Genomic DNA, 288,358 nt, shown 5'->3' on the forward strand with positions numbered 1-288,358 from the left:
AACACTGTATTTTTAAGAGGTAAAATGGTCCTCGGATCCCAAGTTCTCTGGGCAAGGTGTTTATCGTTCTCAGATTATGAAAAATAATAAAAAAGTAAGTGATGCTGCATAGCTGAAGATTCATATTGTATTTTATTTTAAATTACTGACTAATAGAATCTTATGGTGGCCTGCAGGCTCTACTTTGGGCAGCCCTGGTGTAAACACTATTATGGGGTTGGGAACACTTTGTAAAACTGTTGCCAGTTAACACAGTTTGTTTCAAATTATTACATTATGGGTTGTTTTTTTTCACAGCGTCCCAATTTTGGGGGGAATAATGGTTGTATTGTGCAACCAATGCAAACGAATCAAATTATTACAAAAGATAATGACAACATAGATGATGATCCTGGGATCTCTGGGGCCCTGGGACAGAACATAGTTGGCCAAACATGGCAAATTGTGTGTGTGAAATTACACATTTCACACTTATTTCTTACCATTTTACGTTGACAATGAGTAATTAAACAGAGAAATCCACTGATGAAGAGAAAGAGAAACCAGGGTCTCCACTGACAGTAACTCCAGCTGAAAAACATGGGGGGAAGGGGGACTGTGGAGACTGCTTTCACTCTATCTAACTTAAAATGCAGAAGATGGACAAAATAACAGAAACACCTGTACAAATGAATGCAATCCAGTTATAAAGACTACAGCATCACAGCATATGGTCACTTTGTTGATCTCTTTGTCAAAGCATCAGCAACATTTTGTTCGCATCACAAAGGTCATATTTTATTGCATGGATACATTTAGTTGCATCACATTTTACAGGTTGTTATGTCAGCCTCCTGTAGGTGTGTCATGATGCCACACTGTTACATCTGCCTTTTCTCTGTCTGGACATAAACACAGTTTTTATTTTTGAGCTCTTGCTGATATCAACATCTCTTCCTGTTTGCCTGCAGAGGTCAGGGTCATCTTAACAGAACAGCACCCTACAGATGCTTGTTTAAAGACCTTTAAACATGGCGGCTGTTTGCAGACGCAGGAATCTACGCAGCAGCCTTTGGAGCTGCTCTATGACGGCCTGCATGACCTCCATGTTAGAATTTGCAAATGCATACGTCAATACTAATCCCCAAAAGCTGTATTGGCATGAATGGAAGAGAACTCCGCTGCCAAAGCATTTCAGAGAATCATCAGGTTGATGCTGATGCACGATAATCAACCAACTGGATCTTATGCAACATTACAATTGATGGCTGACACAGCAGCAGCTCCAACCAGCAGCACCTGTTTTCATCAGATGATGATGCATGTATTAGTGAATGATGACTATTTACCATATGCATAAACAACCACACTAAAAAACAACCACACAAAAACAAGTGTTTCTTTCTTGACATGCTGTATGATGTATTGTCCCACTCGATGATTACAACACACACCCTTCAATCATGCACTCACAACACAGAGGTGGTGGTCCTGAGGTGACGCTGCCTGTGGTTTCATCTGTCTGCAGGTGCTGTTGCCATGGCAACGACAGATGAAATTCTCAGAGTGAATCATGAGTTGACCGCTGGTTCACTCTCTGCCCCGGGATCAGATCCTGACCTCTTCAGGGCCCTTGAGATTAGTGTGTCAGAGGAGCCAATAAAATAAGAGATTCTGCCCTTCACGTGCAACGCCCCTTGTTTTTATTTGTACTGACTTTAACATGCACTGGCTCCCAGCGCTCTCTGTGACACCCGTATCCTCGGGCCCTCCACTTAAAATTAGAGCGCAGCTGTCTCTGGATTATTTTATCCTGAGACAGATTCCTTGAATACCCCGGACAGAATTATCCTGAGGCGATGCAGAGAGTAGGAATGGAGCTGGGAGCCATTTTGGGCGGTGGATAAATGCCTATTTTGAACTGTGTGAGTAACCTGGCAGCCTGGCGGGCATGAACGCTCCTGATCGAATCTGCCAAAGTGAGGGCATCGTACTTGACCTCTTCTCTCAATGTGCCTCATTAGAATGAGAATACACTAATATAATAATACACTTTAAATCAAGTGTCAGAGGCTCGGGAACGGATGTGAACAATACAAGTGTGTTTGGTTATGTATTTCCTTTTGTGTGTTAAAGCAGAAATATGATGCTCATTTTCAGGTTGATAATTTTATTTATGGTTACAAGAATAGATTTACATGCTGTAATGCTCAAAAAACACATCAGTTTTCTCATACTGTCCAGTGCTGCAGCACTGTATTCACACTCTGTCTGAAACGCTCTGTTTTAGCTCCTGTCTCTTTAAGACCCTTTGTCTGCTCTGATTGGTCAGCTCACATATGCCTGAGCCAACACTGCAACAACAACAGAGCAGCTGAGCTCAATCAATTCTTACATGTCAAACTAGCTGCTAGACATAAATTAAACAAATGTGTGACATGGTGACGTCACAAAGTCACAGAATTAAAAGCGGGACTACTGACGAGGCATTTCAGGACCAGTGTTTTCTGTGGGAGAGGGGAGCTTCTGTTGTTGTGGACTTTGACCTTTTTAACTTTCAAGATCTTGTAACATATAACAAATATATACAAAAACACTGAAGGAATGGAATAAAAAACATAATAGGTCTCCCTTAACATATGGGCATTTTGTAACCGACTCCAATTCTGTTTTTAATCACAGTTTACATGCTCCTCCAGGGGTTGAAAACCAATTACATATCTGGGGTTTATATAAACATTTCCCAAAACCAATTTTGAGAATTTAAAAACTTGCCAGCAGCCCAAAAATCAAGCTACGTCATGTTGTGGATTGGTATGTGTGCATTTATCTGTGTATGTTTGTGTACTTGTCTCTGTGAGTGTAGCTGTATTTTTCTCTGTGTGTGTGTGTGCTCCTAAGTTTCCTAATAGAGCCCCAGTGAGAGCTGTGACAGCCTATTTACAGAAGCACCCCACAGGGCCGGGCTTCTGCTCTATGGAAAATATACCCAAACCTCTCGTGGGTGTAAACATGTCGAGAGCTGACATCCCTGAGCAAGAATCGCATCTCATCAAGAGGACTGTTGCATTATCTCCACAATGAAAAATGCAGTTTTGACCAAATAATGTTATTCAGTCGCACCTTTAGATGCAGAGTAGACGCATTAAGAAGAGAGATATTTCATTCATCTCAATCTGAGCTCCAACTGTACAAATATGGCAGCAGGAGGAGCAAGCTGTGCTTAATGAGACTGTGTGAGGCTGTCGTTAGTACAGGGAGAGGTGCTGGATTATTGATGCCTCCGAGCTCCTCTGTTGGGCTCATTTCTGGTTGTCTCCTCAGGGAGGAGGCGTGCTCACTCACCTCCAGCCTGGGTGACAGCCGGGTATGAATTACCTTCCCCATTCCCCCCCTGCTGACACTGCAGCTAGCGGCCAGCAGCTACGCATTTTAATATGGAGACAAGTCAGGGAGAAAACGAGGCGGGAGAGGCGAGTGGGAGAGAAAAAGATGAGAAGAAGTGTGTGTCTGTGAGTGTGTGCGTGTGTGTCTGTGTGTGTGTGCATGCGGCTGTTGTGAGTGATTTTGTGTTGGAAGAAAAAGAGCCAGAAAGATAAAAAGACAGGGAGCGGCAGTGCGATGGAGGGGAGGAAGGATGGAGATGAGAGGAGAGACGAGGCCTCGCGAGTTGAAAATCAATAATTAAAAGGTCATGTGGAAAAAGAGCAAGAGAGGGAGGGAGAGAGAGAGAGAGAGAGAGAAGGCCCTTTAACCAAACCTTAATCCTCCACTAGCGTGCAGCTGCCAAAATCTCCTGCTTCCTCATCACGTGAGGTCACAGGGGATCCTGGCACTAATGCATCCTGGGATTTATTCTTACTAAACTTCAGTCCTGCTATAAGAAAAACTGAATGTGTTCTGAGCTGATATGTGCCAGTGATGTACTGTAGTAATATATCCATCAATCAGATGACACATGCACTGTATTAAGCACACACTGAGGTAGTGTGGCTGATACATACTGATGGGGGCTTAGAGTTTATCTACAGGTTTATTCCAGACAGGGTTTGTTTGATTCAACATGTTTCATCCGAAACTGAATCTGAATTGTTCCAATATGTTCATGTAACTAATCTTTAATGATTCAATGTCCAGTGTTTAGGATTTAGGGGGGTTTCGGAAGATCACTTGGCAGAAATTGAATACAAAAATCATTATTAAAAACACCGGTGAAATGACTCGTTTCACAATCATAATCTGCTCCATTCAGTCCAATAACATTTGGAAAGTCTAGAAGAGCCGGGGGCTAAACTGGAAGTTAGCTGGTTAGTCTTGAGAAGTTCGTCCTCTATAAGCCAGTCAATGCAAATGATTCAGGTGTTTTTCTCCCCAGGAAGTCAAGCTTCTTAAGCTTCACGCGCCACTGAGCAGCAGCTCTCATAGGCATGAACTGGACTCCATCACTGTATTGTACTTTCCCTTTATCACATCCATGGTTGCACCGCCATGTTTCTACAGTAGCCGTAGCTGAGGGGTACTTTGTTGGTGGCAATCTGAACCCACACCACTGGATGAGGCTGGTGATTTTGTATATTTTTGTCACTTTGCCAACAAATTTTAATGAATTTCTTACTTTGCAACTGTACACACGGGGAGGTGACAACCACTTGAGCTTCAGTGGAAGTCCATCTTTATCTAATGGTCACACGGAGGATCAACAGAGTTGTCAGATGCGTGATAACTATCGTATTTGGACGATGACTTTGTAAGATATGATGATGAACTTGATGCACCAGGACGGCTGCCATTAGTCCAGTTATTTATTTTAAGTACATGTTCTGTAAAATTACACATTTACGCTAATTTGTTCTCGTGGTTGTGACTCATGTACAATAATTTCCCTCAAAATAAAATAACTCTAAGCGTCTGGTACAACTCTGGCAAAGCTGAGGATCCATGAATTTTATACAGCATGAGTAAACTGGAAGCAGCCAGCACCCAGCAGGGCTCTGTGTTTTTAGCAAACATGAGTAAAAAGTGTATTTGCTGCAGACTGTTTACAGTTTAGGATTATTGCACATTTGTTGCTATATATAGCGTCTTTTGCAATAACAAAAGTAGAATCAGTTCATTGCTGGTTTTGGTCTTTACAGGGGATCTGATGGAAATGAGAAGGAAATATTAAACACCAGTCTCATTCTTTAAGGTCACTCACAGCAATTCAACAAGAATATTAAAACTTGTTTGATGCAAAACATGGAAGTCATTTCTTCACCTTGGACACGAGATGAGAAACACGGATGAGAAATCCTAAAAGTGCTATGGATGAACGGTTATGAGATTGTTCATTCAACTGAAGCTGTGGAAAAAGCTTGTAAATTGAGTTGGGATTGTTTTCATCAGATTCAATGCTTGGTTTCATTTTAAGAGTCTGGTATTTAAAGCCACATTTCTTTATTCAGCTGCAGCAAAACAAAATAATCAATTCTAGTTGATCACATCAGAGTGAATATTCAAATTGGCCTTGAAAAGATGGAAGATGCGAGCCCTGACACTCCCAATTTGAATGTTTATGTCCTTATCTGATGTTACTTCTTGTGTCATTTGTTATACATTGTGCAGAGTTAGCGCATTGTTTTTTATTATCAGATTAATTCGATGAGTCAATCAAATACCCTGCGGTGCGTTTAGGCACGCAGTGTAATCAGTAAGTGCATCCCGAGCTGTCTAACTTGGACAAGAGTCAGACTTTTGTTAGGAAAAGCCCAAGCTCAACAAAATCTATAATGAATGAACATAATTAACCAAATGGATGCATTAGGAGCAGCCTCCTAAGCATCGCACTGCACTGATGTGTTGATTCTGATAAGCTTAGTCAGAGGCTTTTTTAAAAATATTCATGACGAGCCTGAGGATCATGGTTTATCAAAGCTCCAGGTCATATCCGGTCGCTTTAGCCTTTGTTGGCGGGGGGAACATGAACTGAGTGTGACCACTTCACTTACTCCCAGTCTGCGGCTGACCTGGTCAGTTAATAATCACTGATCTTGGTTAATGGCAGGCTAACAACATAATTACAGGCAGCTAGGGAGGCGGACAGAAACACTATAATGGGACCTCAGCCACGGTATAGCCAAGCTGACTGGAGAGACCCTAAAAAGTCCCTGTGATTTACTCCTTTAATGTCTCAACGCCAGATTTAAGTGTGTTTATGAACGCGAACACTCCCACAGGCCAAAGGACAGTTTGCTCTCACCTACAGCTTCGTATCACATGAGGGGATCAAACACATAACCATCATTAGACAGAAGTCAACTCTCTATGGGAGAATACTTTTAAAGTCTTGACTTCTAAAGTCAAAAAAATGTGTTGCGCTTAAGTTAATCTTTAAAGTGATGTGCCTGTTTGACCTGCATTGGATTTTCGCTCAGATAAGATTTATTATCACATAATTTACAAGATTTCTGTTGTCCAGGCCAGTTTCAGCATCTGGGTCACCATGCTCCCATGTGCTGCACACTCGGAGAGACGGTGGAGTACACACTGGCTCCGAGCCATTTTTAACCTCCTCCACTTTAATATCACCCACTCGCCATATGAGCCTCCTTCAAGGGTAATGAGGGAGCAGACTGCTCACTTGGCTGTCTGGACAGCAGGTTTTTTCCCGTACGCACACACAGGGACGCAGATTTTAATCACAGACATGTCTCAACTTGGGGTTTGTTACAATGGGTGGGCGATGTGTCTCGGGTCTGCATCTGTGTCATTAGCTTTATCCGGTGTGGGTGCACACATGCAAGTTTGTTTTTTTTTGCGTGTGTGTCAAGTAATATGTATGTTCATCAAAAATTAGAGACAGATTTCCAAAGATATCTGATGTACTGTAATGGTTCCCAAGCTTTTTTGTCTGACTTTACCCCGACAGCTCTGATGAAGTCCCCCTTTATCAACATCACCCGCCATGTTCCAGATGTCTTATTTGAACTGATTTTAAACTGGATGTTGTTTAACACTATTATTTATATAAAAGCCTGCTGCCTATTTTAACATTTATCCACGCAGCCTATGTATAGCTTTTTTCACCATTTTTTCTAATAGGCTACCTTTAGCTAGCTAAATCTTTACTTTTATTTCAACCATGAATGCATCAGCCTACTTCTAGTTAACTAAACATTTAGCCTATCAAATAGCCTAAATGAAGCCATTTATTTTAAGCCAATTGTTTCAGCAGTTTATCCTGTATATATATATATCCTTTATAACTTTCAACTTTATTTATCCATTAGCTAGGCTACTCTAACTAGGCCATATATCTCAATATTTCAACCATTTATTCATTACTTTATCAACCATTAGCCTACTTTTAGCTAACTGTCAGCCATTTATTCTTACTTTTAGCTATCTTTTTGAATTTAGGCTAATGCTACCCATTACTCTTAGCGATGTTTTCACACAACTTAGCTATGTTATATAGGCTAGGCCTAGTGTTCAGGTGTTACAACTGAATATGAGGATCTATTTAATAAAATTGTAATTTCTAGTTTGTGAAAGTAGTTGAACTACTCCATAATCTTTCAAAGAAGGCTAACTCCTGGCAAGCCTAGGCTAGTAGGTCCCTATCCCCTGCGTACAAGCTCTTGCAATCACTGGACTACAGTACCGTATATATACACACTTTTCTTGTTACTACTTCATTTAAATTTAAATGCAACGACTTTTCCATGTCCAAGATGTTTATATTCATCAGCTGCCATCCCCAGGGCCCTAATTTTCAGGGTTCAGAACGTTGGTCTCTGGGAAGCCGAAGGACGCTGCCTATCACAGATGACTGATTGGACTCGTTGTGACAGCCATGTCAGTGCCCCCTCCCTAAACTCTCCAAGGCAATAAAGCCAAGGAGGTGAGAGTTTGACACAAGCTTGACCCAAAGTGTGAACCCTCCCTGTGGCATGTCAGAGGTGACCTTCTGTGGGGGCCAAGGGTCAAGGTCTTAAAACAAGAACATCAAAAACACGGCACCCACACTTCTCTGAGCAACCTGATGCCCATCTGGAGGAATCCGACACACACTGGTGTCAAACAGAGACATTTTCATTAGTGAGTCCTAATTTTATACGCAGCTTCAGATTTATATAATGAATGCAAATGGAAATCAAACATGTTTGACACCTGATAAAACTAAAATATGGCTCTCATGAATATGGATGTGGCTGGAGGTGCTGACTGAAAGCTTAATCTGCAGGGTCCTTGAGCCCTTTAGAGAGGACTGAAGTATTCTGTGAGGTTATCAAGCCTCCATCTGTCAGATTCCCACTCACTCCTGCCATGTGTTTTTAGTGCCCTGGCCTTATATCAGTAACAATGGGGCCTGAGAGACAGCTGAAACGGATGGCTTTTGACAATCAAGAGGCGCATAGCATATCCAGAGGCTATATCACAAGCCAAAGTGTTGTAACATAATAGCAGGGGAGATAATATATGTTTCAAAAAAGGGCTTGATAAAGGTATGGAATATAAATCACAGCTTTGAGACTGCTTCAGAAACAGCTTCTTTGTTCATAAACCAAAATAGACAAGCAGAATTCTGCACGGCATCGATGTAGAAATGAAAAACAAACAAGGCAAATAAATAGATTTAATGTCTGAACTTCCAAAACTTGCCTGTAGTACTGACAGGAATTATAATATGGCCCCTGATGAATAACGGTGGGATTAGTTTTTCAAAAAAAAGAAGACTGACAGTGCATTTTCAGGACATTCATAGCGAGAGTGTGTACACATGGAGGAGGAAGCCGGTTAATAAATGACTGTGAGCGACAGCCCGAGCTGTAAGATAAATGAGAGGGAACTTAAGTGGAAGGGAATCAATCACAGTGAGTTTTAAATGTTCCCTGTGGAGAATGTATGAATTAAAGGCAGCTTAAAGGTGCATGGCTTCAGCTCCCTGTGTGATTTGTTGCCAGACTGCTGCACATACAGACCCACTGGCTTTAAATTTTTACCATGAAAGAACCTGATAACATCCAGAACTTCTAAAGTGAGATTTAATTTCCCCCCAGCCAAGGATTTTAAAAATGTATTCAAGTCTGGGAGACATCCCTGCTGAAGCAGAAAAAAAGATTGAAGTCTCGCTGTATATGAAATTAATCTTTCAACATAAATGTTCACTGAAAATTGAAGCTTATAAATTTATGAGGCGACACATTTGAGTTTCACGCCATATATCTTTGATTATCAGATAAAGAAAAAGAGAGTGAATAAAAATGAAGGCATGCAGAGCTCTAATCCTCTCCATAATAACTTTTCTGAGGTCCTCCCTTCCGCCAATTAAATCCTTTCACAAAAGTACCCTGCTCCTTTGTAAAAAAAAAAGACTCCACAAACATATAACTTTATCTGCACACATCACTGATATAAAGCTAATGTAAGGAGGTTATTATGAAAAGCTTTGGGCTCTCCAAACAATTACATCCTGAGCAGCTATCTTCAGAAAAGTGGAAGAGATAATGGGATTTGTAGATCTCCTGGTGGCCTGGAAGCAAAAAGAAAACAGTAGTTAATGACACAAGTCTAGACAGGAGACAGGAAACAGAATATTGAGAAGCTGTGGCGCTTAATGGTCACGACCGCTTTGATTCGCATGATAGCAAAGTCTTTTTTTCATGCTCCATCTACTGCCAACCACCCACCATGATTGCAGCAGCCCACTCTTATGTCTCCAACAACCTGATTCTTACGACCAGTGACTGAACATGTTCAACCCCCGGTTGCAGTGGCAGAGTGTATAACTGAAGCAGAAAGATGGAAACTGAGGTGGAAGGAGTTTGAATAATGTGAGCAGCCATGAGGCACTCGCGACCTTCGACCATCCAAATAATGCAGTGTAACTAATCCCCAAATCCTCGTCTGGGGGCTGAAGAAGTAAGCTCAGTCTGTGAGACGGACTGATGGCATGTCAGGTTGTTTTTTTATGCTGAGCATCTATCTATCTATCTATCTATCTATCTATCTATCTATCTATCTATCTATCTATCTATCTAACTATCTATCTATCTAACTAACTAACTAACTAACTAACTAACTAACTAACCAGCCAGTTAGCCCTGTCCCATCCAACTTTAAAGGTCCTGTGCCAGCGGTGTAAACACCAGAAACGTTCTGGTGCTCCAAGCCGCCAGTGCTACCTGCATAGCTAAATGAGCTAACGGTGAAGTGTATTATAATATTCTTACATATTGCACCTTTGAAACTATTTTTTATGTTGCGTTTTTATCTTCTCACAGACTAATGAAACAAGCTGCTCTGTAGTCTGGTGGTGTGGCAGCAGAAACCTTTGTACATTACAAAAGAATTACCATGAGGAGCTTCTACTCACTTTCAAAACAAATGCAGGAGGTGGTGGTGCTCATACCACTTCTGTCCACAGGGGCCAGAATCAGCAGAAACAAGTTCATCCAAATTACAATAAAAACACATTTCTGGACATGCACATAATTTCAAAATTACCAAGTAAAGTACACAAATAATCTTAAATTATTAAAACTTTTTAGCCTGTACAACTTAAGTGTAGTAGTCTGATAGCCTGCAGTAATTGGTTTCCTGACTTTTTAAAGGTAAAGTCACCACAGTGTTGGTGTTGAATTTTTCATTATGTTGAAATAAAATCTGATTCAACACGTTTGCATTAGTTTAATCTCATAGACAGATATTTCAAAACCTGGGGAACAAAAAGCTGAAAGTAACTTCCTCTCTAAACACTGCTTGGCCTTGTTTTTCTGGTAAATTGGGGTTAATCAACTCTTTAATGTGTAGCATTCAGAGCCTAGTAACAAGTTGTTGAGGAAAACAATATAAAAAACCTCACTACAATTTACAAAAGGTTAAGTATACTGTGATTGCAAACAAGTCTGAATACACAGCAGACAGCCATCATGGAAATCCCTAAAGAACAGCAGTCACTCACAGCAGTGGGTGAGACGTTCTGGAGGAAGTAACACCTTTCGGATCATTCGTTGATGTCTCAATCACACCTATCCACCAAGCCATCTTATTGCTGCCCATTGTCCCCCATAGGAATGATAATGGCCACTGTGTCTCCTCCCCATGACATCTGGGCTGTGAGGGAGGAGGGGAGGGGAGGCTTCCACTTTCTCTTGTCCACTTCATGTGTTGCCAAACGGGAAACAAACAGGCATTGTGCTTCAGCTTCGCTGCTGCCCATGGACTGTCCTTGTTTATAGACCCATCACTTAATTGTGGCCTCACACAGCTCTGTCCATTCTCTGCTGTTTCTCCAGGATAATTGCTACTATTGAGGCGACACTGAGGTCTAATGATTGACCGTTCTTACAACATTTATTTAACTTTAGGGTTTTTAACATTTTCTCTTTTTTTTTTGACATCCACACTTTTTTATGTGGGAGGACATGAATTGTAAAATGTATAACGTTGCAGTTTTGCCAGACTGAATGATCTAATGTTTAACTTTCTGTCAACAAACTCACAGCAAGACTCTCCATTATGGACTGTTGACCTTTTCACTAGCGCCTCTTGCAAATATTAAATTCACACGTGTCTAAATTTGCATGAGTAGAAGCCATATCAAGGTTGCAAAGTATGGTGCGTAAAAAGGTGATGTGGATGTTTGTGAGTATTCCTCTGATTGCATTGCACCCTCTTCTCCTTAGGGGTGCTATCCATATCTGAGGGTGTTGATTAGATAGCAGCCCCCACCCACATTTGCAAGTCGAGGCCTTTGCTATTCTCACATTGCCGTGCACATGTTGTTGTGTGGTTGCTCTGCAGGATGAGGATAGTATTTAACTCATACATGATCAATATGATGCTCATTTTTATTGGATGTCGGAGCCTCTTTCAATGAAAGTCGCTCTGTGGAATAAACTCGGGGCCAAATTAAAGCATGGATGTACTTCAAATGTACAATTCCTATCTCGCCTGTTTGGACTAAAGGATTAAATAACTCTTTGGCTTCAGAGGCACATAAGCATTTTCACACATTTTAGTGTGTCACATTCTGGTAGTGTCATGTTGTGGAAATATCCATTTTACCATGCCTGGATTATCCAGCCAGGGCCTGAAGGCAGCATGCTTTATGGGTCCACACTCTGCCAATAGTACCCTCCACCCTGAGCATCTGTCCAACACTTGGAGATAACTGAGGGGACTAAAGCCTCAGAGGTCTCATTTCTAGACTGCAACAATTCAAAACAGCCTGTGTGACCATAATTAAACCGCAAAGTCTTTGTCCTCAGATAAACTGAAACCTTGGAGGCTCCTTGTTGGCCCCTGAGCTTCAGCTGTGAGTGTTGTCATGCACTTCACATTATGAAGATCACTGGGTGCCACTGGGTAGCACCAGAAGGCATTTGGCCCCTGCCCTCAGTCTCAGTTTAGCCGTCTGTGCTAAACTAGCTGCATGCTCCCACAATAAAAGGTATTGACGTCACTGGCCATCGTTGGACACGTGCTGCCTTCAGGTTCTCCTCCTGAGCTCTGATTTCTGAGAACTTACATTGAAGATCTGACTTAAAATAGCTGGAAAGATACAGGCAGAACAAAAGTATTTTGGGTTGACATTTGTTTGAGAGACAAGATGAGACAGACGTGTTTTCAGCAGAATGTAGAAGGAAAGCTGAACAAAAAACAAAAAAAATATGACCCCAATATTTTAATAATTCATGTTTGTGCCAGGTTCTTTATAAATAAAGACCTTTTGTTGAGGGTTAGTTTGGTTTTAATGACATCTTCATATATTTGAATACAACCCATCAAACTTTGTCAGGGATGTAACAAGAAAGTCTGAGCCTTATTACAGTAACTGTCCATAGTGTTTTCAGTCCACCAATGGGCCTATAAGAATTATTTATTTGAATGCGAAGGCTTTTGCCATGTATGGACATCATAAACAAAACACAGCAGCACTTGTTGTGTAATATATGTCACTGATTCTAAACACAAAATGTAAATATGTATTAGCAATTTGAGTGTGACAGAAGATTAAATGTCCTTTTCTTAAAGAATGAGTGTTGTTTTTGGTCTCAAGCTGTCCAGAAGAGCTTGTGTCTGAACTGTCACTTAAGAGACTGAATTTGGGTGATATTACTGATATTAGTGAGCATGTGTGTAGACTTTTCTCCTCAAGTTGCCTCAGGGATTTTGCTCATCAACACAGAAGTTGAAGTGTTCGCTTCACATCATCGAACAATTAGAAAACAGATGTTCATTGTCTCAGCTGTGTCAGCAGACACCTGCTGACAGAACGTGTCAATTGTACTGTGTAACCCAGATTAGTTGAGTCTGAGGTGGGAACTGGAATACAAGTCGTTTTTAATTGCTCATAAACACCCGAAACACCCTTTTACAGGTCAAGCAACAACCATACTGTACACTAATTACAGTGTAAGATTAGGTGATTATACACTGATAAAACTGAGTATTAGATTATATTTCTGCCAATAGATTCTCCTAAAGCCCCATGAATGGGGTCTTTAAACCAAGCCTATGTTTTGTAATAGATCAAAACAGCCATTTATTCCAGCCTTGCTACCATGCAGGAATTATATTATACTATATTATATTATATTATATTATATTATATTATATTATATTATATTATATTATGTTATATAAAGGCAGTGTTTTCTCTCTCGCCACAATCACCAAGTGCTTGCTCATGGGGGAAATGCTGCTTCTCTGTATATAGATTAACTAAAGAGTATGGTCTAGACCTGCTTCACTTGGAAAGTGAACTTTGTTGTAAGCTTTACAAATAAAGATTGATTGATGGATTAGAATTTATTAGGCTAAATGATCAAAGACCGGATTAAAAACCCCTCTTCCATCATGATTTTGCTGGTCAAAGTCCCATCTGATACATTCTGCCTGTTAGCTAACTAAATAAACTTCCACACTCGGCTTCACTTGTGTTCATATCGTGATTCAGTGGTTAGACATCACACAGAAACCTGTAATGGATGGCGGACGCAGGAATGCATAACAAGAAAGAGTTAACTCAGTGCGCTGGGGAACGTGTCTGCCCAACGTCCGACAGCCCCTGAACGCATCAAGCTGCAAAACTGCGAGAGAAGCGGAGATTGAAGGGGAGAGAGCAGAGCGGCGGCGGCGACGACGGCCATCTTAGAGCTACCGTGGTAACCGACACTCATCTCCTGGATTTTATTTTTCTTGTTAAGAGAAACACTCCGGCTGACTGACCAGAGAAGAAGAAGGTTGTATTTCACTTCGCCGCGGTTGAACTCGAAGTCGGGATGCGGTTCCGAGGGAATACACAATTTGCATCCGCTGTCGGACTGGTCCTCGGACTATTATGTGCGGTGGAGGCAGCTAAAGGTAACTAAGCTGGGATTTATATCCCGTTGTGTTTTGTCTCTCCTCTCCGGTTCAGACGGCTCTCTCTCTACCTGAAGGCCCGAGGTTAACGCTCGCTCTCCGGTTGTTTCCAGGCATTGAAGGTTAAAATTAAGCGCTAGCTCGCTCGTGCGGCTCCTCTGGAGGGATGCGTGTGCTCAGTAACCTGTTCAGGGATGGTCAGCTCCGGAGCCGCAGCGGGGGGATGTCGCGAAGTATCCCGCCGGCAGCAAGTGCATCTCCGCGATACTGCATCCATTTTAACCGCAAATGACACATTAAATGCCGACTGTAGTTATTATCTGTGTCTGATTATTTTATCCCACCCGAGTAGGCTACTTTGGAGATAATATCAAGGCCACGAAACGACCCCCTTCTGTCATCTGCATTCAGTCTATTTTTGGGGCACTTGTCTCTTGTAGTCGCAGTCTGATTTAAGATTCAACATATTTCTCAGCTTCTGCAGAGTTTTTGAGATTTATTTTAAGTCACAAGTGTCTGGTACGCACTGTTCTCATTTTGTTGTGAACATATATTTGAGTAAATCTGAATTAACATGTGCGATGATACGTTTATTTTTACTGTTTTTTTTAAATTTATTTACGTTAAGTGTTATTAAACCAAACAGGTTTATTCTGCCATTAGTGGGCCTAATGCTCGCTTTGGCAACGCTGTGGTCGCACCAGGATGGAGCTTGGTTGGCTACGCATTGCAGATCCCCTTCACAAGCCCTTGTTTTTGTCGGTGGATTTAATAAAAATGCATGTGCTGCGATCACAGGTTTAAATAAAAAGCCCCTCAGTAGGAGGTCTGGGCCTCCCATCACTACAGTATATGAACTGAAAGTGCAACTGCCCTCTTCATGTGCAATGTCACCGATGGACACCATCACACACACACACACACTGAGGAGGAGAGAGACATGCCTTTATTTGCTGCAGGGCGGTCCACCTCCCTCCTCACAGAGGCAGCTCACTGCTCACACATTAAACACCCTCCTTGCATGAATTTATAGGCTGTGTTTTAGCCTCAAACACAATCCACTGACTCCACAGTGTGAGCTTCATGTTTCAGGGTGTGTAAAGGCAGGTGCGTCTTAGTCAGCGGCCACATCAACGTGCCCAGGCAGCCGCCGATGCTGGAGGCCAGTTTGTGTGTTGTTTTCTTTTAATGCTACACCCGTCTTATGCCCCATGAACAGAATAAAGACCATGAAAGGGATATGGATGGCCATAAAAGTCTGCACAGGGGCTTTTCTGATCGAGCTATATTTTTTCCTGTTGCCATGTCAAGCAGCTGAGAATGCACAGCAGGCGGGAGGCTACCATTTGTAAAGCAGTAACTTAATTTCTTTTTGCATCAATCAAGAGGAAGTAAGTCCTGGGTTATACTGTGTGAGTCTGGCTGTTCTTATGTCGTGGCCAAGTGTGTGTTTGTGAAGTGCACCTGCAGGCGTTCGTGCCCTTATCAGCGAAGGAGGCCTGTGAAATCACCATCTTGGTGAGGGCTTATCTTTTACCAACCAAAGGTCACTCGTTCATTTTGTGCGCCGCCTCTTGTCACATGCAGCCTAGCTTTGTGTTTTCATGGCTTGTTGCTGATTCAATTTTTTTCTACTTCCAGTAGGGCTGCACCCAGGCATAGGACAATATGAAAATTTCATGTCATGATTACCCGGTCCAAGATAATTGAAATTCACAATATTATCCAGATAATCATCAAAAATATATTCTTAAAACACACTGAAACCACTTTAACCTTGCATTTTCCTTCAGGAAACAAAGATTTTATTGTATCACAGACAGGAAACACATTATTCTGGCGTGAAACAATCAAAGAATCTTGAATAAGTTATCATAAATCATAAGGTTTCCTGCACAAATAAAGGATAAATAAAAGGTGGTTACCTCATCTCCCTGTCATTCTGTTGTTTGAAATCCGTAGTATTTATACACAAGCATTTTAACTTGTTTACTGTTAAATCAGTTAGCTAGACAGCTTTTCCAAGTCATTCATGTAAGGATATCAAGATTATCCTGATAATTAAAATTCACCATGATCAACTTATTCTGTGTTTTTTATCGCAATCCGCGATAATATCTTTTATCCTCACATTCCTTGCTGCAACTAATCTGTTGATTATTTTTCTTCATTAATCAATTAGTTGCTGGGTCTGTTAACTGTCAGAAAATAGTGAAAATGTCAATCACTGGTTCCAAAAGCCCAAGATGATGTCCTCAAAGGTCTCATTTTGTATTTTAATGTTGTAGCAGAATAAAAGTAGTAGTTGGGTATCCATTTATTAGTTGACAACTAATTGATTATTTGAGCCATGTTGCAGCAGATGAGGAAGCAGATAATCCTCAGTTCTTTCTCCCAAGTCGTTCTTGTTCCAGAAATCTCGAGTTTATATGTCTACAAATGATTTGTGTGAGTGAAACAGAGCTTCAGCACATTCGGCTGAACTTAGCAGCATTGGCAATGGATGATGTGGTCCTCAGCTATTCGCCTACGCAAACATTAATCACTGATGACATGGCTACAACAAACCTTGAAAGATCTGCTGATAAAAATATGTTTTCGATACAAAAAACACTTACCTACCTAGTCTATATGATTCATTACACTGCCAGCAAGGAAATGTCAGTGTGTGTAAAACTGGTGCAAACTCACATCGGCTGTGGAAGGATGCTTCAAAGCATTGGAAGCTATAATAATACACACTTCTGAGTTTCTTGTCTTATCCATCATGGAAATGTATCACTTGTTTTCATGGTCTCACCCATGTAATCTGTTTCTCTTTCTGTTGCCATGAGCAGCTGCTGGGTGTCTTCATGTTCTCGAGTGAAACATTAGGTCTGCTGAGATGCATGAGCTTCCTCTGTGCACACACAGCCAGACAAAGGAAAGGCTGGCTGCTGGGAAGTTTCTTGGCTCATTCGTCATTGAATTAAGTAATTGTAGTTGAACAAATTAGATGCCGTGCTTTGTGTGCTGCTGAGTTAACATATGTGCTCTCCTCACATGGCTGTAATGACGTTCATATTAGTGCTTAGATGCAAGTGTTCTCGCCCAGTCTTTCTTGTCTTACAGTCATTGGAGAAGCCGAGTACTGATCCACTGGAAAAATTGCTTGTCAGTGACGGTTAGAGCAATGTATCGGGTATTGTTTTAAATATAGTTTATTGTTCAGTGATGTGGCTCACCTCTGTGGTTCCTCCCTGACCACAGCCTCATTAAAATGTGTTTATTATATATGTATTTGTATACATGAAGAAAACATGCAGGAAAATATTTTACACATTTTCTTTATTTGTATATGTTATGTATATTTGTTTTTTACTTGAAAAAATTTAAATTAAATTATGAATTTTCAAGCCATTTAATTTTTTGTTAGCAACTAATTTGTTCATTTGCTAATAATTTCAGCTGTAGTCTAAATGCTTATTCATGTTTATTTACATGTCGTCATCATTATTGATATCGGCCTTCACAAACCATTATGGTTGAAACCTTTTGCCCTTGCTTAGGAAACTCACCACAAATAGGTTTATTGATTACAGGATCCCAGAAACCAAACGAAGGATCACCGCTATCAGTGACCTGGTTGACCCTGGGGAAATCGATATGGTTGCATTTCCTTTTTTTTTTTTTTACAGACACTCATGCCCTGTTTTAAACCTTTGAGCTTCCAACAATCTGTGTGACGTATGGCATCTTGCTATGCTATGGCAAACAGAAACTATGTGGATGCACACAGCTGACAATGACTTCATTGTTTGCCTCTCCCATGCAGCTCTCATAATACTGTTCATCATTCAGCGTCAGTTCACAGACTTGTTTAACTTCAGAAATACCATCACTAAAAATCGTCTTGGTGATGACTAATGGCTAATGTGATAGTATTGTGAAAGACATGAACCACTTCAGTTTCAGATGTTTCACTTTGAACATATCAGAGCTTTATCAGCTTGTAAAACAAAAAGATGTCAGTCTTGACGTGGTTTTGATTGATAGGACCCATTTCATTTGATGTTTAGTGATCTGCTCCACATATTCCACAGTGTCCTGTCACTACAAGACACATGGCTTTAATATAATCAGTCATTTAACTTAATTTCTTAACACATTATGTACAGGATTGTAAACAGGAATAACCTTTATACATTTTTAATCTGACCTGCTGAATATCGGTTGCAAAGTCCCCATCCTATATCATGTGAAACACCAGAAGCAGCATTTCCACTGGTAATGCGGCCAGAGCACAAAAAAAAAAGAATGTGTTGTGCTGCATGTCGATTTGAAGTGGTGCCCCTAAAGTTTGTGCTGGTGCTCTTGAAATTTTAAGAAGGGAGCACCAGTGCTACTAGTGGAAAGAGTTTGTCTTTAGCCTTATGTTCAGGGAGAGATGGACAAGACCAACACTCAGATTTGTCACAATGCTGAGAATCTGGGTGAAAAATATGCTTCTACACCCCATGGTACAGGATTTATGATCCACAAAGTGCCTTGTGACTGGCTGTATGGTGGTGCTATCCACAGTCCAACCTAATCACTTGCTCTTTGGGTCATGGCCTACTTTTACACCAAATTCCATTGAAGACTATTGTGTATTTGTCAAGATACTTGGTGCTGACAAACGTACAATAAGAACTGAGATAATGAAGGAACTTTGCACTGTTATTAAAGTCATAGTGAAAGCAAAAGATTACTGCTTCTGTGGAATCGTATAAGAACGATTCCCAAACATTTTCCCCTTTATTGTTCTGAATAACTGTTTACTTGCCCTACACAGAGGCCCTGTTCCTACAAGTTAACTCTTACATTTTTTTAGTATCTATTATTCAGAGATTTCTCAGAGGAACAAAGGGCTTTTAGGCCCAGACTTCAGGGTCGGGATCTTGACTAAGCACGCCACAATGCGGTCACTGTTCGAAGGACTGCAACTCAAGCCCCTCAAGAATGTGTATATGAGATAATCCTCTGAAAAGTGCTAAGTTGTTGAAGCATTTCGATTTGGTAATTTGCCACTTAGTGCTGCAAAAGATGGGCCATGAGAATACTGGACTCAATTTGGGTCGGTGGTGACTTTCCTCTCATTGGTGCCTTGGCGGGCTGAATGGAGTCAGTGATCTGTCAAGAATGGGTCATTCAGTTGTGAATATTAAGTTGTGCCGGATGACTGGGAAGTTATGTCGGCCACCAAGAAAGGACTTTAAATTCACATGAGCCCTTTGTATTGATGTTAAAAATGAAAACAGCAATCTGAGAAAAGTGTCAGAATATCCAGGAATTTAATTGGTTTCTCCTTATCTTGTATAATGTTACAGATAAGTTAAAAATCTGTTCAAATAAGTTGCATCAATTACATTTTCTTACAGAAGCCTCTTGCAAGGATAATATTGCATGAAACCACCCTAATCCACAAAAAATGTAATGGCAGAAATATCCTTTATCTTCATTAAAATGTCAGTATCGACGTGAAGTGCCTTGACTCTGAAAATTATAGCCAATGGTGCACATCTCATTGTGTTATTTTGATTAAGAGAAAGTAATAAAAAACAGCGCATATCTACAGATTATCTGTCTCTGTTACCTCCTCCCTTGAGTCCCATTGCTTCCAGGACAAATATTGGCACTGCAGAGCTATTCACATTTGGGTGTGTCCACATTAAGATTCAGGCTGCATGGGAAACAGGTAACCAGAGAGCACATTACCTGCCGCAGGTTGGCTACACCCGAGTTCCTGCGCAGAGCTCTAGCCTTCTCACTCTCACTTCTGCACTCTCACTGGCTCTTTTGTGCCCCTCACACAGAGAGGTGATTGAGTTGAGGCTCTGCGGCTCCCAACCCCCTCTTCAGAGTAGCACTACGGTCGTCGAGGGTGTGTTCTTTCTGTCGGGTGGTTAAGACTGCGTAGGACAAACAAATGTTGTTGCCTGGCAGGGCAACTGAGAGGCTCTCCTGTGCGAGCAGGGTGTTTGGGGAGCAAGGGCCCCTGAGGTCTGTGTTTCCTTTAAGGGTCTTCAAGGCTTCCTGGAACAGGCCCCAGTCTGTGATGGAGACGACTCGCGTCAAAAAGCCGAGGTGTTTGTAAGGCAAGACAAACAGAGAAGTGTGTCCAATGTTTCAGACCGTGACCAGATTGTTCATTGATTGTTCCTGGTCCATGGATTTAAGAGAGCCACTCAGCAGCATAATTGAAGTCAATGTTCGAGTGAGATTTGCATGCATGTCACCTATTTGGCTGCAATTTCTGTTTGTTGGATATTTATGTCTGACAGCAATAAGGCCTGACGCTGCCTTCAAAACTGCCACAAATGGCTCCTGTGGTTGTTCAAAGTACTCCTGTCCACCAGGAAAACTTGGCCACTGGCAAGCACAGAGATTTTGAAGAGTTAGAAATGTATCCAACGCGGGAATTGCATACTGCCCACATACTTTTACACAGTTGGTATACGTTGTGCATTTGTATATCCTTCTGAATTTTTGTTTTCACAGTTTAAGCTGTCCATATTTTCCAAACTCATGTTTTCTTTTTTAACCGTCTCCCTGGAAACACCCCAAGGTCTGACTGTCACCTGAGCACAGAAACCCCCCTCTCCTGTCTTCTGTATTCTGCTGCAGCTAATGAAACAAATACAGATAACAACCTGGCAACAGAGAGGCTTTATTTAGTCTCTGACAACAACAATTAGACAGCCTGCACACACTGCTTAAAGACCATGCTGCCATTTGTGTTGCCTGTGAGTGGCAGGTATTGCTTCTAATTTAGATGTATTCATAATGCTGGGTTTTCAAACACTTACACCAGAGCGTTGACTGGTATGAACAACAGTAGTTTTAAATTCAAGTTAAACAGCCGATCACTATATTGTGTAATATATGTAAAGATGCTAACATTCATGGACACTGTTTACAGTCAGTATGATAGTAAATAGTTTGTGGGTTTTAAGTATGTATTATAATATAATATCAAATTATATTATAGGGCAGTTGAATTTTAGAGAAATTTTTGAATTTACCTTTGATTTAATTGCCAGTCTATCTCTCTGTTGTGCTGCCAAATCTATGAAGCCATCAAAGCTGCACAATCACCTTGAGACATCCATTCCACATGAATGTGAAAAATTAAAGCATTAACAACAAAAAATCATAAAAGAAAAAGACCAGTTTCCTCAATACAGACCAGTTGAGAGATGTGACCCATGACCAGATTATCATAGTTTATAATAATGCAGTCTAGTGAGGATACAGCCATTTCATACACAAAACGTATATAGCGTGGACCTACCAATACACAACCCGCATTTGACCCATCCACATGAGTCAGCTGTTGACCTTCAATTGATGGCACCCTGACTTCCTGTGTCCAGTATGTTTCAGTACTGTAAGTCATGGAAAACGACTTTTAAAGCAGTATTTAGTACACATTTTTCTTAGCACCAAAACATTGCCCCGACAGCAACTCGCTCATTTCACAGGAAACACAGACAAAGCACAAACCTGTAAACTGCCCTACATGGCTCAGTTTGATATGCAACATAATTTCAATAGCGGGTGCCTGCTCCATCTCTCTATCAGCTAATGGATCCTTGGCTTGAAAAACATTGAAGACCTCTGCACTAAAGCATTGCTGAGCAGTTGATCTGCCTTATAGCAGGCTGTAGTAGAGCTTCACATTTGCATATAATCAAAGACGAGGAAGGCTTGCAGGCTGTCGGACATCAAATGTAAAATATGAGCTAAATCGATGGCGCAGAGCTCCACAGCGCGTCAGGGGCCTGACAGTTGGCTGCATCATCATCATTACACAACATGGCCTCAGAGGTTCCCAGGCATTATCAGGCTTCATCTGATAATTACAGACTGATCATCTGCTGTAGTGATGCTGCTACAATCTGGACAGCTGTGATGTATTTCTCTGGTTCTCCAAGGGTTACCAGTAGCCCGTGAACAGTCTAATATCATCGTGTTTGGTTTAGTCTGCAGCAGTAGTGAGGGTTATACAGTAGCTGGACACGTGCAGAGCTTTTGGCAAGCATCAGGGAGGCAGAATGATTTTATTCCCCCGTCCATGAGGACGAGACATCACAGCAGTGGCATGGAGGGAGAGAGTGAGTGTATGCATCCTATTGAATCTCAGGATTAGCAGGACCTATTGTGGCCCTAACATTCTCGCAGGAAGTATTTCATCACGGTTAATAGGTCAAACTGTAAAGGTTAGGCTCCAATAAAAGAGGGAGGCAACCATAAAGGGGTTTTGTCTTTGTGTCAGTGTGAATGGTCAGTATGTTACCCCGTTCTTTGGGGGGGTCATGAAAGAAGTCAGTGATGACATCACACAGCTGAATATGTGCCTCCACAGAAAATTCATTAATCCTGAAAGTTTGCTTTGGCGTTTTATATTGTTGATTGTCGGTGTTGTTAATGGATTGTTGTTCTCATTTGAGATAAATTGACAGAAGTGTTTCTATGCAAAGAGAGGTGAGGCCTGTTGAGAGACGATTTATTGTCCTTTGGCAAATCAGTTGCAAGACAAGCACAAAAGTTGCAGTGCTGGTCTCTCTGGAAAACAAATGGTATTATACTAAAGAGGTCTTTATAGCTGACTCATCTTCATGCATTGTCTACCGTCTTAAAGTTTTGGCACGTGCCTGTAGTAGTTGCAGCTTCAAGCTACATTGTCTCACCATTAGTACTGCAATTATTTGCAGCAATATTGATTCTGACTTTTGGAATGGATACTGAACCCACAATTATTGATCATGATTTAAGGACTGCATGTTTTTTTAAAACCTGATTTAAAAATGAGCCATTGACGTACAATCTACCCGTACAAAGACCACTCTGAACAAAATTCAGCCAAAAATAAATACACGTAATACACAAGCTTGTTTGTGAAATTGAATGTGACACACCATTTTTAAAAAAAACAACAAAAAAAAACAGAAAGGCAAACATGTCTACTGGCAAAGAGAAAGGCGTCAATTGCCAGTAGATGTGTACACTAATTTTGGTGTAAAAGTGCTATGACACTGCATGTGTTTAAGCTAGGTGTACCTAAAAAAACTGGCATCTGATTGTACTTTCATTTATTAACATATCAGTACATGCATTATATATATTTTCCCCAACACTTCAAAGGTACTTCAACTTTTCAAGGAGAAACCAGCCCTTACCCATTTCTATACATGACATAGGTTGCATCATTTCAAGAAGCAATTTACTTTAAAGCAGTAATGATCTCTTAAAATGCCCACACTGGTCGATAGTGGAGGTGGCAGAGACATAATGCTGATGAGTAGATGGCTTGGCACAGCACAGCTTGGCGCACACACTCACACCAAGTACTTTATCCTTGTCCACCTGCGTCAGATAGCAGCCATGTTTCAACGCTGCGCTCTCTCTCTCTGAAAAGTTCTTGTTCCCCCGAGGTCTCTCTCTGTTTATCATTTGTACATCTTCAAAGTGGATTCCAGGTGTCTGTAGGACATTGTTCTTAATTCATTGTATCATACTCATCTTTAGACACATAATAAAGACTTGGCAGCTGCTTGTTTTTGGCAGCCTTACCTGCTTTGTTTGATATCTTGCTCGTCTCTTGACCTTGTCAGTGAATGAAATGGGTGCATCCCATTATGGGATTAAATGTCATTGGCTTTATTTGTAACAGGATTGCATACCAGGTACTGTGTTGCCGGGCTGTTAGTGGGTCCAGTAGCCTGCCATCTGTCCATATATCGTAATAGTGTGATATTTGTGTTTATCCCCAGTTTCTGCCACATCTCCATCTCTAAAAGGCTTCTTAAAGGATTTTTTGCCAGATTGGGGCTTAATTTGTTTGGTAATGGATACTGTCGGGTTCATTGTCTGTTGGATTTGTGAGATAGATATTTTAATCTTCATTGCGTGTTTATGAACTCGTTCTTTGTTGGATGCGGTTCATTCTGTCAGCATTGGATGACGCTGCATGGTTGATATCTATTATTCAGCAAGAGGCAAATATCAGCCCTCTATATCAATGTATTTATATCCTAACCCTCCATCTAAAATTTATATTGAGGCCAATGGTTTCTTTTAGCTAGAAATAGGATGGTGGGTCACTGTAATCTTTTTCTCTCACACCGACTCGATGCATGGGTGTGGATGCATTGAGTGCGCATGTTTTTTCATCAAGCCCTTGTTATTTTTTTATTTTTTTTTTACTCTTTTGCCGCTTTCTCTTTGCTTTCCTCCAGTCAATCCGCACTCTGGCAGGAAAAGATACGTTAAATGGCATTAATGATGTGCCGTCCTTATTGTCTGCTCCTCATGACATTTTGTAATGGCTAAGTGACTTGAAAATGAGAAATGTTGCAGCATTGTCTTATTTTTCTTTTCAGCAGTTCTATTCAGTATACAGATATATATTCAAGGGCTGTTGTAATGAGGCAGATTCTCACAGATTCTTATCTTCCTGTCTTTAATTTTGAAGTATGCAGAGAAAGTATATTTTCAAAAGACGGTTTAACCTTTCTTTTTACTTGGCATAATATTGACCCACATTGTTGTGACCGCCTTAGCTTCAACATGTGAGGATTTGGGACGATGATCTCATCACATTCTACATTGTTGACCAACAGAAAATTACGCTCCAACAATTTTGATAATTAGTTGTTCAAGTAATTTTTAACTTATTAGATTTTAGGATTTGCTGCTTTTCACTATTACATATCATTTTAAACTGATTATCTTTGAGATTTGGATTGTTGGGCAGACAAAAAAAGTTATTTGAAGACATCACCTCAGGAGCTTGAGATTAGTATTTGTTACTGTTTTGTAATATTTTATAAATTAAAGGAGGCCTATTATGTTTTTTCTTTTCTTTTTGTTCCTTTCCTTTTACTGTTTTATATAGGATCTTGTGCATGTAAAAGATCTTGATAGTTAAAAAGTCCACACCAACAGAAGCTCCTCTCTCCCAAAGAAAACACTGCTCCTGAAACACCTCGTCAGTATCCCACCTTTAATTGGGTGATTTTGTGACATCACACTGCATCACAAAGTCACACATTTGCATAATTTATGCCTGGCAGCTAGTTTAGCACAGCTGCTCTGTTGTTGTTAGCAGTGCTGGCTCAGGTGTGTGTGAGCTGACCAATCAGAGGAGACTGGGTATTCGGTCTAAAAGAGAGGAGCTAAAACAGATCAGACAGAGTATACAGAGATACAGTGCTGCAGCACTGGACAGTATGAGAATGCTGATGTGTTTTTTGAGCACTAAAGCATGTGAATCTTTTCTAGTAGTAACCCAAAATAAAATTATGAACCTGAAAATGAGCATAACATGTCTCCTTATAAGCAAATATTTGATTATTTTATAACGAATATCATCATCAGCTCTACAGGGTATTAAGCAACATGTGACACACATATGTTTTGGGCCTATTTTACGAGACAATTATCAAGACATTAGTGCTTCTTCAGCTTCTTCTGCAGAGGGTTCAGTTTAATGTTGATTATGTTTCCTCTTCAATTATCTTCCTTTATGTGATTGAAAAACACACAAAGGTTGTAATTTGGCCAGTTGTGAGTACGCATTGCATTAGATGAATTGGTTTCCTTATTAAGTTAAATGAAGAAAATGGCAGTCTTCCACACTGAACATCCTCAGTGCTGCAGCAGCGAGCCGCTCTCAGACTGCCTCTAACATTTTAAAGCCCTTTTCCATAATCTCATTCCATCCTAAATCCTAAAGCCTCCCCTCTTGGAAAAAAACAAACAAACTAGTCCCTCCCTTACAATGCAGAGAGTCTCATATCTTATAGGTCGCATATATAGTATAAAATATGTTATGATAATTCAGTTTCCAAGAATAATGGTGACTGTGTTTATGCAAATTATGTCTAAGTTACTCTGTATCAAATGTTCTCTGTCTAGCAAGCAACAGCCCCGCAAATGTTCTGCCCTTTCACTGCGGGCTTGCTGGGGGATGATGAAGCTGTCTTGTCAAAAGGGCCTTGTTGGCAATTTCACACCATGTAGTGAGAATTTAACGCTGTCAATGTAATCGTGCTTTAGATTTCATTTCATAGGAGGTACGTGTGAGTGAAAAGGGCTTTCATTTAACGGTGATGCAGCACAGCTATAACACAGCTTGCTTTTGAATTTGTCAGAGGCCTCCTGGCAGTTTGTTGGGAATTGTTTGGTCTCTTCTGTCAGAGTTTGCTTGACTTCACAGCACAAAGTTGATTGGCTGTGATAGACCTGTCTGACTGCCACATTTTGTTTTACCTGTGCCAGCAGGCCTTTAGCTGGTGTGCCCGTTTACAGAGGATTAAATGCAATTTCTTAAGTAAAACTCTTTCTCAACTTGCTCATGAGTCAAAATAAAGATTCATGCTATGAAAAATGGACTAAGTGTTTTTGAGATTAAAGCAGACAGCCCTCTTGGTTAGTTTGTTTGTTGTTATTGGTCAGGATCAGGCTGAAATGTTTTTGCATAAAGCCACAGGAGCTTTGAGAATGCAGCTTGATGTTGTACCATACCGTGTTGGTGCTGGTTCAGTGCTGTAGGCCATGAGTAAGTGACAAATGTGAGGTCTAGATGTGACCTGGCTAACATTAACTGTGACTCTGTGGAAGCTAAAGCAGATTATTGTAGTAGTCTGGTCTGGCAATCTGTCTAAAGACATCCATTTCACTTCAGGTCACGAGACGCTCTGCTAAGACCATGTATTAGGCTCGATCAATTCCACATTAGTGGCAAACGCAGCAAGTTGTTCTTACAAAGCAGCACATTAAGCACTGCTTGTGTAGTCATTTAACCACAGATGTTAAGTGAAATTAAATCTTAATAAAGTAAAAAAAGTCTTTATTTTGGATGAGCTCCCTGTTTAAATAGAGCTTTTTGAGTCGACATTGCTCTTTGTTTTAAATCATTTATTTTGTTCTAGTAGAGGTGTCACAATTTTTTATTCTAAATCAAAAATCAAATGAGCTTTCAGTTTTGATCATCAAAAGCAATATTGCGATTCTCTCTCCCTACTTGCGCATATCTGAAGAAAAATAAAAACAATAAAAAGGCAACACAGCTAGCTCACCGTTAGCCTGCAGCTGCACACCAAACACTTATCCTTTGTGCAAGAAGACGATCAACTGACTTGTACTGGACACCATCAGAGTTGTTGGGTTTATTTTTCTTTTCAGAGATCCTTTATTGATTTGTTTGGGAAGAGGGTTTACTTGGGACATATATGAGAAATTCAACTTTGTTACAAACTGTCAAGTCAAGCTTTTTTGATAAAATACCCCAATCTCTAAAATAGTTTCATACTTGTAAGGGCATACAACCAATTATCTATCTATCTTTACAAATCAGATGCAATAGTCCAACAATGGCATGTCCTTCAGTGTTGAATCATGGACTTGGAGAATTGTGACACCCCTTGTCTTTAGTAATGCTTAGTGATTTTTACGCAGCTAACTATAGCTGTACATGCTCTGTCATGCTGTACCCTCAATTCCTGCCATATTTCTTCTGTCAAATCTTCAATAAAGGTATAAAAATGCCTCTAAGATACTGGATGCACTAAATGTAATAACACCATATCTATTTCCTGCTGAGACATGTTTTAGGAAAAACAACTAGAGATGGGAAAATAAAGTCAGAATTTAATACTGCAGCCAGCATAATTATTGTAGTTTATTAAACCATAAGGCATATGAGAACATGTTTACTTTGTGCGTAGTACAAACAGGTCTACTTCATTTTTTGTTCTTTTCTCACTGGAAAAAAAATGACTTTGGTGGGTAATTCTTCATTCATTGTGGTGCCTACATCATACCAATCCCCTGCAAGTGGCTTGTAATTAATTTTCACTGATCATGTAATCACTTAGAATTACACCAAATTATGACATAAACTGAATTAGTGACTGAATTAAGACACACAACAGAAGTCATTTGCTTCGCTGAAATTGGATTTGGCAGACTGACATTGAAAGTCGTCTGAAACACCCTCATCATTTATTTATGCTTTTAGTAGGTTTTCTTTTTATCTGTTTACTGTTTGAACCTCATAATATAATCGTAGCAGAGACGGCGTTATTGAACATCAGGCGTCTTCCTGTTTATCAGATGATGAATGTGTGACGTTGAGGCTTTCTCCAGCATGACACAGCTGTGGATTAAATTTCATCATTCAAAACATATTGCAATTAGGATTTAACTGTAAAGGCTCATGGAGGAAAAATTCTTTAATTCCCATTAATTCTGGACGTGCTGTGTAACTTGAGTATAGTACTTTCATTTTAAAAATGCATAAAATGTCAGGCAAAATATGCAAAAAACCTTTTTGTCTGGCTGCCTCAACAAATGGAACAATATTTGCAACAGAAACACAGTAATTAATCCACTGTCTATTTAGATAATGTTGCTTGTTGAGCTGAATGTTTTGCTCAGAATGTGTCATTGTGCAGTGGTAATTGGATGAACGTGGGCCGGAGGATGTGCTTTAGTTCGTAATGAAGCTGGCAGTAGTGAACATTGCCTTTCAAATACCTTTTTACCTGCTTTTGAATTTGTCATAAGTGCCAGTGAGCTAAAACTGTCAAAAAACTGTTGAACGACAGTTTCTGTTTCAGAGTTTGTCAAATGACATTATTATAATATGATAAATACAGGCAGAGTACACATTTGAGTAACTGCCTGTTTTTCATTATGGATTAATTTACTGCCCTGTGTGACAAGACTAAAATCTGACAGTAACTGTAGTTTTTATGGAATAGTCTTTTTTGTATCTTAATAAACGTATCAGTATCTGTGTGCATGTTCTGAATAAAGTATTGTGCTCTTAGCAGCAACAAATGTAAGTGCTCCTTAGTTTATACTAAAAAAGTAAATTAAATAAATTGGAAGTATAATTTGCACATGAGTGCATTATAATAAGCCATAGGTGTCTCCTTTATTTTAGAAACTTGTCCTGCGGTGTTAGAATTAAGGGGAGGGAGTGCTCATCAGGCGTGTTATTGATGTTAAACTTGTTTGCTAAAAGTCATATATTTTTCTGTCAATACTGACGTAATTCACTGATTAGATATCAGATTGATGTCACTGATCCATGCCCAATCCTGATTACATAGTCTGATTGAGTGGTTGTCAATTCCCCATTGCACTCTTTGAAATTCTTTTTTGTGTATTTTTTTGCCCTTATATTAAGAAGTGCTGAGTGATTTAGTACAGCTTTATGTAACCTTACTCATATTACTCGTAACAACAACAAAAACAATAATAATGTTTTTCAAAAAAGAGCTCTGGTATTGGTATCAGCATGGATATCGGCAGATGTCCCAATTCAGGTATCTAAATCCAAACTCAAAATAAGTGGATCGTTGCTAGAGCTGCACAATGTATCCTTTCAGCATCGACACTGAAATTTGTGCGTGCACAATGTTCACATTGCAGTATCTGCAGTGATAGTAAGGCAAATTAGCTCGGTGTGAACGAATGTGAGAGATTGCAGCACTTGATAAATATACAATAAACAATGCTTTCACTTTCTTTCTGCCACTCGGCGGTTGTAACCGTGGTGACTTCCTCCTACTGTGACATTACATGCACCTCTATTGAGCTATTCAAGTTACCTGGTGAAAATTCCTGTATTTTCAGTATTGCAGTATTTATCACAGAAACCTGAATATTCCAAATGCATTTTTTTTTCAATATCGTGCAGCCCTGACATTAAACAAGACTTTAGCTATCATTTGCTGTAGTGGCGTCATTACCTTTTGTTTAATGTCATATCTCAGACACTTGGATATTATAGAAAAGGCCCTTTTACATCTTTCATGTGTGCGTTGTTGCTGCTGACTACTTAAATTTTGCATTTGTATCAAGAAATATTCCTCATGAATCCACATGAAAGCTCCCATATAACCACTGGCAATTTCTGATGCTTTATAAATTATTTAAGAGATGATTGTTAACCCCATATGAATTATTATATAACCAGCACAGTTTCCCACATTACAGTTGGGCTACATGTGTATAATGCTGTGGTTGATAATTTGCTGCAGTTGATTGTTTAGGCTGGCGCAGCAGTGAGCTGTTAGCATGGATAAACTTGCATGACCTGTTCCCAGTGAACTTATCAGACTATTTACATTGAAGGTAACCCTCTGAATAAGGACAGTGGGGTTCATGTGAGGGCAGAGAGGATTTACTACATTAGTTACTAGCTTCAAATAACAAAACAAGTCTATTTTTCTTTAAGATAATAATTCAAAAATGTATAGATTTGACTGAGTAAGTAGGATATATAATGGTTGCAGAAAATGTGCCTGGTCTGGTTACCTCTCCCACAGTTTCTGTCCCTGACAGTGCCCTGTCATCCAGAGTTAGCATCACCTTTGCAGATCAGTAGCACAGACTGCCACCCTCTCCCTCTTGCTCTGGAGCGAGCACATATTGGCTGTAAGAGAGCTGCATCTCCCCTGCGTCAACGCTGTTTTCTAAGATAGCCCAAATATGTCACTCACTGCAGCTTTTTCTGCAGCCACCAGCTACAACACAGTCCTGTCTGCAGCAGCTGGGATGCTTCCCAGGCTGACTAGCACACAAAGCTGTAAACTGCCCAACTACTACTCCACAAACCGGCATGAAAGTAATCGACAGAGCCTTTATTATCCCTGTGATATACACTGATATGGATTGTGGTTCTGGTATGAAAAGTTCTATCATAAAATCAGCTTGATAGAAAATCAAAACAATATAACTTTATCACACTGTATGTAAGACGGAGAATGATGTGCAGTGGAGGATCTAGAGGACACTAAACATAAACACCAGACCCTTCACGTTCTTGGTCCTCCTTGGCTCTTGGTTCATGTTGTAGATGAAGCCTTCATTATGTGTAGTGCTTCTAAAAATATTTAAAGCACCCAGAACCTCATTAAAAAAATACTTAAGCTGCAGCGGGAGGAAAGATAACAGTCAAACTGGCAATTTGAGAAAACACAGATTAAATCTGATTATTAAAAACAAAGAAAAAAAGGCTGTGAATTGCTAATTAGTGCCGGTGAGAGAAAAACAAGCTGCCTATCAAGAAATCTCACCTCAGGATAGAAATTATTTGTGTTTTTGTAGACGCTGACATTTCCTCTCTGTGTTCCTCACAGTCAATAAGCACAAACCCTGGATCGAGACGACGTACCATGGGATCGTAACGGAAAATGATGACAAAGTACTTCTGGACCCCCCTCTAATTGCACTGGACAAGGATGCTCCTCTACGCTACGCAGGTGAGAGAGGAGATTTAATGATGCTGCTGCTATTCCTTTAATCCCTCAGCTTCACTCTGCCCTCCTCTCATTTTATACTTAATAAAAGAGAAAACATTTTTATTACTCTCCATTAAAGCTTTGAGGTTGTGTTACAGGTGTTGAATGCAGAAGTTCATGTATGAATAATGTAAGTTTTTTAGATATTTCAAGGGCATTGATTACATGTCTTTAAACGTATACACATCAGTTTGCTAATGGATTATTTATAAACGTTGAGCTCATCATTTCATGTTTAAAACATGAAGTTCCTCTTTCCGCAGTGTGTTTTATTATCTATAACACTCTCTGTGATGTGGATTGTATTTGAGATTATATGTGCACTTATGCAAACCAAATGTTCACTGACTCTGTAGTGAAGGAAGGAATAACTTTGTACTATGTGGCTCGATTGATTTTTATGACATGGCTGTTACACTGACATACAGCTGGCTACCATATCCTCCAGATTGACTTTTTTGATATTCAGATCAAAATACTCTTTCATGTTTGTTTTGTTTTTTTGTCCCCTCCCTGTGGAAAGGCACAATTAGTGAGCTTTATGTACCAAGGCAGCATTAGCTCTGGGGAGGTTTTTTTAATCACAGCAGGATTGACTTTGGCCAGGATTCAAAGCACCACCGCATTGGAAATGATTTCCCACCATTTCACATCACATGAGCTGTGTGATCTTTTGTCTGCTGCTCCCTTCACACACTCTCTCGATGCTCTCACTCCACTTGATATGGCCATTTTTATCTCAGATTATGTCTCCTGATTTAGCAAGTGAGGCTTTAACGTCCACGTGCCTCTCAGAGGGAATGCCAGATGAAATTTTCTACACAAACTCGCGTTACATTTGCTTTTTCGCAAGAGCTGATCGGCCTTGCAGCACACAGATTTCAAGGTCGACTACTTCAGTGAGAGGCCCATCATTTCCGAGGGGTAACATGCCCATCCTCTGCATGCTGTTTGCCTCCTTTCACAGTAAATTAGCGTTGAATGCCGAGCTCAGTGCTCCCACTTCTTTCGGCTGGGGCTCCCTTTTTTGATTTTACGAATGGACTGCATGTCCCTGTGAACTAGCTCTCGAGAGACAGAACAGAGCAAGCAGTCTGGCTTCACGTGGCAGCAGGGGTGACCAGCTCTGTCGTGCCAGCCTCCTTCTAGCAGGCTCATCTGTGCCAACAAACAAGGTTCACTGTAAAGCTGACCCACAGGCCAAAGAGGCCCAATCGCAAGTCAGATCAGCGTGATTAGGTGAATATTTAGCATGTGAGAAGAGCCACTGTGTGTGTGTGTGTGTGTGTGTGTGTGTGTGTGTGTGTGTGTGTGTGTGTGTGTGTGTGTGTGTGTGTGTGTGTGTGTGTGTGTGTGTTAGAGTGACCCTTTTTGTGTGTTTGCGCATGTCTGTGTGAGTTCAGTCAGGCCGAATGGAGCTGAGATAGTTTAAACCAAAGCCCGTTCAAACTTGAAAATGAGCACAGTGTTCATGGATGACTGTGCTCTAAAACAAATGAGGAACACAAAGCAGGGAGCGTTTGCCCTCCAGATCTGGGTTGTTTGATTCATTAGATTAGACAGTTAATGAAAATATTATCAAAATTACAATTTGGCCAAGTGTAATATCCAAAAGAAGCTGTTTTAATTTTTTGATTAAAGTGATGGTGACAGAACAGCATTATAGTAAAGTACTCTCTTGTTCTACAAATCTTGATCTCCAGATGTAGGAAAACAAGTTTGTTTGGTACAGACTCCAACAAATGTCACATCATCATGATTTTTAAGGTGCAATATGTAAGAATTTTAGTTGAAAACAACCAAAAATGAACTAAAATTATCAACAAAGTGGAGAAATAACAGTTTTGACATTATGTCAATGTTTTGTGTTACAGAGATATTTACGGAAGTTAGCATGCTAACCAGCTAGCCCTAGCCCATCACAGTCCAAAGCTCCTTAACTAGTGGTGTAAACACTAACACTCCCCCAAACTCCCAGTCCAGCCCACCAGCTACATGGCTAACAGAGCTAGCTAGCTATTGGCAGTATCAGTTAGCAGCAGTTAACGTTTAGTCTGGTAACATACTGCCCCCTGTTGGTTTGGAGTAGGAATTTTACACCTGGCCAATTCTTAAATATTGCACCTTTTATTAGTTTTTTCAGTGAAAATGAAAACTGTGTTGTAAAAATGATAATTCTAACTAATGATATCACAATTGTGTTATCAGTTAAATTAATCTCAACATGATTTTCTTTTTAACATACTGTGTGGCCCTCACTGCAACACAGTGTATATTTACAGCATATTGCCCCAGTAGCCAAGTAATGTTGTCAGATTATTAATCATGGTAATTTATGTAAATGTTAAATGAGAACTGCAGGTCAAGACTTTAAAATCAATATATGTAACGATCATTGTGATGGCTGACCCGAGCCGTGCTGAGAGGCCTGCATGACGAGTGAAAAGCTGAGGAATTCCTGGTGTGAGCTGGTCATTAGTGCTGTGGTAAACACGGAGGCCCACAACTCCCACTGCATGACTGGCTCTAAACAGCAGCTCCTAATGTGAAATCCATTTCTAATTATTTAGTAGGTGAAAACAAAATGACCAGGTCCAACCCACTGGAGGCCCTGACGGGGCTTTTAAAACAAACAGCCAAGCAGAAAAGGACTTCATCGTTTAATTAATTTGTTCTCCCAAGATTTCCTTTTATCTTATCGTCAGAGTGAATTAATGAATCCAGAGAATATGTGTGCAGTGTCTGGAGAAGTAAGATAAACATGTTGACTCTCCAGAATCCTCCAAAACATGCTGACATTAAAAAGTGAGATTTCTGTTGGTTGTCATTTGATATTCTGTCATTTTCACAAGCTGTTTCTTCTAAAAGGATTTGCTGAGGCATTAATAAAACTGCAAACACTTCAACATAACCGGCTTTTCATAAATGTTTTAATCCTTCTTTTCTTTCAACTGGCAGAAGACTTTGTGCTTATGAGAAACTGAATCTGAGCTTCTCTGACGGTGATTTTGTAAGCTTATAGTGACAGTATGTTTCCTTCCTGTCCTCTCTGTGTTTTATCTGACATTCTTAACATTTCTTCTAACTGATCTGGGTTTATCTTTTCTCCCTTCCTTGTAGAGAGTTTTGAGGTGACCCTCACTGAAGAAGGTGATCTTGGGCTCTTTCTTCTGCCTTGTGCTTAGTTGTTTCTATTAACCCCACTAACGCAAAAAACAACATCCACACTTTGACACAGAAACTCCTGCCATGCTCTGTAATTTCCCCATTCGGTTTTCTCGACTTTATGTTCTTCTCACCCTGAATTCTTTGGAGTTCCAACAGCTGGATGAAAAGTGTGATGTGGGGCTGACTGTACTTAGAAATATCTGTGCATGAGACATCCATTGCAGTTTGCAGACCCTAACAGTTTTTCAGCTGTCACCAGGAAAGAGAAAGCTGCTTTAAAAACAGGAGTTTTAAATCACTTGGCTGCCATTTTGCTCAATCCAGATATTTCAATTAAAAAAATATGGAAGGAGAAGCCAATTTTTGACAAACCAAAAAGAAACATAAGATGATTTCACAACCTCCTCGTGGAAATTGGAGGAGAAATTGACGCTAGAATTGGTATTTAAAGAGGATAAAAGTTCAGAAAATGTAACATTAAAGGCATCATCCATGTTGGTGGTGCCTCTCTGTGCAGGTACAGTGACTCCTGTGGACTTTTCTGATATTTAAGTCTCAACTGAAAGCTGCTGAGATTGTTAACTAATGCAAACTCTCTCTGCTGCAAAGTTTCTGTTGTTGCATCTTTGCCTCAGTGGATCTGTTGAGTTAATTCTCCACCACTAATCTCCACCATTAGCATGGCTGCAGTTGTCATTTGATGTGGATGTCAAGCAAGTTGATATTTCTAACCCCAGTTCTCATCCAGTACTTTGTTTTGTTTTGTTTGAATACTGTTATTGTAGCTCTCTATGATTTCATTTTGTTTGGATTCATTTTGCAGTAGTTTTGGGCGAGAGGCAAAATTACACAGGAAGACTTCCTTTAATTAAGAAAAACATTATCTGGTGTTGAGAGGTTTTCTTTTCTTTCACTGACTTTTTTCGGGTTTTGATGACTGAATTGGTGCTGGATCAACTTATCACAATGCTATAATGCTCTATTTAATTTTGCTTTAATTTCTTTAATTTCTGTTAAATATTGTTTCTATTATAAGATAGGCTGCAATTTTTACTTATCACAGAGATACATGATCTTCACTTTAAATCCTGTTCTCTTTGTATTTATGGGCTTGGTTTTGTGACTTTGATTTATGATACTTTAAGTACTCCTGTGAAATGCCTGTCCACATCTTTTCGGTTTCTGCCTGCATGACTGGATGCAATGTTTTCAAGTGGCTTGGAAAAGACACTCCGTCTTCTATGATACTAAATGTCCCACACCCTCTCCCAACTCCCCCCTTCCCCCAAATACTCACCCATATGACAGTGCTTTTTTTGGGCTTCCTCCACAGCCACCACCCACCCCAATCTACTACAACTCCCTGGCACCCAAAACCTGTGGCTGATCTTTTTTTAAAATTTTTAATTAATTTATTTTTTTTGCGTGAATTTATGGTTTTGTTGTTAACATTTTTTATTTTTATTTGTACAATTAAAAATGTCACGCCTGTCGTCACTTATTCTGAGCAAACTCTCTTTTGGCTCTTGACGTGTTCAGGTGAGATTTGCGGCTTCAGGATCCATGGGCAGAATGTCCCCTTCGAGGCAGTGGTCCTGGACAAGTCCACTGGTGAGGGGGTCATCCGGGCCAAGGACAAGCTGGACTGTGAGCTGCAGAAGGAGCACACCTTTACCATCCAAGCATATGACTGTGGAGAGGGTCCCGATGGTGCCAACATGAAGAAATCCCACAAGTGAGTCAGACTCTGCCAGTTCAGAAGTGTGTTTCTTTTGTTTTGACAAGATTCTGTTTAGTTTGACTGCAGTGCAAGCAATCATAGTTGAGTCAGCTTTGTTCAAAATAAAGTATTGCATCCATATATTCACATCACAGCAAATGATAATAAAATAAATACTGCTTGTTCATTAACATAAGATTAAAGCCTGCCCTCATATTTATGTAAATTAATTTAGGTTGCTTTCACACCTGTTTGCTGTGGTTCATATGAGCTCTGTAGCATTTGGCTGTTTGTTTTTGATGTGAAGACCAACCACAGTAGTCACAGGACTGTGTGATGGTAGATATGTGATTTTACCAGGAATTCAACGAATAGACTATTATTAAATCCTTCTTCTGATTGTGGGAACTGTCAAGTGGGGATGTCATAAGTGATAATCTAAGATAATTTGTGAAGTATGCAAACATGAATTTATATCAGGACATGAGAGAAAATGAATTCAAACAGAGGTGTGATGAGTTTGAGTTTTGACACTGACATAGTTGCCACACAGTTAGGGTCAGGATCCCTGTAGTATCACGGCATAAATTGCTACCTTTTTGTCCATTATCATATGAGGTAAACGGCTAAAACAGTTAGATTAAATCAAGATTGATCAGCAACTGTTGATCATCGATTGTCACTTCTTCTCACTTCTTAAGCAAAAATGTCAAACATTGCCTGTTTTTATAGTCTCTCAAATGTAAGAATTTGATGCTTTTTCTTTGTCAGACATGAGAGTAAACTGATTGTCTTTGTGTTTGGGTTGCACAAAACCAGAAATTTAAAGACATCGTTTGAACTTTGGAAAATGATAATATGACACTTCATAGACAAAATGATTAATTTAGAAAAGAATTGGTAGACTACTTGATAATGAAAAGATTTGTTAGTTGCAGCGATAATGAGGTCCAGTTGTCTTCTGGACTAAGAATGCTTATAATCAATTGTTTCTTTGTGAGCAGTTTGTCAACACCAGAGAGGAAAAATAAACACGTTAGATGCAGCGAAGCATCGCTAGATTTGCTTTCAGTCACCAGAATATGATTTCTTCAGGCTGGTCCATGAAGCACTGATGATGCAGGAGAAAAGTCACCAGAACTGCCAAATTAATGAGTTACCCGTCAGTCATTATGACTTGTTTAGTCCACTGTTTATTTGTAATAAGGCAGTGTGAACATAAAACGGACTCAGAAGCTTTTGAATGATTTTTTCCTTGTTCTGGCTCAAATGAACAAAATTCTGTTCAGAAGTGTGACAATAGAATATTTTGTCTCTATCAGGGCCACTGTGCACATCCAGGTGAATGACATCAATGAGTATTCACCAGTCTTCAAGGAGAAGTCCTACAAAGCCACCGTCATCGAGGGAAAGAAGTATGACAGCATCTTGAAGGTGGAGGCGGTGGACGCTGACTGCTCCTTCCAGTTCAGCCAAATCTGCAACTACGAGATCGTCACCCCTGATGTGCCCTTCACCATCGACAAAGATGGTAAGGATCGACTCCAAGCAGTCTCGTCTTGGTGCCTGCCGGGGGGCAAAAGCTGCAACACATGCCAAGACCCACACATTTATTGACTCACATCACATTGTCTATTGATCTGTGTAAACAACGGTGCAGGAAGAAGACTCATTTAGAATTCACCACAGGTTGTTGCCTTGAGGGCGATGGCCGTCTCCTTGAAATGTCACCCAAGTTGGTCATTTGTGTCGGACTGTGGGGATTATTGTCTTTGTGTCTTGCAAAACAAAATTAAAGATCAAGTAAAAAAGACATCAGATATCCAGGCACAGCTGATACAACGCCTGGTTCAGGTGATAATGTGAGGAGGAACAATCAGTCTGAGGATAAATAATATTGGTGAAGGTGCTTAACTGTGACCACTAACCATGGGATCTGATCAAACAAACTCTATCACTTTCTTTTTATCATTGCATGCTAATCAAACTTTATATACATATTAACTTGGTAATCAACTCTTGTAGCATCTTGAGCAAAATTAAATCAAAATATTATGATGTGGCCCGAACAGACATCAATCAATAAATTATGTTTTTTGTTCAGCGTGACAGTGAAGCACTCTCAGGCAAAGATTTCTATTTGGCAACTTCTTTTAATATTTCAAAATACTCAAATGATTTTTTTTTTTATTTCTTAGCACATCTGCTGCTTTGAAATTAAACAAAGAGCTGCCTTGGCACCCACTTCTTTTTCCTTTCTTCGCTCAGGTTTCATCAAGAACACGGAGAAGCTGAGCTATGGCAAAGAGCGCATGTACAAGCTGACTGTGACCGCCTACGACTGTGGAAAGAACCGCGCCTCTGAGGACGTTCTGGTCAAGATCAGCGTCAAGCCCACCTGCAAACCCAGCTGGCAAGGTATCAAAGCTCTCCTCTACTAGCTGTAGCTCGCCAACCATCACCATACAGGTGTGCCTCTGTGTTGAACAAAAGTGGCCCACCGACGCACAGTACACACAGGCTGCCATTGTAAAATAAGGTTATTTAACTCCTTTAAGCCACAAGGCCTTTTATCGCGATTGAAAGAACCAAAAGTAGTTCTTAATGAGTAATCACTATTGACAGCCCCTGTATTGACTGCTCACATGTTATCTCTGCTGTGCTGAAGGAGATCTTTTCACTCTTTACTCCCTCCCTCTCGCTTCGTCTTTCAGGCTTCAATAAGCGGATTGAATATGAGCCTGGCACAGGTAGCCTGGCCCTTTTCCCCAGCATGCACTTGGAGACCTGCGACGAGCCAATCACGTCTATCCGAGCCAGTGTTGAGCTGGAAACCAACCATATTGGGAAGGGGTGCGACCGTGATACCTACTCGGAGAAGTCTCTGCACAAGCTGTGTGGTAAGTAACTGCTCCACTAAATGGTTATTGTCAGTAGTACATTGTTTGGAAAGAAATTCAATTAAGTGCCCACTATAATTGCCTTTATCCACTTTGATTGCTTATTTAGGAGCTAGCTCCGGCACCGTGGAGCTCCTGCCTGCACCCAGCAGCTCCGCCAACTGGACAGTCGGACTGCCCACTGACAATGGACACGACAGCGACCAGGTGTTTGAGTTCAATGGCACCCAGGCCATCAAGGTTCCTGATGGTATGGTGAGCACCAGCCTGAAGGAGCCCTTCACCATCTCTGTGTGGATGAGACATGGCCCCGGGGCCCATGAGAAGGAGACCATCCTCTGCAACTCTGACAAGACAGGTAACGTCCCCTGAGGAGAGTTTGACTTTTAGTTTGTTTTATCAGGTTAATTGGTTTGTGAGTAGTTGTGTATAAAAACGTACACTAAACATACATTATTATAATCCAATCCAAACCTCCATAATATAAATTGTCTTCTTGTAATAGAGACTGCTGTATGACAACAACATTAATTGAAAGTTTTGTAGAAATAGTTGTTTCGGATGTTGTTTACATCAGTCATATTTGTAGAAATCTGCTGAACAAAAGGCCTGTACAGTTCAGTTTTATTTGTAAGTGAAAAGCTGAACTTCTGTGTGAGTATGCCTGTGACTTAACACAGATATAAAAAAACAATGACTGAGCTGTTGGACATTGATGCTGGAAAACACAATGAAGCAGCACAAAAAACCCTTTTATGAACTGAACTTAACTTAGCATTATTACTGAAAATTCTGAAAATTTGCCTCTGATAAAAAAAAAAACCCTCAGGCGATAATCAGCGTTGGTGCTCAGCTGGACACATGGAAACACACTTCCTTCTATATTTTCTTTCTTACCTCTGTCGAGTGCTCGCTGACATTTCCATTTTTGTCACTAGTTTTATGATTTTGCATGTGGTCACAAGCTCCTTGATCTTATTGACTGTAAAGTCTCTGCCATGGCCAGCGAGAGGCAGCTCATCAGCTTCTGTCCGACTGCTTATATAAGAAGGATTACATCAGAACGGCTGTGGCCTGGACAGGAAGCTCCCATACCCGTGATCTAAGCTCCAGTCATGACCTCCATTCAGCGCAGATTCATGTCTCACATTTGGTTCATTTCTTCTACATTTTAGTCTTAGATTTTCCAAATTATAACCAGACCAGAGTCAAGAATCCTATTTGTGTTCTTTAAAGGCTGGCCTGTCGATTTTGTTGTTAATTAAATGGTAGGAAGATGAAGTGTTAAGTGTTTGTTCAAGGATTTCTTCACAGTCTATTTAAATGATAGACCTATAAACCTATAACCTGATGTTCTCTACTTAGAGCACATGAAATTATATGGTAGATTATTGTTATATATTGTTACAGGCCGAGTCTATGAATACATTTTGAGAAAAACTCTCTAAAAATCTTTGAATCTTTCCAAGTATTAACAGCCAGTTGGTGTTTGGTACAGAGATTACATGTGCAGGCTGACTCTTTGATTTCTGTTGTTTTTGACAGCTTCCTCCAAAGTAAATAAGTTACGGTTACATTTCCAGTTTAGAGAACAATACATGTGTTAAAAGGAATTGGTTGTGGAACTGGTTTCAAACTGTTACTTTCTGGCGTTGTGAGAACCTGTTAAGGCATGTTTGTAAATAATAAGAACAAGAAATGCCATGGATAAAATAGTCATCAAATCCCGGTGGTTATGTATTTCAGAGCTGTTATCTGTGTAATCATTAAGCACCTGGCTGCAGGCTTGTACTTGAAATGTACCTTGTTTACTAGTTATTTACTGCCCTCTTTAGTGTAGTTGTCAGTTGGAAATATAATAATACTTTAGGCAACACAAGATTGTTTTGCTTCTCAATGGCTCCTTAGAAAATTCAGCACTATAGAATATATTTAAATCATACTAATACTAGTAAATGTCTCCTTTTCAATCTTGTGTCAGTAAATCACAAAATAATCGCCATATGCAGTAACACATGTACACTGAAAATTGAGAGTTACAGTTTCATATCTTGATCTCCACTCTGTTCTATTCTGCAGAGATGAACAGACACCACTACTCGCTCTACGTCCACAACTGCAGGTTGATCCTTCTTCTCCGCCAGGATCCATCTGAGGCAGAGAACTACAAACCAGCCGAGTTTCACTGGAAACTCGACCAGGTCAGCTGCCGCGCTTTGTGCAACTTTAGAGAATGATATTTAATCAAGAGTAAAGTTAGTTACAGTGGTACTATGTAATTTTCACAGGCCCGTTTCCAGCCTTTCATCCCCTCTGTTTTGTTCTTTGCAGGTGTGTGACAAAGAGTGGCATCACTATGTGCTGAATGTGGAGTTCCCCACCGTGTCTATGTTTGTCGATGGCACTACCTTCGAGCCCTTCCTGGTCACAGAGGACTACCCACTGCACGCCTCCAAGATCGAAACTCAGCTCACCATCGGAGCCTGCTGGCAAGGTAAACTCTTCAATACATTAAAGGAACCATTATTCTCTTGTGTGACCATATGTGTTGATTTAGTAATAAGTCTGAAGAACGGATACATTGTAAAGAAAAAATCTGTCTTACTTAGGGTTAAAATGTCTCTGCAAAATCTAGCTATTTTTCTGGATAAAACGGTAAAAAGATACACTAATGCTACCTGATAATTATAGGGCGCACGCTATTTTATTAACTCTTTCTTAGATTCTGAAATGATGCACCAAGTCCTCGTATGTAGCCTCTGAATCTCTACTGCAGATCCTCAACCTTCCTCCCTGTCTCTCCCTGCTCTCTTGTTTCTGTCCTCTACAGACAACTCAGGACATGACAATGACACTGAGTCAGTCTCTGAGCCCACCTCAGGTTGCTCAAATCTTTCCCTTACTCCTCAGATATGTCCATGTGTCCACACTGTCCCACCACGCTAACTGCATCCTCATACCATTTTGACTAGAATGATTCAGATACATTCTAGATGCAGAAAGATTTATTTTTGTCATTACTGTTTGGAGCATGATGCAGTGTGGGTGAAACTGGTGTGATTTTGCATTATTTTTTGTGTTTTCTTCATTCCCCATTTATACACTCGTCTCACTGCAGCAGCCAGGCAGTTGTTTTTCACATAAGCAGAGCAGAAATAGACATATAATGAGCACAAACTCCAGACGTGGCTGCAGCATTTTGGCTGTGGAGGCTCTTCTTTCAGACCATGACCTTTGGGTCAGAGGCAGTAGCTCCTCCAGATCAGATAACAAAGCTACTGCAGCACACACGCACACACACACACACACACACACACACACACACACACACACACACACACACACACACACACACACTCACAGACATCACTGGATGACCATGGGACCTTGAGATGTGCAGGTCCAGGTTTGTGTCTGACTCTGCAGCAGCACAGATGAATGCTCATTATGGTTCAGCAGGAAGACACAACACAATGTTTCCCTTCTCATTAGGCAGGATTGATTCACCTCACAGCAATACTGAAATATTCAGTTGTTTTAATATTTCAAGGCAAATTTCTAATCATTTTGAGCATCAAGATGGTTCCAGAAGTTTTTGAAAATAAGGTGACTTCAGGGGATTAATTTACATTTATCTCAGATAATCCCTTTCTTGTTTTTTCTTTTATTTTCTGTGATTTTTCCACATTAAGGCAGTGGTTCACTTTGTTAATGCAGATGTTGCATGTTTCTAAGGCGTCTGTAAGCTCATCCATCATCCTCCCGTCTCCCTCACTGGGCCTCAGGCCTTGTAAGGGCATACATACTAACTTGCATGAACGCCATTCACGCCAGCTTTGCACATTGAGACGGCATGCTTTAATCTCCAGCCCAGAAAAGGTGAAGTCTGTGGAATGTACTCTTGAGTAACTGCTTTTTTTATGTGTGTGTGTGTGTATGTGTTGTTGTTTTCTCCCCCTCATCTCCATCCTGATGCACCCAGGCGGAAATGCTCGAATGGCTCAGTTTTTCCGGGGGAACCTTGCGGGGCTGATGATCCGCTCTGGCAAGCTGGAGAACAAGAAGGTGATCGACTGTTTGTATACCTGCAAGGAAGGCCTGGACGTGCAGCTACCAGAGGAGGTAGCTTCAGCTGTCAAGGTGAGGAAGACAAAATGTTTGAGAGACACAAAACACATTCAAGCTGAGTCATGCTGGATTTGAGTATATTTGTGCATCAAGAACCCGGTCTAACAAAGTGGTTCCTAATCATTTATGATTGTGATAAGAGGAAGCATAGTGTTCTTTCAGCTCCTTTCACATGTTGCATTGATGTTTGAATTGTGATCAGTTCAACAAACGGAGATTTTGACAGTTTGTAAATGCTTAAAGAGTTGGGAATATTCAGTATTTCACAGAAATTTGAGGAATATTAGAAACAGTAAATTTTCCATCATCAACTTTCAACCCCTCAGATTAATCTTGCAACTCTTAACTTATTGAGTCAAGGAAAAAGAAGTTGCAGGGTGTCTACATGTCCTTCATAAGTCTTTAAGTGTCTTAAATTCAATTTGATAAATTCTAGAATTGAAAAGACCTTAAATAGTCTTAAATTTGAATTTGTGAGGTCTCAATTGCCACAAAACACTTTATCTACTGGTAATTTCATCCATCTTTAAATTTCTTTTTGTCAAGATGTTTCAAGCTTTCTGTTGTGGAAGTCCCCATTTCTGATGTTACAAATATTTAAACCTAATACTGTCTTTTTACTTTATACCTGCACTGACCTGTTGGAAAAATGTAGAATAACATTAGTTATTACCATATTCATACATTAAACCTGCCTCTCCTCGGGACAACATATATGCTACTTACCTTTATACTACCTGCACTGCTTCAATATGAAAGAGACTTGTTGAAAAATTGGTCTTAAATTTGGTTAAAAATGTCATTAAAGTATTAAATGTAAGTGTTTGGAGACATCCTGGCCTGAAGTAAATATATTTACCAAACATTTCAACTAAATGAATAACATTTACACATTTCTGTGGTCTATGGGTTTGAGTGTTTTGTATGTGACCCATACAAACTTAATCTAACTTGTCATGCATTTTATAAACAGCAACATTTTAATATCAGTCTGACGGAAACACATTTTACAGCGTCTCCTTGATTTCTTTCTTCAGGTGGAGTTCAACCCCAACCAGTCCTCTCTGACCGTGGAGGGCGACGACATTGATGCCTTTGACAAGGTCATGCAGCACATCTCCTACTTGAACTCCCGCCAGTTCCCGACCCCTGGTATCAGGCACCTTCGCATCTCCACCACTGTCAAGTAAGTAACAGAAGCCAAAAATACCCCTCGGTCTCTGTCCTGTCACCTCATCTGTCAGTCAGCAGCCACCAAACGCTTGTGAAATGTTCAACATTCTGTGCCTATTAAACATTCAGAGAGGGTTCGTCTTTCTACTTGAAGTGTGAGGAAGGTTTGTTGAGGTCAGTAGTCGTACCTGATTTCCATAACAAAGAGAGTAAACATGAAAGGTTTTGAGGTTTGAGAATGACAGAGGCAGAGGAGCTGTAAGGTTCTGTATTTTTGTTTTTAAGTTCTCTTTGATGTAGATTTTTATATAACAACGATGTATTCAGAGACCCAAATGTGAAGAACAAAAGAGAATTACATTTGCACATGATGTATGAAAAGAATATATTAATACTCCAGTTTCTGCTGAGCCTTCTCTAAGATCAGTTCCAGTTAGTGTTGCAGTTTAACATTTGTTCTCGCATTTGCATATGCACAAATCCACATAAACACGTTTTATTGGGTAGACCAAATCATGAATTTTCCTTATACAACCACTTTTTACATACAAAGGCAGCTTTTCTGCTTTTGGTGCCATTAGAACGTAGAGTTAAAAAAAGAGGGAAGCACTGTAATAGTATTTTATATGTGGAGCCGCAGGCACAGTGAAATGTTGTAAGCTTATCCTCCCCATCATGAAGTCAGTTTGTTTACAAATCATGATCGCGATTATTTGGGTGAATACAGAGAGCAAGATTACTTAACATGATTACTCATTGACTTTGGAAATATCATGCCTTTATTGAACTTAAAAAGAGCTCTTTAATAATAGATTTCTTTGAACTTTAAATCTAATTCAACTGAAAAACAAAAATTTAATACCTTTTAAAAGTAATGTATAATAGTAATATAATGTATAATACAATATTTATAAAGCCATAATGTATATTATGTTATTACAATATTGTTTTGACTTGGTATATAAAACGTCAGAAAAGATTGCTGTAATATGTTCAAACACCAGTACATAACAGCACAAATAGACAATAGAAAAAAATACAAGCGGCAGCTGTTTTGACTGGGTGTAGATGCTAAAGACCGCTCACTTGACCACAATGAGCTGAACTTAACCTGCTGCAGCCTGGCTGAGAATTGGTTTGGGCTTTTTTGGGAGGGAGCAAAAGTGCACCGCTGTAAAGGAAAGGGGTGCACTGGATTTATAACAAGAGACAAAAACGAGAGCATCATTGCAAAAGGGAATGTGGCACAATAATCCTTTTATCTCAATTATCTTGTTTTCATACTTGTTGGAAACCAAAATTGTTCTGTAATGAACACGAAATGGAACACATCAAATTGCACAAAATTACTCCTGAATATAATTTCAAAAATTGTTCCTCAGCCCTTCCTCACAGACTAGTTTTAGAGATGCTTAGTGGTAATCTTCTACAATAGTAAAAATGTGGGTGTCGACCCCTTAATTCCCCCGTTTCTTTTCCCTTTCATAACATTGTTGAAGTCCAGGTGGCTCGAATCTTTTCACTTTGATTTTTCATCTTTTCCCATCACCCTGCCTCTAAATTATGGAAGCAGGTGGAATTCAAAGTGCCCCTCATGTATTTAAAAGTAGATTAAGAACCTGCATCAAAAGACCAAACTTAAACCAAACTTAAATCTCCTTCCAGATGCTTCAACGAGGAGTCCTGTGTTACTGTGCCTGATGCTGAAGGTTATGTGATGGTGCTGCAGCCTGAGGAGCCTAAGATTAGCCTGAGCGGCATCGACCACTTTGCTCGCAGTGCCGCCGAATTCGAGAGCCAGGAAGGTGTGACGCTGTTCCCCGAGCTCCGCATCGTGAGCACCATCACCCGCGAGGTCGAGGCAGACACCGAGTCTGAAGCTGCAGAGGGAGCTGATGATGACCCCACGGGTAAGAGACATGCACATATGACCCCGACGTTAACCCCAGATTATGTCATAGGGAATTTGTAGATATTGCTAACCTATTTTTCAATGGATTATTTGTGTTGTCCGCTTTACAGTCTGCTCATCCTAAGAGTAACACACACTGAATTTCTCCTTTAACACTGCCACATATGTAATCTTAGTCCTGTGCTTCCTGAGGCAGTGTGACACAGAGTAACGTCCCATCCGTTGCCTTGGTTAAATTACCTTAGCCACTGCCTGGATCTGCAGGCACCGTGATGTACAGTTAATAGCTGTGTAGATGTACTGTAGCTGTTGATGGTGAGGATTATGCCCGGAGGCCGACGGGATTGGACAGAGAGAGGGGGGGAACAGAGATAAGTTGTTTACTACTTTATGGGAGGGGTCAGTGTCCAGCCGTGCCATCTGTTAGGCTTGTATACGAGCTAAGACGACGAGATACAATAGACGAGCACTGAGGTTGACACAGATACAGGAAGATTCGATGTCCTGTGGTGAGCAGCCGGCCATATGGGACAAAAGGGCTTTCAGAGATCTGTTGCTATTACCTGCATTACCCTGCCCCACCTTCCACTATCAACAAATGAGATGTCAGAGCAGATGACTAAGAATCACTTAATAAGAGCTTCTACAGGGTCAGGAGGGGCAACTGAGTGTGCACAAATTATTAATTTGTTTCATAAGCAAAATGGAAGACAGGCTGCCTCAGCTGGGTTATTAAAATATAGTCAATTAACATAATTAATTAATTAAAATACCTTTAGTTGTACATGAATTCCTCAGCTGTATTCTTTTATATTACAGGCCCAATATTAGCTCTTAAACTAGAAGAGATCCCTACATCTCTTCATTCTAAATCTTTCTGTTCATTGTTCATTCAGTCCAAGAGACAGTGGTGTCAGAAGAGATCATGCACAACCTGGACACATGTGAAGTGACTGTGGTGGGAGACGAGCTGGATGGGGAGCACGAGAGTCTGGAGGTGGACATGTCCCAGCTGCAGCAGCACGGCCTGGAGATGAGCTCCTCCAACCTGGGCCTCGTCATCAGCGGTACGGTCCACAGAAATGTCGAAACTAGCACATAGCAGTGGTTTCTGGTTGGAGACATTTGATGATGCACATGTACAACAGAGTGATTTGAAGTCAGAGTTAACAAATCCAGTGTCTCTTAGGTTAAAAATGATTTTTTAGGAGTTCCAAGTCATCATAAAACCATCAATTTTTACAAACATTTTGTTCCACATTATTTCTGTTTTCCTCTAATATGGAGAATTTTTTTTAACACAACTGATTTTTGATCAGATTTTGACACAAGCCCCCCTCTGTATGTTCCAGGTGTGAACACCATGGCCAACTACGAGCAGGTCCTGCATCTTATCCGTTACAAGAACTGGCACACAGAGGCTCTCTTTGACAGGAAATTCAAACTGGTCTGCTCTGAACTCAACGGTCGCTACATCAGCAACGACTTCAAGGTCGAGGTATGACTGAACACCTTACCGTGACACCTTTACAACAAGGAGTTCACAAAGGGCCCTAAAGTTACTGAAGCGTTTGTGTGTATAAAATGGGAAGAATTTTGTGACTGTATACATATGTGTTTCTGGTTTCATTCTCTTTAGGTGAATGTAATCCACACAGCCAATCCTGTGGAGCATGCCAACAATGCAATGGTGCAGCCCAACTTCATTAACCCCGTGCATCATGCCTCTGTGGATCTGTCTGGACACAACCTGGTCAACGCTCACCAGGCCTCAGGTACGGCAACATGTGGTCTATCATGTGAAAGTGTTTAAAAAACAGTTGAGAATGTTTTTTTCTTTTGTCCTTTGCGTTATGCAAAGACAAGACTCTGCAGCTCATAGATACTTTTACTGAAAGATGCCTTGTATAATCATCATAGTAAGTCGTTTTCATCATGTTAAAGACACAAAAACAAAGAATGCATTACAATCAATCACATGATGAATAAGCGCCTACTGAAACCTCCCCCAATTGCAGCATTTTACTCATACGTTTAAATTAATATCAAACATCATAATCAAACTAGTAATCTGCTTAATTGTTGTTGCTGTTGTCGAAAAAATACTGCAAGCAATGCTTGGGATGATTACAGTCTATTAACAAGAATTAGGCCACATATGAACCACTGGTTGTTTGCCCTTTTTTTTTTTTTAATGGCTCAAGTTTAGGGATTACACTTGAGTGCTGTCTGTGACATCTGTACAGGCGGTGGTCTGTGCACAACCTTTTATTTCCCAGCTTCAGTAATCCTCCATGCTGTCAGGCTCGCTAAGCCTGCCACCGCACAAGAGAAGCCCTTCACTGCTAATATGGGGTAAAGTAGAGCAGGTTAGCGGGAGACAGGCAACGCTATTTAAAGAAAGACACACACCTAGAGCTGCTGTAAGCATTCATCTGCAGTTTACGAAGAAGACATTAACATCAGCGCTGGCACACCTTGAGACTAAAGTCCTTGAAACACCCTCAGACATCGGAGGCTGTGTCTCACCACATAAAGCTGTAGCAGTTTTTATGTGCCACTGGGCAAATGTGCAAATTGAACATAGTTTACATCTAATCTGTCATTTTATGTTTATTAATTAATTTGTGTGTTTGCTTCCCGGCAGTGGTTCCCAGTGCAGCCACCATAGTTATCGTGGTGTGTGTCAGCTTCCTGGTGTTTATGATCATCCTGGGCGTGTTCCGCATCCGGGCTGCACATCAGCGCACCATGAGAGACCAGGAGAGCGGCAAGGAGAACGAGATGGACTGGGATGACTCAGCTCTCACCATCACTGTCAACCCCATGGAGGTAAAAACACACGTGAGGGAGAGGCAAAATTAAAAAAAAATTTTTTTTTTTCTCATGATTAGCTGATGAAAAGCTGACAAACAGAATTTCACTTCTCAACAAAATGTGGCCGAGTTGCAGCTTTGACAGATTTTCACCTGCTAATACTGTGTGATGTGACTGTGGCCTAGTTTTATCTGAGCGCTGATGATTGACAGCCCTGTGGGGACAGAGGAGAGACTTTGTTGTAGATGAAGATGTTAGGGAGATATGTTGCCTCCATAATTAGAATAAAAGACTGATATTTCAATATTTAGAGTACTTTTTTGCAACCAGGTGGTCTTGTGCAGATTTAAAGGGTGTTTTTGTTTTTCAGCCAACAAGCTGCACCTTTTGTCTTCCAAAACTCCAAAGTGACATTTTATAATTAATGAGTCAGCTTGTAGGCAGGCTTATAAATATATGTTATTGTGTGGGCTTGCAACTTATTTATCATTTTGACTTTGCTCATAGCTGATGATCACAACAGCCCAGCAACCAGCATCTTAAATTAAAGAGTAACTTAACACCAGGTTGAAAGACAGTGTTCTGCCTCCCTCTCTAGTTCAAAGTTTCAGGTCTGTTTTATCTCTGTTAGGTGTGGTTTGAAGTGTGCTCCGTTGCACCTGTGACCACACCCAACAGCGATGTAACAGTGTCCTGAAGTGACCTGTACACGACCGCAGCAAGGTGAGAGGTTAGACCACTGAAGGTCACTAAAAAGCAGATTTTAAAGGTGTTAAGTGACTTTGTTAACTACCATCTTTTGATGTAAAGAATTGCTGAAATCCTGCTGCTGCAGTGTTTAAACTGTCTGCCTAAATCACATCATGCTTTGCAGCAGAAAAGAGCATCACATCGACTGGTCCAAATTAAATTCTGGTGTGGGGAATGTTGTTCAACCACAGTAAATAATAAGAAGTGAAATACAAAGAGCGTTCAGTGAGCATCCACAAGAGCCGAATTCAGTGTTTCGACCTTTTGTTTCTTTTGTCCTTCAGCATCACAAACCAGTCGGGGTGGTTAAAATGAGTGAGATGTGTGTACTTCACTGTCATCATGTTACATGATTTTCCAGTATTGAAGTTCAAATTACATTGGGCTGAGGTCCTACCAATTAGGCTGGCCTATACAGTTTAAACCAGTGGCACAGTATTAATAGAGATATTTTCTGATCCACGATAAGGCTAGTGAATAAGGGAGATTGTGCCTTTGCAGTGAAAGTTTAGCCTTCCGCTTTCAATTAGATACTTTTGCGGAAAAACTCAAGACTTGCATGTTTTCTAAAGCCTTTGATGATCTTATTAGTTTTAGTATTTATAGCATTACATTTTAATCAACTGTTCTTACAAGCTTTATTTTGTTTTCTGCACATATTTTTAAAATTGGGTTGCATTATTTTATTGCACTATTGTTTCTATTCCTCTGTTGAACCACAATTTGTGCCTTTTTGCTATTAACCAATTGGCACTATTTGGTCAACTCTGGTTGTTTTTAAACCTGCAATATAAATAAACTTGATTTGATTTGCCTTAAAGGCAAAATGATGAAAAATCACATATACTAATCTAAGCAGTGGATTATGTTCCATAGTTTTGCATTCAGTGAGACCAAGAATGTTTTCTTTGTTATATTTAGGACATTTGAGCCTTTATTAGACAGCTCATAGTAGAGAGATGACAAGAAATGTGGAGAGAGAGGGTCGGGAATGACATGGACAAAGTTCACCAGGGATGTTGCAGCCCTTGACAACAGAGATTAGGAGAATAATTAACATAATAAGATCACATCGCCACAACATGATTGCACTGGGAGAAAAAGGTGTGTTTCTGACCAGTGAAAGTCAAGACACACACACGTGTTTGATGGCTCAAAACGTTCTTCACGCTGTCAGAAAAAATGTCAAAAACTTATCCTGCATGTCGTGTTTTATTTTCAAAAGACCTTAAACACAAGTGGAGCTCTGTGTCCAAGACACAATTGAAGCAGGATGTTGAGATGTCCGTGTTACTGAAGACAAAGTCAGTCAGTATCTGTTTAAAAACTGATGAAGCTCTAACACATGCAGGAGCAGTTGAGAAAGTGGCTCTTCACAAACAACCCTCCCCCTCTGTCTCTTAACGCAGACTTACGAGGACCAGCACAGCAGCGAGGAAGAGGAGGAAGAGGAGGAGGAGAGCGAGGACGGAGAGGAGGAAGATGACATCACGAGTGCTGAGTCAGAGAGCAGCGAAGACGAGGAGGGCGGCGAGCCGGAGGACCAGCAGGGGGCCAGCAGACAGCAGCAGCTGGAGTGGGACGACTCCACCCTCACCTACTAGAACACAACACACACACAGAAACACAGGCATAACAACACAAGCTCACGCACACACATCACCGACTCACACTCACTGTTCCACACACTCCCACCCCTTCAGTTTCATGTCCAAGGAGCCATGATGTAAAAAAGAAAAAAATACAAAAAAGAAAAATTCCCTTCAGCGTATATATGGTCAAGGTTTTCCTGTCGTTATCTTAGTGGTGGTACTCAGTGTAGTGTAGTCATCACCGGATTGCTGATTTTTACTGTTTATTTTTTTATTTATTTTAATTCCCAGGAAAACTTGGCCTACATTTTGTTTTGAATTGTGTGAGGAAGCCAACCCTGCACTTTCTGTTTTCTCTCAGACGTAAGGCTTTCAAATGGAGAATTTTGTTTCCCCTAATGTATATTCTTCTTTGCGTAACGCTTTTAGATTTGTTTGCCGCTAAACACGTATAGCTTTGACTTGAGTTCTCTTGACTTGTAGTCCACAGTGAAACGAAACAACGCTTTTAACAAGTAGACCGCATTTTCTTTTTTTTTCTCCTTCTTTTAGTGCATGAGGATATTTGAGAAGTCATATGTGTAGAGAAATAAATTGCTTTTTAAAGATTTTGTAAATATAAAGAAACCATGTAATTAGTCAATGTGTTAGTGAAGGCCTACTCAATGGGGTCCAATATCTAAAAACGACGCAGTATGTAATGTAGAATATTTGTGTCACAGAGGCTGTAGCATGTCGCTAAAATCTCAGCAAAAAGCTGTTCCATCATGCTTGTACAAAAATGTCTGCTTCACAAAGAGAAACCCAGGACTGTTACGCGGAGGTTTCCACAACAAAATGGTGTCCATTTTGTCTTCTTTCTTTTTTTTTCGCAAAGAAGAAAATCATTTCTGTTGCTTTCTCGTAGACAGGACTGGTCGATGGTTTCAGCTTCATACATGCTTTGCTTTGCTTGCACAGGTGGCAACGCTCTACTCCAGGCGTCAGTGTATTTCATTCCCAATAGATCTCACTGTTGTACAGAGGGGATTTTCTTTTTGTTCAGGGTAATCATACTCAGAGAAACGCTAATGTACAAATTCGAGTGGAACGGTACAAACACCAGGCCAGCAGGTACTGTAGTGCTGTCGATCTGGAAATATGGGTACTAACATTTCTGCCAGTGTGTTTGGACAAGTCGAGAGATTTCCTCAGCAGCTTTAAAAGCCTTTCGTCCGTATCACGGTCCTGCTGTGCTGACAGAGGTAGGAAGGAATCAACCCTTCAGACTACTGTGAGAGCAGATTTATGACAGACAGAGCTTTAGCGAGGCCTGGTTGAATAGTGCAGTTTCCGGCATTGTTTTGGGGGAGGGAAGTGAAATGAAAGTACTTTTTCAGGATTGCTTTGTTGCAAGTTTATTTACAGTGGCACGGCTATTTAACCTGAAATGATAAAGCATATTTTAGATGCATTTTTAAACTGGTTTCCTATTGCGAAATAAGCACCGTCTTTATTGTAGACTGCATAGTTTACCATAAGAAAACACTTTGAAAATGAATCTTCTTCTTGTTTGAATCTTAAAAATGAAATATTTTTTTGCAGTAGATCACTAGATTTTATTGTACATGGAACTATACTGTAGAGTAAGATATTTGTTTACATTTGGTAAACTTATTTTCCTTCTGGTGTTAGTATAAAGCTTATACAATTGATTGGGAAAATGTGTCCAACCTCTTATCTTCTCTCAGACACTGTTGTCCATCGCTGTTGTATATATCTTTCACAAAAACCAGACACAAAATGTACCTTCACACTTAACTATGTAGTGTTTTCTCTATCTCATGTTTTCGGGTAACATTTCCCAAACCTGCATTAACGAAAGCAGATCAGATTTTGGGGGCTTGAACAGAATGTTTCAGGATTAGGAATGTTGGAGTTTTTGCATGCGAGTCGATTTTCAGAGGCCAAAATTCAAACAACACATTCAAGGCTCTTTATGGAGACAGTTTCCAGGCTACTTTCGAGGGTTTGAGTCGCACAGTTGTGTCTCTTAGGTTCGTTTAATTTATGATTTTTTAAGAGGTCTGTGGTGGAAATGTAGTGAGAGTCTCCCCTCTATGATGACTTGGACTTTTTAAAAAAGGGAGCCAGGTCTGAGCCGGCTGAGATGGGAGTGCCTTTTTCCGATCATAGCGCAGTTTAGCAGGTCTAACAAAAACACTCATCCGTGCTCTTTTTATTTGTGGCAATTGTTTGTTTTTTATTTGTATTTGTTTAATTAACGCTAGATTTCTTACACCGCTGGGGGATTCTATTTTCTTTCAGTTTGTTGTATAAATAGTCCACCGCTAGTTTTATTAAAAGTGAGAAAACGTTTTACATAGATGTCATGTGTCCATGTTGATGTGTAGAGGAAGTAGATCCATATTGTATCTTCTATAGATATTGTACTAAATCATTGACGGAATCCACCTTTAAAAAGATGTACAGTACATTATGAAATTGCTTTGGCAGCATACATGGGTATACTGTTAATTCACCTATTTGTGTATAGTGGAAGGTAATTTTGAACTGTGTCCTATCGCCTGAGTTGTTGAGAAATGATTTTGAGGGCAGCATGAAATTCACAAGAAGCAGTTCGAAGCCTCTCGGTTTCATTATGTCAAACACTTGATGTCCACATTTCATCTACGATTTAAAAGTACAGTACCATGGGTCACTGATATGTGCACACTGACTCTTGAGTCTGGTCTCCACAGTGACTCCACCATCTCCAGTTTTCTGGGTTTAACGCTTTCTGATCAGCCCCTGAGCGAAGTGTAAGTTGGTTGAATTGAATGTCACTGCCTAACAAACTGAAACGCAGCCATACTGTAATAACACTAAGATGTAAGGGGAATTTACTTTGCATGAACCACAACTTTGTGTACGTTCCATGTGGGTTTTGTGAAAATGGAGCGAGAAAGGAGACGTGATACACTACTGATTCTCAGATTGTCATGTTTCACACGTCCGGATATTTTTTTGGGTTTTTTTTTTTTCGTTTTGTTTTTTGTTTTATTTTGAAAATTTGCTCAAAATCGAAGGTGACAATGTTTTCAGAACGGTTGAATGCTTCCTTTGTTCTTGTTGGAGCTGCTCTCACTTTTCTACCAATTGAAAAGGCAAATTGTAGTGAAGTTGATGCTTGCTCGTAACAAAATAAAGGATGATGAGATGGGGTATAACTTCTGTCTGTTCTTGTTTTTCTTCACTTGACATTAGCATAATACCGATGCTTTCAGTGTATATCCAGAGGTGGTGGCAAAAGTAAACACTTTTTTTTACTCAAGTAGACGTACAGATACTTGTGTCAAAAAAGACTGGTAAAAGAAGAAGTAAAAATAAGAAAGTACTCAGATAAGTATACAAAGGAAAACGTAACCCTCTGAAAGACATTTCTACCCACCATTTCTGTGCAAAAGCTAGCTGAACCCTCAAATCATATTAATACAAATCAAAGACTATTAAACTATTAAAATGTAGAGTCAGTAGGATTTGTCTGAGCTGTTTGTAAACACACCAGAGAGATAGTTGCCTGTTGAGTCTCATTCCCAGCCATCAATTACCAACATTTTGTAGTGTAAATCAAGTGTAAATAATCGATTTTTCACCTCGGATGCACCTTATACATGGAATAATCTGCAAAGGCCCCTTATCTCAGATCTTGTTTAATTTGATTGTAAATGCCTTTACTTCTACATCTTGACACCAGCATAAATGAAGATACATCCTTGTGGTTTTTAGAGGTAAAATAAATGTCCTGAGCAGACGCAGAGTCTGAGGAACACGCCCTGGGTAGTGCTACTGAAAGGGGTTTATTCTTGAGCATTAGTTCCCTCTGGTGGTGAAAATAAAATCATCTTAAAGCCCAAAAGGAAAGCTAAATGTCAGGTTTAAAAAAAGGTAAAACAAATCAGACGAATAAATAAAAGAAACACCATTGATTTATTTTTTCAATCACAATCGAAAGAAACGTGGTTTTAAAGCTGAGTACAAATATGATTAATGACACAAGTTTTAACTAGTCAGACTTGAAGATGAAATGTGCTGCAATATTGATCTTGATTACTGAAAATTTAAACCTGCATGCAGTTTGAAATGCTTGATAATTAATGAATATGTAGTGGGTGGACAAAATAATGAAAAAAACGTGCTCTCAATTGTTCGCTGAACTTACTTAAACTCTCCATTTTCACATTGTTGCTCTAGTTCTGTTAGTGTTAAAGAGGATGAAAAACATATTTTACATTCTGCCTTCCAGTACAAAGCAGGCTCTGCAGCGAGGACGTCATGAACAGCAGCTCAGGCTGCATCTGGCACTGTAGAGTGACCTCGTGCTCTACTGTTAATCAAACTGAATCGCTCTCAGGAGACGGCTGCAGAAACCATCACAAGACCCTCCGCAATGTTTACCAGATGGCATCTAATCCATGCAGTGGATTTCTAATCACATTGTTGGCAAACCGGTCGAAGACTCGTCTGATCATATTTTTTCAGTGCAGATTGGTGCTCGTTTCACCTCGTTATGCATCTTAATGCTAGATTTACACTGGGTAAATGCAGTCAGCTTATAAATATGAGCTGTAGCTAATAAAGCGTACATTTTTTTTATACAGATTTGAATATGAAGTAGAAGCTGTTGGTTGTGTTCAGTATTCTGACACATTTCTCTTTCTGTCAGCTGTGACTTGTTCCTGCTGTCACTCTTTCTCAATATCATATTTTGCCTGTGTTATCAGTTAATTTGTGTAATTCAACAGCTATAAACCCTTCGTGGCTGACATACCGATGATTTAGGCTGCTTTGAAAACCCACACTGAAAGAAGTAATTGTCAGATATGTTCAGCTTACAGCATGTTGCATAGTACATGCACTTATCAGCCACAATATGAAGAGGCATGTCAGTGCCAACACATATGGCCGATTTTCTAATATGATGTGGCCAACTGTTGTTCAAAACACACCCTAAGTAACTACATTTTAGATATTTTCCTCACTTTCAATTAACAATATTAAAATATCTATAAAAAAAAATTAATAAAGGCTCCAAAAAAATGATGACATGATGTTCAATGGAAGCTGTAAGCCTGTAAAGAGGCTCGGGCTGTCACAATATCAGATTTTAATTACACGATAAGTGTGGCCAAAAAAATTCACAATAATTATATTATTGTGATATCTACAAGTTTATCTTTAACTTTGTTTGCTGTCTTTTGTCTCTTTTTTTAGCAGATAAATTACCCTCAAAATACAAGTAAAGGGAAGTGGAGAGTCTGTAACCATAACTTGTAAAAAAGTGAACTAACATTAACATAGTATTTAAATTTTTAATATCACGATTATCGTGAATGTCGCGATATTGTGACACCCCTAATGGAGGCATTGCATTGTCACGAGATGATCAATGTTTTTCATTTCCCCTGTTGGTTCTTTTAATGTTTTGGCAGATCGGTGTATGATCTATGCATACTGCATATAACGTGTGCAAGTGTTGTCATTTTTCAAAACAGTTTCAATAGTCATTTACTGCAACATCGATACACAGTTACCAGCTGCACTTTCTAGCTCTCTCTTCTCTCGGACAGCAAGTTGACACACATTAAAGATCTGATCTAAAGAGGGAAAACTGAGATTTAATGTTAACTACAGAAATGTTTCCGCGTGGTATCAAATATCCATATTTTCAAGGTATTGTATCAGAGAAAGAAATTCCAGTATCCTAACAACACTAATGCATGCATTCTCTATACAAATTGTAGTGTAATTTAGTCACTTAAAAGTTCTTTTTCGGGTGGTAGATCTGTTATTTTGTCCAAATTCCTGTAAACACTTTGGTTAAAGTAAAAGTTACAGCTCTAATGTTTGCAGCATTCGTACAGGAAAACAACATTTTAAAAACATTCATGATGAATAATCAGGTTTTAAGACGGATAGATACGGCAATCCAACAAAATCACAACAGAATATTTCTCTTGAACTGCCCTGACTATCCTTCACATTCATGTACATATCTTCATATTTAACAAATCACATGCTCGTACCTATTAATACAACTTTACACCAAACTGGACACATAAAACACATTTACAAAAGTTGCCAGGTATAAAACAATACTGTTAAAAAGTGTAAGCATCTACAGCAGCACCTATAAGTGCGTTGATTATTTACAAAATCAACAATCAATTGGCACAAAGACGGAGATAAAATCAGCATTTTGCAGAATCACTATGCCTTGGTTTTCACGCCAGAGCTAGCTAACGCCAGAATTTTGTCTTCGGAGCCTGAAAGAGAAGGCAAAGCAAGATAAATACAAATGTTTATATGTTAACTTGTATGATTAAACATTTCACTGAAACTTTATTCTCACCTAAGTTTGCAGTCACTTTTTCAAACTGGCTCAGAGTTGCTGTAGCATTTTCAGTGAGGAAAGTCTCATCCTCCGAAGTGAGCTGTCAGACCAGCCAGAAACAAAGATAGTGCATTGTTAATTCAAGCTTTGATCAGACAATTATAATGCGTTTGAAATGTTACAGCTCCTTCTGAAGTGAGATTTAGGCCTGCTGTAGCATCTGGTCTGTCAGCCTAGTGACAGCTACATGACTAAAATAAGTCAGACGATGTGGATTCATGAGCACAAGCCTCTGAATCATCCATGAATCTGTGGAGAAAAAGAACATCACATCTCTGCAGTGAGCGTTCCTCACCTTCTCTCCAAGTTTTCTCAAGGCTGTGAGGATTTCCATTTTCTGCTGCGTGTACACATCCCGTGACAGTTTCCCCACCATGACATCTCGGTCCATCTGCGCAGAATGTCGCACACTAGTTGGATAATTTTCAGGCCAAGCAACACACAGATACCAACACTATGGAGTGACTAAGCAGCTGCATCAAATATACACTCTACAACTGTCTGTGTAGTGCAAACCTCTGCCAGTCTGGTTCTCAGCTGTCCTGGCTGCTTCCTGGCAAAAAGTCGGATCACCTCTGGGGTCTTGAATGCTTGGCTGATGGCAGCCTGGATCGCCTGAAGAAGACACACATATTGGAATTTAAGTAATGTTTTGAAAACCATTGCTCATACTGGATTAATTTACACAAATTGCATTATCCATCCAATGATTGTTCGTACCAGCTGCATTCCACTGAGTTCATCTACAAGTGTCATGTCTCCCGTCATGATCTTGTTCAGGGAGTCATTGAATTCACTCAACTGTTCCAAGGTTTCCTTTTTTGTCTCCTCGTACTCCTCCTCATCCAGCTCTTCTCTGGAATAAACAAATAAAGGATGAGAACCTGCCAGGAAAATATATAGAAATTAGGGGTAGACCGGTTATCTGTCCTGGCCGATTACCAGGGCCAATATTCAGCATTTTCTTATTATCGTCATCTGTGATTTTTCTGTCAGATTACTGATAAAATAAACTAACTAAATGTGCTACTGTGGCTCCGATGCGGCATCTGCTCACACATTGTTCCGCCCACATTAATATCTGATTGATCACACGTCACAACTAATAGCCTATAAACACTAACATAATGCGAATCTGCAAAGTAACTAGACACTAAATTGATCAAATAAATGTAGTGGAGAGGGAGTATAAAGTAGCAGAAAATTTAACCACTGAAGTAAAGTACCTCAAAATTGTACTTGGGTGAATTGTACTTTATTTTATAAGAGTTTAATTTTTACTGCAAATGAATATCGGTCCCAAATATCCCTTTTCAGTCTCCTTGATTTCTAATAATCGGTATTGGCCCTGAAAAAGCCATATCAGTCGACCCCTAATAGAAATATTAACTGACATAGACTAGATCATTAGGCCAGGTCATTAAGCTTAAGCAGTCATGTTTGCTCATTTGGTAAAGAGCCTCGACATCACATGGATTTAATGAATGTATCTACACTGCACCTGCATTCCTCCAGATCCTGAAGCTGCTGCATCAGTCTGTCAAGCTGCTCTTCCATGTTTTGCCTCAATTTTCCAGTCTCTGATTTCCCGCGAGAAGCCATCCTTAGTTCAAGTCGTATATTCAACCTATGAAGGACACAACACAGAATACACAATGAGAAACATGCAGCAGTATGTTGTATGCCACGAATAACAAACGTCAACCTAGCATGCTATTTAGACAACGTAGAATGGGATGGCGTTGTTGGAGCTAGCATTACAACAACACTGTAACAGTGTTCAACAGTTAGCGAGACACCAAGTTGATTGACAAACAGTGGATTAATCTATTTACTGGAGGCTCACAGTGTTATATGACTGAAAGTTGTTTAGTTAGCTAGCTAGCTTGTATGCTAAAAGAAAACATCTCACCCGGTCTCACTTTGTAAACAGTTTTAAATCAGTCGTCCGATAATTGAAATATTAACACAAGCTTGACGAATGCACATGAGAATCAACTAAGTCGTTAAATTGTGATTCGCCGAAAAATAACCACTTGTAAATATGGTTACAAAGTCTTCAGTGTTTCTCGAGGCGTTTACGGATTTGGGTATTTGTGATTGTGAACGTAGCTCGGGACTGCGGGTGCGGCTGTCTGTTTCCTGGTCGATCCTGTCCAATCAGATTCCTTCATCTTATCGCGTCAGTACCGGAAGCCGGCGCCTCATTCCAGAGCACCTGACTGTCGCTGTTTCTCCTGGTAGTACTATGAATATTTACATTACTCTCCTCTTTGGAAAAACGCCTCATTTGTTGCCTAACGTGAACATGTTTTGTGTGTGTGTGAACAACCTGTACGATAATTTCGGTGGCAAACTCGCGTTACCTGGTTACAGTGAAAGCTACCGTTAGCTGCTGTTTATGATGCAATGGTGGCGCTAACGTTGGAGTAAGCTAACACAACTTTACTTTCGATTAGTAACTCTGAACATGGTCATTCGCTCTGGTATAGCGGACACAGCTTCCCCTCAGTGTCAAAGAGGTTTTTTTCTGACATGTTAGCCACAGCTACTAACTGCAGTCTTTGTTTTCCTCTCCGTATTTGCTGCTGTAGCGCTAACACAGCCCCAGTATGAGGCATGGAGGATCACAACAAAACCAAAGTGGTCCTTCTGTCCTGCGGGTCCTTCAACCCCATCACCAACATGCACCTGAGGATGTTTGAACTGGCTCGAGATCATCTGGAGGAAACAGGTGGCGTGAAACTGGAATTAGACCCGTTGCAGTGATGTTTCTTATTGTTTTTAAAGCAACATTATGTAGGAATTGTCATTTTGTGCGATTTGGCGCCCCCACTAGTTTCTGAGTGCAAAACCACTGTCATGAATACAAATCCCAGGTCTGTAACAGTCAGTCAGACATAATGTAGGTGCCAACTACAAACACAACTCGATACATTATAACAATGTGATGTGTTGAAAACGTGTATGTTGAAGTAAACATGTATCTAACGCTGTGATCCTACCCTCTCACTGAAGTTACATTCTGAAGCTGTTAATTTAAGGTGAAAAAGTTACATAATGTTGCTTTAAAGTGGTTGGTTCACCTAAATTACCAAAACGTGTCTTTAATTTAGCTCTAGTATCTAGCCATGCACGTACTTAAAGAAATAGAAATAGAAAGATTCAGCAGCTACCTGTAAATCTGTAAACAGGCTCATTATTAGCAGCAACATGTACTTTAAAAGTAAAAGCACTCATTACGCACAGTATCAGATTATTATTACTGAAACATAAATGTGTTATTCTAAGGCCAGTACAGGGTGGTGAGAGGCATCATCTCTCCGGTGGGTGATGCCTACAAGAAGAAGGGATTGATTGAGGCCGTCCACCGTCTGGAGATGGCCAGATTGGCCACAGAGTACTCAGACTGGATCACAGTAGATTCCTGGGAGAGCTTCCAGCCAGAGTGGCTGGAGACAGCAAAAGTTGTTCGGTTAGTTACAATTCTCATTTGTTGTGAGTGGCCGTGCCTGTGCTTGCTACAGCCAAGGCCAGTAGTGTGTTTTGTCTTCAGTTGATATAACAGGTTTATGGAAATCTGCCAAGGACTCGAAGAGACTACCTGTCAGTTCTGTATCAGATTTTCCTTGCTCGCTGTTTTCTGTTTTCCTCTAATTCTTCCCTAGTGACTACACCTCAGGCCACCCATTCGTCAACTCTCTTGACATAACTGCAGAAAGAAGTAATGACTGTTGAAGTAATGATTTACAAGCAGCCCCTCCAGCAGTTTAAGATTTGACAAATGATTGTGTCCTACAGATGCTAGCAAAACTCTTGTGTCATGTCAACTGTGCTGTTCACACATACGGTGCATTAATACCCTCGCAGTTATACTCAGGATCATAAAGTGTCACACAGGGTGTCACTTCACTCCGTATACGTCACTCTTGTAGCTTTCTATTACTCTGGAGTAGAACATTTGTATTTTACAGCAATATAAATGGAATAATCTTGCTTTAAATCCATTATCACACATGTATTAAAAATTTCAGGCTTGATATGTAACATTACTGCCTATTATGGCAGTAAATGAGCATGTCCGTGTCTTCCAGAAAAGTCTTTCTTTGCTATTTTCCTGTCACTTGATAATTTTTGAAACAGTTTTTATTAATATCTTCTGTCACTAAAAACAAATGCCAGAGCTAAAGAAAAGTTGACGGTTTCCAGTCACAATGTGGAAAGACAGTTTCATGGTTTAAAAAAGGAACTATTCAGACCAACGGACTGAGAGTATTGCTGGCAAAGACGCATGGCAGGTTTTTTTTTTACATGTGCTGGTTGAAGTAGAGAAAACCTGTTAGAATTGTGGATTTTAATTGTTTTAATCAATATCAATCTGAATCTGTAAACTTCTGAGGAAGAAAGGTATTACATGTGGAATTTAGGCTTAAAGAAATCGTTCTTAACTAAGTCACAAGGCAATCTATAGAAAACTAATAGAAAAACAAAGGAAAATATTAAGCTAACCTTAAGGTATAAAGGCACAAAGAGTAAATAAATTTTCCAGCGGAAAATATGTGACACATTTAGTGCAAAACATAATCACAAAGAAAGTTAAAGTCAAAGTGTGAAGAAGTGTGTTGGCTGGATACTGACTGATATTTTGCCACTATGACTAATGTTTCCTGTATGGGAAGCTGTGTGCACTGGGGTTATATGTAAAAGAAATCAGGTCTTTTGTTGCTCTAATAACATTGTCTATATCCATTTAGGCATCATTATGAGGACCTTCTTGCAGCAGAGCAGAACAACGATGATGTCGACACGGTCAAGTACACAAAAAAGAGACGTATAGAAGATAATTATTTTGAGGGTTCATCTCACAACAAAAGGAGAGGTGGGTCATTAACGAATACGCACAACTGTGTAACTTAAGTATTCTTCTCTCAATCAACTCCTCCCTCTTCCAATCCCTGATCTCAGACAGGCAGCAAGTCTCATCCTGCTCACTGTATTCATCATTTACTGTATTCAGCTTGACTCAGAACAGGAGACAATGGTTCGAAGGTGTGGTGTGACGGTGTGGTGTGTGACACCCCATCACACCACTTACATTAAAAACAGGTGTCAGACAGCATTATGTAAGCCTCAATGTAACAGTGACAAGAATCGTGAACGTAGCGGCCAAGTATCCTCCAACATTCTTCACACTGGTGAAGTTAAAAGTGTGGATTTCTCTTCATCTTCTCTTAATATCGCATCTGTCTTTTATTGTTTGTTCTTTTTCGTTGCCCCTTTAAAGCACTTTGTTACTTTATTAAGACAAAACACAAGGTACAGGTAGGATGTGTCATGATAAACTCTTCTCTCTTCATGTCCAGAAGTCCCTCGGCTGATGTTGCTATGTGGGGCCGATGTGCTGGAGTCCTTTGGGATCCCCAATATGTGGAAGCAGGAAGACATTACTGAGATCGTGGGCCGCTTTGGTTTGGTTTGCATCACCCGCAGCGGCAACGACCCCCACAAGTTCATCCACCAGTCAGACATGCTGTGGCAGTATCGCAAGAACATCCACGTGGTCCGCGAATGGGTGACCAATGAGATCTCAGCCACTCACGTGCGGCGGGCGCTGCGGCGAGGTCGGAGCGTCAGGTACCTGCTGCCGGAGAGCGTGGTTCATTACATACAAGAGCACAACCTCTACAGTGCTGAGAGCGAGCAGAAAAATGCAGACGTGGTGTTGGCGCCCCTTCAGAGATACACGGGCGCTTCCTCGAGCTGAGGGACGTTGCTGCTGCAGCTGCAAAAACAGAAGCTGTTGACACCAAGTGCTGTGGGTTTACTGTGAATTTAAAACAAAGTAGACCATTTATTTAAGCTTCCACCGGTGCCTACTTTACAGAATAGTCTTTTTAATTATGGGTGGGTGTTTTTCAGAAGATAAACCTGCATAGGCTTTTCTAATTGAAGTGATTTTAGAGACAGTTTCACTAAGTGTGTGTGGGGAACATACCATAGTCGGAAACAAAATAACCGAGCAGCAGTTCAACCGGCCTGGAGGTCGTCTAGATGAAATAAATCTGGCAACTAGGGATTTTTATGGTTTTGTGTGAAATAGCCAGCATACAGTGTGTGTGGTGTTGCTTGAAATATTATCAGGAACAAATTGTTTTTCTGAGCTTTACCACTATTTTACCCCACTTGCTTTAGTAAGCTCCTCTCAACTCATCACATATTTTGTACCTATAGCTTCCACACACTCCCGCTGGCAATATGCTTATAAACATGTTTACTTAGTGGTGCAGATTTGATAGTGAAGGTGTGATTTGTATTCACTTGAAACAAAATAAACAAACCTCTTTGTTTTCCACGTTGAGAGCGTTTCATTGCTGTGAGGAAGCTATTGTCTCATGGAAAAGAAACTCCTGACATCTTCAGTTAAGGATGTGCCAAATCATCACCTTTCTCATTTGATTAAAATGCTGTTTGTCTGGGGTGTTTCCTCTTATCTTTACGGTAATCACCCCTGACAGAAGATAAGGGCTGAAATAACAAATTGCAGATAACTAAAAACTCATTGTGAAAGCTGTGTGTTAAAATGACAGTATAACTGATTACATTACATCACATTAGTATCAGAGTTGGTGCCCAATCATTGACTTTAATGGATGAGTTCACCCAAAAATGGTAATTCAGTCATTATCCACTCACCAAACTGATGGAAAGTTGGGTGAAGTTTCAAAGTCCACAAAACATTTCTGGAGCCTCACAGCAAAACAGCGTTACAGCATTTACCATAACAACTGAAGTAGATAAGGAAGGTTTAATTGTTTAGTGGACTATAAAACTTCCCCAAACTTTCCATTGGCATTGTACCGAGCAGATACAATTCTCATTTTGGGGGTGAACTTATCTTTTATAATTTAATGTTGGAGTAAGCTGATGTCATCCAAACCTTAAAGGCTCACTGAGAAGTAATTGGGTTAAGGATGTTTGTTACATCACAAAGTCATACTCACGTTATGAAACATTCATTTAATGTCTGCCTCAGATGCCCATGACGCAGTTCATGTACGGTCATGGGTGGAAAAAACAGCCCCCACAAGGTTTTTCTGCAGCTGTTGACCTGCTGGCTGTGCAGATGATGTCACGAGGACTCAAACTACTTCAGTCTTTAGACGCGCTTCATCAGTCTTGTTTTCTTTCAAACTGGAGCTGCGTCAGATTCCCTCCACGCTACATGCCAGTGTAACCAACAATGTCATTATTATGTTTCCTCCACAGAGAGGTGTGTCATTTTAACATAGGTCATCCTCATCAAAACAGCAGGCGTTTGATTCCAGTTTGCTTTGAGGTTTATTCCGCAGTTGCATGAAAAATAGGACGTTTCTTTAACAGATATTGTCAACCTCAATTAACTAGAATTGCACTCAGTAGAGCGCATACCTCCGCCAAGGCCAATAGTTCCCCTTTATCCGCATCAAGTTGTACTTAACTATAGATACCAGCCACCTAAATACGGCTGTTTTTTTCATCAGGGTCCATGTATTATCCATGTTTTAACAAAAATGTCAGGGGGAAAAAAAACCCTATCTCACAATGTTAAAGCAAGTCAGACAAAAATCCTGGAACTGTCCCTTTATCCTTTAGCTGAAAAACCAACTTCCTTGGCAGGATGAAGATAGCTATTTTGGAAATCACCTTCATTTCTTAAGGATAAAGTTTAAAACAGAAAGCATTTGAGTTACTATATATTCACACTGTTTATGCAAATCTAGCAAATTAATTAACCCTAGCTTAAAAAGCATGCACGTGCAATTAATGTGCAACACCAGAGGAACATTTTTGAAGGGTTTATTTATTAGTCTGTAAACTGCAAGACCAGTCCGACCCGTCTGGCTTCCCTTCTGCGCGGCGGCACTGATCAGAGCACCTCCTCACAGGTCCTCAGGTGACAGCGAATGAAGGAAAGGCACACCCACCTTTATACCTCCTGATTTCTCACATAACAGCAGCCACTTTCCTCAACTCCTCATCAGCCCAGCAGTTTGATCATCGCATGCTTTTCACACACGCACACATTTCTCAGAAGAAAGGGGGAAAAAAAGGACGCCAAAATGCCAGCCAGCCTCTGTGGTACATGGGAAATGATCAGCAATGTCAACCTTGACGGCTACATGATCGCACTGGGTGAGTCTTTACACATGTTTTGATGTTCTCAGACGTTAATCTCTGCTGAATGATTGGGGATGTCTGCATTATATTGCTCTGATTTTAACTGTGTTCTGGAATGCATTCAAATGTAACAAGATACAGTGTTGAAAGAGTGAAAGAGTCAGTGCCACATTGGAGGAAAAGAAGCATTTTTCTGTGATTTTGTCGACTTTTTTGTCCACCAGTCAAATGTCTGGTGAATGTTCAAATCTTACCAGATTATTATTGTTTTCTTTGGCTGCTGAGTGAGGCAAATCTACCAGCCACTTGCATATTTTACCAGTATTTGGCTGCTGGCTGGTGCTAATCCTGAGCCCCGTTTCCAGGTGTCAGCCCTTGCTTGCGAAAGATCGCTCTGAAGCTGAAGCTGAAGAAGGTGATCGAGCAGCAGGGGGACCAGCTCATCATCAAAACTCTCAGCACCTTCCGAAACTACACCATCTCCTTCAGAGTGGGTCAGGAGTTTGAGGAGTTCACCAAGGGACTGGACAACAGACATCTCAAGGTGAAGATGAATGTTTGACGGCAGGGTATTGTTTGTTTAAAGGGATGATAAGCTTAATAGAACAAGTTTTGTAGATCATGATGTTTTACCTTTTGTTCAGGCCGCTAAAACTGTTCTGTGTTGTATTTCCCACGGTCTCCAATTATTTGCCATCTGTGCAGTCACTGGTGACAAGGGAGGGGAATAACCTGGTGTGTGAACAGAAGGGAGAGAAGAAGAACCGAGGCTGGGTTCACTGGATTGAAGAAGACAAGCTACATCTGGTAATTAATTAACTGTCCTTCATCTACACGATTGTACTTTTAAAATGACATTTTATTGAACATGTTAAATAAATATGTTTGTGACTTACTACCCCTCAGGAGCTGTACTGTGAAGGAGAAATCTGCAAACAGGTTTTTAAGAAGAAAGTGAACGAGTGAAGAGGAATGAAAATAGTTTTTGTGGAGAAGTTACTCTGTGAATAAAGACACCATGTGATAGATCGACCGCTCTAAACCCTGACGAACGAAACCACACTAAGTGTTTGTGGCATTTCCCTGTAATGCGACTTCGAAAGTCTTTCCTGTCAGGGTTTGGATTAACACCACTAGATGGCATGAGTGCATTACTTTTGTCAGATACTGGTCTACACTGTTTTGGAGCTTGATGGTGCTCGGCCTCAGACAAAATCTAGCCTTTTTTTTTTGGGCTCCTTTCAGCTGGCTGGTTTGGTGCAGACTTTTTGTTTCCTACAAATCTCTAATGTTTGCTTGGACACATTTTTGTTGTACTGCTTGTGCTGTCCATCTGACATGTGGCTATTTGTTAAAATAATAAAATGCCTCATTCATGTAGATACATTTATACATCCGGACGACAGGATGTGAGGTGTAGGATGCTTGGAATTCAGTTTTATGTGAATTTTGTACAATAAAATTGGTTTTGAAAGAAATCTGAAGCGGCATAATTTGTTATTTCATCTTCCTTTGTGTCATTCTATCTCTTATTTGTCTGATTGTATGCTCACTTATTAATCTGTGTCATCATTCATTCCCAAGGTGATGATGAGGAAGCGGTGCGACATAATAATCTCAGATATAATACAATGTTACTGTGTAATGTAGCTAATCTGACATCTATATTGCCTTAGATGGCAGGAACATCCCTCAACTGAAGCGTACAATAAAACCTGTCTGTATTGACCTTGTGCCCCTCACTGAGTTTAATGAATAACTCCAGGGTGTGCTGTTTATTTATTTAGTTATTTATTTATTTTTAAAGATAGAAAATGAACCATAAACATGACTCTGATTAAACTAGAGGAGCGTTAACAGTGCAGACCGTTGGATTAACACATGGACATATATAACAGGTGAAATGATATATTTATGTGAAGCCTCTCACCTCCTCCAGCAGGCTTGAAGTCACGTGACACTGTGTAGAACCAAAATGGCCGCTGTTGTATTTTGACGTATAATAGCCAGCTACTTTTCTTTTTGTTTCAATCTTGGTAGAAAACTAGCAAACGAGAGACTTTGCGGAGGATCTTTATCTCGCCACCCTCCGTAAACCGGTGTCCTAGTTTTTATCTTGAAGACAATCAGGACTGACACGTATTTGTTGCAGGAGTTAGACTATGCATATTTAGTTCTAATACAGGCTAGCTAGCTGGCTCTGGCTGGCACACATTAAAGCAGTTGAAAGTGAAATAGCTAGCTAACTTAGCTGCGATGGAGGAGTTGAGCGCAGATGAGGTAAGGTGACAATGGAACAAAGGTCAAAATGAGTGCCGAGAATTAACGTAGCTGCTTTTTGCTAAAATTTAGACTTTCGTTTACAAATTTCTTCCTTTCCTTCGTACCTCATTTCAAATGGTCTTGCTACTAGCCGACTTGCTACTGAAGCTAACCTAGCTCAGAGGCTAGCATAGTCTAAACTGAAGAAAAGCATTCGCGATAAAATCCCACATTTAGCTCAACACCCGCATACATAAATGCGTGGAAGCCAACGTGACCCATTTTGTATTTATTTAATAGAGTCATTTAATGTTGCCGGGTGAACCAACTAGAAGTTGGATGTGGGTCGTACGTTTCTGTCACCGCTGTCAGGACCTTAATTTAATTTAGCCGGGGCACAATGCTAACTTGCTAACGTAATGCTAGAGGCTGTGCACAAGCTGGTCCGTGGATAACATTGTTTTCATGTAAAACAACATAATACAAATTAACACGTCGGCTTGTTTTTATCTGGCAGATGTCCTCTACACTTTATATTTTGACAGATAACGTTGAATTTTGTTTACTGAGTTGATTTGGCATATCGTTGCCGTAAGCTAGCTGTCAGCTGCTAACGTTGTTTTGCTAACACAAAAATTAGCCTGTGAGACGACTCAGCATAAAAAACACACCGGGCCACCATTGTGCAATGAACTGTGGGCCGACTATGTGGCCACTGAGCTGTTCCTCTTGAACCATCCACTACATTTTATTAAAAACATTTCGTCACCATGTACCCGTATTAAGCTACTTGATAAACTCGCAACCGAGCGTGCAGATTTACTACCGTTGATGTCCTCACGTATGAGCTCCATTAGTGCTCACATCTGACTTAGTTGTAATGTAGGTTACATTGTGTGTACTCGGCGAGGCCCGTCTTAAATTTAGACCATGTTTCTACAAAAACGATGAATGAAAATCGATCATTTATTCAGACGTGTGTATTGTCTGGGGCTGGTGATCCAATATAGGGAATAAAAATAAACGTATCCCCTGACATTTCCTGTATTGTCCAGGCTGATTGTAACAGCCACTTAACCAGAGATTAAACACAGTGTATGGCTAATCATTTAATGGTCTATTAACATTTTAACTTGTCGTTATGCATGCTTACTTTTCAGTGAGATTTCATTGTACTTCTAGTGTAATAATCTGCTGGTATATTCATTCAAGATTCGCAGAAGGCGACTGGCACGACTTGCAGGTGGACAGACATCACAGCCCAGCACCCCTCTCAGCACACCCCTGACATCCCCACAGAGAGAGACTCCCCCTGGACCGCTCCCAGGACCCTCAGGTGCCGGACTCCAGCCCCTGCCACCAGCTGCCTCTCAATCATTGGGGCTCAATGTCCACAGTGGTACACCTGCCACATCCCCTATGGGAACCTCTGGTAAGAACCAAATATATCTACAGGTTTCCGTATACGTTTAGCCATTTCTGTTTTTTGCTGTGCCATTATAGTTATTGCAGGCAACCATTTAAGGTAAACCTTAACTTTAGGTTTGATGTTACCAGCAGGTCAGGATCCAGTCTGCTTTTTCCGGCTGTCTCCGTGGTTATTGTTGTCAACCTCTTTTGTAATCTATATTCTGACCCCATCATCCTACTCAAATGAGCCTGTGACATATTGTCTTTGAGGCTCTGAAGATAAACAACAACCACACTGAAAGGGACCTCTTTATATTTATGACCTTGATATTTGAGCAGCAAGAACCAGTCATACACTCTGAGTGACAGCAACACAAACAAACAGCAGCAGCTTGTTGTGATCAACAGAGAGAATTGATGCTTTCTTGTGCTGCTCTAGAAAACACACTAATGAGCCTCGTATGGACACAGTGACAATTTCCTGGGATTCTTTGTTGGTATTTGGTGATGTTGCTACAGAAAGCTACCGTGTAGGGCCAGTCCTACTTTCAAGAAATTGTTGAAATGTTTGATTTTCCTCTTTGCAGTTGCAAAGGCCTTGATTGCATGTTAATGCATTAAATATTCACTTTGATGGAGACAGTGTATACAGTGTATATTTGTGCTGTTGGTAATCATTATGATTGTTGTGCAACCGTGAAGAAGTTAATTCCAGCTCTTCGTCCACACTAACATCCTGAGTGTTAATCAGCTGTCGCTCTACCCGTTTGCATTAAGCAGGGCTGTTGATCTTAAAAACAACAATCTGCTCCTTTGCTAACCCAGTCGTTTTTCCACAAAGATAGTCTTGACATAAAATATATTACTTAAATGGCTGCTTAATCATGTCTAATCTGTATAGTTTTCCTTGTAGGTGATTGTGAAAGTTCATTGGAAATGGACAGAAAAATAAAGGCATCAAAGCATCAAGAATTTAAAATTGAAATAAATCAAAAACAAGAAAAGACGTGACAGACTAAAATCCAAGGCTGCACAGGCTGCAAGTATAAAAGCCATGATAGAGGAGTTTTCAGAGGAAACTTAGAAGAGGTTCTTCCAAGTGTGTGGGCTTCAATTGCAGAGACTCCAGCAGTCTGAACTTTTATTTGAAAAAAATACCTACAGGAAAAGCAAGTAAACATGACACTTGCAATCTAACTTGAAGCCAGGCCCACAATATAACACCTATTTCAGAACCAATAAGGACAATTCTTTAATCAAAATATTTTTTATTTATCCACTTTTATATTCTTTGCACTTTAAAGGTGCTCAGTTGTGGTGTTTTTCTTCTCTTTTGCAGGGGTGGCGTATGGTAGTCAGAGCAGCGAGGGTGTGAGCTCCCTGTCCAGCTCCCCCTCCAACAGCCTTGAGACTCAGTCCCAGAGTTTGTCCCGATCGCAGAGCATGGACATTGACACTGCCTCCTGTGAAAAGAGGTGAGAATTTTCTCATTGCATATTTAACTGTCCAGTTCAAAAGCTTTAATACACTAATGGAAATACAGCTAAAACTATACTGAAATCTATGTTTTGGGTCTCAAGTAGTCCTCTCCTCTGGGCTTGAAAGGAGCCTGTAAAACAAAAAGAAATTCAAGAGCAACTTATGATCCTTTTGATGTTACTTCAGAAAGTTACATTCTTCCTTGTTTGTTTGTAGCAAACATTAAAAAACTATAGTCTTTAAGAGCATGGCCACATGTTTTGCTCTAACAGGATCCACTTATGAAGTTAGTTGTAAAAGACAATACAGACATCGTGGTTGGAGTGTTGACATGGTCTGCTTCGGGATGAAGACACTTATTAACTGCACCTCCATCTTTTTCCAGCATGTCCCAGGTGGATGTGGACTCAGGGATAGAGAACATGGAGGTGGAGGACAGCGATCGCAGGGAGAAGAGGAACTTGACCGATAAGGTAAACAGCGGCAGTGAATATTACCCAAAAGAGAGGGTCTCTTCTCCAATTTTTCTTGGCCTATGTGAATTTGATCATGCCCTTTTTGAGATCAAGTGAGTCTTCAAACGAGTACGCACGAAAAGAGTCTTTGGGTGTTGACCCGAAGGTGATCAGGGACTTTCCGTAGACGCTATTCTTGGTTTCATTTTCATTTATTGCAGTTTATTGATGCATACTTGACTCTTGATAGACCGGAGCGATCATGAGATAATGCTGACTAAAGATCATCCGTTTGGCATGTACTCTGTAATAGCTCTATATTGTGATTAAACTGTCACTTTAATGTTTTATTTCTACAACTCAGGACACCTCTGCAAACTCGGATGTCTCAGAAGAACAGGCTCTGCAGCTCATTTGTAAGATCCTCCGCGTATCGTGGAAGGAGCAGGATAGAGATGTCATCTTTCTCCCTTCACTGGCTGCAGAGTTCCACCAGAACCCTAAAGATGGTACGTCACAGCATGCTGTCTTTATCTCAGTCACCATAACGAGCTGCATTTGATAACTTGAATGTTATTTTTTTTCTCCTCTCCTGTAGTATACTCTGACTTCAAAGACCTGATCGGTCAGATCCTGATGGAAGTCTTAATGATGTCCACCCAGTCACGTGTCCACAACCCCTTCGCCAGCTTAACCGCCACCTCTCAGCCAATTGCAGCAGCCAAATCCCCCGACCACCGTCTGACACTGGTGCAGCCCTCTAGTCAAGGTGGCAGCCCCATGGGCCCCAGTGCAGGGTCCTTTGGAGCCAGCTCTCTGTCCAGGCAAGTACCTTGACTCAGTATTGTGAGTTCTCACTCTAAGAGACATATCAAGGCTCTAAATAGGCCATCCGCACTCCTCCTCAAACAGAGTGCTTTATTGATATTTAATTGGTATCATGTGATCGGAAACCATTGCCATTTGTTTTTTTTTTTCTGATTTGGATTTGATCATTTCTGTTTTTAAGAATTTGTTGCTAGATGAGTTTTACCAATCATCGTCTCATCAATGTTGTCCACAGTCTGTATGGGTGTAGTATTCCTCACTCAATGGCTTTGGATGCAGCCAAGAGGACCTCCCCATCTCTCCTCTCTCCTTCCACACCCTCTGTACCTTCCACACCCTCTACCCCACAGTTCATTGTTCCTCCTAGCCCACCCGCTACTACTACCACCCCAAGACACATTCTCAACCCTCCTTCTGCCCCCATGCCCATCTCCCAGCGCTACCGGCCTTACTCAGTCACTTCCCCCTGGGGGGCTCCTTCCCCGGTTAGTCCAGGTCCCAGAGGATTCAGTTTCTTTGGACCCTCTCCTAGCCCTGCTGGGCCCTCTGTTCCTCCCAACACTCCAGTTCCTGTCCCACCACCTAGCCCTGTGTCCCGCTCCTTGAGCTCACCAAGGGCTCGCAACCAACCCTCCTCCACACCACCTGCGGTGGTGCCCCCTTCACCCAGAACGAATGCCCGACAGGCTGCCTTTGCTGCAAGGATCCCACCGTCTAGGTATCTCATGTGCCATGTGCATGTCAGTTTGTGGTGACAGCAAAGCAAACATACTAAAACCTTAACTTTTAAAGAGCCAGATTTGAGAGTCAACTTAATCTTTGGCCAGATCCCTTTTGTTGTATTCTTAATTTTCATGCAGTCGGTTCTCATTTACACAAGCTTATTATGATCTCAGCTGGATACGATTGAGACTGCTAGTCTAAAAGTTATGTTTTTAAAATCTTAAGAGAAATAGAGTTCTCGCAGTAACTGTGAAAAAATATATACACTGTCATCAGTTACAAATGCTCCAATGGTGATTTAGATAAAGGAAATTACAGAAATATATAGTCAAACATTTCAAGCTCCATATATTTTTAGTTAATTTTGAATTGCATCACGAGACTTAAACAAATATGCTAATATATGGCATGTCCAGACAATAAACAGGACTTCTAGTCTTATTATTTGAAGTTCCCAGGCTGTTTATATGTATCGTTTTAAAAGATTTAACTCAGGTCTATCTAATCAGTGCCCTGCAGGCCACCTCCAGCCAAGAAGATTCCTCCTAGTGGCTCTGCATACATAAATCTGATATATGGCAAAATATCTAATCTACATTTAATATGTACGTCCATGTATGTGTCATACAGATGCTTATAGATGTGATAAGTCACCATATACTAACTTTTTAAAAACAATTTTCTTTTTTACTACATTCCTTTGCATTTGTTTAAAATGTGTCTTACCAGCTGAAAATGTCTGGCACATCTACATTTTCTGTTTGAAATCTGGCTCGATTGAATTAGCAGCTGAATGGCCCTGATCTAACCCCTTTGCAAAAGAACTAACACTGGATATAGTTTAACAAACATGTTTTATAGCTCCCACGCTGCTACTTTGCAATATAATTCTCGAGCAAATAAGATGTGGCTTACGCCTCTTTGCATTGGCTTGCTCAAGACAAGTTGTGTGAGTGATTGTGACATTCAGTTCAGTTATCGGTTGAAAAAATGGTCTGACAGTGTGTTAAAGCTGCAGACAAAATGGCATTAATGAATATTTTAAAAAGAAGTAGCACAAGAAGTAGTCCTGAAGCAAGCATGCAACCCTCCAGCATCCTTTCCTTAGTGCTCCCTTCTTCCTTGTCCTTTTTTCTTGTGACTTTTTACCATTCCACATTTGTCTTCATGTTTTTTCACTTCACCTCTGTTTGCATATCATCCTCTTCTCTTTCAATCTTTACCCTCACTCCTCCTGTCTCTTCCTTGTCATGTTAGCCCCTTGTCGTTCCTGTTCTATGCCCTCTCTGACATGTCTCAGGACAGCAGTGATGAAGATTCTGAGGAGGAGGAGGATTTTTCAAGAGTTCAGTTTGGGTCCAGGTACACCGCTGCACGGTGTGTGCGTGTTAGTGTGTGCTTGCTCAGTTACTTGTCCACTGCATGTTCCAGTGGACCCAGGAGGCTTAACACTAACTGTGCACAAACACACCAGGGTAGAGTGGTGAAAAATAAACTGATGTATCTTAAGCTTAAAGAGTGCTCTAACTTTGCGCTATGTGTTTTGGTCATCAGGGGTTTTGACATAAGATGGCATAACTATAACTTTAAGGATAAAATGTGACGGTAAGTATAAAATAGAGAGGTAGAAGTCCAAATGATGCATCAGCTTTCAATGTGGTTTAGGTGTGCCAGAATAACTGAAAATATTAAATAGTTCTGTAACCCTCAACCTTAAAACCCCCCCAACATATTTGAAGACCGTTTCAGTCCTAGTGGTCCCTTTTTTATTGAGTAAAGTCGATTTTGAATCAATTTTTACAGTTGTGTGAGTATAGGCAGTGTATTTTTATGTAATTGTACCCATCCCAAGCAAGGATCTTCAACTCTGAAAGAGCGTGTAAACTTAATGGGGAAATTTTCTATATCATTTAACCCCTATAGTACAGCATGAGACTATTATGCCTATAAAGGCTAATTGCAGTAACTATACTAGCTATGAAAATGAGAAAAATGGCTTCAAAGTTTTTTGACTCCAGCCAAATACATTATAGGTAGAAGAGCAGCTATGTTCTTATTAAATATGTATCCTTCGAACAATTTTCATGTCTTAATGACTAATAATGCAGATACTGCACTCTCTTTGTATTACCTGAGAAAAACGGTATAGGTAGTGCAATGGCAAAGTTCAGAAAAACCATGGCAGAGTGCAGCAACTACACTTACTGCTGTACTGCCTTGGTTTTTGGTTGAATATTGTAGTTAATGCAATTTTACATCGCCTTTTCTCTAAGATGGAGCAAGACTAAACTTAGAAATGTTGTCACAACATAAAACAGACATTTAAGAATTCAATTTGTCATATTTTGATTCTGATTTGTTACTGCGCTTTGGCTTTGTAGGGCACTATGATGACTGGAACTGTATGTTATTAGTTTAACGCATGTGTGAAATCGTTTGGTGAGAAAAGGAAGTCTGATTTCCTGCTCTATAGGTATTTGTTTGCTACTGAAGTGTATAAGTGGAGTCCGTCTTCACAACAGCAAAAACAAATGCTCTAATTTAAAGTTTTGTGAAACTTCCATCTCATATTTATTCAAGAAAAAACTGGCATGGTGAATCAAGTTACATTCTTTAACAATATAACTTGTTGCGTCAGTTTCATTTGTAGCTTCAAGGACAATTGTAACCCCCAATAGAGATGATTTTCCTGTACTGCCTGTGTTTTATGAACAGAAAATAAAGATTATTACTTTGTAACGTTTGTCGTGCTGTGAAGCAACGCCACAAATAGGTTTTGCGATTACAGCTGACCACTAACAGCAATTTAAACTGTTATCACCGTATATGTCAGTTGAATGTGGCAAGCTGAATCCTAATATCAGCTTCAAAGACTTGCAGCTTTTGAATATTTAATAATGATCTTTTTTTTTCCTTATTCAAGAGCCCAGTACTGAGATGATGCTGCAGTGCCATTACTAATGCCCTATAGTTTGTTTCTTTCAGGACCCTTGAGAGTGGCTTTGTTAACCATACATACATGATTGTTTGACGCCAACGGTTTACTCTCGGTAATGGTACAGGGATGTTTTCTGTTCTTTAATAAACCCGTCTCTGTCCTTGTTTTTGTGTTTCCCTTTTTGTTTTTAGTCTTGGTGCATGTGGAGGGGGGTTGTCCTGCGATTCAGCCAGCGACCGCTTCACCATTGAAACATGCAAAGAGACAGAGATGCTGAACTACCTCATCGAGCGTTTCGACAGTGTTGGCATGGAGGAGAGGAAAGCTCCCAAGGTAACTGGCTGCCTGTTAGACAAAAAAAGGAGAAATCAACTAGATCATATTCAGGTGATTAATGCAAAAAAAAAAAAGTGTTCTCTGCCCGTTTACTGAAAAAGACTACCTGTTAAATTGAATTTTTTAAGATTATAGTGATCCTCATTATTGTAGCAACCGAAAAGTTCTTTTCAGCTTGTTCACTGTGTCTAAATTGGTTGCAGAATATCTTGAGGACAGCAGAACAGTCTGTACTTCAAAGACTAGCTGCAGGCCAGATGGTCTGCCAATGAGTGAAGGTTTAGCTCGTCAAAGAACACTGTGATTCAACAGTCTGGAGAGAGCTTCTGTGAAATTGACAGCAGACATTTCTATCGCACCTCTAACCATTTTCCCTCTTTCTTTATCCTGTCCATTTTTCTCTCAGATGTGTAGCCAACCAAATGTCAGCCAGCTTCTCAGCAACATTCGCTCTCAGTGTATTTCCAACGTTGCCCTGGTCCTGCAAGGCACCCTGACCCAGCCTCGGTAAGAAAAGCCAGCCGCACACCGTGGCAATTTTGGGTTATTTTCTTCTTATCTGGCATTATATTTGTGTTACGTTCTGTTCCCTTTTCGGTTCAAGTCTCCATAGCAACTGCTCTTCACCTCGACTCTAGACACATTACTTATTTATTTAATTTCAACACAATGCTTGTCTGTTTTCTACACGTAGGAGCCCTCTCCAGCCGTCTTTGCTGGTACCTTATATGCTGTGTCGGAACCTTCCATATGGCTTTATTCAGGAGCTTGTGCGCATAACCCATCAGGAGGACGAGGTGTTCAAACAGGTGGGGAGCATGTCCGTCCATTTTTAATACATGTTGAGACTTACTCACTTAGGCTGAAACCTATCCCAGCATACAGTGAGGGCAGGAAGAAGTGCAAGATACGCATTCCTGTGGGTTGATGGAGCTACACGGTACTGACTTTTACTTTGATAAAAAAACATAAACTAACTCTGTCTATACAAGTAAAAAATGAACCTATGAGTCAGCCATTCACATGAATGTAATTCGAGTGATGGCATGTTTAGGTCTCTAAAGCACCTTCACAGTTATGAAGAAAAATGATAATGGAATAGAATAATTTTAGTCTAGCTAAAGCAGGAAAATTGTCTTTGGGTCTCCCCCAGGAAAATATAAACAAAAAAGAGTCCACAAGATTAAAAAAAACAACAAAAAAAACCCATCACATTAACAAAACAGGGATCTCTCAACAGTGCATTCATTCCTGTAGTTTCCAGCTTACAATCTCATATTTAAGTTTACTGTAGTTCGTTGACAACATTAATTGCATTTTGGGATAAAAGTACCCTTGTAGATCTTTTTCTCTGCCGGGGGTACAAGACGAAAAAAACATACAAACATTCCCACCTTCCACAAAATGAAAAATGCAATGCAAAAGTGATCATTTCCACCAATCATGAGGCAATTACAATAGCTGAGAAAAATAATCGCGAAATTATTTATTTTAACTGTTTACTAGTCCTAATGTTTACTACCTTGTTTTTCAGATCTTCATTCCCATCCTCCATGGACTGGCTCTTGCAGTCAAAGAATGTTCCTTCGACAGCGACAACTTTAAATTCCCCCTCATGGTAAGGAGATGTTGTCCTGGTCTGACCTGCTCTGTAGTACAAAGGCAGGAAGTGATCCCTAACGTAGCTGCAATTACATGATGGGATGTACATTAGAGCAGCTTAAAGAGGTCCTGACAGCCTGTCAGACAACCTGTCTGCTCAGTGGATAGACAGCTCCAGATGTTCTGTATATGAACCCTACCATGGTGTGATGCTTTTCTTGCTAATTTGACAATCTAGAAATCCTGAGTCAAGTGCTGTCTGCCACTTAACATCCATGCTGTCATACACATAATAAAGAGCTATGATATGATTTGAGACTGTGAATTTGGGTTAAGTAGTTGATTTTCAACGGCCTTTGTCATTGGAGTGTTGCTGGTTGCTTGTTAGGGATCTTGTTGGTTTTAATTTCCTTTTTACAAATGTAACAAGTAAAATAATGACTTAAATAATCACTCAATTGCTAATGTTATGAAAGTTTGGTGTTCGTGCCATGTACTCCAAATGTGAGTTTGAGGAAAAGCTCGATTTGAAGCATTGTTTCAGTTGTGCTTTGTTTTTGTTTTTACAGGCATTAGCTGAGCTTTGTGAAATCAAGTATGGAAAGACTCATCCAGTGTGCAGTTTGGTGAGTATACATTTGGATGGCCAAAGCTTCATTTTGGTACTTTAGATGTTCATCATTATGTTGTCATGGCTCAGATTATTTAGGCCTTTTATTTTCCTAAAAATGTGTTATTTTATTCTCAGGTCTGGTTATTGTCTTTGTTGTTTATACCTCCATCCAGTTGACATCAGCACAGAAAAATGTGTTGCGCGTATTTTATTCATGACACCAAGTCTAAGACAGAATTCCCCTGTACATGAAAAAGTACTGGGCCTATATTTAGCAACAAAACAATCTCTCCAATCAGAGTTCTTTGAGTTTATAATACTTGGTTGCTTCTTCTCTGTATGGTAATGAATTATTATTTTTTAATATCTTAACCACTGCTTAATTTTAAGACACATTTAGCGTTTCTAAGCGACTTAAACTGAGTGAGCTGGTAGGAGTACATTGTGCTATTCATTGTCTTCCATAGATGTTCACAGACACAGATACAATTCAATGGGTGATAGGTTTGTTAATAGCCCCACAAAAAGTCTGTGTACCCCTATGTAATATGTGTCTGTCGTGGCTCTTCTCTGCAGGCAACATCACTGCCTCTATGGTGTCCCAAACCTCTGAGCCCTGGTTGTGGGAGAGAGATCCAGAGACTGTCCTACCTGGGAGCCTTCTTCAGCCTTTCTGTGTTTGCTGAGGATGATGTGAGTTGCCTAATCACTTAAATAATTACCATAACTCAGAAGCACCAGATTGTTGCCAATTTGCAATGTATTCTCGTGTCTTAACGTCCTGCCAAAAGCTGAGAAGTGTCTCAGGAAGGAGAGCAGACTGAATCCAATAATACGGCAAAAGAGAAACACTGCAAGTTCTTTAATTAATCTTTAACCCAACAATTTTCTTTTCTTTAGACCAAAGTAGGAGACAAGTATTTCTCTGGCCCAGCCATCACCATGGAGAACACGCGAGTCGTCAGCCAATCATTGCAGCATTACCTGGAGTCAGCAAGGGTGAGTGTCGTCTTTATCATGCATGTATAGAAAATCTGTCCTTGCGTGTATGGAGAAATTTGTGAAAGTGAGATGTCATCTTTTTTTAGGGTGACCTTTTCAAAGTTCTCCATAACATCCTACTAAATGGAGAAACGCGCGAATCAGCTCTTAATTACATGGCAGCTCTAGTCAACTACAATGTGAAGAAAGCCCAGATGCAGGTAAGTTGCAAAAGTTATTCAATCCAACATAATTGATAAAAAGTCATTTTGATTTACCAAACTGGCACAAAAAATTTAATTAAATAATTCAGTTTGATATTCTTAATTGTCTGCACGCAATTGATTTGTTAATTTTTATTACATTTAAAATGTTGATAAATGAAAAATAGAGTATACAAAATTATGTTCCCCTATTCTCAAGTTTTTTTCGCTTGTTCTCATATTCAGGTTGTAGGTTCAGCTTTTGAAATTCATTTGTAACTGTTCTGAATTCACCCTCTTTTCTCTTTTCCTAGACTGATGACAAGCTAGTGTCTGCAGACGGCTTCATGCTCAACTTCTTATGGGTGCTGCAACAGCTGAGCATGAAGATCAAGCTGGAGACGGTGGACCCCTACTACATTTTCCATCCACGGTGTCGCCTTGTTGTCAGCCTGGAGGAGACGCGTCTGAAAGCCACCATGGAGGAGCTCAAGAGCTGGCTCACTGAACTGCGTAAGTTGACATAAATTAAAATAAAGAGATTAATGATGGTGAGGACGTGAAATGAGTCTAATGTTTAAGTCTGCTACATCATTCATAGACTGCTGCCACTTCGAGAAATCTGTTAATTGCTTGTGGAGAAGCCATTTTGCACACTTACTTATATTCCAAGTGATTCATTAACATGCTGAATTCCAATCTGTGAGATCTGTTTTTTTTTTGTTTTGTTTTGTTTTTTTCTTGGAAGTGATCCAAATAATCTCAGATGAATCATTCTTGTTACTGTCTCGATAATCCTTCTGCCCCTGCTTTATTTGTAGTCATCTACAAAATGACAGCAGCTTCACACAGTGCACTGTCTAAAATTTATGTCATACGTTCCAACTTGAAATAATGAATGAAAGACCTGAAATACTTACTACTACTAAGTTTTTATTGAGGCAGAAAAGCTGATATTTAACTGGTATGATACTAGTGTGTTTCTATCATTGAAGTAATGGATTTTATTTGTTCACATTGACAGATGAAGATCCCACCAAGTTCTCAGAACCCAAGTTCCCCACCGAGTGTTTCTTCCTGACGCTGCACACCCACCATTTGTCAATCCTGCCTAGCTGCAGGCGCTACATCCGCAGGTTGCGAGCCATCCGCGAACTGAATAGGTACACACACACACACACACACACACACACACACACACACACACACACACACACACACACACAAACGTACACACACAAACGTACACACACAAACGTACACACAGAGGTATTCATAGCATGCTCAGTAGATGTGTTTCTAATGGTGTTTTTTTCCTTATGTTAGGACTGTAGAGGAGCTGAAGAACAGTGAAAGCCAATGGAAAGATTCTCCCCTAGCAAGTCGACACAGAGAGATGCTCAAGCGATGCAAAACCCAGCTCAAGGTCAGTTTAACATCCACTGTCTTCCCTTCATTGATTCATTAAACCTTGAACACTGATTTAAAGGTACAGACCTGCAAATCCTCTTCTGTCACATTACTGGACTCGCTTTTTACGCTGAACCATGCAGGATTCTATGACAAAGCATATTTACACAGATGTGATCCTTACTGTGTGTGACTTTGTCCTGTCAGAAACTGGTGCGAGCCAAAGCTTGTGCTGACGTGGGCCTTCTGGATGAGAACCTGCTCCGCAGATGCCTGCAGTTCTACAGCACAGTAATTCAGCTCATTCTTCGTATGGTGGACCCTGCCTACCCTAAGTGAGTCGCCCTGCAACTGACACACCATGTTACTTTTTGTTGTGATAATGATGTAAAAGGAACAGAAGTGCTTCTTTTTTGTCATACTGTGTTTGACTTCAGAGTGTATTATAAATTAAGATCCAAGTATCATAGTTGTTTCTTTGTTCCTTGCACAGCATCACCCTGCCACTGAACCCTGAGATTCCCAAAAGCTTTGCTGCTCTGCCTGAGTTCTACATTGAGGATGTGGCCGAGTTTCTGCTTTTTGTTGTGCAGTAAGTTTATCGTCTTGCAAAGTTGTCCCACTTAGTCAGCCATGTCAGTAAAATGTCTACTTAAAAGAAAGGAAAATATAGATTATATTAAGTGTAAGCCATACATTAATCAGTAAACTATTAATGTGTTGACCAGCACCCAGAAGCTAAAGCTGAAAGTGACATATAAGCTGTTTTCAGTCCTGTTTGTTTCCTCCACCTCATCCTCCCTCCCTTCTCCCAGGTATTCTCCCCAGGTTTTATACGAGCCGTGTGTCCAGGACATCGTTACCTTCTTGGTGGTGTTCATCTGCAGCCAGAACTACATCAGGAACCCCTACCTTATCGCCAAGTTGGTGGAGGTGCTGTTTGTCACCAACCCTGCTGTGCAGCCTCGTACTCAGCGATTCTCTGAAATGATGGAGAACCACCCGCTGTCTGTCAAACAGCTGGTCCCCGCCCTTATGAAGTTCTACACCGGTGAGTTCTAAGTATACTACTATTCTTCTTGGCTGTAAGGTCTTCGTCCCCTTTTTTCCTTTTTGACTTAACAACTGTCTCCTCTGGTCAGATGTCGAGCATACTGGTGCCACCAGCGAGTTCTATGATAAGTTCACTATACGGTACCATATCAGCACTATCTTCAAGAGTCTCTGGCAGAACCTTGCCCACCATGGCACCTTCATGGAGGAGTTTAAGTGAGTTTGCTTTGACAAACGTTATTTGTCATGTAAAAAAACCAACACAATTTAAGTTTGAGTCAGTGGCTGTCATACTTTGATCGATTCCAAGCTGACTTGCTCCTCTATCTTCTTTCATGCTTCCTCCCCTCTAGCTCTGGCAAGCAGTTTGTGCGCTACATCAACATGCTGATTAATGACACCACCTTCTTGTTAGACGAGAGCCTCGAGTCCCTGAAGCGTATCCACGAGGTTCAAGAAGAGATGAAGAATAAAGAGCAGTGGGAGCAGCTCCCTAGGGTCAGTACTCATACAGTACTTATAGGGTCTTTTATTATTTACCAGGTATTACATGCATTCAGATAGTTATGATTAAAATATGTCCTAAATAAAACAGAGAATTGAAAAGACTTTCAAAAGGAAGGGATAAAATTTGAGGTAGGAGAGACAAAATGTTAACAAAGTGGTTATTGTGTGAGCAGGGGCGCACGCTCTAAATTTTGCTGTGTCGGTGGTGGTAAAATTGGCAGGAGGTAACTGTTGAAGATTATTTAAGAACAGTATTGTTTGTGTTTCCCTGCAAACTTTCAGGAGCAGCAGCAGAGCCGCCAGTCCCAGCTGACTCAGGATGAGCGGGTGTCTCGCTCCTATCTGGCCCTGGCCACAGAGACGGTTGAAATGTTCCACATCCTCACCAAGCAGGTCCAGAAGCCTTTCCTCAGGCCTGTGAGTGTCGCTGCTCCACACAAAGTGGTCACATTTTAAGTTGATATATTTTATAAATTCTTCCTTTTATTAGTGGAAATATATTCTCAATTAGGCAACATCGTCTAAATTGGGCATTCTAAGTCTGACAAGCTTTCTAAACTGCACCATCTTTCTCATACAGGAGCTAGGGCCTCGTTTAGCCGCCATGCTGAACTTTAACCTCCAGCAGCTCTGTGGGCCCAAATGTCGGGACCTGAAGGTGGAGAATCCTGAGAAGTATGGCTTTGAGCCCAAGAAGCTCTTAGACCAGCTGACCGACATCTACCTGCAGCTAGACTGCGCCCGCTTCGCTAAAGCAATTGCAGATGACCAGGTTGGCACAGTTGATCACAAATACAGTATTTTTACTCAAATTTCAGGCATTTCGTTGTGTGTTCTTCCTACTCTAATGATAAAACACATGAGAGAGTTTGTTGTAGTGAAAAATGGTCATGAGAAAAGGCTCCAGGCTATTGTGGTAGATCATCACCGTCCTGGTCGTATTACCTTTAAGACTCCAGCATGAATTTTCTGTTGTACTTGGTGAATGTAATACAGTGTTTTTACCCAGGTTTCACCCAACCCATCACACCCCATTAATCATGAATACCCACTTATCCCCAGATGATGCAAACTGGAAGCAGTTAGGGACAGGGGTTAGTTGATTTTAGTGTGAAAAGTGAACAATTTCAAGTGTTTGATTGCTTTCCACTTTGTTGTTCCAGAAGAAGTGCCAGTGAGGTACATTACATTTTGATAGAACTATAGTGATGTCTCTGTGATAGGGTTCACAAGCCTTGGGGTCTATTTTTGCTGAAAAGTTGAAATGTCTATCTGCATCATATATCTCTTCAACAATGTCCAGCCAGAGTAGCGAGGTCTTCTTTGCCCCATTTCCTTGTGAGTGCTTGACTACTGTTAATTTTTAATGAGATACTGGTCCTCATGTAGGATTTTGTAGTGCTACTTGTAATTTACTTAACACAAGGAAATACTTTTTTCCTTTCTATTTTAATGTTATTGGAGGAGAGCTTTGGCAAAGTAAGAACTAAGTATTGACTGTAAGCACTTGACAGTGAGTGATTTGTTAATGGAGAATACCTGTAATACCAGTTCATCTTCTACTTGGCCAGCATTGTTGTTCATACTGTAATGTTGGGAGCTTGTTGGCTTGTTGCATACAGTCTAACAACCTATGAAGAAGTGTGCAAATAACTGTTATAAGTCATAAATATGACAACAGTAACACAGTTAATGTACTTAATACTTGCATCATCTCAAAGCTTCTGTCACAGCTCACTGATCATTTCCCATCACTTTTTGTCCATGTGCAGCGGTCATACAGCCGCGAGCTCTTTGAGGAGGTGATCTCAAAGATGAGGAAGGCTGGTATTAAGTCCTCCATCGCCATTGAAAAATTCAAGCTGCTATTGGAAAAGGTGGAGGAAATAGTCGCCAAGAACTCCCAGTCTGAGATGGACTACAGCGACGCACCTGACGAGTTCAAAGGTGTGTATGTGTGTCTGTCTTTGTCTACTGCGTGTTTAAGCAGCATACGTCTAACTTTTACATCTGTGTATCCAGAAGAGGTAACTGTACTTAAAACTTTATTTTGTATGTGTTTTACTATCAATCTCATGTCATTAGAAGCCCCATAAGTCTGTCTTGAATACCTGAAGCCTATTAAGACAATTAGTCAAATCTCCTAAAATGAATAAGTTATTATTAAGGTCCCCAGTAAACAATGTCCTATTAAGATCCACCAGTATTTCCTATGATGTATTAGTTATGAATAATATCCATATTAATAAAGAAAAAAGAGTCATCTTGCCCTGCTTCTAGCATTACAGTGAACATAAACATGAATTGTTTTTTTGGTGGTTACCTTACCCACATCTAGTAAGCCACTGGCTCTTTGGCCCCAAGCAGGAAAAAGTCACTTGCTTAGAAAACTGGTGTGACCTCATGTCAGTTGGTGCAGACAGACAGGATCTTCAGCAGCCTCTGTTGCTGTTGAGTTCCAGACATTTGCAGGGGATTTTACAGATCATAGAGGTCATATAGACAGCTTAGAGCAAGGCTATCCTATAACCACAGACTTAATATAATCTAGAACAAGAACGTGGCCCACATACCTCCTTTGATTCCCAGTTATGCCAGCCAACCCACCATGGTTGATGGGAGTGTGCCGTACAGCAGGTTGGAGTATCGGCTTTCTATGTGGTTAAAATCTGCCATGCCAGGTTTTATTTTTGTAACTTACAAGTCCTACTATAACAACCCTGTGACATTTCAATATAGAGCACACTTTATCGAAAGCACTTAATGAGAATTTGTTGGATATTTTCTTTACTGGTGTTTTGATAGGTGCACCAATATTGCTGTTGTATATAACACATTTATTTTTTCAGCAGTTGAGGTTCAGTATGTGACAAATGTTTGAAGCCATGCCTTCAGTAGTATTGTAAGTCAAGTAATATTGAATTTAATTGTCTTTTCCTTTAATTTATTCTTAATTTTAACATTCACACTGGGTTAGTAGTATACAGCTGTTTAAAAAAGTGATACTAATGTGTATATATCTAAATTCTAAAGTTCAGGTATTGGAAATAGGGAAGGGAAAAATTATATTGGTACATCTCTGCTTAATTAAAAAAATCCAGAGGGTAGATTAGCAAGATGGTAGCATTCCCATGTTCAAATGAATGCAAAACATTTGAGTACTAACCCTTCTTCAAACACAAGGAGAAGCCTGTTGAGAAAGCTATGATGTTTGTTTTGCCTCTTTAAATAAAAAGGAAATGTTCAAAGGGATATGATGACAATAGCTGTCACTGTGATGAAAGAACAGTGCCAGTGCTGCTGCTGCGGAACTCCCTTTCTGTGCAGCTCAGAAGCATAAAATCAAGGTCATCAGTTCAAACTTGTTGGATATTGTTTTCAAGAGTGTTTGGGTCTGAATCTTAAATGTTAGCGTGACTTTGTTACAGACCCACTGATGGACACACTCATGACCGACCCCGTGATTCTGCCCTCGGGGAACATCATGGACCGATCCATCATCCTGCGCCATCTGCTCAACTCCCCCACTGACCCCTTCAACAGGCAGCCGCTCACAGAGAGCATGCTGGAATCAGGTAAACCCACCATGATGCTTTTTCACCAGTGATTGTGTAGGCAAGAGAAAGTACATTTCATCCTAAGAGCATCAAAGCACTTGCTGAGTTTTAGGTTCAAGGCAAGTGATTTCAGGACACCTAAATGTCAAAATAAATTACCGCCTGTCAGTTTCTTAGCTGCTCCTCACAATCCTTGTTTTTTTAATTCTACAGTCCCTGAACTGAAGGAGAGGATCCACGCCTGGATGAGAGAGAAACAGGGCGGACGGCCTGTCTAAGGACCACACGTCGACATCATCTGGCCTGCTAACCATCATCAAGGGATCTGTCCAAATCGCCTGAATTCAGTGTCACTTCTACCGATGACAACAACAAAAAAAACATTTGGAATGGAGAAAAAAAAAGGACACCTGATTTGATTTTTATTCGCATTTACCCTTTTTGTCTCAAACCATTACCATGGTTCTAAAAACGAAATATAATAAAGTTAAGACTTTTAAGTTTTTTCTCATGAGTTTGTGTATATATATATCAAAATATATACATATATTTAACAAGAGTTAGTTAATGCATTATAATGCTGCAAGAATACGTTTCCACCACCGACACGTTTACCAGCGAGGTGCATACAGTCACTTCATTGATCATTTTTCCTTTATAGTTCTCATTTTGTTTTGTAATACTCTGTATGGTGGCTTCATTAAAGACGTGATTTGAGGGAGAGGGATGGGCATTACATTTGGGAGAGTGTGGGTGGGTTCTGATAAAATGACTAGCTCTGAGTTTTCATTATCGAGACTGTGACAATGAGTCCACATAATGTATGCTGGTTTCCCAGAGCTAACAGACGCACAGTTTGTGCTTGTAGACGAAGTTCAGAACTGGGAATATCCATTAAGGATGTAGCTTAACGTAAACTGATCCATAATGTCAGCTTCCTTTTTGAGTACCGTAGGAAGATAAGCAGTGGTTTACCAAAATACAGTATGTTCAGTTGTTCCTTTTTTAGTCACATTTTCCCTGCTGACTTCGATAGACTGAATTTACTTCTTGTGTGTGCATGGCCTCAAGTCCAGAACCTCCTAAGCGCCTCATGGACAAATAACCCTCTTTTAGGCGAAGTGGAAGGAAAATGAGAGAATGTAGCATGAGCACCAGAAACACCATTTTAGGGAGCACACCATTTAAAAAGTCTGCTCTTCAGAACCACTGACATCTCACCTCCAGATGGTCTCTTTCAAATGGCACTGTACCTAACTTGACCTTGCTGACCTTAACTGTACAGGAAATGATTTCCTTTAACCACATACCTGTTTTGGAAGCTAGGATTTTGAACTGAAATAAATGATGATGCACATTATTTCACAACCTCGTCGCTGTTTTTTCCTCAGATTGATGCTGCAGTGGTTTTGTTTGGTCGTTTTTGGACGAAGATTTTTTCTTTTTGTAGTTTATTTGACTAATAAAAAGAAGAATTCTGTAAGAGTCCTTTTTGTAAAGTGAGTGAACATGCAGCACTTCAGGTGAGTAGGTGACTTTTAAATACAAATGCCAACATTGTCAAATCAGTGAAATGGCAAAATAAAATAATTGGGGGTAGGCTTCCACTTTAAGGTTTCTCAAAACTAACTGCGTTTTTTTGATGTGCATAGGTGACTTATTCCACTTCTTGGCAACACAAAATCTATGTTTTGAAATGTGGTTTGTTCCCAAATGTATAAGCTTAGTCATTCTTGTACTGTAACTGTTATAAACTAATGGATTAATCTTGGCAATTGTCCCAAATTTCTTGGCAAGATATTAAGGATAATCTGGCACAGTAGATCCTGAGACACAACAATGAAACCTCAGTCAGTCTCAAAGCTGTTCACATTTGTTGCACACCATGAAAAACCTAAATGCAAAAAACTTTATGCGACGTTACCTAATTAAAAGCAAATTACTTTCAATAATGATTAAAAAAAATTGAATAAAAAACTGAGCAGTGGCTTAGATATGTGGCATGTGGCTTTTCAAATTAAGTGTTTTTTTTCTTAATGAAGGTAAAATATGCCTGCATTCATGACACTTACTTATACACATTGTTTTACACATACTTATATACATTTTTTTAAAATTCAGAATAAAGGATAATATGAAGATCATTGAGTTTAATAGGTTTTTTGAGACACGAGGATGTGATATGCGTCCATCCCTCACTAGACGGCGCTCTTTGCGGTGACCCTGGGTGTTGCGGTGACAGCGGTGCGGGGAGCGGTGGGTAGAAATCCTGCAGTGTGGCGTCACGGTCGAAAAAAAATATAAACCCCGCCTACTTCCGACTTCGGGGACCACGATTGGCTCTGCGACACATTAGTCACCGATGTCTCTTCGCTCATTGGCCCGTCGGGCTGTCAGTCAGCGCGGTCGAGAGGGAGTTGACGTAATCTCTTCGGTAAATCAAGGCAATCTATCAATTCTTCTTCTCGCTTGTGTGCCGATAGACGTCCGTCTGTGTCTCTACTGGAAAATAAAGTCGTCTGGGAGGCACCGGTTGCAGCCACAGGTCCATGCGGCGGAGGATACCGCTATAATGGGTGTTTTTCACCAAAGTGGACTTAATAACAGTTTTCGTGCTCGCGGATTCAGATAAAAAAAAAAAAACAACACACCTTGACGCCCGCTAGCTAACGTTAGTTCTCGCCGCTGTCCTATGGTGTTGTCCTGGTGAGAGTCTACAAACGTGAGTATAAAACGTTGAAATAATGTCTTTATTTTTATGTGAAATGTTTGTCGTGCACAGGCTTGATATTACTGACTTATTCCAGGCAGTTGTTGGCGGCTGGTGATGACGAGTTATCTGTATTAGCTAACGTCAGTAGCCTCACACGGTGCCTTTGCACCGTTACACAGCTCTGGTCGCGATAACAGCTTTACATTCCTGTTTAATTTATAAAACATATACTGTTACTTGTCTTTCGACCACAGTTTCTGTCTGTGGTCGGGTTGTTATATCCGTCAGAGACACCGGAGGTTGGTTAGTTCCGTTTCGTGCCGTGGACTTGAAGACACAGCACTTAATGTCTTAACGCCCGCTAACATTAAAAATATAACAGTTAGCTAGCTAGTGTTGAAAACAATGCACACATCAGGATTTATTGTTAAATCCATTAAACCTTGCCATGCAGGGTGAACCAGGAACAATGCGTTCAGTCTGTGCTGCTAAAATAAGCGTGCAACTCCTCCCTGCATTGCTCCTAAACACACAGCCGCCAAGGATTAGCCTACTTCCTAACATCGGCGAATTTGATTTAAAAAAATGAATTTTTAAGCTGTCTGTCTGTGTTGATGAGGCACACAGGCCCAGCTCGCAGCCCCACTGTAGCCCTCACCAAATAGGGGTAGATAGAATTTCATGGGCGTATGCTTTAGCAAGTATGGCTGACTGCAAGGACATGGAAAAACATGAGATACTTGGCATGTAGTCACCGGCTGCGGGATATATAGCTTTAATAGATTGTACACATTGAAAAGTTGTGTTTCTGATTTAAAAAAATATATAATGTTGTTTATGCAGGGCAATTACTGCATGCAATTTTCAGATATTGTATTCATCAAAAGCATTTCGCATATGCTGTAGAAATATATGAAATGCATCACCTTGCATCCTTCATTTGAGTGTTTGATATCTGACTGGCTGCTGTTTACATAATACAAACCGCTTCGTTGGTTTGGGTCGGCCATATTTGTTGTAGGCTGCTATGACTTGATATTGGGAGGGGGTGCACTTTCATTGTGTTTGATTGACATTTTGTGACCAGGGTACTGCATTATTGCACTCTGGCATTTTATAAGGAAGACAAACTCAGTCTTGCTTCATTTATTTAACACCAAATATTTTTTTTACAAAAGCACACACAAACATCTCTTTTTCTGTGTTTCCTTTAGGAGGGATATACAAGGAATCTTAACTGGGACAGAGTCCTAAACAGCAATCATGTCTGGGGCGTCTGTAAAAGTCGCTGTTCGAGTTCGGCCCTTCAACTCGAGGGAGATGAGCAAGGATTCAAAATGTATCATTCAGATGCAAGGCAACACTACAAGTAAGTAGCGCACTGGCATGCACGCAAGGACACGCACAAAACCAAACACCGTGTCTTGAAAAACACATGCACATGAATTTATGCTGGTCTATGTCCTAAGGGAATTTTGGTATCCCACACATTCATCCGCTTGGTCTTCCTTCAGGGGTCTTAGCCGAGAACAGTAGAATGAGCAAACTGAATAGTTGACGGTTGGGGACAAACAGCCTGAAAGAGAATAAAAGGCTTACAGAATGAAATTCCTCCTCCTCCTCTGAAGGGGCCTGCATGCCTTAGGAGTCTCTGTGTGAGAAACGCTGAGTTGGATCATACTGGGAGACCCAGGGGTCGCGACACAGCCTGGCCTGCTAATGCCCCCAATTCATCAAGGCCTTATCACACGCTCAGTGTTTTGGAATGGATGTGTGTGTTACTTTGTAGTGTATGATTATGTTATCTCTTAGTGTACACAAACAGTGTGTAAAGAACTTCACATGATAGTGTTATTGCAAGAAGTGAATCATTTACAAGACATGGAAGCTCTTTATTTTGCTGTTAACTTCTTGTTCAAGTTGCAAAGGACTGACATTAAAAATAAACTTGTCTCATATGTTGCAGTGTCAGCAGATGATGGATGTTAGCAGGCTTAGCAGCTTCATATTTTAGTCATTTTTTGTTTTTACACATGTGCATTATGTGTGAATAATTGGCTGCAAAATTACTTTGAATTTGAGATAAAAGTCACTCTACTAGTATGAGTATGTGTACTTATAAAAAGTGTTGTTTTGCACATTGAATGAACCGTTACATAGCTTTAAATGAACATACTAAACTTGTTTTTAATCTGTGATAATGCCATGCTTCACTAGTGTAATTTTAGATTCTATATGAAAGGACAGACAAAAGGAGAAGACCTGAATGTGTTTGATAGTCTTGTGATTCAACCTGCTTACTTGTGACTCTGAGTCATCGGGTACTGTGAACTGCTAGCTGCCCCTTTAGTCTTAGATGTGTGCTATATTGCCCATTTCAGCTGGCAGACTAACACAATATCCCCCCTGACTTTAATATGGAAACATTTAATGGCCCGGTAACAAGACAGCATGTGACAGCATAAACCTGTTCTTCCAGCAGGCTCTCTTATTTGCCTAGAGTTTTGTCTGTCAGTTTTATCCTGCTCATTAGACTAAGCCTTTATGAATCTTCCATAAGATCAAGTGCCCCTACTAGTTATGGCTCACTTGCACTTTATCTCTCAGACTCTACCAAAGAGAAGCTTTGTGTCAAATCCCCAGTTCTTTTACTCCATATCCTTGGGTTTTCATTATGCCAATGTCACTCTGAGGTGCTGGAGGGTGACTCGTGGTTTGTAGCAGAACTGCAGTGGAATATGCAGTGTTTTGGGGGGTAAGTGAGTGAGTGTGTGAGCGAGGGAGAGGAGGAGGCTGCAGTGCTGCCTACTCTACCTCCTATCACATGGGCAGATTGCAGAGCAGAAAGGGAGGCTGGCAGGCAGCCATACTCTCCCTTCATCAGGACTTCATTGCAGATGGTATGCTGAGAATGCTGTCTTATTTGGATGCAGAGCAGTTAAACAGTACCTAGTGGCTCAGCTACGCACAGGTTCATACTATGCAGTTGAGCTTATTTCTCATGCAGAGTGAAAGTCTGACCTCGCACTTTCTGTCTATCACTGTCTACCAAAGTCAGCCAACTTATATTTTCAGTCTGAACAGTTTAACAGTGGTTTGTGTGGGAAGCTTAGAGATGATCATTTTCACATTTTTTTAATGGATGGCCACACTTATGATTTGTATGATTGATTAAATCATGTAATGGTAAAATTAGTCCTTATTTAGATTTTATAACATTTCTCAATGATTGTGTGAAGCATGTTTCTTGTATTTGGACTAGTTTGGGTTTTCTTTCACACAGTGATATGATTGGTATTCATTAGCAGATGCATGTCATTTATTAATTCTATTAAAAATTAAAACAAAAACTGAACCTTATTGATTTTCTCCCCATCAAACTATCTTATGTCGTACTCCACAAAAATCTGTCTTTTGAGTATCAAACCATAGAACCACTACTGCAACATAATCTACTTCTAAGTTCAGGTGTACTGCTAGCATAACACAATGCAGGACTCAACAACAAGCAAGCCTTATTGCCCGGGGCAAGTGAAATACGAAGTCAGGCTTGTAAATTTAGCAACTCACTTGGCCCATACTCTTGCATACACAGAATATATACATCAAAACACTTTCTTGGGCTACTGATTGAAGTAGCTTAGGATCTACCATCTAAAACAAGTTAAAATACCACAATTAACTAACCTTACTCTCACGTTATTTGTTATTCCACTAACAAATAAAAACATTTGTATTGGGGCAAGTAAAAATGTATTTGTGGAAAAAAATGAATGTTGAATCTTGAGATACCTGTGTATTTCTATCATTTTATGTTGTCTTTGCTGATGGATGAACACTTAAATGGGACCGAGAGCTGCCTCACAGAAGTGGGATGTTTTATGGAGTTGCTTGGTCAGCTGTAGGTGTTCAGCAGATGTGTGGATGAGACCGTGACACTCCCCTTATTGTTGTGACTCACTCAAGGGCATATGTGTCTGTGCGTGTGTGTCAACAGTACAGAGAAAGAGAGAGCTTGGGGGCAAGGGCAGGATATGCAGTCTCCCTCTCCCTCCGTCTCTCTCATCCACTCTCACCATGCACGGAGGGTTGTCAAGGATAGACTGCAGGCAGAGGGGCAGCAAATTGATTATCCACTGTGCAGGAAATGTGTCCAATGCCTCTGCAGGCAGGCTGGAAACAAGTGAAGGCCTCTTTCAGTCGAAGCTCTTAAACATACCAGAGCTAATGTAATTATAAAGGGGTAACGCCATGGGCTGTTACATTAGTTAGTGTTGGTGCTCCAAATGTTGAATAACTGCAGGACACCAAAAGCCTGCCTTCATTAGGACCCTGATGTGTTCTCCGTCTTGTTATGTAACCCATGTGTTGTGTTCCTTCTCAGCCAGTGAGCAGCCACTTGTGTATGTTTGGCCAAAGATGGTCGATACATCTCACACAGTGATGTTAGATTGATATCAACTTTAGTGGAACAAACCTGCGTTCAGATAGATAATTTCCCCACATGATAATAAATCTTTGCCATTATGGGAGATGTCCAGCATTGGGAATGGTTCTCACATTGCTTCATGAAAAGATATCAGTGTACAGTGGAATTACGTTGGATTGGTTGTCAACTATTATGTTAATTGCCAACTACTTTGATATCGATTAATCCGTTTGAGTATTTTTTTAAGGAGATGCAGTCAAAATACTTGTTGCTTGCTTGATAAATGTCAAATATGTTAAATATTTTCTGGTTTCTTTAATCCTCTCTGGCAGTAAACTGAATATATTTGGGTTGTGGACCAAACAAGACATTTGAGGACGTAGTCTTGTGCATTGATCAACATTTTTTCACCATTTTCTGACATTATAGAGACCAAAAAACTGATCGATTAATTAAGAAAGTAATCGACAGATAAATCAACAATAAGAATAATTGTTAATTGCAGCCCTTTTATCCATGTTGTCAAGCCATGGATGGATGTTGCCTTAGGGTAAATTAATTGACAAAATGATAGAATAAACAGAAGGTCACCATGTCAATTAAACCTTCATTGTTCAGATACAATTTTGCTGAGTGTCCTCTCAGTACGAGCTAAGTGGACGGTGACCTTACAGAAACCCTACAGGGAGGAATCGGCTCAGCTCTAGTGTCAGTTACACATGAGAGGAAATGGCAATGAAGCCATCTCGTATGAATGAATGCTGGTCATTTAAGAGGGTAAGATGGGGAGCATGTGTTTGGTTGAGGGATGGTCATCCTGCTGAACCATATGCAGACGCGGCCGATTGACCTGATTAGGACCTGTAATCCGCAGGCTTGCCTCAGGTCGCCACGCCCTGCTGCCGTAATCCCCATGACCCTTGTAGGTGTTCACAAACCCACTCAGGGTGTTACATTCCTCGTCGCCTCATGCTGAAATTGTTTTGGAGCCACACACATTTGCTCGCATGCGCTAGTTCCAGAGTGGACTCTCACATTCCAGACTGAGCTCCTAACGAGGAGGGGAGGACGGGCAGATGTCTGTGTCTGCTCATGCTGTGTCATGGGACTTTATCATGCAGCCCAGCCAGTTGCAATACCTGTAACAGCTGTATAACAGAAAGTGACTTGCATTGTGTTGCAAATGTGCAACTTCTTTAACGTCATTGATACTGAGAGCATGCAAAAGTTCTGTGGAACTTTTTCATAATAACAACCAGGAAGAGACAATAATATTATGAGTCAGAGTGTGAAGAATTGCATCTTATTACTGTCATATTATCTGTGGCTGTCTTTTATGTATGCTGTGTAGTCAAGGCAACTGTGTACTTTAGCTGCAAAACATCTTGAATGAATGAATAAAAGCTTTTCACTTCTCTCTCTCTTTTCATAACATCATGTGCTGTACTTCACTCTGGCACATGACTGGCCTTGTATTTTTGCCCTGAAGGTTTTCTTTTCAGTTGTGCAAGTTGTGTGATGTTGAGTATTGGCAGTAACTGAAATAAAATGTAGGGGTCAGCCAGCTGATGATTTTAAATCACGATTGATCTTGAAGGCATCCACAATCTACTCTTTAGGTGAACAGTGGAGATTGTAGTATTTAATGTTCTCTGTCTTCTGTTTCCAAACTTCACATGACCTCATTCACTAATAGATCCATGCTGTGTGAACATGCCTGTAGAGTGATAAAACCAACTAGATGGCGATGCTGATTGGTTGAATAACTTAACTAAAAAAAGGAAAGAAACATAACATAAATTAATACAATATTGTGCATTTCAAATTGAGAGAAGAAAGATTGCAAAGGAAAATCTCTAATTGAAATTTAGATTGTGGATCCTGATTGAGATTCAATAGATCGTGATCAGAGCTGCCACAATTACTCGAGGAATTGATTAGTCAATCAACAGAAAAGTAATCGCAAAATATTTTGATAAATAAATAGTAAAGCAATTTTTCTTGCAAAAATGGTAGAAAATGCTGTTTTCAGCTTCTCAAATGTTGAGATGTCCTGCTTTTCTCTGTTTAATATCATATCAAACTGAATATCTTTATCATCACCTTCGACTTTGAGAAACAAGTCATTGAGAAAATTAGAAGGTATAAACAATAATAAAAATAATCATTAGTTGCTACCCTAATTGTATATTTTTTTCCAGTTTTCCCACCCCTACTGGTTACTAGACAGGTGTTCATGTAGACAGTTTTAGTCAAGTTGTGTGTCGGGCTGAAATGCTGAGCTATTTATGTCTTAATGTCAGGTTTTCTTTGATGATCAGATCCTGTGGTAGAGTTTCTCCATTATTAAAATCTCTGAAAATCAGACATGCGATTAAGATTTACAGCTCGTTTTGCTGAAATTCAGTTAATGCAGTCAGTCCTTCAGAATTGGGTTTATTAAGCTTTGAATTCAAGGGCATTACTATTTACATTGCAAACTCAAATGTGGCACAGAGCCACGTTGGCATTTTCCATTGGTACTCAAACCTTTTTCATTAATAATTGTTTTGAAATGAATAAGAAACCACAACATGCCATTGCATATTAAGGGATGGGCTTAATGCTGGAATGTACTTGATGTGGCAGAGGTCAGAGGGGGAAAGTGATAAATGCCTTCTTCCACTAAAATGCAGTTTCAGCTTTGTAGTTGACCATTTGTGGTTTTCACTCCACAACTCAGAGTCTTGACATTTCTTTGCTTTAGTACTATGTTGATTTACTTAAGCAATAACCCGTATCTTTAACTTGGTAAACTGCAGGAACAATTCTGCATTAGCATGCTGTTTGTAACATGTTTTAATTATATAAAATCAGGGCCTTAAAGTCGATATAAGTACATTTTTTGCAGATATCTAAAAATCTGGAAACATCAGACATGAAAGAAATGTAATAGTTGACACCGTGTTGATGTCACCCACGGGGTGTGTAACTGATGAATTTGTTGGCCTCTTTACACTGTTAATGTCATTGGGCGTGTGAATCAGTTCAAGACTTCTTTAAAAAAAAAATGATTGTGTATATACAATACAATGATGAAAGGCAGTATATATATCTCATGATCTCATGAAGTTTGGTTTGTCACATCACATGCTTGCATAGGATAAACTGACCTTTTGTCAGATCTGTGCCCCAATGGGTTTCTTTGTAAAGGATGAATGTGCAGTCGTATTTCAGCAATCTCACCATTATATCAGTAATTTTTAATTTTTTTTTTCATCCATTCATCAGCTTTGCTAAGTTTTGTTCACCTCAGTGTGTTTTAGCACCCTCTTCATTCTGGCCTGTGATCAGGCTGAGAGGGAACTGTGGGAGCCTTTTGCAGAAAATGTGGGAAATTGGAGGAGAGGATGGGATCGGAGCTGACTCGGGAGGGGGAGGGGAGATGTAAACGCAGCCACAGCAGCAGCAGCAGCAGAGACAGTGAAAGTCGTGCACAAGCACTATTCACGTGTAGGACAGCGTGAGGCAGCATCACATACAGTCGCCCAGCTTGGAATGATGGGATTTCAGTCATATTGGTGAAGGCAGAAAATTGTATTCATGCAGTTTAGCTAAAACAAAAGAAAAGGCAAAGCTTTTATATTTGCATCATTCATTGTGTTATTATACTGCAGTTTGTGCCTACATTGCAAAAAATATCTGGCCTTTACTGTTTATTTTTTATGAAAACATCCACCAACAGCATGAGATGATTTTGTATATTTACAATGCTGTTTCTGCTGATATTTTTTGCTGAATGGGCCCCTTCTGAAAAACAACAAAATATTGATGCTGATAGGGAGTTGTTCATAGAGGGCTCTGCTTCGATCGACTTCTGGCGTCCAGACCACACAAATCCATTAAAGTTAGTAATATTACAAGAGATAAAAGGCCGTCCTCACAACACAATGATGAATTAGTCTGGTGAATGCAGTCCAGCCTAATCCTGAAATGTGTCCCAGTTTTACAACAACACCCAATCAGTTCAAGGGTTAGTAAGATTGCCTGTATAACATTGGGGTCACCAGCTGATTTTTAGGCATAAAGAATTAGGAATATGTGTGTGACTGTTCTTCTTTTTTGGTCTATGTGTACAGGATAGTAAGTGAGGAAATAAAGGATGTAGTCAGGCCACAAAATGAAACGCTCTTGTTGAAAGATGGACCAGGTACAAATTTGTTTGCTATATTTTGCCTTATTTCCTTTTCAGTGAAGGGTCCAATGCAGCCACTCAGTTAAATCTGACTTGCTAACGGAGGCCCTACTCATTTGGCTTTGCAAATGAGATTGTGCTTAACAGCAGCCCACATCCATCACCATTCATCCCTGACTTGGTGATGCAAACAGGGGCTAAAACACAGATAATGGTGTGTTTGTTTGAAAGTTATGGCACTCCTCCTGGCTCGCTCCTCTCTTACCTACTCTTTGGTCCATTGCCTAAGTTGGGTGAAATGGCTGGACTTTCCCACATTTAAGAAGAGAGTGAATGTGTTTTTTTAGTTTTTGTGCCCTGACCGACACAGCTCTTTCCAGACTGTATTGTCTGGTTTCCTCCCACAGTCTGAGGGCTGAATTCAGAGGCAAACTGGAGAGCTTTGCAGTCCAGGCACGGTAGCTTGGTGGTGGGCATGATGCTCATTTTGTATTATTCATGAGTAGGAAGTCGGGAGGGATTGGCAATATATTATTTTTGAAGCCTTAATTAATAAGACGGGAGAGCTGACCCTCGAGCTGGTTGTTCCTCTGCTCTCATAGCTACTCTTTGAATACTTGCACCTAATTGAGTTCAATGGTTTACACGCAGACACAAATACGTGCACAAAAAAGATACACACAGTTCTACACGTCATTTCTGTCCTCCAGAGAAATCGCTGGATAATAGGTGTTAGTCATCTGACATTAGCTTGAGGCATCAGTCAGTGCTTATTCTTAATGTTTTCTGGCTTCTTCACAAAACATGACATACAAGTTATGCAGCCTCTTTTGTTATCATCATTTAACGACGGACCTTGAACAAAAAGATGTGAGATTCTCACAGATCCATGTGCCAGACTTGAGTTCATGATGTCATGATGCTTACATAAAGGCAGAAAGCATTTAAAGCGAGACTTCGGTCTCTGAGTGGAGGCTAGTTGAGAAATCCAGGTCACTGCTCTGTAAAATGGGTGCCTGTTGTGAGCAGCGAATGTAAGGGGCTCTGTATTTCCCTTGTCTGCACAGCCTGGTCCACACTGTTGTCCCCCATTCAACCGTTCTGCCTGGGTCATATGATGAACTGTATGTTGTTTTGAGACAAATGTGAGATGCCCTTTAATCACGATTTTAAGATTTGAAACACATTCTCAGCTGTTTTGAATGAACAGGTTAAAGTTTTATACTTTATTTCTCATCATGGCTTTCACTTCTCTATGAATTTACAGTTTAGCCTCCAAGGGCTAATATTTGGAAAGCATTCTGGGACAAGGCACACATTTTTTAGCCTGAGATTATCGGAGTTGAAATCAGCATCTCCCTTGTGACAGAAAAGATTAATTACTGTTCATACTGATATTTTATGGCATCAATTTATTATTATTACCAAAAAAGTTGATCACCAAAGTTGAGCTGAGAAGAAAAAGTAGGTTTACATTCTAAAACCATATGTTTACACATATCCAAGATAAAAACCTGTGGGAGGAATGCTTTATCTTGAATACTTTTCAGTTTGTGTTTCTTGTAGGACACGCAGACCCACTTTCCCCAAAGTTCATTGTGAAAAGGTTGACACATGCAAGTTTGCATTGTCAATAAATTAAGTGCTATTTTTAAACTGGAACATACCAGACTCATTAGAAGCTGTGGGTGTATTCCTATAGTGTTCCATGACAGAGGATGTGTTTGGAAAGACCTCTGACCTTTTTGAGGCAGCACCTGCAAGGAGGAGCACATCCTCCTTGGACCTAGTCCATGAGAAGCATTGCCTCTTTGAGCTTTGAAAACAGCTGAAAACCCTGACTTGGGATCCGTTTTCATTTTGTTAATGGTAACATTTAGGTGCAGACGACAAATTTGTTCATTAGACAGGGTGGCAGATGTATCTAGATTTTAATTAGATACACTTGGCATGTAATTTGGACATTTTTCAGCTTTGCTTTTCGTGCCAGTTCTGTGTGCCTTGCGGGTTTAACCCCCCATGTCATCACCTGTGAGGCTGCCTGATATCCCTCTCTCTTTGTTGTAGTTCTGTGTTTGTTTAGCTTCTGAATGGAGTCCTGCTGGCTTAGCATGTTTTCTCTGTCTGGTGGCTTCTAGAAGCCTCTCTTTAGTCTCTGTTATCCTGGACTCAGTGAGTCTGCGTGAGCTGCTAATATCAAAAGGCACTCACTGCCCCAGCTAGCTATCGGTGTCTGTGGGCTGGGAGCAATGTATGGTTTGGCTATGAGTTCGGCGGAGAGGTTGGGCGGCTGAAATCTGTCCATTCCTTCCTGTCACTGACAGTCTGTCGGCATGCGGAGCACTAGCTGCCATCTGCTGCTGTATAAATAGACAGAAGTCAGAGCTAGAACAGCTGGCACATAGGCCACGACTGCGCCCTTTCCTACTGCTTTCTAGCTCGCCTGGTAACCCCACCTAAAGCCAATTTAGTGTAATAGGGTTTTTTTTTTTTTGCTTTTTGGTATGGACTTCACAAAAAATACTAACTAATACTTAACGGAAAAATTCTGAATAAAACTTAGAATTTTCTGTGTTTACGTAAGTTAATTTCAGCGTCCTGATCCTTTCTGATTTCTTAAATTTCAAGTTGATAAGAAAAACACTTTTCTTAATTTGGGTAAAAGTTTGAGAGATATCCTGAGAAAAAGAATAAACGGCATGCTTAAGACTTAGTCTCATTACTGCACTGTCACTCCAAATGTTCTGGAATAAGATGGAAAGAAAAATTTCAGAAGTATGATAGTTACTAGGGACTAAATCTGATTTCTGACCAGCTGCATGTAAACCCATACTCTGATTATCTGGCTGAACCAGATTTCTTCAAATAGCCTGGTTTCTTGGGCGCATGTCAACACAGTAACTGAAATAATCTTGAATATTTTTTAAGGTGTTTCTTTTTTCAATAATAATAAAATGAACATATTTTTCAATGCTGCTTTGCTTTTTATGTGCAGTTTACATTTAGCTGACATTAGTCACCTCCCAATGAAAACATTGAAAGTTTCTCTTTTCTAAATGTGGCGATCAGTTTTTCTATAAAGGACAGGGGGGTTGAGGCAGTGTGAAAAGGGTCATTGTGATAGAGGGGACTGGGCACATAAAGCCTTGTCATAACAGATTACCTAATGTGTTTTGCAGGCTCTGTTGTCAATTGCAATACCCTGCATTCAGTGCATTGTTCTGGTGTCTTCCTGTGCTTTTTTTCCCTCTCCTCTGTCCCAGTAGGAAGAGAAAAATGACGTGATCAGCCTTCTGAGTAGAAACACAGGATTCGTCCTCAGGAGCGTAGTGCCTTCCTTTACAGTTAAACTAATTACTCTGATGTAGTGACTCGTCTAATAAATTGACAATCGTTAATAGAAAGTTTGTTGCTGTTTGTTTGTCTGAGTCAGTGACTGTGATTCTGGTGTGAAGGGTCACGTCTCCTGGCTAGACAAACTCATCTGCCTGCCCGGAAAGTTCCAGGGTTTTTTTGGCAGGAGTGCTCAACAGACGAGTATCAAGTTGCCCTGTGGATATTTTTTAATTAAAGGCCTTGAGGCATCTCCCTGACCAGACGTGAAAGTGCTCTGCATCCAAAGGGGTAATCAAGATACCACATGTTAGTATAGTTTCTGTTTTGGATATGTTTGTATGTCCTATGTTGTGGCTGCGACAAGCTCAGCTGTTTGTCAAATGTGCACAGCAGTGCTCAGACACTACTTTTAGCCCTCAGCTTTGAGCTGCATCCAGTGACAACTCTGTCACCTGTGCCGCAGCCCTGGCAACCGAGCCATCACACACTCTCTTCCAAAGGCACTGGATACAACACACAGAGCGTTTCTGTGGCTACCTCACACTGTGCTCCATGCTGTCGTTATGCACCCTATTTAAGACTGAGCAACCATATTAGCGATTCTGTGGCACTGCTCAAACCATCGGCTCATGTCAGCAGCTGCTTTGCTTCACCACTCGTGCATAAACTGTGACACAGGTGTGCGTTTATAATGTTGTATGGCGATACACAGCATTAGAGCTGTGATGGTATTGATTTTCTCTTGAAATGGTGATAGATACAGAGTACACAAAAGGTTAGACGGTTAGCCAACATTTAAGACCTGCATATACAGTGTACATGTACACTAAATATTTCTCATTCGACACCACACATATGGAATCACTGCAGTGTAACCTCCCACGAGCAGCTGTGATCAGTATCTGTGCTACTTTTCCATGCAACAGGAACCACATGGTAAAATGTGCCGCTTGCCTTGGTGACCTGTTGGAGGTTTTATCAATCAGATGAAAATGATATTGAGAGCAATCAATAATTGTGGCCCTGGTTGTGTTTTTCCATTTCAGGGTAGCTGAACTAGGTGAACCCCACTCAGAGCGGCCTTTTCTCGCTTCTCTGAAGAGAGTGATCATACACATTATTTTGGAACTGTTTGATGGATACACATTGGTCTTAGATCTTTCATCACCGTAGAATTTATTAAGAAGGGTCACACTCATAAGTCAAATCTTAAGATGCAGACATAATACACATCTATTAAGATTTTCCAATGATTATCATATCCAGTGTCCATCACAAATTCCTAAACATCCAATAAACACGCTTAAAGATAATCAAAAAAAGGACCGTCCCTATGTTGCAGAACTTATCTGAGAATACTGACGTCTTTACGTTTTCTTCAACATGAAAGTGAGCCATTCATATCTGTCTGTGCATCCATGAGTACTTTGCAAATGAGTGCTTCTGATAGCTTATTCGGTATTGTTTGAATGGTGCCAGTCTGCCAAAATGTATACAAATATAGGCCAATAAAAAATTAACAATCAAGTTGTAGCCCACAGATAACTCTACAGAGAAGATGTTGGGGAGGGTCAGATGTCTATTGTTTGACAACCCCTTGCCTACAACAGTCTAAGCAGAAAACTTTGTTTAAATTGTTCTGCATTTCCTTGTTAACTCATACGTAATCAACACAAATTGTGAAAAAGTGATAGTGAATTCTACTCTATTTAGATAATGTCCTAACACTGCATATGTAATGAGTTACGGGCACATGATATGTTTCATGCTGCTGATTTTGTGGATAATGGCAGTCTGTAATCCTGTGAGTGAATTAAATGTTGTGTGGTAAAATGGTGAGATAAAATTCCTCAGAAGTGAACGGTTACATCACACTGCTGCCTATATGCACACAGACCCTGGGGATGCTATTAAAATTCCTCAGTCTTGCTGAAAGAAGCCCACGTGGTAATTACAATTCTGCAAAGATATTATTTCTCTGAATGCCCGAATTCCCTCAGCAGCTCATGCATTTGTTTTCCTTTTATATTTTACGTATACATTTATCTAACAACCTTATCCCCTTCCTATGATCTCAGACAGACATCGATCTGCTCAAACTAACAGCCATGTCCTTAGAGAGTTCCTGGAAAAGAGAGTCAGATTCATTCAGCCATTTTAGACCCTGCTCGTCTCAGGTGAATGGGGCTAGCTTTTAGTCCCCATCTGGTGCTCAGAGACCTCCTAACAACCTAATTACTGAGGGGTGTCTGTGCTTTCCTGGCCGGATTATGGGCCCCATGTTGAACACTGGAGCACAAAATGTCTGCCGGCTACAACCAGCTGAGTGATGTGCTTAGATAGCAGGATGTGGTTAGTTAACTGGTACCCACCCTGCCTTGAAATTGAGCCCTCCTGTGGAGTACCAGAATCCTATCAGTTGTATGTTCTGCGTAACAGGAACTGAAAATGCAAAGCAGTAGCATTTTGGACAAATAAACATTTGAACTGCCAACAAAGGCCACCCAGTAGCTTGTGTTGGTGCACTGCACACAGAGCACTGACTAAATTTCTCTATCTTGAGGGAATCAACGCTCCTAATAGCTTTCAGATCTGTGTGGGAGGCTATCTGATTATGTAATGAAAGTTGAGTATTGTTTGATGGCACAGTAATGATAAAACAGTCCTCCTCTGTTGCTCTTTTACAGATAATGTAATGCTATTTAGCTTAGTGTTGCCAATCAATACTGTACCATCTGTGCCACCAAGAGTAGTGTCTCAGTGCTCAAAGGGTTCATTTAAATGATCTCATGTTTGTCTTTTGTGCTTCATTGCTATATTTCTGAAATGTTCCATTTACAAGTTATTTAACAGGTTTTTTTGTTCAGTAAAAGTTGTTTCTAGTATTGCTTATAGAGTCTGACCTGATAAGTAGCTTAATGTCTTAGTTACAAATCCTAAAGCTTTTCTCACCATGCCTTCTGAATGTCTTGGGGTCTTTTTAAGGATTACAATCCTGAAATCACTATTTGATAAATTTTCACAATTGACCATAAAACTGCATTCAAAGTGATTCTATGTAATTTCTGCAGAGCAGTGAAAGGGAAAGCTTGAGCGAGAGAAAACAGAACTCGATGTGCCGCATCCTCCCCTTCTGTGCCAAGTTAAGGTTGTTATGGCAACCACAATCTGGTCCTATACCTGTTGCCATGGTTGAGAAAGACAGAGTGATGACGTTTATCAGGCAGCAGAGTGCGTCTGCCATTTTAAGTTCAGGATGTGACTCTGGTGGGAATATTTACTATAAATGGAAAGCAGAGGAATTCCTCAATGACATGTTAGCATGTGACTAATTCTATCTATACATCCGTGCTTGCCCTGCTTGCTTGATTCTGTTGGTAAGCGTGATGTGCAGGTGCAAGTGTAAAAAGACAGCTGAGTGACAGATATTCAGCTGAGGCAAAGTAGGTGAGTCATGCTAGGGGATATGGGGCACTTCTGTCTGATGTACTTAATCTCAGATGGCGAGGATAAAATTCACCTTCGTTCTGCCTTTAGTTGCAAAAGATGTAGGGCTGTGTGATATCACTGAAATCTGACATCCTGATATAGGTCAGTTCATATCCAGTTAACAATAGATATCACCATACAATTTAAAATGTCTGTAAATTCAATGAATTAGTAGTTTATATAAAATTACGATATGGAAAGGCATCTTATTCTCTCAACAAATTAAAGGTACTTACTGTATTAAATTAGTTCTCTCTGTTTTATTTAGGACCTTTGCGAATATTCTATTCAGCAATAAAATATTAAGTATATCTGCCTTTTGTCAGACCTTTTATACCCAAACCATCCATGTCCTGGCTGGTCAGAGTACTATTGGTTAGAATTTCCCTCTTCTTTGTCACGTTCGCCCCCAACATGTTTATTTGTGTTTCCTTCATGCAGATTGCCTGCCTGAATTCGTTCTGTACGGAAGAACATGAAGCATCGTCCAAATGACAAAAAGTATTGCCATAAAGAGTGCCTTTTGTGAGACAATAAGATAAATGATAAAGCACAATATGAAACAATAGACGATTTTGCATTATCACATTGTATCACTTTGATGCAATAGTTGGATATACCTTGCGAGAAAAGATGCCACTCTTTTACCACAATGTACAAGTAATAAGAACTTAGACTGCACACACATGTAACCACTGCCGGCCCCATCCCTTCCCTCCTCATCCTTGCTTTGAATACTCTTTGTAGACTCTTGAGAGCGTGAGAGCCTTATGACGCACTGACAGGACCACATGGGCGATGCAGCTATCTGTTCTGAGAGCAATGGAGTGGGCAATCGTATGAGATGTTAATGCCACATCGTGAGCATGATTCACCTTTAGGATTTGAGCAGTCTCCCACTAGCTGCTGTCCTAAAATACATTTTTACACCAGCGCATCCACCCTTGCCTCTGATTTAGGCCATGGACAAACCGGGGACAGACTTGGAGATAAGAAAGCTCCCAATATTTCTTGGTAGAACACAGCTGTGATTCCCAGTAAAGGTTAGTTTGTCACCGTCAGTCCACTGGCTCGTTATGGGAATCTTGCTGTCTGAACGCCCCACATGTGGCACTGTCTCATCATCTTTCTAACTTCTGAGTTGCCTCATTGACACTGTATTTGGCTGACACTGAATGACTCTGAATTAGCTGCTGCTTCATTAATAGCCACTGTAGATTGTTCCAGGAAAGGGTAATAGGGGCACTGGTAACGTAAATCCCCCTTCGTTTCTTCATGTCCTGGCTCCAGTTTCTCTTTGGAGGCAGGTCAAAGGTGAAATTTGGTTTTATATAGCCACCTGTCTTGCTGTATCCTCTTCCAGTTCCCAATATGGAAGCTGCTACTCCGCCTGTGCACCTTAACCTGCTTGAAGATGTAGGGGGTATAAACAGATGCATTGTTTTCACCTGTTCTAGATTGTAGCAACCTGAGTTTCAGTGCAATGGCAGCTGCTACAATCATCACATATTTAGCATGAAGCAGTTAGTGTTCTGGTTTCTGAGGACACGCTGTGCTTTTTCTGTCAGCATGTGACCTGTGGAGGGCGATATGCAATCCCTGTCTCTCCACATCTCCTGCATTATTGATAAGTGTGCTGCAATCCCCTGAACACATGAGGCACTCTGCCTGGGACATCTTGATGCAAAAGCCTCTCAAGCACCCTCGTGTCAAGGAGCCAGGCTCAGCTTTAATTTGCCCATTAGCAAAGCACAGAATTTGCATTAAACAAGGCTAATTGCTGCTTTGTGGTTCACGCTGGAAATTTGCTTGGAAAGAGTGAAAATCCTTAAACACCCAGGTTATATTGTGCTTACTCAGATGTACAGTTTTTCCATTCGTCCTGCCTTTGGTTTCTATTGTTGCTGTGTTTGGAATGTTGCTAGGCCCTTGAGCACAGCCGTTACTTATAGTCTCACAAACCCTCTTTTTTTTTTTTTTTACTATCCACTTCCCTCCTCAGTCCTAATGGTGAAGGGTATGCATTTGTCTGTCTAGGTCGAGCGAACTCTCTGACACAAAGCTTTAGTCAATACAAATGCAGTTTGTTGAAGAGGGGGGTTTACAACAACAACTGGAGTCCAGATATCTACAAATATCCTACAGTAAATTCTTGGTCCACTCCTCCCTCTCCGTCACATAACCAGTGCACAGTGTGGAAAGCTTGAATACTAGTCCCAGAGGTCAGAGTAAACATGGTTGAGAGGGATGACATGCCAGGCATGGCTGCAGAATCTTGTTCATTAAGAAATGTCTCTGTGGCCACAGGGAATGCCTGGGTAGTGTGGAAATATTGTGTCATCATGCCTTTTGCAGATGCAACATGTGAAGGAGGTAAAGTTAGAGTAGGTTACATACCTTTATTATTTAAATTCTGTAATCTTTATCTTTGTTGAGTTGTTATCAATGAATACCATGTATTAAGACACTGATGAAAGATGGTGTGTTTGGAAAAAACTTGACACAACAGTTCCAGTTCTCAAAAAAGCCAATGGCCCATAATCACTCACTGGCTCATGTGACTTTCAGTTCCAAATATACCACTGTAAGTGCTCTGATTGAGGAACAGGATCTTTGGAGACCCACTATCTGCCAACCAGGATAAAAATACCAGAAGAAATGCATGAATAATCTCTTTAAATGAGGGATGGGAGTTTGGCGAGATGTTAATGATGTTTAAGCAACTAGCCCATGAGTTAGATAAAGCAAACCAGATGTTTTCAACAACATTACTAATTTTGTATTTCTTCCACAGTTATAGCCAACCCCAAAGCCCCAAAGGAACCAGCAAAGACCTTCAGTTTTGATTACTCCTACTGGTCACACACTTCGGTGAGTTAAACATTTTCCATAGTGTATTGTAATGACAATAACAAGGGACATTTTACATTTATTGGGTATATTAAAATACTATGCATTTTAAGTAATTTCTCTGTCTTTCCCACAGCCGGACGACCCCAGCTTTGCATCACAGAACCTTGTGTACAATGATATTGGAAAGGAAATGCTGGCCCATGCTTTTGAGGGCTACAACGTGTGCATCTTTGCTTATGGCCAGACAGGTGCTGGCAAATCCTATACCATGATGGGCAAGCAGGAGGAGGGGCAAGAAGGAATCATTCCCATGGTTTGTTTTACATCTTTCTGATTTTACTATATTACATAGCAGACATTAAGACAAACATTTCTCACTGTCTAATGCAACCTGTTTATTTAGATAACTGAACCCCTGAATCACGGTCTTGGTCACTTTCTATTGTACAACAAAGTTGTCTAATTCTAATCCAACACTTAAAACTGCACTTTTACTGTACCGACATTTCTAGTAATGAGATAACTTGGTCCCTTCAAAACTTTATCCCCATGTATCTTTGGTGGCTGATTATGTGAAATATTGAACTGAGTCCAACCTTGTAGCCACCACCTGGTTTACGAACACAAAAACAAATGGTGCGATTAAAACCCAGGATGCTGTATTGACATGTTACATGAGTTAGACCACCACGACTATGCAACAATTACATTTATTCCCCTGAAATATGACTAAAAACCATTGATTTTCTGTAAAAATTACTTTTTTATAACCCTTCTCTAATGTCTGAAAGACACTATAATGGCATTAGTTAGTAGAGTTACATCTGGTTCCATCATCAAGGTGTCCCCCAGGGTTTATTAGTTGATCTTCACTTTATCCACAACATTTCCCTTGATCATCTCATCTAATGTAATGGTCTTTGGTTTAACTTCTATGCTTATGACACCAAACTATATATTTTATTCATACTGTACAATAGTAATTTGTATTTTATGTTTGTTATTTTGATAAAAACACCAGGACGAAGGGGATTCCTTAAAGCATAAAGAATATATACTTTACTACTGGAAATATTATCACTACACCTACTCGTTTGCAATATCATTGACCCTGCTACCCTGGAGCCTCCTCCATCATAGCTAAGATTCTGCGCAAATGGAAACTAGAGTGCAATGCCTCGTCTAAAATATCTTGTCAGATATTTCTCACAATGTCTCATCTTCTGATGCTCTGTGGGTTTTTTTGCTAAATGATTGTATATATATGCAGATACGCTGTGTTAGTATTTTATTTACCGTTTGTCTTCCACTTCATTCTTCCTTTCACTTCTCCACATGCTGTTAATTTGCACTAAACCTCTTATTTCTCTGCTTCTCAGCTCTGTGAAGATCTATTTGAGAAAATCAATGAAGGCAGCAACAAAGAGGAGCTCTCCTACTCAGTAGAGGTGAGTCTCACACCGCTTTGGCAGCTGTAATCCCTATTCACAGCCTCTGCCTCTGACTGTTGCTGTTGGCTCGTCCTCAATGAACCATTCCTGGCCACCTTTTAACAGTATACCTGGTAATAGTCAGACATCAATCACATATTGGCTGAACCTTCAAAGATGATGGGTTTCCTCAACACATTAGTTCAGATAATTTAGTTAAATTGTACACTTTTGCTCAAATTGGAAAACAAATAAAAGTCTGAGAATAATAAATTATACATTGTTTAGACCTCTGTTATAAAATTTTACATTCAGGTTCATTTTGCTTTATGCTGTTGCACTGGGGCACCTGAACTTATATTCTTACTTTTACAATGTTTCTAGGTCAGTTACATGGAGATTTACTGTGAGCGGGTGCGAGATCTGCTCAACCCTAAGAACAAAGGAAACCTACGAGTGCGAGAACACCCGCTAATGGGTCCCTATGTGGAGGACCTGTCCAAGCTAGCTGTCACCTCCTACACAGACATCGCTGACCTAATGGACGCAGGCAACAAAGCTAGGTGAGCCAAGCCCTGGGTTCATGCTGAGATCATGGGAAGAACGGGGGAGTGATAGTGATATTGATAGCAGCGATGATGTGATAGCTCGCATCCTCAGTAGAATGAGATAATTTAGGCAGAAAATTGCTGGCAAGATAACAATAATTTGGAATCGGCAAAAGATTTTCATAGCTTGATTAAGGAACAGCTGGTTATACTAAGGACACCAGAAACTTTTAAATAAAACAGCAAGTACAGCTTAACCTGGAACCTTTCTGAAATTGCAGGTAGAGTGAGTGTTTAGAAGTTAGTTCAAGTGATGTGTGTGTTAGTTTTACCGTGTGTGTGTCACGAGAGCTCCTGTGGGGAGGAGTGAACCCTGCCTTAATCTTCCCGTGCTGACTCAGAGGGCTTATTTCTGGAACATGCCGTGAACAGCCCGTATCTCCCCTGTGACTGTGCGTCTTGTGTATTTGTGTTTGGTGTCCTCACAGTATTATCCACCTCCGCCGCACAAAGTAATCCCTGAGAGTCAATTCACTGTAATAAGCGTAAAACCCAGTGATGATAGCTGCAGTAATAGCCATGACCATGAATTCAGCATTAATAAGACAGAATAATTTGAAAGGAATGTGCTGAGAAGGATTTGTTATGTCCATATTGTTTTTTTATTTTCTGACTATGCCCATATGTGCTACCCTACAGAACTGTAGCTGCCACCAACATGAATGAGACCAGCAGCAGGTCCCACGCTGTTTTCACCATCGTCTTCACACAAAGGAAACATGACAGCGAAACAGACCTCTCCACGGAAAAGGTCAGAGGAAACAAGACAGACAGCACACTTTTGATTCCTAAATTAAATTAGCTTTCACACTTATTATTACTTATAACTGACTCTGCTCTCATGTTGTTAGTGATGAGGAGTACATTTCTTCATACTGGTTTTTACTTACTACTTATTGAGTTTGCTCCTTTTCATTTTGGTCAAGATGTCTCCTAAGGTCCTCTTAGCTGGTGGCGATCGGAGAAAGCAAAAGAAAGAGAGCCATTTTAGATTTGACTTTCAGCGTTTCCTCTGACTGTGTAGACACAAAGGCTGCTGTGTTATTGTAAACACAATGCCCATTGTATTTAGCCACTCTATCAGATTGTACTGCCTAGCTGCATCTCACTTGACAGTAATTTCCAAATTTTTAGAATGGTTTACACTTACACATATTTGACTGTTTAGTTTAACTGTTTGAATGTTTATCGAAAACATTATAAACTTTGTATTCGTTAGTCAGTACTGTTGGTCTTTCAGTGATATTCTGATCTTTTCTCAGACTCGTATCCGTCAAATGTAAATTATTCATAAGCTTGATGCATCTAAAATGCATTCACTCCCTCTTCAGGTCAGTAAAATTAGCCTGGTAGACTTGGCAGGGAGTGAACGTGCAGATTCCACTGGAGCTAAAGGTACCAGGCTAAAGGTAAGACTCCCTTCATCACACACACGCCCAGCATTACCAAACTGTTGACTATTATTATCTTGATGGCTCCTTAATAATAATTTTTCATGTCTGGTCGCAGGAGGGAGCAAACATCAACAAATCTCTCACCACATTAGGAAAAGTTATCTCTGCCTTGGCTGAAGTGGTGAGTTTCATTTAAAAAAAGTCTGTTTTTATTACTTTTCCTCGTCTCTTCTTCTGCTCCTTTTCAGCCTTTTCTCTTACCTTCTACAACTTGACCCTGTCTTCTCAAGGAATTAATGTTTGTAGCCTGGCATGCTGTAATGTCTGCCCTTCTGTTTTCTCTTCTCTTGTCCTTGTAATGCCTGCTTACACAGGATAACTGTACCAGCAAGGTAAACCCTCAGACAGTTAACCTAACCTCCGATTCCCTTCCATGAGGCAGATTTGACAGGCTTTTGCCATGGCAATGTTGAAGTTTTCTGTCACCACCATTTTTATCACCTACATGTTGGTGTTTTTAGGCACCAGTAAAATCCACAGTCACCAGAGCAAAAGTTAATCAAATCAGGCCTCTAATCATTTGACCTGACCTCGTGTCTATTAAATATAAGGTGTTTGTCATGGTGCATCATAATACTGTTCACTATTAACTGCCATCCCTAATCTCTAGAAAAACCTACATCGGTTTTCAGTGTTTTCTGTCAGCTAAATGAATGTTTGTTTACTGCAGAGCAAGAAGAAGAAGAAGACTGACTTCATCCCGTACAGAGACTCTGTTCTGACATGGCTGCTGAGGGAGAACCTTGGTATGAACATTGATAATACCTGATAAACATCATTTATCGGTGGAATAAGGTGGAATTTATGCGTTAAATTGAACCGTATGTAACTTGTAATACAAAGTGAGGGTGAAGAAATGACTGGAGCTACTGTATATTACTCTCTGCCAATTTAAGAAGAACACTGTCAGCAGACTGTATTTCAACCTGGACAGCTAGACAAGCACACCCATCTCCTTGGTGCATGTATGGAGGAGAGGGTGTACATAGCAGTATAATGAGATAGAAGTCTCACATTAGCGGAATTGGTTTTCAGTAGTCCAGCAATCTAATTTCAGTCTATCTTGTTTAGGCCTACATTCAGTGTGTCACAAAGATGCCCTTTTTATCCACATTGCCAGATAATTTACTTCTATACTGATCTCCTGTTATCAGGTGGAAACTCAAGAACAGCCATGGTAGCTGCTCTCAGTCCTGCAGATATCAACTATGATGAAACTCTCAGCACACTCCGGTAAGCTCTCCATCCAAGGCTCAGATAATAAAACACAAAATAATTCCTGCCAATTGTTTGGATTTGATCCTCAACTTCTACATTATGATTTTTAGCTACGCCGACCGAGCTAAGAACATCAAATGCAATGCTGTCATCAATGAGGATCCCAACAACAAGCTGGTGCGTGACCTGAAGGATGAAGTGGCTCGACTGAAGGAGCTGCTCCGTGCCCAGGGCCTGGGAGACATCCTGGACAGTGAGTTTTATGCTCTCACAGCAGGCCTAATCTGTAGCCATGCAGCATCTCCCTTCTCTCTCAGGGTCTACCACAAGCTGGCAACACCCTCTGTCTCCTTCACTGTCTCATTGCTTTCAACCATTCACGTTTGTCTTCATCGCAGTACTTGTACCTGTGCCTATAAAGGCTTAAACAGCTTTTAGAAACCTTTTTTTTTTACCAAGATACTGAAGTATTTTGCCTCCTTACAGAGTGAAATGTATGTGTATTTTGTACTGTATATCATATAAACTACAAAACACTACATTTATAGTAAAATTAATTATACCATACAATCATTTATAAAAATTGATATGGTCCCATGTGGCTGACTGTGACTGACAACACAAATGGCAGTTTAAAGCAACATTTAAATATCACACTTCATTAGCTGTACACAAGAATAATGGCTCATAGCAGAGTCAATTAGAGATATAATACACCCATTAATAACTTCTAATATCTGAACTGATTAATAACCTGCCTACTTGCTAATGCCTGCTTAGATCATGCCTAATGACATGGCACTTATCAAGTCATTCCATGCTGTTTCTTCTCATCCTCTTTATCGTTCTCATTCAGCTCACTAAGAAATGTCTGTAACCTTTTCCTCCCATTCTTACTGATGCTGACCTCTGATCCTTCTCATCTTTTCCTGCTTTCCCCTCAGTTGATCCTATGGGGGATGATTGCCCAGGAAGTGGAATCAAATGTGTGTATATGTGTGGTAGTCGTGAATTGTCTTATCGCTATTTGCCTTATTAATAATAGCTTACATTGCTTATGCCCCTATAACATTTTATATTAAATCTGCTACCAGCTTTGCATGTAAATGCTGAAACGGCTAAACTTAGCTACTCAGATGTGCAAGGCTTCTGCTGATCTGGCGAGGGTTAGCATGCCAGTAGGTTAGCATGCTTTGCGCTTGTGTTTCTGTTATTTTATCAGAATGATGGGGGTGAGGGAGCTATTTGCAGGCTCAAATCCAACTGTATCACTAGTTACTTTTGGAATATCCCTTTCTAGAAACATTATATTTAGAATAGCTCGTCTGTCTTCCCCACCCCCAGCACACCCGCATCATTTTCTTGACTCGCGTCCTCAAGCTACTTCTCTTGACAGTGCTCTTTCTGCTTTTTATTTTGTTTCTGTTACTAACCATCCGCTGCAGCTGACGGTATTCAAAGCCTTAGAATAAGCTTCAGACGGAAAGGTGCATGATTTTAAATTTCTAAGTAGTGACAACTTACTAGAAGTCTATGTATGTAGAGTTAACTAACTTGGTGTGTTATGATAGTTTGTATTGAATAGTTAGTTTTCCCTTTGCTGTGTTCTCAAAAATCCTCAATACCTGTCCCCTCCTGCACTTCTGAACTAATAATCAGTTTAAATGTTGCTTTACCTGATGTGCAGGGTAAAAGCATACATTTTGCTATTACCCCACAACAAACTAGTAAAGTTGAATAGCTCAGTATTTCAGTTTTGATACATTCCCTATTTTTCTGGAAAATGAAAAGTCCTATATTGCCACTGTCTGCTGCACGTGTCAGCACCTTTCAAATAATGTACACTCTACTTTTATTGGCCCAGGGCTTAACAATAAGGAATGTTTGCCCAAGGCCGGTAAAATGCCATATCAGGCTAGTAAATCTAGTAAATAAATGGTAAAAAGGAAGTAGTAAAAAATAATTAAACACAATATTTTTTTCCGGAGTTGATGTTGGAAGTAGTTTAAGAGTATGCAGTCTCGCTTCTTTTTCATCACTGTTGAAAGTTACAGTACCAATCAGGCGTTCACGTGAAAACGGCAGTGGGTAAAGACATTTATAAGCTGAATGACCTGACTCGGCAAGTTGAAGAAAACATTTATGTTGAACCCTGTTGGCCATTTGTTGTTGTTTCTAATTTGGCTCTTCGAGGGCATAGTCTATGTTACCTTTGAGGTCCTTGGGGCCATGAAATTGACACAAGCTGCCTGACCTTTAGTGCGGCTGCTGTGGCTCCGTTTTGGTGAATGAGCGTGCGTGTGAATGTATGTGTGTGTGCGAGTTGAATCAAACTACTCGACTGCGGGCTGAACTTTGGCAGCATGTGTCAACAACTCTCATCTGTCCTCCCTCTGGACCTTCTTGCACTCTCCGTCCCCCTCCCATCCTGTAGTTGATTCGCTGATAGCAGTTTTCACACGGTGTGTTCTCATTGATATTAAGAGTCCAAGACAAAGGCAACAAAGTGACATCACCCTTGTTCCTCAGAATTGCACAGACTAGAAATTAAGTGCTCCAAGTTAATTGCTCTGCACTGTAATCTGGCCCACATAAAAACAGCCTTCTGGAAACTCTATTAGAGTACCAGCTGAAATTTAATGAATTTCTCTGGGAGTTGAAGAGCTGGTGCAAGCATTAAACTACCTGGAGTGAAAACTGCTGCTCCCTGTAGCTGACCATTATGCTGTCTTAACCCTTTGATGTACAATGTGTGTCTTACATTGGTCTCCCCTCCCCTTTGTCCTTTCTCTTTCCCCATCTCTTTCTCTCCTCTCTCTTTTTTTTATATTTGTTTCCTCCATTTTACATGGTTTATTCCCCTATCCTGTCCCGGGCCTATCCCACCTCTCTCCGTGTTGTACTCTTTTTCTCTCTCCTTCTTTCTCTCCTGCTGTTGGCTCAGACCTCAAAGACATTCAGAACAATAAGCATAGATACTTGATAGCCTCAGAGAACCAACGCCCTGGCCATTTCTCCACAGCCCCTATTGGTTCCCTGACAGCCTCTCCATCCTCTGGCTCACTGTGCAGCCAGGTGGGCCTTCAGTCAGTCACCAGCATTCAGGAGCGCATCATGTCCACCCCTGGAGGAGAGGAGGCTATCGAAAGACTCAAGGTAAAGATTGGGCTGTGTAGACTGCAGCAATCATCAACATCACACAGATATCTGCCCTCTTTGTCCCTCGCTACTTTTATCTCTAAATTAAGTCTTTTTCTTTACTCAGTGGAGATGAAAACACTAGAACACATGCCCTCAGTAGAGTTGAAAGCTGGCCGCATGTTGTGTAATATAAGCATAATTTAATTGTTAATCAAATATATATAAATGATTGAAACGTTGTTTAATTAAAATGTTATTAAATATTTGAAAAGGAAACTCACTGGATAAAGCTGCAGTGTTTAGAGTTATATATCACAGTAACTACAGATAGTGCAGTTTTACAAAACTATGAAAAAAAACATATTTGAAAAGATTGGTTAATCTTGGGGGGAAAATAAGATCATGCAAAATGTAATATTCAGTAATTACAAGTTAATTTAATGTCAAGATGGCTGTTGTTTAATTTTAGCCCACACATGGCCTTCAAACCAAACGCATTCAGCTCAACAGACCTCGTGTGGCCTCTGAGTTTCTATCTCTCACGCTCGCAGTAGTCCTCTCACTCTGTTGATAAGGGAGCACATAGGATGGCAACAACCGACTGTGAGGAGCTGCAGTTTCCATGGTAACCATGGTGCCCAGTCTCTCTGTCATCCAGTGACGTCAAGTGCCAACGCAGATACAGAGTCAACTGGACTAAAATAGATTGTGTCTTATTGGCGCAGAGTTTTGATAGTGAGGCACATAATATTCACATTATGAGTTCATAAAAGGGTTTGCAGCTATTTTAGTGATCCAGAAACAAAGATTACAGTGAAGGCTACCTTTACCTTAATTGTTATAATAGCCAACATCACTGTCAGTGTTGCCCAACATAACCATTTATTTTGATGTCAAACTAAGATGACTTTTTGCTGCATTATTAAACCTTTACAGTAACAAATGTCACACAGAAAATATAAATATCTGGAAGAACAGATATCTATGCACCTCACTGGCTTTAGAAGATGAAGAGCAGGTGAAGTGGCTGTACTCGGTGATTACTACTGCTTTAAGCAACATGACAGAGGGGAAACTCATAAGTTAGTGTATAATTGCCAATGATATACAGCATTATATTACCCTGCTCCTCTTGGGAATGTTGATAACTGTAACTTTCTCAACAAAATCCAATATCTTTATCAGTTATTAATCTTACATAGCCAAAAATAGATACATTACCTCATCACTATGTGTCCTGTGTTTTAAAAGTAGTATTAAAAAAATGATACATCTTTCTTTCACTATTTCCAAAACAAATGCACACGCTAGCTAGATGAAGTGTTTATCAAATTTATCGACCTTATTGCTAGTTCTTACTATTGCTTAGCCCACTTACCTAACGCTTCAGAAGCATTTGTGCTGCTGGTGCATCAGTTATTGTGATATTTTGATCCTTGAAAACCTGGAAAACTTGTGGGTAACACAAGGCATCGGCGCTCATACTAATTTTGTCCACAGGGGCTGCCAGAATCAACAAAAATAATGTTTTTTGTAGCTGCTTTAATGAACGAGAGGATATGAACTTGGCAAGAAGACATATTTGTTACTACAATTTAAATCTCATATATCCAGTTTGTTGTTAATGAGCTAAACACTGTTACCACTGCACTACTAATAGGTAAGTTTACACTACACTGATTGTGTTTTCCTCTCACACTTGGTGTTTAGGAATCAGAAAAGATCATTGCAGAGCTCAATGAAACCTGGGAAGAGAAACTGCGAAAGACAGAGGCAATCCGCATGGAGAGGTCAGTATTGTCTCTTTCCCATCTCTGTATGTGTGTCCTACGTGTGCCTCCACCCCTTCCCTCAGTTCTGCTGTGTCCTGTCAGTGCGAGACAACCCCCTGTAGCTTCATCTCTGTTTTTTCTCCCCACTGTGCTGTCTGTCTAACTTTCTTCACCTATCTGTCTTATTTCAACTGCACTCATTCTGTCTTTTTCACCTTCTCTTCTCTGTCGTCACACTCTGCTGCACAAACACCTCTCAAACACCCTTTCTCCCCCTTTACCCACTCATCTGTGGCTGCAGTCATCAACCGTGACACTGTCTGTCCATTGAGTCTCACTGGTGCCAATCTCTGCCTGTTGTCATAGCACAGATCACTTTCTGTAATGTTGTACACCATCACTTCCTATCCTCTGTCTCATCTTAACACAAAGGCTCTTTGCTGCGAATAAATATGCAGAGTTTAAGTACGTATCTCTTTGCAATATGCTGTTACTTTTTATATGTTAATTTTTTTTCTTTCACTACAGGGAGGCCTTGCTTGCAGAGATGGGTGTGGCAATCCGTGAAGATGGAGGCACTTTGGGGGTCTTCTCTCCTAAAAAGGTAAAACAGACATGAGACACAAGCACAGACTGTGATGGCAGGGGAGTGTGTCAAATTTCCCATGGGTGGTGAAGCACACCCTTCCACCATCACATCCTCACTTCTGTTTCCCATGTTATCTTTTTCCATGAGAACCGTTTTCGCTCATCTGTTCACTTTTTCATTCTGTCCTTCTTTCCACTCTTTGTTATGTGCTTCCTTCACATACTCAGCTTAGCAATGAAATACGATTTGACGAGCAGTTTGATTGTTTTCCCACCACAAAGGTTTGTTTAACTGAAGTAGCAGCCATTTCCTGCACTAGATGTAGCCCCGTAACTGAGTTTAGTCAAGTCTTTAGTAGTGATTTAATATCATCAATGTGCTTTTTTTTGCATTTTATGTACTTCTGGCTAAATATTTTACATTTAACTACTGTGTAGGGCGTATAGGACAGTTCATTTTTCCACTTCATGTCTGATTGATAGTCTAATATACGTGATCATCTTTAAAAGGATGAGATCCTACTAAGATTCGACAGTAATTTTGAATTTAAGCTTCTTTGAAGTTAAAGTTATGTTTGAATGTAATACTTGGCTCTGAGTAGATTATTCAAACATTTCCTTTAGCTGCTTAGAGCTATTAGCGCTGTCATGAGGCTTATTAAATAACATGCAATAGTACATTTCCTTCACTCGTCGTACCTCTCCAGCATCTTCCAGTAGAGGAAGTGCCGTGTAGCAGCAGCAACATGAAGACCAGTAGATGTGCTAGTTTGATTGTGACATAGAAAGAGCTTTTTTATCTTTTAATCTGACTGTTCAGCGCCAGCTGTCACTGGATCAGTGGTGGTTTCAGATTCCCCTCTTTGAAATTAATCCTTCTTTAGGCATGTTTTGACTCCCCTCCTCTGCTGCTAATTCAAGCATTTTATTTTTTTTCCTTTTGTTCACATTCATTTGTCTTCCATTCATGTTTTCTCTCTTTTCCACTCACTGTCGCTTCATGCCTTTCGTTGAGAAGCCTTGTGATCTTTATACAGACTTTAATGGGGTGTTTTCCCCAAAAAAGGTTGGTGGTTTGGCAGAGTAGCTCCTAGCATTGTTTGTAGCTTTACTGTGATGTATCAGACTCTAGAGGTGTCAGCATTGTGTCAGTGTGACCATTTCTGTCCATGTACATGCACTGTATACTGTATCACTCACAGGTCATCAGCAGTGTTTGATTTTAGACCCGGACCTATATATCGGTTAGCCGATAGTATCAGCCGAAATTGGTCAATCATAGATCGGTATCGCTGTATGGGCCGATATGATAAAAGATATATCTTTTTTTATTTTTTTATTTTAGAAATTATAATGCTGAAAAAGATGCTTGCGATAATTTCTAATTATGGAATTCCCAGTAAGTTTAATGTTTCAGTACACTGATGTCATTTTAGACAATAAAGTTTATTGTTAACTGTACAATATCCTGCCTGAGCCAAATTTGAGGGATCAAAAATTGTATTTCAGCCAATATACTGATATTAAATTTTTTTACTTGTTAATATCCGTAGAGGCATCAGCCAGAATAATCCAGTATTTGTTGGGCTCTATTTGATAGGAAACTTTGTCCAAATTTTGAAACCCTAGGAATGTTTTCGTTATAAATGCTCCTTCTCTTATGTTTCATCTGTAGACTCCACACCTGGTTAACCTGAATGAGGATCCTCTCATGTCAGAGTGTCTGCTCTACTACATCAAAGACGGAATTACAAGGTAACCAAAACCTGAATGATGACACTGAAATGCTGCAGTGGATGTGGAAAAGTTTCTTGCGGGCAGGGTCTCTGAGAAACTACTCTGTATTTCATTTTCTTCTCTTTTGATGTGAAGCAAGAGGAACTTTCAGAGTCAGAGGAAACTGGCTTTAAAATTTGCCACTGATGACACCAAGTTTCTCTGTCTAAAGTTACTGTCCTCCCCTCTTTGTCCTTCTGGCCCCCTCGGTGGACTACAGTATTCTTACTGAGTATTTTGTTACAATCATGCTCCAGGGCGACAATAACTGATGTTGAAATCCCAGATGAAAGAAAATATAGTGCTTTGGAAGTGCTACCTTAAAAAAAATAATGGTCTAAAGGTTCCGTTTAACTTCTGTCGCTGACTTTTTGTCAAAATGGCTGCCCATACAAAGACAGGTCAGTGTTCATTCTCTCAAAATGGCCTCTGTGATTGTTCCAGGGTGGGTCAGGCTGACGCTGAAAGACGACAGGACATTGTTTTAAGTGGCGCTCATATCAGGGAAGAGCACTGCATCTTCCGCAGCGAGAGGAATGCCAACGGAGATGGTGAGGCAACATTATTAGTTAGTTTGCTTGTGTTTGCTTTGGCATGTGGAATGATGTACGCTGAATATATGGATGCATTTTAATTAGGCAGTTGATAGAGAAGAAAGGATATTTTTTTCCTGGTCTAATTTTTAAAGACTGATACTTAGAGCTCGTGGATATCAGCAAAAAAATGTAGGCATAATTGGTGCATAAACATAGACTCAGATTTTATCTTCTCTTGCTAATGGAAACATTATGCCCTAAATGTCATTAATCACTATATACACTGAACGAGATATTTGTCCTTTACCATTAAAAAATGATGATTAGCTTTTCAGGATGAGACACTGATGATTGGTTGGTCTGTTTTTTGTGAAGTTATTGTACTGCTGGTGCCTTGCGAGGGATCAGAAACCTACGTCAATGGCAAGCGTGTGGAGGATGCAATCCAGCTTCGTTCAGGTACATATCTCATTTTTGTAAATAATCAGTAAATGTGATGTTCTTCTTATCTCTGTAGGCACAGATTCCTAATAAATAGATAATTCAATCCGTATGATGTAGTGTTCTTGGACTTCAGAAATCATAGTTACACAACATGGTTTATAACACCTCTGTGATTTTCTGCTTTAAACGAAACAAACATGGTGAAAACAGAAGTTGGAGATGTCACATTTACATTGTTCTGGATCGACCTCTGTTAATTTCATGCTCACCATGCTTACTTCTCCCACCTATGTGCACCGCCTTCTTTCAGGTAACCGTATCATTATGGGAAAGAACCATGTGTTCCGGTTCAACCACCCAGAACAGGCCAGAGCTGAAAGGGAGAAGACGCCTACTGCTGAAACCCCTGTGGAGCCGGTGGATTGGACCTTCGCACAGAGAGAGCTTCTGGAGAAGCAGGGCATTGACATGAAGCAGGAGATGGAGAAACGGTGCGTAATCCATCCTATTAGCTCTATGTAAACTAATTTCTAATAGCCTGTAGTGGTCTCATTTGATGCATTTCACAATATATTTTACTTGTTAATGTAGGCTCACTGAGATGGAAATCTTGTACAAAAAAGAGAAGGAAGAAGCAGACCAACTTCTGGAGCAACAGCGACTGGTGAGTTCAAATAAGATGGAATTTAATCAAACCCACTTTGTTAATTTTATGGCTTCAGTCTGTTAGAAGATGTAGACAAGTTGGTAGTAAATGCAGAGTGGGTTTAATAGAAATTAAGCTATAACTTATTTGATGCTATTATTAAAGGCAGCTTCTTGAGTGATTCAGCTAGTTTGTGAGTTTTTGAGTGAAATGTACTTAGGATATCTGTCACAAGTGGAATTTAAAGTTAAAGCATGGTTTAATGGTCAATTAAATTGGAAAGCTAGTTTTTTTTAAATCTACTAATTCTCACTCTGAGCTCTGACACTTTTGAGATGTGTGTGTTTGCGTGTGTGTGTGAGAAAGAATCACACTTTTCTTAGAGCATGTCTGTTTTTCTTGCATGGAAGTTTTTTCTGGTTTGAGACGGATGATCTTTGACTCGCCTTCCTCTTGAGTTTTAACAGATTTTTCTGTAGCTATTTGATTGAGTGAGAATTAGATTGTGAAGCTTTCCCCTATCCAAATCCCTGTTTTCACTTTTCTTGTGTCTTCTATAGTCAATCTGAATCTTGCAAAACAGCAATTTAAAGCTAAAGTTGATATTAAGATCAAAATTCATTTAAAGCTGATTAAATATTGGTCAGTATTAATATTCTTTGCCTTATTTTAATAATGCAACGCTGCTTTTGCATGGTTCATGTTAATAGCATGTTTTCTTAACTCCTTCAGTACTGGTTCTGCATTAAGTTGCAGTGTTTGCTGTTGAGCTGGTCAACTTTTGAAGTGGCTGTTGATTTGCTTGGATTAGGTTTCTACTCTAGTTTTCTTGCTCTGTTTTGTCCTGAGTTTCATCTCTTCAATGCAGTTGCTGACATGTACAATGCATTGTGATAACAAAAAAAAAAATCCTGCTGTAGTTTTTTGACAGATAGCGACAATGTGGTTTCTCATTGACTTCTTTGGCTACCTCTGTTTGCTAGCCTTACCTGGCGTCTGTGTAGCACACTGAGGGCACGGCTCGACAACAGAGTTATCTATGCTTACAGTCGAATCAGTGAATCACAGACCTCTTCCATACTCTGGTGGTGTTATGTGCAGAGCTACACGCATAGGGTTCAGGCTCCCAACATGTCCAATTCTAGCCATAGATCATACACAAGACCTGAATTATCTGTACCAAGTGGTTGTGATCTGTAATGTACTTTGTCTACAAAAAAATGAGAAACTGCATTTTTTTTTTCCAACTAACATCTTTCTTGTAGTGGATTAACACTTACCCTCACTTCTGCCTCTCTCTCTCTACTGGCTTTCTGATCAACTGCAAGAACACTCTGTCTTCTAACTCACCGCTAATACTAAAGCCACTCAAACCTTCTGGACTAAAGGGGGGAAAGCTCCAAAAATCCATCTACATGCATGCCACTGTAGCATGTGTTGGGATCCGTCTTTGAAAAAAAAAAAATCACTAAATTTTCAATTAAGAAGAGGAATATGACAAAACAATACAGAAGTGCTCCAATCAGCAACTATCCTCTATTGATATTTCTTTTCTAATCATAATAGACATGCTTTACCTTTACTTTTAATATCAATATGCAACATTGGGAACAAGCTGATAACCTCATCTCTGAGATGTGAGAATCCTTGTTTTTATAACAAGTGAACATTTTAATATGAATTTAATTTAATCATATCAATATCACAGTTTCACTAGAGAAGATATGAGAATGACAACTGACAAGAAAGTCAATGGAAGCCACTGTTTGTTGGATTTTCATTTGTTTTTCAGTATTTATTTTGAATATAATTCTGGGAATGTGCATAATTCTGGGAAGTGCATGTGGCCATACATCTTGTACAGTAATGATGTATGCAATATATTTTTCGCTAACGTCCTTGGTAAATTTCCTAAATCTCAAAATTCTCAAAATTGTCTAAGATGAAGTATTATATTCTGATTTAAAGTCGACTTTACTCGTGGTTGAAGTTCCCATGTTGCATATTTATACCTTTTATTCATTCCTTTTTTAAAAAAGCCATCCTTTCATCCTCTCTTTGATTTCCCATTTTAATTTCTCCTTTTTTTGGGAACCATTTGGTTTGTTTCCTTTGTTGTTTTCTCAAGGATGGAGACTCTGATAGTGGGGATGACTCTGATAAGAGGTCTTGTGAAGAGAGCTGGAGGCTGATCACTTCCTTGAGAGAAAAGCTGCCACCCAGCAAGCTACAAACCATAGTGAAAAAGTGTGGATTACCCAGCAGTGGCAAGCGAAGAGAGCCAGTTAAAATGTACCAGATCCCTCAGCGGCGCCGCATCACCAAGGACTCCAAGTGGGTGACCATCTCCGACCTTAAGATCCAGGCGGTCAAAGAAATCTGTTATGAAGTGGCGCTCAATGACTTCCGCCACACACGGCAGGAAATTGAGGCCCTGGCCATCGTAAAGATGAAGGAGCTTTGTGCAAGCTACAGCAAGAAGGACCCCAACGAGCGGGACTCGTGGAGGGCGGTGGCTCGGGATGTTTGGGACACTGTCGGAGTTGGCGATGAGCGCATTGAGGATGTCATTACCAATGGGACTCGACCAGGAGGGGTTGTCATGGATGACCTAAAGGTGCACATTGATAAACTTGAGGATATCTTGCATGAGGTGAAGAAACAGAATAACATGAAGGATGAGGAGATCCGTGCTCTCAGGAACAAAATGGTCAAAATGGAAAAGGTCCTTCCACTCATCACCCCAGAGAGCCAAGAAAAGCCTCCCAGTGTAGCCCCTTCTACGACCACTGCAGTAACTCCAAGCCCTCTAGAAGCAAAACCTCCTGTTCCCATAAAGCCTGATGTAGAGGATGTGGATTCACAAACAGGCCAAAGTGCAGGAGATGACTCGACCCTAAAGCGAGGTGGCCACATGCGCTGGATGCGTCAAGAGCAGTTACGCCTCAAGAACCTTCAGCAACAAGAGATCTCCAAGCAGCTCCGCAGGAATACCGGACCACACCGCTTTATACCCCCAGAAGACCGCAAGCTACGCTTCCCCTTCAAAAGTAACCCTAAGCACCGCAACTCATGGAGCCCTGGTACTCATATCATAATTACAGATGAGCAGGTCATTGAGTTAAAGGTGCCTAAAGAAGCTGTAGAGGAAGAAGAGGGAGAGAGCCAGGCTGAAGAGGGAGGACAGCTTAGAGAACAGATGGCTGCTTCAGTTATCCAAGTCACTCCCCCATTGCCAAGCCCATCAGTCCAGCACAGGACCAAAGACTTGGAGCAAGGTTTAAGCCAGGGTCACAGACATAACTATAGGAACAACCAACATCAGCCGCCCCATGAACGAGGTCGCAGCAACTCTTTTAATCACCGCCAGCGGCCGTCTGGCTCCATGGAGTCACTGCAGCAGTCTGAAAGCAACAGGAGGCACACACAGTCTTTCTACCAGCCCCGCCCCCATCAGAACCAGCCAACACATCCCCAGCCACACCACCAACAACAGGCCTGCCACTATAATAACAGCATGATGTATATGGATGGCAGATTCAATGGCTACCAGCAGTACCATCACACTGACCATGCTAACTATCCAATCAACTTTCAGGCCCCTCCACGAATGCGCAGGCAAATGTCTGCTCCCAATCTAAAAGCCAGCAGAGAGACGACAGTCTGAGAGGGACTTGTGGAACGAGGAACTAGTTTGATATACTTTTAGTAGGCAAACACATTACAGATCACAACAGCTCAGAGTCATCAGCTAAAACTGACTGAGACTATTGCACTTGATCAGTGTATCATTGGTTGACCCAAAAGTATTGTATGTATTTTAGAAAAGACATTTTATCATCATCATCATTATAATATATGCCGTTTTATCAGTTTTTGCTGCATCGTGTGCACTGTCATCACTAGCATTGGGAGAGCTGTCATAAGGAATTGAAGCCAACAGATGATAAAGGGACTGTTTTTCTTTTTCTCAGAAGAGACATGCCATGCCTACTCTGTTCATTTTTCAGCATGTGTGACAATTCATCAATCATGCTTTGATTTGCCAAAATTATCTTCATGGTTGAATTTGAGTTTACATCTTTGCCATTTTAGTATTGATTGAATGTTTTTAGCCACTACAGTGTGACCACATTGAAGTCATTTTCATTAGGACTTTTGTTGTTGTTGTAGCCCAAATTAGGAAGCTGGAAAAAACCTCTTTATTTATTTCTTCTAATGTACCATGTGACTGAATGTTAGGATGGAAGAATCAGTTTTGTTCTTTGCAATTTTACACTTTATGTTGTACCTCATAAATCATTATTGGCCTAGATCTGGAATCAAAAGACCAGTATGATCGATTATGGAAAAGCGTGATGCACTAGTCGATTGTGTGTGTGCCTTTTTAAATAGACTGAAATAGTGCTCGAAGAAAGTGGTATTCAAAAAGTGCCTTTTTATGCACTAATAACATTAATCCTGCTGTGCATTTAAACGTTTTTCTTCTTCCTTTTTAATTCAGTGCTCATGCACAACGGGTCAGCTAACATTTGCAAAGGAAGCTTCACAACTTACCTAACCAAACTAACCTTTTGGTGATAACATACTGAGTTATTCAAATTCTTAGTAAGCCACTTTAGCGCTTAATCCCAAACTTTTAACTTTTTAAAAAAAATTAATTTCAAATATGTAACTGCCACTTACTTGTATTACAGTGTTTTGCACTTCTATAAGTCACATATGCTGTATGATTAATTAGTGAATACATTAAATAGTTAGGAAAGTTAATTTTAAAGGGGCAATATGTAAGAACTTTAAAATTAACTTAAATTATCAACAGATTGTGAATGGATAGCAGTTTTTACGTCATCATTTTTCCAAATTGTTGTGTTGCAGAGATATCTACTGAAGTTAGCATGCTAACCAGCTAGCCTGAGCCCATTTTGGTCCAATGCTCCTATGCTAGCGGTGTAAAAACTAACACTCCCCTGGTCCTGAACCTCCCAATCAGAACTGCTAGTTGCATGGCTAACTGAGCTAACTTGCTAAGGCAGCTACTGTAGTTACAGCACTAACAGCAGTTAGCGTTACTCTGGTGATATGCTGCCCCCTTTTTGTTTTGAGTATAAATTTGACAGGTGGCCAATTCTTACATATTGCCCCTATTTTAATGATAAACAACAAGTTACCCTACACTTAAAAATGTATTTCTAAAACATCTCTCACAAACTAGCCACATTTTATATAGTGGTATATTCCTCTCCAGGATAATTGAATTAATGATTATCTCTGAATCCTGGAGTTTACTTAACCCTATCATATGTAAAATCACAATGCTGAAATATTTGGAGATAGACCTACACAACCAGTCCAGGATGTTCAAAATACAACCACACATCACGTACTGAGCTCTGTCTCAGTCTTAAAATTACATTTTGGGTTTGTGGTTCACTGAGAAAGCACAGAGTTCAGCGTGTTTCTGCTGAATGTCCAACAGAGTGTTGTCATGGTTCCCAAAGACTCGCCTTAACAAATGTTGGAGGGAGGACAAAGACTTGAAGTGTTTGCATAATGTTATTCTGGGTAAGTATCCATGTCAAATGAGATTCTGAGACTGCCTCATTTTAGCTGCATCAAACGCCACAAATTCACACAACCTGGATAGATTTATCAGAGAGGGATGGTCTATGAAAGTAGTTGTTCATGTCTGTTTTGGGGGGGGGGGGGTTTGCCTCTATGCTTTAGCTGATGCTTATTTGAATTAGCAGCAAGTCTGCCTGTCAATCTGTGTTTTCCTTGCTGCATTCATAGCTGTAATATATCCCATTAGTTATTACATTTCAATACCAGATGGCTTTCAAATTATTTTAGAGGAACAGTGACACTCAGCAGCATGGGAAAGACCTTTGAGGACTATCAGAAACTGAATGATGAAATAATTTTCTGTGTTTTATACCATATATCTTCTGCCTTACTATGCTGTAACAAAAAAACCAAATGATATAATGACAGATGCAAGTCTAGTCTCGCCACCCTACACCTCATGTCTTTGACTATCTTTGCATGCAATACCTTACATTTCTTCATGCCTAATAAGTGCTCCATTAACAAATGTTATTTAACATATGCACTGGTGGTGCTGATGGCGACCGTGTAAGCTGGAAAGAATCCATCATCAAATGGACAATGTACAGTGTACTGTTCTTTTGAAATATTCATATATGCCAGTGTTGGGTCTCACTTCAAAGTGTCCATTGAGTGTTGTACGTCTGCTTTTTGAATCTGCAATATCAAGTGCCTCATTGTGGCTGTGTACCAAGTTGTGTTGCTCCTTAATCAAGCACTTTGTGCAAACATACAGTAAATATGTGAACAAATGTTTTCATAGGTTAAAAAAAGAAAGAAGCATATACTGAATCCCTGTGTTGCTGGAGGTTTATTTTCAAAGTATGACTGAAATAAAATGACATGCTCTAAGTGCAGTTATTGTTATATATGGGTGGTATTTGTTTTGTCCACTGCCAATAAACCAGTTCAGGGACAGATCCCTACATGCCCACACTTCACAGGAATGAGCACATGAGATGCTGTACAATACCCCAGATCAGGTTTAAGGTAATGTAAGCAGTGTTGTAGAAGGTACTGTAACCAAAAGTCAAACTTGAGTAAAAGTAAAGATAACTTGTTAAAGTATTTCTGCAATAATGTAAAAGTTAAAGTCTCTCGTATCAATAGTACTTTAGTAAGTTTTAAGTATATTCAATACCAGATAATTTCAGTATCATATACTTAAATTATACATATTTACATGTATGTATATACTTTGTACTGATGGATCATTCTTCATTGTGCTGCTGCCAAGTATCCGTCCACACAGAAGACCTTGTGCTGCTAGTTCACTGAATTCAACTTAAGTCATGCGAAAAAGTTGCAGTACTGAGGTCTGTGTACAGTAGTTTCTAAGCCTCAGTGATTACATTTTTTACTTACTGGGGCGGAATTTTGTTGCTAAGCAATAACGGTGTGCTCACTTGGCTGGCAGTTGTTGTCTGTCAACAACTAATTGAGTATCCGCCTGGCCGGTTATCAGATCTGATCTTTTTTTTTCTAGAATTATCGAATTCAGTGTTTTTTTTTGTTGTTGTTTTTTTAAATCTGATTGCCGATTAAAATTAATTAATTTAAAAATGTTTTTCTTTGACTCTGAAGCAGGATGCAGACTGCAAAGAAACTGAAGTTACCAAATAAATGTAGAGGACTAAAAAGTACTATATTTGCCTCCAAAATTTAGTTGAGTGGAAGTATAGCAGAAAATGGAAATGCTCAAGAACCTCAAGTACCTTAAAATTGTACTCAATTACAGTACTTGAATAAATGTACATGGTTACATTCCATCACTGAATGTAAGCTCTTAAATAGATGCAGCTTTAATTAAAGTCATGCGCATTATTATTCAAATTAACCAGAGAAGTCTAACTCTAGATGTTACATTTGTTGTACTCTAATCATGTAACACTACATATATTTGCAATATGGGATGGATTTGTTGGCATTTACCTTCTTCATTAACATTACTGTAGCCATTTAACTTGCCCTCAAATTTATTTTGAGTTTAAATATTTTGTAACTGCTCCAAATACTATTCACATTGTTCATTACGCATTGTGTTTCAATAGAAGCTCCATGCAGATCACTACATTCAGTAAATCCTCCTTATTTTAAAAGGTTGTCTGGCTGGAGAGAGTTCAGTTTTTAGCTTGTTGGTAGGAATGCAGCATGGAGGAGGTTAATGACAAATGAAAAGGCTGCATTGTCTTCCCAGAAGACACTGAACAAACAGGATGAGGTCATCGGGACCACAGCCCTGTCCTACTCTGATGGTGATGATGGCGCCCCTCATTGGATTACAGATGACTCAGCTTCTACCAGCACCTCTCATCTTCCACTCCTGCCATTTCTCTCAGAATATACAATGTTTCATTAAGTTTCATTTCAGATCACTGTGTACTAATATCAGAAAAAAAATCACTTCAGAAGTTTAAAGTTTTTCATCCATTGCATCGGCTTAAAAATTGAAACAAATTAATATTTTTTCTATGTAGTTTTTGATTATGTCCTATATTTTCATTTTAGAGCATACATGTGATTATTGATCACTAATATTTTATTTTCACGGATTCCAGTAATAATACAATACCAATCCTAAAAATGCTAGCACACTGTTTAAAACATGAATAAAACTGAATGCAGTGATTGGCAAATGATATTTGACCTCTATTCAATCAACTACATTATGAAGACAAAACATTTAACGTTCAAACTGGTAAACTTTGTTGTTTTTGGTGGCAATTTGATGCCTGCAACATGCAAAGTGAGAAGAACAGCAGTGTCACAACTTCTGCGGAATCCGTGTTTTTTTTTTACTGCTAGTGTTTTACTTACATTAAATATAACATATAAATACACACCAACACGTTGCGTTTTGATACAGACAATGTTAATATTAGGGGAAATCAGTGCAAAATTCTTGTGTAAATCTCATTACACAATTTTGACTTTCATGTCACATTATTTTCATATCCAGTTGTGAGTATCAGTGCATCATTTGGCCCAGTCAACTCTTCAGTACTTGTCTTGAATGGAGAAATAAACCTCTCTGTTGTAGTGGGATTTCAAAGTGGAGAAAGTGTAGTAATCCCAACATAACCCTGTGTATGTAGTGTTGATGTAGTGCCGAAGGCTGGCTAAACTCATCTTTTGTACCAGCTGATGGACAGTTGTCCATGTTCTGTCTCTTCCCTGTGTGTCGGTGTCCAGGTGTACGAGAGCAAATTGCAGGAACTTCAGAAACAGGTGGAGACTATTTCTCTGGTAGCCGAGACGCCTGATGAAGAAGAGTTGGAGGAGGAGGAGGAAGAGGAAGGTGTGTACTATAAAAATCGTCAGTCCTTCGGATATTTCTGTATCTCCTGTGTTTAAGCCAAAAATATATATATATAAATATGCACTGTTTTCTTCTACGTTTTCTGTCCAGAGCCCAAACTACTGGGATGTGCGTATTTCCTATTCTATAATATTAAGAACGTAACATCAACTTCATTCAGATTAATTGAAATGTTTAATATCGCCATACTAATTACTCATTCAGGGTCAAAATACTCCATAAGTCATATGTCCTCTAATTCTTTGAAAATAAAACACACTACTTATAATAAAGACCATTTAACTTGAAGTGTTATGGACCATACTTACAGTTTTACATGTTTTAGCCCGTCAACTTCAAATTGCCTATAAATTACTAGCAGGTATTTCTCTTCTTTCCAAATAGCGGCTCTCAGATCTCACTTGAGATTTATAAACCAACACAGTAACACAATTCCTAATTTATTCCTTTGTGTACAAACATATTTGATTTTAGCAAACGTTTGACAGCATCACAATGATTAACCTAAACCTTATTATAAGGGTTTCTACAAAGTCTTTATAATTTAGAAAATTCTTTATTTTAACTGTTATGATTTCAAGATTAGGAATATGCTCAAATTTCTATGTAATCCTCTGAAACCAAAAGATCTTTTAGTATTTGAAATAAAATGACTTCATCATCATATTTGTTTGTCTCCTGCCATCGAGTTAATCAAGAATGAAATAATCATCAATATTACCAGTATGAACAGCTGATAAAATTAACAGTGACATTTATAGTAACACCTAAGATGTGATGGTAAAGGCTTCAAAAGGCTTAAAATTCGTTGTTGGTTAACCTTGAAAGTGCTTGAATTTTACTCTTCAAAAGCTATACACAACTTGCATTATGCATTCAGAGTCATATCATCTGGGTAACATAATGGTCAGTCGAAATATAACTACTCAGTGCAGTAAAGCTGTTAATGTTGAGAGCATACAAGAAACAAGATATTTTTCACATTTGTTCTCTGTTTGTCTTCTGAGTCCTCAAGCAGCAATTAAATTTTCCACATCTGATTGTAAATTGTAATGTTGGGGATCCCTGAACACATGTCAGCCTAAAGGTTTTTCTTCACAGTCACTGCTTGCGATAAATAAAATACACTAGATTTGAGGTTGGGCTAAAAAAAGTAAAACTGGTATGGTCCTTTTTGGTTTTATGTGCCTTCACATTGTGTAAGTGTGTATATGTGCGTTAACATCATCTCTGTGTCCCGTCTCCCTGCAGTGCCATGGACTCAGCACGAATTTGAGTTGGCTCAGTGGGCCTTCAGGAAGTGGAGGTACCATCAGTTTACCTCCCTCCGTGACCAGCTCTGGGGAAACGCCGTCTACCTGAAGGAGGCCAATGCCATCAGTGTCGAACTTAAGAAGAAAGTAAGTAAAAAATATATACTGTATATCTCAGTTTACTTGGGTTAAGCATGGGTTAAAGTCTGGTTTTCCAGTTTTGAGAGAAAAAAATCATAAACTTAATTTCTGCAACACAAAAAAGACGACTTTTAACCTGGTTTACTGAGCGGACTATAAACAAAACATTTGGAGACCTTCTTAAAGGAGAGATGTTTAAAGTTAGATGAAAAGTTTGAGTAAAGGACGATACAGTATTATTGTTCCTGAAGTGTATGTAAATGTATGTATGAACCACATAGTCCTCCAATACATTCAAGTGAATCACCCTTATAGCGCGTCAGATTCGGTGATGTAGGACGGTGAAGTGAGATGGCGGCGTGACGGCAAGATGATGTCATAAAAGGCACCCCGTTATTGATTAAGATTTCCATTCAGCCTGTGATGCTTGTGATTCATTTAAGTGGTCACTTGACTCATATGTTTTTAGATAATGCAGAAGGCAATCCTTCAAATCATCCAGAGCCGGGTGTTGACTCATTGACACATGGAGAAATTACATTTGTTATGAATCAAAACTGCTCTGCTGCGGTCCACCTTCCCCATCAGTGTGATTTATATTCCTGTCCAGTTCTAGGCGCTTCATGATTGATACATGAAATGGGTCGTCTGTCACAAAGATATTTTCAGGTTTATTTATCTGCAGGTTTCTGTCTGTATTTTATGTCCAATGTTGTTAATAAATTTAACATTTTGCCCTCAGAGGATGCTGGGAAGAGAGAGGCCACAAAATGGAGGCTTTGCTTGACCTTTCAACCTTGGCATATCATCCTTGATTTATCTGCAGTAAAATAGAGCCACGCTAGAGAAGATAGTGACACAACAAATCTTGATTAACGGTTCAGAGCTTGAAATCTGAATCCCTCAAGTCAGAACTGATTCTCATGCTTTTCTTGAATTTGCTTGATTTTGTAATCTCTCCTTCTATTCTTCCCTCTCACATTTTCCAGGTCCAGTTCCAGTTTGTCTTGCTGACAGACACGCTTTACTCTCCGCTGCCTCCTGAACTCCTGTCACCAGAACCAGAGAAAGAGCGCGACACCAGGCCTTTTCCCCGCACCGTGGTGGCCGTAGAGGTTCAGGACCTGAAGAATGGAGCCACACACTACTGGTCCCTGGATAAACTCAAGTAATTCTCTTAAACTAGTCCTGGTTTTAGTAAGATTTGTTGTTAAGATCTCCGTTTGATCAATTAGGCTGTTGTCAAATAGACAAAGATACAATAATAAGATATCTACATCTATCAGCATCTCTTCCTTCCAGCTGTTAAGTGAGCCGGATATTCTCTCTCTGCTTCTCGTTAATGTTGAGTGCACTCTGTCGTCATTTGCAGGCAGAGGCTGGACCAGATGAGAGAGATGTATGACCGCGCAGGAGAAATGGCTTCCGCTAACCAGGAGGACGGGGAGGGCACGCTGACAGGAAATGACCCCTTCTATGACCGCTTCCATTGGTTTAAACTTGTGGGGAGGTATGTATCACAACTACAGAAAAAATACAGACAATACTGCATATGTTAGTGTAAATAATCTCTAAACATCCCATTTGAATACTGTTTGTTATGCTGGTTGGTTGTTTTTTTGCAGCTTTTGTGATCCATTTATTTAAAATGGGTTTGTTGCACAGATTCAATTTGTGTCATTAGAGTCATGTGTATCAGTGATATCACATGTTTTCACACCTTTGTTTATCATTAATATGTGGTGTTATTTTGTTTCTCATCATAAATCTTTGTGTGTTTTTTTGTTTATGTCACTTTCATGATTCGATATCACATTTATGATTTTATTTGGTTTATTTGATTTGATTTCATGTCACTTATCAGTATTCCCTTGTGTGTTTATGCATTTTATTTGACATCACATTTTGAATTGTGTTTTTTTTTTTTATCATGGATTATGTCATTTTCATTTATCCCTTGTGTCTGTTGCCATTCTCATGTCGATATTCCTCCCAGTTCATACAAAAGCTTGTTAACAACATAGTGGATTTGGATAAAGTAGAATTTTGCAGCATTTTGTATTTTATCCTCTTTCAGCCAGCATACAGTAGAAGATTTATACGTTAATCCTTTTAAAGTGGCATTTCATTTTGGTGTCAAATAGTCAGGTTTCTATAAACTGCTTTGACTCTTAGCAGCTTCTTGTCATACCTGCTCTTTATGAAATGTTTCCTTCTGTTGCATTCTGTTACATTAGGTAGAAAGAAGTAAGCATGTACCATATTTACCAATGAGTCTACAGCTACAGTTGATGATTGATTAGTAGTAGAAGTATTTTTATTTTATATTATTTTATGTTTATATCTTTTTTTATATTGGTACATGATGTTATTTATTGTCGAAAACAAAGTGAAATGTCACATTTAAGCCGCCCCTAACGAGCTGCAGTGGCCTGTTTAACTCTTTTGTCACCCCACTGTTACCTTTCCTTGGTTCTCGCCACTGTTCCAAAACAACCAACCCTCTCAGCTCCCCAATCTTCCACGGTTGCGTCAACGAGCGCCTTGCCGATCGCACGCCCTCGCCTACCTTCTCCACCACCGACTCGGAGATCACAGAGCTGGCCGATGAGCGTCAGAGCGAGATGTCCGACTTGATGGACGATGAGGCGTTTGTGGACGACACCAGCTCGGATGCCGGCACCGAGGAGGGCTCAGACATCTTCAGCGACGGCCAGGACCCGTTCTACGACCGCTCCCCCTGGTTCATCCTGGTGGGAAGGTTGGTGGTGTTCTCCATCTCCACGTCCTCCACACACGGGCTGGGACAGGAGTTTGGGGCGGATGATGGCTTGGTTTAGTGTAGTTTATTTAAAGATGAAGAGCAAAGTGAAATAAAGGGAGGGAAGCAGATTAATGTGTACAGGTGAGAAAACACGATCAGCAATGTACAGGATATGAGACATCATTTTATGAATTTTTATGATTATATATTTTGGTGTCTTGCAAACAGCGCCTTAAAATGTGAGCACATACGGTAAGCTTATTAATTATCAGTAAATCCCTCCCTGGTGAAAGAATAATTTCAGAATCAGATCATGTATTCATAGCAGCTCTGCAGAGATAAATTGGACTGGTTTTGGATTTAATGTGATTAGTCATACTTCTGTGCTCACAGGCCTGCTTTGTACGAGTTTCTTTTAATTTAGACTCAGTTCCCAAAAATTGAAAAGCCACCATCCTTTTCTCTCCACATCTTCCCAGCGTGATACCTCATCCCCCACCACCATCACTGCGCTGACTATTAACTCCCATCTGTGTGTGACGTACATGTATCTGCTGTGTCTAAGTCGATTAGCTGTCTGTCATTTGTTTTATTTTATTATTTTTTTTGTTTTATTTATTTCATTACATAAAAGCATTTGTTTTATAACCTTGTTTGTTTTAACACTGCTCTTTGAATGTATGGTAGTTAATATAACTCACTGGTAGTTGACGGTCACATAATCATGCTTACTTGTATTAAATTCATTGTCAAGATTAAATAATGAGCTACAGCAGCATTTGAAATCACAGCACACGTCATCATATCTGACTCATTAACAGCGTGTGCCAAAATCAGAACAAGACGACAGATCGATGCAGGCTCTAAGCCAACCAGTCTCGGCAACAGCCGTAGCTCAGCTACCTCCGTCACTATGACTTCAGAGATTGATCCCTCCCCTCCACCTTGGCCTTGAGTCTGCAAACGGAGGCAGAGAGGAGGAGGGGAGGGCGTCAGAGAAAAGAGTGTGTCACCGTGGTTGCAGCAAAACAAATCAAGTCCTCCAAAACAAAATGTCAACGAGCGTGTGAGTGAGAGACTAACACCGTCACAACATGACACAATAAAGCCAGTCCTCTACTGCTGCAGCCCAGGCGACCTGTCATCGCCCTGTCCGTCATACAGGTTAAAATTAAAGTTAAAGCTGCTGCTGATTTCAGATCCCTGGAGCATTTATGATTTTATTTTTAAGGGGTTATTTTTTCTTTCTTCTTTGTTTAGTTTTTTTTCACGTTTCTTAACATAATTGTCACTAATATATTACTGTATGTTATTGTTGTCATTAATATATGCTAAACGCTGTGCACATTATAAGATGTTTAAACCATCTGTTGATAAAAATTGTTTATTTCTCAATAAATGCATATCTAATTTGCTTTCAGAAGGTTTAATTAAATAGATAAAATGTCAGTTATATAACAGAACGACATGCATGTTTTCTGGTTCTTTCCACACTGCACCAGAATCAGCTTTTTCACATCTCTCTCCTCCTTTTTTTTTTTTTTAACTCTCAGAGCCTTCGTGTACCTGAGCAACCTGCTATACCCCGTGCCGCTGGTGCACCGTGTTGCCATAGTAACAGAGAAGGGCGAGGTGCGTGGTTTCCTGCGTGTGGGGGTTCAGGCTATAGCTGGTGAGTAATTAATGAGATTCTCTAATGAGCAACACTGTCAGGATCCCCATGCAGAGGTTTTAACTGCTAATCACTCGTTTGTGTGACTGTTTATCTTATATTTGTCAAACTTTGAGTGGAGTAATGTGGTTGTTATGTGTAGTTGAACAGTTAAAAACATACTTATTGCCACTTGTATTTGTGCCATATGGTGTGGCATTTTATCTGTGTATTTTACTCAAACCAAATCACTAAATAAATGCAGGTGTCTGACTTGAATAAGAGCCCTCCACAGAGAAATTCCCCTTAAGAATCTCTCTGTGTTCCTTTTGAGGTGCTTTGACAGTTTTAGTCAGCTGCGATGTCTGTGATCAGTCCTGATAAGAGGCTGGTTTGTCTCTTTGTAGCTGACGAGGAGGCTCCAGACTACGGGTCAGGAGTTAGACAGTCGGGAACCGCCAAGATCTCCTTTGATGATGAGTACTTCAAAAAGGTAAGCCCTGAGTCAGATTAAAGTCATTTCAAACTTGGAAACACACTTTTCTTCAGTATGTGAGTGGATTTGTAATATTTGGGTTAAAACATGAAGTCAGCAGAGGTAGTTCTCTTTTCTTGCAGTTTCTTCTCTTCCTTTTTATCCAATATTGAACAATAAAATAGACCTGCATCGACACAGGTGGAGCTATATGCTCCAGCTATATGCTAATGTCATCCTCCTTCTCTCCTTTTTAACCAATCAGAATGACTTTCCCTCCACCGTTATGACCCGCTCCGGCTTGTCCCTGGAAGAGCTGCGCATCGTAGAGGGTCAGGGTCAGAGTTCAGAGGTCATCACACCCTCAGAGGAGCTCAACAGAATCAATGACATGGGTACGGCTGCCAGGACTTCACCTCGCCACTCGTAAATTTCGACCTCTCCTCCCAGTGGGAAACAGACTTGGCAGATGTTCCCGCTGAATGCACTTTGAATGTATAGTTATGGAAATGAGGCTGGTGCAGGTTTCCTTAGTTTGTGAAGGAATGTGTACAAAGGCTTTTTTGATGACGAATTATTTCCTACAAATCACAAGCTTCTATAATGTTCAGGAACCAGTCTAGAGCTTACAATTCATATGCAGATTAACACAGCGCACAATCGCAGGTCACTTTGAATACATCTCAGTGCTCCTCCTAACCCTCCCCTGTGGCTTTCTGCAGACCTCAAGCTGGGTAACGTCGCAGAGACCAAGCTGAGTCTTGGTGACGACCTGGCAGGTCAGCTGGAGGTTGGCAGCATCTTTACCTTCCGTGTTACGGTGCTGCAGGCCAGTGGCATCCCGCCGGAGTACGCAGATATCTTCTGCCAGTTCAAGTGAGTCCACAGTGGAGTCTGCTGTAACTCAGCTGTACAGTTGTATGTGCCCCACGATGTGTCTTTATATCTTACTGTTAAGACGGAGTAGTGATTTTGTAAATGGAGTATTTATCTCTTATATCAGAGAAATGGTAATTAATATATAGCATTAGACATTTTGTGACTTAGTTGGTTTTATCTTTAAATTGTAAAAGAACAACAGTGTTTGTACAGGGTGTCTACACATCCTCAAAGGCTTAAAATGTCTTAAATTCAATATAATGAATGTATATTTATATAAATATTAGACCTTCAATGTCACTAAACAGTCTTAAATTTGAATATGTGAGGTCTGACACAAACATTTTTTTTATTTCATTCATCCATCTTTTGATTTCTGTTTGTTAAAATGAGTCAAGCTGTTCTGCGTTAAAGTCGGGGGTAGAAGTAACTAATTACAGCCACTCAAATTACTGTAATTAAGTCATTTTTTGGGTACTTGTACTTTAATGAGTAGTTTTTCAAGTCTGTAAACTTCCATCTGCATTTTTGTAACTAATAAGGCTATCCGGTCACAAACGGGCAAGTGAAAACCCTGACATATAGACAAACTGTGCAGCAGGTCCGGGTCTTAACACCTACCACTGGACTAATACCATCATTTTAATTTACCAGATGGTATAATGCAGATTAAGCTTACTCACTTTAATAATTAGATTCCCACCGTTTACCTCTATACTTACCTGCAAGGTTGAATAAGAAAAGGATGATTTGTCCAAAAATCTGTTAAATTTGGTTAAAAATCTAGCTAAATCCTAAAAGCTGATAATGACATTCAGCTGTCTGTTGTATGATGAGAGAATATGCAGATTTTGAGGAAACAACCTCATCTTGTTTACATATAAACATATAAATCTTTCTTCAGTTTCATGCATCGTCATGACGAGGCTTTTTCCACTGAGCCTCTGAAAAACACTGGCAAAGGATCTCCTCTGGGCTTCTACCACGTCCAGAACGTGAGTGCACACTTGGAAATACACACACACACACACACACACACAAACTGTATTTTAATAATTTCTTGTTAATGAATTTTGTCAACCCCTTCTTTTTTTCCCTTGTTGGAACAGATTTCAGTCGAGGTCACAGAGTCCTTCATCGAGTACATCAAGAGCAAGCCCATCGTGTTTGAAGTGTTTGGCCACTACCAGCAACATCCGCTGCATCTTCATGGCCAGGAACTGATCAGGTTGGTGGAGTTAATAAAAAAATTCATCAGTGTAAATCACTTCAAAAAATGTTTTCTAAAGCATTAATAATTCATATTTGGTACATCAGATAGATTTTGTTTGAATTTTTCAGTTTAACTTAACTATGCATTTAATTTTCACAGTCCTCCAACGCCATCAAGGAAGTATTATCCTATTCCCATGCCTCTGTCTAAACCAGGTAAGGATTCCACCGTAACAGCAATCTGCTCTGCACCTGTCACCCTCATTTCAGCATATTTCTTCTGTTCATTCTGGTTATATCAGCATGCCTCATATTTCCTTCCACTTTTCTTTCATTTCTCGCTTCCTCTGGATTTTTTATTTTGTCTCTTATTTAATTATTCTCCCACCATCCATAATCCTCTTACCCAACTCTGTCCTCCCTCATCCACATCTCCTTCTTCCCCTCCAATCTTTCTCACCATTCGCACAATATCGCACACTGAAACCCCAGACCACACCCGTAAGATAGAGTTGGTCCGCTACCTGATGAGCGGCTATGTGAATGTCAAAGTGCTGGACACGCTGTCCGAGCACGCCAACGCCCTGGCCTCCTCCGCCGTAGCCAGTCTGGAGGACGAGGCTGACCAGCTTTCTCACTTCCCCTTCCTCGTGATGCCCAGTGACCCTGTCTTTATTGTGCCCAGGCACCATGGTTGGTAGTAGCTAACAGACCAAGGCGTTAGATTCACCTTGTTGTAGTGATTATTAGTCTGGTGCTGTGCTTTGCTCCTCTGGTGCTCTGTGACTGCAGGCAGTAGCACAACAGAGCTCTGCAGTGCTTCTGTGTGCTGCACCTCTCTGCGGGTCTATTTAGGTCCAGTCAGCTCAGTCCAACTCTCCACGTGTCGCTTACAAACTGGCCTGAGCTGACACCTTCAGGTAAATCTGCTGCATACGCTTAAGCCAAATAATAAAATGAGTATTTATCATAATCATAGAAGATCACTGACATAGCTTTCACAGCGTAAGTCACAATCCAGAGGCTTAAGTCTTTATACCTTCAGCTGCAGGCCAATTAAGGTAGTTTTCATGTGGAATGATGTTCATTTCAACACAAATGAACGTCGCTGTGTGCCTCAGAGATTAGCCTGTTAAACAGGAACGTAATCCTGATGTGTGTCCGACAGCAGGGTGCTGTCAGTGGTGGTGTAATCTTTGATTTAGCTCCTCATAGAATCCCAGTACGTTGAATATGATGTGTTGTTTCGCCTGTTTTCTGTGTCCAGCTTATTTCATGAAAAATGAACTTAATTATTAACATATCCTTTAAAAATAGGTATTATGGTATGTGTGTGGGCTCAGTGTCCAGGGTCAGCAGTGAGTTCACATCACATATGCAGCCTCCATTTGTTAATCCAATTTATACTGTCTATATCTATCCATTAGTTTAATGAATTCCTAATGAATTTAAGGAAAGTTTGTGTGTGTGTTTTAGTTCCAGCCACCAAGTTGAACACTATCACAAAGTCCAACCTGGGTCAGTGCGTCAGCAAGTACGACCTGCTGGTCTGGTTTGAGATCAGCGAGCTGGAGCCGACCGGAGAGTGAGTATCTACATTTTCACCTTATACATACAGCAGGAAATATAAATCATCAGCAAAACTCAAAATACTTCAATCTTTAAACAGTGTGGATATTTGACATATTCAATAAAATTCAATAAAAATATCTTGAGATGTGTTGTTTGAAGCATCCAGGCTGAGTGTGACCTCCGCCTCTCCACAGGTACATCCCAGCTGTAGTGGATCACAGCGGAGGTCTGCCCTGCCATGGCACCTACCTTCTGCACCAGGTACTGGAGATCTGCACAGTTCTTAGTCAAGTTATATTTTCTTTTTTGTAAACCAGTAATTAATACTTCTTTTTTTCTAACAAACACTTAGATGCTTAATTTTGTTTCATCCGTGTCTACAATGATCCTAAGCTCCTGTCATGTTTGCTACAGGGGATCCAGCGGAGGATCACGGTGACTCTCATCCACGAGAAGGGAAGCGAGCTCCACTGGAAGGACGTTCGCGAGCTGGTCGTGGGTGAGCAGTCTCCTCTCAGTAGTTCTACCTCTCTACAGGCACCAGAGAAACAAACTGCAGGGTGTTGCTACATGCTTGCTTCCTCATTCACACAGCAGAGTCAGTGGATATCATGACGTTATGATACAACACCTTTTATCGTCTCAAAGGAAGCTCACTTTATGAGGCAGCACTGGTTTCTCAGTCCGATTCCAATCTGAGTTGTGTCAGTTTCGCCTCAATCTGCCTCTTTATTTAAGCTGTTTATACTGTAGCTGTGGCTGATGGGCGAAATAATTGCATTTCACATTTAAGAATTACAGCTGCTGACTTCTTTATCCAGAGTGAGCAGACGTGTTTGGAGTCTTGCTGCTGGACAAAGTGACCATAATGCTGTTAAATCAAACTCTGCTGACCCAGTTCATATATTAGGGATTTATATTCCATCAGAAGAAGTCATGTGAGCTTTTGTGATGACAGGATGTTGATGTGCCGCTCTGTGTCCCACCAGGTCGCATCAGGAACAAGGCTGAAGTGGACGATAGCGCCGCCGATGCCGTCCTGTCCCTCAACATCATTTCTGCCAAGAACATCAAGTCGTCCCACAACTCCAACAGGTATCTGAAATGGCCAAACACTTCGAGTCTCTGAGCATTTTAAAACCAGTTGTTCTTGATTAACAGACAGAACATTTCGAGGGGTAAATCCATTGATTTGTTGGTACTACGTGAAGGTGTGTTGCTGATATTCTGCATCATTTTGTTGTGATTGAACATACCATATTTGATTTCTTTATCTTAAAAAGAAATTAGCTATTAGAAATGATATCAGGCATTATCTGTGTTTGTGTTCTTGTCTTTATTTTTTGGTTCAGGCAAAGTGGAACCATTGCATGACCATTTCCATTTTCACTGCAGTTAATTTTCCTGTTAATTTGCTCCATTGTCTCTGTTGCCTGACTCTCTGTGCTTCTCTCTTTTTGTCTGTGCACTCTCTTCTTCCTCCTGCTGCGGCTGGATTCTTGATTGCGCTCAGGCTTTCTATTGATAAGGATATTGATAGGTACCAGTGACCAGAGAACATAACGTTCCTTCTGTGAAAGAACTTTATGCTTCTCTTTAGTCTGATAGATTCATAGAAATAAGTTCTCCACACTTTGTGTTTCTTTTTTTTGCCATGTTGCATTCGGTCTGCCTTTATTTCCATCAATTTAGGCCTCTGCAAAAAATATTTGAAATTATTTATGGTAAATAAAGGCAATCCTACATGCAAATGCAACCTCTTTAATTTGTATTAGTTTGTGTCATGGTATGTTGATCGTCTGTGGTACCCCGATTCCGAATGAATGCTTTCCTCTCAGCTGTTATTCACTGTGTGAGTCAATAACAACCAAGGCCACTGAGGCACCAACAGGGCAGTTTTGGCTCTCAGTCTGTGGGTGAGAGCGCCCCCTGCTGCCAAAGACTGGAACAGTGTAACACCCTGAAAGAGCCTCACAAGCAGTCATTTTAGAGCACAGACAGATTCAGATAAAGCAAATGATGTGCTGCAAACAGAATGTATTCCTTTAGTCTTATCTATAAATATAAATTGTATATTCTGCTTGCCACCGTTTGGGCTCTTGCCAGCTGTCACACACACAGCTCGCTGCACTCGGCACATTCCCGACACTCCTGTTAACTAGTGGTGCTCCTGATCACTTCATGTCTATTGTTGAGCTCTCACCTCGGTGTGCCTCCTCACATCTTGTCATGATTAGGGATAAGTGTGAGGGCCACTTCAGTCACCGCACAGTGTCTCCTTAAAGTTCAGTCACTGCTCCTGTTTTACACGGATCCTACAGACTCTGTTGTTTGTAAAGCACTCACTTTAAAGAAGGGAAAACAATGTGAGTCGATTAACTGAAGATTCTTTGATTTTCTCCTTCAGGACTTTCTATCGCTTCGAGGCGGTGTGGGACAGCTCCCTGCACAACTCCCTCCTGCTCAATCGAGTCACTCCATATGGAGAGAAGATCTACATGACCCTGTCTGCATATCTGGAGGTCAGTCATTGCTCCCCTGTGTTGTTCAGCTCTATCTTATATCCCCTGGGATGTCAACACAGCTAACGCACTTGCTGTCTCCTCTCCAAAGCTGGACCATTGCATCCAGCCTGCAATTATTACCAAAGACATCTGCATGGTCTTCTACTCACGAGATGCAAAGATTTCCCCTCCTCGTTCCCTCAGGAACCTCTTTGGGAGCGGATACTCCAAAACTCCCGACTGGTGAGACTTCTAACAACCAAATTTTACGACAGTTGGATCATGTTTTATCCACAAAGTTTACATATATTGAATGGTCTCTACTTCATTACAGCAATCGAGTCACTGGCATCTACGAGCTGAGCTTGTGTAAGATGTCCGACACTGGAAGCCCAGGTGAGCAAATCAACAATGTTGTTTTAAGGGATAAGTTCCCCCAGAAATGAAAGTTTTGTCATTATCTAATCAACCCCATGCTGATGGAAAAGTCAGGGGAGGTTCATAGTCCACGAGACATTTCTGGAGCTTCGCAGCAAAACAGTGCTGCAACATTCTACTAAACAACTGAAGTAGATGGGGACTTGTTTTAAAACATAAAAACAAATGAAAAGAAACATAAAATTGCTCCATACACCTCAACCAGTGTTATCCAAGTCTCTGGAAGCCCCAAGAACCCAAATTGATTTGAAAAGACGTGATTTACATCCCATTTAAGCCGAAATCTTCACTGTAGCTGCTAAGCTATAAGCATTAGCATGCAACCTGTCTGAAGTGGGTGCATGAGTTCCACCCGGCATCAAGGGTGTAAATAACGTCTTATAACGTCTATAATATTTGGGATCATAGGGCTTCCACAGACTTGGATTCATTTCCATTGGCATGGGGTTGAGTAGATAATGACAATTTTTTTTAGTTTTTGGGTGAACAAAGACAAAATTTCAGTTTATCACCATTCCTCTGAGATTGTGTCCTAATGAGAGCTTTTGTCCTGAGCAGGGATGCAGAGGAGGAGGAGGAAGGTCCTGGACACATCGGTAGCTTACGTGCGTGGAGAGGAGAACCTGGCCGGCTGGAGGCCCAGAGGAGACAGTCTCATCCTAGAGCACCAATGGGAGCTGGAGAAAATGGAGCAGCTGCATGAGGTGGGTCATCTGCAGTTTCAATCTTTTCTTTAAAAAAGTTTCTTCTAATGATTAAAGCGAAACTTCTATCTAACCCTGCCCATGTCGTACCTCCAGGTGGAGAAAACCCGTCACCTGCTGCTGCTGAGGGAGAAGCTTGGCGATGCAGCTCCAGTGGGACCAGCACCCACCACCAAGTCCCTGAGTGAGTCCCTGTCCCCCAGCATGAGCTCCGACACCCTGTCCACATCCACCTCCATCTCCTCACAGATCTCCAGCACCACGTTTGAGAGTGCCATCACGCCCAGCGAGAGCAGCGGCTACGACTCCGCTGACATCGAGAGCCTGGTGGATCGAGAGAAGGAGCTGGCTACTAAGGTGAGAGAGCAAATTCAGTGTTATGGGTTGCTGATGGGGATGATAAAATCTTTGCTGCATTGTTGCTTTCTCTCCTCTTCTGCTCTGAACAGTCTCATGTTTGTTCTCTTGTAGTGCCTGCGCCTCCTCACACACACCTTCAACAGTGAATATAACCAAGTGGTCAACAGTATCAGTGACTGTAAGGTGAGTAACAAAACTAAAAATACTGTGAACTTTATATCTTACCTTTAACTGTTGTCACATTCCCTCATTATAAAGCCCAAACATTAATCTCAGTGCTCATAGTCTATAAAGATTCAGTAAGAAGTGACCCTTAAACTAAATCTACTGTTTGTCACCTGATTGTTACTTTAGTATCAGCAGTGCACTCTCCAATAATCTAGATTTTTCCTGTGTTTAACAAATATTTCTTGCTCTTTTTCCTCAGCTATCTGACATCTCACCAATGGGACGTGACCCATCCGTGACCAGCTTCAGCAGCGCCACCCTCACTCCCTCCTCCACCTGCCCCTCTCTGTCTGACTCCCGCTGTGGTTCCATGGACCAGAAGTAAAACTTTAATTCATATATATATTAAATATCTGATTTAATTCAGTTTCAGGTTGTCACCATGATGCTTACTCTGTGTTCGTTGTTCCTCAGGACCCCAGAGAACAGCTCCCGTGCCTCCAGTCCCTCCTGCTCAGACTATGAGAACTTCCCGATGGTTCCTAGTCTGGAGACGTCCTACTTAGCGCGGGCTGGAAAGAACGAGTTCCTCAACTTGGTGCCTGATATTGAAGAAATGCGGCCAGGGTGAGTGCTGAAAGTCAATATGAGATGCTTCTCTCAGCCGAAACACAAACTAGCTAGTCCTGTTTTCTCATTCAAGCAGAAATTATTGGAATTGATCTGAAGTGCCGAGCCTGGGTGGTTTCAAGCGGAAGAGAACTTGATTTTCATCTGCAGAATAACAAGATTTTTAACTGATTTCTCTGTTTTTTGGTTCTTTTTCAGATCGGTAGTGTCCAAGAAAGGTTTCCTAAGCTTCATGGAGCCGCGCTCCAACTCATGGGTGAAGCACTTTGTTGTCGTGCGCCGGCCCTACGTATTTATCTACAACAGCGACAAGGACCCAGTGGAGCGGGGCGTCCTCAACCTCTCCACAGCGCAGGTGGAGTACAGTGAAGACCAGCAGGCCATGCTCAAGGTAGAGTTTCAAGTCAACAACCACACTGCATGAGGTTTATCAGCACATCCACAAGATGCACAGCACATGTAGAGTGTCATATGTTAACTCTTTGACAACAAACAACAACAAAACTGGCACTAAAAGCTTATGTAGTTTGACAAATATTTGATGTTATGTTTTCAGACTCCAAACACGTTTGCTGTGTGCACAAAACATCGAGGAATCCTCCTGCAGGCCAACAACGAGAAAGACATGAACGACTGGCTGTACGCATTTAACCCTCTGCTAGCGGGAACGATAAGGTACACACACACACACACACACACTTACACTTCTCATCGTGCCTGTGTCCATATAATATTTTTTCTGCCAGAAAAGCACAGGGAAGTTCTTGGTTGAAGCACTTGTGCGGTGAGAGAAAGAAAATGCTTTTAGTTGTTTTTGATTGATGCGACGTTAACAGAGGGTTGACTACACAGCTAACAACAAGCTCACAATGTGTGGGGTGATAAAAACAGAACATTCACCATCAACATACAGTTGCATTCACTTTTCTGTCTCTCTTATGGTAAATCTCGTGTAGGGTAAAGCTCAGGATACACAGACATGGCCAGAACAAGCTTCTCCTTAATTTTCTTTGTTACCAGGGTGACAGGTGACGGTTCCTGGGTTAATCTGATAAATGATTGGTTGCCTGAAAAGGAGCGACAGTAATGACACCTGCGCCTTTCTGAAAAGATCAAATATTTTTAAATACAAGCACACGGAGCAGCAGAGTGCTCTGAAAAAAACATGCTGGGTTCAGCACTTTGTCAAAACACGTCCCTGCTCATAAACAATAAATGTTATATAGACACGGGACCTGACACTGACAGCAGCTTTGCATTCTTAAGAAATGACATTCTGACTCATCACAACATAAAACTACTGTTCTTACAGATCTAAGCTGGCGAGGAGGCGCAGCGGTCTGATGAAGAACTGAGTGAGTCGAGCGGCACACAGGAACCCGAGGCTTCCAGTCTTTGTGGAAAGCCTTTGAACATACCAAGTGTTAACACTTATTAATCATTGTGACGGTTTTCTCTTGTAAGTAGACTTGTGGCTTAAGTCTCCTTTCATGCGACTAAAAGTTTCAGTTCCAGAGGAATTTGCCTCCCCCCTCTCCCTCCAACAACCCTCTGCCAACTTCACTTCCCTCCTCTCTATTCCTCTTCCCTTCTTCCTCCTCCTCCTCCTTCTCCTCCTCCTCCTCCTCAGCTTTTTGTGTTTTTGTTTTTATGACAATGTTTGGGTCTTTTTGTTCCGCTTTGTTGTCATTCCCCTAACTCCCTAACTAGTAGCATGTTGTAATAGTCTACTTGTGTGTGCACGATTCTTCAAAAACTGTTCTTTCAGGCCACTAATTTTCAGTTTGCCAATCATCTGTAAAAAATATTGTCTCTATCAGTGTTATTTGTCTCCAGAGAAGAGTTTTATTTTTTTTTTATATGCCCGCATGATAACTGCAGCAGTCCTCAGGAGAAGACCAGATTTGCTTACCGAAAAAAAAAAATGAAACAAATCAGATAAGCTACAGTTGAAACCATGAAGGGAAAATAGACATCAGTTTATGTTGTGCTACACAAAGCAAGGCTACTTCAAGATCTATTGCTGCTAATGAATTCATAGGCTTTTCCTCTCTATATGAGATTTGCATCAGGCCGCTGCCTCTAGCTCCCCCTCCACCACCTCCTAAACGGCCTTTAGAAACAAAAGTCTGAGAAATTTGTCCCAGCTCAGCCTGACACAAGGGTTTACACTGTCATCCGTGTGATATTAAGATCCCACTCCTCAGCCCGTGTACATACACCCACTCCAACTCCCCCAATAGTGCCGTCAGTCAGTCAGTGAGTGATCATGCATTTGTGTCAACGTCAAAAACACATGTTAACTGAAGAAACATGCAAAAATAAATGATTATTTCATATCTCAGCAGCGAAAAACATGATGGATTGTCCCTACAGGAGTGGTTCATTTTTTGCTATTTCATCTCAAGAAAAACAATGATGAGGAGGAAAACGGACGTGATTTGTACATAGTCTGTTCTGAGATCAGTGTGGTACTTAACTCTCATTTAAGACATTCCTCTCAGCTCCTCTTGCTCTAACTTAGTTTTTTCTTGAACAAAAATGTTCAGTCTCAGACTTTGATATTTTGTTTAAAAATCACATACGTGTGATACTGAAGACAAAAAAAAAAGATGGTGAAAAGGGAGGAAGGAGAAGGAAAGAAAATGAAGTTGCAACGCTTTAGCCTTGACGCCAGTAGTTAATGGATGACGCTGCTAGCACATGGCCTGCAGGACAGATGATAGTCTACCACATGACTCCCCCTCAGTGAAGTACTTACTGTTCAGAAGCACCGCAGGTTAACACGTGTTCATTTTCTATTTGAATTCAAACCTCTTAACTCATCTAACTCTCACTGGGTTGACTTTCTTTTTTTTAAAATTATTATTATTAACATTGTTGATTTTTTTTCTATTATGCTTTTAATCATTCCATAGGGAAGTTTTATATGAAATGTAACCGAGGGCATTTATTTCTTCATTTCTAACCAACGTTACAGGTGTTTAACTTTATTTTTTTGCACATTAACACATATCTATAGCAAGACGAGGGCAGATCACACAGTCCAAGATTATTTCAGGAGAACTGAGAAGAGCACATATCAAGGCTACACTGGATAGCTGTTCCTCTAAAAGGATTTACAAGAAAGAAAGATGTGATATGAAAGGGACGACATGTACTCAAAGGTTTTATTCCTGATCTTATTTATGAAAATATTTGCTCTGTACGTCGTACTACAGCTGCTACATTTGGCTCCGGGTAAATTCTGACATTTTTGGTGCCTCTGTCTCTACAAATGGTACGAATGTGATGAGTGCAGACAGGCATTAAAACTCTGGCCAACCAACCAGCAGTATGCCTATTGTATCGTATGAAAGGGACGTTAGAGATGAGAGGCTGCCAGTTACAAGCATTAGTGGCATTATTGGTGACATGTCTTAACTGTTATTCTGATGTAAAGACAGAAAACATTTGCCTCAGAATAGGTCGGAATGAGAGTATCACTGCCCTCAGGTCAGACAACCTGCTGGTCAGAGAAACAAAAACCTGTTTTTATTTTTTGTGAGTTTCTCCTGAGAAAATGTTTTGTCTTTAAAGGGGCACTATGTAGCTTTGGAGAAGAAATGTAAACTCTAAATTTTAATATTTACAATATAAATGATGTAATAATACAAACTCAAAAATATTTATTTTTCCATAACTGAATAAACAAACTGTTCTTGGGAGAAATAAGGTCCCCAGAACAGTTTAAGCTAGAAAGGTGGCAGGGTCCCCAAGTATAAACAAAGTAAAATGAAAACAAAGAGAGAGTTTGTTCATTTAGTTTGTTTAGGCATAAAAAAAAAATCGGTTAATGAAGATCTTTCTCTTCTGATTAAAATTTCTTCACCCGAAACTACATAGTGCACCTTTAAACAAACCAACACATGTAAAAAAAATAATGATGAAAACAAACATCTATCTATGCACTGATCAAGGCTTTAAAGTGCAACGTACCTCACATCAACCTCAGCGTTCTCCACGTCTGTGAGCTACATATCGACATGTCAGAGCAAACATTTTCACTTGACTAATTTGCAGAGGTATATTATTTTGGATTGTGTATTTATTGTTTGCAATGTATATATTAGTTTGCAGCTCTTTGCACATATCAATAAAAGGTTCAACTAACTGATCAAATAAAGTCTGTGCGGTTTAGTTGTTCTACTCAGAGTGAACCAAATGATGGTGTGGCAGCCTCTTTCTGGTCTGAACCGGGAGAGCGTTGAATGTACTATGAAGACGACGTGTGTTTTTCCATCGTTTAAAAGAGAACTGAAATGTAACCCACGACGTCTTTTCAGGGGAGGTGAGTTACATTAGTGCTTCCTCTTTAGTAGAAAGTGGTTTGAGTGGAAGTCTGATTATGATTTGAAGAATATTTACTCCTCACGCTAGCGAGCCACTTGAATTCTCACAAAGTGAAGGTGGTTTTGGACTCATTTTATTTTGTCTAATATCAGGGAATATAATACAAAGTAGCTAGTGACATCTAAAATGACAGTATACTATTGTTGTGCTGGTGTCTTTCCTCACCTCAACACTTTTTTTTTTTCCGTTGATGCCTTTCAAACAAAACTAGCCATGATATTTTCCATCTTCCCCCTCTGACAATTAATATCAGTTAACTGCGTCCCCTTTGGAATCTTACACCAAAAGAAAAAAGACAGAACCATGACATTAACACTGTACATTATTTGTCAGACTGGTTTCATTTTCATACTTATTTTGTAAATATCTGTGTTGTATGGAGCTTGAATTAAAATGTAAATATGTTTACTGTATTTGTAATAATTATAATCCATTCGCTGTATAGCATAGATGTGTCATGCAGATATCCTAATTCTGTGTATGGTAATCTTGCACCGTTGAACTGTTTAGTGAATGAGGCAACAATAAAAGTGCAAACTGTGCATTAGCAGAAACAAGTGCTGCCTGTTTGTCCTCTCCTTTGTTCAGTCTGAATCCCACCTTTACCTGTTTTTACATGTTACAACTTCCTTGTCCTTCCTGTTTGTGTCTACGGAAGCTCACTGATGCCAGGAACAAAAAGATATTAGAAGAATAAAAATGCTGACAGAAAGTGAAACTTAATTCAAACATAGTGAGTCCAAATTATGAGATACTTTCTCAGTTTATAATAATATTATTACTGATTTACAAACTATTTCTACTTTTACCCTCTACTTTACAGGCTCTGGCAGAAATACACTTTGAAGTACTTCATTAAACAATTTTCTACTGTGAAACTGGGACTAAATTGACAGGCATTTTCTAATTAAATAATGAATCAAATATTTGCCACCGCGACCCGACCCCGGACAAAGCGGAAGAAGATGAGATGAGATGAGATGAAATATTTGCTATTTAATATATTTTTCATTTCACAGAACGAAAGAAAAATGCACATAGTACTTTAAATTGTGATTCTTTTCCTGAACACCACCTCCTCCTCTCTGCCTCTCAGGCGTGTAAAGACGTTCTGACATTAAACTGGTTTAAACAGGGTAATTTTCCTGTGATCTGTCACAGATTTCCAGTAATTAGAAGAAGAAATCAGACATGGTTTGTTAACTGTGTTAAATCCCATTCTGCATGGAAAGAAGACTGGGACTCCTGACCAATCCTGGGGAAGAGAATTTATGACATATAATACATATAATACACCTTATAGGGCAGAAATAAGCACAAAAAATAGTTTGTGTATTTCTAGCTGCCAAGCTAATACTGCGCCATAAGCTGTGTATATTTTCAGAAATGCTAACAATTTAATAAAACACAAGTTGTCAAGAAGTTTAACACAAATCATGGAATTTTGTGCCCTGTAGTCTTCTGGGGACCTGAGGCAGCTGCCCACTTTTCCTGTCTCATAATCAAGTGTTAATTACAACGATGGACTGTGCACTTGTTTGTATATTATACAGTATATTTTAGTAGTTTCAGTTTTTCTTCTTCTTGCACTTCAGAAAGAAAGTCTTGAGCAACACATTTTCTTCAATAAACCCATGGGCTGTATACATGTATGTATAGAGTGGAACTAGGGACTGCTTTATGTGAGGGATCACAAGACAAAAAGTCACTGGTTTAATCTTTAACAGTGCATCATATTCTACATGCTCACTGTGTTTTTTTTTTTTTATGTAAAATTCACATCTGAAAAGTAATTTATGAGGATATCTGTCAAAAATGTAGTAAACAGCAAAATATTTCTCCCTTACATGAAGTGAAAAATAATTTACAAAGTAGCAGCTCATGGAAACACTAAACGATGCTTGATTGTACGATACTTGAGTAAATGTACGTGTTTAAACCACTGTTATTAATTTAAGTATCGATGGGTCCTGAAATAAACGGCACCCATTCACTTGGGGGGTGTGCACCTACGTGTCATGACTGACAGCCCGTGTAGCCAATAGGAGAACGGATACCTCTGCTCAGGTTTCTGGACCAATGAGTATTCGCAAAACGACATCGCTTCAGCTCGCTGCAAGTCTTCTGATTGGCGGATACTCTACGTGGGGGCGTACGTGAGCGTCTCCTCGCCTCGTCACGCTGGGAAGGGAACAAGGAAGTGAAAAGAGCGAACGAGGAGGAAACCTGAAGTGAAGTGGACTGGTGTGAGAGCTCGACTGTCATTTCAACACTGTTACTCCACTGTTACTGTACCCGCTGAGCACCATGGCTGAGTAAGTTCCCGAATGAGTTCATTTACTTATTTAGATAGTCGGCAACATGGAGAGGTAGCGGCTGATACGCTGAGTAACATTACTGTAGACTTTGTTGTCGTTTTTCTAATTTGTTGAGAGTAATCTTCGTGAGCACTTGGTGTTAAACGGAGCTGTTAGCTTGTTAGCTAACCCGCTTCATCTGTTAGTGTTTAGTAGAAAGAAATGTGACATTTACGGTGAAAATTGAACGACACGACCGATGTAGTTGCTATGGATTTTGGGTAGTGACAGTTAGCTTTGAAATCACACGTAGTGTCATGTCTGTGTCACTTTTAAACCTGCTTTAATTTCCTTTAAGTGAAACATAAACGATATAAAAAAGGATATGATGAGAGGTTTAATGATGAAAATAATGGTGGACAGTTTTGTAAGTCCTTGTTGTTGGTGTTCAGTCTGTAACCAGATGCAGAGCCCTTCAGTAAATGTGATTATCACTCTTCCTCCTCACAGAGCAGACATTGCACTGATTGGTTTGGCTGTCATGGGCCAAAACCTCATCATGAACATGAATGACCATGGCTTTGTGGTAAGATGATCCCTCTCCTGTTTCTTTCTGCAATTCTTGGCAGCAAAACTTGTTCCTCTTTCCTCTTTCATTTCACCCAGTAATCCCCTAACCTCTCCAACAGGTCTGCGCCTACAACCGAACCGTGTCCAAGGTGCACGACTTCCTGAAGAATGAGGCGAAGGGCTCCAAGGTGGTCGGAGCAGAGTCTCTGGAGGACATGGTGTCCAAGCTGAAGAAGCCCAGGAGGATCATCCTGCTGGTGAAGGCTGGACAGGCTGTGGATGACTTCATTGATAAACTGGTTGGTAGTTTGTGCTGAAATGAATAAAAATCAATTTTGAAAAAAAGGAGTCACACCTTGTTAAATCCGTTCTTCTTCCTCTTCAGGTTCCTCTTCTTGAAGCCGGGGATATCATCATTGACGGTGGCAACTCTGAGTACAGAGACACAACAGTAAGTGAGAGAGAATCACTGCGTAGGAGTGAATCTTTGTATATAATTGAGGATGTTCTCTCAGTACTCATGTGTTTCTGTCATACAGCGACGGTGCAAGAGTCTGAAAGAGAAGGACTTGCTGTTTGTTGGCAGTGGAGTCAGTGGCGGAGAGGAAGGGGCACGTTTTGGACCCTCACTCATGCCAGGAGGACATAAAGAGGCCTGGTGAGTCCTCACAATCTCTAAATGTTAGATGCAGGACACAGACATGCTAAAACAAATACACACACTACTGATAAAGTTGGGCATATTTGGGACTTTGGACATCGGAAGATCTAGTGTGTAAGCTAATGTATTCAAACTCTTGTGGCTTTATTTTGAAGGCCACACATAAAAGACATCTTCCAGAGCATTGCTGCCAAGGTTGGAACAGGAGAACCTTGTTGTGACTGGGTGAGTGCTATTATTTAATATGTGTTGTGTACATGATGTTAACTGTGTGCGAAGTGGTTGTAACAATAATCTGGCTTTGCTTTGCAGGTCGGAGATGAGGGTGCAGGTCATTTTGTGAAAATGGTCCATAATGGCATTGAGTATGGCGACATGCAGCTGATTTGTGAGGCCTATCACCTGATGAAAGATGTCCTGGGTATGGACCACGATGAGATGGCAAAGGTGAGCTGCACATCAACTTTATTAGTATTTTTTTGTGCCATCAACTTGGGGAAAAAAAACAAACAATGCGGCTGATTTCATTTCATCACAATGAAACAGGCCTTCGACAAATGGAACAAGACAGAGCTGGACTCCTTCCTCATCGAGATCACGGCTAACATCTTCAAATACAGGGACTCTGATGGGACACATCTGCTGCCCAAGATCCGCGACAGCGCGGGACAGAAAGGCACAGGGAAGTGGACGGCCATTTCAGCTCTGGAGTACGGCACACCTGTCACTTTGATCGGTAAGAGGAAGAAAGGAGGCTCCAGACAAGGAAGTATCTGGTTTCCGTGTCTCTTCTTCCTTCCAGTAAACCTGAAAAGAAGGAGATGTCATCATGTTTACCATGATGACATGGCAAACATCATTATGTCACACATGTTAAGATTTCAACATGGCTTTAACAAATTAAAGGGAAGCAGGCCTTATAATCAGAGTTTTTGGGCTAATGTTTAGTTTTGCCTGTTAGCTGAAACACAGCCTGACCAGTGAACTTCTTCTAAGGAGCATGATAAATATGTGGCTGCCACTAAGAAGATTGAAGGCTTTTCTAGTGGCCTGCTCATCTCAAGTGACATAAGTGGGATTTGTTAAACTCTCTGCAGCTTTGAGCTTTGCTCTGACTGTTTGATAGTCTGTTTCAGAAACAGCCAGGGACAAGATGGAGGTCAGGAGGTGAGATTAATAATCCAGGAATGAAGGGGTTATCAGGTCTGCCACCCTTTTTAAGAGCGTGTGGTTTAGGTTAAAGAGTCATGGATGAAAAATGTTTAATCAAAGTTCAATAACTTGTTCAGATAGTTTTTAAGAAAGTGGTTGTTTGCTCAGTCCCTGTCAGTGCTGTAGATGTTGTGATAGAGGCAGCACAAAAGGCCTCATTGTGTGAGAGCTGAGCCAGTGTGTGTGGAGCAGGCTGACAAGCCTCTACAGTGTGCATGGCTGGATTTCTGCCTCGAATAGGAAGCACATTCCTCATCACGATAGTTTACTCACTGGACACATATCTGCCCGTCTCTCTGCCCTTTGGTTGCCCCACCTAGCTGTTCTGTTTTTAGCAAGTCATGCTTACCAAACAGTTTTTCCTCTCATCTTGATACAGTGGCAAAGTAATTATAATGTTTAAACAAGGCTTGGACTGGTCCTGTTAATATGGTAACTGGCAATCCCTGATTTTTTTTTTTTTTTAAAAGGTCACAAGCCCTGCTGTTACAACAGTATTGTTATTACTGCTAAGTCACGCTGATGTGTGGGCTTGTCTTTATGTTATCAAGGTGTTTCTGCAGCGCGGCACTGGCTGGCATAAACAATGTAATCATTTGTTGTGAGAGGGTTCAGGATATCTAAACTGCTATTTGCAGACTCCTCTCTGTATTTATGTGACGTGAGCAGAGAGCTAACCTTGTTGTCCCTCTCTGTTTCTCTGTCTGCTCGACTCACTCTCCCTCCCTCCACCTCCCTCTCCGTGTCTCAGGGGAGGCTGTCTTTGCCAGATGCCTGTCCTCACTCAAGGATGAGAGAGTGGAGGCCAGCCGCAGCCTTTCAGGGCCGCAGGGGGTCAAATTCAGCGGTGACAAGGAAGCCTTCCTGGAGGACATCAGAAAGGTAGCACACACAGTATAGCACACACTCGGTTGCCAGTTTACTAGATGCATCTTGCTAAAACTCATTCAGTCTTTGTGTTCTCAGTCTTTCCTTTTTTTTTTTTTTTTAACAGTGACTCATTTTAAATTGTGTTACTATATCAGCAACCATTGATTCCTTTTTTTTTTCTCTGCAGGCCCTCTACGCCTCCAAGATCATTTCCTACGCACAGGGCTTCATGCTGCTGCGGCAGGCAGCCAAAGAGTTCGGTTGGTCCCTCAATTACGGTGCCATTGCTCTGATGTGGAGAGGAGGCTGCATCATCCGAAGGTACATTTAACTTCACATGTCCTCATATCGCAAGTTTGCCTCTGTGCCACATTGTGCAACTAAATGTCGTCAGGCATCTTTCACAATGTGGTTAGGAGGTTTCATAGAGCTTAAGTAACAGATAAGAATAAAAATGAATAGTTTTTGTGTTGATATAAGATGTTTAAAAAAGCTTTTTAACAAATGTAATATAGTGACATAAAGGAAGTTATTAACTCTTGTGAAATAATGGAGTGAGAAATCTAGATGGAAGATAAAATGACCCTTCCTGTAAAATCAGTGCCAGTAGAATGAGGAAACTAGGGTTGTGACACTGGGTTACTTTGTGTAATCTGCCACAGACGTTGCATAAACCTAAATCACAAATGGCTCTCTGTATGACTAACAGTGTGTAGCCACCACTCAACCTCTGCATTATGGCAAGGGTGTTGTTTTATTTGACTGGAAACATAGTTGTGGTATTTGTTAAATATATTTTACAGATAAACAGTGAAATATTCAGGAGCCTCTGTCTCTTGGCTAACACTGCCCTCTCCCCTCCCCACCAGTGTCTTCCTGGGTAAAATCAAAGAAGCGTTCGACCGGGACGCAGAGCTGCAGAACCTGCTGCTGGACAATTTCTTCAGTGATGCTGTGCAGGACTGTCAGGTATGAGGAAGGAGGAAGTGGCCAAAGAACAACCTGCAATACCTGAATTGACAAAGACACACAAAACAAGTTATTTCCTCTTTCACAAGGAAAAGGAGGTTTCTACAGATAGTTATCAAACTGGAGTCTGGGTATTTCCTTTTACATTGTATTTTGAAATAAGAAAGGACACAGTGGGTTCATTCACTGTTTGTACATCATCCAAACTGTCTTCGAATTCAACACAATGAAAAAATAAACTTGGTGCAGACAATCGGACCTCAGTCGACCCAAATGCAGAGAAAAACATTTTCTCTACACTTCCATCTTCTCAAAAACAAAAGCTCATAGCGAGTCCACTCAGATTCACCTGTTATTAAAGATATTGTCTAATCAAACATGACTCTGCTCGACCTGACATAATTTGGACCAAGCTCAAATCAGGTTTTGGTTTCTAGGAACTGAGTGGCCTCATGAAGACCTCTTGTTCTTGGCTTCTTGCTAACACGACCATATTATCACCAAATTACATCAGAGCTCCATGAACAAAACCATTTTTTAACCTGTTTAATCTCTTTGTTTAGGAGTCATGGCGCAGAACAGTCAGCACTGGAGTCCAGCATGGCATTCCTATGCCCTGCTTCACCACAGCTCTGTCCTTCTATGATGGTTACAGACATGAAAAGCTGCCAGCAAACCTCCTCCAGGTGAGACAGCAGTTGATGCTGCAGAGCAGAGCCCACTGAGCATATGGCTGAGTGTGTACCAGATTAAAAAGGTCACGTGGAGCTGTCGTGTGTGTGTGTTTGTGTTGGGATCTAAGAGCTTTAAGACCCCGACAGGTTACAGTGCGTGTTTTGTAACTCCTTTAACTCTGTTCAGTATATAAATATGGAGCAGGAACAGTTTGTCAATTTTAATTACTTTATAACACAAAAATGTCAAATATAACTGCCTTTAAATGTGAGGATTTGATTTTCCCTTGTTTATATCATTGCAGATTGAATATTTGTTGAACAATCTGAAGGTGGTTCAAGGGACAGTTCACCCCAAAATCAAAAATGCATATTTTTATACCTCTTACCTGTAGTCCTATCCATGCATCTAGATTGTTTTGCTGTGAGTTGCTGAGTTTTGGAGAAATCGGCCATAGAGATGTTTGCCATCTCTGGAATATAATGGAAGTAGATGGCACAAAAAATTACATAAAAAAAAAAACTCAACACTAATGTAACTTTCCAGAAATCATGACCGGGTTTACAAGATAATCCACAGACCTTGCTGTGAGCAGTTTCATGTAAAAACTTTTTTCTTTCTATCAAATTACATGCATCACTAGCAGAAGGAAGTGTTTATCAAGCCTCTCATCCATGAGTAGATGCACGTTTCCTTCTGCGGCATGATATGGTTGGCGGGTGTAGTTTGATAGAAAGAGAATAGTTCCTGCATGAAACTGCTCACAGCAAGATCTGAATTATCTTGAGAAAACAGGTCATGATTTCTGGAAAGAGACATTACTGTTGAGTTTTTTAAATATAATTTGTGGTGCTTTGAGCAGCAGTGCCATATAGTTTCATTTTATTCAAGACAGGGCCGATATCTCTACGATCAACATCTCCAAAACTCAGCAAATTTACACCAAAACAATCTAGATGGATAAATAGCACTGCGGGTAAGGGGAAAATATGTATTTTTGATTTTGGGGTGAACTGTCCCTTTTTAAATAAGTAGACAATTAGTTGCATTCCTATTTGGAGGTGAAATTTGTCTCTGTGCAGGTGTCAGGGGTTTTTAACGTTGTGCTTTGTTATTTTAGGCCCAGAGGGACTACTTTGGAGCCCACACATACGAACTGCTGTCAAACCCCGGTCAATTCATCCACACCAACTGGACGGGCCACGGAGGAAACGTCTCCTCCTCATCCTACAATGCTTAAGGATCATGTTCACATCACTGAAAACCACAAAACCAGATGAAAGGACGAGGATGAGGGGAAATGATCTGAGACAAAAGAAGACATGTTACACATTCCATCTTTGCCTGAATATTTAAGAGCCACCCACCATAACGATTCCCTAAATCCAACTTTTTACTCCTCTCAAAGACGTGTTCATGCAGTTTTATTTATCAAGAAGTGGAATCATAGATTATGTGTGTTGTAAACTCTACATCCTCTGTGTTTTGGTGTAGCGACTTTTATCACAAGAGGTGGAGCAGCAAAGAGTTGACTCCATCTGGAAGCTATTGATATTATGCTGGCTATCAGGCTAAGGTTCACCTGTCATCATGGGCCCAGGGTTCACTGTGTTAACACTGGATTAAGGTGAACAGTTGCACTGTACTGTATTAGGCTAAATAAAGATTTCAATCCCTTTATAATTAGCTTGTATGGTCGTTACTCTCTGGCTGCTGTAAACAGGATTGAGATGTGTTTGTGTGTAGCGCTAAATTAGGCAACAAGTGACATAAGTTGCCTGATATGTAAACAGGATTTTCAGTTCAAAAGGCCTCAGACAGAGACCAGGCTATTCAGTGTGTATTAATACATGTCTGAAGTGTGGATAAATACACTGAATATCAATATATGATATTATTATACAAGATATAAGGTGTTAAACTCCAATAAGCCTGCAAAAAAAACCCCATAAATTGGTCATTTAATTGACAGGAAATAGTAAAAAAACAAAATTAATCTGTATCCAGACTAATATCTTAATCAAAATTAAATTGGTGGTGGACAATCATGGAGAATTTATGCCAGATGTTTTATTTTCCTGTACTGTGGTTTCTCATAAAATTGTGAAATACTCAAATCTGTCACAAAATTAGGATATCCTATCTTTAAAAATAAACCTCTTCTTACTCAAACTTCCCACCATATTTAACTGAAAATTGTAAATCAGGTTTTTTGAGACATCCAGCGCACATCAGGCAAGTCTGTGGTAACTGGTTCTAATCATGAAATGGGTCCTGAAGCATTTCATATGTTGTCCTTTCAGTGATTGTCCAGCAGGTGGCCCTAACACCCTGACACATATTTCTATAAACACAGTAATTCAGTAGGATGAAACTACAAACTGGAGTTAATCCAACAGCAAACCATTCACAGATTAAGTCATGTTAACACAAGTTTGACAGATAAAAAAAATATTTCTAAAGAATTGAACATTATGAATAACATTATATATAAAGAAAGGTTAGTGCAATAAAGATTAAACTGACCACATGTCCTCCCTCTGCATCCTCTTGCCTTGTCCTCAGTATTTCTAAAATCCTGGCTACAGCCCTGTTCTTGACCTACAATAAGTAGTTCTTGTTGTCCTTTGGTCTCTATTTCAAAACAGTCAAGGTCTTCCCTTCCCTTCTTTTGTATTTATCAACCAGGGAAAGTGCCCTAATCTGTCTCATGCCATGCTTATGCTAATTATCGTGCTGTTTGACTGATATTAGTGACTGATATTAGTTTCCCCCTTACCTTTGTTTGCGTGCATCGATATTGATTGATTGAATATAGCATGTTGTTATATGTGAGTTATGGTGTTGTCCACCATTGTTAATTAAGGGCTGCATGGTCGGCGCTCAGCTGTCGTGCCTGTTTAAAGCCACCAGGTGTCACTGTGTACTCCTCAGCTTGATTCAGTACTACAGTACTGTGGTGATCTGTGTGTGTATTGTATTGAAAGAAAGGTTTTACAGTATATAGTTGTCAGGTTCTATGTACATATATATGTTTATATATTGACTTCACTTTGGGTATATTATTATCACAGGAAAACATTGTTTATATTCTTTCTTATTTATATTCTAACAAAGTCACTTTTAGTCTAATAAACTGTTTTCATATTGTATTTCCTCTCTTCTCCTCTTATCAAACTAGATTACTGTGACATGTTATACATAATATTTAAGTTTTATACAGACAAAAAAAAAAAAACAAAAAAAAAACAATCTACTTCCTTCATTGTGATTTTTTTTGACTGTAGAAAATTCTGCAGAAATTGTTGTCTAAATTAGAGTAGGACAAACGTGCACGAAAATTGAATACAGGTCCATCACATATTGATGTTAAGTTAATGTGGATTATGGCTGTGACTTCTATTATCTACATTATCTATCAATTACTCAGCTTATTTTTGTAGTCAATAAAATATCAGAAGATTGTGAAAATGCCAGGTGTAAACAGCAAATCCTCAAATTTGAATGTATTTATTTGAATTACATGTAAAATTACCATAAGATTCAGTTACACAAGTTCTATGTAGAGTTTATCATTTGATGAAAGTATTTCTATCATGTTAAGTTAATAAATGAATAAATCAACAACGTAGTCTGCTTAAATTAAGCTGATGCATTTTTTCAAGTATTATACATAAAAGTATTTCACATGTAATGTATTATTTTGATGTATAATACTTGATAAATGGCTTTAAAGAACATCTACAGCTCATGTTAGCTTTAGCAAACTACTATTCCACGTATCAAGAGCTCTGTATCTGTTCCTTTATAGGCCTGTGAAAAAGCTGCATAGTGTACCTTTAATGGGTATTTCACTAAATATGACTCCTGCATACTCTTTTTTGTTATTACTGTGTCCAGTTTGGTGATCACAAAAATGTCTCTCTTCAACACATTTCAGAAAGTTAGTAGTACTAGTATTGTAATCATATTTTGTAGCAGTTAAGGATCGTTTGCTGTATTAACTGCACTACTTTCAATACTGCTGTGTGAATGAATATGATGATTTTCGATCATTAGATAGCAGTAAATACATCTGTTATATATCATCTATAAAGCTCTTGGTGGAAAAGTCTTGTCACTAAGCTGCTGCATTTGACGAGCTGGCAGCAAGAACGTGTTAAGATGGTGATACACACTTGTTGTTTGTTTTTCACTCCATCATGAGGGTGCAAAACTCCACTGTGGCTGGCTCACTACCAGGCGGGCACAAATCATCAAAGCCCTGAGCAACAGTGATGCTGATGATGAGGATGAGATATTCACAAACTTAATGGTACGTAAGTCATTTTAATACTTTTACATGAAGTTTCATAGAAGTATGCCTCCTATGGTCACATGGCCACTATTGATTGTTTCTAATGATGTCATCATGTTGATCTGACCGTTGATGTTGCTACTCTCAGGAGACACTTCTCAAGAGAAGGAGCTTTACAAAAGGAGCGAGCTGTATCCCTTACTATGCAGTACACAGTCATCTCTCTACACTAAGCTGTCTAGTAGAGGCATAATATTGCCCCCCAAAAAGTTCATTTTGTTTAGTTACCAGCCAAAAAAGTTAGAAGACAAAACAAACTATAATATTCCGGATGGAAAAGTAAATAAATGTCTTTGTGGATGGTGTCGGAAAACTTCCTCACATTGATAAAAGTGAATTTTGCTTTAAGATACAAAATAAGAATCTAATAACAACTTGAATTTACACCTTTAAGCACTTTATCTCCTGCTGTGCTCTGGGGATTCTCAGCTGCAGAGTTACACAGCGCTGCTTTCACCCCCACAGCCAGTGAGGGATGTCGTATCTGACAGTAGTGTGTCACAGCTGCTGTTACACCTGCTGTTTTACAGTAAACAAAGCCTCACCTCGGTGCACCTGTGCTGCCGTGGCTTCGGTGATTGCCAGGTTGATGTTTACGTCTTCTATTCAGCCGTCCTGGGACGCTTAAAACACCTCCCCCTTCGACGCCTCATGTCAGAGCTTTGATCCTGGGGGAGAAAACAGCAGAACAAACAATATAAACACATTTGACTACAATACACTTCAAATACCATAAACAGACTGCTTTATTATCAGGCTGAGGTTCATCTCAGAGAGGACACTCCACCAAATATGGCCACTCTGTTATTTGGATCAATTCCATTGGTTGATGAAAAATAAACGTCTGCGTTCCTATTCGTTATCTCTCCTGCTTAATTAATCCAGAGGACAGAACAGAGGCCTTGTATTCTTTATGAAGCCTGATGTCAAGCAGAGGCTGAATTGGAGCACAGGAGGCTATTAGAGAGAGGCCGTGCAGGTGGATGACGAAGCTGCTGAGTCATCTGCAGACTGAGCAGGCAGCAAGCCGACACCAGACAGTACAGTATGATGATGATGCATAATGAAGCAGGAGGAGGACGAAGAAGACTGGACAACAGATGTAAATGGATTTCATCAAGATCAAACACTCTCTACTTCCTGTATTTCTGAAAGGAACATCATCCAATTAAATGACCATATGGTGAAGATCAGCAGTTAATTTTAATGAAAAGACCAAAATTGTCAATAACAGGTCATCAATATATTTACTTTTTTTAAAAGAAATTTTAAAAGGCTAAAATTTCCTAAAACAGCTGGGCGCTGTACACTTGATAAACTGAAACAGTCGCAAATATTATGCATTTGTTGGGGATTATTCAGCCACAGTATTTCTGGCAGCAGGACAGTGTATGTAGGACTGATCATCTATTGATCATCATAGTGAAGGGTCATGTCGCCCAGTGTAATAGTGTGGCTTACTGATGTGCTTGAAGGTCTATGGTAGGCTTTAGTAACAGCTGGTTTTGTTCATTTCAAACAGATCCTACATGAACAATCCTCGAGTGACTTGCTTTTTAAGGGTGGTCCGCTTGTAGTTGTGGTAAATGAGAATAAAACTAAGTATGACAATACCTTATGTAACATATACAACATGAAAGGTGCACTGTGTAGTTTTAGAAAGAGAACAAACAAACTAAACCAACTCTTTTCTTTTTCATGACTGAATAAACAAACTGACTTTAAAGGACAACACAATTTCATACAGTTTTACTTTGTTTATATGTGGCAGACCCTGCCACCTTTCCAGCTTCAAACTGTTTTCTGGGGACCTTATTTTCTTCTGAGAACAGATTGTTTATTCAGTTATGAAAAAAATAAATATTTCACATTGTTCACATTATTATTACCTAGTTAACATTGTAAATACCAAAATTTTGAATTTCTTCTACAAAACTACATAGTGCCTCTTTAAACAGATGACTCTACCTAGACTGTACATAACAAATACAGGATAAGAGGATGAATATGGATACGATAGAACTGTGTGCAGGCTCATGGAGGGAGAAATGGAAATTCAGTCACTATCTACTCAACCCCATACCGATGGAAAGTTGGGTGAACTTTAGTAGTCCATGAAACATTTCTGGAGCTTCACAGCAAAACAGCGTTGCAGCGATCTCCTGAACAACTGAAGTAGATGGGGACTTGTTTAAAAATGCAAAACAAACAACTGAAAATAAACATTAAAATTAAATTAACTACACTTTTTTAGGCTGAATTCTTCACTGTCCTTCACATGTCCCCGTCTACTTTGTTGTTTTCTGAGAGTATGGCAACACTGTTTTGCTGTGAAGCTCCAGAGAGGCTTTGTGGACTACTCAACTTCACCTGATTTCCATCTGTATAGATTTCCAGAATATAAACTGTCACAGATGTTTTTCATGACAACAAAGTGCTGTAAAACAATCAGTTGATAATAGAAATTAATGTTTAATCTGGTGTTTTCTGAGATCGATCTAGTTTTTTTTAGGAATAATAGAGATTCAGCTCTACTAATTTCCTATATTTACAATTTGACCTTAAAGTTTAAACACAAAGGTTGAACCTGTTTGACTCTCACTAGAAACTGCAGAAGGAGAAGAGGAAGTTGCTGCAGATTCTCCTATATATGACTGAGCTACAGTTTGGGTTCATGGATCCAGGCAGTACCTCAGTGAGAAGGTGGCAGAGAGGACCCGCAGAAACCACATCACCTCCGGGGACAGACCACCTTGCAAGAACTTCTCCTGGAAGACCTTCTCAACCGCTTGCAGCAGCGGGACAAAGCACATCAGTTCACACTGTGTTACCATGTTAACAGCAGGGAGATTCAATTAAACTGCAGCTATAAAATACATGTTTGTGGCCCATCACTGTCTGTATTCTCACTGTGATCTTAATGGCTGTCACAGCCTTGTATGAAATTTCAGGACCATTAGAGAGTTTTAATTATTTTATAGACCTGAGCAATCATTTATTTTATTTAAAATTACATTTCATTTTCAAATGTCTTACACAGCTCAGATACAAAATTGAGGTTATAACTACATTTTATACAAGTTTTGTTTTTGTTTTACCACATTTTAAAGTTTTTTCAACTAATTTGGTGCAGTGTTTTTAAATCCTGTTCCTGCGCCCCCTGCTCCAACACACCTGATTCAAATGAAAGGCTCCTTATCAGGCCTCAGCAGAGCTCGATGAGCTGATCATGATGATCATTCATCAGGTGTGTTGGAGCAGGGAGACATCTAAAACATGGAGGGCAGAGACCCCAGGGACAGGATTGAAAACAGAAAATAATGTACAGGTGTTATGAAGTGATACTCCTTTTTACTTCTTCATATTAAAAAAGGATTTTCAATTTTTGACAACTAACAAAGATAGTAAGTAACTCCTCCATTCTGAAAACTTTGTCTGATAGCAGGTCAAGGAACTCAAATCATTTTACACACATTTTCTAACTTTCTTACTTTTTAAGTGAAGTGTTTTTTGTTTTTTTCAAATGTTTAAATCTACGGTTAATAACATCCAGCAGGAATGTATTATATGTTTGCATTGTATACAATGTTCTACATGCAGTCTTTGACTGGGCATCCCTGAGGGTTTTTCTGCAGGACGACTGCTCTTACTATAAACTGGTTTCATTTACATTCTCAGAAGTTCCCAACTGGTGCGCTCCCCGAGCACCGAAGAAACAAACACTATGAGGTACATTTCTATAAATAAAAGACAACTTGGGAGTCTTACCCACAGCTTCTTAAAATACGGCACATTAGCACCTCCTGTAGGCAGAACATTAACCCAGCCAGCATCGACACAAACCAGTGTGGGACACTTTTACACCAAAGACCAAATCAGACATTCCAAATAAAATATTCAAGGCATGTAAAATTGTAATAAGAGCTAGAAGTGGGGCCCAGTTAGAAAAATACTTAATCTACATTTTATCTACATAGAGAGACAACAGGTGATGAAAAACTCAAAACTTTTATTTTACACTGCAATACTAAAATATTTCAATACAGAAAAGTGAATTCCTGCTGGCATGTTCAGTCGTTGAAGTCCCTTTGAAAATCACTCAGCTTATACATTCCAACCACTTTACAGTCAAAGAAAACAAAATAACAAGAACACACACTGCCTTATTGATTCTATTTGATGGATCACATTAAAAAGAAACCGACCAGTGATTACTTCCATTGACTTATGGAGGACAAAATATAAAGCAGTTACTGACAGAAATGCATGTTTCAGATTTAAGGCAGGCTCTGTTTCACAAGTTTTTTTTTAAAAAAGTATGATCAGTGTCTAACTGCAGGTGAGACTTTGGTCCTATTTGTGACATTTGTAGGTATAAATAAATACCTCAGCCCAATTTAGTACGGTCCGCTCTAAATTTCATTAATGGGATGGTCCGAGGTTTCTTGCTAGTGAGGTGACGAAGATCCTTTTCAGGATTTAAGGCAGTCGCGCAGCAATTCCATTGTTGGTTTGTGCCGGCCCACCCAACAAAGTCTTCAGCTTCTCCGTAACTGACTCCAACCTGGATTCAGACGAAAACCTGGGCTGTCCATGTCCGAAGTCCCTATACATGTGAATTAAAGTGTTGGCAGTTCAATTAATGTAAAGACAAAAATAAAGTCACTGTCAAGAGTGTATCATACCTAGTCAAATTCAGTTTTATTTCAGACTTCCCTTTGATTCACAAAACATAGAAAATGCATTCATAACCACTTCAAACACAAACTTTCAACCTCTGAGCTCACTTGCAAACTTCAACACACTTTCAGTGTTTTCCCCCAGACAGACCTCAGCACAAAGTCACATTTTCACACAGAGAGGGTGATAACAAGGAGAAAAAATAAAGCACGCAGTCAGACACATCAAAGCATTCACATCAAATCAGACAGCAAGAAAAAGCTACGAAAGAATACAAATACTCATAGCACTTGACATTTCACTGTGTTTTTAAAGAATTAAAGTTGATAGAAAACGATGAGTGAAAGCAGAGACCATAGGGATCTCGAGACACAATTAAGAGTCCTTGTGATGGCCATTAGGAACACACTCGTACTTGCTTCTTCCTCTCACACTCGCACAATAGCCAAGTTCTTCTCAACTCTCGCAGGCATTTGTCTGTTTTAAAGAAATGTGCACAGTCAGTCCTTCTCACACGTGCTTTCTTGCTCTCCCGTTCGCTCACTCTCACTCGGTCCAACATCAATCCCACTCATTGATCTCGAAAAAAGCGACAAGAGCAGACACGATTTTTATATCCATAAAAAAAGGGGAGGAAAAAAAGACAACACCCACCGTCTAACACAGTATATGAAGAGTGAAGCTGTGTTCTTTGATGACAAAGCATTTACACATGGGAAGAGGGGAATTGATACTGAGATCTGGCGAACATTGCTGCCAATGAGGCGCTTCCTCCCGGGAATTGGGGAAAGAGTTGGTGAACTGCAGAAGAGATTTTCATGAAGGCGTTTCCAAAAGACGTCAAACAAAAAACAAACAAAAAGATGCAATCAACTGCATACACATATACTATAATTATATCAAGCCCAGTTTACAGGTGGCTGAAGGGGCTCTCGACATACTCGTGCATGTTTATAAATATTTATCTTGCATGCACAGTGTAACATTTCCTCAAAAACAAAACAGGGGAGTGTGGCAGTTTCCACTTACAAACTTTTCACCCATTCAATGCATGACTACATAATCAGTCACACGCAAGTATAAATTTTCTCTTTAACAAAATAAAAGGCAGTGTATCTTTAAATAATAGGAACGTAAGATATAAGCAGTTCCCCCTGTAGGTATACTTACCAGATTAACCTAATAGCAACAAAAAAAAAGGTCAACTCAAAGCTATCTACATTCCCCAACTAGAAGATTTAGACTCCATAGAGTTTCCAAAGCCAGAGCTGAAGCCACTGGTGGAGGCGGTATTAGTGCCTGCAGCCCAGCCGAGGCTAGCTGAGCTGGGACTGCTGTAACTGGTGCTGGCAGAGCTATAGGTCTGGTCTCGGGTCGTGGTGGCTGTGCCTGCCGTCGTGGTCAGGCCCTGCTGGTTAGCCAGCATGCCCATCATTCCCCAACTGCTCTGCAGTGCTGCCTGGGCAGCAGCCACCATTGCCGGGTTAAGACCGAGAGCCCCAAAGTTAACCCCACCGCTACCGCTGCCTAGCCCACCGCGATTACTGCCATAGCCCTGACTGAACCCACCAGCCCCAAACCGCCCTCGATCCATCATTTGCCTACTATTATTGTGTTTGGGCTCAGCATTGGAGATGTGCACGCTGACGCCCTTGATGATCAAGTCCTCTCCACACAGGGCCTGGGCAACCTGAAAAAGAAGTGAGGAGATTATCACCACAGTCCTTATTACAATATCAATAATAAACTACTGATGGTGACTCTCACCTGGTCATCAGCAAATGTGACAAAGGCAAATGCCCGGAAAGGTTTTGGGATAAAGACATCAGTGACTTCGCCATACTGCATGAAGTACTGCCTCAGTTCATCAGTTGTCATGTCCTCTGTGCAGCGGCCAACAAAGATTTTACGGCTCCGCATGGGCTCATCAGGACACGCCTGAGAGGACAAAGAGGCACAGCAATAAATGAGGCAATCTACATGAGGTTTCAGTAATGTTTCTGATTAATTCAGACACAGTTATCCAACATTAAATCAACATTTGTGACATACACTTAAGTTTTTTTTTCTTTTTCAAGAAGAAATTGAGTATTAATGATTAAGACCAAACAAAAATGTCAGCAGGAATCCAGGGGACCACCTATAACTTATCAACTGATCCTTCACCTGAAAACCATCTGAATTTATTTATATCATGAAGTTTCCGTTGATACTCAAAACAGGGCGGAACGATATGCAAATATGCAATAACAGGAGATTATTGTTATAGATATTGCGATATGAGTAAAAAAAATTGTGGGAATGGTTACTTTTGCATTTCATTTTCCCTGAAATTTTCCATATAAAAATGATGATGATGTGACTTTTGCTGGGGGGTCTGTACCAAGGAAGCATGTTCTAGTACGTCTGGAGAATGGGATTTGAAGTCTGGGACATCTCTGTAGCACCACAATGCTTCATTCATAATAGTATGCTGTGACACATTTTACCTTTATTAAAAAAATTGAAGCTCCTGCGATTTCATATTTCACTTATTGTGAATAAGTAAAATAAAATAAATAATATATTGTGAATTTGACAATATTTCGATTAACTGTTCAACCTAGCCCAAAATACCTTTGAGTTGGGAAGTTTGCAGTCACACCATCGTCCATCTATCATGTGTCTCTGAGCGATCACTTTGGTTTGTGTCTCATAGTCAGTGAACCGGACAAACCCAAACCCTTTTGAGTTGCCAGTCTTTGCATCTCTCTTGACCTGGAGTGGACACAGATTAAATGTATGAACAATACATTTATGAACAAGACATTTATGAACAATTTTAACTAAACCAGAAACATAAAAAGAAATCCTTATTTACACTCTAAGCCTAACAAAGAAATATTCAGAGCCAGGCGAGAGGTTACTACCTGCACCATGATGACTTCCCCAAATGTAGTGAAATAATCTTTAAGGTCTTGTTCTGTTGTTTTCCACGGCAGCCCCAGGACAATGAGATCTGATGTCTTCTGAAAGCCCCTTTTTATTTTCACAGCTGAGGCAGCGTCTATTTCATCCATCTTCCTTTTGTTATCTGTGAAGAATAAACAGGAGTGAGTTACATCAGGAAAAAGAACCAATCACATGAACACAGACCCTCTGTACTCCTTGGGTGATTGGTGATTGATGATGATGATGCACAATGACAAAAGTTCAATAAATGTTCAAAAGTATGTGAACACAACATTAAGTTCATTATCAGGTTGTCTCCCTCCAAAATCATGTGCATTAATACAAGGCTATAACAGCTTCCTACTCTGCGGTTAAAGTTTTCTATAAAGTTTTGGAGCCTGGCTGCAGGGATTTGCTCCCATCCAGCCACAAGACCATTAGAGAAGACAGGCATTGATGTTGGAGGATAAAGCCTTGCTCATCCCGAAAGTGTTTGAGTCAAGGCTCTGTGCCAGTCGAGATCTTTCACACCAAACTTAAAAAACATTTCTTTTTGCAGACCCTGACTTACACAGGGGCATTGTTGGATTAAAACAGCAGAGGGCCTTTACTGTCGCCACAAGGACGACAGTATGGTAACTGTAAAAGAATCACTGCATGATGGAGCATTAAAACTTCTCTAAGTTTGAACTATGGGGCCAGATTCTGTTGCCAATTTGTTAGGTACATCCAGTAAAATGATGGCAGTCCAATACAACGAGACGCTTGTTCAACTTTTAGGTCATTTTGGAGTAGGGCTGCAACAATTAATTGACTTATTGTTTAGTTAATCGCCAGAAAAGCAACTACTTTGATAATCAATTATTGTAAAGTAATTTTTCCATGAAAAATGTCAGAAAATACTGTTTTCGGCCTCTCAAATATAAAGACTTCCTGCTTCTGTTTTATATCGTGTTAAACTACAGATTATTCCTGTTTTGGACTCACAACAAAGACATTTAACTTCCTTGGACTTTGAGAAACTTGGATGGACACTTTTCACAATTTTCTGACATTTGATAGACCAAACGATTAATCCAAAAAATGATCTACAGAATTGATAAAGACAATAATCACTACTTGCAGTAGTTTGTGGTTCTATTGAATTGCATTACACTATTCTCAATAACTTCACCACGCTGTTAGTAACAGTGAAGTTAGACTTACAACAACTCAAAATTAGTTATGGATATTGGGATATGGGTGCATATATGCATGTGTTGCATTATTTTCGTGGGACCAAAAATATTCACAAAACAAAAATCCAGATTTGTCACAGAATAAACAATCAAGTGAAGCACTAAAATATCCCAATAACTAAGGTAACTAATTTTGAGTACTGCACTACTAAAAACATTTCTGTGTTCTGCAGGAGGAACATAATGACAGAATAACAAGCTGAATCAACACCTAAAGACAAAACAAAGACAAAAACCTCACATTATAACCTTGATGTAGGTCGAGTGTATTGCAGGGCTGATGTATTAGGCAGCATTAGCTTTACGTGGTTTACCACATACTTTTGGTCATATTATACACAGTGCAGATGATAGGGAAATCTAAACTACATCACCTGCCGCACCTTTGGGGTAATTGACGACATAGACCAGGTTTCCCCAGTCGTTCTCGGGTGCATGCAGGACCCCCTCCAGAAGCCGGACCCCCCTCATGCACTGGGACTCTGGGTTCCTGTACCGCAGCCCGCACGCCCCTGGAAACTGAGCTGCTACCGATGACAGCAAAACAGTGCCGTCGTCCTCGGATGGGATCTCCATGGGCTCCTCGTTTTCATCCTCAGCCACACGAATATACAACTCCGACATGGTGTCCGAATGGCTGAGCGCTGGCGCAAGTGGAATCAGCTGATGGAGCTCAAGTTCCCACTAAACACCTTAATGATGCACACGGGTTCACGGCGTCGAGCTCTGTCGAAGTTTACTTCTGTTAGCTGAGTGACGCAACTGAAATGCAATAGCAGTCAAACGCAGATAGATACACTGTGTGAAGTGCTAACACTCACTCCACAACTAACATTTAATAGCTTGCGGCCATGAATACTCTTAAGTTGAATGTTCTTCTCCGCGAGCAGCACGCGTAAACAAGTTAGCCAGCTAGCTAGCTAACAAGCTAGCAAACTCCAGACCGCCTGAAAAATGAATGACCATCCAGTTTCCCGCTGTGTTTACTGTCAACAAAAGCACGAGTCCTCCTTTTGTCTACGTGCGTGTGGGCGAAAACTGCTCGCAAATGACAACATCGACAAGTTATCTTTTTCGATGAAATTAAAGTACGAAATGGCCAGTCCACTGTGAATATTTGCAACGGTACGCGGCTAACCTCTGTAACCTCAGGCTAGCTAACAAAATGGCTGCGCATCTCGGAGAGATGACATCATCTAGTTGGGAGGGTACACTGTTCATTTTTGTAGGGATGCCAGAGTTAAAAATAACAACATTCAGTGAATAGTTTGACTCCAGACCACCAGTTGTCGTTTAAATCGTTATACATTTGGTTTAAACTTTACGTGGTGAAACGTATTAACCTTGCCGTGTTTTATAACTTGTCAGAGGCAAAGTTAAAAGCTTGTGATTCACCCTTTGAAGTCGAACCATAAAGTATCACCTTAAAAGCCCAAACAAAAGGTGCGCACTGAGAAATGCTATTGGAAAATATCATGTATTTAACACCATGCAATCATGTGTCATGTGAAAAATGTGTTTTAATTTGTCTTTTTGGTTTACATTTTCAGAGAACAGACAATAGGCTATATGATGCATTATGATAGTGATATGTGTAAGAGGTTTAAAATCATCTCTGTAAAAGTGTAAAACCTGACCCACCAGTGTTAACAGCCAGTCTGTGCAGCCAAAGATAGCTCAAGCCCAGAACAATGTTTTGCATATTAGTAGTGACTTGTATCCCACATAAACTTTCCTGCCTTTACTAGATGAAACTGTATTATTGCTTAGCCTTAACCTGGTTTTGTTATCAACCTTATAACAAGACTTATAGATCCAACTTTGTGTCAAATTTGAGATTTTAATGGCAGAAAAAAGACAGAATTTCATTCCCAAACAAACTAAATGAATAAACTCCTTCGTCATGACTGAATAAACAAATTGAGCTTAAAGGACAACACAAATTCATACTGTTTCACTTGTTTATATTTGGCGGACCCTGCCACCTTTCTAGCTTCCAACAGTGTTCTGGGGACCTTATTTTCCTCTGAGAACAGCTTCTTTATTCACTTTGTTTTATTATCTCATTGATATTGTAAATATAAAACTTCTGGGTTTGAATTTCTTTTCAAAAACCACATAGTTACCCTTTAAGGGGATTTATTCATTCATAATACACCATCTTCACAATTGGGGTTACTCTACAACTGACTTAAAACCTGTTTTTCACACATGCTGGAGACAGTAATCATTCTTTGTGACTTTTTGTCACTTGCCTTTCACATGTCAAAGCAAACGCACCTGTTTTATTTCCCCTCCCCCGTGACATCAGCCCACTCACCTACAAATAGGCTGGGGTTTGACTGCTCGCGGGTGTTTTCGTCAGCGGAAGTGGCATGGATCAGATAAGATTTGGCATCCTGCTTATGTGAGTACCATAAGGTTGTACAAAGGTTGAATCATACTTTCTTCAAAATATAACCTCAATTCTATCTCTATTCTACAGTGTTTTACAGGGTTTAGTCTTGAGGAATGTGTTTGCCATTCAGAAACGAGAATGGATTGAAACCCCAACTGCAAAATTGTCAGGTAAACCTTTATTATCTAATGGAATGCAGTTGTTAATGGTAGAGTCACATGATTTGAGAATAAGTTTGCATTTTCAGAAGGAGATGTGGCATGTTTTACTGAATACATGGAGATGTGGATCCACAGTGCAAGGATTGAAGGATTGGGAATCTGGCTGTCTGGGGCCTTGCAGATCCAAGGTAATTATTCATGACACAAAAGAGAAACAATATTGAGATTAAATATGTAAATATGTGTCTTCTGAATCACCTTTCGCTTTCCAAAAGCCAACCTTGCATCTCTGGATCACCTAAACCTCCACCTGACTGCCTGTGGATTCTCACTGCACAAAGACCCTGACAAGAATTTTATTTTTAGAGTTAGTTACACTGGATGTTTTGTTCAGCAACAGGTACGTCACTCAAGAAATATCCATACGTATTGACTTTTGCAGCTCAGCTTGGTGGCGATAATCCTCTGGTTGTATGTTGATTGTTCAGCATGGCTACCATGTCCTGACACTGAATCTGGTGAAGAGGATTAATCGATTTGGAGGCAGACCTCACAGTTTAATGATGAAGTGTCCCATGGTTCCTGTGCTGCCCAGCAGAGAGCAGATTCAGTGCGACCCAGACTATATCCAGGTAACAGCTGACATCATCATGTGTACTGTAGGTGTAAGTGTGCTGTTTTAGCCGAGAATTTAGCTTATCCTAATAAGATTTGTGTGTGTCCGTAGGTGACCAGACCAGTTCCCTATGACAGCTGGGATAACGAGGTACCAATTGAAATCAATCCCAAAATCAGCCCTTCAAAATATGAAGGCACTTTAAATCTGAACAAATGTCTTTTTGCATGTGTTTGAACAAGAGCTAGAAACAGACAAGGTGAATCTGTCTGATGGTGCACGTTTGGTTGTGCGTTACAGTTGCATTGGTCTCTGTCTCTGAGCGATCACCTCATTGTAGCTCTGGAGGATGCCAGCCTGATCCAGATGAACACTGACATGAGGGGGCCAGACATCACAGTTCAAGGCAGGAGGAGGGAGGTCTTGAGCCCTGTCAAAGTAAGAGACCTCACAGCTCACACAGCACACTGCCACCTAGTGACCAATAGAAGCATTACAGCTATTACTCAATGTCTTTGGTTGACACAGGTGATGGAAACTGAAGGGGAATTCTTGGCCTTGAAGCTGGTCAGCGGTCAGTATGCCTACAGTATGGAAGCCACATGTCCAAAAGGTGGGTAGCAAGCAGAGAGTACCTTAATAAAAATAATAATAATGAACAGGATTACAATTTAGGAATAATGAATGACACACTAGTCTGTAACTATGCACATGCACACACTCTGGTTTTGAGTGAAACCAAATACACACTTGTGTATTCTTACAGAACACACACTCGGTATTAAGATTAAATAAACGTCATCTTATTGATATTTATTTTCTCTTGTCCTCATTTGCATATGTTTGGTATTGAGGTAATCCAAAAGTAGCAGAAAGTAATCAAGTTACATTACTTTAAAGGGGCACTATGTAGTTTTAAAGAAGAAATTCAAACTCAACAAAAAATAAATAAGGTTTGGAGCTAGAAAGGTGGCGGGGTCCGCCAAATATAAACAAGAACGTTGGTTTATTCAGCGTATTCAGTCATGAAAACAAAGAGAGTTTGTTTATTTAGTTTTGTTTAGGTATTCAAAATTCAGTCAATGAAGATATTTCTCTTGTGATTATCATTTTTTTGTTGCCTTATTAAAATTAATAATATCTTATTATGCATTTATTAACAATTAAATATGATTTTAGCAGCTACTGGATCTAAAGAGAGAACAATGCCTTGTAAGGGTCATTAGATCCTTTATTATGCACTTAAGATGAAAATCATATTTTATAAGATGGTCATTTGTTTTATGATGTAAACGCTTAACCTAATCATTTATGGTCGTGTTATTTATAGTTGTGTCTATTAGTATTGTGCTGACCGGAGCTAAATTAACTTTAAATTAACATACTTGGTTACGTTCTGATAACCGGTAACACATTTTATCCCTGATGTCAATTTCAGTGACCACGTCCACAGCAGAGGAGACGGTGCTGCACATTTTCAAACGACACATGGGTCTGACCAAACGAGGCAGCCACGACAACGAAGCACTGACAGTCAGTAATGTGTCGGTGAACCAGACAGATAACTTCACTGTGCACGAGACCAGTGAGTTTGTGACACTGATCATCCCCACAGCCCAGATACTCCAGACCAAGGTTAGTACTGAAACAACAGGTCTCACAGTGAATGTATGTACTGACTGACTCTTCCTATAAGGAGTCATTACAGTGTTGGACGTCTAAACTGGGTTTGTTTTACAGGCCTGCACAGACAGCAAACAACTCCTGCAGCCGTTCTACAGGGTGGATGTTGTGCTCACCTTCAAAGAGACAAATCACAAAATGCACTGGACCATGGAGAACACACTGCCATGCACAGGTGAGTGTGCTGCTGATGAACACAGTAAAAATAAAGTGGTGATTAATTATTGGAGGATATTTTGACCACTAGCCATTGAAAGGCTTTTACTGTAGTCACACCAGGCACTTCTGTTTGTTGCTCAGTCAACCAATCATTTAACTTTATGTAGCACCTTTCAGACAATTTAAAGTGAGATAAAAGTTCAAACAAAAGTGACGGACAGAAAGAAAACCGAATAAGACTAAAGAAAAGAAAAGCAACAGAGAAATTTCTGTGTAAAATTGTTAATAAGGACTGCAACAAACTACTGCTACTACTGTATTATATACAAAATATACATATAATTCATAAGTAGTGAAAGTATAAAGGATTAAAACCTAAAATAGAGTAGAACAAGACTGAATCTTCGTGATATTAAGATGCTAATATATTTGCATATGAACAGTAACTTGATCAACTTGTATCTACATTAACGTTCCTTCTTTTACCAGACTCTGTTTCGTTACCAACCTTATAACAGTTCTTACAAAACGTACTTTCATTTTTTTTATTAACTTGCACTCTCATTATCTATACCATCAAAGACATTTTGCTTGCAATTACAATTCTTACAGTCACAATGATATACAAATGTTCGCATTTTTGTTTTATAGATCCCCTACAGATATGTTTTAAGACATCTGAAAATTCTCTGAATTAAATAAATATTTGGGTCTGATATGTTTTTTCCATTACAAAAGTTAAGGTATTTAAAAATATTTTAAGATTCTTAAAATGACATCTACCTCACCCCATTGATAAAAAAGAAACATAAAATAAATAGAGAATAAAAAATACAGAATCTATGAATATGCAAATATTTGTCCATTTCTAAAGTTTAACTGCTGGACGTGAGATGTCTCCTACTTCCCTGTAGAGCCCATTCTCAGTGTCTGTGCACTGGAGGTTTCAAGTTTCCATATTTCACTTGTAAGTATGTGTAAGTTACATACTGGATCAGGACTGGCTTCCAAGCTAGTTGTGGTGACACAAAGTCAGTTATAAGATGCCTATTAACATTAATAAGACTATATTAGTATTAATAATAGCATATTGAACATGTTTATTGTAAGTTTTTAAGACATGAGCACTTATAAGAAAAATTGTGATTCCCAGGAATCTTGAATTATATCGCATTTGCAATATCTATCAAAATAATCAAAATATGATTTTGTTTTCACCATATCGAGCCCTAGACCTAATAAAGCCAGCCTAATTAGCACTTACCTGTTGCCAAAAACCTTAAAGTGACCATCAGTTGCTTACCTTGAGAGATGCAGTCCTTGTAATTGGTATTTTGACGCCTCATAGGTGGTGTCACCTCTTCCAACAGCCTGCTGTAACGACAAAATGAAAAACGATAGATAGATAAAGATATTTCATGTTTGAACATGTCTTGCCACTTTTAAACACAATACTACAAGGTGTGTCTCTAGATTACGATAGATATCCACTTCAGTCTCCATTTTGAGGTCACTTGAAGTCAACTCTTTGACCTGTCATGTTTGGGCAACTGTTTTGTTTGGATTTGTTTGAACAGTCTGCCAGGGGCTGAAGGTGAGACAAACTTTCCCCCTTCAACACATGAATGTGAAAACAGCCTTTCTACCTCAAACTCTGCACACACTTCATCCTGCACAGGTCAAACATTCAAGAGACGTAGCATTAAAGGGGCACTATGTAGTTTTGTAGAAGGAATTCAAACTGAGAATTTTAACATTCACAATATGAATAAGGCAATAATACATAACTGAATAAACAAGCTGTTCTCAGAGGAAAATAAGGCCCCCAGAACGCTGTTTGAAGCTAGAAAGAAAGAAAAAAACACAAGGATGTACTAGTTTATGGAGTAACTGCAAGGAAACTGTGATTCTTTAGTGTTGTTATGGAGGTAGTTTGTAAAATTGTGCATAAAATCCACATTATTATAAAATCAAATATCTAAATAAATGTTGGAATATAAATATTGCTTTTGGATGTTACTAATTTCACCTTTACTAAACTCATGCATTCGTACCTCTACAGTCAGGCCTGCTGAGTCACACATCACATCTTCTCCTGGTCCAAACACCACAGTCCTGTACACACTCAACTCTAAACATGAGAATTTAACTACAGAACAGCCTTCGTTGGACCGCACCACGGCACCTGCAGGGAAACTAATCGAGACAGCTCAGCTCAACGAGACAACTGCAGAGTTTTCCACAACTAAATCACCTCACACACAGATGGAGACTCACAGTTTCAATCTCAACACTGATGAGCCGTCGAAGAGTCAAAGTGGAAATGTGTCTTCCGACAACATTACTTCCATTAATACAACTGACACAAGCTTGTTTGATTTTCTAAATGAAACCACAGATGCTTCCTCAGAGCGAGGTTTCAGTGAGTCATCAGAAGCATCTTTCCTCACAACGGATCCACCTGAACACGAGTATCAACAATTCAACACAACGGATAAGAATAAAGACCAGCTGAAGCAGAGGAGACTGAAGTGGATGTGGGAGGACTAGAAAGCTGACAAATAAATGCAAAATACTTGATAATTAAATGTAATTTTCTTTGTTTTGTGTTTTAAAAGTCACACTAGACTTCAAATGCAGTTTCAGTGTAGTGACAACACTTGCTCTAAGGCCTTTTGATTCACTTCTTTTGGTGTCACGTGTTGCATCTATGTCTGTTTGCAGTCTTTAAAGGTGTTGCTGTGGGCAGTCAGCGCTGTGAAGGTTGATTATACAAGCAGAAATACAGCCAGACCTCTGCCAGCCGGTGCCTCGGGGCAGACATTATCCAGACACAGACGAGGCAGGCGTTAAATAAACACGTCTCTATCCGAGCGGCACAACAGGCTGACGTAGAGAAGAGCCTGCAGTTGTTACAGCCGATGCCACCTTCCGAGAAACCTGAGTTTCAGTGACTGTCTGCTTGTCAGTGATGCATTTTAAGAGTTTTATGCTTCTAAGGTGGAGATTGAGGCTTAACAAATGCATTTTTTTCTTCTTCTGTTTAAAACATAAATTCATTTTCTGACTCTAAACCTTATTGGAGCTGTTGTGGTGCCACTTTACTGCAGTATACTGAACCAGCAAGAGAGGGCACTATTGAATGTGTTTTCAGCAAACCCTCGAGATGGGTCGGCAGCCTGTCTGCAGATGCTCTTGTCCGAATTAACCACTCTTACACATTTTTGCAGTAGTAGCAATTTTTTGTTTTTTTGTTTTATTAGCTTTTTATTGTTTTGTTTTTTGTTATAGTTTGTCATGTGAGCTATATGTGATCAGAAACTGCCACAGAGCAATGCAACATTTGCCAGAAAGAGAAGTTTGGGCCAGTATAGTTAATTAACTTCTTGAAAAATGAACTCCTTAACTGTACTCCATATAGAATCACAGATACGACTCAAATCTTTTTGACTAAAAATGACTGAAGATGTTTCACTTTTGTCCCCCCCCCACCCCCCTTTTTTTTCACCTCTGTTATTGTGACCTCCTGGTATGCACCAAAGCGTCTGTAAATGATAACAGTGCAGTGTTACGCAGTTACATGCATCATATACAATGGGCTGTGGGGCAGAAAATCTAAACTTCCTTGTGCCTTTGGTCCCCATCTGCTCAGTGAACTTATGAGCAGGAAATGGAATAAGTGGTGCAAAAAGCACGCCAACATCCCCGGCTCTTTCATGTGGCCTCTGTCGGTCATTACCCTATCTGTACCGACTGTTAACTGTCTTTACAAAGTTAAAAATCCCTTTCATGTTTCACTGTTTCTTTTTTGTTTTAATTTCAGTCAGAGCATATGGTTTGCACATCTGGGAGATGCTAAGCATGGTGGCACCCAACCCCCCCTACACCCCCACCCCCACACACACTGCTTCTGTGAAGTGATCCATATATGGTCTTCATTGTTATTGCTCATAATCACTCATGATTATTATAAACAAGTCCTGTCTTGATTGGCCGCTTTGAGTTTGCTGTGAAAAGATGCTCAATAATGTGGACTTCCAGGATTTCAAACAAACACAAGAGCTTTGGAGAAATGCTCTGAATCATATGAGAAGTATTTTTCTTAACTGCCACCTGCAACTGAATTTCCCACCTGTGACTAATCCCTGTCCCCTGACAAGCCCGGTTGGGTGAGGTTGACATCATCTTTTGAAACAAGGAACCATCTGCGGAGACATTTACTGTAAGTTCTTGCGGGGACGCCTGATTAGATCTCCCTGCAGAAACCACCGTGATGCTGCAAAAATGAAACATTTCTAGTTTTTGTTCAGTGTTGAAGCGGTCAGAAAACAAGGCCTGGTGACAATCTGAGCAGCTTAGTGCCATGTGACCACAAACAAGCAATCAGATCAGATCAGGAAATTTGATAAGTGCATCTCATCTCAACTCGTCTGAGAATAACCACATTTGATCCAATGTAATAGAAGGAGAGTGTCATTAACTGACTGGCGATTTAATGACACCGAAATGAAGTCAAAATTACTATTGTGGACAACTTTGGGTCATTAAATGCCACTTCAGCATCCTCTGCTCTCCGGCTCCCGGCTCTAAGCACCATGTTTTGGCGAGGCAGACGGGATTTCATGCCACTGGAGAGACGCAGGGGAGGAAGAGGGGGAGGGAGGAAGGCTTTGTGTGGCTTTGAGTGGTTTGCTGGGCCTCTTCATCTCGCTCGGCGGGTAATTACAGAATCATGGGTCAACCACGCATGTAACCACGGTTGCGTTGCACAGTAGCAGATGTGCTCATGACATTATCCAGCGCCAGAGCAAAAGGTAAATAAAAACAGATGCAGCTGGTTGCTACGGACCTTCGCCAAACTTGCGTATACCCCTAATTGTTCCCATGTGGGCCTGCTGAGCTGGAGTAGTAAAAGGGGGCGGGTATGCCCTGTTTAAGATATGCCCGTGTTTCTCAACGGGAGAAATTTATGAATGGGACAACCAGCCTCTGATGGTGGTTGTGGTGGTGTGTGTTTATATGTGTGTTTATGTGTGTGTCTGGCATCCAGTGGAGGGGCAATATCTTCTGTAGAAGTTCGGTTTCCCTCATTCTCTCATCATTTTCTACTTTCCTCTGAGGAGAAAACACACCCCTGTCCTCAAAGCCTTCGCCCCTCTGTCTTAAAGGACAATTTCACCCAAAAATGAAAATTCAGTCATGATCTACTCACCTCCATGCCGATGGAAAGTTGGGTAAAGTTCTGTCGTCCACAAAACATTTCTGGAGCGTCACAACAAAAACAGCGTTGCAGCATTCTCCTAAAAAGCTGAAGTAGATGAAGACTACCTGAGATCCCAGACTGATTTTAAAAGATGTTATTTACACCCTCTATTAGCAGCTACAGTGAAGATTTCAGTTTAAAAAAGAGTGTAAATAGCAGCATTTTATCTCTTTTTCCAATTGTTTTTTAAAAGTCCCGATCTACATCAATTGTTTTGGAGAATGCTGCGATGCTGTTTTGCTGTGAAGCTCCAGAAATGTTTTGTGGACTACAAAACTTCACCTAGCTTTCCTTCGACATGCAGGTGAGTAGATAATGACAAAATTAAAATTTTTGGGTGAAATGATCCTTTAAAGGCCGAATGGTCTTTATGCTTTCTTTGTCCAACCGTGCTTGGATGTGTGTGCGTGACACTACACAATGTCAGGGAGGTCCCTGGTTGGACCTGAGCCAGGGCTGCTGCAGGCCAGATGAAAAATTGAGGAAGAGGCTCGATTTCAGTGATATCCTGTCTTTGCTCGGGTGAGATATGGTGTAGTGGCGTGTGATTGTACGTGTGTGTGTGCAGGTTCACAGGTGCATTTGTTGCAGAGTGTGTGTACGGTTTTGACTCACAGGTTACGGTAAAAGGAGGCCTCAGGTTGGACTTGAAATTCCTGATTTAACGGCCTTAAGTGATCATTCGATGAACAGTTCAGTGTTGATGTTGCTTCTGTTGAGCTGTATGTGTTTTAACACACACACACACACACACACACACACACACACACACACACACACACACACACGTCTTACACTATGAAGCTCGCTGCCAACAGCGCGTGCCTCCTCTCCCTCTCTCATTAACCGCAACTGTCAGATCCTCCAGATGAGGAGCAATTAAACCAGATAATAAACACTCGCCATCAATTCCTGTTTGTTGATGTTGTTGTTGTTGTTGTTGTTGATGTCGACGAGCTGGGGGCTCCTCTCCTGCCACCTTAGTGCTAACTAGTACTTGAGTAACACATGAGAGCAGCAAGGGGAGAGTCCTTCATAACACTGAAAAGGCCTCTACCTGCTGCATGTACAGCAACACCAGGCTCGATAATAAAAAAGGCACAGTGAATGTTAACAATTAGATCCTAATCAGACACAGCTCACAGAGGCTGCTCTTTTATCCCCAGGCTTCACAGAAAAGGCAAACAAAGCGCTGCAAACTGTCAAGATAAAACACTACTTGGGATTGGTCGTGTCTTAGGGCTTCTTAAAGGGCAGTAATCTTTGCCGCGCGCTGCTTTCTGAGACGACGTGCTGTAAAGACTCCTGTGTTTGCTCTTGTATTGGAGTGATAAGGCCGCTCCTCATCACGCCTCGCTTCTGACGAGGCTCATCTCCCCTGGCGATGAGAAGATGGGGCGGTGTTCGTGGGGGCAGAGAGGGCAGCCATGGAGGGTTTTTTTCTTTTACACAGTAGAATAGATTATCTGGTGATGACAGAAAAAGGGCAAAAAAGAAAGTGCCAAATGAAAGTTGAACTTGAAGCTTTTCTGTTATAAAGAACATCCTGAATTACAAATTACTCTGCTAATTTATCATTTCACTCCTCTAGCATGTTAGACTTGATTGCCAACACTTTGGTTTAAGATTTAGTCGTGGTTTGCTAGTAACGGTAATGTAGCGACTGGGAAGCTCAAGTCTTTGTAACTCCACACCGCCATATTTTTATTTATTTTTTTTTTTTACTTTCAAACTTCACAATAGCTGGAAAAATGTCAGCAATGTACTGTTGGTTAGGGTTATAAAAAGATCGTTTTGGCTTACCTTGTTCTGTTGCCACAAACACAGCTGGAAATATAAAAATGTATCCAGTGGTTTCATGATTACAAATGTTGAAACAGCATCTCAAACAGTGGTCTTTTGCTTGGCAGCAGTCTCGCCTCGCAGTGTAGCCAAATATTTCTGCTTATCTTGCCACTAACACAGCTGAAAAGGTTGCTGACCACTGGTCTGAAATATCCAGTGGTTTCATGCTTACACATTTTGAAACACCGTCTCAAACAGTGGTCTCATACTTGGCAGGCGTGTTGCCTAGATGTGCACTCAAAAATATATCATTTTGTTTGCCACTAACACAGCTAGAAAAGATCCCAACGTCTCATTTAAAATATCCAGTGATTTCACACTTACAAATGTTGAAATCTCAATCTCAAACAGTAGTCTCTCGTCAAAGATACCCAGTGGTGTCACAGTTACGATTGTCTAAATGCCATCTCGAACAGTGGTCTCTTGCTCAAAATATCCAGTGGTTTCATGCTTACAAATGCTGAAACACCATCTCAAACAGCGGTATCTCGTCAAAAATATCCAGTGGTTTCACATTTACAAATGTTGAAACACAGGTCGGACAGTGGTCTCTCATCAAAAATATTCAGTGTTTTTACGCTTCCAAATGATAACATGCCGTCTTGAACAGTGATCTCTCGTTAAAAATATCCAATGGTTTAATGCTTACAAATGTTGAAGCACCATGTCAAACAGTGCTCTCTCTCGCTTTCTTGGCTGCTGTCTCACCTAGCTGTGGAGTAAAATATATCAGCTTTTGTTTGCCACTAACATGGTTGGAAAAGCTCCTGACGTTTCATAAAAAATATCCAGTGATTTCAAACTTACAAAAGTTGAAACAGCGTCTCGAACAGTGGTCTCTTGCTCGGCAGCTGTCTTGCAGTCATCTCGCCTTGCCACCCCCATTTCCTCATGACAGTCAGCTCTCTCTCTGGGGGCACAAGAGACTTTATACTGTATTTTTCCACCTAGCAGTACCACACGACCTGTAAACACACTCTGTGAAAAGGTCAAATCTTTTCCTCTTTAATGTGTACTTGTATGATAAGTAAAGTTGATGACATTTTGAACCTGCATTTGTTGTATTGCGATGAACTCCAGTTGACCTCAAGCATGAGGCAAATGTGCATGTACAGTCTTGATTGTTCAGCTTGTGGAAAAAAAAGGGGCCTGGGATGGTTTTCCACTTAAATTTGAGGGCTGGACCAAGTATTCTTAGGAATTTAAAGACAATACCCTTTCTTTCAAAGGCTATAAAAACATGTATACAGCTGTACAAGGAGTTTCCTGATCCAAAGGCAAAATATGGTGTCAGATATTCCTATTACAAATCAGGATGGCGTGGCTTGGAAAGTAATGTAGGAGATGAATCTGCATGCCTGTTCAGAAAAGGCAGAAAAAACTGATCCGATTTCCCTTTCTCCGTGGAAAAATGGACGTGGCCTCTTGTTTTGAAACCATATTTCCCTCAAAAACACTCTGAAAACTAAACAAAATTGACAGTGCTGGATTTATTGTCTTCAGCTCTTTTGTCTTCGGTGGCCACTGTTTGCGCCTTTGCCATGGAAACGGCAGGGTTATTTATCTTTACAGCCCTTTTACAATAACGTCCCTTTCCTGACCAAACAACAGAGGAAATATCAGGTCAAGCCTCTTCCCCCTTCTAATGATCAGGTCAATTCGGCCTCAGTATTTCAGACAGCTCACGCACATTCACATGTCTGCTCACACACAGCCGCGCTATTGATGAGAAACGTTCAGTTTATGAATAAGATTTCCGTCTTGTCGCTGTGTGTTTTTTTTTTAGACTTGTTTTATAATGGTAAAGGAAAAGGGAGGTGATGGTTTTCTATTTATGCTCTGGATGTAGGAAGGCTCAAGGCAGAAACACTAGATGGAGACAGAGAAAACTGACTCCCAGGTTGTATTTCAGACATCAGGTCTGAGAATGCAGTTCACAGACGAATACGCTCACAAAGAAAGCATTGAAGGTATTGTCTCTGTTTCGATAAACGTGCAACATGCGTATTGTGTTAAGCATTAAGGTGACTCATCTTGTGCAGAAATTTGGAGATCTTAATACATTTTATTTGCTCTGAGTGCTGTATTTTTCCTCTTCACAGGATAAATCTAATAATACAATTTTCGCACATAAAATGTGCTCTGTGCAGTCATCTGCAAATGTCTTGCAAATCCTTGTGACTTGTGTATACTCCAGTATACTCTAGCTGTCGGGTGCTGTCCCCTTCTTAGCATGGGGGACGACGAGCAATTACTCCTTTTAAGGAGCTGTTCTCATGGAAGTTGCCTAGAGTCTATGCAGACTGCTTTCCTCAATCCACATAAACAGTGCAGATAATAGAAGAAACTGACAATTCAGATGAGGTGGAATAGGCATAAAAGCATGAGGTGCGTAGAAAGTGCATGTCACAATTAAATTACTTAATGGGTGAAAGTCCCACGATAGATCACATGTAATTTACATCAAGAGTCACTGTAATAAAGACTTTGTAAAACTTACATTGAAATTCAATTAGAGTGTTGAATGCATAACCAAAGCCGTGAAAAATGAACTCATTGGGGGTCCCTTTTCATTACTGCCCTGAGGCAAAAGAGACCATTAATTTAATACATTCCATGTTTTTTCACATGAGCATTTTTAAGTTAGTGCACATTTCCGTCCTAATGTATCTAATACAAAGAGAGAGCCTGCCAAAGACTGCATTATACAAGCAGCAAAGAACCCCCCACCCCACCAACCCCCCCTCCAGTTGTTACCTTGAGTAGTCCAAGACCACTTTCAATCAGTCAAGCTTGAAAAACGACCCGGCCCTAAAAAAACAAAACAACAAAAGAAGAAATTATGATATTGTTTTATTGATTCATAGTGCGGTGAATATTCCTGTACTGCAGGTGCCGCCCCTGGCAGAGAGGCAGTGGCGCTGACTTTGACTGTAAACAGTTAAACGGCACGTCTTAATTAAGATATTACTGTTTTATCTCAGAGCAGTGGATCTGCACCTTTCAGTCAACCACAAAGTCAAAACAAAACAGGGACCCCTTCAGATGTTCCACCCTTAAGAGGAGAGCTAATTAAAAGACTATTTCATTAACTGTTCCAGCTTGGTAAATATAAGTTTACTAGGGGTCAATAGACTTTACAACACATAATGATTTGGAATATAATTACCGTGTAAAGGGAGCCATGAAAATACCTTCAAAATAAAGCAAAGTTGTTTGTCGGCCCGACAATGACCCACCGTGTCAGTCTTGGTTAACAGAGTTCAGAGGGCAGGTCATGTTAGCTGCGATCAGCTTGATGCACCAGCAGTTTATCAACCTCCTCTCCACCTTCATACAGTACACACGGCTGCCGTTTGGTGAGTGCCTGGGGAGCCACAATAAACCACAGGCGCCGGTACTTTTGTTCAGTCTTGTTGCAAAACAGGTGAGGTAATTACAAGCTAGTTAATATTATCTATAGTATTGTTGTTCTGCCAAGACAAAACACTAAAAAAAACCCAAAGGGGCTCTCTGTAGTTTTGTTGAAGAAATTCAAATTATTTTAATATTTACAATATCAAAGAAATAATAATACAAAGTTAGAAATAAGTTTTTTGTCATAACACGCTGTATCAGAGGAAAATTAGGTCCACAGAACAGAAAGGTGGCGGGGTCTGCCAAAAATAAACCATGTAAAACAGTATGAAATTGTGTTGTCCTTTAAGGTCAGTTTGTTTATTCAGTCATGAGAATGAAGAGAGTTTGTTTAATTAGTTTGTTTAGTCATTAAAAAAGATCTTTCTCTTCTGATTAAAATATCTTCCCCAAACTACATAGAAATATCATTTAATCCTTACAAACTTTTTAAATGTGTGTTTTCATGCCGAGGAAGAAAACTAAATTAGTTTCAATTGTTCATGCCATGGTCTTGCTCGAGTCTTTTTTTTCCTCCTATTGTTTTTCCACTTGGCTGCTAATGAAATCAGCTCACAGAACAATGCTTCATATAGTCAACAATTCCTTTAATGAGCGGACGTAATGTAAACAACAGTGCTGCATGTGAAAAGTCATAAACACGTATATTTTTTTAGGGCAAAGATGAGAGTGGCGCTGAAGCCGGTCCGGGCGAGTCCTGGTGAAGCAGGGAAAAAAGCATGTATTATTCATTGAAAAACTGTGAATGTTAGTGCTGCTTTTCCTTGTTTCAGCACGCATTTTTCCATTTGTCTTGTGATGCTAAATTTTTAACGTTTTCCCCACATCGCATTGATGTTGCATATAATTAGTGACTTTACAGCAAAATCACTTCTGACACCACTGTGTTTGCAAATTAGAATACTTCAGATAGGAGAAATTCAGCTGGGAGAGCGGGGCCGGGAGAAGCAGGAGAGAAGCCTAAATATTATATGCACCGTCCCGGAAAAAGTGACAAAATCATTTGAATTAACAGAAAAGATGAGAAAGCTAATTGAAAACTCTTGGTTTATTTATATACGTTTAGAAAGCTCATCATGCTTTCAAGAGCAGGATGTGCCCTCTGCAAACACGACACCGTATCCTACGCAGAAAAAGGCAGGAAACGCTGAAGTGCATATTTGATTTATTTATTTTCACCCAGACGGATACTCAGAGCTTTATACAGATTTTGCCATTTGGAGGTTGAAATAATGGATGGGGCGCTCATCCATTTTTAATTCCTCCATGTTGTGTGAAGGGTAAACATGCTGTTTGAGATGTCTTTTCTCTTCTGAACTGTGTTTTCTCATTATGAGCTTGTGTATAGGGAGCAAAAAGTAGTCACGAAAGTGCTTGAAGTGTGTTGCAACAAGTCATTGAGGGTGCCTTTCCAATAATGCCTATTCCCAAATGCAGCTCATTTCTGAAGAGCAACAAAAAGCTTCCATAGGTGCTCCTTGTCGCATTATATATACGAGAACAAAGTCAATGATGGTTGCGATTTTCCTTTAATTAATTTGTAGTGCTCAGTGATCTAAGGACAGGGATCTTTGTTGACAGACCATCCACCCATGGGAAGTTATTCTGCGAGTAATACAGTGCAACAGCAGCTCTCAGTTTGGACCCAGACACCAGCCCACAGATCCGCTGATAATTTGGAATCATTTTTAATAAGTCGTAATTACACAGAGGGTCTGATTGTGCTCTGCAGCCCTTGAAAATGAAATATGTTACATTGGGGCCTGATGGTAAAGGATATTGCTTGCCGTTCATACATAATTGAGCGATCTTGAATGTCAAACCAGTGGGAGAAAATGCAACAGAAGCAACAGTACACCTCACCACAAAGCTACACAGCATCCTCTACACTCTGAGCCAGCCAGCAGAGAGGAACATGTGTTATGTGGTGTACCAAAGTGCCCGAAGGAGGTGTACATTGACAGGTTTTGTATTCAAGAGTGCTTTCCCCAAACTGCTGCTCTTTAGGTAACTACTGCTACGCTTCTTAAATTGAAAAACGCCTCCTTTTTTAAGGCCGAACCATGTGCAAATCATGTGTTTTTACCCTTAACAGACGATTAAATCAGCTGAAAAATGATATAGAGATGTAAGCGTCTTCTGTCTGTCACATTTTCCTTCCGGTCTCCTCCTCTCTGATGGAGGGTGGAGGTCTGGCAGGAGGAAGAGAGTTGTCTGTAAGCAGATAACCTGACTTTGTTAGTAAATGAAATACAAAAGGAGCTCGGGGATGGGAGCGTTTTATTTCCTCCTCCTCTTTATAGATAAATGACTTGCTGTCTCCAGAGCAAAGAGCCATCTTTATATTTTTGACGTTTTCCTGTTTAATGCGTTGTATATCTTGTGCAGCCCATCTTTATGCTCTGCCTTTTTGCATTTTCTTTTAAGGCTCAAATGCAGTTATTGATGCGCTGCCTCTAGTACATTATGCATTATTTGTTAGTAAGTACCATTTTTGCATACTGACGGTAACAAGAAAATGCACGTATGGAAATTCTAATATAAATTGACTTATATGTATAGGCTTAGACTCTGCTCACTAAGCTCTTCTGCAAATAATATATAGTTCTTCATGCTGCTAATCCTGAAGAGGAGTCTTAAAGACTGTCGGCTCGAGGGAGAGAAAAAAAACAACCAGGACCTTTAGCTTTTAAAGACTTTTATCTTATATTACAGGAATGACAGATTGTGCCTCTTTCTCAGGCTTTTATGCTTTGTTTCAAGAGGCCCGGGAAGGGGGGTGACGAGAGATGCATGAGGAGACGAAGGGTGATATTGATAAGGATGGAAGGTGCAGAGGAGTGTACTCCAGTGTAATGCAGCTTTATGATGCCCTTTTTCATTTAGCATGAATGGTTTTTATGATTCCATTTCTTGGGTGAACAGGGATGAAAGAGAACTGAGGGGTTGAAACAGACAGAGGACACATCGGCATGAGGGAAAAACTTTGCTGGCTCCACCGCCAACACCATAAAACCTTTGCACTCATGTCTATCCTCAATCACTGAGCGCCTAAAATTGATATTCAAGCAAAAATGTGAATGAATGTGGCTGCTAACAGCATGTGTTTGCCTCCAAACAGCTTCCCTTCTTACAACCTGGCTGGTAATAAGCTGCCAGCTGTATTCACCCCTCATTAACAATTTGCACATTTTAGCTAAGCTACACATTTATTACCTTATTATCAGATTTTATTTGTCGGGGAAAAAAACATTTTTTGTCAAAGCATTTCATTTTTCACACTGAGCTCGTTTTCACAGTATTTAACACTGTTTTTCCTGCCAAAGAGTATTTGCATTTGTGTTTTTTCTTTTCTTATTCTCACTGAAAATTCCTACAGATTCAGTACATCTTAATGGATTTCACAACATTTGAAGGTACAGTATAATGTGGAGTCACATAATGCATGTTTCCAACCCCTTCTAATATAAATCACCCCCTCTCTGTCACTTCAGTAAACACCAAGAAACAAAAGATGCAGTCTCGGGCTGTTTTCCAGCCACACTAACCTGAACTACAAGACATCTATGAACCTGTATCCTTTATATTTTCACATACAGCAGCAGGAGGGTCATTATCTTTTATGTTTTTTTAATTCATCACCAACTCTTGGACACCATCCATAACTGAACTTATATCCAGTGTATGCAGATATTTTCTCATGGCCTATATTAGTGTTGAGGGGACACTGTGTTGTCTTTGTATTTTATGGTATTACAGTCTATAAGTGTTGGAACGATACGTTGTTGTCTTTGTAAGCAAGTAAAACAAAAGAGCGTAAAAGTTTAATACAGTAAAACCTGTAGGGATGATTTCCAGTGGAAGAGGAAGAAGAATTCAGATCATTTACTTCAGTAACTTAAGTAAAAGTATCAACACCACAATCTGACAATACTCCATTACAAGTAAAAAGTACAAGTACTTGAAAATGTGTGTTTTTTTTTTTTGTTTTTTTTTTTTAAAAAAAACAAACGATTTGGAAATGAGTGTGAGAATCATGATGATGGAAGAAAAGTGTTACTTTATATCAGATTATTCATTCTGTAAAACTTGCCAGCAAGTTTTTTCACTTATTTTAAGAGAGTGAAGGACCCAATAATACAGACGGAAATTATTTGGTTAAGTAGCACAGAATAAAGTTACAGATAATGTATTTCTCAAGGAAAGTACATGCACCTCATTACTTCAAAAACGTTACTTAAAGGTCCAGTGTGTAGGATTTAGGGGCATTTAGCATTAAAGTTGTAGACTGCAACCAACTAATTATCCCTCCTCTCTTGCTCCCTTAGAGTGGCTGCTAAAAGGCAACATGGTTGAAAGCCATGGATCTAGTGAAAGTGAAATCAGGATACAGATGTGGATGTTCATTCCTGTGAAGGCTGCTCAGTGGTGCTAACTTCCCGTGCGCACTTGAGACTTTGAGCCGGCTAACTTCCGGTTTAGCACCCGGCTAACTTGAATATGGATACAATTATTTAATCCTGCGGCTCTTCAAAATGCTATTAGACTGAATGGATCAAATTATGATAATGTATCCAGCATTTTACAGCTGATTTTTTCACAATGTAAGCTCATGGGAAAAAGTCTTTTTGGGCAACAGTGCATCACGTGAAGCTGTGAAGCCGTGAAGGCCTTCTTGAGAGTCAGTGTTCGGTTTGTCCATTCTGGACTACTGTAGAAAGGTGGCTGTGCAACATGGCGGATTTCGCGGAAAAGGACCTGCTCCCTCTGTAGATATAAAAGGTTCATTCTAAGGTAACGAAATCACAGCGATTCTTAGATTTGGGTGATTGTAAAATAATGAAAACATAATTATGATGATAATTTTCAATTCTTCTCTGTAAATCTGACTAAATCCTACACACTGGACCTGGAGAAAAATGACATTTGTATTTGAATTGTCACGTAAGTCCATGAGAGTAGCTGCATCCTTCTCAGTCAACCAGATCCCTTTAATATTTTTACAAGCTCTCATTCAATTTTTCTTCATTTTCTTGGACATCTGTCTGTCTATCTCTCACATTTGCTCACATTTTTCCTCAGGTTCCTGTCGACAAAGAAATCTGCAGAGTGTGTTGCAGTTTCCTCCTCGTGTCCTTTACACGTGTGCCAGCAGTTTGTGTCTGCTATGTAGTGGAGATAAGTCAAATAAAAGAAGACACGAACTTCTGATGCTTTTGTAATTTAATGTTCCTCAATTGGCTTATTTCTGCCATGAGTATATAATATCTTTCTCCTAAATTCAAAAGTAATATCTATTATTTTATCTCAGTAAAGGTTTGTGAAACAAACTTCTAATATTATCTCATACGGATGCACGTTGTGGCTCAGGAGCAGATCTTGTGATGACTGCGCTCTGATTGATACACACTTACATCTTTATCCACTGGCACTGAGTGGAAGCAGAGCAGCTGATATGTTTCTAAATAGGGAAATAAGGCAAATTGTAATTTTGTAGATGTACTCAGCATCTGATAAGCTCATATAAATCCTTTAATTCTTGACGTGAGCGGACCTCGACGTTGAAACAGAGACCTGAAAAGGTTTGTAAAACATATTAGAGGAATGCTTTGGATGGACGACTTCCTTGATCCTTACTTACTCATCTCCGCTCTGTGATCCCGATACCGATACTAGCGTTTAAAGCATCCACTTCCCGGGAACAGGGCATCATTTTTCTGTCTCTCAATAAGGTTTTGTGGTTTTTATCCTCTGTGTCTAAGGCACATAAAGGCTTTATAAGGGTGCTTACAGACAGACTCGAGTGGAATCAGGCTTTTTGAATCTGTTTAAATGATTTTAAAGGCGGGGCAGAAGGCTATGATTCTCTGATTTATTGCTTCCCCCCTCTTAGTTCAGATTGATGTTTTGCTTTTCCATGCCTTCCTGCTTTTATGGCATCATCTTGTGTCCAGAGATGTGGCTCCTCCAATAAAGAGCCTTTTAACTTTGCTCACATTTCTATAAAAAAAACAAACAAAAGGGATGAGAAACTGCTTTGGAAACGTATGGAAATTCATTATATTTTAACACGTGTGCACAGAGCATGTGTGATATGAATGAGAAACTTTGCAATTCCTGCGCTCTCCGTAACACAATACAATATAAAAAAGAAAGGACATTGATATTTTATTACTGGCAGTATATTTATAATTCTCCTTGAGGCTTTCAGCAAGGGACAGCCAATCACATGTTATGGTGTGCCGCTGTATTAAGACTCATGCAACAAGAAAATCCTCTGAACCATGGCGTCCTCATGTCATAAGTGTCACATTGGGCTGTTGTCTAAACAAAGACATGGCCTGGAAACACGAAGGAGTTAGGGGGACAGGTTAGGCACAACGAGAGACATCCATTTTAATTAAATGTTACACAGTCCCACTCGCAGGCCTTAATACAAGTAGGCTTACTGCAAAGATCTCATTTAGGACAAACAAGATGACTGCATCTTTCTCTAACTATCACCCACAGCCGAGGAGCGCCCTGTGATACAGGCCTGTAAAATGACTGATGTTTGTAAAAAGCGACATTTCTGCCTAGTAAGCACTTCTACGGGGACGCTCCTGAGTTTTTATGTGCGGGTTCATAAACTCCCAGACTAATGCACCCTGACACGCTGTTTTGATATCATTACAGCATTATACTCATCCTTTTTTTGAGCGAAAAAACGTGAGTACTTAGAAAGTCGAAATTCATAAATAAATTTATGTCAAACTGCACTTAATATTGATTTTGTTAGTGTACAGATTCAATAATAAGGTACCGAGTGCATGAATATTTAAATATAATCTTCATTTCTGCATCTCCTAATGGCCTTTTCTCCTCTACACTCAATTTAAACACAATTTGGAAACTATAATGTATTGAAAATGACTGGAATTCTGCAATAAATCATGGCGGGGATACTGTGTGCCTTTTATAAGATAGTCCAATATTAGTCTCTGGGGGGATCCGCACAATTAGATTTCTGTTTTTTAAACTTGGCAATTATCATTCACCAGAAAGTGTTGTCTCCCCTTTTCCAATTTCCATGCAGAAATGGAGGGAAGCCTAAATGGACTACAGGCTAACCAGAGACGTCAAAGGTCAAATTACAGGCAGTGAAGTGCACCACAAAGCATGCAAATGATCCCCACAACGTTACTTTGTTTTCACTGTTTGCTGGAAACTCAGCAACCTGCATAAAGTCAGTTATTGTTAACAGCTAATGGATAAAAGTAAAAGAAGAAGAGTGATGCGTCGTTCAAGGCAGCCGTCCAAGCCGGCGTAAATGAATGAACAAAACCCTCTAATAGGCATGTGGAGCCACAGCGTGCGATCCATATGATGGCTATCAATAATTCATTCTTGGCTTTGGCCTTTTGGGAGACATTAAGGTAATATGAAGAGCAGTCAGGCCAAATGGTTTTGCAAATCCTTTTTAAGCAGCGTACACGGTATCATTTACCTGATTTCTGCACAAGTAGCAACTTTATAGTGAGTCTAACTGTTTTAGATAAGCACAATCAAAGACACTTGTGTTTCACTTTATTTGAGGGATTAGAGGCTGGATAAGTCGTGTCAAAACAATTTTGGTCACATTGCTTTTTTATCCGTGTAATGTGATGAAACATTAAAGGTGCCGTTTAGAATAAATACCAACTTTCAGCAGCACACACTGAATTCAAAAAAGCAAGAAAACATAGCTCATATGGGCTTCACACTCTGCCATATTGACAGCTGCTAATAGTTTGTTGTTGGAACTTCCTCTGTAAGCATCATCGCCCTGCTGGCCCATGTGGTTCTGGTTCCTCCATCACACTTTGTTGTCTTTGCTCGCCCCCAGAAAAAGCACTGCTTCAGCATTAATAATTGGCTTTTCAGAGACATTTTGATTTGTCCCCGCACTTAGAAGGAACATATGGATGTGATTTGTTTGGAGAAACAGGCTTCCATTCACACACAAACGGTCAATTGATCTCACATGATAAAAGTTCACTGAGGATTAGCAGACTTTAATCGTGAGCCGAGTAGAGGGATTTTCCTGAAAATGCTTTCCCGAGTGGTATCAGCACAGAAAGCCTCTGCGGCACATGAGGAGTTTGTTGGGTCTGTTCAGTTTGAGTTCCCAACATTTAAAGGAAAACACTGGGTTGTATAAAACTGTCACTATTGTTTTATAAAGGCTGAAGACACTAATTCAAGTATATTTACTAGCATGATTAAATTGAATAAAAGAATTGAAATGTTTTATTTATTATAACCATTTCTCACATTTATGCGAGGTAACACTGTTAATCAACTAAAAGAAAAGCATATTTTGGCCATAAGTCTCTTATTCCATCCCGCACACCAATGTATTTCTGCACCACAATACCGTACTGTTCCTCAAAGTGACATCACTAAGAGGAAATTACATCATTTAAGAGTTTGAAGACAGAAAATTCAAATACTGTTGAGGTTTGTTTTTCTTTAAGAACATTTTATGGTACATTTTTCTTTGTCAAGCATAACATATCCACCCATCAGTCAAAAACTAGCAGAAAACAAAGTTTTTATGACATTTAATAACAACCACTAATGAATGGTAAATTAATAGGTAATTAAGCATTAGTTAATAGTTATTTCACTGACAACAAACAATTAAACCATTTATTAAGGAATTGTTTATTATAAAGTTGCAATTTATGTTTATAAACCTTTACAATTGCTTAATAAACAGTTTATAAAACATTTCATTGTTTGCTAACAGTGAAATAACTATTAACTAAAGTTGAATTACCCATTAATTAACCATGTGTTAATGATGGGTATTACAAAGTGTTGCCATTTTTCAAAATGTATTTGTCTACAACTTTTATAGAGTTATACTTTTACTTGGTAAGTGTTGTGTTAGCTTTGACCACAGAAACTCTAGACCGTATAACACAGGAGCTTAAAGAGGCAGTATGTAGTTTTGGGAAATAAATTTACATAACATGTAACATGTAATGTGTAACATGTATGTTTGGTTATGATTAAAATCTTAAAATGCCAAGGTCCAGTCCAACCAGTTTCCATTTAATGACCCTGCTATCATTCCTGGATCCCACCTTGTTTTCCCTGCGTGCGCACAGAGTGTATATACAGTGTAGACTTAAAGCAGTTTGACTCCTCAGCTCAGTGATTAGTCCACACACACCATATTATGTAAAGGTGGCCCGGCAGTGGCGGCTAATGGCCTCCCTGTCTCTATAAGTTATGGATGTAGCCTTTTGTGCTGCAGGGTCGCACATAAAGGCCCCTCTTTTTAATTCACAGTCACCCATGGTCAGGCTAAATGGCTGACAGTGGAATTGGAGGCCCACATTTATTCCAGTACACACACATTTTGTTTCAAAAATGGCTACTGACGTTGACTAAGGAGCTCGAGCTGCTTTTTCTGCACTGTTTCTACAAGGTTAAATATCTGACTGAGCGCAGTGTTTTCTGCTTGTGTATGAAAAATGTCTCACTTTGAGAGATTAATAGAGAACACTTCCTGAAAATATATTTTAGAGTACACAACAAAGAGCACATCTAAAAGGTACAAGTGATGATAGACTACATGCTCGTAAGAAACTGACAGTTAAAGTACTTTTCACAACAGTCTCAGCAGTATCAGTATTTAAGCTTGTGTTTCTCTGTTATTTATGTTTTTATTTGCGTTCACCCGTTGAAATTAAAGACTGTGTGTTAAACTTCATGATTGCTTGTGTAAATTATAGGGAGATTGAAAAGATATCTGTAAATACACAAAGAGAGTTGGAGAAAAATGATTTTTTTAATAGTTTTCCCAGACAAAAACATGCTAATAAAAGAGCAGAATCTATTCAACATAAATGTGCCATGCATTGTGGTACAACATGCACACCTGGCAACCGTGGTAAGTAATATCTCTAATTCAAGCTTCATAACATAAAAGCCATAAAAGCTCGGCCTGGCAGCCTTTCATGTTAATTGTGTCTGTGCCTTAAAACAAAGCTTGTTCTCGCAGCCTAACACTGATTACAAAATGTTGCAGAATCCTGATCTGTGCATTTCTGAGCAGCACTTCATTTTTTTTCTCTCCTCGAGTAGATTATTAAAAATTGATCATTCTTTGTAATAGCTTCATTTCTGTCGGTTTTCATATTTTAATCCTGTTTTAAAGAAAACACGATACATTAATCAAATATGACACAGCATACTCTTAATGTAATCATGCAGGGGGAAATATGAATTGCAAATGCCTCACCAACCAACCCCCCATCCCCCCAATGTACTTCCATTAATGTTACAAAATAAAATAATCATGACCATTTTAAATAGGAATCAACTACATGGAATGCGACGGAATATTTTAGAATTGGGTTTGTGCGAAAAGGCGAAAATGCAGAGGCTTTACATCAAAAGCCGGCAGCGTAGTGCTGTGAACAAGCGCCGGTGCCTTTGGGACAGCGACTCAAGACAAATGCGAGACGACGCACGCCTCGCCAGGCCCCATTTCCTCACTGATCGAGATGGAACACAAGTTTTCTGTGTCAAGAACAAAGATTCTTCTTAGCTGAGATCACTCTTGACTAATGGTACATCATCACTTCCTGCTCCACTGTCCTTGTTGACCAGATTGACAGGTTGAGCCCAGGAGCCCTGAGTGAACTACAGAGATTGCATGTCTCTCCATTCACAATAGATGCTTGAGAAATTGAAGATTAGGTCATAAGATAAAAAAAAGAAAAACAACTGGTGCCTTTAAGTTCCTGAGAGCTGGAAATTAGTGCACTGATGACATCCTGCAATTAATGTAATACATTATGAACGACTAGGCGCCACTATAGATCTGTACAGGATTGCATTTATGCACTAAAATATCTCATCAGCATTTAGACGTTTTCCTTAAAGAGATTGGGACGGAGCATTCCAGAGACATTCGCTCGAAATGGAGAGGCACCTTTCAAAACAAGTCAATATTCAGCACAGAAGAAAGAGGTCCTAATTAGATTCATTTGCCTCTTGGATCAATGTTTTCCTAGGGATGTGAGTTATAAAGTCAGAGTGGAGCATAAATAATCAAAAACAAATAAAGATGTGTGTTTGGAGAAATACGGCTGATAGTGCTCATAAAATCTCAGCCCAGCATGCAAAAAGCAGAATGAATATTTAAAGATGGGAAGGGAAGAAAATAGCTCAGGTGGAAGAAAAAAGAGTCAGTTTCTAAAAAGGTCTGACCTTGGCCGGCAGAGTGGAGGAATCCTTTAGAGGGTACCTTGGCCATACTTAGGGAAAAGTAGATAATTTGTTAATGTCACGCACTTGTTGGAAATGGCAGATAAATGGATTTCAGCCATTATTTTCCAGCCTAAGTGAAGTGAAGGAGGAAACGTTGCGGAGAGGACAAACCCAGTTATGACTGATAAGTGTCTAAAAGCTAATGAAGGCTGGCTAGGCCAAGGTCAATGGCTGCTAGTGAGATGCTATGTGCTGCTCCGTTGTCCTGCCGCTTAAATATAGAGGAAATATACATTGAGCTTTTAACACCTTGAAACATAGGAGAGACTGGTATATGAAATATGGGCATGTAATGGCTTTTTAATGACGGCCTCCCAGCCCACTATTCTGGCCTGAGATTGGAAATCGGAGGTGAACCTTGATATCACTGCGCTAAGTGCTTGTAATGCACCGTAACTTCTGGCCATCCTGTTGAGTGAGACAGTTCAGGCCAGGAGATAAATGCCCCTGTACTGGACAGGGCCTCTGCTGGCAGGAGGACACTGCACTCCCTGTGATCCCAGCCAGAGTTAGTCTGCAGTTCAAGACAGCGACAGGCCAGTAAGCACTGATTTGTAGCTGTGTGCAGGTCAAAGATGTCCAGACTTCTCAATAAAACTGGGTTGAAATAAATAAACAAGTAAATCTGTCTTTTTATATCTTTATAATAATTGACACATTTTGTTGAAAGAAATATAATAAATAAAACTTTGTGCACGTTCCTACTAAATTTTGGCTCGGTTTTACACTAGATGTCACAGTGACTTTTCATGGAAAATGACATTTGGCACTGATTTAAAGACACATTTTAAGACTTGTGAGAATCCTCTCTTAATAAAATATTTGTTCCAGTTTGTCCTTAAAAAGTTCAATAAACACTTTAAGGACCATTTATTCCATCTGTAAAAAATGATCACCCATAAATCTGCAAAAAATGTTTTGCTTCAGAAGTTATTTACTGCAGCTGTCTACATTTTCATCAAACACCAACACAATGGCCAGAATGAATGTCAGCAAAGTAAGTGTTTGCAAAACCACTGCTAAGTTAAAACTTTATGTTTCTTTATCTTAAATTTTCTTTTTATGTCCTGTCAAAACACTGTGTGTATGCTCTGGTTAGCTTTAGGCACAAAAAACACTTGATAGTGGTTTTACAGACATCATGGTTCAGCTAAAAATACTTGTTTTGTCGCCGCAAACATGGCTGGAGAGTCAAAAGAATCCCGTTTTCATCAGTAAAAACACAATGCTGAAACTCAGACTTGAATAGCGTTCGCTGGTTTGGTAGCCTTCTCATCCACCACTGTCCCCTCCACCTCCAGATATGAAAGTCAGGTAATAAACATGTAACGTGAGCGGGATATGACACATTCGTACTAATGTGAAATTATCTGTGGTTTGCTGAAACATTTTGTCCCAGCAACTGGGCTGCAAACACAGAAGTTCAAATTTCTCCATCGCACACATTAGTTTGTCAGGGACATAGACTGTATAAAACATGGACATAGTTTGGGGACAAGAAAATGGATTTCTCAAGAGCCAGAGCTGGGTTGCTGTCAGCTAGCTAGACAGCTAGCTGACACTTACAGAAGCCACGCTCCCGAGTCATGCTTAAATTTAAGCCTCAATATAATTCAAACGAGAGAGCAATATAAAGATTCACCCCCGTACATAAAATTAAATTAATTGAAGACAAAAAACATTTTTTGTACCAGGCTGACTCGCTTTTGGAGCCAGCCCCAAGTGGCCATTCAAGGAACTGCAGTTTTTGCCATTTCTGTGTTGGCTTCATTTCTCGGTCCTGGAGGTCGCTGCATTGTTCAGAACTTCATTGAATAAAATGTGCAAAAGTGTCTTTGGCTTCACTACACAGAATTAAAACATCACAAGCCAATAACTGAAGACAGACAATGAAACAGCATCAACAAGAATTCCAAATGACAAAGATAAAGCTTTAAAAAAAATTGAATGATTAATTAATACTGGATGATAATTTGGATCATCTCAAATTTCAGCTCAACGCTGCCTTTGGTTGACAAACACATCATCAATCTACACAGCGAAAAGCCAAGCATCATCCAAGGGACGTATTGGTAAGAAAAACACACTTTGCGGTGGAATAAATGTTTTCACCACACAAGAAAACACATTTTTCCTCGTCCTTTTAGCAGCACATTCTCAGAAGTCACAGAAATATCAGGAGGCAGAGAGAGAGAGAGAGAGTGAGTGGAAGATGCTTTGAATGCTGCTACGGTTTGGGTATACGCTGACCCTTGGCTGGACTCTCAGTTTTGACTCCCATAATCCAATCAGCTGGGTGAATAATTACAAAATAATAACACCGGTGCAACATCATCTTGGCTCCATCCAGTAGAGTGGCTTCCCTTCCGCCACTTGTGTGCTTAATGTCCTCTAAAGACCCATATTACACCCCAATTAGATGGCACTCTTGTTTCCTTACATCAAGGGCTTGACTCTACTGGCTTGTCACCCTCCCTTGGCCTAATCAATTTCATTACTCCAGTTACAGCCCCAGCCCCGGGAAAGCTGTGCCCTTAAACTTCAGCTCCTGCTTCAATCGATCAATAGCTCGCGTCCCTGCCAAGGTTCCATTTAAAGTTCATTTATTTCAAGCCATCATATAAAACAAGACAGAGCATCGATGCAGCCCCACTTTGTTTTATTTGACTGAGGATTTCCACCATGACACTCAAATCCACTCCGGTTTACTCCCAAAGCTGTTCTGGGAACAGGCAGCAGGTAGGATCACAATACAACCCAGCTTATTTACTTCCTGTTTTTCCACCCAGTGCTCTGAGTCACACGTGCACTTCTGCTGTATTGTTATGCAGACAAAAGATAATTTATTTCCCCTTAAATGATATGAAACGTATTACACTATTCCAAAGCTGTTGCCTGAACATAAATTCACAGTTTTCTATATGCAAAACACAACATGTCACACACGTTCAAAACTCGTGTTTTTCTCCCGTTGGAGCAAAACAATTTAAATTCTACCTTTTTTTTGCCTCAGGATAGAAACACTGAGCAACATGAGCAAACTCTTAAAGTGTAAGTGCGTGTTTCTGTGAATAATCGCACACATAAAATTTCACAGAATGCACCTTCTGCACAGTTCCTTCTTCACAGTTCCCCTTGGATCACACGTGAAGTGTAACATCCTATATTATCACCAGTTAATTAATGTCAATGATTAATGAAATATAGCTGGGTCTGTCTCCTCCATTACATACTTTATTTGTGAAGTCTATAGAGATGCCAAGCTTTGGTGCACAATTATATACAGAATTAAGATCCTTAAATATTCATAAGGGCTATATAGAAGATGATCATGATTGTGAAAGCCTGCATCTTCAGCCCTTCATTAACCAGACAACTTCATTATCATTCACAGCTTGACAAATCAGTGGCATGGTTTTGGAAATCTAATGAAGATAATTTGCTTTGGATATTGTGAATGAGGTCCCAATTTACATGAAAGTGGCCCCCAACATTGATTGAAGTGGCGTGTTTTACTTATTTTGCTGCTCAGAATGTGTTACTGTATTTCACAGCTTTACAGTGAGAAACATCACCACTGAAAGTGAGTTTTTGTTTGGAGCAGAAATCCACTCGGTGCTTCAAATGAACAGTTTCAAACAAACAAATTAGGATCTCGAGTTGCATGACAGGTGTCAGGAGGGAAAAAAATGACTCTTCAGTTTGTTGATTTGAGCTGCTGGTGAGTCAAAGCTGACGGCTCGACCCGGCACCGCAGCCAGACTCCTCAGACATCCAGTCACCGCCGCATGAGAGTGACTTCACAACCTGTCAGAGGACATTTTCGCCCAACAATTTTTTCTCCTTAACCTTCTGCAGACACAGCTGTCATAAACAGCTTATTCTCATGACATTTATGAATTAATAATTGCACATAAAATGGTGCAATAAGTGGACAAAACTGGCCACAAGTGGAGGTTCAAACCTTTAATAGACATTTAAATCACACCTATTTCTTTTATTGGGAAAATCACATTTGCATATCTGTATAACCTTGTATCACACACATCAGATCACATGTTGAATATTATTTGAAGACAAATTGCAATGAATCAAAACTGTAAATATGTTCACCAGGCGCAGACTGTAAACAAATGCTAAAATATCTTTAAAGCTACTTGTCTACTAGTTTTCATTCACACTGGATGTAACCTAAGCTGCTTAGAAAAAGTAGTGTACTAACATTGTACATTTGATACGAAACTAAAGGTTAAAAGGTTAAGAAAGGCTTAAGGTTCACTTATTTGTCATTTTAGAAGGGGTGGGTTGTAAAACTAAACTGAGAATAAAATTCTCCACTTTTCAAGACAAAGTGCAAGAAATGGCAGCTTTGGTTTTGTATTCACTTTCCATCAATCAGACAGGTGGGGGTATTCAAGCATCAAGCAGAATTACTGAGTATAATCAACACTTGTGACTAATTGAAACCCAGTGTATTCAAATGACAAATACATTTGCGGGGCATGCTTTCACAGCAGTCAGGATGACAGAAAAACTGAGTGGGGCTGAGGTTCAATACAATTGAAACGCAAAAGATAAAATCAAAATAGGAAATCATTCTTTTCCTAGTGTTGCCAAAAATTGTTTGTTGTGGTTAAAGCAGCTGTAAGTGATATATTTTTATTAAAATAAGTGTTAAATAGCTCTGTATTCCAGCAGTATACACTGTTATTAATCAGTGTTTAGTCAGTGACCCATGCCTCTCCTCCTCCTGCTCATGCAGTAAAAGAGAAAAGAAATTTCCTGGTATCCCTGCCCACTTTATCCAATCAGGACAGAGAACTTCAGGAAGAGGCGGTCCTGTCTACTCATGACCTCATAGACACCAGTTTCTTCAGTCCTCCTGTTTGCCAGCAATGGCGGGACAGGAAAAGCTACCAATTCCAGCGCTCCCAGTGATGACTTATACTACCAGACAGGCCGAGTGATAAAAACACTTCAGAGGCAAACAGAGCTGCCTTTAAAAGAAAAAGAAAGGAGTCGTGCAACAGCTTTAACCACAAAAATGGCACACCAATTTAGCTCCATGAATCACGATGGAAACATGAATGTAGTTGAACTACCATGAAACTACTATTTTATTTACAGTTCATTACTCCCCAACACAACTTAATGGCCAATAACTCAAAGCTTTTAGTATCTCTACAATAAGAACTCCTTAAATCTCTGAATCAATGCATGATTCGTGACAACTACAAAAAAAAAACCCTAAATAAATCGTATTACTCTTAGTCATTCAGAGGAGGCCGAGGAGCATCAGCTACATTAAGGGCTTTACTTTGGTTTCCTGAAAAAAATCTAATTCAGTTTTCGTCTTTGCTTGAAAGTGCTTATTTCATCCACATTTTACCTTCATCTCAGTATAAAAAGTTATTAAATCAGTATTAAATTAAAGGGTTCTGTGTGAAAAATTACAGCGATGACCTCAGACTGCATGGGGTTTTAATAACAACTCGCTCAGTTTTTTAACAGCGATGTTTCATGTTGACCCGAGTGGCACTGACTGAGTTACACTGTGGTCTTTCAGAGCGCCACTTTGATGGAGCGGGCTTGATTCAGTAGCACATTTGGGTTTAAACCAAAAAAAAAAAAAAAAAAAAAAAGAAAGAAAAGAAAAAAAGCCTCTCTTGGTACAATGAGCATGTCAGCTTTGCCACACATGGCAAACCCTGCTGCAGTAGTAGGGCTTGGCAGGGAGAGGCCCATCTCTGGGAGTGATTTCTTCCAAAGCTGGCCCAAATGAAAGCATCTTGTTTTAATCAGGGATTCTGGCTGCGATAGCTGCAGTGGGAGCTGTGAGGACTTGGCAGTTGGTTGCAATGCAGACTGTGGCACTCGTACAAAATACACAAATATTTCCACAGTAATTATGTGTCAAGTTAAACAAGCAATTGAGGGCTCGGGCTGAATGTGTTGGGAGGGAGTACTAAGCGAAAGAGCACGGTGTGTTAGTTGGATGCAGGGGATTGAGTGAGACCCCCAACAAGACAAATTAGGCCATCAGACTTTGATGGGCTTTGGGATATTTTTTTGGCTCCGGCAAATGCAACAGACCGCATTGTAATTTTGGATACTCAGTGGATTGAGCGATATCATGTGGTATTGCCACGTCTCGTTCCAGTGGAGGACGGCGCTCTCAGTTCACAAGATAGAGTTCAAAGGCTGGGTGGACGGCCAACGGGACTAAGTAACTGTGAGATCAGTGACTTGTGCTTTTTGCGGTTCCTCGTTTATATAGGCACATTTGTAAATCTACATTGGCATCGGTGCTTGAAAATGAAATATGATCGCTGTCTGACTTCATGGTTCAACTAAAGCTGCTGGAAAGGGTGGAAATCTAGATTGAGAAATGACTTCAGAATTTACGAGTTTCTTTTTTTCAATTCATGTCACCTCAAGCACAGGCAGAAAGTAGTCGCACTTCTGTCATGGCTGCACAATCCTCTAAATTTGAGAGAACATTTAGAAGTTTGTCACGTGCACCTGGATCCAATGTGCTTCGATGGTCCCTCACATTTTACAAAGGAAACATATTAATTAAAAGAAGCGTTAAAAAAGGTTTGGAAAATTAAACCTACCTCACTAAACAGAGTGAAAACAGAAATCAAATCGATTCGAAAATTCTTTCTACAGTAGAGATGCACAATAATACCAACACGTCATCGACATTGGCTGATAAAGGCTCTAGAATGAAATATCTGCCTGAAATGAACATTTCTGCTGATGACAAATCGATGGGAGGATGCTTTATTTATGCGTGGCCGATGCAAGCTGTTCTTATTTTGCCTAGTGAAAGAGTAGATTTTGAGAAATATTGTATATCTGCAACTGCCAGTGGGACATCACAGTGAGAGTAGGCATAATGATGTGTTAATTCCACCACGGAAGAGGTTCGGTGTTGTCTGCAATTAGTTGGATAAAAAAAACTATGTGCATATATTGGTATCTACATCAGCAACCAGCCAAAATGAGTTGGAAAACATTGTTATATCGGATATCGCCAAAAATCTTTGCATCCCTGGTCTACTGGCAATAAAACACCTCTGCTGAGAAGAACAAAAAAAGAGTAAAATAAAATACATAAAAAGGTTAAAACGTTTTTTAAAAATTCCTGGTTCCTGCACCAAAAATCAGTCACACGCTCCTTGACCCTGGGCCTAACTTTGCGCCATATTTCACTTAAATCTGTTGACAACTTTTTGAGAGATTTTCCTGTCAACTAACAAACAAACAGGAATGTTTAGAGAGAAATAATGCAGTCTGTCAGCATTGTGATCTACACTGTAGGTGCTGCTGTCTTTGTCGCCGTACGACAGACCGGATTTGAGTCCATGGAGGGAAAACTAAAACCAACACGTCAGCTGAAGAGTCATCTCACCTGCCTGAGAAAGTCTTTCGCAGCCACTCTGTCGCTCTTACTTCCCCGTGACCTTCCAACATGAAGAAACTCTCCACACACACACGATGCGTATCACAGCACCTGATGTAAAGCTGGCTGATCTGAACAGGAAACCAAACACTTGCCATTCAGCAAAAACAAAATCCCCCTCTTCGCAGACACACACATGAACACATCCCAGTGCCATCCTAAAGAGGCTTATGAACTATCAGGAGGCTGAAAATGTGACATCGCAGAGATTTCTCCTAATCGTCTTCCGAGCAGGAAGAAGTTTTCGTAATAGGGCTGAAAATAATGATTACTGTAATTATTGATTTATCTCTGAAAATAGAAGATATCCTAGGAGCTATGGTGATGTATTTTTAAAAAATCAAACAGATATTCACATTGCAGTGATATTACACTGAAACATTTGAGAAGCTGGAATTTATATATTATGATTATTGATCGATTATGAAAATAGCTGTCAATTGATAGTCAACGGACCAATGAATTGATTAATTGACTCAGCATTTCAGCATTAATTCTTTAACTAAAGTAGATATATCCCAATGGGAAACGATTTAAAAAGTAAGGAGGTCAGTTGTGATGAAGGGTCCCAAGTGTTATATTATAGGCCTACCACATGCATTAACGTGTGGCCCATGTTACTGTAGCTGTAATCAATAAGGTAAATCCTGAATCAGAGGTAATCAAAACTAGAGATTGCATCTCTAAACTGGGGATTTGTTAATGCAGCATGTTGGAAGGCTGTGAAAAAATATCCCTTTTTCTAAATATATAAATATTATTTTGGCCTTTTTGTGTCTTTACTTGACAGTAAAGATTCAGAGTGACAGGAAATTGGGATGGGGGAGAGAGAGAGAAGGGATGCCATGCAGCAAAGGGCTACAGCTTGGACTTAAACCTATGGTTTAAGTCAGACATACATATATTTTTTTTAAATGTCTAACATGCATGTGTCATTGAGTTGAAAAATGTCTGTTAGCTGCAAAAACTCAAAATCTTACCGGGTGTATTAGTCCAATTTCTAGTCAAAATATCTCATTACACATCATAAAAGACACAAGTCCCTTGAAAGTAACATTTCAGAGTTATATAGGGACTTTTAAGACAATTTCACTTGCTCTTTTGGTAGATATATTTTACTTATTACATTTTTTTGATTTGCCCTTTTTGGCCTTTATTGGGGTGAGATCAGACAGGAAAGGAGGGAGAGAGAGAGGGGGGAAGACATGAAGCAAAGGGCCACAGATCTGATTTGAATCCTAGGCCACTGCAGCGAGGACACAGCCTCTGTACATGGCGAACGCACTCTACCAAATGAGCTACCCCTTCACATATATATTTTAAATAGCATTGTTTCTAGTGTTTTATTAATATAATTTCTAAAAGTTGACCACTTTAGTATTTTATGTACTTCTCATAGTGAATGTAAAATCTGAATCTGCTAAGTGCATACATGTTCGCACCTAATACAACTTGAATACAAACGCAGACATGTCTGTACTTAAATAGTACTGAATTTGTATACTTGCATTTGTTGACAAAGGTTCTCAGTCATCCAGGTCATGGTAATTCTAAGTACTGTATCGTAGGTACTTGTTTCACTTGAGACAAGTCCAGTTGCCTATGATACAGCACTTGGAATTATACTTGCATTGCATTTGTAATTGCTGTGTATTTGCAACTGATTTGAACTTTTTTGTCTTCATTTTGGTTTGCTTTTCCTTCCTTTTTCTAGCTTTTATTTTTAAAAAGCCTCCCTTTAGCATCTTGCAGCAGCAACAATGTTACTGCAACGTCCATGTCTAATACATAAACTAAACTAAACTAAACTAAACTAAACCAAACCATATAAAGGTAAATGTAGAGCATATAAAGAAATCCACTCAAGTGCCAGCGACTCAAAATCTTACTCCAGTACCGCTCTCACCCACCTCTGCTCAAGTAACCAGCATGCAGCCCTTCATGTCGAACACAGTTCAACCAGATATAACCTACAATAAATATTTATAAAGACTCTCCTCCAACAACAAATCTCCACATCTCGGGCCTCGCTGTACTGCACGACTGAGCTCCTCCACTGAGCTCCTCACAGCAGTATGGCTATGACACTCTCATTACACCCAATCCAATATAAGCCCCCGTCATTTCTCTCCTTACTGTATGGAACCAGCACGCAGAAGTGACACCACCTCTCTGAAAGAATATGCTCATTAGCAAAAGCAGCTAACAGTAGATCTCTCCATGTCTATTAGTGTTACATTTACCTCTGGCGTGACAGTGATTCATCACAAATATTAGCTTTGACTGGAATCCTGTCTCTGTACACGTCTATTGCTGCTGTGACAACCATTAAATCACCTGCCACAGTGCAGCCGCTTTGCTGATGCCGCTGTTGATGCCTGGCCGACCCGTCTGAGCCCCCAACAGTACATACTTCTGTTTTATGTCATGCGTAGTTCAGGAACGACAAGCCTGCTTCGTGACTGTTGTTGTTAAATTTAAACATCTCTTCCACACGTGTATTAAAGGTGCAAAATGTCAGAATTGGCCTCGTGTTCAAATCATACTCCAAATAAGGGGCAGCATATCCACAGAGGAACCACTAACTGCTGCTAACTGTAGCTGCCATTAGCTAGTTAGCTCAGTTAGCAGTACATCTAGCGGTCTAGACTGGGGGCTTGGAGCACTGGGGGAAGTGTTGGTGTTGTTTACACCGATAGCACAGATGTTTTGGAGCCCAGAGGAGGAGGCTTTCAGGCCCGGGAAAGGGGGACCCGGTGGTGAATGACAACTACTATCTCTTCACATTCTGTTCATAATTTTAGTTTTTTGATTGTTTTAAAATAAAATTCTTACATATTGCACCTTTAAGGCAAACAAAACAACTCTCGAACATGTCTGACATGATTTTTGGTACAATTACCACATTAAAATCGTTAAAATGGCACCTATTCCTTCTCTCTCATTAAAAATTCAAAAACATATAAATATGCAAATATTTTTCATTTCACATGTTGGCTGCTGGACACAAAATGTCTCCGACTTCACTGTGAAGTTCATCCTCAGTTTCAAATGTCTACATCACACTCGTGTATGCTGAATATTGGACCAGAATTTGCTTCCAAACTATTCGTAATGTCACAGATCACACAAGTTGCCCTGCCTCTGAAAATCAGATTTTTTAATGAGCACAGAGGGAATTTACACATAAAGCAAGGAATGTGACAGCAGCGTTCTGGTGACACAGTCACATTTTTGACTGGAGGGAGGCTTTAATTCTTTGTTAGTTAACCTGCAATCCGTACAGGAAACAGGAAAGTGAAAATGACTTGTGAATGCAGAGATGGATTGGAAGAGTACACCAGAGATTGTTCATAATTATCACATATCATTTTTCTCACCAAGAATTCCACATTGTGCCGCTGTTCTCGAAGTTTTTCTCTGTTTTTTTTCCTTCCCCCCCTAAAAAAAAGTGAGTGTTTCAGTTTTTGTTTTTCTTTCATGAACTGGTGTGGGAATTGTGAAATAAAGTAAACAGTTGGGCTTGGATTTCCATTTCTTATTTAAATGCTCACATTGTCTGCGCCAAAACCGTGATTTCCCTCCTCACTCTGCCTCACACAAAGCCCACCTTCCCAGGTGCCCGCTACAGATGGCGATAAAAGGTATTTGCTTTTTGAAGGCGTTGTCTTGGGTTTTTGTGTAAATCCATTATTTAGGATATCCTTGGTTGGGTGTTTATTGTTGTGAATTTTGAGAAAACTTCCTGGTTCCTGGCGGTGTGACGCGTGTAGGGAAGGCCCCCCCTGGATATTTCATCTGAGCGACTGTGTAAATTCAAAAGTTTTAATGAAAAGTGAGACAAGAATGAGAGCAGTTTATTTGCAGTAGACCTGTGGTTCTCCAGGCCCTGCCTGCTGCTGCTTATTTAGCTGATTGACACACTTTAACCAAAGAGAGGGAATATCTGGTGAAATCATCTGGGCTTTGACTGGAAAATAAACTCACAGACACAGCGGCACATTGCTGACACACAGATGTAACTAGGATAAATTTGTCCTGGTGGCTTATTTGGCAAACTCACCATGCAGTTTGAATTCAGATGTGACCTTTCTCACATCATCTGTCTCCCATATTTCCTCTCTAGCTCTCCCTCTCTTCACTGTAAAGTTGCCAATAAAACAGAAATGCGCCCTAAATGCATTTAAACACAATTAAATAAACAAGACACTCACGCCGCAAAACAGATTTTCCTGGTAAAGGCCTCTGTTAACAGGGGCCACACAGACAGAGTGGCCAAGCGGGGCCAATAAGGCCTTATTTAGTGGGTAAGGCCTTTAACCAAAGTCTGAATTCAACACCCATTAAGGACTGACTGTCAGAAAAATGTGTCTTTAGTGGATAATTTAACCAGTCACAGATTATACTGGCTGCCTTTTTGAGAGCTGATTTTTCACATGAAATGAAATTAAAGGGACATTTCATTAAATATTTACAGAACGTGTCTTTTAACATGATTTTCTTAGCTGTGTCTGCTCCACCAGCCCCCCAGAATCATTTTAATGTCGCGCACTTAACTTATGTGACACTTAAGAGGACGCTCAGAATCACTTGTCCCACAGCCTGCTCACTCTGTCTGCACTTCAGTCATCCCGTCTCATCCCTGCAGAGTTTTTAAACCAAATGCACCGTTTCTACAGCCTTAAACAGCCTGTCTTTGTCTGATAATGAGAGCAGAAGTTGGTCAGGTGTGTGCTGAGCCATGCAGGGGAGCTCTGGTACTGAGATGCGCCAGTGGGAGGCGCTTTAGCCGTGTTGTATTTGAACTGGCTCTCTCTCTTCTCTGTGTGCGTGCTGTGTGTGTGTGTGTGTGTGTGTGTGTGTGTGTGTGTGTGTGTGTGTGTGTGCAGGATGGAGAGGTTTTCTCCTCCAAGTGAGAAAACTTTATCTGAAATGTTCTTCTTTTATATTGCGCAGCCAACAACACCGTCTGCTTTCATTAAAAATGCGGCCTCATTATTTAAGATTGGGATCACAGAGGAAAACGAGATGTTTACGGACACTTTGCGACACATTTATTATTGTTTGTTTGGCACAGAGGAACATGATCGGGAGGTTTTCATGGATGTGCGAGTAAACAATTCGGCGATGTGGCGATCTAAACAGATTACAGTTTGCTTTTGATTTTATACACAAAACTACAAATAAAGTTGTTTTTTTTTCTTTTTTAATATATATACAATTGTTTCCTTATGCGTGCAAGTTTGATCATTTTGGCTCCAGCCTGCAACATGACAGGAGGTAAATAGTTTGAACCAAACTGCACGGCCGCGTGCGCATGATTTAAGAGCCAAACGCCCAAATATTGTTTATCCAATTAATAAAGTCCGCTGAGCTGGTGACGGATGGGCTGTTGGGTCAAGGTGCTGTTTCTCAGATTTCACTTCATTCGCACGAAGACAATCAGGCGCCTCGACACACAGCAGAGTCAATATCGTTCATAACAAAGGACAGGATCCTCGTGTGACGACGCCTTCAAGTTGGATATTTCACCGGATAAACTGAAGCAAAAGCGCGCGCGCACACACACACACACGCGCGCAAAGTGCAGCCCTGCAGTGCAAGGAAAAGGGAGTGTTAGCACCAAAAGCAGCCTCTCCCAGGACTCTTGTCATTTAGCTGTTTAGCTTCATCACAGGGGACCTGCTGCAGGAGAGAAAATAGCTGAATGCAAACGATCTGCTGCTCTCTTCTTGTTGGGTATTAAACACTTTATAGAAAATTAAACCTTTCAGAGGTAGCAGTAAAAGACCCGGGTGCATCTGTCTTTTCTCCTCTATAATAAGGCATTGGTATCCAAACAATGCTGGGATAATGCATTTAAATACAAGTCCTATTATTTTTTATTGTTATTTTGCATTTTCTCATTCCCTGCTTCGCATCTTTGGCTACCAGATGTGTCTCCACATTGAAGAATTATTTCTCCTCCCCAGAGTCAAATAAATGCAATCAATATGAGCATTGCTCTCAGGCCTTGAAATATTACATTAATGTTCCATGTGGTGACATTTTAGCCGGAATTTTCAAATACATCATGAAGGCTCAAATTAATATTTATCAGCGAGAGGCTTTTATGCTTTGCAAAACAGTATTAGCGTGAACTCCAATAATCTTGTCTTCTAAGCAGGGAAATGGTATCTGTACACAGGCTGGAACAGACAGGTTTGGGGTTTGATAAGACGACCAGATGTCTCTTTTTTGTCTCTTTTTCAGATAAATTCACAAAAGTGACAACAATAGTAATAAAGCGAATCTCTGGATTTTTAACAACAGCACATATTCTGAGGCTCATTAATACATATTTACATTTCACATACATTTATTGCTTTTCCTTTATTCCCTGGAGGTGCTGAAAGTCAGACTCATTTGATTTAAGTGAGGGGAGGGGGTGAGGGGGTTCAGCATTGATATGATTATTTATTCAGGCATGTTAAACAATTTGTCCTTCCTATCTTTGCTGATCAGAGCAGAAAAGCCTAAGAAATTCAGCAAAGATCGATTTCTCAATATGTACTTGAACTCAGCCAGATAAAGGCACAGAGCCACCAAACAGGGCAAGGTGTGTTTATGCACACACATGCTTAATAATATAGTGTGTGTTTCACATGTGCACGAATCCTGAGCAAAGCTTGAGGAGATCCATCCTGTCAATCCAGAAAATTGTTATGCATCTGTGACCACAGGGAATAGCATTCTATCGTTTATAGATCTTTTTTAAATTATTCTTGTCATTGAGCCCCAAATTTATGCCACCATTGATCCGGCGAGGAAAATATGAAACGAATTGGGGTTGTTATTTGATGACCTGCAGGTCAAGGAGATTTTAACATTGGTATTATTGAGCGTGGCATCTGTCGTTTTTCACCTGGGCCGCTGCCCTCTTCACTTTCCCTACTCACCACCGCTAGAATGAAAACAAATGCCTTTTTTCTTCAGTATGAAAGCTCCAAATGTGACACCTGCACGGTGGGAGCCGAGCTGCAAATCTGCAAAATACACCCAAGAAAGAATCACAGTTCATTTTGAACTTATCTAATACTGAGGGGAGGTACAAAGCCTTTCCAGCTTAGTGGGACATTGACATGACAAGTTGGATTAAACTGCATCTGCGTGATTTGGTGCTATAAAACATTTGTTCATTAATTCATTCAGTCATTAATCAGTCATCAAGTGTTATGCAGGCTGTTTGCTTTTGCTATTTTTTAAAGATATATATTCCACAAGTCATAAATGAGTGAGAAAAAGACATGAAGTTGGTGTAAAAAAAACTGTTTTCTGATACAGATTGCTAGATTAAACAAATTGGAGTAATTGTGAATGCAGATATAGAGTAGAGGCTTTCTATGACTTCAAAGCTGTGTGTCTGTGTGTGTTCAGACCTATACAGTAAATGCATTTATTATTAATACAACAGATTGTTGCAGAAGTTTCCATAGAGCAGCCTACATGACACAGTCCATGCGTACAGTGGATCCGGTGCTATCCTTGAGCAGTGTGTGATTTTCAGTCAGATAGCCAGACTGTGGCAGAGCATCACCGCTCTGCCTCGGAGCTCACAGCAGAATGAGCCAGGTGTTGTGGTAACAGACTTCCCCTGTGGCCCACTGATGAAGAACATCTGGAGTGCTTCTGTTCCGCCACTTCTTTCCTGTCCCCAATATGACCAGGCGATGTAGCTAACAGTGCGATGCATGTCGACACATGGCTCCAAGGTCCCCAGATAGGGTAGGAGATGCTCCGATATTCATCCCTGACAGGGCTGCCCCATTGACACACTGTGCACTTTTTCCATATGTGTGGCTGGTGCTGGGTGAAAGGGTGCTGAGCCCAGCCAGACAGTTTGTAACTGTACAGCTGTAACTCTTTCAGGCCTGAAGGCTGAGAGACAGGAATTCTCAGAGAAGTCTGGCAAAGGTAAACTGAAGACATTTTGTCAACAAACTTCAAAGTGAATGAAATTACAGAGTGGAAACTCTGTGAGGCTTACCTGAACTAACCTCAAATATGTAAAAATATGGCTTTTTATGTGTTTTAGAAAACACTTTAATATATGTACATCATGGCCACCCTGTCCCTACAATAAAATGTTGGAATTTTACATTTCTGCACACCACACATATGTTAAATTTGTACGTTTCGTATGTATTATATCAAGATGTCATTTCAAGATGTGTCATATTTCGTATATATATTTCAGATTACTGGAGTATGAGCAGACTTTTATGTGAAGAGGAATCAGTATGTTTCAATATTTGTAAGAGTGAAGCCGATGGATGTTTTTAATGAGATGTGGGGACATTTTCCAGACAGCTGCCAAGCAGAGACCATGTTTGAGATAGCGTTTCGACATTTGAAAGCGTGCAATCACTCAATATTTTTAACAAGATCTCAGGAGATTTTCCAGAGATGGCAGCGAAGCGAGAGACCACTGTTTGAGTTGCTGTTTCAATACTTGTTAACGTGAAACCACTGGATCATTTTAATGAGACATAGGGACATTTTCCAGAGACTGCTGGCATGCAAGAGATCACTGTTCAAGACAGCGCATCAACATTTGTAAACGTGAAACCACTCGATATTTTTAACGATACGTTAGGAGATTATCTAGAGATGGCGGCGTAAAGAGAGACCGCTGTTTGAGAAGACATTTCAACATTTGTCAACGTGAAAACACTGGATTGTTTAATGAAACATGGGGACATTTTCCAAAAACTGCTGCCAAGTGAGAGACCACTGTTTGAGATGCTGTTTCAATATTTGTAAATGTGAAACCACTGGATATTTTTAACTTGATGTCGGGACATTTTCAAGCTGTGTTTGTGGAAACAACCAGGTTTTTTTTCGAGACTTCAGGGCATGTCCAGCTGTGTTGGTAACCAAAACAGGTAAGCTAAAACATGATCACATGAGACAGAGACCACTGTTTGAAATAAGCATGAAACCACTGAATTTTTTGTAAGGAGACATTGGGACGTTTTCCTGCTGTTTTTATGGTGACAGTACTGGATAAGGCCAAACGTGATCTTCCTCACCCTTACCAAGTGTTTAATGTGCCTAAACCTAACCTGATCATGAGCACAGCGCCGTCAAGACATAAAAATTGAACCTTAAGAAATGTATCGCTGCAACATAAAGAGACGTAAAGTTGTAGTGCATTTTTTTAATCAACGGCTTCTTTTCACTGCTTTGACTAAAACAGTCCTGAGAGGTTGTTTACAGTTGTCACACTTTTCAGCTGTAATTAAATTGCAACAAACTCTACAGTAGCTTCCCTTGCTGTGCTTTTAAAAGATTGTAACTATATCCATTTTGACAACCTACATTTACAACATGATTAACAGCTGGTAATAAAAGTCTAAAGCAAACAAAGTAATGCAATAATCCAACTTTTCTTTTACAATGCTGCAGTCCAGCCTGAGTACATCTTAAATCATCAGGAGAGTTCATTGGACCTCACTGCCAGGTGGGGTTGTGCAATTTAAAAGGCAGATTTAACACCTTCAGTACAGGGGAAGAAAATGTATTTTGTCACCTTCAAATGAGTATTTGAAAATCTGTGGCTCAAGAGAAAAAAGCATATTCAATCCAGGGTAATGCAATCATTTTCACAAATTCGTCCTTAATTTATTTATATCTGTGACACCTATTAGCCCCTGACTTCTAGATGTGTATATGTTAAAGTCCTTTATTTACATGACTGATGTATCTAGGGTTGTTTTCGTCCTTCTCCTCTCTTGACAGCCGTAGCTATAAAAGAGTTAAATCTGCTGGAACCTTGCCCTGCTGGCCAATTGAATGGCACACACAGTGATCCAAAACAGCCTCTGCAGAAATAAAACAATATATAGAAATGTGCAATACAGGGATTTAATTTTCCCACCACCATCCATTTATATAATACATGAAATGAACCTCAAATTAATTTGCACCGAGGCTCTAAAGTAACAATGTAATCTCAGTGTTATAGCACAGTTGCAAATGGATTTCTGTCTCTTGTAATTTTATAAGAAGCACTCCAGGGGTCACCTTAAAAGATGTCGCTATTTTTTAAAAGCCAAAACTATCCCGTGGCCTGTCAGCAAAGGGAATCTCTGCAATGCAATCTGTTTTGTGCCATCGATTTGTCTGGTGTTGCGCCTTGTCACATGGTTTGCCTGTTAGGTTTGCTAGTATTGGCAGAGACGACTAATATTAAACCCAGATGTCTATAATAAAGTGTGGAGTATCTGCTTACTTGTGCGCAATCTGGTCCTACAACTTCCTGACCAGTGCAGAATGACTTGAACCCTGCTAAATGTTAAAGGAACAACATTACATTACATGGCACAGCAAGAGGGGATGGAGAGAGGGGCTCAGCAGAATATGATGATCCTTCTATTAGTGCCCTCCTGCTGAAGGACCTGAGACATATTTCTGTAAGTTGTGGTGGATAGTAAACATCTCTGCTGCTGCATTCATTTTATACTTATCTGCTTTTTTATAAGAAAACATTTCACTAAAGACATCATGACATCAACACAATGGAAATATGAATTCCAAGATTTTAAAATTAAGGTGAAAAATAATCATTTAGACCCATCGATTCATTTCTAATAAAGCACAAAAAATGGTGTCTACTTTCACATTTCCAAAGGGCACATCTGACACGAGCAGCACCTGTCATGCAGTCAGTCACTTCAGAGCTCTCCCCCACAGCCGCAATGTTATTCCCCCTTAAACTTCAAATCCACTCAGCATTTCCAGAACTTTTCATACGTCACATGAGCCCACCCAGATATCTCTCCGGCTATAACTCAGCACCTAAATTTAGGCAATATATTAAGACGCTCTCCTCTTGCACACGATGGTGACTTTTGCCTTTTTTTGGGAGCAAAGCATAGCGTTTAACAGAGGCTGTCCTTGTGTAGTGTTTAGCTTTTCAAATTACTGCAAAGACTCGGTGAAGGTCACTCTAAATACACAATGTGACGTGATTTAAAGAGTGTTTTCACGACGGTAGCAGTTGAGAGCACACCGCTGCCAGAAAACATAGTTGACCCATTCAGTGTTATAGCTTCAAAAAGACAAAATACAGAACTATTATTGAAGTTCACTGATCAAAATGTAATGTTTGCATTGTACATCTCAATAATGTCATGATAATTACACTATAAATGGCACATCTAGATTTCCCTCTGCATGAATATGACTTTTTTTTTGACTGCAAGTCCCCCGATCAGATGGCTTGTTAATTTCGTCATTTCAGAGTTATATGGATTTTCCAGTTGCTGCTGTGTTCATAAACAAGCATTTCAGCTGACCCCCCCTCTTACGCTTTGTATGTCAGCGTTTTCTCTGAAGGAGGAATTTAGAGCTCAGAAAGTTTATAAATAAGCCTTCTATCAAGTTCCACAACAGGTGTGACCCCTGTGTCCTAAAACTGAACACTTTCAGTGGGAGCTGTTTGGTAAGTGAGCAGTGGAGGACAAACTGCTTCAGCTGCCTCAACATATACGAAACCAGGCCTCTGTATGTGATAAGTTATTCCAAAAACATATGTTTTCCTTTTTACACGCTTACTAAATTATGACGAGTGTTCGACGAGGCCAGTTTAACAATAGCAGCTGTAGTGAGGACAGACATGTCATGTTCTGTCCCTGCCAGGGGAGTTTGAGGTATTCAATGAAGCTTTCAAGGATAAACGCCATATCAGGTGATATAGAGTGTACCCAGGAGCACTGTGTATGACACACTGAGAGGAACGAAGCTTGTCCCTATGGTGTTTCAACAAAATTCAGTTGGAGGGGGATTTGCGGAGCTTGCCAGGGAAGTTGTGAAGGACCAACTTCTTTTCAACACGTCGCTTCTGGGTTATGTAAGCCCCTATTTTATGTTACCACAGATCCCAGCATTCAAGGTGTAAACAGGCAAGGAAAAAACTAAGTGACAGTCTAATAACATAATTCAAATGTAGAATGGAGAGGCATTTGGGCAAGAATTACAATTATGTGCATGAAATATACCAATATTATTACCATAATGCAGGGCAGACTTGCATGCAGAGGCAACACAGTTGCCAGAGAAAATGTTGGCAATGAGCATTTCTGCAAACCACAGATACATTGAAAATTTACATTTGATATGTTGAAACTTTACATTTCTTTATGTTCAGTTTTCAGTTTTATGTTGTGACAACATTGAACCTACAGTCTAGTGGTAAACTGGTTCTGTTACCTCAAACACAGCAGGAAAAAAACGTCCCGACATCTCCTTAAAAATATATACTGGTTTCATGCTTACAATCTCAAACAGTGTTTTCTTGCTCAGCAGCCGTGGCCATTTCCAGATGTCTCCGGAGAAATATCCACTGGTTTCATGCCTGCAAATGTTGAAATGCCATCTCGAACAGCCTCTCGCTTTGCTGCTCGAAAATGTCCCAACATCTCATTAAAAATCTCCGGTGGCTTCACACTAACAAATGTTGAAATGCAGTCTCAAACAGCGATCTCTCGCTTCACTGCCGTTTCTGGAAAATGTCCACACGTCTTCATCGAAAAATATTCAGTGATTTCACAAGTGTTGGAAAACCATCACAAAAAGTGGTCTCTCGCTTCGCTGCCATCTCTGGACAATGTCCCAATGTCTGGGTAAAAATATCCAATGGTTTCACACCTTACAAATGTTGAACATAATCTTGAACAGTGATCTCTCACTTCGCTGCCATCTCTGGAAAATGCCCTGATGTCTCATTAAAAATCTGAAGCAGGTACGTGCTTACAAATGTTGACGTTGCTGCTTACAGTACAGACGAGAAGGCTGCCAAGCTAGTGACTGCAACATATTGCCTCAATAGCAACATTTGTAAGTCGTAACCACTGGATATTTTTGACGAGGGACCATGACATTTCAAAAATGTCTTTTCCTAAACCTAACTGAGTGATCTTTGTGCTTAAACCAGACCATAAGCGTGTGTTGTTACAACATAAAGTAGAGAATTGAATCAAAAGAAACTCCGGGGTTTACAGAAACATTAACTTGTCAACATTTGTTCTGGTAATTGGGTTGGCCATCTCATACAGACCTCTTGCCTAGCTGTCATGCCACTGCTAATCCCCTCCTCTTCCTACATGAAAGTTTATACATATCCATGTAATCTGACATGATATGGCATCATAGAAGTGTCAGTATGATACATATGAAATGCACACATTTAATATATTCCCTATTTACAGAAAAATATGACTATATGAATATGAATATATATTTGACTCTGGCATCTGGGCTGAGACGTACAGTAATTTTGTCACCATAAAAAAATGATTAAAAAATTACTGCTGTTGAAAAATACGTAACCTGCAGTCAGATTGAAGAGAACTGCACAGTTGCAAGGTGTAGGGGGCGCGCAGGTGTGTCAGTATTTCCTATGTTAATGACACGAGGAGTAACAGCAGATACGGTAGCTTTTTCTCTTCTGTCTGTGATGAAATATAGATGACTTTTTTTTAAAAAAAAACAACTGCAAAGCATTTTTTCATTCATTTTGTGTGCCTATGGTTAGGGTTATTCTTATGCTTGTAAGCAAGAAGTTGAAAAATAGAATTTGAAGGAGCCTTCAGATCTCGAGGGAATAATTATGGACAATCATAAAACTTTATCACAGTGTGAGACAAATAGTGTGACAGAGTCGGCGCTGATTGCTCAAATACAGTCTAAACAAAGACGCTCCGTCATGCGTGACTGATATGCTTTACTCCTCAAACCTCTTCAGGTTGTCACTTATACACTTTTCCGATCTTGAGTTTAAATTTCTCATCTAGTCTTTGTGTATATAATGCACCTTATATGTATGTATATATATATATATATATATATATATATATATATGTATATATATATATATATATATATATAACGTTAAAAGATTTACATTCGAGCTTGTTGTGCTGTAAGAATAAGTGGAATTTGCTGCACATACAGAACAATAGTTGTGGAGAAACCTACCTAAAAAACAGTTTACCAACATTTTTACCTCTGAAACACTTTACTTAGTTTAAAAGAAGCAAAAACATTCACCTATGTTAAGGTGCACATACTGGAAATTGTTTTGCCATGAATTCATTAAACACCTCAGCTAAATCTTCCTTTTTGTCTCTATTGGTGATCACATGCCTCATGGTGATTGCAGACGGGGGGTTTAACACACCATTTTATTTACCACAACATCGCTGGTAGGAACAGTGGAGAAATAGGAGACGACGGGTAATGGTGGGTAAAATGTTCTCCTCCATGTCACTCCCATGTCCTTAAATGTCCCTCCCCGTCCCCTGTCAACTGAGAGCAGTCTTAGAATTGGGAGCAGGTGAGCCAAGAATGAAAGCTGGCTGGATTACTTTACATTATTTCAATCAATTATTCAAATGTCCCCATTGCCTTCATGATGGCTTGACGAGGCATGCCAAATAATGATCCTTCCCCACACGCATATGCTCGCAGGTAAGGACCAATGCTTACCTAAATCCTCACTTACAGATACTCGGCAGAGCATGAAAAATTCACGTGCACACGCTCACAGCAACAGCAAAACGGTAATTTCAGTCCTGGTGATTGGGCCCAACTGTGGAAAGATGTCTGTGTCAGGTCGACCCGTGTGAGGTCAGCACCAGTGCGCACTGGAGCTAGTTGCATTTAATGTCTCTGTCACCGTAGTCACAGATAAGCAGCTGAAGCAGCACAGCGTGGAGGGGAGAGGAATAAGTATAGTCAAACAAGTGCACGAGGAACAGGGTACCCTTTGTCCCAGACTGTGGCTTTAAAGAGTGTCAAAAGCTAATAAATATTTTAGAATTAGGTGTGTGTCAGGGGCAGGCCCACTCTATCAGGCATCTGCTCTGTTTACTCTCCCAGGGAAACAGGTGCAGCCACATGAAGGAGAATTTCATTTCAAAAATAGCATTTAGCATTTTACCCCTCCTGGAGGCCTTCTCTGAGAGAAATTCTCATGTAATCATACACCATGGTTACTGAAAACTTCTCAAGTTGATCCACTGAGACATATGGTGTCTTAGTGAGGGGAGGAGCCGCAGGGGCTTCAGGGACGTAAATAGGATTTAAACGTTTGGTTTGTGATTATTTGCAAGGGGCAAATTTCTGTAACAACTGCATGAAATGACTTGTGCTGTTTCATAATCCAGGTCTTAAAAGTAATAGTTACACAAAAAAAAATCACACATTTGTTCTTAAACATGAATCGTTTTACATTACATCTAAAAACATAATAGATTAGTGTAAACTATCTGTAGTACAAACACAGAGAATTAGTGTGCAAAACACAAAATATCAAAGCTTCACAATGTCCTTTATCTGGAATCTTCAATTACAGTATTGTAACATCTTCGACATTTTCCCGAGACGGCTTTGTGGAGAGCGAGCCTGTTTATTTTCATCATTAGAGGACCGTGCTGTCTCCTGAACATCCAGGTCGAGCGCACACTCCCTCTGAGCCTTTGCATCTTATTTTTTTGAGTTTTTTTCTATTCGCGTCATCAAATGCTGCCTGCAACATAATGAGAGATGTGGCAATTAATTTTCTTTTAATCAAGGTCGAAATGAAGTAAATTGGTGCAGCTTGGCGAGCCCTCATTTTCTATTTTTGCAGTGATGCAAAACAAATACGATAAAATTATGGCCCTCCTCACCTTCTGTAATTAGAAAGCATGAATGATCAGAGGGAGATGATATGTACTATACGGTGCCTCCGACCATGCGTCTCCCCCCAGAGATCAGATTTCAGCTCTTTTGAAACAGATGACCATATTTTCCTCCCCTTGCCTCCTGTATTTGCCTGTTCTTTTTTCCCTCTGCTGGAGTTACAGACAGAGGGAGCAGCTCAACATGACATTGACTGCAATGTTGTTGTATGCCTCTCAAATCTTATTAAAGACCACAGCTGTGAAAGACCTTGCTGACTCCGCACATTTCTATTAACTGTGTTGTTTCAGTATCCCTCCAAGCTGATTAGGAATTTATTAAAATTAGATTTTACCTGGGCATCTTATCGTCGCCATATGGTGGGGTGACCATTTTGTTTTCAGTTTGGACATGTGAATACGGCTCGTGTGATGAATATTAAAGCAAATCCACAGACTTATTTCCAATGACTCTTTTGGATTACAACCAAACATGTAGTTTGTTTCAAGAAAAGTTCAGATTGGTGCGATACTGCAGTTTTAATGAAGGACCCACACCTCAATTTCCTGTTGGAAGTGATTGAGGAAGTAGCCACCTACCTCTTATTGTCCGCTGCCTAAACAAGTAAATAGCTCAGATGAAGAAAACATATTGCCCTGAAATGAAAAGACAATAGACTTTAAACAACATTTTTTACTGTGTTTAATTACAAATAATGGTACAAGAGAATATCTTCTGTGCCATCTTCTCTGAGGTCATGGAATTCTTGTTTATCCCTGAAGTTTGACAGAAAGACTAACTCACTGGCCGAGGCATTTCAGCTCTTGCCCTCTGCTGCTCATGTGCTGCGTACATCTGTCACACCAAATGTGTCTCTGCGCGGCCTCAAACACTAGGTGTACACAGTGTTGAAATGCACTGGAAAAATATATACAAAGGCTTGATCGAGCATTAGCTCTAAGTCAGCACAGTGAGGTGGGTATGGCGACAGCTGTCCAATCTTCCCCTCCTCCCTCCCTCACCAGCCACCATCACTTTTCAAAAAGCTCCCTGTTTACCATACGTAGGCAGCTGCCACCACCGTTAACTTCCATAAGACAGCCACCTGCTAAAGGACATTTGTACATGTCTTTATTTAATTAAGGTGAATGCCAGTTCATCGGCCCCCTCACGCAACGTGACTGAAAATACGTCGACCTTGATAAGGCTCCTTCCAGTGGACGCTTCGGAGGCTTGTGGAGGGCATGCGTCTTCTTCACTGATAGAAATGTCACTTTTGCCACCAAAATAGATCATGTTCAGAATGCATACAGTGTACATTTGATTCAAGATAGAAGTAAAGTATGAAAAAAGAAGAGAATCCACATTAGAACATTGCAAAATGTCACACCCCTGTTTACCACTGTTCTTGTGTCTTACAAAAATACAGTATCACTTACTGTGTGAAACCTGAGTTTGTTTTGATGAACATAAAACAGGTATTTTGGTCAAGAACCTGCAGGTAGCACTGCAGTGGGTGTTACAATTTGGGTGGGTATGACATGCACACACAGAGTTCTTGGCTAACTGTCTTTTTCTGCTTTTGTTTGGTCTAATTAGGTGTTGAAAGCCAAGGATAGATTGCAAAATTTTACTTCCAAACCACTGTAATTCTGGAGCTGCTAGCAAGAGTGTGAGCAGTGGCAGTGACAGATCATTTTGGGCTACTAAAAAAGCTCTCCTTGTACTAATTTACCTTATTTATTTGTGTTTGTATTTTCACAGCACACCTGGGCATCTCTTAAGCCACACTGGTTGGAAATCAATACACTGGATGTTTGGCAAGGCTTTTAAAGGAACAGTCTGACATATACGTAAATGTGTAATCTGAAATCAGATGACATGTTCGATATCAGTTTCATCTCAGGGTGTCCAGCAAGGTCAGGCGAGGACGTGTTCAGACCAGCTGCAGGGGGTAACAGCTACCCCAGTGGAAGAAAAAAAATATTCCTTCTAAAAAAAACTCTATGTATGTTGAATCCCTTTTTTTAAAGGGGGCTCTGTGGAACTTGTGTCTTGTGCTGGAGCAACCCAGTCGCCAGAATAAATCTGATAATGTTAAGTACGTTTCTGCAAAACCACAGATAAATTCAAAATTAATGTTTCTTTAAGCTACGACTCTACGTTTGTTTAGATTTAATTTTTTGTGTCTCTCTTGTTATGCTCTGCTTAGGTTAAGGCCCAAAAACCACTTGGTGAGGGTTAGGAAAAAATCATGACAATACCTGTCTGGAGATGGTCCCACTTCCCATTAAATATAGTTTAGGTTGCCAAAAAAACGCCTTGAGACTTGTTGCCACCTCCTTCCCCTCTACCTTCTGATGTGAAAGTCTGCTAATAAGCATATGTACATATATATTTATAAACTAAACTAGCTACTGTTGCTCTCTGATAGCGGAACGGAGAGAGTTGTAAGTAAGTCAGATCCTTGGACTGTTGAGGAAAATCTGACTAGAGTCCTTCACAAAGAAATCACTTCACCTTACAATCCGCTCACATATGGCCAATATAAAAGCGATAAATACATGTGCATTGCTACCCACTTGTTACACAGAGCCCCTTTAAAAGTGTAGAAATAGAAAAACGAGGCATTTGGCTTTATGAGCAGTTGCGTGTTGGAGCTATTTCTTGACCAACAGCTGCTGGGAGTTATGACCGCACACAACATCTCAAAAATCCTGTCCTCATCGTGGGGTTATCTTGATAGTATTGGTGACAAGCTTACATGGTAACAAGAGAAATCACATAAATAAAACAGCCTTGAAGTTTTTTTTATTTTGATGTCACTGGGCTACTAGTTTTACCCTCTCAGTCTGTACTGAAACTGATATTGTCCTTCTAATTTGACTATTTTCCAATCTATATATACAGTCTTTTTATAGGCTATATTAATATACATTTCTCAAAAAGGAGTGTTCCTTTAAGCAACAGAGCTAATTAAGAGTATAATCAGTTCCTTATGTTTTATCCAGAATATTTCTATTATATCCTTTTGATTTAAACATACCTAATGCTATTATAAACTTCTGTATAAATCTGACTGCATCAGTGAAGCACAGCTATATATTAGCTTTGATTCTCTCAGGATGAAATGAACCCTTTAGTTTAACCAAACTGTATGTCTTTTCTAACCTTGGACTGCCTTGTGATTAGCTTTTAATGTTTTATAATTAGTAGTATCAATGGCAAAGGAGTCAGCAGGGCAGAGGTGGGGTGGGTACGCCCTTGAGAGCAGGCCTTATGAATCAACGGCTGGCGATAAATGGACTGGATCATTACTGAATCAAGTGATCTGCAGAATAATCTATTGATTTTCTGGTCTTTCTTACTTCTTTATTATTCTGTATCACAGTATTGCAACATCAGGAGGAACCCACTGATGGATGGGATGCTTGGACCTCTGCAGTGACCGTGGGGGGTTTGCTTAAGAATGTAGCATATATAACACATTCCAGGTTCCTGGGCATAAAATATATACAATGACATGCAGATTTATGCCACATAAGGTGTGCTTTTTTAAATTTACCACTGACATTTTTAATAATATACAGAGAATTTATGTTTTTGCATGAGTCAACATGTCAGTGTTTTAAGCAGTAGAAGAATTGGTGTGAATATGATGATAAGAAATGATAAAAGGTGGGTCTGAACTGTGAACTAGCCCTATAATATTTATTAAACAGACTTTTCATGCTGAATTTATTCAAATCTAATAGTTGCAGGCATTAAATGCAACCCATTCAAGTCAAAATACCATTTGAAACCTTTAATCTCCTTAAAAAGGCATGAGGTAAAGCTCTTTGAATTTGAATTTCTGTATTTTTGGGCACACAAAAGTTTATATAGGATGGCAATGTGATTACAATATGACAAATCAATTAGCAAATATCCTAAATGTATCAGAAGTATACGAAGCAGCAGGTCACAAGCCTTGAATCCTTAACCACACATGGAAGAGATTAAAGCACTATCTACCTTGTTAGTTGACTTTGCTATCGATCCTCTCGATTCTTTATTATGTACAACAGGACACATCACAAAACTGCTAATTGGCAATAATCTGTTTGTCAATAGTTCAGAAGACTGCAGAATTTAGATAAGGAACGTTCAAGTTTAAAATACATTATCACAGCCCCACTATTCCTATGGGCTTTGCTCCTGGGATACCTTCAAGGAGTCTCATGCTCAGAATATTTTACAGTAAATTATTGATGTATGGTAGGTGGCAGGAAAGATGAGAGAGACAGAAAACAAAGATGGGAGGTGACATTAGGGTTCTGGCAATAGGAAGGTAAACTTTAAATGGACTGTGGAAAACACTGTAAATAGCGGTTGACTAATTGTGAAACTGAAGCCACCACACATAAAGAAGTGAAAGCCTTGTGAAATTATAGAGGACAATATGTTTTAGATTTAAATTTAAAGTTTGAAACAAAGCACAAGTATGCCACTAAAATGATCATGATAGGTGCAAATAACTAATCGTTAATTACATTTTTAAAGCTGCACTAATTAATATTTTTATATTAACGATGGATCAAATGACTATGTGTACTGTGAAAGGGGTCACTTGTAATAATGAACCCACAGAGAATCATAACTGTGGGTCAGTGCAGCTCCTCTCAGTTTGGAGCATTTTAGCACCTTTCAGCTCATTGTACTATGGGTTTTAACTTCACTGTTTTGATTCAGTCTCACCGTTCTCACTAGCTCTATTTCCAGCCCCTAGTTATGCCTATCGCCAAGCAGCAGACAGACAGGGTTAGTGACGAGCTGGTGCACAATGTGGAGCATTTAGCTGCTATTTCCCTCAGGAGCTGGTGGAGACCAAAACAGAGCTATAAGGAGAGACTTCCCCCGACGTAATCCAACACACTTGGCATTATTAAAGCATTATTGCAGTTTGGGTCACATGAATATTTATGCTTTCTGTAGTAGGCCCCCTAAATCACAGCCATTGCGTTACGCCTGCAGTTATGCTTCTTATAGACAGTAAATGGGGATCCACGGTTCATGTGAAATTGTTTAAAGTGCAGCTAACATGTATCCAGCTATCTGTGGACAGTGCGCTGCCTATAGCTGCTTTTGACTTTTTCTACCAAATAATGCATTTAAGATGAAACTGTATATTGTGTAGGTCTATATCAGAATCTAATAAAACTACTTCTTGTTTAGGTAGAGGGGTCAAACATTTGCTTACACCATTGAAAAACATGGTTATATATTCAATTTAATTTTTTAATGTTTTTATTTCAACTTCAACTTTCAATTTCAACTTTACATATCAATATGTTACGTAGCCTGTTTATAAAATGAATAAAACCAAACCAAGCACTTTGCGGCTCGGTGTATCTTTTTACCACATTGATTTCATTGCTTTGGTTTTCCAGACCAACAAAGCAAAATGAAATAATGCACCATTTCCTTGCTAGCATCTTTCCCACCAGCACGCTAGTAGGCTAACTCAACTGGTTATCTCAATGAGAGTGTCTTTCATCAGTCTTTCTAAAAAGATGAAACATGTTCCTGGGGTTTTCTGCACATTTTCAGTGCTAATTCTGAAGATACATCTAGCTACTACTGTATTTCTACTCACTGTGTCGTAATATCCAGATATTCACGATAAGCGTGATATTGTAAACTGAAATACTGATATCAGGCTAATATTACACATAATAATATTGTCTGACAATATCGTTAACGGGAATTCGTTTGACCATGATAATCGTGTAGTGAAAATCTGATATCGTGACGGCCCTAGATTTAGGCCTAGATATATTTATATGTATGCAAAGATATGTAAAAACTACAACTCCCATGAGGCCATGACAGCAGGTAAGAAGTTTTATTGGGTTAAAATCATATTTTACAATCTACTGCTGGATGCACAGAGGCTGCACAGGAAAAGGGGCGGGGCTTCGCTCCTGGGCGCCATTACCTGAAATGCGCAGTGACCGAGTAACGGCAGAATAACTGTGATTTAAACATAACAACAATAAACATTTAGCCTGCCAAATAAACATTTTTTTCCCTTGAGTTGACAAACCAAACCACAGCGAACAGTCGGGGAAAAGTGGACATGAGTATCATACAGCAGGTGGGCAGAAATACAGACTTTTGGATGCCCGGTGCTATCTAAAGTGTAAGTACTGTAAGCTAGCCGAGGCTTTATTTGCTAACACGTTAGCCAAGGCTACAAATAGGCAGTCGAAGAAATTACTGTGTTTGTGTTTGTCCCATAGTGATATATTCAGTTAATGCTGCTGTGACAAGTGTCCATACTTCTCACCGGCATAATATTTATAAAACAGGGACAATATGTGCAGTGTTTGAACTAATTTAAGACTTTTTATGCACACTCCTAGCTTTATCTACTTAGCAAGTGATTAATGGTGGGATATTTAAAAAATCTGGCTTTGCTTAACTTTGCAAATTAATACAGCTAGAATACAGTTACATAAATAAAAGTTAGTAAAAGACTGTTTTGACGAGCTGTCAACTGAGATAGGGCACACAAGTGAACTCCAGTCCAGGTTTTCCAAGCAACACCTGCTAACCGAGAAATTCAATTAAGGACTCCTCTTCCCACTTGGAGCCGGTCTCCAGGGCAGATCTTCCGGGCGACTCGCCCTGTAAGAAATTAGAAAATGCTACAATAAAACCCGAAAAACTGAAAAAAAAAAATGTGGCAACTTTAATAATGAAGGCTCCCACGCCATCAACCGTAAACACACACGTCCCTTTAGTTGGAAGTCAGCGAAAGACAGCGAAGTACCACAGGTAAGACTTTTCCTTTTTCTCTCAACTACTGTGCATGCTCATCTCATTTCCAAACATATCATCCTCCGCAGAAAGCGACACCAAAGTGTCCGTCGCTTCAGCGGTGACACCGAAAACTGGCGTTATTCAGCAGTTTTAAGCAGTTAAGAAATGACAGTAGAGGATAGAGACTTGATGTGAGGACTTGTCGGTAAACACGGTGTGACTCCCCGCCTCGATGCAGCGGCAGCAGCAGCGCCGACAGCAGCAGGTCCGGAGCGACTCTCACAGTCTGTTAGGGAGCCTACTGTACCTTTGACAATGCCGACGAGAGGACCGGTCTTTGCTAAAACTTTGATAATTCACACAATAAGCCAAAATCAGAGCCGTCAGAGACCGGGTGTAAAGCCCCAGGCGAACAGACGCCAGTCCCGTTGCAAAGTTGAGACAGATAGGTGTAAACTTTCCTCCTCAGTTCGTACTTTTTGCTCTGTCAAGGCGAGCTCAAATATCTCCGCAATATAAAACACATAAGCGACAACGTGAAACATGGATGATATGAGGTGTTTTATTATTTATTCAGCAGCTCTGACCTACAGTAGGCTAAAGGTTATTACTGCCCGCTGACACTTCTCCAAAACAGCAAAAGCGACACAATTGAGCGACTTTTGGGTGCGACTTCAGCGCCTATCGTCCCGGCTTTTGACTAGAAAAACTTAGTGAAACTCCTTTAGTTGCCACTAAACAGGTAGTAGCCCTCATTCAGTATCATTTACGGAAAATAGAGGAACTACTATAAATGCAATCAATATTCTAAGCCTGAAATGCGGAAGTTCTGCTGTTAGAGATTGTAAATGACTTGAAAATATTTGTTTGTATATACTCGGTCGATTGGGCCTGTGGTGCCACATGCTAAATGTATCCATAACAAATTCTCTACCAATTCTTATTATTATTTAAAAAAAAAAAAAAAAAAAGCTTTAACAAGCTATTGTGCAAAAATGCCATACATACATATCATCACAAATATTACAACGTCATTAAACTGTGTGGAAAACCTTACCATTTATTCAAAATGTTGTGTCGACTATTGGCAGGTTATACACCTCTCTGACACTACACACACACACACACACACGTTGCTATCTACTATGGTAAATATGATTTTTCTGCAGTTCCTGCTCTTAGTGGCTGTAAGGCAGGTTTTCTGACTTCCACCTACTGTCGAGTCTGTTCAAAAACTCTGTTCATATTCTGCCTGTTTGGTTAGCTGTGATCGCTACAAAACACCACTATGATGTGAGATTTAATTTAACATGCTTTTGTGAAGGGTCACTGTTTCATGTCTTGTGCGTTTATAAACGTCTGTGCTGTGTGCTTGCCACTGTGTTTGTTATTATTGTCAGGGATGAAGATGAGGACAGGAATAGATCACTGGCACTTTAAGCCCGGAGTTCTCATATTCTCGCCGGATCTTTCTCCTTTGCTAATTATTGTGTTGTTTTCAGAGCAAATATGTCATATCCATGGCGACCAGGCAGGTTTATTGTCTCTCCCGTGCAATAGCTCACAAAAGTAATTAATTATCCTTTTTTTTCCCTCTCCCTCTCTCCTGTCTTTGGTTAAACAGATCATTCATGGAAAGCCATCTTCTATATTAAAAATGCCACTGCTAGTACAACAAAAGGTAAACATAAAAGTTTTTCTTTCAATTTTACAGGTTTGATGTCCTTTTTATGTGCTTTGGTTTATTTGTCATACAAATCAGTCATAGATTAAATAATTTTATAATGTAAATAGATGCATTCTGTGCACAGTGTGTGCTTTTGAGGTATTTTCCATAATACCCTCATAATGCAGCAGCTGTGCAGCCTAACTGTTGCAGATGTATTCATGCATGCAAAGCAAGCACACACTTGACACTTAAACAGATGAGCTTAAAAACACATGTTTAGACATGAAATCAGCTTCCTTTTTATGTGATTTGAATAGCAAGCGTTAGCCAGACTAAAGGTAAGTTTACATTAGTGGCGTTTCTATTCTATGAGGTCACTAAAAATAATAACCAACAGCAGGTGACACTACGGGGTACAATAGGTCACCTCAGTGCATTGCTGGGGTGTTTTTGTTTCCTTCACTTTCATACAGTCTGTCCAAAGAGAGGTGTAAAGTGATCAGTTGATGCAGTTTCCAGCTCTTCATCCTGTGTGCTCCCTGAGTGTATCTCTGGAACATGTGTCTGCTGTCCGGAGGTCCATCTCCAGCTGGACACCAGCCAGCCTTCACTGTCAGACTTGTGGTGCAGGTTCTCATCTCTCTTCAGCATTGATGAGACACTGCAATATCCATCTGTCAAACATACTGCCCTTCTTTCTCTACCTCTCTTTTGCTCGCTCTCTGCCTTCCCTCTTTCTTAGTTTCACCATAGGTGAAAGTAGAGCTGGGTAAATCTCCTGAGCTGAGAAAGCAGAGATGTTATTTGTTCATTTGTGCTGTTTTAATTATAATTTGGCTTGTGTGCTTTGTTCAGTGTTTATGGTTGTGGTCCTCTAGGTCTCTTGATTGTGTCTCTCTAAAATGGCACTTGAAGTGTTGCCTGTAGTACTGTGCTCCTGGTTCACTCTACTAGTGGAAAATCTCATTGGTTAATCAGTGTGCGATGCCTCCAACGTTCTTATTTCCTGCAGCCCTATCAGTCAGTGAAATGCCTCATGTCTCATAAGTACCCATCTGCATCTGTCAAGGGGTGTGTAGAATTAAACCCATGTGTATTCCTCTTCTGTTTGACCTTGGCTGTGGACCTCAGGTCTTTGATGTCAAATAAGCGTCAGTAATCCCAGGCGGCATTTGACAGGCTTCAGGAGCCATTACTTTTGTTTCCCAGCGCATAAGCTTTATCAATTGCTCTCGGTGTAATGATTTTGTATACAAATTTACACTACCACAACCATAGTGTTTTGCCTTGTAAAAATATACTGCCTTCAACACGTCCTGTTATACCAGCACAAATAGCACACATGTTTTTTTAATCATCATTATTGTTTTTATTTTAGTGCTAAGGAAATGTCCTTTTTGCATGCTTGATCAGCCAGTAGAGAAATCCAATATAATGGAGGTTCAAGGTGAATTGCATCCCGTGCATTTCCCCCTTTCCACTGAAGGAATATTCCAGAGCAAAATAAACAAATCACACAGACAACAGTAATATAGGGTTGATTTTGAAGGCATGAAATAAGTATCGATTAAATCCTGCAGTTCATAGATGAAAATGGCCTTTTTGGTAATTTGTCCTGGGTCCTTTCAATACGCTGGAGAGAGAGAGAGAGAGAGGGGCATGGACTGGGGAGAGAGAGAGAGACTGCAGAAAAGGTGGAGAGGAAGAATAGAGAGAGGAGTAAGACAAGTGAACACAGCGAGAACGACAGAGAAGAGCTTTCACAGAGTTGAGAAAGGGACATGCTGCCCCTTTCCGAGCTCATTATCATTCTTAATAAGTCTTAAGGAAAGAAGGAGCATTGAGTGTAAATGCACGGTAATCCTTACACTGGCCAAGGTTAGGAGGGACGTCAGCACATGTGCACCGTTCCCAGCTGGCCACTTTGGGACAGGGAGGGGACCAGAGGAGCACAGTTAAGGATAGATGTTCAAGGAGAAAGTGAGGGCGTTTAGACACTGTATAAAGGTTAGGCCCTTTCCCCCAGCCTGTAGATTTTCAGTGCCTGCACCACCTGGCATTTAGTGAGTAAACAGCTCTGCATCAGACTAAAAACAGTTGTATTTGTCCATAGAACCTGGTGTAGGCAGTAATGAGTCAGAAGAGGGACTAAGAATAGACAGGTGAAGAGCACAAGGGTTGATTAAAAATCTAAATAGGGCAGTTTTGACTTTGGCACCATTCACCACAAGGGATTCGGTCTTGTACTCAAAGTAACTGTTGGCTGCAGAGCATGCCTAATTCACTGTTCTTTGGGTGTGGTCCAAAAACAAGCATTAAGATGAATTGGATGAACTGGTGACCAATTAACTCATTTGACAAATTGCCAGCCACTTGTGGTGGTTGATCAACCATGTTGCTTTAATGGAAATCCAATGCAGTATGTATTTATACTGTACTAAGCTTAGAGTCCAGTGTTGTATCACTCAATGCATTCTACAGTGTTAGTTACATTACAGTATTCCTGTTCATTAATCAAATCAGATGTGAGACATGTCTGGCACATTAATCTTAGGCCACAGTGAGTGAAATCACAGTAGCAGGTGACTTTTATACTTCCAGTAATTAGTACAGTCAGTGGAGTTTGCTTTTACATTGCCTGTCACTTTTTAAGCCTTGTTTTAAAATGTACACATTACAGTCTAAGCAGCAGTGATATTCGTAGACTACTAAAAATGTGATAAAAATTCTGCCCTGTTCCACAAGCAGAGTATATAAAGCAGTCAAAACAAAAACATGAAAAACGTTTTATTTCCGAAGCACATTTTAGTCCTCAGTGTAACTCTTCAAGAATATGTTTGCTCTTTAATTAATAGCATTAATTAGGGGTTTGAATCTTTAGGAATCTCGTGATTTATTTAAAAGTCCAAATCTTGGATTCAGAATTGATTCTTGATTTTAAAATTGATTCACAATTAAATAAGTGAAAAAAACATGTCCTGTTTTCTGGCTAGCTGTTTAAAATATAATTTGGCTGGTAGTCGGTACAAATACAGATATTTTTTTTGTTTTTGTTGTTACAAATAAATCACTATAATAAATAACTGTACTGTTTTAAAGTCATTCAGCCCTTCATTACACTATCTGCTTACTTATTTGAGCACAGATTGGATCATACAAATGTATGAAACAAATCTTTATTATAACCTTCTTTCACATGAAGTAGATTATTTCCTTTTTTTAAGTAACAAAAGTCTTTTTAGCCTGCTATACAACTACGCATTCAATGATAAGACGTTTTTAGTACTTACAGTACATCACAAACTGATGGCAGGGATGTCACAAGCCAATAGCATATGAATATGGCAATGCAACATTGATGTGACACAATAGATCAACATCGGCCCCTGCCATCAGTGAATGTCAAGTTATTGGCCAATGGGCCGATAACAAGGCAATTATTTGACAAAACCGATGTTTGGCTAATATATAAGTGCACCCCCAGAGAATTCAGCCCTGATATGCTACATAGCCTCCACCTAACAATTAGGAATAGCTCCCGTGGTGAAAATGGTATTACAAATTGCTAATGGTGGATACATTTCTACCTTTGCATGTTACATATCATCATATTGCCCAACCCTGTGTACAGGCACAGGTCTTCAAAATGAAACAGACTATGGATCAAGCCTTTTTATTGTCCCTGTCAGAGTTGGCTGGAAGTTTTGTAAAGCGGTGTGGTGAGTGCAGCTTAGCCAGCTCATTTGTTCACGCTGGAGTTTGGTGCTCCTCTTGGCAAAGTTAATTATGAAGTTATTAAATTCAAACTGAGCGCAAACACTTCATTGAGGAACTACTAGATAACTCTGACATGTGCGCACTGTACATTGTCTGGGTGCTGCACTGTGTCCACATGGTAGGAGTCTGTGTGTGTTTTTCTTTCCGTCAGCATAATGTTCAGGAGTACAAAAATTGATTTTTGGAATCTGCAAATTGATTCAGAATTGTAGAAGATAAGAATTGCGATTCTTATGGGAAATGTTTTTTACACCGACCAGTGTAGTGTACCACAGGGTTTCCTGACAACTATGTGCCAGACATTACTCTAAACAGCTTTATAGACTCTAGTTTAACCAGAATCCCAGTCACATGATGAAAATGTTTTTTCAGAAGATTTCCTACCATACAAAACGATATAAAACTTGAGCATTAAGGTATACCATTGTTGCAATAAAACAGTTTACAATTCAAGATAATTTTAGCAAACAGTTATTATCTTTAGTCTAAGTCTCTAGAGAGGTGGCAAACTATGTCTCAAATATTTCCACCCTCTGGAAAAGTTGTTATTGCATGTTACCAGAAAATCTTCATTTTCCCACAGATAAATTGGTTGCTAAAAATATAAGATGTAGTTTTTAAATTTTGGGACCCACCAACCAGATTGATCGTCGGAAGATAATTTGTTTCCTGGCCTAGTCTCCAGCTTTATATTGCTGATGTATTTGAATCCTGATGATGTAGATCCTCTTGGGAATATGTTTGCTTAATTGTCCAAGAAGGGGACAACAGTCAAATAAGCAAATGAAATTGGAGCTGATGGTGTAGAGTGGGGGTGCCCTTTTGTCTTGCTCAGTGTAATGCCATCTCTGTGCCTTTCTGTCATCTAGGGATGATTTACCCAGAGACAGATGTTCTCAGACCTTCGCTCATGAACCTGCACCATTTTGTTCTATTTTTTGCCCTTTTAAAGGTTAAGGAGTGAAAGGCTTTCACAGCAACATGTCAACCTCTTTTGATTGCTGTGGTGTCAGTTGCTCTGATCTGTTGTATGATGATTTCAGAGGTTGCACTGGACTTTACTCTGACTGGGCTGAAAACATTGCCATGTTTCTCATGGCTTTTAGGAACATCTCTTCTTCACAGTTCTCCTCACTGCCTTTTGGTTAAGACTTGGTTGGCAAGCTGCTCCACTACTGCCCCCCCTCCCCTCCCCTCCACCACCAACCCTCCAACCCCCTCCAGGGAGCCTTGGGAGGCAGAGAGCCATCACCATGGTGATCTGAACACAGATCCCCCACACACCGGTCCATTGTGACTGGCGTGCGTTGAGGTGAGAGGGAACAAAATGTCACAGCAACAGGTTTTTTTGTGTTTTTGTTTTTGCCTCAATTCTCGGTGGGATTGTGCTCAGATCCATGCGCTCAGTTACACTGGAGGGACTGCTGGAGAGACTGTTGGAGTTAGGGAAACAAGTTTATTTGAGAAATGAATAGTGTGACATGGAAATTGACCGCAAATACTAATAAGTCTGTGCTTTTGTTTTCCTTTTTCTGTGTTTAGCATCAGGGCAAGCACAAAAGTCATGAGGGAGTTATTCTTATTATCTGATTAAAAGTGTTTGTAAATTCTCCAAATAGGCATAGCCCAAAGTTAAACAAAACCGGCAGGGTTTTGAGTAATTTATTGCCTTTTTACACTTTTATGGTTTGAATCACACAATATTAATTTAGTCAGAATTCATTAGTATTGCAATAGTAATGAATGCAAATGGCAAGATATTTTATAATAATAAGGTAGTTTAATTTGGGTGATAATTTATGCAGTCTGGAAAAATGTTTTTGTTTTCGGCCCCCCTCTATCCTACCCAAACCCAATACAAGGAACTGGTAAGATTGAGTTGTTTAAACAAAAATAGAAAATAAGAAGTCTCTGAACCGCTATCAGTCAGTATAGAGCAGAATTATTAAATCTGAATACGTAATAATGAATAACATTAATAACCACCGTGGTTGTTTTGCTGGTGGCAGATGATATCGGTCACCAGAAGGCCCCATTATACCTCCAAGGTCTAACTTGCTCAAGACTTCACTGTACTTCTGCCATAGTGGCTCGTGATTAGCTTCTGGTAATGCCCTCAAGCTCTCAGTTTATACTGACCTTTGAACTGCCTTGATCCAGGCAACATGCTATTGGCTACAGGCCTTGGAGACGGAAGCTGGCTTATAGATAAAGTGGCATTGAAGAGGTGGAGCAGATTTTGCTCCCAACCCTGAAGAAGATGTGGGCTGTGTCCTCTGACAGGTCCAGGGTTGCCCTCAGTCCCATAGGTTGGGAAGGAGGGTCAGACTGTGCCAAAGGGCAAAAGGGTAGCTTCAAACACAAAACCCTAACGTCTGGAATAATGTCTGGGCCTCCTGCCCTCTGCTCCAAATAGGACACCAACCCATAGCTCTCATGATATCCCCCTATGATAAGTATTAAAGTGATTGTTTTGTCTTATCTCAGTAAACCTACACATACATTTTAACATACATTTTTTTTTTTTGTTTGGAGTCAGTTATGCGGTGTGTGTACTGCATACATATGCGTTAACTCCCACAATAACCTGTTTTATTATGCAAGAACCAGAAGTCTCATTAATATTTGTTGATATGTAGCTATAGCAGTCAGGTCTTTTTGTGCCAAGTCTGGAAGAGTCTGCCATCTCCGTTCCCTGAGCAGATGCAAAGGTGCAGGTCCTGAGAGATCCTTTTATGTTTGGAGACCTCTCCTTGCTCCTTTGACTGCGACCTCAGCCACAACACAGCTCTGTCTCAATCAGCTCTCTGCTGTAATCCCACTTCAGAATTCCTCTTGGCTAAGGGAGTAAATAAATTTTTCAGCGTTTATTAGAATACAGCTTGCCAGAAGGGACTCCTCTCTCCTCTCCTATAGCTGCTCCAGTAATTAGCAAATTGATTAGGAGAACTTGAACACACCTCCTTGGCTCTTATCTCCCCATTCTAGGACAATATTGCCGTGCCATGGGACAGCGTAAATATTTTAAGGGAAACCCTCAGTGAATCTCATTAAATGGCTATGGGGCAGAGCAGCTGTCTCCTGCTGAAGGTCCCAGCCAATTTTCTAAACTATGATTAAAGAAAAGTTTTGGATTATTTAAACATGCCAGGTCCTGTGGGTTTTTTTTCAGTGCCACTGAAGACCTCTGTGATTCCCACCACCCCTCCGTGCCAGGACTGCTCCTCTCCCTTTGGATCTATTAGTTTGAAATCGTTTGGGTGATGACTCTTTGAAAGTGGTGGTCATTCCGGGATGCCGTGTTCAAAATGCAACAAAGACCTCTCTTTTATGCACAAATGCTAATTAAAATTTTTACCCCCCATCCCCAAGCTGCAGAGGGAAGACTTGGTAGCAATTTGGCAGATAATCAAATTGCATTTTAAATGGAGCCGTTTAAAGATGACTGGGGTCTGCTCACAGGAAGACACAGTGGCACAAATTAAGCTCGAATAAGCTGCTATGTGCAGGGGGGAACAATACAACAAAATTCACATCACAATAGGAGGCTGCATTTATGTAAATAGCCAACATTCAATGTTTGATTTATGTTTTTTTTTAATTAGTTAAAATGAACTCAGGTACACAGTCAGACTTGTTTTCTCCAAATGCATGCATGCAGGAATTCTGTTTTTCTTTTAATTATGATTTCCCTCTTGCTAAGTGACATTTTTTTCATAATGTGTCCTTACAATTTGACCAGTTGAGGCAAAATGCTAATAAGACATGATTTGTTAACAGTTTGGGTACCTTGGAAACATTTTGTTCTTAATTTTAGACTTTCAGCCTGACAGAAAAGGCAAACTGGGTGGAAAATGTTGTCAACAGCTATGTTTGTCTACAAAAATCTGCGCTTAGAAGCTGTCCCCCCACATTTGGTATACATCATTAAGTTCTTCGTGGCCCATCAAATTGTCTATTCACACAGCATTCCAGTACATATTAGTGACATCTCGTTAGCAGAAAACAGAAAACTGACACAAAAAATTTGGGAAATGGGCCTGAATTGTTTATCTCTTAGAATAAGTAGAAAGTGTGATTCTCATGAAATGATAGAATTAGATCAAACGTGCAGCTCCCAAAGCCTCTTTTATCCTCTCACTTAGTCTCCCTGAAAAATGAACGCACCAAGTGATCTATTTAGTTTTTAACACCATTCTTATGCAAGCCACATTTCCTGTAAAGTTTAACATTCATCACAAGACCAATACAGCCATCAGAACGGCTTCATATCCATAAAACTCCATTATGGACAGCACAACAAGTGATGCTTGACTTGTAAGTTTAAAGGGTTCTTAATTGGCTGTGATTTGCTGGCTGTACAGCAGTGACAGTGGAAGTGGCATAATGATCCTCCTTGGATGATGCATTACTTTTCTGGCAACTTAACGCACCTTAACGCTGCATGTATCTGTCCTCTGGTTAAGGGTTGCCTTCATCTCAGCATCATAACAGACTGACATGACAATGGTTTTGACCTGCACACTACAGGTTACACATGAGTAGATGTAATGTTAACCTCCTTCACCTTCTGTACAGATATCCACATCCAGACAAAAGTCCCTTGAGATCTTTCACAATGATCCCCCAAGGCAGTTTCCCTGTTTTCACTTTAGATTTGTGGTTGAAAGCAGCTGAATACATTTAGAGAACTATGAAGCTCCATAGCAGCTCTGCCTTGCAGTATATGATGCTCATCACTGAAGCATTTATCTGTACATTTGATGAGAAAAACCAAACAAAAAAAGAAACTTTTTTTTTTTAGACTTTTTATAGGACATGTTTCTCAAATATATATTAAAATATTACCCTTTGAGTTCGACTAACCATGTTTATTTTTGTTAAAGATGGATTATTATCATGAACTCCCTCAAATTGCCTTTTTATTGACCAATAGTTTAAATTATGAAATTAATAATTGTATGGAATATGTATTTTAATTGTCTGAGAACTGCAGTAATATGAAGTCCATTTCTAATAACGCTGCATTTGAATTGTGTAAAATGCCTTTAATTTGTATATTTACAAAACTCATCTGTAATCTACAAATTCGCATCTTTATTTTATTATTTTATTAATAAGCACAAAATAGATTTTTTGCCTTTTGCAAAAAGCAACAGAAAAGGAAAGGCATCCTAATTGGAGCAACACAGTCCCTGTCTTATGATGCTGAATGACAAATATTGTTGCAAAGTTAATGACACAAGAGGGATTTGATTGATCAAGTGGGTGACTGATCATAAAACTGCAGTCAATATTTGGCTGTAGCTTTATTTCCCCTCTGAACAACAGTGTGCCAGGATGTCTGAGATGTATGGCTAGACACACAGCAATGGCAAAACACATATTTACACTTCAGTCTCTCTGAGCACGATGATGCTGCCTCTGTTTGTCGTACAGGAAATAATATCCCATGATGCTAAAATGAACAGTCTTAGAGTATTTATTCAGTTGGAGCAAAGGGTATTGGTTAAAGCTGACCAATTTTAGAGTAGTTGGGATGAAAATCTCCCTCTAATTACTGGACTGTGTGGATCCTTTGGTCCCAGTCCCTCTGCTGCAAATGATGGTATTAAAAAGTCTCTTTTATTTATAGAAATAAAATTTTAGCTTCAGAGACAATAGGCTAGCTCTTTTTTACGGTACAGCAGACTTTATCTTTTTAATAAAAATTCCTGACTTGGTGAAAGTTTAATTAATAAGGGACTTAAAGCTAGGGGAATGAGCAAGGGAGTTGGGTCTTTAAGGGGGTACTTATTTTTCCATCTGGGCTATCCTCCAAAAAAACTGTCAATTAGTGTGTTAAGCTGAAGAGACAAAAAACGTCATTAGTTCTTGCAAAAAGAATAATGGGTTTTAAAGGTTTTGCTTTAGTGGCAGGCCAAAAGCACAAGAGTGAGTCTTATGTATTTTCATTTATTTCCTCCAATTATCAAAGTTTGAGGGAAGGCTTCATTGTTCTAAGGTGCATGAATGAGGAAGCAGACACAGTGGGTTGTTTTTCTAAGTAACTGTCTACCATAATTGTTTGAGATAAGACAAATAAAAATTAGTTGTATTTGGTGGTGTGAATCATACTGTGTAGAGTATATTATTTTTTAATTTTCACAGTTTCCTTGTTTGCAAGCAATGAACTTGTTGTTGATGATGTTGGCTACGCTTTTGGACCACGATTAGATGTCTCTGCGTACTGTAAATGATATTGTACGTGTGTGTCTACGGCGGTTCCTTATGCAGTAGTTGTCTTATTTCAAGGCACTTCTATACATGACTGCTTTGACAAAGTCCTTCACCTGCTATTTACAAAGCTCTAAATTGTGAATTCCAAGTAAATAAGAATTACTTGGTTTGGCGCTCTTGCCATCAGGCCTCCCTTCGATTTCTTTACTTTTGATTTGCCATCTTTAGTTGTAGTAATAGTATCATTGTACAGGACGAGACAGTCAGATTGTTTGTTATTTTTCGTCCTCAGCAACAGGTGAAGTTTTATAGATGATTTGCGAATTGGTACACATTAACTTAACTAAGAAAACTATTAATATTGTATCGTTTCAGAGGTGGCTTTGATTGGATATTGAAGGTGGAGTAGGTGATTCTGGAGAAAGATGGTTGATAGTCAGACACATTGGGTTGTTGGTATTTGTTGTTGGTATAGACTCAACAATAAAATATCTTTCTCTAGAATCACCTACTCCACTTTCATTGTCAAACCACTTCGTGACTTTGCTTAACGTGCTAATCCCTTTCTCTTTAACTTATCCCCACACCCAGTTATGCCTTTTATTGAGTTGTGTTGATTGATTTATTGCATGTCAGTGCTGCTGCTTTTTCTCACGTAATCATGTCAGTAAGTTAAATAAGTTTGGTTGAATGTCACGCTGTATTTTACCCTCTAGGTTTTTTTCACAGTTATATTTAAGTTTTTTGTAACTTTAGATTAGGCATGGGATGATATGAAAATTTCATGTCAAGATTTCCCTGTCCACCATAATAGCGTTTCAATACATTATACAGATAATCATCAAAATATATATATATGTTTTATATCTTTTTATTGCATCACAAATTACACATCTTTTTTCAGTGAAAAATAAATAATCAAAGAATCTTAAATAAGTACTCAAATTATAAGGTCTGCTTGCATAAAGACAGGATAAATAAATGGTGGTTGGTAACCTCATCTCCCTGTTTTTCTTTAGTTTGTAATCTGTAGTATTCACACACATCCGATTTACTTTGTTATTGTGGAGGATACAATTAGCAAGCCATGACTTCATGTTGGCAGGCTTAGGCAAGTTAAAATAAAGCAAGAAACCAACATAGGTCTGTACGTCAGTGAACTAGCCTTTCTTAAGTCATTCATGTGAGGATACTCACGATTATCTCAATTCACAATTATCCCAATAATGAAAATTCCCCACGATTATTGTGAGTGTTTTTTATTGCAATCCATTATAAAATATGAAATAACTTTTGGAACTCGTTTTTTGGACATATATTCATAAAAAAGTTATAGTGTTGTTGAACCATAAATCCTAATTCCTCCTAGCAGTACATCTCTTTCACATACAACTGGTCCAAGGCAAAGTGTCATCACTGTGTTAGACTAATTAGAGCACTGAGAGTAAAATGTATTTCACCTTGAAGAAATACTTAGTAAATGTGAAAAGGTAACCTGTAAATGAGCAGGTTCCTTTCTGTAATGAACTTCCTACGTTGCAGATGGCCATGTGAATGGTTTTTTATGTGGAGTAGAAAGTCTGACAGTGGTGCTTAGAAGAGTCTTACATAACTGGTCATAGTGCAAGAGGTTTCAGGCGTGGAGCCCAAAATATGTCATTGACTTGTGTCACACACAACAGGAGATGGCTTCTGCATCACAGTGTGAGTGCTAGTAAATGATTGGTTACAGGAGATCCTCCAATAAATTAATTGTTTCCACTTCATGGTTAAGTATGTGCTACTCTTCCAAATCGAGTGCTGGTACTTGGTTATTACACTTTAATAGCTCGCTTGCCAAACTAACGATATATTACTCCATGTGCTGGCTCAGATCAGAGAAGATGAATTGGCTATTAATTAGAGTTGCACTGAGAGGGCACAGGGGAGAGACTACTCATAGCCTTGCAATCAGTGTCAACGGGGGCCCTTTTCTGACTAGGACAGCCAGGGCAGGCCCAGGTCACTGAGTCTTATCATGAAAACCGTTGAATCTGGTGGAAGAGGCAGCATCAAACATGGCCACCATCTTGTTGAGTCAAACAAAGGACAAGACAGTTTAACGTCGCACAGCTGCAATTTCATCTGATGATTTTAGTCGGGAGTGAGGACAGAATGGCAGAGATGTGTGGGAGGTTGTTTGGCTCCATGTGGTTCCTTAACAAAAGCCTCACGTCCGAAGGACTTTGAATTAGAAAGTTATGGAGGAAATATTTGACGGGCAGAGATGATTTGTGGGGAATATTATTGTTTGGCTCACTTTTCTTGTGCAGCCTCTGAATTAGCCCTTTTATCACAATTAATTAAGCTTGCCTATAGGAGATGTTCCATCTTGAGCTCATCCACACAGGATAAATAAGTCAAAGCAGCAGGATATATGTCCTTTTATTGGCTGACTTGATCTCGGAAGCATCTGTAGTGGGGGGAAGCTGTCTCTGTGGTGCGACTTTGTGGAAGAGTCTTTGCCATCACTCACTTTGAATGCTTCTTTTATGACTCGTTTTGTTAAAAACCTCTTTTTTTAATGCAAGGTATCAGGAGTTATAGCCTGTCTATGCAAATTAGGAAATTTTGACAGTTTGTTATTCATGTCATCGCCTTTTTAAACACTTAAAGGCAATAAATTTCACCGTGACAGGCTGCTCCGAAATTGCCACTAAATATTATTAAATATTTTAACAAGTTCCTTGTAAATATGCCTTAAATGTTTGAACGATGGGCAGGAAGAAAAATGGCTTTGCATCAACTTATTAGAGGCTATAAAAGTGGCAGTGATTTATCATTGATGTGGAGCAACTCGGGCCATCTTTTTTTTGTTTTGCTTATTCTGTGTGCTTGCTTTGTCCTGATGTGCACATTAAAGAGGGAGGCATCATGTTAAAAGCCTGCGGTTTCACAAGTCATGAAAATGTTAGCAGCAGATATTGTTGTACCTGTGGTCCTTGAAAGACAGAGCGATATATGGCAACAGCACTTAAAAGTTTTAAAGCTTCTCGTACCTATTTACAGTTTGTGATATCACTGGCTGTAACAGAGCATGTTTATCAAAGAATTCAGTTGATTTGAAGTTGTACAGATTTGTTTTTTGATAAACGTCTGAGGTGAAATGGTAGTTAACTCAGAAAGCCATATTTATTTTACATAGTTTTCAAGGTTCATGGTGAAATCTGAGTATTCTTATGACCATTTAAATGAAAGAAAATTTTGTGCAAAAAGAAAATCTGTCACTGCCTGTTAGATTATCTGTCACACTGTAATGCCTCTATTCAGTGACACTGATCAGCAGATAGCTTGTGCCCTGCTGTATTACCATCCATGATAACGATGGTGTCAGTTTTATATAAATCGAAACAAAATTCTGTCTGTTATGTTACTTTTAGATGTATGAAAATCAATAGTTTTCTCTGGCAATGCTACAGATTGGATGTGAAGTCTCAAATCTCTTTAATTACAAAGTCAAGCTGCAAAGAGGAGCTGAACTGTCTAAAAATAGTGTGAGATGTGACACAGTCTTGTGGTTTGTGGTGCACCTTTCCACTGGTTAGGGCTGGGAATTTAGCATCAAATCGGGGTCATTTAGAGTAACAAGACTGTGCTCCAGAGGATTTATGTTTTACACTGCCAATGTGCAGATTCCTTCATCAGCCACATTCCAGCTTTTAAATTCAGAAGTCAACTTTTTTTCCTGACTAGGCTATCATTTTGTGACTTAAAGTGGTTTCTTAATTTATTGCACTTCAATTACGATTAAGTTCAACTTCATGTCCTTTATTAACTCTTCTCTTAACTCCAAGAGCGGAAATGATGTCGGCCAGCACCCACAAAGAGGATAGAAAGAAAGAAAGGAAGGAAGGAAGGAAGAAAGAAAGAAAGAAAGAAAGAAAGAAAGAAAGAAAGAAAGAAAGAAAGAAAGAAAGAAAGAACAGAAATTCATGACTTGGCACAAAATAACAAGACACAAAAATATATAAAGAAAACACTATCATATTGAAAAATGCTGATTATGCATTTACCTCAGTGATTTTATTATGTAGTCACTGCAAAGAAAGAGCTATCAAAAAACCTACACATCTACGTAATTTCCACATTCTCTGCAGACCTGACTTACCTTACATGTGTCAGAAGCTGCCCCTTTACCTCAGTGTGCCAGTGATAATTTTTAATTTTTTTTTATAAGAATTATATTTAGAAAGTATATCCTATTTAATATTACCTTTTATTCTTTATTTATATCTATAAATATATATATATTTTTTTGATGAACATGAGTGTTAAGATCGCCCCAGAGGTAATAAGCCATCCGTCTGGCTTTCTAGACATCTTAATCTTTCAGTGGTTATGTTTGTTTAATGTTAATTATCATTTTGTGTCTTGCTGCCTTTGTTCCTTAACGCGTCTTTTTAGATATTTAGCTATAAAGAAGTCAATCGCGGGTCATGTAATCCACAAGCCCCTCTCTGTTTTGGTTAGAAGCAGCCACTACAGTATTCTACAAATCTCAGTGCTGTCTGTGCACATCACTCTAACTGGTTAGTGTGACGTGATGGCTGCCATGTCAGCAACATGGCACATCTCTGTTCTCCCTCTCTGGAGCCCTCTGTGAGTTTTCCCTGGGGTTGGCAGAATACGAGTGCCCCCTTGTCTGACTGGCTATAACCTTGCCACCAGCTTGTGTGTGCGTGTGTGTATTTTTTTCCAACTCTAAAGACTTGAACAATAATGACTCAAGCCATGCAGAGTACACCTCAGGGAAAATACAGTGGAAATAAAAATAACAAGTGGATTTTTGACTGCAGTCAGATGTGAGAAGAGGCACGCTGGCACTGGGCTAAAAGCCTGAGCAGATTCTGCCCCCCCAGTTCATTAGATTAGGCTGTCTCGTGTTCAGGAAGTGCTGAAAGGCACTGCAGATTGTATCTGCATGAAATCCTGTCCTTACGTCCAGAGACAGTTGCCAGTCCCAGTCTTTGAAATTCCAAAGTAGTTCTCAATCCAGTTAAAGCCCAATATTGTGGTTGTCTCTTTGTGGCCCTCCTGCTGAGGGTTCTTATTAGAAGGGTTAAGTATGAGGATGCCTGTGTTGGTATTTCTGCGGTTGCTCATCTGCGCACCGCACATGAATTTCTCTAAATTATTTATTTTCCTGACACCACCATATGGTGCTGTAACTTGTTTGTCTTGGAGCATACTGGAGAAATGCAAGATCTAGGCTGGATTACTTCTTGTGTGTATACATCGGAGACGCTCATCAAACAATGCCTGTTTTTTGTTATTTCTTTTGCTGGGTGGGCTCTGTTGATGCAATTCTGCGCAACTCTCTTCTTGAGTTCTCTTCTCATCTACTTCAGAGCAAAGAGATAATAAACATAATTGGGCCAAAATGTGGAGATGTTTCACAGAGATGCTCAGAGACAGCTGCCGTTGGTCTGCAGTTGATGGGGCAACTGAACAAGAAGCTTGAAGGGTCCTGGAAAAATGGGGTCCTGATCTTCTTTGAAATGCCACAATTAATTGCTATGCGTTGTCCCCAATGCATGGATGATTAAATGTGCTCCTAAACTGCCCTGATTTGTGGGGGCACCTTGCCGATTTTATTTGCCACTGTTAACATTTTCATTCCTGCATTATGCATGGTGCTGTGGGGCAAGGAAGTGCTGCAAACAAATGGCCTGAGGGATCGGCGTAAACACAGCGTGCCATAAGGGGGAGAAGACTAACAGTTCAGCACCGCCTTCCTCAGCCAGTCTTCACTGACAAACTAGACAGCCCCTCTGCAGCTTGGCAGTAGCTTAACCGAGCAGTATGGTGTGGTTATAGATGTCACCTCAAGTATTCAAAAATCTTAGATTAGTAGATATATATATGGAAGATGTAAGGACAGGGTCTGGGTTTGATAAAATTGAATATGCTCATCTGTATCTTTAGTAATCAACAATGAATGCATGTCTGATAGAATATTTCTATCTAACTAATTGAATATGATTCCTCCTCCTTCAGCATGTATAGGCTGAGGTCACTTTCACTAGTTAATTCTGACAAGCAAAGCAATGTGGTGCTGGTTCCTTTGTGTTTAGGGATTTTAATTCCTCATTGCAATAATCAGTGACTGATGGAAGCCCTAGTGTTTTATGAAGGCATGCCAAATGACATGTGCTCCCTTTTGAACATGAAACACTCAGAGTAGAAATATGAATTTTCACATTAGAGGCATACTAACTCTCTGATTAGGATTTACTTGATCTGGGATCTTGGCTGTTAGAAATGCAACGCTGCACACATGGCCTGCCCGAGTTGTCAGCCGTCATGGCATTGGCCCAGAGCCTTACACTTGGCAGGTCTCCACCCTCTCACCTCCGGCTGACAATGCAAATACAGGCAAACGATGTGTAGCCACTGGACAGCTCTGTATACACTCATGCATTTCCATATGGAAAAGAAAACTTGAGTCTGGTGTACGTTTATCATCAAAATGATAGCCATTTTCAAAATGATAGTTTGCTGTTTTGACAATGGCATCAGTTCTTCATTTTAAGTCATAAACTAGTCCATACTCTCAAGTTCCTCCCAGTATGCAGCCCCTTGCAACCAAACGCTCTGCATGGCATTAACAGTAACTAATGCACTCGGCAATGGAAAGAGGGCAGATATTGTATTTTATGGCCTGACCTTTGAGGCATTATTATTTTTTTGATGAATAACTGTTTACTCTGAATGCAGGCATTAAACAAGTTTCCTCAAGGTTTGCAGTCATTGCCCCTGACACAAATGGCAAAACAAAAACATCTCATCCTGTTCAGCGGCAAACTGAAGCGTGTTCTCACTGGATATGGGAAGTCTGTTTTAGTGGACTGGAGTGAAGTGTTAAATAGGTGGCAACCAGTTCATTAGGATGCCTTTCAGAGCATGAAAAATGACCTTTTCCCTTGTAATTGTAGTCTGAGTTCATAGATAGTTGACTGGAACCAGAGCATACTGTACGTTGACAAGGATCACTGGAAACAATTAGCATTGCATCTCACCAGTCAGTCTGCAAGCAGTTCTCAGTTACCAGATTTTTACACCTTCTTGCTTAAATGCCAGTTTGATTTGATTATCTGTGACAGTTAAGTTACACAAATAGTCTTCAAAGTAAAAAAGTTTATTCTCATACACTATAGCCCTATTCTGCACTGTAAGTTTATTTGTGGGAAATACACTGTATGTGTTGTTGATAATGGGAATGCTACATATATAATGATTTACTATGTAATGTAATGCCTATAGTGAATAAAAACGAATCAACTAATAATACTACTAAACGTGTTTCCATATACAGTATACATACATAACACATAAGTACATTGTCCTATCATGATCTTACATACTGTACCTCTAATTTTCATATTCAAATTACACAGTTCCACATTGTATATGATAAAAATAAAAGGGAAAAAAAACACATTGTGATTATTTTGATAAACGACTGCACGATAGCAATAGGGCAGCACAATATGTTGTTTCACCATCGACAACAGAAGCTGAATGTTAAGATCATAGTGCTTGATAAATATCAACAATGTTCCCACTCAGTAGAATTTCTGCCACTCAGTGGTTGTAACCACAGTGACTTCTGCCTACTATGACATCACGTATATGCCCTTTGTTGAGCTATTCAAGTGAACCGGTGCAAATTGCTGTTTTTTTGTCATAAAACCAAAATATTGCAATATCAGTTTTTTTTCCAATGTCGTGCAGCCATAGATTGCATTATGAGTCAAGATTTTAGCGGGAATGGTAATTTTTGCTTTTAATTTTCACTGACAAAAGTATACAAAATTATGATGTGTTTTTTGATGGGGTCTGTACCAAATAAGCGTGCTCCTTTAAGTCTGAAGAATATGATTTGTATGCTGGGGCATCTCTGTAGCACCACAATGCTACATTTATAATGACACGTTGTAACACATGTTACATTTATCAGAAAACTGTAGCTCCTGCGATTTGGATATTGCACTGGGCAAAATGGCCATTTCACTAATATTTGGATTCATTGTTCAGCCCTATAGTAGTAATACATATTTATTACATTAATGTATAATTTTTATAATCGCTATTTTAAACATGATTGATTTTACTTCTATGCACCACAGATACAATGTTAAGATTAGTTTTGCATGTTTTTGGTTCTCTGCATTTTTTATTTACAACTGGCATATAACTGCTGAGACCTCGAATGTACTTGGTTATGGTAATCAAGTATATTGAAAGAGATATACAATATTTAATGAATGTATGCATGTCTTTCAACACGCTGTTCTCAATTTGACATTAATGTGAACCTCAAGTCTTAGCGGTGTACAGTATATTTATGAGACTTGTGGAAAGCATCAAAAATGTGTTAGTCAATATTTATGTACATACTTAGTTTGGCAGTTTACAGTATGTTGCAAAATGAGGTTATAGCTGGGACAAAACATTGAGATATGTAATAGTTTTGGATCACTTTTCTTCTTTTGGATCTTCATTGCTGTCATCATCAGAAATTTCCCTCCTTCTCTGTGGTGTTTTGATAAGGCAAATGTGGTTTAAGAGAGCAAATATTTAAGGTATCTGCAAATGTGATGCACATCTGTCAAACAGCCCAAGGGTGAAAACCAGCACATACAAGGCAACAAATGCTGATCCGGGACTTCTCTGCGGCAAAATAAAATATGGCTCAAGTTTTCATTAAGGTGCTATTGATTAGCTTTTCCTGGCAATGAATTATGGACAACATTAAATAAAAGGGAAAATATTTTTATGACTTTGCTTAGGCCATGCCAGATTCCCCCCTTTGCCTCTTATATGCTCGCCCTGACAAGCATTTTGTTTTCTCTTGAATTCTTGTGGCTTATGTGATACCTAGACCAAGTAAAAAAAAAGAAGTTATTTCACTTTGATTACCTTTCCCACTTAAAGTCAGATCATTCTGAATACAGACTGAAAATAGGTTTTAAACATTTCTAGAATCAACATTTTTTTAAATCTTAAACTTTTGAAGGAATAATTTAGATTTTTAATGGTAATTTAAATTATCAAAATGTCCATAGAAACTTCTCAAATCAATCTTGGAATGGAAATGATGTGGTTACTTGTTATTTGAAGGCTCAAGGTTTCTGCCTGTACCTGGGGATTTTTGGTGTTAGTTCTGATGAAACCACTTGGAAGAGTGACGGAACATCTTCAGTCAAAAAAAGGAAGTGTATTAGCATTTGATTTAGTGCTTCTAGATATCCGTCATGACTGAGGATCTTTATCGTTCTTTATGACACATTTGTGCTGCTGTTACCTGAGTCTTACACCTTCATAAATGTTGCCGCACCCCCATGTTGTGGCATCAGTTATCTAATAAACAGCTTCTGTTGCTTTTAATTGCGCAAGCATTCCTCATGAACGTTTTATTTTTTTCATTTTGTCATTCAGTCCTGAGGCACTGCCTTTTTGTGGCCAGGAAGAATGAAATAAAACAGTTATGTTCACGCGCTTTGTTTCACATTTTCTGCATACTTGTTAGCAAAGAGGGAATCAAGGGCTCACCAAGGTTCATAGATTCACATGGGGTTAAATACAATGTTCATGAAAACAAAAACATATTTAGTTATTCATTTATTTTTTACACATTTTTACATGTATTGTATATGGAGGGAGAAAAAAAAACAAAAAAAAAACAAGAAACAAATTTTCTCTTTCTTTCAGTTGTGCACACCCACATAGAAACATGTTCTCTCAGCACACACAATCTTGGCATTAGTTATGATTTTACTATGCATCACTGGAATGCACCTACTGTTGTTGATGAACACTTTTATAGAATACAGTAATTACATCTCTCTACAGTAAATAACAGTTCAACCTGTCTGTCCTATTTTGTGTTCTTGAACACATTTTGTTTTCCAACATATAAATTGTCTGTTTTCTGAAGTCGGACAAGTTGCAGGGCCAGTTTTCTCAACTGCAACATCTTTTTTTCTTCCGTCATGTTTTATCCTGAGCTGTGACTGGTTAAGCAGAATGTAGCAAATGCTTATATACGGAGCTGTACAACTATTAAGACTGAAGTATTTTGTCCAGATTTTGTATTAAGTAGGTTATGTATATATAAGTAAAAATGGTTGGAAGAGTCCTCAGTGATATGACATCTGAGAAAGAAATTATTTCATGTGCAGTAGTGCCACACAGCTATTGAGCCTACATGAATCTGGCCAACAGGTTCGCCCACTTTGTAGAGTTAGGCTTTTTATTCTACATGTCACGTAAAGTAGAGTCATTTTTAGAGGCTTGTCTAAGAATGAGCATTCCATACATACTGTACTCTTTGTTCAAGAAGACGCAGAAGACATACAAAAGTATGCCACTGGCATGTGTCATCAGAAAACAAAATCAGTTTTTAGAGAAATGCAGCCGCACCTTCAGGCCATTACAGCACGCTTTATCAGCTCTCATGTACATAATGTTCTCTTTACTGTGTTATTGTTACATTCATAGGACGTCACACATCAAGGGTGTCTTATTTTGTTCCTATTGTGACCAAAAAAACAGGAGATGGAAGTGAACTGGGTACATTTTTTAAGCCTGCATATAGGTGAAAAGTACTTGCACTACAGTTTGACTGATGTAGTATATTGTGGAATCACTTGCTCTTTCACTGATCACAACCAGTACATATGTTTGTATGTTTTTATCAATACTAATTTAATTTCTGATTGCTTGACAGTGAATTAATTCCAATATGGTCTGGCAGTTTGTTACTTAAGGAACTTTAAAGGATGTGACATGTAAAGCATTAAATGAAACCTGCCTCATTTTCCCTCAGTGAGCTACTAAACCATCTGCTGTACAAGATCCCTTCATATTGAAATAAATTAGCTATAAAAATGGGCAACTTTAAATATGCTGACTAGTGGCACAAAAAATATCTGCCATTGGTAGGTTAAATTAAAAAAACTCAAAAGCTTATGATTTTGGTCTAGCCCTTCTTTCAGCTGTATTAAAAACATCTGAAGCCTAGTCCTCAGTCACAGAAAACACATTTTTATGCATTAAACAGCACTGCATGGCACAGCGGCGGAGTAAGAGCTCACTGATTTGAATGATATGTTTTTAAACAGACGCCTATTTTATCGTTTGAGGTAATTCACTTGACTCCGACTTTGGTAATTTATGAAGTTGCCACATAATGGCAATCAAGAAATGACAAGTCTGGTATAAAGCTGCAGTGCATAGTTAATAGAAAGTGTTTTAGATGTGACAGTGCTTTACAAAAGAACACCATGACTGCTAGCTGCTCTTCAGTGTTCAGACTGCAGACACTTAGCGCGCCAGGTGTTTTGCCCAAGATTTTTCCACAAGACAAATGGAAAAGTGCCATATCCTTTAAACATCCCATTAATATGTCTTACAAGACTCACCACAACTGAGCAACCAAAAGCTCAATTTTATTACAGTTTCTTGTCTTTGTCAGGCATAGCTTCCAGTTTACGTTTTCAGGTAATTATAGCGCTGTGCACACTAGAGTGGCACAAATTAGCACTTTGGGGGAAGAATCAGTTGGCTGGATGCCCATCATTGCCTGTATGGCCTGGACATGATAAACACATGGGCACAAATGCCTGTAAAAGGCACCCAAAGTATGTGTCAACATTTTAATGCAAGATCTCTCTTGGCTCTGCTTGACTTTGATTCAAGACTGAATCAAAAACTTATCAGTCTTTTAGCACTGTTACAGGACAGTGTTTCCTGCAAACTTGAACAGCTCTGTATGATTATCTCTTCTGACTTTATGCAATAAAATTCAGTAATGTTGTGCTTTCCTGACAGTTGGACCATGGAGAGTTGTTTGTATAAACAGGCCACAATGACGGCAAATTCAAGGTCTTAGCCAGAGACACTAGATGTGAGACAGGACTGAGCAGAAACCTTGTTGTGAATCAGCTCAAAACACTGATAATGTTGAAGGATGTTTTGATCTAAACCCTTTGGATCAATTTTCTTTTCAAGTTGCGTACCTGCTTTTATGCCTCAGTGCTGTTAAGAGCTGTGGCCAGAGGCGTTACGTTTTTAGGTTGTCTCTCCCATTCTTATGAACATGATAACTCAGGAATGCTTGAGGGAATTTTTCCCAAATTTGGCACAAATGTCCGCTTGAACTCAAGGATGAGCTGATTAGAATTTGGTGGTCAAAGGTCAAAGATCATTGTGACCTTACAAAACAATTTTTTGGCCACAACTCAAGAATTCATGTACCTATTATGGCAAAATTTCACACAAAGGTCAAATAGGATAAATCGTGGAAATGATGACTTTTTCAAAATTTTTCATAACTTCAAAGGTCAACTTCACTGTGTCAATGTAATGTTGCAAAAACACAACTACAACCAATATTAAAACCCAAAACTTGGGAAAAGAGGCAAATTACGTGGGATACTGAATTGGTGACACAAAAATGTGCTTCTGCTCTCGGGTTGAGTAAGCATCCACTTTTTAGATTTGTGATTTCTTTGCAGGAACATCCTCATCTACTGTCATGTCTACAACTTCATGTTCTATCAGAATCAGCTTTAATAGCCAAGCATGTAAACATATGCAAGGAATTTGACTGTTTTGTGTTTTTCTCAATGAACTTACCACAAGGTCATTAGTTTTGTGGCTATATTGCCTGTTTTTAAATGGATATACTGAAAAAAGACATTATTACAGTAAATGATGAATTGAAAAGACATCATATGAAAGGCAGAGTAGGGGTTTGGACCATGCCTGTGCATGTGCTTGATGTGCGAGGAATCATGTGAGACGTTTGATGTGGTCTGCAGAGTTTGTCTATCGCAGATGCCATGAAAGAGAACTTTCTGTATGCTCTGACAGCTGAAGCTCGTGGTAGGAACTGCAAGACAGAGAGCAGTGATTCCTCCTTATTACATGTGGAATTTCCTCCCAGCTGATTGAAGTATCAGCATATTGCTGCCATATTCCTTTCCACAAGAGCCCAGAGTTTTAATAATTTGCAGAATGAAGGGGGCAGATGAGAGATTATCAAAGTCACTTACATTCGTTTAATCTCTAAAGCACTGCCATATAGAGCTTGAACTTTTAATCAATAAGTTGTCATCTATTAATATAATCACCAACTATTTTTTATAATCAATCAGTTTGATTTTTTTAAAATGAAAAACAGTAAACAATTTCTGATTCCAGCTTCTTACATCTGAGTATTCTCTGGTTTCTATAAAAGAGCCGTATATAGTTTTTTCACGAATAAGCAGTGTTGAAAGCAGACAACTAAAGCAGTATCAGACGGTTGGCATAAACATACACTGTTTACCTGGTGTGTATATACTGTATGTATAGAGTAATCAATATGTGCCAAGAAATACTATATGTACAGTGTACAGTATGATCATGTGGAAGAAAAATAACAATAAGTAATCTTATGTCATTTAGCTGTTCTATGCAAAGTTAATGTAATCCGCTAATGTTTAGTGTAACGCATCAATCATGCAAAAATCTATTGTTGCATTAGCCTTGAAAGAACAATAATAATAAAAATGCTATAATGGTTTTAGCTTCCTTTCCATAAATCATGCTCTCAGGCTGGGGAGGGGGCATCTTAACTTGCCACTTCAGCTCATCTGAGCAGTCGAAGGGATGCTGAATACTGATATGATATTGAACAATAACTGGAGCCGCAGTTGGTCACTTTCAACCTGAAGTGGTTTGAAATACTGCGTGACACAGTGAGTCGCTGCTTCTAACAGAAGTTGACCCAACACCTTCCACAATGACATAAAGCAGTTTTCTGTTCGATAGCCACTCAACAAAGGACTGTAAATCAACAGTAAATGCATAAAAACAGGGCATAGTGGAAGATTTATTGTAACACTGCAAATCCTTTTAAACAAATATTAAAATAAGACCCAAATCAGGCAGAAAGTCATTTAACAGGTCATGCTCACTTCAGTTTTGAGCTGGGCCGGCGTAGCTGACAGGCTGTCGGAATTTACATCGATATTAACATTTGATTAATAACACAGCTCTCGCTCTCAAGATGGGTTATGTTCTAAGTGTATATGTCTGTGATGTATGAACACAATGCAAACAGAATTAACACATGATTGGAGCACAATGTTCTTTCCAGTGGTTAAACAGCAGATTATGATACATATATGAATGTAAAAGTACAACAGTTGAACCAATCTCCTGCTCAATAATGTATCATTATACATACAAACAGTCATGTAGGCAAACACATACGTATAGACAGAATTGCTGAAGAGGAAAGCTTTCAGGTTTGATAAGTGGAAGTGCATTTCTACCATGTGGTTTCAACCTGGGACCTTAACAAGTGCTTGTCAGAGTAGTGCTCAGACTAAAGCCTGGAGAGGCTTTTCGATTTCACAGAGAATACACTCTTCCCAGGAAGTGGGAGGAGAAGATAATTCTCCAAAAGAGGAAGAAGAAAAAAGAAAATCAGAGACTTAATAAACCTTTTTAGTCAGCATAATCATTCATTTTGAACTTAAACTGAACAGAGCAACAAAACAAATCATTTTTGGGGAAAGAATACATGTATTTTAATGCCCTCAAGCAAAACTAATTAAAGACGACACCTCATTTACATAAATAAGCATTATAATTTGCATGCATGCACAAGGGAATAGAGTCAGAAAAGAAAGCAATGTTTTGCAGTCTGCTAATTTCATTTTATTCAGGATTTAAGCTTAATAAAGATTCATTTTCGAGGGGAAAGGAAAATAATCAAAGGGGAAATTTGAACTATCTCCAAAGATGCAGCAGCCTTCTATTGAAAGGGCTCTTTCCGAGTCACCAGATGACTCCTAATCTGGAGTGGCACTTCCTGGCGCAGCTCCAACACCAACTCCTTGAAAGGTAAAAAAATTTTAGAGCCCAATTTATTAGTATGCAGTTCTGGCATCGGGTAGAGAATTAATGGCGGTGACTGATAATGACTGTAATCGTGGCACAAATGGGGTGTTGAAATAGCAAACAACGGGCACAAGGCATGTAATGGGGATTTTATTAATTACCCGAGGTCCCTAGCATGAGCAGTCTCCAGGATTTACTGTGGCCATGCCAGCCGGTCGAGGAGGGTCGGCCAGTCTAATCTGACAATGAAAGGGTCACTCCAGAGACTGCAGTGTGGGCAAAAGGGAGTAACGTGACATGCTACTGCACTTGCTGTACACGGCACACTGTTTTATCATATTATGAAAGTTATTAGTATTGAAAAGACAAGAGAGGTTGTATTCATTTGGCTTATTTATTGGGGTTTGGATCATATTGAACATCAGAATCGCTGTGTACAGTATTTTTCAATGAATGATTACAAAGTGTTAAACTACAGCAAAGCGAGGAAAATTTCCTCATTCAGCAAGTGTTTAGTCACATAAGAAAACAGATCAAAATACCATAAACAATTTAGATAAATCATCCTTTCTTTAGAATTTTTTTTGCAAGTTATATCGTAAATACATCCACCTACAGGAAAATAAGCTCCCTCTATCTCTTTGTTGGCTATTAGAAAAAGAAATCAACATATGGTAGCACTGTCAGGTAGGATAGCCCATTCACACATCAACTCATCAACAAGAGAGGATTGATTAAAAGTCCTTTTTATTACTCACTGCATCCTTAATGGACGCTAGACTTTCAAAATGGAAGAAACAATTAGAGTTTTACTGCTTTGTGGGCACTACTGATTTATATAAATCACTGCACGGGTGTAAATTTTCCAATAAAAGACTGAACCACTCCTAGCATACATAATCAACATGTCCACACTTGGTGCTCACTCAACACTCACACAATCTCTTTAAATTGGTAGGACTCCACAGTCACACCAATTCAAGCACCACCCAATCTGTTGATTGGGTGTACTTGATGAAATTTCTAAACTGCTTCTATATGCTTTACCACTACTAATCATACCCAGTGCTTTCGGTCCTAAAAGATCTCTCTAAGGCAAACAAACATGACTATGGCTAGTTATATTTCAGTGTTGTATGAAGATGGAATTAGAGCAACTCATATGAACCCTGGAGAAATCTCCCCTAGAAGTCTGGTTTGTCCAGCCACATAAGAACGCTGTGATTGCATTCAGACTTTGAATGAGATCTATTGTATTTAAGAAGGAGATTAATCTGGAGTCATTCTGATGCCAAATGGAATGACTGCTATCATATAGTTTATAAATATTCTGTAAATTTTGCCTTACGAAGGCAAAGAGCCAAATCTGAGGCTGGCCAAATGAATGTACGTAGTTTTTCTTGGCGATGTGGTTATGATGATACCCTCAGTTGAAACATGGAACAGGTGGAGCAAGGCAGAATAAAAAATGACAGTCCCTGTTGTTTAGTCAATGACGCAAGTTTAGAATAGCATTTTAAAATTGGCTGGGAACCTAGATCCACTTGAAGTGATACTCCACCCCACATCTATCTTTAATAACCCCACCCTCTGTAGGCTTGAAAAGTTGCTGTAAAAATTGTAATCCTCATTGAGAAAGCAGCGGTGGTCAGTTTGTATTCATATCAGTTACAAGAGTTCCCAGAACAACAAGATGAATGATCACTGTTAAGATGTAGACTAGTTCATTTACTATTTTTATTTTAACCTTAAAACCATGTCTAGATTGGAATCCATAGTTGTCCACATGGATTCAAGCTTTTCTTCTTTACAAAGCAGTTTTGTAGCCCATGTGAAAAATGGTGTTTCCTAATACCCTAATGCTACTATAATCTAGGACTTCAGTGACACTCTCAGAAACATAAAGTCAAGCCATTAAAACTTGGGCTCCAAATTCCAACACAGTAGCGTGAGCAGCCAAAAGTTAACAGGCGACACCAGTCAGTGAGGTCTGAGTGAAATTTAAACAAACTAACATGTAGATCTGACACAGAAACAATTTGTCCTGATTTGCACTAAATGCCCTGAGAGTATAGAAAGAAAATTCTTCTTTTCTTCTGTCATCTCACACAGACACACACACAGCCACACAATCTCTGAAAGAGGCAGCTGGATTTTATTTCAGAGCGGAAAGCCAACAGTGGTTGGAAGGCTTTGAAATAATTTATAAAAGCATGAATGAAACGGTAATATGTGTAGTGATAATGTGAGGGACATGAAGTGTCTATATCCACATTGTAATAACCTTGAAAACACATGCAAAATCCCATTTTGTGATCTTGAAAGAAACCTATACTTAAAACTGGTGTAAACAGCATCAGTATTCGTAACAATCTTCAAACGCAGCTATTTTTCTGTCAGCAAAGACAAAAAAAAATGATACAGGAAAAAAAGTAAGGGGGGCCGGCTGCACATTTTTATAGGAAGAGGGATGATGAACCTGGATGCCTTTTTGCAGAAGTCACATTGCGTGACAAAGGTGTGTGTATATTGTACGTTATATTTATCTCATACTCTGCCTAAGGGCAACTGTCGGTAACATAACCTCAGAAAATCTCACCATTCAGGTTCAGATTTTCTCTTTTTGTCATGCACTTGCTTCACAGTATGAGCAGTTTTGCATTGCTCTCAAAACGTATAGTTTTTTTATTTTGGTGGATTTAAGTTTATTTTCATAAACCATTATCATAACTTTTTACCATATCTTCAGTATGTCTTTGTACACTGATTGACCTCTTTGAAACAATAAATTCCACTCTGCGGACCACCATAAAAGCCACTGACTGTTGAGGCTGTGTTTCAGAGACAAACACTTTATCTGTCTTTTTATAACATTGATAGAAAACTTTCAACATTTTGTAAATACCTTGTTTTTTAAATAAAGTTTCCCTGAGAGATGAACTGGTTTTTAATGACAGTTTTTTGTTTTTTTAACCTCTAACCAATGTTGGGGAAACATCACCTGATCGGCTTCACCCCAGTCACTGAACAGTTAACACATTTCAGTTCCTGTGATTGCTGTTTTATCACTAAAATCAAAATATGCAGTTTTCAGAACCTTCCCTCATTCACATGTTCTGACAAAGCTTCCAGAAGTGGCTTGGCTCTAGGTTGTGTTTATAGTATTACTGTGTACTTAAGTGTACCTTGTTTTTATTTAAACATTGTTTTTTAAGGGGATTGTGGGACATTTTCACCTTGTAAAAACAACTGTTTTAACTTTACAGGGAAATAATATACGTGTCAATCTGAGTTGTAAACAAAGAAGTAGATTTTTTCATATGTATTCATTCAACTTTATTTACTTTACTACCTTGATAAATCTTGTATGTATTAAGTTGTGTACAACTTTAGTTAGAACTGAATTTGTTTCTTTTGTAGCTTTGCCTACTAATGTGTGCTTTCCTGTCACAGAAAGAGTGATGGAAAATAAACAGTTTAAGGCAAATACCAGAAAGTACATACTGTACCCCATTTACTTGTGAAATACCCATCCTCCTGAAGCTTTTGTTTTTTACCTCAACGACCTGTCCCATGGGTGTGTACATTTTTTCAAGCTATGAAGTCATGTATGAAAAATGTATTGAAAAAAAACAGTCATGCCATAACATATCAAAACCTGTTTTTGCGTAATGAGGTAGATATTTTAAAAATATCAGGCCCATCTTAAACATGCATTGAATGTTCCTGTCTTGTTTTGTTTGTTTTTTGTTCTTCCTCTCGTCCTGCCTCTGAGGTGAGAGGGAGAGACTTTGAAACTAAAGTTGGCAACATTCCTTGGCAGTGACACACACACACACACACACACACACACACACACACACACACACACACACACACACACACACACACACAGAAGTATCACCTTATTGCTCACTTTTTGAACACATGAAAAACACAAAGAGGTGAACCAGATGTTCAAGTTCTGATCTGAGAACAGATCGCGTGTAAAGCAAGAAAAGCGTAAGCATGCAGTATAAACATTGAACAGAAATATACACCGCTTTTGTTTTTGCTTCCATTTTTCATGAGTTGAAATAAAAGATCTAAGACTGTTTTTTTAATGCAAACAAAAGGCTTATTTCTCTTTAATTTTGTTCACAAATTTGTTTAAATGTGTGTTAGCCTTTTATTGTGCCAGACACACCTGTGCAATAATCATGCTGTTTAATCAGCATCTTGATATACCACACCTGTCAGGTGGATGGATTATTTGGGCAGAGGGGCTTTTGCTGTTGTGTTTCTGAACTGCACTTCTCAGAGAAATGTATTAAGTCAAACAGTGGATATTGGATGTACTGTTCTTTAAGATCAAGGTGTGTTGAGCAAACTATTACTCATCACATCAACCACCCAGCTCTTCTGTTTATTACAGATTTCCAAACTTTGTTGCTCTGGCTGGTAATGAAAAATCCCCCCCTCCCAGAGAGTTTTTGCTGGAATTATCTTCCTATATGAAAAGTGTTTTAAAGAATACACTGAATTAGTACTTTCTTACGTGAATCAGAAAAAAAGAATAATGTCCCAGTTATTGGAACCCACTGTGAACAAGTTCCATGCAAGTAGGAAGTAGCTGTGCTGTGTTGAGGAAGAGATCCCTCAGTGTTCCAGAGGTGTCTCAGACAGGCGTGTTGCCTCACCTGGTCGTGTGTTTACCTCAGATGGTAGGATTAGAGGCAGCCATGTGGAAGATATGACTCTAATCCATCGTGCCTTTACTTGGCACTCAGACACGGTCCTCTGCAACACTTCCGCTCTCCTAAAGGTAGAGCAACGCCCTAAAGGAATACGAGAAATACCAACAGCATTTTGAGACTATCCGAGGAAATGCAGCGTGGGGCTCCAGGTGGGCTGGTTTGGAGTCAGTCAGTGAGAAGGGGTGTTGTGATAGTGTCTTATAGTGTTTCTCTAGCACTTCAGTTTATGAACCAGTTTAAAGTTTCAGATGCACAAGACAGATCAGTGCATCAAATACTGTCCAAAGCAAGCAATAAGTACAGATATGTGTCGGGCCTCTGCCAAACTGCCAAATATTAAACTCTCTTCCAACCTGCAGTAGCACATTAGCTCTGCTTTAAGTCTCTGGTATGTTGTAAATATGCTTTGTTTTTCCAATGAAAAGCTCATCAGTTCATATTTTTGTTCGCTGAAACATGTTGCCCTCCTTTGAATGAGACCCATAAGTTGACTTGCCTCGATAAGTTACCTGTAGGTACATCATTTTTGCTACATTGGTGCACCCCAAGATTTGATTCAGATTTGCACTGAATAATAAAGGCAGTTCTTAGGAGACCCAGTGACTGCCCAATGATAACTTTGTTTGATAACAGATTAAGTTTCACACAGGGCAAGGAGCATGATTGAATATATATATTGTTGTACATACAATTGACATTATCAATATCGTAGGAGACTGTACTAGTGCGAGAGTTTACAGTTTTATCTTGTTTGGTCAGAGGACTCGCCCTTGATGTCGTAACCACATCACCACCTCCATCACAAACGGTAGAAAGCAAAACTCTTATTTATCCATTGTGCTGATAATTAAGCCGTTCTCATTAGTGACATAATTGGAAATGTAATTAGCAATAGTAATAGTTATTGCATTTAATACTTTTCTCTTTAGTTATCAGGCTCATTCAAACTGGTAATTAGCAGTCATAAGAATTTCATACTTTTGTCCTAATTCATTTTGGTCACCAATTATTTCTTTTGTATTTTTCATCAATAAGTCATTACCCATTCATTAAGATTTCTCAATAAACATACAAACACTGTGCTCGTCCATTTTTTAGACTAAAAAAAACTACTACTATTTATTTTTTTTAAATAACACAGAAGCACTATTCCATTTGATTTTTGCAGCTTTTCTTTAACTTCACTTGTCAATAGGCAGAATTGGGTTTATGGGAGCATTCGTTTCAATTTTGAGAAACAAAAAATGCCGCCAAAAGCACCTTTAAGGAAGACATGTTTCATTTGCTTGACCTTCATAGAACAAGCTCCCCTTTCTTCTTCTGCTTTAACCAGCTGCGGCCAAAAATGTGAGATGCGCCCTTGGTCACACCTGGCTGAAAAACTGGCTTTCCCCTGTCAGACTTTAACCTTTTTTACATCAGTCTGTTTGCACCTGAAAGTTTGCTTTTAAACATAGAAAATTGTCCTCACAAGATCATTTCAAAGAAACTTCATATGATGGGAAACAGCTGTTTTATGTTTATCTACAGAAATCAGATGGCAGTAGAGTGAGCATCAGCCAGAGGCGATAACTCCTCAGTGGATTCAGCTTCAGTGCAGATTATTCAACAGGAAGGTGAGTCCTAAACTTGTATTTGTGTCTCTTTCCACACAGTATACCAATATTTGTTGTAAATAAAATAACATGCATTAGGTAACTAAGGGAAGTGATGGGTAAAAAACATTTGAAGTATAAATTGAGGCTGGACTGGTTTGCCGTCAATGAGAGATCAAGCTAAGCGATTTGTAATTCAGTTGTATGAAAACACAGTTTTCATTAATTTTCTGTTCCGTCTGTGGGAAACAAATTATTGGATCATTGACTTTACTCTCACAAAAAAACACAAAATGTGGCTTGTAATGTGCAGTATTGGTGTCTCTGCTCCATGTTGAATTTGCACCTCTGTTTCGAGGAACAACTTAATTGTCTCAAACATGCACACAAGCAGCACGCACGAGTCATGATACCCCAAGGCCTAGATTAATTAAGCTATGAAAACCCACGAGCAAGGAGCATTCGACAGGTGCCTGTTTGCCTTGGTATGGGACTTGTTTTTGGCAGTGGTGCAGTGGCTCATTATAAATCTATAATTAAGTTACAATTTTATTTGCTTTTTTTAACATACTGTCATTGGGGATCAACATGGCTTAAACTCTGATTCTGTTAAGTACACTCTTGGCTATATTGCTATTGTGTCCTCTATTCTTCCTCAGGAACTATACTTTGACAAATATGTGAATGAGAGGCCTGGAGTGATACTGTGTGTGTCACTCTCTTGTTGTTATCCTGTGCATCCTACAGGTGCTCTTGCTTTCAACTTGCTCTTGAGGTGCATCTCCTAATTCTTAAAATCTCTTGATTTGTTCTTAATCCAAAACAAGCTGATTTGCAAACCCCCCTCTTCCTCCCACCCTCTATATCTCAGTACAAAAACAAACATAACGCCCTCCTGCTGGCTGTAGGGATGGTCCACAGAACCCCCACAGTTCAGCTCATCCCGTATTGGGGTGTGTTGGCAGTGCTAAGTGAATGCGATGAAGCGGCTCTCTCAGGGCAACGTCTGTTATTTTGAGTCACCTGCCAGCAAAGAGGGAGGGTGAGATGCGCAGCAGGGGCCTGAAGGAGGGATGAGCAGAGCTGTGGGAGAGAATCCCCCTGCCTGCAGGGTGGTCAGACTGAATGAGAGCTACCACCACGGCGGAAACGTTTGCCAAGAGCTCGCTCAAGCTAACAATGTGGCCTGTGGAGGGGCCGGCTGGGAAGGAAATTGAGGTTAACAACATTGTTACATATTAAACAGGGCTCATCTGTGCGCATAGTATATGGAATCCTTGAATAGTCAAGCATGTTATTTTGTAATGAAATCCATAAAAATTGTATTAAATCAAAATATTTGTGGTTCTTTCTGGATATGCTAGTTTAAGGAACTATGGATCAAAATGACATTAAAGTTATAGTAGGGTTATATTTGCTGCAGTACAGACAATGTGGAGTTTTTGTGCTAAATAACATATTATTTAATTCTACTACAATTTTAAAACAACTATTACAACTTTGTTACTATTATTAAAAGAACAATCTGCATCTCTTAAAACTTGTTCAGAAAAGTTCCGAACAAATGCTCATATTTTGGTACATCTGAGTGGTCCCAGAACACTGTTAAGTTTTGTTTTATTAAAAACAAACAGAGATAGATGAATCAAAAAAACGTCCATAACCGTCTTCAAGTTGACAAGTCAGCAATTTTGAGTGTTTTCACAGGTGTTAACTGTACATCACAGTACAGGTCTTAGGACTGTTTTTCACAGCCCAAGCCTTACTCGTGAATCTCACCGCTTTCCTTTACTCTTTCCCCCACTGTGCTTTGCCCAGGGGAGAGACGCCTTCTACGTGTTGTAATAAGGGTAGCTGATATAATGAAGGTCATTGTAATCAGAGCTAATGTGCCAAGGAGTCAAGACACTGTAGCTTTATTTGCCAGCAAGGCCCGGCATTTGGTACCCATGGGGATCAGGCTGATAGTGTTATCTTTGCTAACCTGACTCTAATACAGGCCTTGCTCCGCTGTTTGTGTCAGTGTTGGAGCTGAACTTTTCCCAGTGATCCCTTCCATGTGTGGATGGGCATGGATTGGGCTCCACTCCGCTCCATCCTGGTTAAATCCCATCCCAAGGTGTTTGGCTTCTCTCAGTTCACATAGTGTATTTAAAGAGCTGTGCTCCCTCACTCTGACTGTCTGACTTGAAAAACAGACTGGGCTCACATATGCTGCAATTGAATGTACTTGACATAGAAACATTACATTGGCGTCTGCTGAGGACTGGCTCGTAAGAGATGACCTCTAAATCTAATCCTGTCCCCCAGGATATGCAAATGTCCTCCGCTCAAATTTGATTTGTTTTTGTCAGTTCAGGACACAGCAGTTTGTTTACAACTGTTATTCAAGACTGTAAAAAAACAGTGGTGCACATACAAACTGTGCTCACCAGACTGTTTTAATTTTAAAGTCTTCTATACATTTGCCTTAAACTTTGGCATTTAAATGATCTTTTTCATAGCTAATGATTCTGTGGGATATAGTAAGGCTTAGTTATCAAACTGAAACGATGAGATGATCCAACAATAGTAGTGAATAATTTACTGTAAGTACGGTAGATAGATAGTTACTGTTGAGTTTATTTAACAAATTGGTAGATAGAGTAATTAAACATGTTTGGCTGTGAACCGAGGAGTTAGTTCTGTCTTGGTCAATATTTTTTATCCCTGAGAATTTTACCGCAGAGATCTGATGACCAATATGCAACTGTAAATTTTTCAGGAACCTCCAAGTCCATTTAACCAGTGACAACCCCAACTCTAGTGGGGATCCTCAGCAGAACTTAAGGTTGATTACCATTTCTCTTATTTTTTGTTCTTGCCTATTTTAATGTGCTGGTGTTTCTGTAAGAAACATCAAAGGCTTTCTTTTCTATTCATCTGAGCCACCTCCATATCTAACCCCATGCAAGTCCCCTGGTCCCATCATTCAAACTTCCAAGCCTCTCTTTGTGGCTTCCTAGAGGACCACGGCGAAATGATCTCTTTTGTTTCGCATCATTAGTTCCATCTGTTGTGCGAGCAGGCCTGTCTGTTCCGGAGCATGGCAACGTGATGGTCGCCAGGGGCGATTGGAGACGCTACCGTCCCGGTGGCTTGTGGCTCGACCTCCGCCACCACCATTGCCTCGTCCGTGATCCCCATGACACTCTAACACTCGCTTGACTGTTTTTACTTATTTATTCATACATCTGGGGAAAACAGAAGCACACATGTGCTTCATATGCATGACATACAGTTAATTTATTTGCTTTTGGAAGGAAGGAATTTAGCTCTGTGATGTTATTTTTAACCTTATAGAGCATTGCTGATAGTTTTTAAGTGTATTAAGTTGTAATAGTGAAACAATATATCCTTGTAAACAAGTCTTAATCTCTCCGAAGTGATTGTACGCAATTAAATACTAATCACCCCACTTGTCAAATTCACATTGTATGTCCATTCTGTGACGAAAACCAGCTTTAATAGGTCAGATTTGTTTGCATACTTTCTTGCAGTCGGCGAGTAAATGACACACCAAACAGATGTAGCATTTTCTCTCAACAAGGAAATATTTTATTCATGATTTACATGAATGATAAATCTTCAGAAAGTCTTAGCGCTGATGGGCATACACAATTTTACATCTGTCTTCCTCAGAATAATTAATCACATACCAGAACACTTGGGACTCGATGGTGAATTTTTCCTCTCACTTTACTTGATCTAATTACTTCTTTAAAAGGAAAGCATTCTCTTAAGAAGACTGGGATCATAAACATACTAGCCATATGTTCTGCCAAGAAAAATCCAGAAAAGTTGCAGGAAAATCTTTTTTTTTGCCCCATCACTGGGAAACATGCAATCCCCGTCATACCAAAGACTGGGAAATATGGTCTTGTGTTCTAATTAGAATTCGTAATTCCCAAATGAATATTTCCATAATGTCTCCCTGGTGAATTGCTCTGGCCTTATCACCATAGTGTGAATGTACAGCACAAGGGCATCTGTGTGCATGTCAATGCGGAGATCACCAGATCATTTTCATTGAAGACGGAGCCATCAAAGGTCATAGCCATCCAAATGACCTAACCTTGCAATGTAACACCTGGGTGTAAAAGTGGACTCATCCTATCTACTGGGATGGATGTAATGTACCTCTAATGTATAAAGTGTGGAAATAAAATAAGAGTTATAGGTTGGTGGAGGAGGCTCAGTGTGGGCTAGAGAATACTGTAACTCTATAGGGTGAAATAGCTGTGTTGGTATCACCCGAGGTGACAGTCTATTGCCAGAGTGCTGTATTTGTTGGAACCATTATGAAATAAAGGCTGCGAAAAAGGCCAATATTCAGTTTGAATTGATTCCTGGAAAACTCCAGAAGTGAATATGCTTTCATTTTGATAGTATTACTATGGACAAAGTGTGTTGTGTCAGTTTCACCTCGCCATTACTTTGCTCCATTAAGGCAAAACCGACTGATTTTATTTTTGCTCAGTCTATTTTCTGTGATAAAATGAAAATCGGAGAGCTTTATTAAGTCTGAGTGACACCTAAAGCTGAGAGCCGACAGGAAAATAAGTCATGTGGGATCTAGTTTCAGTTCATTTTTGCTCAATTCCCATCTCCTGATCAAATACTGCACTTTCCAGTAGGGGCCTAATGGGAGTGTCAAGTTCACAGAGGCCCTTTCTCTTCCTCTGACTCCATTACCTGATAACAGCTCTGGTTTTGCCACTTATTTGCACAGTGCAGTTAAGCTATGCTTGTGCTGTGCACATTTGTTGGAGGCTGTAATTGAAGCAATATTGAGGCCATTTTATTAATTTCGACAAATCTTCCCTGCATATGTGTCCAAGCTGCTGTGGGCACTAACCCATCTCATTTTCATTCCTCTACTCTGACTATTTGAACTGTTCTTTTTGGTGAAGCTTTTGAATGTTGCTCCTCTTTAAGCCAAACAAACATGACCACTGATGACTTGGGTTCAGGGCCTTTCAAACAACCTTTCAATAAAACAAGCTCAGCTGTGAGACATACAGGATCTCTCATGCTGCGCAGCCCCGCTGAAAATACCCTCCCTCCTGTTTCAAAGCCATCAGCTTTTGGTTCCCCCAGGAGAGCCAGCATTATCCTGCAGGGTTTATTTAAACTTGTTGGGAAGGTCTTGCCTTTTTCCATACAGTAGGTTACGTGACATTTAGGAGAAATTTACTACATATGAAACATATTTTATTTGGCTCATCGATTGGAAATTTCAAGACTATAGGTGCTGATTTCTTGGCAGGTTTTTTGATATGGCCTGTGTGGTGCTGGGTGGGCCACACCTGCAGCTCATCTGCCTTTGGCATGAGCATGGGATGATGGATGCTGAGATGCCTTGGAGGCCTGCTGTATTTGCCAGACTTTTAGCACTTTGCGAGTGACAGTAACCTGAAAGGTGAGAGGGAAGGAAGGAGAAAGACAAATGAGGACAGATGACAAAGGCATCCTTTACAGCTTGATACTGAGGTCTCTGACTTGTTTTTATTGACCTTTTCTCTTTTCTCTCCCATATCTATCCACAGTATAAGATATGCCACTTAAATAAATGTCATTTGACAATCTCTGGTTTCAGCGTCACCTATTGACATCTGGTATTTTGATGGAATTCATTCGTTCGTGTGGACAGTATTATATTGCATCACCTTACTGTATATAGAGCTGCATTTTACTGAATATACGCACTTGCAGAGCATCCCTTTTTTAATCACTCCTCCTTAACTGCCTCTTAAATCGTCAAACTGCTCAGTCTCAGTGTGTTACTTTTTTGTACCATCTTGGGAGGACAACTATGCTTTGGCTAAGACATTATTGGACCATTAAACTGCAGCCCCTCCCAGTCTCAAGCACTTTCAGTTCTGTATAAATGCATCGGAATTACTTCCAGAGGGGGGGTGGTGCAAAAAGACCACTGGAAAGGCTACTTATTCTCTTAATGATGTCTTGTCCTTTTAAAAGTCATCATCTTCATCCACAAATGGATGAGTACGGCAGAGGAGCACCCCAGGGACTGAGGTCATCCCAACCTTCTTGTACCAGCACAGGAAGTTACTTTCTATGAAATGAGGCAGGACAGTTTGCATTAAAAGTTGAATTTGTTGACAGGGGGGTGGGGAAAGTGCAATGCCACATACCACATAGTAATTATTGTGGGGGTGGATTAGTTGGCAGGTATTTGTGATTAGTTTGCTGCCCACTAATAGCTGTGGCTGGAGAAACACTGTGGACATAATATTTATGTTTTTGAATAAATGTGTTAAATGTCAAAGCTGAACCTCTAATTGACAGAGGCCAGAGATCTTCTTTATGAATGGCTGTTTGATTGTTTTCATATATTAAATCTTGACACTGTTAGCTTCATCAACTTGTTATAAATACAGCGTCTCTGAATTTAAGCATGTGTTGTGAAAGAAGGAATTTTTCTCATGGGAGTGTACAGAAAGATAATCCTTCCATTGGCAAGCTAGGTCATTAAACTATCAACATCCATCTATCCCATTATGCTTTATGTCATGGTTACATGAATGAACTTAGTTTTTGGACAAAACCTAAAGCTAAGGGAGCTAACCGATTGCAAGCAGCATTTTTTTGTAAAACAACACAAAAACGTATAAATACTTTCTTATGTTAAATAGTCACACATAATTGTCCTCAACAATTAAAGAAATATTAACAGTTAAATGTAAAAAACTGTATTAAGCAATGGCTGTTTGGGCAATAAGTTAACAGTCTTGTAAACCTCAAAGGCATGAATGGAAAAGTATCCCCACACCAAGATAAAAGTAAGAATGACTATACTGTTTACATTAGGATATTATCTGAGGTACTGGTGTCTTAATAGGGTAAAGTTTGCACAAATCATTACATTTTTTATTCATTCTTTTTGTATTCAATTTGTCTTTGGCTTTGACTTTTCTTTGCCACAGGAAACAAAAATGAAATAAAGAAAACATAAGTGGCCTTCAATGACTTTTCCAAGTAAACTTAATATGTTTGAAAGAATCATGCAAGTTTTAGATGTTATGTCGGGGTTATTAAAAAAAAAAAAACATTGTAGATTAACAGTATAATAAACGTATGTTTTTTATTCAATCCCGGCACCTTTGGGCTGCCTACAAGCTCACATCACGCGAGTGAGGTGTAGTCAGTGATATACATGACACGCGTCTCTAAGGACCCTCTGATTTGTATAATATCCTTCAGACAAGGTCATAGCAGTGCCTACGTCTTTGAAGATAGAGGAAAGAGAACATGTTCCCCCTTCTTTGTGCCTGTGGAATAGAACAAACGTGAGATCACGGTGTCGAGGGGCTTCCACTCTTCAAAGTTGATATGAATCAGACATGAAACGATTTAGCTAAAGTGATAGTTATCTTGATTCCTGGCGCCGTCCATTGAATAGACAGAGTAACGCTTGGGGAAGCTGAATAGCTGCGTTTTAGTGTGAAATCCTGGGGAAACGTATCCATCTGGTGTATGAATAATTTAGATGGCTCAAGTTGGTTCCTGTTGCTGTTGTGTTTGCGCTCAGCTTTCTCTCTCAGCTCAGCACCCCAACCCCCACCACCCTCCTTCCCTCCCTCCTTGACATCACTCCTGAGGCTTGTTTGTGATGCTTAAAGGGAAGTTGGGCCACATGAGGAATCGTGGGGAGGAGAGACTCACTTTCTCTCTCTGCTGTGCTTTCTGTCTCCCTTCTTCTGTCTTTCCTAGACCTACACAAACCTCAGATAAACAGTTTAACACCCACAGACGCACATACTCCTTCACATACACACACGCACATCCGAAACTGACACTGTAGATGGAGGAAACTGTAGATGTGCTCTGTTCTAAACATACAGTACACCTTGCATACCTTTGAAGTTTGAAAGGCTTGGATTTCAATAATTAAAATTCGATCATTAGTGTGCACTGAGCATTGTGTTAATAAGACTGGGTGTGACCGATAATAGATTTTTACGTGGCACTTATAAATGCATTATGCAGCACTTAACAGAGATGCATCAGAGTTAGTGAAAGTTCCTCTCATGTGAGTGTAGGGAGTTTAAAATGGATTCAAAGTGCTGAATTGCCTAACTGAACCCCCCCCCCCCCCCCCCCCCCAAAAAAAAAAAAAGCAAACACACACACACACACATACAATAATCCCGCTTCTACCGAATCTAAATCTCACCATTCCAATTGCCACATATACACACAGAGCTATCTGCCAAATGTGCACATATGTCTGCAAACACATGTTCTGACAAAAGCAGAAATGTTTGCCGACACACGTAACACACAAACATGCAAATCCACCAATATGCCAGGCCAGCCATACTCACCCTGCATTGATTAATTTATTGTAAAAATGCAAACATGCTCAGGTTGAGTTGTGTCCTCTGGTGTAATCCAGTCCCTGTCTTTAAAGGAGCCAGTCAGGATGGGGTGGGGGCTGGCATTGAGGAATAGGAGGAGGGAAAGATGGAGAGAGAGAGAGAGGGAGAGAGAGAAGGAGGGAGGGAGGGGGATGTGACAGGCCCTTGGAATCTCAACCTCTCTCTCCTGGCGCCCGCACTAATCAACCCCTGTAATTTATGCAGAAAATATGATTTATATTTAATTTCACTACACTTGCATTGTTAATTTGAGATGTAATTAACGCGTCGCCACGGCAACTAATTTCTCAATGCCGTAAATTATCACCGCCTTTTCATCAAAATTCAGTTACTTTGGCTCCTGTGTGCAGTGTTGTGATGCAATTAGGTTACCAGGGCAACCCCAAAGTGTTAATTTTCTTTTGTTATATTGCAGCGAGGCAGAAGTTTTTATACCACAAGTGATATTCACTTTTTATGGCGAACAATGAACTTGAATTTTTTCCCCCAAAAAACGGGGGGTGGGGAGACATGGCTATTCGGGTGCCTGCAGAACATGCTGCTCGTGAACACAAGTATACAACGCTGCATGCTGCTTTTCCCAACACTTGTTATTTTGTTGTGAACTGATTGATTGCTGAGAAATTCTCTGCTATTGCAAGTAGAGGTGTTTCAAAGTTGTCCTTTGGGAAAGGGCATATTTGTCAAAGGGAATCTATATAAATGAGAAATGTGTGCATTGTTGGAATTTAAGAGAGCTCCCTCCCTTTCCTCTCTCACTTTCTGTCTCATACATACAAACCTGCTCACACACACCACGGCACATTTTCAGTACTTGCACTCCTTTTATTCCCCCAACAGTGACTGTGAAATGACTCAATATTTTAATCAACTGTATCTAATTTGCACTCCAGCAGAAGATAGGGCCACATGTGTGCTGTTGTTGCCCTGGCTGGCACTGAGTATGCCCACCGGATGCCTCTGAGCCGCCCTGGATTGCCTCGCTTGCCAGTCTCTGTGGCCCACTCGGCGCGTCCGTCTCCAATCCATCCCCCCTTAGCTAGTCTTCAGTGGAAATATCAGGTCATTGGCTGCTAAGCTCTGGTTAACTGCAAAGGTAATTAAATTTGTAAGCAGGCTTTTTGAATCTTTTTAGCCTCGTCGGTAATACCGGCAGGGATTACAACGTTTTTGAACACAGCTCTATTTTGACGCCCTGGCAGGAAGGGGCCAAGTCTCAGTGACCAGACAGGGTTCACAACAGCCAAAGCCCTCACTGACTGACAGATCCAGAGCCATGATGTCTTCTTTACTGTTATTACAGAGAGCAGCCCTTACAGCCAGATGCAACAATGCTTTTCTACATTAATGTGTATGTGTGTGTAATTGTTTTTTCTACAATAGTGAAGAGTTGATTTATTATTTGACACCCACTGGCTCCCTCAAAATCAGTGGTCAATACATTCTTTGCCTTGTGTCTATTTGATTTTCAGTGGCGCTACAGTTGCTCAAAAGAGAGGGAGACTACCGTAAGGTGGGGAATTTCTTTTTCATATCGTGATATTGTCCCTGCTGACTTTAAACAACAGTTTGACATTATTTGCAAAGACAGCATAATGTAAGAGGATTCAGTGTATGCTGTCTATAGAGGGGGGCCATGGGGAGTGCCACAGTGGAAGCAGGCTTTAAAAAGCCTGTTCCTCACAAGGTAAAAACTGATATAACTTTGCCTGCTTTAGAGAATTACCTAACAAATGCAAAAGGAGTCATATTCGTTCCCGTGTAGATTACATGGCAGCTATTTGATTGTAACTGCAACCTCGAGTGCTTTGATCCCACCCTGTCTGATCTTTTAACTATAGATTAACTCCACCTCACAGTTCAAAACAAGCTTGCACTTGCCCTATGGATCGCACCTATTGTAAACACGAGGCATTGTGTAGAAACTCCTGAAACGTACAATGTATTTCATCACCTCAAACAGTCATGTGTAACATATTCTGCATTATGTAGGCGGTTTCTTGTGACATTAACAGCGGTACTCTACAGTTTAATTTAACATAAAGTTAGCAGCTTGAATGTCTTTCTAAGACAGAAAGCAACTAACAAAGTCATTTGTCCACTGATGTCAAACTCTGTCTAAATAACAATTAGAAGTCACAATGAGGCTGAACTGCCTAATCACAAGCAGTGTAATAGGACATCTAACCTGTCTGGTATGTCTGGCAAGTCTTGCTTGATTAGAACAACATGGTTGAAATATTCTTGCTATTGTCCTGGTGGATGCAAAGTACGAGTGTGAGGAAAGGTCATCAAGGAAGTTTTTATGTAACTCGCTCTGAAATAACACTAAGTTGATTAGACTTGTTTATTTATTCAGGTCCAAAAGAGTATTTGCTTTTGTCGCATTTATTCCCATTTTGCCAGCACAAGGGGCCCTGGAAGACGAGTTACCAAGGAACACAAAATTTTAATTAGTGTATTTTAATCATTCAGGCTTTTCAAGCTAATCCACAGACTCCTGAGAATTCCCAAGATGCAGCTCTGTGCTGCTTTACCATTTATTGTTGAGTCTATTATAATTACTGTTAGCAGGTGGGGGCAGGGAGACGTTTATTATGTTTTTCCATCTTTATTATAATTACTAGAAAAAATGAAAGGATGCTGTTTCATTAAGTTTAGAGATGATGCCATTTTCCCCCTGTTTTTCCCCTCAATCTCCTTCCTGCCTTTGTTCCATAATGCTATTGTACTGGCTTTCATTCCAGGGCTTTCATACATTGCACAGCTTTATGGGAAAAAAACAACAAAAAGAAACAGATCTCTTATTAAGAACAGAAGAGGGGAAAGATGGTCTTAAAGAACTTAATTTCTGAGAGAGTTTTCCTCTTTCTTTTTTTTTCAAATGCAAGCAGTGCTCTGAGAATGAAGTTGACGCATCCTCTGAAACACAAATGTTTAATAGAGTTGGACTGGGATCAGAACAGAAATGCAAAAAGTAGAATATGTCTGCCTCTCTTTCTCACTCGTCAGTAATGACAGATAAGAGGACTGCAGTAAATCTTTAAGCCCCATGCTTTTGGTGCTCTGCAGGGATTTTAGCATCTTCCAGAAATATTTAATGTTTGTCTGTTTGTTTAAATACTGTTTTGCCACTCCCTCTTCCTCTTGAGTCTCAAATGTGTGGCACTTGTGTATCTAAAGCAATCAGGCAGCCGAAGTTTTGAACCAAATAAACAAGTGTTTTCTCTGTTAGTTTTCTTTTTGTGTTTGTGATGCTTCTTGGGAGTATAGAGTGCTGCAGGAATGAGTCCTAAAACCTGAAAACAAGTTAGCCTTTTTGCACTTCCGGTTCCCTCGTCTCAAAGTCAAGAGGTTTTTGAGTGGGTATTCGGTTAAATGCCTGAAATAAGGTCCGTGGTTAACACAGGCTTAAAATATTTTCACGTCTATAAGCACCACTGCCCTGTGTCTAAAGATAGTGATTTGGCTAACGTGCATTTGTTTTAAAAGCAAGTGAAAGAAATTGACGACATATTTAAAATACAATTTTTCATTTTAAACATAGCTCTTTGCAGGATGCATAGTGATGAAGTAATTTCAGTAAAATCAGTTTTTTGGCATTGACAGCACAACAAAGTTGGAAATATTGACAATGAACACACTTAAAACAGACAAATAATGAAACGATTAACTAGGTAGCCTACTCAACCACAATTTAGGCACAAAAATCAAGAAGAAATGAGGAAATAAACGCAATCTGAGCAAGGCAACATCAGGCAGGCCTGACGCTCCGCTCCTGCAAGGCTCCCAGTGGAATATGAGGTCGCGTGGAGGACGGAACAAAACGGCATTGCACACGCATGGTAACAAAGTCGTGCCCAGAGGAATCAAGGGGTATCTTCTTATCTAACGGTTTAGTTAGATTTAGGCAGCCCTATTATTGGGAGTATATGGGCAACCAGGTTTTACCACAATACTCTTACTTTGAGATGCAGAGAGGCTACATTTAAAACTGAATGTGTCTTTGTATATGAGAGAGAAAAAGATGCCAGCCGTTTCTGTGGATGCCATATGGGTTGACTAGTTGATCAGAGCTTGTCGTCTGGTTATGTTGGAGTCAACTACATCGCATAAAACTTAACGCTTGCCATCATTTCAATGTCTGTCAAGGGCACCATTTTGGCAGTGGATCTCATCAATTTTCTTAAGTGAGCAGATCTGAAGCTGTCACTTGGCTAGAAAGCAATATGCTAACGAACTTTATTTCAGAATGATGTCATTAGTCTTCCAGTTCTGTGAATGGATCCTGTGCTGTAAGTTGTTCATAAACACCTGAAGCATAAAATTCATCAGAAAAGAGAATTTGCATTACACTGTTGACGAATACGACCATGTCTGAACGTGCAAAAGAAAGATTTTAACAGTCAATGACGATCACTTAACTACTACTCTCAGTTCACAAAAGCAGAGATAAAACAATATTTCAGTTTTTATTTATTACCCGGGGCGAATGATGTGACATTTATGTACTGTTGCCACAGGAGCTAAAATGGTCAAGTCATGACAAGAGAGCCTTTTACTCTGAGAGGCAAACAGATTCAGTCTAGAGATAAACACTGGAGTTTACTTTGTAAAGGACTGGGAGACTGTGTTTGTACGCGCAGCATTATATTACGTTATGGTTGAGTGGTTGTATTTGATCTGTTGATTTTAAGGCAAGGATTCACACCTGTTGCACCTGCCTTAGGAAAACAAGATGAAGTTTTTTATTTGCCATCTCAGACATTTTATGAGATGGTTCTCTGGAGTGTAGTTCGTTGAGCCAGTTCTCATTATTCAAAACAAATAACTGACGATAATGTTTGAAATATAATACCTGACACATGAGAAGATATGTGATACACCTCATAAATTAATGTCTTAAGGAAAGTCTTGCCACTAATTGTGTGGCCATCCAGTCTGTGCTGCTGGTATTAAAACTATAACCACTGCATTGCTATTTCTATTGAAAGAGAAATTGTTATCCCTTTTTTCAAATAATTAGTTTTACAGGTCCCACACTACATGAGCCATAACCATAATGTAAAGCTCTCCATTGGAAACCCTCACACCAGGCCAGTTTATTTTCTTTGAGTATTATGCTTTTGTCAGCAACAAATTTAACAAAAACTGTCCAGCAAGACTTGTTTGCAGCATAGTGATTCAGTTGGCATTGGGTAGGAAATTAGAGCACAGGTAACACAAGTGTGCTTTTGTTGTTGTTGCTTTCCCGCAGCTGGTGTTTCTATCATCGAGGCAAGCAGTGTTTCCACTGTTGGCTAGCCACTAGCCAGTTGTACAGCTAAGGTGCAAGCAGCACTATCTGCCTCAGCTTGAGCCCCTGCCTGTCTGTGTTGTGTTTTCTCAATGGTGCGTTCTGACTCATATACACCCGCTGACTCTGACAACATGTTTTAAAATGTGAAGTGATCCATAATGTCCAATGAGTGTATGTACCTCGTTTGTTTGTCTGAAATGTGGTTCTGATCTGTAGTGATGCTCCAGGGTGATGAGAAGACTTTTTTGGCCAAGGAACTTATCTGAGCCAAAAATCTTCAGTGGTATGTCACGACTTCAAGAACTTTGGCAAGCATTGTGACTGAATTTTGACCTGCCAACCTTTAACTAATATATTATAAAGAAAGTGTGCCTTTGAGTAGATTTACATTTAGGATTATTGTCAGTGAAAGGCACCTAAAGCTGGTGCCAAGCAAATCTGTTTTTCACTCCTGCTCGTGAGGTTACATACTGCAGTTGAAAGTTATTGTTTTGACCTTCGCCCCTCTTGAATCTGCCTCTTGGACTTGAAACTGTCCTCTCTCAATCCATTTCTGAAATTCTTTAAGCTTCACTGTGTATTTAGCACCACATCATTGCTCTATTCTGGGATGTTTTTGAGGGCAGAAAAGAGAGGAGAGTAGGCTGTCATCTCGAGTGGACATTTTTCGTGTTTTCATGAAAAATTCCACATCTTCTTATGAGGTGGCTTTCAGGAAAAAAAGAGATACATTTCAGGAAAGGTCCCAGGAAAAAAATAATTAATAGACCTTTGAAGTGTGAAAGGCCATCCTAATGCAATTATAGAGTCTTTGTGAAGTGTCAGGATTTTGGAATTATAAAATCACTCTGGATTGGCAGCAGTAATTATGTTGGGTGAAAGAGACATTCTGTCATACCTTTGCTGATACAGCCTTGCAACTGCCCAGTCTTTACACTCTGTTAAAGGGCTTCTTAGTTTTATTTGCTGACGTTTCACTAAGAGCTTCGTAGTTTTAAATGAAGTTATTTAAGGTGTGTCATTAAAGGGGATTTTTTTTAACCTGGGCCCCATATTTACATGTTTTGGTGTGTAAATGATTCATTCTTACCAAAAGTTTTGGAAGCAGTCCAGTAAATCGCCTAATAGCTGGCAGCTGCGGCACGGCTGCATGCCTTCATTGTATTCCCGTTGAGGCAACTCGGACCATCAGAGTTATGTCCACTAAAGGCACTTGTTTTTGTCACTGACAGGCTGAGGTTGTTATTCTAAGTGTCTGACAGCATTGCAGAAATTGCAGATTCCTATGGAGGTAGACCTTTTTGTTAAATGATAAGATCATTTTTCTTAACAGAAACAAAAGCCTTGCTCAAGGGGAAGTCTCGCTCTGGAAAAAAAAGTGATGTCACTTGAGCCAGCATTGGTTGGTGCTGAAGACTACAAGTCTGGGGGGAAAACTGTGGATGTGGAAAAAGTGTTAAAAGGAAAAGTGGTGATTTAAGATTATCCAAAAAGGCAAGGACATTGTACTTGCAACAAAAAAATAAGAGTCATGCTCTCTTTAAAAATTATAAAGTTGAGAAAAAGCTCTAATTAGCAAAGTTATGTAGCCAAACTGCAGGGTAGCACCACAAATAGGAGTGAGAATCTCTGGGCACCTCATGATTTCATGCAATTCTGATTCAGAGGGCTATGATGCAATTTAAAGGAATATCAATGCATCTTGATGCCTCAACATTTTTGACTTTTGAATTGTTCTCACTGAGTACTTTCTACTTTAAAACATAGCGTATTTGTAATGACCCATTATTAAAATAAACAGATTAATTTACCTCCATTGCCTTTGCTCACGCTTACCCATCCTCACCAAAACTCAAGAAGTAGCCTAGCCTGGAAGTGAACACACAACGCACATCTTAACATCAGTTACATTTCGCCCCCCAATTAATTCAGCCATAAGGAATGTACAGCCACGTCGAACAAAATTGTTAGAGGCGGTGATAATGTGGCTATTTGGTTTTAAATTTCACTGCATGGAGACATAATCTTTTAAAAGACAATTGCGATGCACCAAAAAATCTTTTTTTTTCCCACCCCCAACTACAAATGTACAAAACCACCTGAAACATCGTCAGGCCACAAAAACTGTCAGGAAATTCCTGCCGTTTAACCTGATGGTTTATTTATTTATGCCTGACAAGCTCACATACACAAGGAGCTTTACCAATGCATAACAATAGTTGAATTAAAAAAAAATGTTTTCCCTGAGATGTGCTGAAAAATATTAGTCTTAACTTAAAACAAATTAATTATTTGAGAAACAGGAATTACTTGAAGAAATCTTTATGCAGTGTCCTTTCTAATGAGCCACTGTGAAAAGATGGTATCTAACTGTATCAGAGGTCAAAATAAAGTTGCACAGTTCTTGTCTAGGTTCAGAAAGACATTAGTAAGTTTAAACATCACATCAGAGAATAAATGCTGTGTCTGTGGTACAGTAACAGGACAGTCTTTATTGGACCTCTCAGTAGCATGGCCTTGATAAGCTTTGTGGAATAGTAATGAGTGCATCTGTTCTTCACACACAGAAAGCCAGGTGATGTTTAGGTTTTTGTATAATAGCAGGGCAAGTGATTCCATTAGCATCCATGATGGGTCTCCTGGGGTTACTGAGGACAGAAAATTTGTATACCGGTTCAGCCTTTTCCCCCCCTTTTTTAAATCAGCTTGATGTCTGTTTCACCATGATGCAACACAGAAGCTCTTTTCCCAGTCTGATCCAAAGGTCCGTGTGTGTAGATTGAGTGAGGCGGGCTAACCAGGCCAGATAAAAGTGGCATTAAACCATCAGACTTCTCCCCTCACACAGCACCCACGTCCACATCGTACAAATTACTGCTCAATTTGGCTGCAATCATGCTCTTAACATGGAGCTGGTTTGGAGAGGAGCTTTTCTAATTATGGGCAATCTGTAAAAGATTGTTGTTATGATTACAGCACAGACATATGCCCCAGTGCAGAGTACATACAAACTAGACACCAGCATTTTAAAAGCCCAAAAATTATCCTGGTTACTGCCCTACCTATGAAAGTTTGTTGTAAATATCATGTTATATAGTGTTTCATGATTCTTATGAGATAATATTAAAAGTAAAATCTAATGTGAGAAACTGTCAAACACTTTGTTTACTTAAAAATCATTTGTAGGATTAAAGCTTCTCAACATATACGCTACAAAAAAGGCTCAGTATGATGCTTTATCAGAAGTTGCAGTTATTAAAGTTAGACACATTTCCTTCTAGCAATCATATCAAGAACAGCATAAAGACAAGATCAAAAAATCCTAATTATAATTACAAAATTACACAGGGTGCAACAAGGGCAGCCAGTCTGATAGTGTTAATTACAGACATAAGGGGCAAGTAAGAAATATGGCATAGTGAGAAACTTACTTTTGTCACTCCATTGGTTTTCTATGCAAGCATGTGTGTGTATTCATCTGTCTGTGTCTGTTGCTACTTTGGCTTTCAGTGCCCTGATCAAGAGAGGTTCAGTGAGCCGCCACTACTTCTTTCAAAAAAGACGTTGGCTCCATCTCGCCTTAGAAAAACTCCTCATCCACCCAAACCGCCACACGTGCCCTTTTCCTGTCTCCGTTTATTACACAGCCATGATCCTCTTACGAAGGCTTCCTCTCCAGTGGAATACCATATGTTTCTAGTTAAGCCCAATTTCTTTTTCTCATCATTCAAGACGAGCATTTGCCAAGCCAAAAGCATTGAGAAAGCCCGACTTCTGCCTTTCTTTTCACCCCCCTCTGCTTGACATGTCTCAAAATATTTCAAATCGCTGAGGTTTTAAATTAATTTACAGCCACAACAAAAGAGCTCAGCATTTTAATGGCATTGTAAGTAATTTTAAGTTAATTCAGTAACCTTTGAAATAGAGTTCAGGCAGCCAGTAAATTGTGGTTGCTGTTGACGAACACAGAGGTCATACAGAGGGTTCCAGCTTATTCATCAAAGGATTAGTGGGATATCATTTTGGAACTGCTATTTTTTATGCAGTGGCACTCAGAATTTGTCACTGATACACTGTGGAGGACTTAAAAATAATTACTAATTTGGTTCAGATTGCTTTTTTGCTTCAACTTTTTCTCATCAACTTTTTTGCATTGACTTTACATTTCTGAGAAGCAACTGTTGTGTTCAGAATTAAACAAAAGTCCTTTTAAATGAGGCTATCAGAGGTACATTACGCAGGTAATTCCAGTGCACTGTAGGAGTTGTAAATTGAATTGTGAGTCAACAAAAGCGGCTACACAAAAATATTACAGAAATCCTCTAGCATGTGATATATTGCTTTGTTTCTATATAGGGAACTCATCCAGATACACTGTGGAACAGGGATGCAGGTTGTCATTAGTAACTGAGGGCCATCTGCGTTATTCATACTATTCTTTTTAACTCCCACAACGCCAGCCAGTTCATTTCCCACAGTGGTTTTTTTTTTATTTTTCTTATCCTTTTTCACCCATTACTGCTTCAAAACCAACAACAAGAAATAAGTGGTTTCCCTCATCATATATTCAACAGTATGAGAGTATGGCTCTGGTGTCACCTCCTTTTTAGTGTGAATTTTCCCCCCACATTAAATGTAAGCTGTTATAGGGCCCAAAGGAGCTCAGTAGTCTATTTTCCAATGATGTTGTCAGCCATGTGGCTTACACCCCTGAGAGGTGAAGGTAATCAGCCTTTTCATCTCCAGAGGAGGGGCAATGTCGAGGTCCTGGCTGACTCCATATTTTCCTCAGTTGTCCTCACAGCATCTGAGCAAAGCTTCACTCTTTTTTTCTTTTACTCATGTGGACCATATTTCTAATTGTGCTTTAGTGCATCAAGATGCTTTTTGAAAGACGTGTATGTGTTAGGACTCATATGCAAGAGCATATGGAAGAGAAATGTTGGACTGTCATCTTAAGTTTTCCTAAGATTAATGACACAACTAAAGCTGAAAAATCTTTGAAGTTTGTCACTAAATAAATGCTTTCTATTTTGGATAATGAGCTTTCAGTCTCATGAGATCCTGCTGTCTCTGTTAAACGTCATTGGTAAAATGTATATGTAAAAACAACATCTTATTGCCATGATCAGTTTCAGATGCTCCAAACTATTGTAGAATGGAGGAGGTTATAGTTTTTATTGTAAATCCTGTGTATGAATGTTTATGTTGTTCTATTGGTGTGAACAAACAGGAATCAGCACTTAGGCATAGGATCAAAAGCCACTTTTAAGAAAAAGATCTAGACCTAAATTCCCTCATTAAAGAACAAATGTCCTACAGTATAAGGCTTTGAAATCACTTTTCTTCTGAGAGCACAGCCACGTTTGCATTTCTTTTGTGTAGGTGTTAAAACAATTGCTCTCTTCTGTGCACCTCCCTAAAATAGCAGACGTACAGGGCTTGTAAGAAAATTAGTCAATTTAATTTCCTTGAGTAATGAAAATGTCATGCACCATTTAATAAAACTGTAAGAAAAAAGTCTGCGTTCCACACGTTGGGAGATAGCTAGGGCCCCATGGATTTGAAAGTTTGACAGTTGCCCCTTTTGATGTTTTCTCTGAGTTTTGTTTCTTTTTTTTCTTAATGTGATTTCAAATTAATCTCAACAGCTTGGATGTAAATATGAAAATGAGACTTGTTTGGTCTCCCCCCGACAACCCAGAGCACTGCTGGCTGAGGTAACCGATATCTCTTTCCCCTTTAAACTGCAAATTATTTCTACGTTTATGAGTTTGTCTCATCTTCAAGGTCAAAAATGTAATTTTTGCTCTTTCAAAGGGTTATAACCTTAAAAGAGAACCTCCATCCTTGCTGATTAATGAGAGACTCTCGCATTTGATGTTTCAACGGTGACATTTTAAACTTTAAATATTTTATATGCATACCTATGAAAAAAATGAAGATATGCATTCATGTGGAATAAACGGTATTGCAGAGAAGAAAGGCTGGGCCGGGTATCATTTTAATAGAACAGTTAGAGTGCAATGGTTTTTCTTGGTGATTTTTATTTGAGGTTTTTATGTGTGCGCAAGCTGATTTAAAGGCACACTAAATCATTGGGGATGGGGAGTAGTGGATTATGCATTTAATCAAGGAGTAGGCCTTGGGAGAGTGGCTGGCCGAGTCACCAGGGCATCAATGAGGGGTTGGCTCTAACATGGGGCCTATCCTCTTTGTTCCTTGCCATAATGGGCCATTTTCACATCATTTGTACGGAAAAAAAATGATAAAACATGTGCTTCTGTACCAGCTGGGTTCCCACTGATCACTGGAATTGTGCAACTACTGTATGTGTTTAATAGGATACCTCTATCATTAGGTGGCTATCCTTAAAGTCTCTTGGACATGAGCTGCATGGGCAAGCATTCAGCTTACAGTAACATTTTTGCTTTTCGAAGAAACATATTTTTGTTATTGATTCATTGTGCAGATATTTAACCTCAAGCAATCATTATTGTGAAGTTTGTATTCACAGTTTCACAGTTGTGTCACTTAGCACGCGGTTCTGTTTACACTGCATTGGGTGTCTGTAGAGGTGGACATGTTCACATGTGTATATCAGTGCTTATAACCTGCGCAGCCATAAATTTTAGGCTGCATGCGGATAGTCTATGTAGACCCTTGTGCACACAGTCTGCTGATGCAATTTACATCATGTGACCCCAGGCCGCTTTGTAGATGGAGAAAGTATAATTTACTTTATTGTCTGTTTAATCTTTGATAGCACAATACACAAGTGTGAACTACAGTAGGTTGTTATAAACCAGTTTTAGTGATAGAATTTTTAGTAGCTGTGGAAGAATTGGTTGAATAATTGGTAGAAAACGTAACTATTGATTATGCTTAGTCACGCTAAATAACCACATGTTTGCGCATTACAGTTTCACGATAAGAGGCTATCTTTTCTCTGTTTCATATCGTCATAAATTTACCAATTTAGGAAATTTACCAAAGTTTAGGTTTACGATGTTAGCTGTTGGTCAGACAGTGCAAACAATTAAAGCTGTTTGTGAGGGTTTTAGTTGGAGTTTCACTGAGTTAATCATTGGCTTAATTGAATAATTAACAGAAAGGAATAGATTTTGTTTGTTTATTGTCAGTCATAGCATTAGTTATAAGCACTATAACCCTCCGCCACTTTGGCTTTTGTAAAGATACTCTTTAATTACTGAAATATAATTATGAAATTGGAAACAATCCAAATAGCATCAAATAGTTTAGTATCAAAGGGACAAGATTTCAGTGTGTAATTCCAATTTTCTATGTTGAAATTTTCTTTTTGTACTTTTCTCTTGTCAAACTGACGATGGAAACTGAATCGCACCATAGAGTTTCCATAAATCTGCAGTGTTTGTCTTGGTTGTGTCATCAGCCTTATCACAGCTACCACACTGTTCCCCATGAAATTGAAATACTCTGTCAGTAGTTATGTCTTTAGACATGGATTGGCGCGTGACATCATGTCAAATATTTCATTCAGTGAAACTGTACATTTTGTATAAATAGGTGCATGCATCTTTAAGATGTCTAGAAAACAGGAATTTTGGCTTGCCTTGATTAAGTGTTGTATTAAATATGGATGTCCTGTCAGCTTCAGGTAAGTTAGCATCACTGTCTGCAAGATGTTCCCATTACCGCCTGTTCTTTGAAAATTAATATGTGTGCTTAATGCTTGATGACTTGCTTTCCTACTGGCCAGCAAAGCTTAATGTTTAATTTAAAAGTCACAGTGTGCTTTGTATGTCAGAGCTGTGCAACTGTCTCAGGTCTTAATCAGGATGGCAGCACACAAATCAAGGATGAATTTAGAAAGCAAATGGAAAGTAATGGCATCACTAGCAATTATCGTGTCAGCCTTTATGTTTATAAGAGGTAAAATCTACATGTATGCATAGATATACCTCTCATTATGAGTTGTGTACAGTTTGTCTATGACAGCTCTACATTTGGTTGCATGTATATAATGTAAAAGATGTCATCTTTTTCTCATAGAGCATTGTGTGAGTGTGTGTGTGTGTGTGTCCTAGATGTGGTTGTCATTTATGCCAAGACAGCAAGTGTGTCTTTTTTTAAACATTAATTTGGTCAATTATGCAGCCTTTGTTCTTAATAACCTCCGCTGTTCTTGGCTGTGCAGTTAGATAGGTGAAATATTTACCCAAAGTAGGATTTAAACAGGGACATGTTTTCTATAAGGGCATGGTTTGTTTTCTCCTCCTATTTGCTCCTGTGGGGGATTAATACTGTCAATCACGCTGACTGGCACCTCTCAAATCACACCCTTGCAGCAAAGTGGCTGATTTTGTCAGGGAGAGAATGGCGTTATCGGTAGAACCTTGTTTGGAGACTCACAAAACCGCTAAACCCGCAATTCATGGGAGATCTGTTTACAATCTGCACCGGCCATTGACTGCTAAACAGCCCGCGCAGATCCATCCTGGGCCACTCCGAGGAGGAGAGGAGCAGAGCAATTACATCCTCAAACAGCAATCTGAGGCTAGGTCGGCATGCAAACAGACATCAAGTACACACACAAACACTGACAGATTCAGACACAAGCAATACGTTTGCTCAAGACTTTGTGGAGTCTTGTTAAGCTTTGGGTATGAATATGTTTGGCCTATCTAGTGTTGCACATGTCCTGTGCAGTAGTCATTTTGCTGACATGTTGGTCTGAGTATCTAATTTTACTTCCCCTGATTCAGAAGCGTAAGAAACCTGAACCCTGATACTTCGACACTTCCTTGAAGCTGGAATGCAACAAAAGCTGAGTTTACACTCTTGGATATTTTGGATCAAAAAGCAAACAAAAACAAACAAACAAAAAAACTGAATATTGATTAAAAACCAGACTCCATAAATAACCCTTATCATGTGACACTAACACACTGGAAACTTGACAAGCTTCCTTCATTGTCACCAGATGTGAGTCAGGTGTTTTGTGCCCTAGCATACCTAAACTGCTAAAGATTCAGGGGTGATCAACCTGATTTAATTAATTACAGTAGCCATCAAAAGTGAGAATCCTAAACAAACAAAATTACTTCTTGAAAATGATCACACACAATGTCATGATATTTTATCCATTCAGTCTTCTTTCTTTGTGGATAAATTTTATTCTTATCAAACTGTAGCTGGTTGCTAAAGCTACATCTTAAATATGGTTTTCCACGGAAATTGTAATGGTATGAAAAAGTGACATATGTCTTTATATGTTTTGTTCTGTGTATATCAGTAACAACTAAACTTTTGTATAGAATTTGTTTCAAATTCTGTCCAAGACCACAAGATACAGCAAATATAACAGATGTCAATGTGAATACTCGTTTTGTAGAAATTACTATTGTGAGCCATTGCAGTCAAAACACCAATTACCAACCCGACTGCTTGTTTAATGATTTTGAGCAAGTAGGGAGACTTAAGTATGCCTTTCCACGGAGCCAGTGTATCTCTGATGAACTTCACAGTAAATTCATAGGAAACTATGCGCTTGCAGTTTCCATCAGGTCTGGCATCGATAACATGTAATGCAAAGATATTGCAGTTACACTTTGTAAATCAGAATCTTGACAGTTTCATATCCATGGCAAAACAACTCCTTAGACACTTCCAAATCCGGATCCAAATGCTGTTCTTTGAGCTAACATTGAGCCAAGCAGGGAGATTTGTCTGCCTTACAAAGCAAGGTTAAAAGCTATAAAGATATCACAAGAAGATTAAAAGCATTAGAGACGATGTCAGTGGATCATTTTATTTTGCCCACCCTACTGCTAGTCAGCATCTTTTTTTTGGTTGTTGTTAAAGGACATATGGCCTTTTAATCCAAAGAGGCTGATTGTTGTTTTTACAACCCCGGAAGTGTTTCTCGATTGGGGTGCACTAAATCATTGCTCCGCTCAATGCTATATAAAGTGGCTAAAGGTTGTCCAATGGGGAAAATGTAGTACATGTGCTGTCGTGTGCTGACAGAAGCACTGACTATTCCTTTCACTGAAGGTTAAATACTAACCTGCCTTAAACTCAGTATTACAACACTGAATTTCTGTCAGTTTCTGGCATTCTAGCATTGTAGAGGAAATTATTTTCACATATCACGCATTATGAAGTGCTGGAGCCGTGATCACTCTTTTTAAATCTTGCCCAAGACAATTAAGTCAGTTCAATATATAGTGCATGTTGAAGTGATATGTCACAATATGTGTCAGTCACGCTTTACGGTTCTTGATATGTAAGCCTTATTCTCTATAGTGCCTTGGACATTAAAGCTTGAGGATGATGCAAACAGCTAAGTATATTGCTTCATCCATTAAAGGATTTTAATAGTAGAGTTACATTATTGATTTTATTTTACAGTGATAAATACATCACTGATTGAAGGTTTTTCACGTCGAAGACAAATTGCATTAGTCTGGCTTTTTGATGAGTTAAAATACAGATAGGACATGTGAAAGCCATAAAATGTGTATATGTGACACTTAATGTGGGCATTACAACTGTGCTAGTGCAGCCTTTTCATGGGATTGTTTTAAAAAGCAGTAATGGGTAATCAGAAGAAGGAACTATATGTAGCCTGAGTGTTTACACAATTTCATAGATTTAATACGTTAAATACGCCAATGTATGACGCACCGAAGATATCTGATGGACCACTTGAACATACTGCAACCAACTGCAGTATGTTCGTTAAATTGAACTACAGCAAAAGATGGGATTTCTTTATCCACCTTTCAAGACAAACTGTAGCGGGTTTCACTGATGGCATCATGCCAAAAAAAGACATGATGCACTGTACAGCAACAAACCAAACTAATAAACAAACAAAAATAAATACATCTAACCATGTCTGCGTGTGAGATATTTTATCTGAATTTTGGTATTTAGAAGATTCAGAGTGAATGATGATATGTGACAATCAGTCACAGCAATTAGTGTTACTGTTAAGAAGCCTTTTTGTTTTCTCTCACCCATACAGAATGTCACAAATAAATCCTCACTTGCATTTGCATATTAATTGGATCTGAGACGTCAAGCATCTTTCATTAAGCAAAATGATCTGCATATTTGGAGACATAAAATAGTTTATTTCAATGTGGGAAAAGAAGTCATTGAAAATTGACCGCATATGGGATGTAAACTTTGGCTGATCCATTAACCCTTTACCCCCCCAGCAGCAGATTGAACACAAAGCAACAACAGGCTGATTAACAATGAGATGATGTTTGTCAGACTCAAACAACGCAGTGCAATCAAATGCTTATTGTAAGGAAGTTATTTGTGTTTTATACACAGTATTTGTAACACTTTGACGCAATAACATTGACAATTTCTTGAGAAATATTAAAAAAGTAGCAGTAGCAGAAATAAAGCTTTATTTGTGGAATAAAATAGACAACTTTGGCATTATACAACCTGGAAATAAATGCAAATTACACATATTACTCATCAGCAATTTCACAAATCATAAAAATGCCATATTTTCAAGCTTGGAAATTATTATTATTATTATTGCATAAATCATACTTGTATTTGAATCAGCAGTTTTGTTTATCTTCTTTTCGGATTAGGCCCTGAGGGAACCCAACCCCATGATTATCGAAATCCCTTGTGTCATCTGCAGTTGTCTTTCAAAGTTATTCTCAATAGCTCCAACTCTGCTCTGCTAATTACTACAACAGCCAACTTCCCTTGAAAGCATCATTTGAACATAATGTCCTATTGTCTTAAGATTGTGTACTTCCAGTGATAAAATTCTCTTTCTCTTTAGTGCGCTCTGTTCTTCAAAACTAAGTAAAATCCCAGGACAATAAGAAATGCCAAACAAAGTGGACAAGGGGGGAAAGATGTTGTTTGTCTGAAATCTTTGCGTGTCAGACACTACCATTCTTTGTTTGCCGTGTCTGTCGGCCATTCTGAAGGGAAAAGTCACATTGGTTGGTTCGATACGATTAAGGCTCACAGGCTGGTTAATGGAAAGGCTGTGTATCGCGGGGTCTACATAGTTAGGGGCTAGACTTGTGAATAATTTGATTAGGTTGCAGGGGAATATATCTGGAGGATTATGTAAATGGCGGTGCCCCCATGCAGAATTCTTTTGAACTCTTCAGAACTCACATCTGCCGGGGTCGACAGCTAGACAGGACGGCTGCCTTCTTGTAGCCTGATTCCTCTGTGTTGGAGGAAGGTGTTTAAAGGTCATTTTCAGTACAAACAGACTTGTCCTGAAAGACCTCTCTATTCTAAAGAACTTCAATTTATTTTCTGTTGATGCCCATGCAATTATCATTTTCTTTGAGTCAACAATAGCTGAGCTTAGGACAATTATTGTTGTATACTAATTAGCCAGACTGCGTGCGTGTGTGTCACCAGTAACCTCTCGTATATGTACACACTGGAATAGCTTTGACCTGTTTACAATATATTTAAGGTTATATCTGCCTCTCCCTCTGTGCCGTCTGATTATGAGATTTTTCCCCCAAGCCTTATTTGGTGTATTTCTGGGTGGGGATATGTTTGTGTTGAGCACTATGGCAACCAAAGTCAAGGTGACCAAGAGCATGTTGCACACATTAGATTACCAGAATAGAGGCAGGAGACAATGCAGTCAGCACAAAATACCATTTATCTGCAGCCTGATTGTAGGGATTTCAGAGACCATCCCTGGGCTGGCTGTGGATTTATTGTCTCGGTGAGTCTGACCACTGCGCTCTTAGCTGCATGAAAGCAAAGGGACCACTGTGTGTACAGTGGCTTCTGTATGTACTGTGTGCTTGGTCCCAAACACCTTAACAACAGTGGACTATTTTGGCTTTTTTTGGATGACAATGTTACATGGAAGAAATATGTTTTGGTTAAAGTCTTTATTCACTTTTTAAGCCATATAAGTTGCATTTGAGAAGCCTTTCTAAAGAAAATGTTATCCTTATTTGTTTTGTTGAAAGACTGATAGAGCGTAACAATGTTATCACCTCAATTGTACCATAATTCATATCTTATTTGAAAGGCATTTGAATTCCACTCAATCTAACTGCTGGGGCTGTTCTGATCTTATTTGATCAAACTCCAAATACGCTAAAATGCTCCAATATTAGCAGCTGGTTGAAAATCTGGCAGGCTCATAGCAGCACATGTTAAGTAACTCTGGCAACTTATGCTCGCTCGTGCGCTGTGGCTGCGATTGTATGTTCGGGCCTTCAGAGATGAAGTGTTTGGGACTGCTCTGCAGAAACTGAGGCAGTAGTGCCAACACAGTAAAAACTTAATCACTTTGGCAGGCCGTGTAGTTGTGGGATTCAGTCTCACTCAACAAAACATGAAAACGAAAACAAGCAGATTTTTACAGTGCTTAACCTCTTGGTTTATTGAAACTTCCTTCCACATGTGAACCCCCATACTGTGATGAATATGTGAAATATGGGGAATGTCTGACTTGGTGCTTATGTGTGCTCCCAGTCTGCTTCCTCTCCCAGAAAAGCTGAAGTCCTGAAATATTGACTGAAAATAAGCTTGACAAAACCTCCCACTTCCCCTCTTTGAGAATGTTTTTCTTTTAATTCCCAGGAATGTATGCAGGGCAGTGAGCGGTTACTTCACCAACAGGAAGGATGATACAAGGACATACTGTAATTATGTTCAAAGATACAAATTCAGCCCAGTTTTTACTTGTAAAACTTGAGCAATCAGTTTTGGAATCTAAAAGAATCCTCTTTTGTGGTTGTCATGTGCTATTGAAAGAGTCTGCTTTGCCCCGGCTTGTGACCACTTGTTGAAGGGGTTGGGAGTGATTTAGGGAGGGCAGCTGGATAACAGAGATTTTATTTATCTATTCTGAGAGCCCTTTATTTTTGCAAGCAGTTCTCAGCTTGCAGTTGCTGCTTTCATGACTTTGTGGCAGATTTTATGAATTGTGTGAAATAAGTATGACTAAAGGAAGGAACAGCTGAGAGGGTGAATGCGTGGAAAAAACGGAAGAAAATGGAAAATGCCAGAGATGTTAACCAGAGGGCAATCTGGATCTCTGGAATCGCTGCTCAAAGTGCTAAATGTTGATTTCCTTTTGCTCTCTCAGAAGAGAAGGGAAGTCAGGGCAAAACATTTTACAAAGGTCAGGGACTGGGACATGGGAAATGTGTAAATGTTTCAAACTTCTCGCAGGTTGGATTCAACATATTTTCATAGTATAAATGAAATATTTTGATAAATTAAACATGTTGGATCAGTTTTCAAAGAGTTCTTGACATTAGAGCTAACAGTGCAGAAACTTTTTCCAACACGCCTCGTCTATTCAACGGTGTTTCTCACGGCTTTGTGAAACCTCTCAAGGCTCCTGAATATGTGATTGTACTGTGCTGCTACGTGTGTGAGGATAGATATGGAGGCATTATTACCCAGGAGAGGTCAAGGGTCAAGCATTAAGCAAACTGCCTGCTTGGATCCCTGCATCAGAGATTTCACACTGTTGGCCCAGGAAATACTCCTGTGTCTTGTCTAAATAATCAAGGAGTCCTTCAGCGTACAAATGTGAAAACTGATAAATAAACACAAGAGACTGAGATTAAGAGGAAGTATCACTGCAAGGAGCCCGCAGTGCCAAAGTGAAGATTTTTTCCTCTTAATTATAGATCAACAGAGTGGTGTTTACGGGGGCCTTGCTCGGGAACAGGAATACCCTGTTGGTCTCATGCTGTTACCTTTAGTCTCATTTTCTTAGTTTCATAACAATGTTGTTTGACCTTCTACATCGGAACAGTTTGTTTTAACCTCATTCCTCTAAAAATGCAGGAAAACAATGGAACACGCTGGGGTAGGAAGTCACATCTCACCATATCAAAAACAGATTAGAAAATGAAGAAAAGGCCAAAACACATGAATACATGAAGACAAAAGCAGTGGCAATGACACAAA

At 39.8% G+C, this 288,358-nt stretch overlaps 9 protein-coding genes across 18 annotated transcripts; 7 read left to right on the forward strand and 2 right to left on the reverse strand.

Annotated features, from left to right (window-relative positions):
- Positions 1 to 14,082: 14,082 nt before the first annotated feature.
- Positions 14,083 to 51,962, forward strand: clstn1 (calsyntenin 1). Its single transcript, XM_073470567.1, has 17 exons — positions 14,083 to 14,331; positions 31,509 to 31,631; positions 36,378 to 36,573; positions 37,881 to 38,089; positions 38,827 to 38,976; positions 39,273 to 39,458; positions 39,568 to 39,816; positions 41,538 to 41,659; positions 41,790 to 41,952; positions 43,441 to 43,598; positions 44,624 to 44,772; positions 46,425 to 46,669; positions 47,568 to 47,738; positions 48,024 to 48,169; positions 48,311 to 48,446; positions 49,319 to 49,503; positions 51,648 to 51,962. The coding sequence occupies exons 1-17, from the start codon at positions 14,250 to 14,252 to the stop codon at positions 51,840 to 51,842; spliced, it is 2,865 nt and encodes a 954-aa protein (XP_073326668.1). The 5' UTR covers positions 14,083 to 14,249; the 3' UTR covers positions 51,843 to 51,962.
- Positions 51,963 to 55,780: 3,818 nt separating this feature from the next.
- lzic (leucine zipper and CTNNBIP1 domain containing) lies at positions 55,781 to 60,384 on the reverse strand. The gene is made up of 7 exons (XM_073471116.1): positions 60,176 to 60,384; positions 59,765 to 59,890; positions 58,984 to 59,119; positions 58,780 to 58,878; positions 58,559 to 58,654; positions 58,222 to 58,303; positions 55,781 to 58,135 (listed from the first exon to the last, which is right to left on the reverse strand). The coding sequence occupies exons 2-7, from the start codon at positions 59,863 to 59,865 to the stop codon at positions 58,080 to 58,082; spliced, it is 570 nt and encodes a 189-aa protein (XP_073327217.1). The 5' UTR covers positions 59,866 to 59,890; positions 60,176 to 60,384; the 3' UTR covers positions 55,781 to 58,079.
- A 46-nt stretch (positions 60,385 to 60,430) lies between these two features.
- Positions 60,431 to 64,615, forward strand: nmnat1 (nicotinamide nucleotide adenylyltransferase 1). Of its 4 annotated transcripts, none has more exons than XM_073470915.1 (5): positions 60,431 to 60,503; positions 60,858 to 60,997; positions 61,555 to 61,738; positions 63,018 to 63,142; positions 63,627 to 64,615. In XM_073470915.1, the coding sequence occupies exons 2-5, from the start codon at positions 60,883 to 60,885 to the stop codon at positions 64,025 to 64,027; spliced, it is 825 nt and encodes a 274-aa protein (XP_073327016.1). In that variant the 5' UTR covers positions 60,431 to 60,503; positions 60,858 to 60,882; the 3' UTR covers positions 64,028 to 64,615. The 4 variants fall into 4 exon arrangements, with proteins under 4 accessions (XP_073327016.1, XP_073327017.1, XP_073327018.1 ...); XM_073470916.1 differs by lacking the exon at positions 60,431 to 60,503 and adding an exon at positions 60,504 to 60,692; XM_073470917.1 differs by lacking the exon at positions 60,431 to 60,503 and having other exon boundaries at positions 60,719 to 60,997; positions 63,630 to 64,615.
- A 1,747-nt stretch (positions 64,616 to 66,362) lies between these two features.
- rbp7a (retinol binding protein 7a, cellular) lies at positions 66,363 to 67,386 on the forward strand. The gene is made up of 4 exons (XM_073470918.1): positions 66,363 to 66,435; positions 66,786 to 66,964; positions 67,126 to 67,227; positions 67,327 to 67,386. The coding sequence occupies exons 1-4, from the start codon at positions 66,363 to 66,365 to the stop codon at positions 67,384 to 67,386; spliced, it is 414 nt and encodes a 137-aa protein (XP_073327019.1).
- A 999-nt stretch (positions 67,387 to 68,385) lies between these two features.
- ube4b (ubiquitination factor E4B, UFD2 homolog (S. cerevisiae)) lies at positions 68,386 to 88,137 on the forward strand. Of its 2 annotated transcripts, XM_073469568.1 has the most exons (29): positions 68,592 to 68,700; positions 69,895 to 70,114; positions 71,432 to 71,567; positions 71,957 to 72,044; positions 72,391 to 72,535; positions 72,625 to 72,850; positions 73,090 to 73,572; positions 74,835 to 74,939; positions 76,707 to 76,848; positions 77,258 to 77,358; positions 77,546 to 77,660; positions 78,386 to 78,469; positions 79,023 to 79,079; positions 79,643 to 79,759; positions 79,967 to 80,065; positions 80,155 to 80,268; positions 80,565 to 80,763; positions 81,275 to 81,413; positions 81,577 to 81,676; positions 81,868 to 81,995; positions 82,154 to 82,252; positions 82,476 to 82,711; positions 82,803 to 82,929; positions 83,067 to 83,211; positions 83,503 to 83,637; positions 83,801 to 83,992; positions 84,993 to 85,167; positions 86,649 to 86,795; positions 86,991 to 87,277. In XM_073469568.1, the coding sequence occupies exons 1-29, from the start codon at positions 68,677 to 68,679 to the stop codon at positions 87,053 to 87,055; spliced, it is 4,143 nt and encodes a 1,380-aa protein (XP_073325669.1). In that variant the 5' UTR covers positions 68,592 to 68,676; the 3' UTR covers positions 87,056 to 87,277. The 2 variants fall into 2 exon arrangements, with proteins under 2 accessions (XP_073325668.1, XP_073325669.1); XM_073469567.1 differs by lacking the exons at positions 73,090 to 73,572; positions 74,835 to 74,939 and having other exon boundaries at positions 68,386 to 68,700; positions 86,991 to 88,137.
- Positions 88,138 to 89,249: 1,112 nt separating this feature from the next.
- kif1b (kinesin family member 1B) lies at positions 89,250 to 150,010 on the forward strand. 2 transcript variants are annotated; one of them, XM_073469499.1, is made up of 46 exons: positions 89,250 to 89,499; positions 90,705 to 90,859; positions 107,713 to 107,789; positions 107,905 to 108,084; positions 109,151 to 109,219; positions 109,586 to 109,764; positions 110,449 to 110,560; positions 111,141 to 111,218; positions 111,319 to 111,384; positions 111,934 to 112,009; positions 112,418 to 112,496; positions 112,592 to 112,734; positions 115,504 to 115,637; positions 117,333 to 117,412; positions 117,923 to 117,998; positions 119,658 to 119,737; positions 120,203 to 120,309; positions 120,670 to 120,753; positions 121,049 to 121,229; positions 121,330 to 121,402; positions 130,184 to 130,289; positions 131,562 to 131,710; positions 132,694 to 132,872; positions 133,077 to 133,214; positions 136,022 to 136,140; positions 136,527 to 136,612; positions 136,860 to 136,989; positions 137,317 to 137,470; positions 138,378 to 138,468; positions 138,583 to 138,701; positions 138,846 to 138,901; positions 140,162 to 140,270; positions 140,452 to 140,518; positions 140,672 to 140,756; positions 141,247 to 141,352; positions 142,665 to 142,779; positions 142,871 to 143,004; positions 143,096 to 143,157; positions 143,758 to 143,903; positions 144,000 to 144,260; positions 144,375 to 144,446; positions 144,691 to 144,812; positions 144,906 to 145,058; positions 145,260 to 145,452; positions 145,618 to 145,736; positions 146,374 to 150,010. In XM_073469499.1, exons 2-46 carry the CDS (start codon positions 90,754 to 90,756, stop codon positions 146,414 to 146,416), a joined length of 5,094 nt encoding a protein of 1,697 aa, XP_073325600.1. In that variant the 5' UTR covers positions 89,250 to 89,499; positions 90,705 to 90,753; the 3' UTR covers positions 146,417 to 150,010. The 2 variants fall into 2 exon arrangements, with proteins under 2 accessions (XP_073325600.1, XP_073325601.1); XM_073469500.1 differs by lacking the exons at positions 130,184 to 130,289; positions 131,562 to 131,710; positions 132,694 to 132,872; ... (21 more) ...; positions 145,618 to 145,736; positions 146,374 to 150,010 and adding an exon at positions 123,513 to 126,187.
- A 1,657-nt stretch (positions 150,011 to 151,667) lies between these two features.
- pgd (phosphogluconate dehydrogenase) lies at positions 151,668 to 158,390 on the forward strand. Its single transcript, XM_073469519.1, has 13 exons — positions 151,668 to 151,768; positions 152,261 to 152,336; positions 152,440 to 152,619; positions 152,706 to 152,771; positions 152,860 to 152,978; positions 153,137 to 153,206; positions 153,294 to 153,428; positions 153,528 to 153,717; positions 154,945 to 155,075; positions 155,251 to 155,384; positions 155,933 to 156,032; positions 156,596 to 156,718; positions 157,828 to 158,390. The coding sequence occupies exons 1-13, from the start codon at positions 151,761 to 151,763 to the stop codon at positions 157,945 to 157,947; spliced, it is 1,452 nt and encodes a 483-aa protein (XP_073325620.1). The 5' UTR covers positions 151,668 to 151,760; the 3' UTR covers positions 157,948 to 158,390.
- A 6,663-nt stretch (positions 158,391 to 165,053) lies between these two features.
- On the reverse strand, positions 165,054 to 171,072 carry tardbpa (TAR DNA binding protein a). Of its 5 annotated transcripts, none has more exons than XR_012179486.1 (7): positions 170,297 to 171,072; positions 168,654 to 168,817; positions 168,361 to 168,501; positions 167,512 to 167,682; positions 167,350 to 167,434; positions 166,399 to 166,545; positions 165,054 to 165,670 (listed from the first exon to the last, which is right to left on the reverse strand). XR_012179486.1 is itself a non-coding variant. In XM_073469522.1 (5 exons), the coding sequence occupies exons 1-5, from the start codon at positions 170,535 to 170,537 to the stop codon at positions 166,961 to 166,963; spliced, it is 1,191 nt and encodes a 396-aa protein (XP_073325623.1). In that variant the 5' UTR covers positions 170,538 to 170,623; the 3' UTR covers positions 166,867 to 166,960. The 5 variants fall into 5 exon arrangements, 2 of the variants coding, with proteins under 2 accessions (XP_073325623.1, XP_073325622.1); XR_012179484.1 differs by having other exon boundaries at positions 170,288 to 170,623; XR_012179485.1 differs by lacking the exon at positions 165,054 to 165,670 and adding an exon at positions 166,132 to 166,221 and having other exon boundaries at positions 170,288 to 170,623.
- A 942-nt stretch (positions 171,073 to 172,014) lies between these two features.
- ciroz (ciliated left-right organizer protein containing ZP-N domains) lies at positions 172,015 to 177,563 on the forward strand. The gene is made up of 11 exons (XM_073470958.1): positions 172,015 to 172,320; positions 172,399 to 172,481; positions 172,559 to 172,660; positions 172,748 to 172,872; positions 172,961 to 173,104; positions 173,200 to 173,238; positions 173,389 to 173,526; positions 173,617 to 173,701; positions 174,527 to 174,723; positions 174,829 to 174,946; positions 176,993 to 177,563. Exons 1-11 carry the CDS (start codon positions 172,289 to 172,291, stop codon positions 177,478 to 177,480), a joined length of 1,551 nt encoding a protein of 516 aa, XP_073327059.1. The 5' UTR covers positions 172,015 to 172,288; the 3' UTR covers positions 177,481 to 177,563.
- Positions 177,564 to 288,358: the final 110,795 nt, after the last annotated feature.

The sequence above is a fragment of the Pagrus major genome, chromosome 7 (genome assembly GCF_040436345.1).
Source record: "Pagrus major chromosome 7, Pma_NU_1.0".
NCBI lineage: Eukaryota > Metazoa > Chordata > Actinopteri > Spariformes > Sparidae > Pagrus > Pagrus major.

Excerpts from the sequence above, each read along its gene's own strand:
- lzic (XM_073471116.1), bottom strand. The coding sequence starts at position 59,865 with ATGGCTTCTCGCGGGAAATCAGAGACTGGAAAATTGAGGCAAAACATG. Across the intron at positions 58,879-58,983 it reads AACTCAGTGGAATGCAGCTG|GCGATCCAGGCTGCCATCAG; the intron begins GTACGAACAATC and ends TGTCTTCTTCAG. Across the intron at positions 58,655-58,779 it reads TGAGAACCAGACTGGCAGAG|ATGGACCGAGATGTCATGGT; the intron begins GTTTGCACTACA and ends CATTCTGCGCAG.
- pgd (XM_073469519.1), top strand. Across the intron at positions 153,207-153,293 it reads GAGAACCTTGTTGTGACTGG|GTCGGAGATGAGGGTGCAGG; the intron begins GTGAGTGCTATT and ends TTTGCTTTGCAG. Across the intron at positions 153,718-154,944 it reads CACACCTGTCACTTTGATCG|GGGAGGCTGTCTTTGCCAGA; the intron begins GTAAGAGGAAGA and ends TCCGTGTCTCAG.
- rbp7a (XM_073470918.1), top strand. The coding sequence starts at position 66,363 with ATGCCAGCCAGCCTCTGTGGTACATGGGAAATGATCAGCAATGTCAAC. Across the intron at positions 66,436-66,785 it reads CGGCTACATGATCGCACTGG|GTGTCAGCCCTTGCTTGCGA; the intron begins GTGAGTCTTTAC and ends CCCCGTTTCCAG. Across the intron at positions 66,965-67,125 it reads TGGACAACAGACATCTCAAG|TCACTGGTGACAAGGGAGGG; the intron begins GTGAAGATGAAT and ends CCATCTGTGCAG.
- nmnat1 (XM_073470915.1), top strand. The coding sequence starts at position 60,883 with ATGGAGGATCACAACAAAACCAAAGTGGTCCTTCTGTCCTGCGGGTCC. Across the intron at positions 61,739-63,017 it reads GAGACAGCAAAAGTTGTTCG|GCATCATTATGAGGACCTTC; the intron begins GTTAGTTACAAT and ends ATATCCATTTAG. Across the intron at positions 63,143-63,626 it reads ATCTCACAACAAAAGGAGAG|AAGTCCCTCGGCTGATGTTG; the intron begins GTGGGTCATTAA and ends CTTCATGTCCAG.
- ciroz (XM_073470958.1), top strand. The coding sequence starts at position 172,289 with ATGGATCAGATAAGATTTGGCATCCTGCTTAT. Across the intron at positions 172,482-172,558 it reads CCCAACTGCAAAATTGTCAG|AAGGAGATGTGGCATGTTTT; the intron begins GTAAACCTTTAT and ends TTGCATTTTCAG. Across the intron at positions 174,947-176,992 it reads GAACACACTGCCATGCACAG|TCAGGCCTGCTGAGTCACAC; the intron begins GTGAGTGTGCTG and ends GTACCTCTACAG.
- ube4b (XM_073469568.1), top strand. The coding sequence starts at position 68,677 with ATGGAGGAGTTGAGCGCAGATGAG. Across the intron at positions 68,701-69,894 it reads AGGAGTTGAGCGCAGATGAG|ATTCGCAGAAGGCGACTGGC; the intron begins GTAAGGTGACAA and ends TATTCATTCAAG. Across the intron at positions 80,764-81,274 it reads GAGCTGGCTCACTGAACTGC|ATGAAGATCCCACCAAGTTC; the intron begins GTAAGTTGACAT and ends TCACATTGACAG.
- kif1b (XM_073469499.1), top strand. The coding sequence starts at position 90,754 with ATGTCTGGGGCGTCTGTAAAAGTCGCTGTTCGAGTTCGGCCCTTCAAC. Across the intron at positions 136,141-136,526 it reads GGGGGTTCAGGCTATAGCTG|CTGACGAGGAGGCTCCAGAC; the intron begins GTGAGTAATTAA and ends GTCTCTTTGTAG. Across the intron at positions 144,447-144,690 it reads ACAGTATCAGTGACTGTAAG|CTATCTGACATCTCACCAAT; the intron begins GTGAGTAACAAA and ends CTTTTTCCTCAG.
- clstn1 (XM_073470567.1), top strand. The coding sequence starts at position 14,250 with ATGCGGTTCCGAGGGAATACACAATTTGCATCCGCTGTCGGACTGGTC. Across the intron at positions 39,459-39,567 it reads GTCTCTGCACAAGCTGTGTG|GAGCTAGCTCCGGCACCGTG; the intron begins GTAAGTAACTGC and ends TTGCTTATTTAG. Across the intron at positions 41,660-41,789 it reads TTCACTGGAAACTCGACCAG|GTGTGTGACAAAGAGTGGCA; the intron begins GTCAGCTGCCGC and ends TGTTCTTTGCAG.
- tardbpa (XM_073469521.1), bottom strand. The coding sequence starts at position 170,537 with ATGTCGGAGTTGTATATTCGTGTGGCTGAGGATGAAAACGAGGAGCCC. Across the intron at positions 168,818-170,287 it reads TTACCCCAAAGGTGCGGCAG|ATAACAAAAGGAAGATGGAT; the intron begins GTGATGTAGTTT and ends TATTCTTCACAG. Across the intron at positions 167,435-167,511 it reads TCACATTTGCTGATGACCAG|GTTGCCCAGGCCCTGTGTGG; the intron begins GTGAGAGTCACC and ends CTTCTTTTTCAG.